At 41.8% G+C, this 288358-nt stretch overlaps 2 protein-coding genes across 3 annotated transcripts; one reads left to right on the plus strand and one right to left on the minus strand.

Moving 5' to 3' along the window:
• Positions 1-10160: 10160 nt before the first annotated feature.
• On the minus strand, positions 10161-222120 carry LOC121288057 (transformation/transcription domain-associated protein). Of its 2 annotated transcripts, none has more exons than XM_041206337.1 (72): positions 222077-222120; positions 220666-220841; positions 216862-216911; positions 213074-213184; positions 210590-210694; positions 207978-208061; positions 207649-207705; positions 207438-207563; positions 206917-206994; positions 204773-204861; positions 202801-202897; positions 202581-202719; positions 201769-201847; positions 199351-199585; positions 197246-197558; positions 196429-196526; positions 196039-196233; positions 193627-193818; positions 191014-191179; positions 190289-190545; positions 183223-183423; positions 173277-173428; positions 171055-171254; positions 170033-170250; positions 169323-169520; positions 168074-168334; positions 167004-167165; positions 165837-165933; positions 163896-164017; positions 161497-161667; positions 148495-148563; positions 144965-145084; positions 140801-140920; positions 140366-140527; positions 134100-134281; positions 133118-133316; positions 131031-131159; positions 127656-127922; positions 125251-125457; positions 123245-123403; positions 121520-121645; positions 118380-118490; positions 114683-114829; positions 111205-111418; positions 110311-110436; positions 105356-105502; positions 99983-100182; positions 96777-96898; positions 94511-94724; positions 89744-89923; positions 87642-87788; positions 86497-86616; positions 83881-84168; positions 80948-81085; positions 79847-79959; positions 78096-78231; positions 74119-74310; positions 71167-71362; positions 68895-68933; positions 67672-67937; positions 67042-67142; positions 57829-58030; positions 56476-56640; positions 53309-53399; positions 51402-51601; positions 47505-47766; positions 32286-32511; positions 25017-25234; positions 23718-23902; positions 17226-17429; positions 14040-14234; positions 10161-11895 (listed from the first exon to the last, which is right to left on the minus strand). In XM_041206337.1, the coding sequence occupies exons 2-72, from the start codon at positions 220760-220762 to the stop codon at positions 11611-11613; spliced, it is 11520 nt and encodes a 3839-aa protein (XP_041062271.1). In that variant the 5' UTR covers positions 220763-220841; positions 222077-222120; the 3' UTR covers positions 10161-11610. The 2 variants fall into 2 exon arrangements, with proteins under 2 accessions (XP_041062271.1, XP_041062270.1); XM_041206336.1 differs by lacking the exon at positions 222077-222120 and adding an exon at positions 221971-222038.
• Positions 222121-233146: 11026 nt separating this feature from the next.
• tmem130 (transmembrane protein 130) lies at positions 233147-250643 on the plus strand. Its single transcript, XM_041206884.1, has 8 exons — positions 233147-233259; positions 233567-233881; positions 236942-237113; positions 237983-238125; positions 239025-239109; positions 240918-241123; positions 244943-245055; positions 249995-250643. The coding sequence occupies exons 1-8, from the start codon at positions 233211-233213 to the stop codon at positions 250214-250216; spliced, it is 1305 nt and encodes a 434-aa protein (XP_041062818.1). The 5' UTR covers positions 233147-233210; the 3' UTR covers positions 250217-250643.
• Positions 250644-288358: the final 37715 nt, after the last annotated feature.

Below are 288358 nucleotides of genomic sequence, written 5' to 3' on the forward strand. Positions count from 1 at the left end.
TAGTCAAGAGGTGTTGCGATCTTAATGGTCTTTTAAAATCCAAGGCATATGCAGCCATTTTAACTCCCGGGCCTTATTCTACATTTGATTTTGTTGACCCTTGCCTGGGAGGAATTTGGAGACCGATGAGTGAGAGCAGGTTTCCAAGCAGCAGGTAGTCACCTTTGGAGCAAGAAGGTGTCGATGGGTCTTCTTCTTGAACTGCTGAAGAAAAGAGATTGGATATGAGTGAGTGTCTCGCTAGGCTTATAATAAGGATTATTGAATGATAAGGATTATTGAATCAACAACAATCCAACAGCTTCATGCAAGGGTACTTTTACTGATAACAGCTCTTTTTAATTTTCAGGTTCTTTTTTTAGACTGAATCCCTCAAGCTGCCACAGTGGATTTTGAATTTATGTACCCTGGATTATTAGTTCAGGTTTCTGGATTACTAGTCCTGCAAATTAACCCACCAAATCCCTAGAGCGTTGCAAAGGGTTAAAGTAATCAACTGTTTTAGTTGCTCAATTTTAAATTAAAATTTAAAACAGAGATTTAGAGACATTGTTCAAGATATCGAGAGGGGCCATGTGACATCATAGACTCAGAAATGGAAAGTACCCCAGCCTGTTAATGCCGCCTGCCCTTGACAAAATCATACAGTCTCAGTAGAAAACTGAGCAACGCCATTTCCTCCAGTGCTAAATGACTTTGAGCAGAGGGCACAGCACCTTGTACAGGATGCACGAAGAACCCTTGTGTTTACTTTTTGTAAATTTAATAAATGCTGAGATTCCTATTCGGCAGAACCGATTATTTGCATGGAAATGCAGTCTGATCCTCATGTACTGCAGGCAGACAACACTTGTACAGCTGTATTTTCACACACAGTTCAGTCTCTCCAAGAGAAGGACCACTTACAGGAGCAAACATCTCATCTAAAATCTGCTGCTAGCAGTGTGAGCAGCTGGATGTAGCCAGCCCATGTCTGCTGGGTATCTATCACAATGACTGACAAGAGGCCTCCAAAAAACCCAGCCTGGAATTAATGAGTCCTTTTCCCTCTCCACACACACAGACACACACACGCACACTGAAATGAAATCTTCTCCCTTTATCTGAGAACAATGGATGACTTACTCTCATACAGTCACATACCTGACAGCTCTTGCCGTGTAACCCTTTGCCCCTGGGACATCAGACTGAATTCAATCATTACAAGGGCGTACCATAGGCTATTGCGAGATCTGTCATTTGGGGATTCTTGACATATTATGGGGCATTTTCTCGAAATACTATGGATACTATCGATGGGTAATGTTCAGGTGCTTTACCACTGCCCTCCGATCCATGATTAAACCTTCATAATTCACCCTGACCTCCTGATGTGCTGAAGATTAGTCCTATTATCAATCGCATTTTCTCCTGGGTTTCATACAACCTGACTCAGACTGCCACAGGAAGAACAGGATCAAAGCTCACCTTAACTGTCCATTCAATTTTTAAAGAGAATGATTAGATTATTAGTATTCCTAATAATACAAACATGAAACGGACTGGCAGAAATAGACCAACCTGGTACACCACCTTGATTGCCGGGTTAAACATTACTCCCCTTCCCACAAAATCAGAGACCAAATAAAGGGGGGAAAAATACTCTGGAAAATTCTCTCTGACACCCTGAAACAATCAAAACCACCGCCAGATCACACGGACCCAAGTGAATTCCTTTGCCTTCTGTGCAGTGCAGTGTCTGCCTCTGTAACCAGCCCAGCTCCCGCTTGAAGGCAGGGTCAGTACCCACTTTCACCAGCAGAAACTATGATAAAAATCTTTCATAGGAATCTGAAACTTGGCCCCAGTGACTGAGAGAAGAGTCCTTTAATAGAACTACATAGAATTTACAGCACACAAGTAGGCCATTTGTCCCAACTCCTCCCACCCTCCTTCATCTAACTGTATCACTATCCTTTTAAGGGCTTATCTAAATCCTCCTTAAATTAATCTATTCTATTAAATTCAACTATTTCTTGTGGTAGGGAGTTCTGCATTCTCACCTCTCTCTGGGTAAAGAAATTTCTCCTAAATTTCCTATTGGATTTATTAGCGACAACTTTAATGCTCTTAGTTCCGACTTCCCCTGTAGGTAGAAGTATCTTCTCTATGTTTACCCTATCAAATCCTTTCATAGTCTTAAAGGCCTCTAAAATGTCACTTCTCAGCCTTCTCTTTTCGAGACATTTTTTCTTTACGGGTGTAGCCTTTCAGTTCTGAGATTACTAACAAACCTTGATAGTAACCTTGCAGCTTTACAGAAGCTTGAGGTCTGTACGTCTATAAGATTGTGGATGTTTCCAGTCAGTACCTCCTAGAATGACAAGGAATGGGAGAAGAGTGACCTTGATGGAACCTCATTTTCCTGTGAAAAATGTGCTTCTCCGAGGTACACCTTTATCAGTGTGAAGAATTGTGTGTGGAGAACGGGACTGAACCAATCACCGAGGATTGGACTTTCAGAGGCTGGAGCCTTTTCTCACTCAATGGGAATGCACAACATAGAATTGGAAATACTTTCTTGTAAATGCACCTAACTGGCAAAACTGTATTCCATTAACCGGCTGCTTCTACATTTCGAATGCAGCTCAACTTAAATGATTCTTGCCGCTAAAATAACAAAAACTGACTTGATTTGACTAAAACACTTGGAATTACTTGACAGCTCAGTCAGCACCCAGGGAGGGGAGCTCCCATGGGCCTTTCTAACAGTATCTGTGGACTTGCCGATGTAATTCTGAGGCAACAATCCAACCATTTGACAAGAAGCACATTCCATTGGGCTTTCAGATTAAAATTCAACAATTAGATATGTAGGAACGTGATTAATTAATGACAAATTTAATGCTAATGACGCGTCCATCAGCATTTACTGAACTGATATATTTAATCAACCTCAATCAGTGAAACATATCTGATTTTTAATTCACCACAGCGATTTCCAGTGAAATATTCTGTATGAAGATTAATTTCTGTTTTACAGAGGCAACTAATGAAAGGAAGGAGATATTTCCAATTTATATAACTTCGTTGATGACAAAGTTCTGTTTATAGGCGCTTTATCCTTCCACAGAATGGTATTTACATGAATGGGATTGTTGATCCTGTTACAGCTATTTCAACTTGATCCAACTGTTCCTTTCTCTCTCATTCTAAAAGAATGTGTAAGGGACATTATTGCTGGGAAATGGACTTTCCAAGCTCAGACACCCACTTCCAAATCCAGTATTGAACCTTGTGCACTGCCAAACACCGTCCCAATTTAAGATCTCCTTAAAACTCATGCCCTTGACCAAGCTTCTGACCATCTGTGCAAATAGCTCCTTCCTTGGCTTGGTATCAAATTTTTGTTGATAATACTCGTTAAGATGAAAACTAAATTGCATTTATATACCTTCTTTCATGATCACCAAACATCCCGAGGTGTTTTACAGCCAATGAAATACTTCTGAAGCACAGCCCTTGTTCTAATGTAGGGAAATGTAGCAGCCAAATTATGCACAACAAACTCCCACAAATGGCAATGAGTTAATGACCAAATAATCTATTTTTGTGTTGCTTCTTAAGGGCTAAATATTGGCCAGGACAGGAGAACTCCCCTGCTGTTCTTCAACGTAGTGCCCTGGGATCTTTTACATCCACCTGAGAAGTCAGACGAAGCCTCAGTTTCATGTCTCATCCAAAATATGGCAACTCTGACAGTGCAGCACTCCCTCAGCACTGATGTGTCATTTTAGGTCTTTCTGCTAAAGTCCTCAAGCAGTACTTGACCCACAACCATCTGACTCAGTGATGAGAGCTCTACCCACTGAGCCATGGCTAACAAGCACTTTGGATGTTTTGCTATGTTCAATGCAGGTAGTTGTCCTAGTCCCAATCCCAGGAGAACATTCTGTACAACACCAGTAAGAAATTGCCATTTGATAATTTGACCATATAATGTCTTCTCTATGGGAGGTTACCAACTGAAGTGTCAGCTTCGCTCACTGGTAGCATTTACACCTGAGAATCTGGTGATCTCTGCTCAGCTGAATCACTTTACAGAAACATCAAATGGTTGAATTTCTTTTGTATGTTTTTAAACTGTTTGATGGCTGTTGTCACCTTGAAATTCCAGAGGGTGGGAGGAAGAGAGTTGGGGAATTGAGCTGTATTTAAATGCTGGTAGTTGAATACGAGAGAAACCCCAAAAGGGAACAAACATCATTTGGCACTTCTGCTCCTGTGTTATCTCTGGTATAGTTCTGACATGGCTGAATGTACCAGGGTCTGAAATAAAAGCAGCCATTGCATTAACACTCCAACTTGAGTGCTTATTTAAGGTACAACTAAAAGCACAAGGAGTGTTTAATGGATTCTTTGCAGTTGTCACAAAATATATATTAACAACACTGAGATCAGAAATTCAGGAGGCAAAGTATATGATAAACAAACGCCTAAAGAAAATTTAGGGAGCTAACTATTCCTTAAGTTGCAAACCTGCACACAACACAGTGAGAGAAAGAAGTGAGGTTAAAAGCAAAATACTGCCGATGCTGGAAATCTGAATCAAAAACAAAAATTGCTGGAAAACCTCAGCAGGTCTGACAGCATCTGCGGAGATAAAGACAGAGTTAACATTTCGAGTCCGTATGACTCTCCTTCAGAGCTTCTTCAGAAGTGAGGTTGGTCCACTGCAAATCGCAGGAAAAGGAAAGACTTACATTCATATAGCGCCCTTCACCTAAGGACGGCCCAGAGTATTTTACAGTCAACAAAGTACTATTTGGAGTGTAATTCAGCAAAGTCGAGGTGAGTTACACCAGCAGTTTCTTAAAGGAACAGGCATGTTAATTTTTTAACCAGTTTAATCATGTCATGTGGGTTTAAAAACAATTGTTTATCATCAAGTGTACAGCTTCACACTGAGTTCTTTACTACAAAAGCTTCCTGTATTATCTTTGATCCTTATCTACTCCCTGGGCTGGGGAATCTAGAACTAGAGGATTACAGTCTCAGAATAAGGACAGCCATTTAGGATTGAAATGAGGAGAAATTTCCTCACTCATAGGGTTTCGAGTCTTTGAAAATTTCTATTGTGGAAGCTGTGGATGCCTTGTCATTGAGTATTTTCAAGACAGAGATTGAAAGATTTTTAGGTATGAAGGGAATTAAGGTATATGAGGACAGCATGGGAAGGTGGAGTTGAGGTGGAAGACCTGCCATGATCTTGTTGAATGACAGAACAGGCTCAAAGGGCTGAATGGCCTGCTTACTTATCTTCTAACCTTAATTATTTCTCTCTTCTTTGTTCTCAATGGCAGCTGACAGATAATCCAATCATGGTGACAATCCATCATTCAGCAAGCCAGGCTTCTCTGGTGAGCTCCATGACCCATGACAGTCAGTGTCTACACTGATTTTCCAGTTTATTAAGTGACAAGCTAATTCAGGCGTCTCAAAATCAGAAGAGAAATTGCTCAGTAACAAAGTCAAAATATTTTTTTACATGGAATTGCTTTCAGGGGCAACATAAGTTCATATGTGTTCTTTCTACCAGCTATAAATATGTCTGATTCTATCTGAAGTCATGAGTATACGATAACTGGATTGTTCTGAAATGAAGTAATACAGTAGAATGGCAGTCATGAATTGCTTTAAAAAATGCTTCAAAAGATTTAATCCTCCACAATAATTGACCCATCTCTTCAATGATTGACCCTCCTCACCAATGAAACACTGGCCCATGTACAAGTAAATCTATTCTGATTTAAATCAGCTGCTGGTTGAACACACAAAGCAATCTATTACCACCACAAAAGAGTTCCATCATTTGTTTAATGCTGGGCAGCAATTTAGGAGACACGTACCCTTCAATAGAAGCTCCTGTAGAGGGCCCATTTTTAAAGACACTCATAGAAACAGATATTTTGACATTCTTGAGCAGCAATTCAACTATGTCAAAACATGCCACGGTCCCCAGTTTCTGGAGAGGTTTTTTTTTGTTTTGAAGTTTATCGATTCTGAAGTATTGAGATGAAGCTGCGCTCAGAAATGAAGAACGTTTAAGACACATGCGTGACCCATGCTGCAACTGGGTTTATAGGATTAGGCAAGATTCATTAGAATAAAAATAAAACCAGGCACACACAAGGAAGAAACAGCCAAGATAGTTAGTGTAAGATCAGGCATCCAATAGATTTTTTTAAAAAGGAATAGTTCTGAAATGCTAAACACGCACGCAAGGTAGAACAGGCTGACGAGCCTTGGTTAAGGGAGCAAGGTCAAAACAATCAATCAGCAGAGCTGGAATGGTTAAATTATGAATACAGGTTGCATTGACCAGGCTTGTATTTCCTTGACTATAGAAGATTAAGGAGTGAGCTAATTGAGGCGTTTAAGAAGAATCAAGTATCTGATGGGCTAGATCAAGAGAAACGATTTCCTCTGGTGGTTGGAGGCCAGAATAAATGGGCAAAACCTTAAAATTAGAGCGAGACCATTCAAGGTTTCTTCACACAAAGGGTAGTGGAAACCTGGAACTCTTTCCCCACCCCATAAAAATGTTGAGGCGAGAAGGTCAACTGAAAAGTTTAAAATTGAGATTAATAGATTTTTGTTTGGCAATGTTATTAAGGGATGCAGAATGAAGGTGGGTAGATGGAGGCAGGATACAAAACAGCCATTATGTAATTTACTTGCAAAATAGGTTGGAAGGGCTGAATGCCTCCTCTTGGTGTACAGAATTGCAAAGCTCATCATTTATTGAGACAACCATGAAATTTATACATAACAGCAATCATACAATTTTCTAAAGCATGAGGCACTTGACCGGGGTTGTCTAACCTTTTTCACGTGAGGGGCCACGTTTCAATTTTTTTCTCGCTCTATGGGCCAATGAACAGATTTGGAAAGATAAGGTTCGGCACATCATTTAATTTAAAAAAAATAAATGTCTATATCAAAGCAATGTGATCATTTAAAAAAGTAATAAAAATGACCATTAAAAAGTGCCAAGCAGCAGGACTAACCAATAAAAGCTTTCTTTCCTTTTCACTAACGTAGAGCTAGAGAGACAGACTAGGCCCCAAGTCCTGATCACCAGGGAAGGGGTGGGGACCAGAGCCAAGCTAAGCAGTTGGGTTTAAATAGCACTGACCTTGCGTTCACCTCTGGTTGCACACACTATGCGGACCTCGGTGGAATTCATAGGCAATTGGGGGGCGGATACGTGTTGTATTTCAGCCTGGAGTTTCCTCCTCACCTGGCCTGCTTTGTGAATAGGTTTTTGGAGAGGGACGGAGGAGAAGGGGAAGGATGTGTGCCTCTGATGCACACCCAGCCTCTGGGTTCCTGCTCTCCCTCTTCACACACTCCCCACATGTGCTCTGGGAGGCTTTTGGACATTTTACCGCTGAGGAATTCAGCACTGCTATGAAGGTGCCAAGATGAGATTCCTCACTCTGCTCTGTCGGCTACTCCAGTTAACCTGGGCAGGGTGGCCAGGTGGGCACTGTGGCTGTGACTGCTGTTCCTCGCGGCCTCCCTGGCCCACTCTGCCATCTTGACCCCTGTACTCCTTTAGGGAGCCAAGCGAGAGAGTAAATGCACCATGGCCGCTCATCTTCACACTGCTCTTCCAATCACAGACTGTTTCTCTCCTGCACTTGCTGCAGCCTACACTCTCCGGAGTTTAGAAGAATGAGTTGTGACCTCATTGAAACATACAAGAGTTTGAAGTGGCTTGACAAGGTGGACATTGAGGTTGTTTCCCCTGGCTGGGGAATCTGTAACACTGGGCCACAATCTCAGGATAAGGGGCTGATCGTATTAACAAGGAGCAGCAGTAGGCCATTCAGACCCATGAGCCTGCTCTACCGTTTAATAAGATCATGGCTCATCTGATAGTAACCCGAAATTTGCAACCCACCTTCCCCCAATAACCCTTCACCCGCTTGCTTACCAAGAATCTATCCACCTCTGCCTTAAAAATATTCAAAGACTCTGCTTCCATCACCTTTTCAGGAAGAAAGTTCCAAAGACACACAACCCTCAGTGAAAAAATTTTGCCTCATATCTGTTTTAAATGGGCGACCCCTTATTTTTAAACAGTGACCCCAGTTCTAGATTCTTCCATAAGAGGAAACATCCTCCTCACATCCACCCTGTCAAGACCCCTCAGGATCTTATGTTTCAATCAAGTCACCTCTTACTCTTCTAAACTCCAGTAGATACAAGCCTAACCTGTCCAACTTTTCCTCAGAAGAGAACCCGCCCATTTCAGGTGTTAGTCTAGTAAACCTCCTCAGAACTGCTTCCAATGCATTTATGTCACTTAGGTATGAGATGAAGAGAAACCTCTTCACACAAATTCTCTAACCCAGGAGGTTGCAGATGCTCTATTGAGTATATTCAAAGCTGAGACAGATTTTGGTCTTCCGGAAATCAAAGGATATGGTGAACAGGTGGGAAAATGGAGCTGAGGCAGAAGATCAGCCATTATTGTATTGAATGGTGGAGAAGACTTGAGGGGCCATATGGTCTATTCCCGCCTCTAAGAAAATTACAGAGATGTGGGGGAAAAGGAGGGGCTAATTGGATTGCTCTTTGAAAGAGCTGGTGCAGATTTGATGGGCCAAATGGCCTACCTATGCATTGCACTATTCTTTATATTTTATGATTAATGTTCATAATGTATTCAGGGTCTGACCTGTCCTTAAAAGGAGTACCATCTGAACTGTGAATGAGTTAGAATTAATCTGCTATTGAGGGAGTTCGATGATTTTCATACAACAGAGCAATGTATTCAACGTCAGTCACTTTTGCCAGAAGACCTGGAAAAAGCCCAAAGGCAAGCATATCATTGGGAGCCACTGGTATAGATACGAACAGTTTCAGTCCTTATGATATCATTCCATGACTGGGCTAATACCATTACATAGGGAATAGATTGAAAGAAAAAATCAGCATGAAATGTTTTGCTTCTCCCCTTACAACTGTCTGCTGAAGTTTCTCCCTCATGTTGGGGCAGTTCCGCAGATACAGACAGTTTGCCACTACCTGTCCAAGTGTTCATTCTCCGTAGCCCAGCTTGAGACAGCAAATGCTAGCACACTGTTGAAACACCAGGAGACATCACATCAAAGCCCAATGTGGTCATTGACAATTTACCGTGCATCAGGGATGGTTGGGTCCCAATCATCAAATCCCACTCCAGAATCTTGACTGTAAGATCCATGCGGACACTTCCACTTCAGTATTGAGGGAGTGTTGCACTGTCAGAGATGCCATTTTCCATATGGGATTTACCAGAGGCAGTGTTTGTCCTCAGGTGCACATGAAAGATCCCATGGCACTATTTTGAAGAGGAGTAGGATAGTTCTCCAGTGTCCCAATCAATAGTTACTTCTCAACTCACATTTCTAAAAAAAATCTAGTCATCAGCTCATGCTCGTTTGCAGGAGCTTGCTGTGGGCAAATTGGCTGACACAGTTCCTACATTACAACAGTGGCTACACTTCAAAAGTGTGTAATTGGTTGTAAAGAGCTTTAGGTTATGCTGAGGTTGTGAAAGGTGCTATATAAATGCAATTTTTTTTCTTTGTAATTGCAGTGGTCAAAAAATGAAAAAAATACTATTTTGCTAATTGACAAACATGCATCACATAAATATGCATCTGAAAAACTATGGAGTGTGCACTCTCATTTAGAAGGATATTTGATGGGTACCATTTACACTTCCCTAGTCATTGACCTGACCTGGTCATGTTTAATTATTTTTAAAAAAAATCAGATTACTCGTCCCAGTACTGAAGTGGAAATGAAATGCTACCGTGGGTGAATTATAAGGAAGATGAAAGCTACAGCAGGACTTACATTTATAAACAGCCTCGCAATTCAAAGACATCTACATGAGTTTGAAATGGAGGCAGAATTCAACAACAGTGTGTTGGGATGAAAAATTAAATGTTGTACATTTGGGAAAGAATGGAGCATGTCCACAAAACCTATTTAGTTGCACATGATGTAGCGCCTCTGCAAAATGAACTGCGAGTGCCCAATAATCAGTAAAACCTTGAAACAGACAAACAACAGTGAGAAAATGGTTTTCATTATAAAATGATTTATTTTTTGCAAACAGATTCTGTACAAAATGTAATTCTTTTCAACATGATGGAACAATCTCCAAATAATTGCTGGCAAAGCAGTCAATATTATTTTTAAAAAAAAGTAAAAATAAAAAAGTTCATAAATTACAAAAAATAACTGGCCGCACTGAGATATCGACTTTCTACAGGATGGACAGGACTAAAACTGACTTGTATCAGTAAAAACACATTGGTTTTGAAAAGATGTCTACAATACCCATTGAAAAGCCCGCAAAACGTTTCTGGAGCTATTTTAAATAGTGTAAAAGGGGCTGGGGCAAATGCCCAAACCCATTCTTACATTTCAGAATTCACACAGGTTGTAAAATGAATTACTTGTTAAATTTCAGTTACGGCCCCCTTTCCAAAACGTTACATAGAAAAGAAATAAAATAAAAGCAGCTATTGTATACAGTCGGCTAAACTCTACTCTTTGATAGATCAACGCTGGCACTCAATTCATGCAGAGAAATGGATCTCTCCTAATTTGAACCAGTGACTCTCGAGCATGGTACAAAACAGTAAAAACACTTCACGCACGAAACCGCGATACTTCCCAAATCTTACAAAAGTGCAGTACTTGCTTGTGATTGCAGTGACAGAAACCTCTATCCACATTGCCCCCTCCCACCCCCTTATCCCTGACATAGTCTGCAAAAGGCATCTGTTTATATAGAAATACTTTGCGGTAAGTGGATTTTTTTTTTAAAACCAAGCAGGAATTCTGCAGTAATTGTCAAACAATGCTGAGTAGTGCATAATTAAAACCACTGAATAACTTGGCTCACTCATGCATTATTTCTTGACTCAATTACCCCTGTCGGGGACACAAGTATGCAGTTACTAATTTGGGCACTTGATGGTAAAGTTTTTGCTTTACCAGTGCAATGTTAAACTTTCAGCTGCTTCCCCACCCCACACCTCTCCCCATCCTCTCCAATATATTTTCTATTCTTTTATATCTTTTAATGAACACTCTCACGCAGAGACCACTCCCTCTGCTCCCACGCCACTGAATGTTCCTCCAACAGTGAGAAACATGGCCCACCCTTGGCATAAGTTCCTGAAGGCATTTTGCACGCTTAGCATTGTGCTTTCTGAAGGTAACCGCTCTTCACAGCCAGCAGCTTGTAATACTGCTGAATATTTACTCCTACCACAATGTCAAAAATATTGAGGTATTATTATTTTAATCACTCTCCCTGTACAGGTTTTAATCAATGGTTCCATCTAAAAACTAGAAGTCACGCATGATTTAACAGAGCAATGCAAAATAAACAAAAGCATCAGAAAACTGAAAGCTGAGGTGCTCAATCCCAGCAAGGAAATAATTCACAGAATTCGGGGTGTCCATAACTGCTTGTTGCAATAAAAAAATTAATCTTGACTCAACAGCCATCCACCCTTTCCCTCATCCCCCGACCAGGGTTCAAATATTCAGGCCTCACAGCCAAGGGTGCCAGGCGGGGTCCATGCGACAGAGGTTGTCCAGGCTGTTGGCGGCTGCGACGAGTGTGTTGACTTTGCTCTCACCGCCCTCAAACTGAGCCAGGCTGTGCAGCCGGGTCACAATGGCAGTCACTGCCTTCTGAACCAGCGAGACCAGCTGCTGGCTGTCCATGTTCTCAGGCTGGCCAGCTGCCGAGAGCGGCGAGGAGGTGTCCTCCTGAGTCTTCTTGTGCCAGGCAATTATTTCATCGCGCAACACAGCTTTCAGAATGCCATCAACCTGCGCGGAGAAGAAAATTGGATAATTATCTATAATTAACAGAATAACCAGGGGACCTGTTCCTGACACAGCAAGCATAATAAGTCATATTCTTTCATCGATTGGACGCGGAAAAAAAAAACACACACACACACACTAAAACAGCATTTTAATCATAAAGCTAGCTGGGAGAACTGGAGTTTCCTTTTTCCAAAACAGTTATTAGGCAACTTAACTATATCCTTACTAACAAAAATTAAAAAAAAACAGCCAGTTGTGATGATCTGGAATACAATATCTAAAAGGACACTGGAAACAGTAACTCTGAAAAGGAGGTTGGATAAATACTGGAAAAGGGGAATTAGCACAGCTGTGGGGAAACAGCAGGGGAAGTAGAGTAATTGGGATAATTCTTTCAAAGAGCTGACACACGCACAAAAGGCTGAATGGCCTTCTTCAGTGCTGTAAGGCTTGGACTGCAAAAACAAATCATTGCAATGATTGCAACAACAGGCTTGCTGAGAATAGAAGTAAAAGCGAAAGAAAGCAGACTTTAGCCAGAAACGTCCATTTACTTTTGTGGCTTTGAAATATTTCAGAGCTGTTGAACATTGAGTTTACCCCAGAATGAAGTCCAAGGTGAGGCGCTTTCTTCAGCAGCGCCTCAATTAGCTCGCGATCCGAATACCTGCTCAATTCACGCACCTTCTTTAGCTTGGTTCACTTGCCGTATATTAAGTAACATATAAACATGATTAATGCTGCAACCACCAGAAAATCTAGCCCTCTGTGATTTTTTTTGGGTGGGGGAAGGGAGGGGGGAAGGGTGCATGACAAACGAGAAGAAACATTTTGTTCGAGGCGGGGAGCTCAAGAGGCCGGTGCGAGCGTCTTTCCCCAGGCGCAGGAACATCACGCACTACAGGAATTGTAACAGGCATCAGGTCTGAATCGTTTATGACAGTGTGTTAACCCAACCATCAAAGTGGAATTCTTCAATGATGAGAAGATTAAATGGGACAGCGTGCTAATCAAAGAAGTTAGGTGTCTGACAGGCCTGGCTACTATACAGTCTTATTCTATTCTGGTTAAAAATTCAATGAAACCCATTTATCACAGAGATAGCACAGCCATGTTAAATATACATAAGCTGAAGTGCCAGGGCTGATTGTATCCCAAGTGAAGCCAACACTAAAACTATTTACCTATTTCAGTAAGGAAGTGTAAAAAATGGTCTCTGGAATGTTTACAAAAGCAGATTTTACTGTGACTTTGACTACAAACAGTAGCAGTACTTAAATAACAGCTTAGCCTCAGTGGGCAACACCCTTGCCTCTGAATCAGAAGGTTGTAGTTCAAGTCTCACTCGAGTCTGAGCACATAATCTAGGCTGGGACTCCAGTGCAGTACTGTGCAATTGCTACACTGCTCCAAGTGCTGTCTTTCAGATGAGATGTTAAACCAAAAGCTGTGAGCCCTCTCAGGTGAATATAAAAAAACATCCCATGGCACTATTTTAAAGAAGAGCTGGGGAGTTCTCCCCAGTGTTCTGGCCTATTTTTACGCCTCAACCAAACCAGTAAAACAGATTATCTGGTAATTGTCACATTGCTGTTTGTGGGAGCTTACTGTGCACAAATTGGTTGCAGTGTTTCCTCCATTATATCAGTGACTACACTTCAAAAAGTGCCTCATCATCCATGAAGTGCTTTGGAACATCCTGAGGTTGTGAAATGCATTGTAGAAATGCAGGTTTTTGCCTTTCCTGCAATCCATTTTGTTATACACAGCTGAAAATAGTCAGGGTCCCAGTAGGATGGTTGAGAATTAAGCTCTGATAATGGCAGTCAAATCACAGAGCTATGACCCACAAAAACTTCAGCACATTCGATTCCAGTTGTTTCAGTCAGTTATCGCTGCTCTTAGCTTCTAAGGGGGTATTGGGAGTCGAAACTGGAACATTTCACCTTTACATTCCTGGCTCTGGCAATTGGAACAGATTGCACAAAGGAACTTAAATTGCTCATCTCTTGTCATTCAGAGAATGGTAGCCATCCACCATCTTTTGGCCTATCAGAAAATTCAGATGCAGTCCTAGCCCTGTTAACAGACTAGCAGTATGGAAAAAAATATGATGGTAGAGGCAAGACACTCTATTGCCTTACTTTAAAGTTTGGTTGTGCAAAACATCTGGCAACAGCTATCATTGAGGCAGTGAGTGGGCCGGACACTCCAATAGTGGTGAGAAACTCCGAGATGTTGGGAGTGAGTCGGAAGGGCACAGGGCGGTTGGCATCCAGATCACCCGAGTTGTCATTGATATCAAACCTGAAGTACGCCACATTGAGCTTTCCGGTATCCTGGAACAAAAGGTCAAACAACAGGGTCACATTCAGTTGGCAAACATGAATGATAGCAACGTACAACCAATAGCAAACACTGAAGCTGTAATGGGAAAAAACACACAGGGGTCAAAGGTGTCGGTATCTTTACTTTTTTATTCAAGAGGTCAGTTGATTTGGCAACATAATCTCAGGATGTGCAGTTCAGAACATGACCAGAAAGAGCCATTCCTTAATTGCAATACCTCCTCAAACAGTTCTTCTGTGTACCTCCTCGATCTAAATATCATCTGATAATTAAAATACCATCTGATAATTAGAACTTTCGAGAATGTTAAAAAACATGCCTTCACCACAGTCACCCAATTTACTGGATAACAAAAGCAGAATTTTTTTTCTTTCTATTCAAGATAATGTCAGTCTTTCTATAATCCAGCCTCATGGCAAACAGAATGACTGATTTGATCGAAGTATTTAAAATGTTAAAAGGATTCAATAGGGTGGATACAGAAGAGCTGCTTCCTCTGGCGGGGCAATTATTAATGAGGGGGCACAGTCTTAATTTTAGAATTAGGTCATACAGGAGGGAAATCAGGAAGCATCATTTCCCCGCCACACACAGAGTAGTGGTAAGCTGGAACACTCTCCCCCCCTCCCCCCACCCCCATCATAAAAATTGTGCATGTTGGGGCACAACTGGAGCTTTCAAGATTAGAATTGGTAGGTCATCAAGGGCCACGGAGTTAAAATGGGTTTAAAGTACAAATTAGCCATGATCTAACTGAATGGCAGAGCAGAATTGAACAGCTGAATGGCTTTATGTTCTAATCAGCAATGATCTTAAATTTTACTAGCTTGTGAAACATTTTGGGACATCCTGGGGACTATACAAATGCAAGCTCTTTCTTACAACTTTCAAACAAATTTATTAAGCAAAGGGTGGAAGCTCTTTAACATTACTATCAGGAGGGTTTAAATATTTTCAAGAACATTACCATCTTCAACCTGTAGAACAGGGTGGGGATTCTGAAGTGATATAACTGGATCACACACATTTGAAATAACGACTTTGAAGACAGCAATATGGCTTTATGGCTTGCATTAGTTGTTGGAATATTTCATCAGTTCTGTTCAATTCATTTGCTTTTTATGAACCTGGAGGTTTCTGATATTTATATTATGAGGATACGAGGGCTAACCTTTGGGTACACAATTTAATGGTGATCTGGTAATATTGACAAAGAAAAATTAAGCAGTAGTAATGCCTGTAGTTTGCATAAATGAACCTCTTATGAGAATATAATAGAGTGGATTTCAGAAGGGAAAATCATTCTTGACGAATGTTATTGAATTTTTTGAAGTAATAAAAAGTGTCGACAAGGGTAATGCTGTAAATTGAGGTATACTTGGATTTTGAAAAGGCCTTCAATAAGGTACTGCACAGTGGACTCATGACTAAGGTCAGTACACGAGGAGTCAGAAGACAAATAGTAGAATCAAATGCAAGCTGATTGCAGACCAGAAAAGAGAAGAGTCAGGGTTAAAGGTAGTTACTGGTAAAAGGTGGAAAGTGGTGCTCCACAGGATCTGTGCTGGGAACACTGCTCAGTTCACCATTAGTTACACAATCTGGACATGGGAATCGGGTGGGGTTGTGGGCGAGGTTAATACTGAGGAGAACTGCAACAGGAAGATATTAATAAAATTGCAGAATGGGTGCATAATTGCCAAATGAATTTCAATTAATGAGAGAAGGTAAATTTTGGTAGGTAGAATAAGGAGGGCACATATCCCTTCCAAAGTAAGTGTGTAAATAGGATAGAGGAAAACAGATTTTGGGGGTTGGGATACACAAATCACAAAGTAGCAATGCAGGTTAATAAGCCTATAAGAAAAGCAAACAAAGCACTGGGGTTCATTTCTAAAGGAATAGAATGAAAAGCAGAGAGTTGTATAGAACCACCACTTGGGAGTTCTAGTCCTCATTTTTTGAAGAAAAAGAGAAACACTGGAGAAGGCGCAAAATGATTTACTAGAATGATACCAGAACTGTGTGTTTACACCTGTCAGGAAACAGGCAGGGGCATTTTTTTCTCTAGAAAAGACTGAGCGGTGATCTGATAGAAGTCTTTAAGATTATGAAATGGTTTCATTGAATAGAGTTGGCCAAGATGTTTTCAAATGCAGAGGAGACCAAACCAGGAGCTATAAGACAGTCACCAATAAATCCAATAGGGAATTCAGGAGAAACTTTCTGATCTAGAGTGTGATTAGAATATGGAACTCGCTACCACAGGTGGCAAACAGCATGGATATATTTAAGGGAAATCGTGATTAATACAAGAGGGAGAAAGGAAGGGAAGGATATATTGATCAGCATTGGATGAACAGGAGGGGAGATGAAGATCACTGGCAGAGACCAGTTAGGTTTCTGTGCCGTAAATACAATGTAATGCATTAGAAACACAGACACACAATGAAGATGGTAACAGGAAATAATGTCAATTACAAATACAGGCTTCATTCCTTTTTTTAAAAAAAATCTGCAATGCACTGACAGGTGAAAAGTTCACCTTTAATCATTTTAAAATGAATCAAGAAGTGAGATTGAGATGGCTTTTGAAAAAAATCCCAACAGTAATTGTTTTGGCATGAGACAAAACCAAGATCTATATAATATAGCTGGGCACAAACCCCAGTACAGACAACAGTTCATTGCTCTCACTGGATTCATTTTAGCTCAGTGCAATTATCATTTTGTTTAAATTGCTTCAAATTAGTTACATAAATAGTCTTTAGCTCCGCAATGACCATTAGCTGCACCTGCTTCAGGCATCTTGCACAGACTGGCAGTGAGCACTAAACAGCGAAATGCTCAGTGAGTACACCAAGGGTGTTAAATTCTATGGATGTTACAGCACTTCTACAAAACTTACTGCAGTGAATGTAGTCTGTTGTTAGCAAGCTTATATAACAACCACCGTAATGAGATTAAGATTCTGCACGTACCTGTGCAATTTGAAGCATCTCTGGGTTAAGGCGGTTCAGGTGCAGAACAAATTCAGCAAAACCAATTAATGCAAGCTGAATGGTGAACATCTTTCTAAAAGTCCAGTAGTCAGTGGCATTAGGGAAGGTATGCAAAGCCCATTCCTTCAACATACTCCGTGGCACCATGTTCCCCTGTACCTCTTTTAGAATGTCACGCAGAACCTGAAGAAAGTCCAAAAGTCAGTTTAATGTCACACCCTTTGTCATATGCGAAAGCATTACACAATGAGTGTATCGAATATTAATTTCTTAAAACAGAGATCAAAGACTGTAAATCCATGAAGAGTTGGGCACAGGGGATGGCATTTAATGGAGTGGTGGGGGTCTCGCTAGCCAGCTAAAGAGCAGCCAAGAGCCCTGCATTGTCTCTGCTGAGTTAAATGCCAATCCACACCTGCAACCCTCCGACCTGATGAAATCACCCCCAAACTCACCACGGGGCATTCAATTCAGCCCAGTATTGCTAAGGATAGTGAAAGAAAATATAAAAGTTCTATGAAATAAAACAAATATTTTTGTGGGGATAAGTGACTGAAGGAGAACAGGGGGAAGCAAAGAGAGAGGAGGGGGAAATAGGGAACAAGAAGCAAGGGGATAAGGAGCAAATAAGGCACATGAGGAGCAGTGGGAGGGTTCACCATATTTATAGATCAATTGAAGATACTGGGGTGTTAAATTAGGATCTGCACAGTAAGGTAAACCATCTGTTGAAGATTTTCCTGTTAGTACTGCTCAAATATTTTTGTCAACTTCTTGATATTGCAATACAGTTGGCACCGATGCTTAGAACAGCTCGTAATGCAGCTGATGGACTGAGCAAGACTGTGTGGTTCTGTTTGACATGAGCCTACACCCAGCATATTGTAGGGTGGTTAGCTATCTGGCATGAACATGTTGTATGAATATGAAACAAATCAAACTTTCACTAGTACCATATGTGCAATGCAGCACTGAAGAAAGGTTAGCTTAGGAAAATAATTGAAGCCTACTGGCTACAGTCTGTTCCACATGTTTTTGGGTGGAATTCAGATGAACACATTATTGCCTGGAGCGCCTCAATTTATCTATTGTCCTTCATACGCATTGAAATTAGCTAACATTTTATTCATCATTGACATTTTGACTGTTGACATTTAGCATTAAACTGAAATTTTTTTGGTCATAAAGTTGTTGGGAAGACATAATCCTGCAAAAACCATCAAGAGATTTTTCTCTTTGATTTTGAGGCGAAGTAGTTTAAAATGTTATCTCCAATTGTAATCTATTAAACAAGGCCAGAAAAGGTCATTGATATTCAGAGGCAGTGTTCTTAGAAACTACAACCAAATCAGTGAATATTTCCACCTTGCAGCTTCATTTCCATGGCACTTGATACACTAAGCGATCATGAACCAGTCATGGATCACAGCTGCCTTTATATCTCCATGCAGCAAACAGGCACAGCCAAGTTGTCCAGTAACATTAATCTTTCTTTCAGGAGTGTGAAGTGGTATTTTAAAAAATAAATTAGCAATAAAAGCACCAATCATTGGTTCGGCCTAAAATGGACAAGGAAGCAGCAAATGGAGGGTTCCAGTCTCTCAACAGTTTGGAACCACTAATTGACATGACTTGAAACCAGGATGGAAGGCGTACCTCTTCGAGAAAGGTAAGTGGGACTAGCACAAGGTCATGATCTACAGACAGATGAAGTGGGATAGGTCGCCAACACATCTGTACGCGCAATAAACAATGTTTTCCATGTGCACTGTACTTAAAAATAGTTCTAAAAGTAATTCTGATGAAAGTTTTGGCTTTTGAACAAAATAATAAACAGCAGATAAGGACTGGTATTATCATCCGTTATCTATTCGCCATTTACGTGGTTGCAGATCATGTAAGCAAGTTCCAGCCTCATTCTCTATAAATTTAACTAGCCAATGACATGTACACGACTTGCATTTATATAGCGCCTTTCAAGTAAAACCATCCAAGGTGCTTCATGGAGCATTATCAAAAAGAAATTTGACACTGAATCAAAGAGAGAGAGAGATAAAAGGGCATGTGGCCAAAGAGCTAGGTTTAAAGGGGGTTTTAAAGGATGAGAGAGTTTGAGGGCTTTAGGGAGAGAGTTTCAAAGCTTAGGCCCCAGGTGGCTGAAGGCAGTGTCACCAATGACGCAGTAAAAGAAGTGGGGACGAGCAATCTCAGTACACAACCAAGTTGTAATTGCCTCAAAATTTTTGTTTTCAATAGATAATTCTATACATACACCATGTGCACCTTCTACACCTTTAATAAGAATATATGTAAAATGTCAAACATGAAAAATAATGCTGTACTACTGTAAATCAGAACAGAAGTCAACATTGCCCCAAGTAGACTTAAAAATAGTTCTAAAAGTAATTCTGATGAAAGTTTTGGAATGTTCTATAACATTGTGCTTGTACATTAACAAGTAATTTGAATCAAACTGACGACAAAATCTTAGCATTTTATTCTTGTGCCATTTTAAAATAATTACCTCCATCAAATTTTCAACAGATTATTTACAACATAACTAGCCTGCATTAATTTTAGATGTCACATTTATGCAAAGATTCTACACTTATTTCAGTTGTGTTTATTAACCATTTTAGTTATCCATTTTGATTTTGCTTTAATAGAACCTGATTTGCAGTAAATGTCAAATTATACAAAGTATGATGACAAGATGTTTAGGAGGCAATACTTACCAGCTTTAAACAAAAACAGACCTATGCTAATAGCAGGATTAAAAGATATCAACTTTTAAATTATGAGATGTACTTTACTCTCATCTATAAAAGGACTTACTGTATGCATTTGTGAGCAGGCTGTCTATTCATTTTATAGATCAGTTTACCAGAAAAAAAGGCCTACCAATTCTGAGTTTAAAGCCCATAATCGGAGTAATCTCTCGCACACACTGCAACTTCAGAGATTCAGATTTCATTGAATATCATGTTCATCTTTTCAAAACACTTGGCTCAATCTGATGGTACAAGGCCTCGCAAAGTAAACATATTATTTGACCTTTCAAGTAAACCGTTTATTTGAATAGGGTTACTACCTCGCATTTTCCCTCATGTGTAAACTCAGGTTTGTTCCTTGGCACTCCTGATTATTTTTCTTCTCCTGCCCAGTTCTTCCCATGCTCCCTCCGCCCACTGCCTCTCCCCAGAACACAAATTTCTGCTTCTCTTAAAGACCACAGAGTGCACACTGAGGTGCATTTACACCTCATTTCAGTCCATGCAGCTAATGCCAATCTATACACAGCATGACAGAAGTGAAAATGTATAAGGCATGTAAGGCAGCACTTTCACAAAGTTAGAGTTACAAAAAAAAAATGCACAAGGCTTCTACCTAAAAACATTTAAAAGATTTGAAGCATTTTACAGTAAGGAAATGCAGTCTGTTCAGGTCAAAATCAAGGAGCTACTTCATACACATTTGGGCAACTGTCCATCTACAGCACAGAAACAGGCTGATTGGCACAACTTGTCCATGCCAGTGTTTATGCTCCACATGAGCCTCTTCCCATCCCTCTTTGTGAAAGGTGCTATATAAACAAAAGATTTTTCTTCTTTCTTTCTTTGGCGTGACATTGTGTATCCTGGTAAATCATTGAACAGAAAGGAGATACTCGACTACATCAGTGCCAGATTTTCACAGCACAGAGTGTGCCCCTCTTGCTTTTATAACAGAACCACAATACCATCTGTCAAATTTGTTTGTGGGCATGTTCCTTGAAGAACTGGGATACATACCCAAACCAAAAGCAGCTTGAACCATTTCTGTGTCAGGGTTAGTGTAGCTTTGATGAAAGATTCTCTGCAAAGCTGAGGGGCCCAGGAAGACTGAAGCCACATGTAACAATGAAATGATAATCACTGGCACCTCAATCCGAGAGGTGAATGACGATGATAAGGATAGAGAAGTGCAGGTACATGGAGAGAGTGGAGCAGGGAGTGATGAGTGATAATGAACATCACCAGTGGAAAGCTCACGAATGAGGGAAAAGCTGTAAAATATCTTCTGGCAATTGCTGAATCAGGGCCAGTGACTTTGAAATTGGGATCATTTTGAATCTAGTAATTTATTACATAATGCCAAGAATCATTTATGTACTGTAGGCACAAGGAGTAAAATGTAATACTTAAATCAATATTATTTTATCACACTTTCGCCAGACACACACACTCCACTCAAGGTCAGTGATCAGGGCACTTCACATACTCCAGTCTCTAAACAAGTGAATTGTACCTGGTACCTGTAACTCTTCCAGATTTTTAACAATCCCCAATAATTTTTGTCTGAGATAATGTAGCTACAACATGTTAATTTTCTCATTATAATCAGCCTCGTCATTGCTCTCTGCTCCTGTGCAACTTCAAGGTCCCTCTCATTAATCATTCTCCTTGAACCATTAATTTTCAACATGCTTCTGTAGCAAGGTAACTCAAAGCTCTCCATTATTCTTTTTCCAATGTTCAAGGCCCATTCTCACATTCATTCCATATTGTTTAGCATGTAACGCTTAGGCATACCATTTCGTGGTCCACTTCTCCATCACCCCCCACCTATGACACCTCCCCATGCCCACGCAAAAGATGTAACACCTGCCCCTCCACTTCCTCTCTCCTCATCGTCCAAGGGCCCAAACACTCCTTTCAAGTGAAGCAGCATTTCACTTGCATTTCCCCCAACTTAGTCTACTGCATTCGTTGCTCCCAATGTGGTCTCCTCTACATTGGAGAGACCAAACGTAAACTGGGCGACCGCTTTGCAGAACACCTGCGATCTGTCCGCAAGAATGACCCAAACCTCCCTGTCGCTTGCCATTTTAACACTCCACCCTGCTCTCTTGCCTACATGTCTGTCTTTGGCTTGCTGCATTGTTCCAGTGAAGCCCAACGCAAACTGGAGGAACAGCACCTCATCTTCCGACTAGGCACTTTACAGCCTTCCGGACTGTACATTGAATTCACCAACTTTAGGTCTTGAACTCCCGCCTCCATCTCCACCCCCTTTCTGTTTCTTCCCCCTTCCTTTTGTTTTTTCCAATAATTTATATAGATTTTTCTTTTCCCACCTATTTCCATTATTTTTAAATCTTTTATGCCCCCCTATCCCAACCAGAGCTATACCTTGAGTGCCCTACCATCCATTCTTAATTAGCACATTCGTTTAGATAATATCACCAACTTCAACACCTCTGTGTTCTTTTGTCTGTGACATCTTTTGATTATCTGCTCCTATCACTGCTTGCTTGTCCCTACAACCACACCACTCCCCCTCCACTTCCCTGCAGCCCACCCCCCCCACCCCACCCCCCACCTCCCACCTTAAACCAGCTTATATTTCACCCCTCTCCTTGGATTCACCTAGTTCTGTTGAAGGGTCATGAGGACTTGAAACGTCAACTCTTTTCTTCTCCGTCGATGCTGCCAGACCTGCTGAGTTTTTCCAGGTAATTCTGTTTTTGTTTTGGATACCATTTAGTAGCTTGATTTTATAACTGCACAATAACACAGTCATCTTAAATGCCTCTTCTGCAATTCTTGCAGACAATTAGCTTCAATGTTTCATCATCTTATGTTGACTATCCAGTGGACAACTTCATCCACTTACTCTATTTTCATATTATTCACTCTAGTTTACACAATGATAGAGGCTTAATGGGTTAAATATGAGGATATGTTGCATAAACATACCTTGCTTTTGCTTGAGCATCGGAGACTGTGGATTGAGATGTTTAAAATGATTGAAGGATTTGATAGGGCAGCTAAAGAAAAGCTATTTACTCTTGTTGGTGAAATCAAGAATGAGAGAATGGAATCTTAAAATTAGAGCTGGGCCATTAGGAGGGCAATTTGGAAGCACTTTTCCCAAACCAAGGGTAGCAGAAATCTGGAATTCTCTATTCAACTGGAGAGGGTCAATCAAACATGTCAAAACTGAGATTCATAGATTTCCGTTAGGCAAACACTTCTGGCCTCTTGTGCATCCATGATTTAAATCACTCCACCAGCAGTGGCTGTGACTTCAGTTGTTGAGGCCCTAAACTCCGGAATTCCCTCCCTAAATCTCTCTGTCTCTGTACTTCTCTCTCCTCGATTTGTTCTTTAAAACCTATCACTTTGACCAAGCTTTTAGTCACCTTTCCAAAAACCACCTAATGTGGCTTGGCAAATTTTGTTTGATATTCGCACCGGGGAAATGCCTAGGGACATTTTACTACATTAAAGGTGCTACATAAATGCTAATATTGTTGCTGTAAATGTGTCGAAGGACATGGAAATGATGTAGGTAAATGGAGTTGAGGTGCAGATCAATCATGATTTAAGTGAATGGTGGAAGAGGCTTGAGGGGCTGAATGGCCTCCCTCCTGTTCCTATAAAACCACCTCACTTGTGCAGCAAACAGTCCCTTTTGTATATTTTGTACCTGATGACTTGCTTGGGTTCCTCTGGCCTGTACAGTAGCCAATCTGTCATAGTAGCGGGATATAGGATTGTCATGTTCAATGCCCTTTTTGGCACAGCGCTGCTTGTAAATTTCCACAAGAGAAAGAGATGAAGGATTGTCTTCGACCAGCCTCATTTGAGGCGAAACTGCGACAACTCGTGGTACTGTAAAACAAATGGGGAAAATCACAAGTTGGACACCAATCATTGCAATTTCAGCTGGCATTATTCATGCAAATTGCCCTCAAACATGGAGTCTTAGTTAATAATAAAAAGGAGCGTCAGTGAACAGCTAGTAACAACCAACATCACTAAAGCAATTATCTGGGCAATAACTGCATTTTTGGGACTTGTGTGCAAATTGGCTGCCGTATTTCCTACATTACAACAGGGCTATACTATTAAAGCACTTCATTGGCTGTAATGTGCTTTGCAGCGTCCTGATATCCTGAAAGGCACTAGATAAACTTTTTCTCCCATAGGTCTTTCTTTTAAATATTTTCTCCACTCAAGGAGTTAGATGGAAGAACATCAACTTTAACTATTTACTTTTATGTTGTTTACTTTTACTTGTATGGCTGTTTATCTTTTATCAAAATAAATTTGTATGAAATGCTGAAACTTAAAGCAAGGTCTAAATGTGACGCAGCCCCACTTTTAAGGACCGCAATAGGGCTTTATGGAGGCACAGGGCATGATCAGTAGCTAAAAGAAGCTGCCAGGCAAGGTTTGATGTTTGTTTCTTGGCCTGTTACCAAACATTTTCCTGGTTCTCAAGGCAAGGGCACTCAAAGGTAATGGAACTCTGAGTGTGATCAAAGATACAGAAGTCAAAAGAATTCTGGTAAGGGGGACAGCAAAGATCCAGGAGCATAAAAATGTTGACAGGTGGTGGGGTCTGGTTTGCCAACTGAGAATAATTTCTAATTGAACACAAGAAATGCACACACACAATTAGCTTCCAACTAACTTCAGGAGTGTCTATGCAGCAATTAGATCTTGTAGAATAAGAAGAACACAATAATTACATTCAACCTAACAACAGAATAACATTGTGCTTTAAATGGTATAATCTTGCAGTCAGTATAATAGTCAGTGCATTCTCTAATCTAGGCTGAGACTCAAAGAACTGACTGAATCCTCAGTCTATATGGGCATGCATGGCTACAAAGTATGAAAACATATACAGGCTCTGTTATGCACGTTTGCTTTTGTCGACACTGCATCTATTTCTGTAGGAGGACAGTAACTCAAACAGACACATTCCAGAACACAATACCTGTGAAGAATAGGTGCCTCTTTGTAGTCTCCTTTCTTTTCTCCAGACAGGGGTTCAAGAGCCTCAGCAATTGTAAAACGCGCTCTTCCCGTCGAGACTCTGTCAGACAGGCATCATTCATCACCAGGTATGGATATATCTTGCCGTTGTGGCCCCGGATGTAAAGTCTACGAGCTGCTGTGTTGTGCTTCTGTACAATCTCTACTCTGGGCATAAACCTGATACACAAATGACAATATTCAGACCAAAAAACAAGTTCCTAAAAATTTTACAGTGATGGATTAGATGAAAGAATGATATAGCTTAGAAGGTCGCCATTTGGCCCACTGTGCAGTCATCTCTTTGAAACTGCTATCCAATTTGTCCCACTTACCCTGTTCTTTTCCCATAGCTCTGAAATTTTTCTTTTTGAAGTATTTATCCAATACCAATTTTAAAGTTGTTGAATCTGCCTCCACGTTTACAGGCAGCAAATTTCCAATTATATCAACTCGCTGCATTAAAAAAAATCTCATTCTCCCCCCCACCGGCTTCTTTTCTCATTTATCTTAAATCTATGTCCTCTGTTTGCCAGCCCTCCTGCCACTGGAAACAGTTTCTCCTTATTCGCTCTGTCAAAACCCATGATTTGTGCCCCTCATGATTTTGAACATCATTATTAAATCTCTCCTTATATTTTGACTTGCTGACATGATGGGGAATGAACTTCAAAAAGAATACACAGTCACATCTATAGACGAGCACAACCCAATGTTAGGAATCCCAACTTGCCTTATTATAGAGCAAGAGCCAGGAACTACTGGTCCCAGCATGCCCTGGGAGTGTCCACGCATGCGCAGATCGGAAGCAGTGTTTGGAGCGCTTCGGGCCAAAGACAAGGGCCTAGTGTGCCTGCATGAATTAAAAAAGGCACAAAAACCCCTATACCAGAGAAGAGTCCCACACAGAGGACAGGGAGAGGTCCCAGAGCAAGAGAGAGAACAAGCAAAGGAGCCAACGAGGGGAGACCACCATCGGTAGGGGCCATCAGGAAGAGGGGCAAAGAACAAGGCTCCAAACAGTAAGAGTGCTGCAGTTGGCAGGCTTTAGCGACGAGGGCTCGGGAGAAACCCTGGAGATTCGGGGGAGGTAATGGTGTAGCGGTATTGTCACTGGACTAGTAATCGAGACTCAAGGTAATGCTCTGGGGACCCGGGTTTGAATCCCGCCACGGCAGATGTGGAATTTGAGCTTTATGTTTCAGCATTTCATACAATGCCCAGTTTGGGTTCTGCCAGGGCCACTCAGCTCCTGACCTCATTACGGCCTGGGTTCAAACATGAACAAAAGAGCTGAACTCCAAAGGTGAGGTGAGAGTGACTGCCCTTGACACCAAGGCAGCATTTGAAAGTGTGTGGCATCAAGGAGCAAAACTGGAGTCAGTGGGAATCAGGGGTAAGCTCTCTGCTGGTTGGAGTGATACCTAGCATAAAGAAAGATTGTTGTGGTTGTTGGAGGTTAGTCATCTCAGCTTCAGGACTTCATTGCAGGAGTTCCTCAGGACAGTGTCCCTGGCCCAACCATCTTCAGCTGCTTCATCAAAGACCTTCCTTCCATCATAAGGTCAGAAGTGGGGATGTTCGCTGATAATTGCACAATGTTCAGCACCATTCGCGACTCCTGCTTCACACCGTCCAGGGCAAAGCAGCCCCGCTTGATTCGCACCACATCCGCAAGCATTCATTCCCTCCACCACCAACAGTAGCAGCAGTGTGAACCATCTACAAGATATGTATGAACTGTATAAAACGCTGGTTAGGCCACAGCTGGAGTATTGCGTGCAGTTCTGGAATCCGCATTATAGGAAGGATGTAATTGCACTAGAGAGAATGCAGGGGAGATTTACCAGGATGTTGCCTGGGCTGGAGAGTTTTAGTTATGAGGAGAGATTGGATAGACTGGGGTTATTTTCCCTGGAGCACAGGAAATTGAGGGGGGACATGATTGTGGTGTATAAAATTATGAGGGGCATAGATAGGGTAGACAGGAAGGAACTTTTCCCTTGGTGGAGGGATCAATAACAGGGGCATAGATTTAAGGCAAGGTGCAGGAGGTTTAGAAGGGATGTAAGGAAGAATTTTTTTCACCCAGAGGGTGGTGGGAATCCGAAACTCACTGCCTGAAAGGGTGATAAAGGCAGAAACCCTCATAACATTTAAGGAATATTTGGATGTGCACTTGCCACGTCATGGCATACAAGGGTATGGGCCTAGTGCTGGAAAATGGGATTAGAATAGTTAGGTACTTGTTTGACCGGCGCAGACTCAATGGGCTGACGAGCCTTTTTCTGTGCTGTAGACCTCTATGACTCTAAGATTCACAGCAGGAATTCACCAAGGCTCCTTCAACAGCACCTTCCAAACCCATGACTGCTACCAAGCAGAAAGACAAGGGCAGCAGGTAGATGGGAACCCCACCACCTGGAAGTTGCCCTCCAGTCACTCACCATCCTGACTTGGAAATATATCGCCATTCCTTCACTGTCACTGGGTCAAAGTCCTGGAACTCCCTTCTAACAGCAGTGTGTGTGTTCCTACACCACATGGACTGTAGTGGTTCAAGAAGGCAGCTCACCACCACCTGTTCAAGGGCAACCATGAGTGGGTAATAAATGCTGGCCCAGCCAGCGAAGCCCACATCCCGTGAGTGAATAAAAAAAAAACAGATCCAAGAATGCAGCAGAAGGTTGGTGATTCAGTGTTGCGGGCCACTGGGGAAAATGTAATCCTTCGAAGCAGTGGTGCTCTGCTCAGCGTGGTTGAAGAATTGAAGTTGTACTGTGATTTGGTGCTAAAGTGCAGACTTGGGAACCCAGGGGAACAGAATCTCGGGAGACAAGATTGAAACCCTGTGAGGTCAGCAGTCGTTGAAGCAGCCAGAGCTGGAGCAACTCTTGGAGAGAATTACAAGGTTAGGTTTTCGAAAGGCATGGGTGGAGACGTACAATTCCTTATAAAGGAAACAGTTTTAACAAGATTGCGTAACTCAGTAAACAATGACGACTGAGTGGGTTGCTGAGAAATCCACGGGATCTGTCTAGGTCGCACCTGCCATTTATTGCACAGCGTCATGTGTTCAACCACCGTTTGTTAATTCACAAGTAATATTAACCCTGAATGTTAGAGTATAAGATAGATATTGTAAATTGTTTTATCTCTCTGACTTTCTAGAGTCAAGTTTATTTTGTTTGTTTAAAACTATGGAATCTTGTGGCTTTAGTCTCTTAGCAAGTGTCTTGGATCTCAAACATTATCTACTTGAAACAAGAAGTTATGGTCCCCAATCTGATCATACCAAAAACTTGGGAGGCTGGTCCAGGATCATAACAATAAAACATACAGTATAGAAACAGGCTATTCACAGAATCATAGAATGATTACAGCATAGGAGGCCATATTGCCTGTGCTGGCCCTCTGAATTCACCTATTGCCACTCTCCTACCTATTCCCCATAGCTCTGCAATTTTTCCTTTTCGGATAATGATCCAATTCCCCTTCGAAAGCTTCAACTGACCCTGCCTCCACTACAGTCTCAGGCAGTACATTCCAGAGCCTAACCACTCGCTGCATTAAAAGTTTTTCATGTTGCCATTGTTTCTTTTGCCAATTACCTTAAATTTGCATGCTCTGGTTCTCAATCCTTCCACCAATGAGAACAGTTTCTCCCCATCTACACTGCCAAGACCACTCATGATTTTGGAATACCTCAATCAAATCTCCTCTCATCCTTCTCTTCTCTAAGGAGAGCAGTCCTAACTGCTCCAATCTTTCTACCTAACTAGAGTTCCCCAACCCTGAAACCATTCTTGTGAATCCTTTCTGCACCCTCTCTAATGCCATCACATCCTTCATATAGTGTGGTGCCCAGAACTGGGCACAATACTCCAGCTGGGGCTGAACCTGTGTTTTATACATTTGCCTACCAATTCCACTAATCTATGTACTTTTGAAGTTCTACACCATCCTCCTCATGGTTTACAATGCTTTCAAGTTATGTATCATCTGTAACTTATGAAATTGTGCCCTGTTATCCAAGGTCTAGTTCATCAATATATATCAGCAAGAGCAGGGGTCCACTATGAACTTTCCTCCAGCCCAAAAAACACTCAGCCAATTTTACATCCATGTTGCTACTATCTTTTTTATTCCATGAGCTCCAACTTTGCTCTGAAGTCTGTTGTGTGGCACTTTATCAAATGCCTTTTGGAAGTCCATGTACACCACATCAACAGTATTACCCTCATCAACCCTCTCTGTTATCTCATCAAAAAACTCAAGCAAGTCAGTTGAACACTATTTTCCCTTAACAAATCCATGCTGGCTTTACTTAGTTAACCGGCATTTGCCCAAGTGACTATTAATTTTGCCCCAATTATAGTCTCTAAAAGCTTCCCCACCACTGAGAATCTGGCCTTGTTGTTACCTCCTCTTTCACTATGATCTGAGCAGCAGCATTTTCTTTGGTAAAGACAGATACAAAGTATACATTTAATACATCAACTGTGTCCCCTGCCTCCATGTATAAATCCCCTTTTTGGTTCCTAATCGGCCCCACTCATTCTCTCACCACCCTTTTACCATTAAATGCCTTTGGAAGACTTTTGGATTATCTTTTATGCGAGCTGACAGTCTCTTCTCATACTCTCTATCTGCTTCTTCAATTCCCCTCTGAACCTTCTATATTTGGCCTGGTTCTTAACTGTATTATCCACCTGACATCCTTCATAGGCACACTTTTTCTGCTTCAACTTAATTTCTGTCTCTGGGTTTGTTTGTGCTACCTTTTCCCTTTATGGTAATATACTTTGTGCACAAATTATTTCTTCTTTGAAGGCAGCCCATTGTTCTATTATAAATTTTCCTGCTAATCTTTGATTCCAACTTATCTGGGCTAGAATCATTCTTACCCCATTGGAGTTGGCTTTCCCCCAGTTAATTATTCTTCCTCAAGATTGCTCCTTGTCGTTTTCTGTAGACAACCTAAACCTTATGATACAATGATCAGCCCTCTAAATGTTCCCCCACAGACACTTGATCCATTTGGCCTAACTCATTCCCAAGAATCAGGTCCAGCAATGCCTTCTTTCTCGTTGGGCTGGAAACATACTGCTGTAGATCATTCGCCTTAGCACATGCTGGAAACTCCTCCTCTCTGCCCTTTACACTACTGCTATCCCAGCCTATAATTGGATACTTAAAGACTGACATTATAACCACTCTATAATTCTTGCACCTCTCTGTAACATCCTTGAAATTTGTTCCTCTACATCCTTCCCCACTAGTTGGTGGCCTACAGACTGCACTGAGCAATGTAATTGCACCTTTTTTGTTCTTTTTGTTCTTTTGCTCTAGCCAAATAGATTCTGGAATTTGGAACATCCTCTCTTTCCAGCACTGCAATGGTTTCCTTAGACAATACTGCCACCCACTTCATTTCCTTTCTTTCCTATCTATCCCGGACACCTTGTATCGAAGAATATTTAATATCCAGTCCTGCGCTTCTTTCAGCCAGGTCTTTGTTATTGCAACAACATCATATTTGTGCACTTTCTGCGCCTGCAACTCACCAATCTTATTTATCAACCTGCACAGTATTACTTTCCCTCTCATGCTGAACCCACCCAATACTTTACTATTTCCTACTCTAGTACTGCCTGTCTCTTCCAATATTCTTTGCACCTTGGTATTGCTCTTTAGTAATACATACTGTTCCCACACCCCTGCCAAGTTAGTTTAAACCCTCCTCAACAGCACTAGCAAATTGCCCCGCCAAGGAAACTGGCCCCAGCTCTGAGTGCAACCCATCTGGCCTGTACAGGTCCTATTTCCCTCAGAAGTGAACATAATGTCCCAAGAATCTAAAGCCCTCCCTCTCCTGCATCATCTCTCCAGCCACACATTCATCTGTTTAATCCTCATATTTCTATACACACTTGCATGTGGTGCCGGGAGCAATCGGGAGGTTACTATTTTTGAGGTCCTGCTTGCTAATTTTCTATCTAGCTCTCAGTTCTGACTGCAGGACCATGTACCTCTTTCTGCCAATGTTGTTGGTACAGATGTGGACCATGACCGCTGGTTGTGCACTCAGGATGAGCTGCTGCAGTTCAGTGGTATCTTTGACCCTGGCACTAGGGAGACAACATACCATCCTGGATTCATGTCTGTGGCTGCAGAAGCACCTGTCTGTTTCCCTAACTATTGAATCTCCTATCATTATTGCTCTTCCGGTCTTCTTCATGCACCCCAATGCAGCTGAGCCAGCTGTGAAGCCGTGCTGAGACACTTCCTGCACATATGGTTATCCAGGGCACAGGAAATGTCTTTGAATTCCCACATGGAACAGGATATGCACTCCAGGGGTCAGGGCTGTCCTGCCACTCCTTTATCTATTAGATAATAAAATTTACTGCTTAAAAAAATAAAGACTCACCAGCTACTCATTTCTCCTCTTCTGTTGTCACTTAAATATAAGGAAGATCTTTGAAATGCTTTATTTAACCCTTATAGCCCCAAAAAATTGAAACTTTTAATTCTGCAACTCCTCAGACTAATCTCCTAACTTTGGAGAAAGGGAAACAAAGCTACAATAATCACCAGTAAATCAACTCACAGTCTTCCTGTGATGTCTCAGTTTATTTTTTCTCTCCCTCCCTCTCAATTCAATGATCCTCCTCCCAGTCTGCTTCATAGTGATCCTGACTTGCTGCACAGTATTTGGCGTAGTCTGTGCTGGTGTTTATGTTCCACAAGAGCCCCCTCCCATTCCGCTAACAGCATCTCAGCCTTCAGTGTACCTCTTTATCCTTTTTTCTTTCATGTACTCATCTAGTTTCCATTTGAAAGAATCTAAGATATTTGCTTCATGTACAACATGTGGTAGAATGTTCAACATTTTACCTGTAGAGAAAATAAATTTTTCCTTATTTACCTACTGGATTTATTTGAAGCTATCTTGCATTTATGGCCCCTAGTCTTGGATTCTCCCACAAGTGGAAAACATTCTCTGGACATCGTCCCTATCCAATGCATTCATAATTTTGAAGACTTCTATTAGGTCACCTCTAAGTCTTCTCTCTTGGTTGTGTGGTCTACTCCTGCTCCTATTTCTTATGTACTTCAAGGGATATCAGAAAATTTTTAAAAAATCTAAATACCAATGAGAAGTGGGACTTCATGAACTTCATGGCATTATAACCAAACATTGTAGACATATCAAAGATCCACTAACCGTGCAATTTTGATGTAATAATGTGTTGGCTTAGGCATAAGGAACTCTCCTGGGATCTCCACGTCTGCTGTCTGTGCAGAAAAGTTACTAAGAAACCGACACTTCTCCTCAATCAGAAAGAATTTAGGCAGCTGCTTGGTTTTTGCCTCCAGAATCTTTATCCATTTCTTTAGCTTGGAGATGAGATTATGAAGCTTCATTGAGCCTGGCACACTAAAGTCAAAATCTGCAACAAAAAAATGGGGCACATAAGTTGGACGTAAAAATACATATAGATATATACTTTCATTTTCGCAGCAAAGTCAAATAAATTCACAGCAACTCATGTATTCAACTTACAAGTTCTTGTAAATGTTCAGAAACCTATTTTCTTTACTTAAGGTCTACAACTTCTATTGCAATTTTTGATTAGACAAGAGCAATCTCAGCGACATTGCCTTTTGGTAAAAGTCACTTTCAAACACTTGGGCGGGTTATTGTCAGTGGCTCAGCAACACACACTGCTCTCTTCCTATCGGTCACTGCAGTAAAGGAACAGCTAGATAAACCTCTGTTTTATGTTCTTCAAAGAGTGCTTAATGCAGCTGGTCACCGATGGGTTTTATTCTGAAAGAGTTTGTAATTAACCTTCTAATGCCTCAAATCCTCAAAACTAACGCAGCTCATTCTAGAAATCTGTTTTGCCTGCTGCAGTGAACAATCTTGTGCCTTTGAATCACAGAGCTTACTCTACGTAATTAACTTGAAGGAGGGCACTTAGTGCCTTAATCTTAAGATTAGGAAACAAATGAAAAGGAAATGCCAGGCCTCTCATATTTATCACTTTAAATTAATAATCGCATTTGTTAATATGTAAATTTGTTAATAGCTATAGGGATTCGCCACAAAAATAACCCAATGACATTATACTTGAAGAATGAATCAGTTAAGGCTAACAATTTGTGGTTTTCATGGAAATTACTTAAATTGTACTTAATAAAATTAGAAACTGACATATCCAGGAACCATAAACTGCAGCCCTGATCATGGGCTTATTGAAAAACTGGGAGCTGGCTGCATCTATATTTGATAGAATTATACTTTCCCACTGGTGGGTTGCTAATTTTGCTAGACTTGTTTTCGGGGCTTCCAAAAACCCACCAGCTATTACACAACCAATAGGAGAAGCTGGACAAAGATCCTCAGCCACACATCAACAGCAACTTACATTTATATAGTGCCTTTAATGTTATAAAATATCCTAAGGCACATTACAAGAATGTTATCTGACAAAATTTAATGCCAAGTCACATTAGAAGATATTAGTGACCAAAAACCGAGTCGAAGAGATAGATTTTAAAGCAGGAGAGAGGATTGAAGAGACGGAGAGACTTAGGGAACTCCAGAGCTCAGGGTTTAGACAACTAAAGGTACAGCCACCATTGCTGCAGAGATTAAAATTGGGGGTTGCACAAGAGGTCAAAATTGGAGGAGCACCAAGATCTTGACAGGTTCTGGGGTCAGAGGGGGTTACACAGACAGGGAGGGGAGAGACCCTCTTAGTGTAGGGATGCAAGTTGCTACTGTTTTTGTATTAAAACAGAAAATTCTGGAAATACTCAGCAGATCTGGCAGCATCTGTGAAGAGAGAAACAGATTTAACGTTTCAGGTCTGTGACCTTTCATCAGAACTGGGAAAAGTTAGAAATGAAATAGGTTTTCAGTAAATAAAAGAATCATATTATCTAAATGGTGAGAGATTGCAGAGTTCTGAGATGCAGAGGGATCTGGGTATCTTTGTGCTTGAATCGTAATAGGCTAGTATACAGGTACAGCAAGCAATTAGGAAAGCTAATCTAATGTTATCATTTATTCCGAGGGGTATTGAATACAAAGGTTGGGGGGGGGGGTTTGGCGCGGGGGTGTTATGCTTCAGTTCTACAGAGCACTAGTGAGACCACATCTAGAGTACCGTGTACAATATTGGTCACCTTATTTAAGGAAGGGTGTGAATGCGCTGGAAGCAGCTCAGAGGAGGTTTAACAGACTAATACCCAGAATGGGCAGGTTGTCTTATGAGAAAAGGTTAGACAGGCTAGGCTTGTATCTGCTAGAGTTTAGAAGAGTAAGAGACAACTTGATTGAAACACAGAAGATCCTGAGGGGTCTTGACAGGGCAGATGTGGAGGGCTGGTTCCTCGTGTGGGAGAATCTAGAACTAGGGGGTCGCTATTTTAAAATAAGGGGTTGTCCATTAAAAAGGCAGATGAGGGGAAATATTTTCTCTCAAAGGGTCACAAGTCTTTGGACTCTTCTTGAAAAGGTGATGGATGCAGTCTGAACATTTTAAAGGCAGAAGTGGATAGGTTCTTGGTAAGCAATGGGGTAATAGTTTATCGGGGGGGGGGGGGGGGGGGGGGGGGGTGTAGGTGGGATGCAGATTTGAGGTTACAATCAGATCAGCCATGATCTTATTGAATGCCGGAACAGGCTCAAGGGGCTGAATGGCCTACTCCTGCTCCTTGTTGCGAGGGGAGAGTTGGTAGTAGGCAAAAGAAAAAGAGAAGGCCTGTGATAGGGTAGAGGACAGGAGAGATTAAATGGTTAAAAGATTCACTGTGCAAAGCCAAAGGGAGTGGCAATGGGACATGTAAAGAAACAAAAGATGCGTTTACAGGAGATACGCATGGCAGGATCCTCATTATTCACTATCTGAGAGCAAAATAAAAGAAATCAGGAAAATGTGAAAAAAAAACATACCAGCAAACAGAAGCAAAACAAAATGGGGCAGAGTTACGATCTAAAATTGTTGAACTCAGTACTAAGTCCAGAAGGCTGTTAAGTGCCCAGTCGAAAGATGCTACTCGAGCTTGCATTGAGCGTCATCAGAACACTGCAGGAGGCCAAGGACGGAGAGGTCAGAGTGGGAGCAAGGTGGAGAATTTAAAACAACAGGCAATGGGGAGTTCGGGGTCACGCTAGCAGAGGTGCTCCACAAAGCAGTCACCCAGTCTACTTTGGTACCCCCCAATGTAGAGACCACATCATGAGCAGCGAATAGTGTAAACTAAATTGAAAGAAGCACAAGTAAATCGTTATTTCACCTGGAAGGAGTGTTTGAGACCTTGGACAGTGACAAGGTGTGGGGGGAGGAGAGAAGGTAAAAGGGCAGGTGTAGCATTTTCTGCGCTTGCATGGAAAGGTGCTGTAGGAAAGGGGTGAGACTGTTTCAGGTGACAGGAGTAGACCAGGGAGCCATGGAGGGAACAGTCCCGTTGGAATGCTGAAAGGGGAGGGGAGGGGTGATGTGTTTGGAGGTGATAGAAAAGAAGGAGAATGGTCTGTTGAATGTGGAGGTTATTGGAGTGAAAAAGTGAGGACAAGGGGAGCCCTATTGTAGTTCAGGAAGGGAGGGAAAGGCGTGAGAGCAGACATGTGTGAAATAGAACAGACATGGTCAGGTGCCTCAAAAACAAAACCTCTGGTCATTTAATCTCTCCTGCCCTCCACCCTCTCACAGGCCTTCACTTTTGTTCTTCTCCCCACCCTCCGCCTTTCACTTAACTAAAGCCTATTGCAATTTGAAATTCTCCCAGTTCTGATGGGTCATAGACCTGAAACATCAACTGTTTCTCTCTACAAATGCTGCCTGTCCTGAGTATCTCCAGCATTTTCTGATTTTATTTTAGATTTCCAGCATCTGCAGAATTTTGCTTTTGTTATTTTTTGCATTGCTTTTCCTTCTTACATTTCACTGCAAAATTAGGCAAAATAATTAAACCAGGGAATTGTTGAAGTTTGAGGACGCACATCCGATACTCAATAAACCTAATAAAGATGGAAAACTCCAACCAATCTGCATATCTTTTCTTAGATTAGTATTGTATTTATTGGTAACCTCAAATTTCAGCCACGTCAAATTGATGATAACTCACAACTGGGTCACACCCCCAAGTTAAAACAATTCTATTTGTGCTGAACCTATTCAAATAAATACAATATTTCAAAGAGAAACCCTACAGCTCTGAATGGCTTTTGGATGCAGAACATACATTCCTTTGGGTCCTGGACCACAAACCAGATCAATGCATGTTTGTTACAACTGGCACAGAGCCCTAATTACTGTTCCCATGTTCACAACAATGTTTCTTGATAACTGGGTTCTGCGCAAGGCATGACTCAAAGTGGAGCTCACATAACTGCAAAAATAGAAAACCATCAAGAGATGGAGTGGAACGGTTTTGTCCCTGCCAAGGCATGTCAGTCATGGCATAGATTATTACCTAAGTAATTAACATTATCTACATGCAAGGTAAGCTTTTTTCTATCTCTCAAATTGTATCATAAGCCTTTAGTTCCTTTGCTCAATTTATATTTCTTGGAGTATTGGATTGGAAGTTGAAAAGCCATTAACGCTGCTGCTTTCAGTCAAAGTGAAAGGCTCGGAGCAAAAGGTTTTTTAACCTGCAAATGAGATTCTCTGTTCTGACAGGGAGGAATGAGGAAAGATCCTTATGCCTGACTGCCTAAAGGTCACATTGTGCGTTTGCACACCCATCAACATCCAGAAACGGTAACTGAGGCACTGAAGAGAAGGCAGATTCGCACTGCGTTATAACAAAATTACTCGGTAGAAGGCTGTTCTGCTGATGCCCTGGTTTAAGGGAGATTGCGTAGGGCATTACACATTATCCCATGCCTATGAAAACCTGTGGAGAGTATTCCAGAAAATGCTGTAAATATAGCAGTGGAGAGTTTTGGGGTCTGAAGAAAGGTCAACATTAACTGTTTCTCCTTCTCTGCAGATGATGCCCAAGTTGCAGAATATTTCCAGCATTTTCTGTTTTTATTTCAGATCTCCAGCATTAACAGTATTTTGCATTAGTGCTAGGTCTCATGGTATATCCTGAGACGAAGGAGGTGAGAGGTGAAAATCAACTTAAAATTGAAAGGTTACACTGCACCATCGATCAGGGAATAGTAGCATAGTGGTTATGTTACTGGATTATTAATCCAGAGGCCCGAACTAATGATCAGGAGATGGGTTCAATCCCACTATGGCAGCTGGGGAATTCAAATTTATCAGAATGGTGTCTATGTATCAGTAATTGTGATCATGTAACTACTGAATTGTTGTAAAAACCCATCTGGTTCACTAACAATGTTTAGGAAAGGAAAGCTGTCAGCCTTACCCGGCCTGGCCTACTTGAAACTCTAGACCCACAGCAATGTGGTTGACTCTTAATTGCCCTCTGAAATGGCCTAGCAAACCACTCAGTTAAGGGTAATTAGGGATGGGCAATAAATGCTGGTCTTGACAGCGATGCTCCCATCCTGTGAATGAATAAAAGAAAGCCACGCATTTTTTCTCTCAGAACTTGTGGAATTCTCTTCCGCAGAAAGCAGTGGAGGCTGAGTCATTGAATTAATTCAGGGCTGAGTTAAATACAACTTTGATAGACAAGAAAGTCAAAGGTTATGTGGGGGCAGACGGAAAGGTGGAGTGGAGGCCACAACCAGATCAGCCATGACCTTATCGAATGGCGGAGCAAGCTTGCAGGTCTGGAACGTGTACTAAGTCCTATGAGTATGACAAGGGTTCACAGAATCGTTACAGTACAGGACGCTATTCGGCCCATCATGTCTGCATTGGTTCTCCAAATGAGCATTTCACACAATGTATTCTCCTGCTTTCTCCATGTAACCCTGCACATTATTTGAAAAGAAACAGTCATCTAATTCTCTTGAACGCCTAGATTAAATCAGCCTCCACCATTCTCAGACAGTGCATTCCAGACTCTGATCACTCGCTGTGTGAAAAGGTTTTTTCTCACATTGCTTTTGTTTCTTTTACCAATTACCATAAATCTGTCTCCTCTGATTCTCGATCCTTCCGCCAATGGGAACAGTTTCTCCCTATCTACTCTGTCTAGGCCTTCGTGACTTTGAATGTCAAATCTCCTCTCAGTCTTCTTTTCTCCAAGGAAGAGTCACAGCTTCTCCAATCTGTCTTCATAACTCAAGTTCCTCATCCTTGGAACCATGCTTGTAAACCTCTTCTGCATTCTCTCCAATGACTTCATATCCTTCCTGAAATGCTGCGCCCAGAAGCGTACACAGTACTTCAGCTGAGGTCTAACTAGAATCTTATAAAAGCTCAACATAACTTCCTTGCTCTTGTAATCTATGCCTGTATTAATAAAGCCCAAGATACTATACGCCTTATTAACTGCTCTCTCAACCTGTCCTGCCACTTTTAATGACTTATGCACATAAACACCCAGGTCCCTCTGCTCCTGCACCTCCTTTAGAGTAGTACCCTTCATTTTGTACTGTCTCTCCGTGCTCTTCCTACCAAAACATATCATACCACATTTCTTCACACTGAACTTCATCTGCCACCCATTCCACCAACTTGTCCACGTCCTTTTGAACTTCTACATCGTACTCCTCACATTTCACAATGTTTCCCTTTTTTTTTAATATTGGCAACTTTTGAAATTGCTCCCTTTACACCAAGGTTTAACCCATGAATATATATCAGGAAAAGCAAGGGTCCCAATACCATCTCTGGGGAACTCCACTATAAACCTTCCTCCAGCCCGAAAAACATCCATTAACCATTGCTCTCCGTTTCTTGTCACTCAGCTAATTCTGCATCCATGTTGCTACAGTCCCTTTTATTCCATGAGCTATAAATAATTTCTCAAGTCTGTCATGCAGCACTGTGTCAAGTACTTTTTGAAAGCCCATGCACACCAGATCGGCAGCGTTGCCCTCATAACCCTCTCTGTTACCTCTTCAAAAAATTCCAGCAAGTTAGTTAAGCATGATTTTCCCTTAAGAAATCCTTGCTGGCTCTCCTTAATTAACTGAAGTTTGTCTATATGACTATTAATTTTGTCCCGAAGAGGTTTCGCCACCACCGAAGTTAAACTGACTGGTCTGCAATTGCTGGGCTTATTCTCACTCCCTTTTTTGAACAGCAGCATAATGTTTGCAATTTTCCAGGCCTCTGGCACCACCCTTGAGTCTAAGGAAGACTGGAAAATTATGGCCAATGCCTCTGCAATTACCACTCTCACTTCCCTCAGTATCCTTGGATGAATCTCATCTGGTCCCAATGCCTTGTCAGTTTTAAGTACAGACAGCCTATCCAATACCACCTCCTTATCAATTTGAAATCCTTCTAGTGACTGAATTTCCTCCTCTTTCATCATGGCCTGGATAGCATCTTCTTTCTTAGTAAACACAGATACAAAGTATTCATTTAATACCTCAGCTACACCCCCTGCCTCCACATGTAAATCCCCTTTTTGGTCCCCAATTGACCCTATTCCTCCTTTTACCACCTTTTTACTATTTATACGCCGATAGAAGACTTTGGCACTCCCCTTTATGTTAGCAGCCAGTCTCTTTTCATATTCCCTCTTTGCTTTTTCACCGCCCTGAGACTTCTGTATTCAGCCTGATTCTCAATTGTATTTTCTACCTGAAACTTTTCCTTCTTTATCTTAATTTCTACCTGCTTTATCATCCAGGGAGTTCTGGATTTGTTTGCCTTACCTTTCCCTTTTGAGGGAATGTACCTTGACTGTGCTGAATCATCTCTTATTTGAAGGCAGCCCATTGTTCAGCTACTGTTTTTCCTACCAACCTTTGGCTCCAATTTATTCGGCCCAGACCCATTCTTGACCAATTGAAATTGGCTTTCCCCTACTTAATTATTCTCACTCTGGATTGTTCTTTGTCTTTTTCCATAGTTAGCCTAAACCACACAATACAATGATCACTGTCCCCTAAATATTCTCCCACTGACACATGATCTACCTGGCCCACCTCATTCCCAAGAACCAAGTCTAGCAGTGCCTCCTTTCTCATTGGATTGGATACAGTGCTGTAGAAAATTCTCTTGAACACACACTAGGAACTCTTGCCCCTCGCTGCCCTTTACACTACCTCTATCCCAATCTATATTCGGATAATTAATGTCCCCCTTTATAACTACTTTCTAATTTTTGCACCTCTCTGTAATTTCCTTGCAGATTTGTTCTATCTACAGCTTCCCACTAGTTGGTGGCCAATAGGCTTCACCAAGCAATTTAATGGCACCCTTTTTGTTCCTTAGTTCTAGCCAAATAAATTCTGTCCCTTGTCCCCTCTGGGGCATTCTCTTTTTCCAGCACTGCAATACTCTTCTTAATAATTACTGCACCCTCCCTCTTTTGTTCCTTTCCTTATCTTCCCTGAACACCTTGTATCCAGGAATATTTAACACTAAGTCCTGCCCTTCCTTGAGCTAGGTCTCTGTTATAGCCACATCATAATTGCACATGGTAATATGTGTCTGTAACTCAACAATCTTATTTATCACATTCCTTGCATTCACATACATGCACTGTAACCCTGATTTAGACTCTCTTACTTTCTCCCTTACTCTGGTCCCACCTAATAACATGCCATTCTCTAATGCTTTCTTTCTCTCCCAGTAGTTTGTGCACTTTGGTATTCCTTGTTTGATATTTTCTCCTGGTTCCCATACCCTTGCCGAGTTAGTTTAAATACTCCCCAACAGCACTAGCAAAACGCTCCACAAGGAACTCAGACCTGGCTCTGATCAGGTGCAACCCATCCGGTTTATATACCTTGCTAATACTGATAAATCCTACTAATACTTAACACATGATACAACCAGTAACAACCCTTGCTTAAAAATAAAAGATAATATTCACCAGCTACTCACTTGTTCCTTATTATAACTTCATATTTTTTCATTTTTAATCTTCCAGTTATTGGGAATCTGTCCCTGAGCAGTAATCCTCACCAATCAACTCATGAGTTTCCTGTGATGTCACACCTTGATTTCCAAATCCGCAGACTGGGGAAGCTAGAGAGGCTGGTTCCCTCTTTCCCTGAAGTCTTGCCAATTTCTCTGGCTCCCTCTCCCCCTGAAGTCTCACCAATTTCTCTGGCTCCCGCTCCCACCGAAGTCTCGCCACTTTCTCTGGCTCCCTCTCCCACTGAAATCTTGCCACTTTCTCTGGTTCGCTCTCTCCCCAAAGTCTCGCCACATTTTATGGCTCCTCTAACCAAATTAGAAGTTCTGATAAGGTGTGCAGATCATGGGGGTCACACTCCTGCCTCAGTCTGAAGATCACCGGTTCAATCCCAATCTAAAGTCTTGAGCATTAAATCTGGCTGACATTCCTTTAGTATTGGCACTGTTAGAGGTGCTATTTTCAGAATAAGACATTAAACTGAGGCCCCAACTTCCCCCTCAGGTGGGTGTAAAGATCTTATGGCACTATTTCAAAGAAGAGTGGTGGGGGGTGGGGTGGTGTGCGTTCTCTTCAGTATCTAGCCGACATCGCTAAAAAAAAAATTACCTGGTCATCATTGTTTATGGGAGCTTGCTTTCCTTTTTTTTTAAAAAATAACTAATTTACGGTATGTGGGCTTGGCCAGCATTTATTGCACATCCCTAATTGTCCTTGACAAGGTGATGGTGAACTGCCTTCTTGAACTGCTGCAGTCCCTATGGCGTTGGTACACTCACAATGCTGTTAGGGAGGGAGTTCCAGTATTTTGACCCATCGATAGTGAAGGAACAGCGATATATTTCTAAGTCAGGATGGTATGTGATTTGGAGGGAAACTTCCAGGTGGTTGTGCTCCCACATATCTACTGTCCTTGCTCTTCTGGATGGTAGCAGTCGTGGATTTGGAAGGTGCTGTCTAAAGAACCTTGGTGAATTCCTGCAGTGCATCTTGTAGATGGTACACACTGCTGCCACTGTTCATTGGTGTTGGAGGAAGTAAATGTTTGTAGATGGGGTCAATCAAGCAGATTGCTTTGTCCTGGATGGTGTCAAGCTTCTTGAGTGTTGTTGGAGCTGCACTCATCCAGGCAAGTGGAGAGCATTCCACCACACTCTTGACTTTTGCCTTGGAGATGGTGGACAGGCTTTGGGGAGTCAGAAGGTGAGTTACTCACCACAGGATTCTTAGCCTCTGACCTGCTCTTATAGCCACAGTATTTGTATGGCTAATCCAGTTCAGTTTCTGGTCAATGGTAACTCCCAGGATGTTGAGACATTATCTGTAAGGTATGATTCCTCGAGTATGACTATGTCAGGCTGTTGCTTGACTAGTCTGTGAGACAGCTCTCCCAATTCTGGCACAAGGCGCCAGATGTTAGTCAGAAGGACTTTGCAGGGTCGACAGGGCTCGGTTTGCCACTGTTGTTTTTGGTGCCTAGGTTGATGCCAGGTGATTCATCCGGTTTCATTTCTTTTAATTGACTTTTTAGTGATTTAATACAACTAAGTCAGCCACGTTACTGCGGATCTGGAATCACATGTAGGCCAGACCAGGTAAGGATGGCTGATTTCCTTGCCTAAAGGACATTAGTGAACCAGATGTGCTTTTACAAATATCAACAATAATTTCATGATCATTAGACTTTTAATTCCAGATTTTTATTTAATTCAAATTCCACATGGGTGGGATTCAAACCCAGGTCCTAGAGCATTACTCTGGGTCTTTGAATTACCAGTCTAATTGACTGGTATATTTCCTCCATTACAACAGTGGCTAGACTTCCATTGACTATAAAGTGCTTTGGGGTGTCTTGAGGTTTATGAAAGGCACTACGGAAATGCAAGTTATTGCCTTTCCTGATGACAGTAATCCATTAAAAGCAACTGCCCTTGCCTCATGCATTAATCGGTACTCTATCCAATTCCATCATAAACCTTATGCAGTTTTAGTGAAGGATAAAGTAACAACACTGAAGTATCCAGCGTGTGATAACACTCAGCCTTGAAGCGTGTTCTTCTCTTTAATAGCTTGTGACACTTTTTACAGCTCAAACAGCTCTGCAGTAGCCAATTGAGAAGCTGTTATAATTTATCTATCTTACAGGGACACTTCTATCAGCCTAGTCTATCCAACACAAAAGACTCTGTTCCATAGCAAAAGATAATGGTCTCATTTTAAAACATTTCCATAGTTAGATGAAGACATACAAACCTCAGCTTACATACATGACACCTTTACAGTATTAAGGTTTTACATTTTGCAGTGATTCTAAATGATCTTCTCATTTCATATTAAAGGTTGTTAGTTTACTTATTTCATAATAAATCTTTAAACAGAGGGCCAAATGTGTACCAGGTAGTCTATAAGATTAAATGGCGACTGCTGTCTTTGGCTCTGAAGCTTTGCACTTGCTGCAGTCTATGGCAACTAAGCCCGCATCAGACTTTGCATTGGAATACTAAAACATCACGGGTTTCCCTGACCGTTGGCAGGGGCTGGAGACCCTGACCACTTGCAAATCTTAGATACCTGCAGGTTCATGCGGCTGTTCTGCTGGAGCTGCAGCAGTTTAGACATCCTAAGCCTAAACCAAGAACAGCAGAGGTTGGCACTGGCTGGAGAAAACAGAGGCCCCTGTTTATAGTATTCCAGTTCAAAGTCTGATGTGGGCTCAGTTGTCACACACTGCACTAAATGCAAAGGGTTCGGAGTCAAAGATAGCAGTCATCCTGGTTTAAAGTTTCATTACCAAAGAAGTGATTTGGAGCTCTCCAAACACTGCTCATTCACCTAGGGAAAAAACAGATTACGGCCACTTGGCCAACAACCCCTCTCTTTTGTCAAGCTCTTCAGTTTAGCCTTTTTGTAAAAAAACACCAAAATGATGCGTTTCTAATGGCATTCCCCAGAATCTGGAGGTATTGACTCCTGCAGCGAATCTGTTAACATTATCAAAGTACCTAAATGGTTTACTTAGGAAACTGGAAAAAGCAATAGTCAGACAAACATCAGAGAATGTGCACTTTGCTAATGAGGGCCAAATTCAAGAAATCAGAATGCCAGTGGAAAAACGTTCCACTTTGATGAGAAAGAAAAATCCACAAATGCTTTAAAACCCATCAAATCTTCCTTCAGATCCTTCCATTTCCCGGTTTAGCAGTTTTTAAACCACCTTTCATGTTCAGTCCTAGTTAGCATACACTTTGATTTTTAATCGGTTTGATTCAAAGCACGAGCAAACACAAGGACAAGCGATAAAACCCATTGCTAAGCACAGTACTGAAATGATGCAAAATAAAACCGAACAGAAACTCCCCTCAGGGTTACAGTACAACGTAAACAAATTTTAAAAATGATTAAATATTATCTATATTTGGATCGCCCTGCAATTTTTCAACAATCACCAACACACAAACTGTTTCACCATTATTTCTTTGCTGGGTGACCATTATCCATTAAATTCAATCATGTGGTTCAGAACTCCCATTATTTACTGTCATACAACTGTTGTGCCTCAGAGAGTACATCATGCCAAACGGATGTGCACAAGCTATGTAGGTCACATTCATGACTAAAGCTACTTTCAGGAGTACAATCAGCTCTTCTCCATTTACAGAGAACCTTGACTGGAAAAAAAAAGCACCCATATTCATCAATTATTACACAGAAGACGACAAATCACCCAGATTTAGCCTATGTGCATACAAACTGATGGCATAATCAGACTTCAAGCAGCACCCAGAGCTACACTCTTATTTTAATTATCTTTCCTTTCCCTTGTTTTATAGCTGTTTATTACTGCGCTAGGTCCAGCCACTTCGGTGAAACAGCACCTTTTTTGATTCGTTAACTAGGTTACATTCAAAATATTCATTCGCTATGGTGGAATACTCCACCTTGTGGCTCATTTGGAAGTACAGGGACAGCTCAAAGAAAAATAAAACTTGCATTTATATAGCACCTTTCACTGCATTGCAAAGCACTAATAGCCAATGATATAATTTTGTAATAGTGACTAGTGTATTGTTGAAAATGTGGCAGCCAAGATGAACACAGTAAGCTGCCTCAAACAGAAACGAGATAATGACCAGATCGGCAGTTTTAATGATGTTGGTTGAGGGATCAAAACTAGTCAGATCACTGGGGAGAAAGCTTCACTAATCTGGACTGGCAACTGATCCTGAAGAGCACCTGAAGAGGAGCAACAAGTTCTCCCCATGCCATGCCAATATTCCTCCCTGAGCCAATGCAAAACAAACTGAAGAGTCAATCATTTTGTTGCTATTTGAGAGACACAGGTGGCATATAATGGATGCCACATTTGCTTTATGTGATGTTTCCGATAACGAGTAACTAACCATATGAAGTGCTTAGAAACATTTCAAAGACATAAAAAGGGTCTATGCAAATGCTTTCTATGCTGTCATTCAGGAGGTCATAATTTATAACACACACAACCCTACAGAGAGATAATGCAGTGGAGAACATGAATAAAACAGATCACACAAGTATTATTTTTTTGTTGCAGTACAAGGCTTATTTGACCAGTGCTGACTTCCTTCTCCAACTCAGGCAGTCCCCAGAGCAGAGAGACCGGCATCAATTACTGGCGACCATGTCAATCAAAGCAACTGCTGTAGAACATGCCATATTTAGATAAGTGGATTAACAGTTAACATCCACCTGGCCAACATGATTTCTTTAACTGGCTTTGATCACTTCAGCAGATCAGAGAATAATTTCACAGATTTCTTTCTCATCTTATTGGCCCCGAGTTTCTTTCTGTTGTCACTTTCAGGAAATGAGTTAGTCAGAGCCGCCACGATAGATGTAACTTAGTGGAAACAGATTTAAAAGGGTATGTGGTAGCCCCCATAAGGCCCATAGACCCTTGGAAACCAATGTCTTACAGCTTAAAGAGTTAGCAGCCTACCCTAAAATAAGGTGAAATCTCTCATTTATCAATGATGGAGTGATGGTTACAAAGCAGACTTTGTGATCTCCTTGATCGCCTTGGAGGTGGGGGTGGGGCAGCCAGGGAGCAGGGGGGAGTCAAAGTCAAAGAAGAATTTCCCAGAGTATTTTTCCATGATTAACCCTCTGTCTTTTCTGCTTTTTGCCACTGCCGAGAGATCACAAGGATAGGGGGGAGCGTGGTGGGATATGAAGTGTTTGGTCACAATAACCTAACCATCATGGTGTGCGAGAGGCAGGCAAAACGGACCAGCTGACCTATCCTGCCCATAAGTTTCACATGCTCATACACCCATAAGCTGCATCATCGAAGAGGCTAACTCAGTGTGAGTGAAGCCCGAAAGTAGCAAGCATTCCAATGAAGCAAACATAAATGTAAAATGGCCAACTTCGGTAAGGCTTTGTTTTATGGAATTATACATAGACAGGGAATTCTTTACACTAATTGTATGCCCCATTTTTTATTTCTTTATCTTTTATTGCTGATCCGAGGAGTAAAATAACTTATGAATTTGACAGCTCCCACTTCATATATTTTATTCATGGGGTAGAAATTCAGACACAAGCTAATTTTATATTTGTTTAATTACATTGAAAACTTAAGGAAAATAATCTGCTCTCTAATGACAAGAAGGAGTTGGCTTGTCACATTTTGAAGAACATGAACAGTATTTTTAAAATATATTATAAAAGAATTAACTTCTGGTACAAAGGTTAATTTACCAGTTTAAAAAAATACTAAATCTGCTTTGGTTATACAACACACAAACTCTCATCATGATGCTTTTAATTAAACACTCACCAAGCTCCTCACTATAAGGAATTGGTGATGTTTTTGCATGTTCCCTCTGTTTCAAGTTTTTCCTCCATTTTAGTGCTTTTTGTCTACCAAACCTTTTTTGTCCGCATGGTACAGTCAAAGTGGTGGGAGCACTTCATTTTTTTTTAATTATAGGTTAGAAATTGTATTTGGTGCTGAGATTTAAAGCTTTATTAAAGTAGCATGCTACACCATGTTACATGAGAGAGAAGGAAATAGGATAAGCTGATGAGGTTTGAAGAAGTGGCGTAAGGAGGCAGTTTTTGTGGAACATAAAATGCTGGCATAGATCAGTCTTCAGATATCTGAAGGCATGGGTGCCAATTGTGGGGCCAAGGAAACTGGGAGTGATCAAAAGACCAGAATTGGAGGAACGCAGAGATTTCAGCAGATTGAAAGAAGGTACAGAGATAGGGATGGGAGGATGACAAGGCCTCGAAATTGCTGAACGATTGGTGGAAATCCTTAAATAAAGTTCAATGATTGAAGCCATCACACTCACCAGGTCTGGAAACAGTATCATATGTTATTTTCCAGACACTGTCTGTTCTCCAGCTAGGCAATCTCACTGCCAAACCCAATATCCAAATTGCCTGATATTGTTGCAAATGGACATGCTTTACTCACCTGTTGTGAACTGCCCCTTGAGCTTCTGGAAGACCGGGTCTTGTGCTGTGGCCTGAGCCCTCCTCGCCAGAGACTCGGAGGCTGCGCTGGAGAACATGGTGGACACATTGGATACATTTTCTAGGCCAACTCCAAAAGTGCTTACGAGCTTCTTGACAAAGTTTAAGGTGTGGGGTGTGATTTTGGCATCAGACACAGCTCCACTCTTCTCAAAAGCCACAGAGTAGCACTTTGCCAGTCCTTGTTGCAGTTGTCTCAGCACCTAGGTACCAAAAAAATACTTAGCTGTTACAGCATAATGCACAGATTCCCTCAACACTCTCACCTCTACAGAGAATTGTGGGTTCAAGTCCCACTTCTGAGACTTGAGCACATAGCCTATGCTGACACACACACAGCTGTACTGCAGGAGTGTTGCATTGTTAGAGGTAGCGTCTTTCAAATGAGACTTTAAAGTGGGACCCAATCTACCCCTCAGGGTGCATGTAAAAGACCCCATAGGCACTATTTCGAAGTGAAGCAGGATAGATCTCCCCACTGCCCTGGTCCATTTTAATCCCTCAACCAACATCACTAAAACAAATTATCTGGTCATTATCTCACTGCAGTTTGTTAGAACTTGATATTGGCAAACTGGTGACCATGTTCTCTTGATTACAACAGTAACAATACTTGAAACTATTTCATTGCGTGAAGCACTTTGGAACATCTGAAGATCATAAAAGGTGCATAAATCATAAATGTGCACGTCTTTCATCTTTCCAAGTGGATCTTGATACTGTTCAAACTGTAAGCTGGCTAGGCTAGATAGCTAATGGAGCACATTCAACATATTTTTCAATGCAAAATCTCAGGACTCTGCAGTCTAGTCAAGCCACTGAGTAAGGGTTTCACTGCCTGATTGAACTATTATGTAGCCCGGTTCCAGTGGCTGAAGCATTATGCGCTCAATTGAAATGTCTGCTTTTCGAAAAATATAGTTGATTAGCATATCGAAAATGTTATTTTGACAAGACAGCTAGATAGTGCAGCACTCGGAAGACTCTGCACTGAAATAAAGTAGATCAAATGGTAAAGCTTAAAGATGTTCTTCACCAAGGCAAGAGAATCACCACATCAATTATCTCTCTCCACCCCCACCCCCCCAACCCCACACTTAAAGTACATTTTTTTTCCCAAGTTCTACTCAAAAGGTATAGCATTTCCCAATAGACTGATGGAATCCAACCTATTTCTATGCCTTGCTTCCTGACTGCTTGCTCTTGAACCAGTCCCACTCCAGGGACTTGAGTGTAAAATCCAGGCTGACAATCCCAGAAAGAGGACCGAGTTAGAGCAGCACTGCTGGAGGTGCGTCCTTCAAATGAGATATTAGACCAAGCACCTGCCTATCCTCTTAGAAGGACATAAAGATCCCATGCCACCATCATAAAGAAGAGGAGAGTTCCTCAGATTTCTGACCAATATTTATCCTTCAACAAAAATCACTTAATAAAATTCTGGCCATTACCTCAGTGCTGTTTGTGGGAGTTTGCAATGCACAAATCGGCTGTGCTGTTTCCTACATTACAGCAGTGACTAGACTTTAAAAGTACTTCACTGGCTAAAAGAAAACTTGCATTTATATAGCACCACTCAAAATGCCCCATAACATATTGCAGCCAATGATGTAGCTTTTAATGCAGGAAATGAATGCAAGAAAATCAAAGCGCTTTGAATGGCTCCAAGATGGTGAAAGGCAGGATATAAATGCAAGTCTTTCTTTCTCTGCTGCACTTATAATTGCTAGGGGATGGCTTTCTGTGCACTTTGGGAGAAAGCAGCTTTGTTCTTACACAATGCATCCCTTGGCCAAGTCTAAGTGCGTGGCTGTGTGGGAAGCAGTGAGGAGGGAGTCAGGAAAATGGACATCTAGCAGGTTACTGTGAAGTGCATCAAACGCACTAATGGCATTAAACTGACAGTTCAGTCTATACAAGGGCAGTGTGATATTGCAGTGGAATCTTTGTTATTCAGCATACTTTGGTATAAAAGGGAAATTGTGGATAATCAATGATTCCCAGTATCTGGTCTACAATCAATGCCCTAAACATTGGAATGAAGAAAAGCACAGTACAGATAAGAAAAAGATTATTTTGTTTTATATTTAACAACAAAAGGAGACGTTTGAGATTATAATGAAATATGCAACAAGGTGACATCTTGTGCAAGGCTTCATTCCACAAATTCTGGCAGATAATCGAAAAAGGTGAATAATTGGAATATGTCTAAAAGTTCCACTTTTTAACATCTAAGAGTTGCTACATGAGTTTAAGGTAGAAGTCGAGTGGTACTCCGATCTTACCTTATGTGTTATTGACACAAACATTGTGTTCACACGTGTCTGCTGCCCTGCAACAGGAAGTGATTGGTTTGCCCCTGAAGGGAAGAGGAGTGGGTGGCAAGGAGGTGGGACAATTTGACTTGAGGCAGGATGCCAAGTAGAATATTTAGATTTTTTCCCACTTTGAAGCTACAACAGAAAGGTCAGCTCATACAGACATAGCTGACCTTATCAATGAGCAACAGCTTCCCCCACTCCAGGCTTTGAGTAAAACCATTTCTTCAATTCCATTGGTCGTTCTGGTAATTACATAAGATAATCAGAAAGTTCTGACCAACTTCATCCCTTTAAAAAAAAGTCACGTTATCTTTGTTTATTTAATGTCATTTGGATCGTTTTATGCCAAACACGACTGAATTAGATATAACCGTGGGGGGTCACAGCTTCTGGGCAAAGCCTACAGTTACCATGAAGGCAGGACTCGCTTCAGTCATCCACATTCTCAGAGACAATGGTTAAAATGACTGGGTAAAATAGCAATCTGACTAGAGAAACTAGAGACAGCTTTGGGGAAAATAATAATCTTCATCGGAAAAAAGAAAATTCGACATGAACCCTTCTAAGAGCAAAGGTTAAAAATAAAAGACTGCTCTTACAAAGGCAATATTTGCTCTTTTTTGGTTTATTAATTAAAACACACATGGGTAGAAGAAGTAGGCATGAAATATCTAGAAGGGAGGCCATTCTGCCAAGGAAATCCTTGTTGAGTTTGCTTCTACCCACAATAGATAACCACATGTTCTTTCAGCAGATATCAATTCAATTCCTTTTTAAATGCATTAAATGAGGCAGAATCAATTCTCTATTCCAGGACAAATACAAGAACAAAATACTGTCGGGATGCTGGAAATCTGAAATTAAGCAGAAAAAGTTAAAACTGCAGCTCTGGCAGCATCCGAGGAGAGAGAAACCACATGAACGATTCAGGTTGATGACCTTATGTCAGGAATCAGAACCCGTTGAGTTTTTCCAGCATTTTCTGCTTTTACTGCCTCCCTCCAGGAGTTTGCTTCATATGTTGTAAGGTGAGTGTTTTCTTACCCTTATTAGCTGTTTGCAAACCTGGCAAGAACCATTACCTAGTTTTGAGGCTGGGCCATCTCATGACACCTTCATCCATAGCCAAGTTGCCAGTTGCAATGCAGCACTGACAGAACATGACATCTGCCCAGCCCCTGGGATTTTGACAGAATCAGACTAAAATGGAGGGGCAGAGTAGTAGAAGTAGAGCTAAAAGGAGGGATTAAAGACAAGTTTCATCAATTAAAATAAATCCTGATTCTTCAAAACAATCTCCAGTGCCTCTGAAGATGCACTTTGTACAACATTTAACCAGGCAAATGCAAAGGGAAATTAAATCTATCACACTAATGAATAAAAAGTATATCTTCAGGCATTTTCTTAGAACATTCACAATGGATCAGGCTATCAGACAGGCAAGGGTGAAACAGAGAGGGGGAGGCAGAGAGTGGAGTGGGAGAAAGGATGGGAGGAGGGAAACCAATCAAACAAACCTCTTCATGCCAGTTTTCACGGAACCACACCATTTGATCCACAATGCCCTCCAGGGATGACAGCAGGGTTGGGTGAAGCTCCCGCTGCATGTGCATTATCCGGCTGCAACGCCACATGGGTGCTGTGGCCCGTATTGGTCCAGGGTCGGAGGCAGAGTGAGACTGGGTGCCAACTGAACCTGGTTGCTGCTGTCCCGAGTCTGCAACAAAGAGAAAGGTGGCTCTCAGAATTCCTTTTCTGTTAAGCTTCAGGACAGTTGTTGCAACAACTTCCACGCTTCCCCCAATTCTTACTTGTTCCTCAAGTTAGCCCAAGAATATAAACTTAAATAATACTGGCAAATGCAATCATAATGCAAGATATAAATAGATGTAAAAATATCATACATGGACATACTTATTCTCACAGACACACACACACACACACACACACACACACACACACACACACACACACACACACACTAAAATAAAACAAGCTTTTATGAACTATATAAAGCCATTTTTAGGTATGCATTATTCACTAGAATTGCCATTTTCCCCCAAGGATTTATACTTATCAATAGACTTCACATTCATGCCATCTAAGCGCTGCCAGGGTGAGCATCCTCTTCTCCTCTCTACACAACCTCCTTTCTGATTTACTGACCTACATTTCTCCATTAGCTCGACAGCCTCATACTCAAAGCTGCATTCCCAATAGCTGCACTGCCTTGGAGATAATAAAGTGCACTGCTACCCACACAAAGGAATTATTAAAAGATTTCTTTATATTCATAATCCAGTTTGTACAAAGACGTAGTCAATAATTTAATAAATTAATTCTTACAAGATAAAAGATAACTGCACAAATTACATTTTTGGGGTTTGAAGGATTGAAATAAGGAGAGGAACTTATTTTGAATCTCTACCTCAAGTAAAACTGTAAATTGTTCAGTTTTATCCACACATGTCTATTCTTTCTCATTACTTTTGTCACCCCCCCTTCCTGCTTTCATAAGACCCTTCCCTGAAACACCAAAACCTTTCCCTGTACCTGAGGAGCATGAGCAAATTCTAAGATTTTGTTGTACTCATTGGGATATTTCGCTTTTGTACAAAACATATATATCTTTTAACTAAGAGAATGCTGCCATCAAAGGTTCGCTTTAACAAAAAAGCAACCCACCAAACATTCTAATTTAACATCACTGCATAATTTCACGAATGGGACAAATATCCCAATATTTAAAAATAAATTCAACGATCGCTGATAATTTTCTCTGTTTTTCAAATACACAACTGGTAATGCGGTGCCAAAATGTTTCAGTGGGAACTGACTGCACCCTAATCACACTGGCATCTGGGTATATTCTCCTCCAAATAGTCATCATCACAAAGAGCTTCTGTAAAGATGCTGGAAACTGGTCAAATAATCTTTAGCTGGGCACCACAATCTGTTACAAACATTTCTTGTGATGAACGTGGGTAATTATCTAACCTTGCATTAATACAAGGGCTTGAGCTTTGACACAAAGCCCAGCATAAAAGTGAACAATCATGCTAAAGGTAATATATATTATATGACTTAAAATGCAGATAAAGTGCTTTTTCACAACCAAATCCAGAAAATTGAATTATTGCACCAAGTTTAAAAAAAAGTAACTTGAAGAGAGAATTGAAAGACCACAAAGAAATGAAGGATTGAAAGGATTCTGTGGTACGTAGTGGATAGTTTGGAACTGCTGAACTATGACCTCCACTTACAGTTTGCCCCTGGACCAATAGCAACACCACCTCCAGGATAGCGTGGACCTAAGAACTTCTTACCCAGAATGTCCAACTGCTGTGATAACCCCTGTTGCTATAACAGCTGGCTTGGGGACCAGATAAAAGCAGCTAAAAGTCTCCATTGGCCAAAGCCTTACCACTTTTGTAACGTTCTCGCTGCTCAATCTTCAGGGTTAAATATAGCGTCCTGATTGGGAAATAGACAGCCTGAGGGAACACTCTTCCAACCTTAAAACACAAAAAGAATACGGGCGTTGAGTTGTGCCCAAAATAATGCCATTTTATCTTAACTCTTGGCAGCATCTCAAGTGCTTTGTAAACAATGGCACTGATGTAGGCAAAAGCACTTTGCACACAGCACATTACACCAAAATGAAATGACCAACTTATTTTCCTACTAAGAATTGCAAAATGAAAAAGGATCAAAATCCATCTAGCTCACCTTCTATCATTCTGGTAGTCACGAGTTGTTGACTAATCACAGCAATCAATCTGCATAATCAATCTGTCTACAACAGACCCAGAACCCCCTCCATGAGGCAAGGAAAACTCCCAGTTGTTGGGAGGCTTTGGGAACCATATGTCCAAAGTCACCTGTTAGATTGGCTGTTAGACTGGTGATGTTGGTTGAATGAGGAACAGTGGTCAGGGGAATCAGGAGATTCCCAAAGCGGTGTCATGGATCTCTGACATCCAAATGAGGAAAGGAGGTTTGGCCTTAGTCTGAGAAACAACACCTTTACATGCCACATTTCCTCAAAACTGCACCAGAAATTTCAGCCAATATCAAGCACCAAGTCCAGGAGGGAGACTTGAACCTACAGTCACCCTGACATGGGTAACTGCCCACTAAGTTGACCTAACATTTTAGAGACATACTTTGCAATTCACAATCAATAAAGACAGGCACCCAATAAGTGATATATAATTTATGACAAGCTGATAGAAAGAAATGAGACTGAAAAGACCCACTTACAACCAAGCAATAAAACACACAAGTATCCTCTTAGGGTTTATTATATCTATTATACTTCAAATACTGTATTGTCAAATGATAGTTGTACAGAGGAAAGACTTCTTTTAGTTGGACCAGCAAAAGTGGGGAATGAAAGCATGACAATAAGATAAAAGCAAAATACAGCAGATGCTGGAAATCTGAAATAAAAACAGAAAATGCTGGAAAAACTCAGCAGGTCTGGCAGCATCAGTGGAGAGAGAAACAGTTAACATTTAGAGTCTGTACGACCCTTCATCAGAGCTCTGAAGAGTCATATGGACTCGAAATGTTAACTGTTTCTCTCTCTCCACAGATGCTGCCAGACCTGCTGAACTTTTCCAGCATTTTCTGCTTTTATTTATATTATATATAATATTATAAAAGCATGACTATACTTGCTTAACTATTTCACTCCCTGTACTTAGGAAATAAAAGACTGGATAGACTTGCTAACAAGCATCAGGATTTGCTGTGATACAAAATGGAGCTTGTAGAGGTTTATTGGTGGATAGCCCTTTGTGCTAATCACTAACTAGCTAGATATGACAGCCCAGGAAGGTCAGTGTGTGGAATATGAGACACAGAACTGGGCAGGTGTTTGGGAGAGTGAGTGATTGAGCAGTATTAATTTTGGGGGCTTGTCAGATGGGCAGTATAGTTTTTTTGTAATCTTGTCCTTTCCTATGTTACTAACTATACAGCATTTAATTATCATACTGTTTCTGAAATTGCATGCAGAGACAACAATTTCAGCGATGTGTTTTATTACTCTGTACCTTCTAAGTTGTATTTATGCCTTCGATAATGGCATTACAAAATAGCAAAAAGTGCTTGAATGTGTGATTGGCGATTAATTGGTGAAACCCAGCTATCATATTTCTGCACAACTTAATACATGCATAAAACCTGTGCCAGCACAGCATTCATGCAGATAATTGAGGGGGAAAATACATACACATAATGACATCAACCAGTCTTTAAATTAGGCTACAATTCCCAATGGACCCAAAACGACATGCTGGCTTTGCCAATTATAGTATAATCTTACACAATGTGAATGCAGGAATGAAGGTGAGAAGTAGCCACTTAATGTAAAAAGATCTAATTTGCAAAACAAGCTGAGGATTGCTAATTAAATGCTGAATAGGCTTTACAGTTTTTGTGCATTAGAGTTTTCACCCCCCTTGCAAGAATGAACATAAACATGAGTTAGACACTTCCGATATATAACATAGAAATCAATAGGGGGAGGCCACTCGAGCCTGTTCCACTATTAGATTAGATCATAGCTGATCTGTATCTCAACTCAATGTATTCTTGGTTCCATATCCCTTAATACATTTGCCTAACAAAAATACAGGAATCCCAGTTTTGAAATTTTTGGAAGAGCTCTATGGGGGAAGAGTTCCAGATTTCCACTACCCTTTCTTCCTGACATGACCCCTGAAAGGCTGTGTCCCATTCTTCTGGACTCTCTCTTTCAGAGGGGACAATTTCTCTCTATCTACCCGATCAAATCCTTTAATTATCTAAAACACTTCAATTAATTGCCTCTTAATCTTCCAAATGCGAGGGAATACAAATCTAGTCTAAGCAACATACAAGCTTAGTTTATGCAATATGTGACACCACCTACCTTACCTATTTAACAAATTCAACAGTTTAGAAGCCTTTCTTTTAAGCCACTTTCTAACACTCCTATTCTTCAATCTGATGTCCTTCATTAGATTGTTCAATGTGTCAAAGTCATTTAACAGGAAAGTGGAAACAGTATAAACATTCACACTATTTTTCTATAATCCATAGTTTCAGTAACTTGCAGCTTAGTTATGCAACTAAACTGCCCTCTGAAATGGCCTAGCTAATCATTCAGTTCAAGGGCAATTAGGGACAGGCAACAACGCCCTGCCAGCGACACCCAGCCCCCATGAAAAAATAAAACAAATTAAAATACTGGTACAATTTTGCAGTACACATATTTATGTAGAACTGGCCCTTTACATTAATGAAGTTCTGGTGTTAAATTGTTTATACAGATACATTCAGTATAGAAGAGGGAGTCAAGCATTATCGGGGGCAGGGAGGAAAGTGGAGTTCTGGGCACAATCTGAGCAGCCATGATCTTATTGAATGGTGGAGGAGGCTTGAGGGGCCAAATGGCCTGCTCCTGCTCCTATTTCTTACATTCTTGTTCTGTGAATGAGGCAAATTTAATAATAACTACCTTAATCTGTGAGTCAGAAGGCTTTCCTTATTTATTCATGATAACCCAAAGCTCAGTATTAACTTTTGCAAGCACATACATACTTGGCTGATGAGGTTGAGAAGGAGTTTGCCCTCTGAGCCAACTAAGCATGTCAAAAGTTGAGGAATCCAGGCCAGCCACTGGATGGGTGGCACTCCAATGCAGTACTTGTCCACTGCATCTGCCAGTGTGTTCTTTTCATCATCAAAACTCAGTAGCCAAAGGACCTGGGAAACAAAGGTGAAAGTTAACATTTTGCTATCTGAGGGTTATGCCCACACCAAAAAAAAGTTACAGTCAAGTCAGCTCCACAATGCCAGTGTTGTACTGTGCAATGCAGTGTGCAGCATATGCAGTGCATCTGGTCCTCCCAAACTGCACATTTTTGATTCTTATACACTTGGCCTTGCCATAACCTACTGCTGAGCAGATAAGATGGCATGCAGCAATTTAGTATCTATACCATTTTAGCCTAAGACTTACAGAAATAGAAATATTGTATAGAAAATAAAATCCAATGTGTCAAATAGTGTGTAGCATGCAGCTGAATACAACACAAACATCAAGAAATCAAATTTGGAATTTCCACAACACCGGGATAATGTGTAATATGAGATTTTAACAGGTGATTTGAACCTGAATGCTTTTCTTTAAGCTAAGCTTAATGGCTGATTCAGCCTGGAAGGGATTCTCATGCAGAGGTGATAAACAGGTAAACAGAATAGGTCAGGTAAAACCCTTAGTGCACAAAGAAATTCAGTTAACTTTATATTTAATCCCAACTATAAGCACTAACCCCTCTTTGACAGGAATGCTGTCAAGGTAGAATTAAGAATGGTACAGTGCCTGAGGTGGTCACTGAGTCTGCTGCAGCTCTTTCAAAGAGCAATCCTGTTAGTCCTACTTCTCCACTCTTTCCCAATACCCCTGCATTTTTTCTCCTTCAAGCATTTATACAATTCTCTTTTGAAGGCTACTATTGAAACTGTTTTCACTGCCCTATCAAGCAGTGCATTCCAAATCTTAACCACATACTGTATAAAATGATTTTCCTGGGTGTTTTGGCAATCACCTTAAAACTATGCCCTCTCATAATCGACCCTTCAACGACTGGAAACTGTTTATCTTTATTTACTCCATCTAAACCCCTCAGGATGTTAAACACCTCTGTAAAATCTCTTTTTAGCCTTCTCTGCTCCAAGGAGAATAACCCCACCTTCTCCAGTCTTTCCATGTAACTGTACTTCCTCATCCCTGGAACCATTCTAGTAAATCTCTGCTCCAAAGCCCTGGATATAGTTCCAGATTTGGGTACAATAACATGGCCAGAAGGTGCGACATTTTTTTGTGCATCACGCTTAATGTTGATATTCAAGAGTTTCACTGAATATTGGCCTCCGTGTTGTAGTCCTCACCTTGGCAAGATACTTCCTTGACTTGCTCTCATTCTGGTGGCGACAGGCGTGCAGGTAGCAGGTGATGGCAGATACACCAAGGTGAAGCTGTCTTTCTTTGACAAAGATGTTCTCCAGATAGTCACCCCACATTGCCCAGGCTTTCACCAATACGTCGTGCATTTGGACAGCTGCGGAAAATGCTTTGTTGGCTTCCTCAGATCTACGTAACAGAAAAATAACAGCATGTAAAATATTAACAGCATATAAAAGCATTAAGAATTCCAATTCCATGCCACTATTTTGAAGTGCAGCAGGGGAGTTCTCCCCGATATCCTGGCTAATATTTATTGCTCAACCAACATCTATATAAAAAAAATGATTATTTGGTCATTATCACAAAGCTGTTTGTGTGAGCTTCCTGTACACAAATTAGCTGCTGCATTTCCTGTATTACAACAATGACTTCATTGCAAAATTACTTTATTGGCTGTCAAGCACTATGGTCATGAAAGGTGCAATATTAATGCTGGTCTTTCTGCCCTTTCTTTAATATAGCAGACTAACTCGCCATTAACCTCCATTCCATTAGATTTCTGAGATTCATAAGCTGTTTCAGTTCTGTGCTCAGAGTTTATGGCTTGGATTTTTGAGTCGGCAAGCAGGGGCAGGCCCGACACGCCAGCGTATAAAATGACGCGCAATGACGTTGGGTGTGTCCCCCGTCATCGCATTGTCTCACGATGTTTTGTTCAGCGGGCACGCACCAGAGACAGCTGTGCGCCCGCAGATAACCGACAGGCCTATTAAGGCCATCAACGAATTAATTAATGTCATTGTTTTACGCTGCCCAACCAGCCTTAAGGTTGGCGGGCAGGCAAAAAGGCCAAGCGGCCTTCACGTTTTTTGGTAAACCTCATCCACGAGTAGGATGAGGTTTCCTAAAGCTTTTCTGAATTAAATAAAAATGTTCTGAAATATAAAAACATGTCCCATCTCATGTGACACAGTCACACGAAGGGAGGTTTAATTAAATTTTCAATCCATTCACTTATTTATTTCATAAGTGCTTCAATCTCCGAGGCAGTTCCATGCCTCAGGGAGATGAAGCGCTCTTTCATGCACATGTGCAAAAGAGCGCTGGCCCCGGCTCTCCCTCCTCCCCCCGTCCACACAGGTAGCACCACTCCCGTCTAACTGGCCCGCCTGGGTAAAATGGCGGCGTGGACCATCACAGGAGGTGGTCAGCTCCACGAACACCCACGCCCGCTCCCGAGCCCGCCCAACGCAGGAAAAATTCAGCCTATGGCATTACACAAATATGCAATTATGTTGCAACTCACTGGCATAGACATGTAACTATTTGCACAATTTTGATTCAAACATAATTTTTTCCCTAATTATGCATTCCCATCAGATCACTACAAAGGTTGCCGGTACATCTCTTCTGTGCTGGGATACATCACTGGCAACGTGCCGCATATAGTGTTCATGGCTCTCAAAAGGCCTACAATTCACAAGTCAATGACTTATGACAGACTTTCACACAAGTTAAATAACCTTATTACACAGACTTTGATGCACTATTCAATCATCCTGCATGTGATCAGAAGCACAAAATCCAGGCCATAAAGTAATAGTTAAATCTTAATTTTTACTCATGCTGCAGTTAAACACACTGTGCAGTGGAAATATTACTAGTACACATATAACTGTTAGTTCAAATTCAACTACCGCAGGACCCATTACGTACACAGCACTTTTTCCATAAGTGCTGCATAAATTCTCTCATGCAAGCATGCCATTTTTTGACAAACAAATTACGCACTCACTTGAATTCAGCTGCTGAGAAAATTCAAGATGCCCAATAAGCTACATTGGAACAGTAAAGGCGCATGCAATGTAACGACTACAAGTGCACAGGAGCTCAGATGACAAGATGTATTTGATTAATTTCTGTGCATTCCTAGGTGCATAAATTCTTATGATCTCTGTATCCAGTGCCCTACTTAACACACCTAGGACACCGGAAAATAAGTTACAGCAAAGATAGTTAGGTAGGAAGAAGTAAACTTAACAATGTTTGCTACATTAAAGGCTTATGGGAGCATAAACGCCAGCATGGACCTGTTGGTCAAATGACCATTTTCTATGCTTAAATAATTTTTCAAAAATAAAATTATGGAATAAAAGGGCACAGCTATTTAATGTTATTTTTCGTGCTTAGCTGTTACCTTAGGGCTATTACAATAGAACTTCTGCCAGCATTTGAGCAGTATTGTCTTCAAACCCCGCTACAAATTCTGTTCAATCGTCACCAACTCCCTGCAACTGTCTGAGGTTGAACTAGATCGTTTGCAACCCTGATGTCATTTTGATCCCGAGATGACCTTCTGACCACACCATCACTAAGATCACCTATTTCCAACTCCATTACATCACCTGACTCAATCACTGCCTCAATTCCAAGGCTGCTGAAACCCTCATCCATGTCTTTTGTTACCTCCAGATGTGACTACTCCAACACATTCCAATCTACCTTCTATAATCTTGAGGTCATCCAAAACTCTGCTGTCCGTGTCCTAGCTCACACCAAGTCCAGTTCACCCATCTCCCTTGTGCTCACTGACCTACTTGGCTCCTGGTTAAGCAACGCCTTGATTTTAAAATTCTTATCCTGGTTTACAAATCCCTATATGGCCCCACCCCTCCCATCTTGGTAACGTCCTCCAGTCCTAAAACCCTCTGAGATATCTGCGTTCCTCTAAATTAGGCCTTTTGGGCATTTCTGATTTTAATTGCTCCAATGTTGGAGGCCACGCCTTCAGCTGCAGAAGTCCCAAGGAAATTTGTAAAATCACAAAGCTTAAGCAAGCAGTAATTTCCACTGGGGTAGTTGGCAGTCTAAGGGTTAATATGTTTTTTGCAGGAAGTGAAATATTATTACTGTTGGATTATTAATGAGAAGCTGTCATGCTGCAAAGATATTGCTGGAATGGATCATGGTGTGCAGTGCAACATTTAATTGGTTCTCTTTGTAGAAAGGTTGTTTACTTAAATGTGAGTAAAATGCAAGCTGAATTACTTGTCAAACACAGTTTTAGTTATGAACTTCCAAACAATGTCACAAATGTCTGTGTGGCATCAAAACTGTAACAGATAATATCAATAAATAATCCCTTTCAATTGTGAAAGGAGGAAGAGGTTCACATGCTAGAAAGCTGTAGGCTAGTAAATTTGCAAAACGAAATCAGTAAAAACCGGAAACAGTAATCAACATGCATAACAGGAATATTAAAAAAACCTTCGGAAGTTAACCTATTTCCCTGAGGGAGCATTTTGTCTCTAGGTTTTACCAGGAAAGTCAATAATACTTGGAAAAGTAAAGTCAAAGAAACAAACAAGACAAATGAATTTTGCCGTTGGTGAGCAGAGGGCGGGGCCTGCTCGCCGACGCGCAAAATGACATGGGATGACATCAGGGGAACCCCCGACGTCATCCCGGCTCATTTAAATCTTCAGGAAGACGGGGACACAGCGAAATCAGTCTACCCGCCCGTAGGCTGCCCATGATGTGTCTAGTTTTCATACTATGCTGTAAGGGTGAATGAATGTTCAATGATACACCACTATGGAGGCTCAGCACTTCTGAAAATAACTGTGAAACTGCAGTCTTAAAGGTTACAGGACTGTGATTTTGTATCAAAGTTGCAAATCAAGGATATGCTGCCCACACAAAACTGACAGATGAATCATGCTCGCAAAGAAACCTTACATAAAGAAGCAGCCAGTACAAAATATGTTTGCTTGCATTAAACAGGTTGGGTCAGAGCCAGGGGGACAGTTATCCAAACAAGTCAGCTTAGTACCGGAATGCTAAATAGCTCAAGGGAGAGACTGTGTGGCATGAGGTGCTGGGAATTGTGCTGAAGAATGGGATCAACTGAATTTTGGATACTGAGCAGAGAAATTTGCTAAAAACTCTTTCAAGAGCACTCAGCCCTCTGCAGAAAATAACAATGACCAGGTCTTGGACCTACACAAAGGTGACTTTAAATTAAAACAGAATATCCTGGGTGATACACCAGTTCAGGTAGCATTGGTGGAGAGAGAAAAAGAGTCAACAGTTCAGGTCAATGAACTATCTGCAGAACTGGTCATTGACCACAAAATCTCTAATCCCACCTTTCTCTCTCCACAGATACTGCCTGAGTCCGAGTGATTCATTTTCTCATGAATTCCGTTTTATTTCATCCTTCCAGTATCCTCAAGAGTTTACTTTAGATTTAAAAGGTAATCTTAAGATTGCTGTATTTAAAAACATCAATGTGTTTGACATATAAATTACTCATTGAAGAGCTAAGTTCAATGATACAATGTGGGGAGAAAAGTAAAGCTGATGGGGTGGTGGGGAGTTACTACTTATACAAGGGGCACCCAATGTCAAAAATATTGGAAAAACAGGCAATTTGAAATTCTCGCTGGACAACTTAAGACCATTCAGAAGTGAATGGAAGATAGAAACACGTAACGTATTCTGGGCACAGCAGCTCAAGCAATTGACAGCTCAACACCCAAGCAAGGTTACAAATTTAAGCCCGAGGCTCTTGTTCAACGAAGCTTGTGCGCTTCAGTTGAATGAGTTTTGTCAGTTCCCAGCAGGAGTGTTAGATGAAGTGGAGTTAGAGGTACAAGGCTTTACACAGGGGGAAAGGGAGGGAAGGGAAGAAAAAAAGGTTAAAAAAGATATCATTGACTTGCCCTGCTTGGACTGTATCTCTCACTAAGTAAACTGGAAGATGCAACTTCAGCTTTAGTGAAAGGTTTTGCAGTCCAAATTCTTTCCTCGCCCCATGCTGGATTATGAGAGGTTGCAAACATATCCCAGGCTAGAAAATAAGAAAGCCCTCCCTCTTCAAACAACCCCTGTCCTACACAAATTGCTTTAATAATGATCAGGAGTGGCACTCAAGGTTGCCCAGAGTGTGCATGCGAGAAAGAGAAAAACAGAAAGCTATAAGTTATAGCAAGTCCAAAACAATTCTCTCTTAATAAACACACACTCAAATTAATTATAAATGGCAAATAGTGGAAATCCATCCCTTGGGAGTGATCCAGGGAGAGTCAGGTTTCAAAAACAAAACTGGCAAGAGACAGAGCAAGAGTTCCAGTCAGGGTTTCAAAAAAAAAAGGAGTGAGGACAGAGCGAGTGTTCCAGGAAGAGTCGAGGCTTCAAAAAAATAACTGGCACAAGGACAGAGCGAGAGTTAATTAACATTTTGTGTTTACTTAACTTCCAATTTCAGTGCAGTAAATAAATAATTTGATGTATGGCAGGGCTGCTCACACCGCGTGGGGACTCCAGGACGCTACCCATGTCCTGGGCAACTAGATGTGTAGAAAGTGCCACCAAATGCAAAAACTCGAGCTCTGTATCTTGAACCTCGAAGAGCAGTTGGTGTCACTGAGGTGTGTTCGTGAGGATGAGAACTATGCAGATAGCACGTTTCAGGAGGTGATCACCTCACAGCTTAAGTAAGAGCAGTCAGAGGAGGACTGGGTGGCCACCGGACAGACAAGAAAGACACGGAAGGTAGTGCAGCAGTCCCCTGAGGACATCTCACTTTCTAACAATGGGGGAGAGGGTTCCTCTGGAGAGAGCAGTGAGTCATGACTAGAGTGCCATGGGTGACTCAGCTGTGCAGGGAAGGAGGAGAAAAGGAGGAGGAGAGCAATAGTAGTATGGGATTCTATAGTTAGGGAACAGGCAGGCGCTTCTGTGGATGTGATTCCAAGATGGTATGTTGCCTCCGTGGTGCAAGAGTCATGGGTATCATCCAGCAGCTACAGAGCATTCTGAAGGGTGAAGGATGCATAGCCAGAGGTCATGGTCCACATTGGTACCAACAATATAGGTAGAAAAAGGGATGAGGTGCTGCAGGCCGAGTTCAGAGAGTTAGGAAAGAGGTTAGCGAGCAAGACCTCAAAGATAGTAATCTCCGGATTACTGCCAAGGCCATGTGCTAGTGAGTAGAGAAATAGGAAAATACATCAGATGAATGCATGGCTGCAGAGATAGTGCATGAGGGAGGGCTTCAGATTTCTGGGGCACTGGGACCGGTTCTGGGGAAAGTGGGATCTGTACAAGCCGATGGCCTACACCTGAACAGAACTGGGATGAATGCCCTTACAGTGAGATTTGCTAGTGTTGCCGGGGAGGGTTTAAACTAAATTGACAGGGAGATGGGAACCTGAGGGCAGATTCAGAGAGGACAAATTCAGAGCAGGGAGCAGGAGATGGAAAACTAGTGGGTGAGTCTGAAAGACAAAAGAAGCAAGGTTAAATAAAAGTGTAAGCACAAAAATTTGGCAGTGTTATAAGGTATATATTTAAATGCAAGGAATATAACAAACAAAGCCAATTAGCCGAGGGCACAGATAGACACATGACAATGACATAAAAACTTGGCTTAAAGAGTGGCAAAAACAGCAGCTCAATATCCCTGGAGATAGGGTTTACAGGCAGGATAGGGAGGGAGCTAAAAAAGGTGGGTGTATAACATTATTGGTTAAATAATCAATTACAGTCGTGAAGAAGGATGAGATACTAAATGAATCATCAAATGAGGCCATATGGGTTGAGCTCAGAAATAAAAAAAGGGGCAGCCATGCTACTAGAAGGGTGCTTTGGACTCCCAAATAATAAGAGGGAGATAGAAGAGTAAATACGTAGGTAAATTTCTGAGTGCAAAAACAATAGGGCAATAGCAGTTGGGGACTTCAACTATCCTAATATCAACTGGGATACGAACAGTGTGAATGCCGCAGAAGGCACAAAATTTTGAACTGCATTCAAGAGATCTTTTATAGCCAGCATGTAACAAGCTCATCTAGAAGGAGCATAATTCTAGATTAAGTCTCAGGAAATGAAATGGGCAAGTGGATGGAGTTAAAGTGGGAGATCATTTTGGAGATAGTGACCATAACACAGTTAGACTTAGCATAATTATGGAAAAGGATAAAGAAAGAACAGGAGCAAGAGTTCTACATTGGGGAAAGACAAAATTTACAAAGCAGAGAGGTAATCAGGTGAAAGTGGACTGGTTATAGCCACTTGAAGGGAAATCAGTGTCTGACCAGTGGGAGGCACTCAAAAGCAAGATTCTACAGGCACAGTGTAGACATGTTCTCACAAAGAAAAAGGGTGGTACTGCCAAATCTAGAACCCCCTGGTTATCTAGAAGCATACAGGAAAAGGTAAAGCAGAAAAAGAAAGCTGATGACAAATCACCAAAAAAATTAATACGTTCAGAAAGCCTAGAGTATAGAAAATACAGAGGTGAAGTAAAAATGGAAATCAGGATTGACAGGTAAAATCAAGGAAAACCCAAATATGTTTTAATCAGCATTTTAAGAGTAAGAGGATAACTAAGGAAAGGTAGGGCCTATCAAGTATGTATAAGGTAACTTATGCATTGATGCAGAAGGTGTGGGCAGGGTTCTTAATGAGCACTTTGTCTCTGTCTTCACAAAGGAGACGACTGACGCAGACATTCTAGTTAATGAGGAGTGTGAAACGTTAGACACAATAAGCAGAGCAAGACGGGATGCACTGGAGGGACTGACATCCTTGAAGGTAGATAAGTCATCAGGGTCGGATGGATTGTATCCCAGGTTGTTGAAGGAAACCTGGGAGGAAATAACGGGTGCCCTGAGGATCATTTTTCAATCCTCAATAGATACAGGCAAGGTACCAGATTTTTGGAGGCCGGTGAGCATTGTACCATTATATAAAATGGATGTGAGGGATAGGCCAAATAATTATAGGCCAATCAGACTGACTTCAGTGGTGGGCAAATTATTAGAATCAATTTTGAGAGCCAGGGTAAACTGTCACTTAGAAAGGAACGAATTAGTCAGGGATAGTCAGCATAATTTGTTGAGGAAAAGTCGTGTCTTACTAGCTTAATCGAATTTTGAAGAAATGACGAGCAGGATTGTTGAGGGTAGTGCAGTGGATGTGGTCTAAATGGATTTTAGTGAGGCATATGACAAAGTTTCACATGGCAGACTGGTGAGAAAAGTAAAAGCCTTTGGGCTACAGGTAAATGTGGCGAGTTGGATCTCAAATTGGCCCAGTGACATGAAACAAAGGGTAATGATTGATAGATGATTTTGCGAATGGAAAGCGGTTTCCAGTGGCATTCCAGAGAGCTCAGTATTGCGACCCTTGCTGTTTGTGGCATATATTAACGATTTTAACTTAAACGTGAGAGGCATGATTGAGACATTTGCAAATGACACAAAAATCAGCTATGTAGTTGATAGTGAAGAGAGCAGCTGTGGGCTCTTGCTTTGGTTGAGTGGGCGGAAAAGTGGCAAATGGAATTCAATCTGGAGAAGTGAGAGGTAGTGCATTCTATGAGGCCAAACAAAGCAAGGGAATACTCAATAAGAGGGAGGATATAGAGAGGGGTAGAAGAAGTGAGACACCTTGCAGTGCATGTCCACAGGTCCCTGAAGTGGCAGGACAGATAGATAAAGTGGTAAAGACGACATCTGGAATGCTTTCCTTTATTGCACAAGGTACAGAATACAAAAGCAGGGATGTAATGATGGAACTTATAAAATGCTGGTTAGGCCACAGCTGGAGCTTTGCATACAGTTCTGGTCACCACATTACAGGAAACACAACTGCTGAGAGGTGGTAGAGGAGATTTGCAAGAATGTCACCAGGGCTTGAAAATTGCAGATATGAGGAAAGATTAGGATTGTTTTTCCTAGAACAGAGGAGGCTGAGGGTTGACTTGATTGAGTTGCACAAAATTATGAAGGGTCTAGATAGAGTAGACAAGAAAGACTGGTTTTCCCTAATAGAGGGGTCAATTACCAAGGGGCACAGGTTTAAGGTGATTGATAGAAGGATTAGAGGGCATATCAGGAAAAACTTTTTCACCCAGAGATTGTTAAGTGTCTGGAATTCACTGCCAGGATTGGTGGTTGAGGTAGAAACCCTCAACTTATTTAAAAAGGTACCTGGAACTGCACCTGAAGTGCTGTAAGTTGCAAGGCTGTGGACCAGGTGCTGGAAAGTGGGATAAGAATGGGCACCTAGTTTTTCTAGCCAGCGCAGACATGAAGGGCTGAATGGCCTCTTTCTGTGTAGTACCATTTCCATTGTTCTATGGTTAATGACAAAACAAGTAGATCAAGTTGTGTCACATTGTTACATACTTATTAATCTGAGCAAGGAACATCCCTTTCAGTGCGTAGAATTCAGCTGTCATCTCCTTCGTGAAATACTTCAGATTTGTGGATTCAATAACTTCCAAACCCTGTGCGGAACAAAGTTGTAAATGAATATGTGATAAAATGATCTATTAATAAAATTCTGGCAAAGTAGTGTTTATAGAAAAGAGTAGTACAGGATCTCCAGATAGCCAAATTAGTGACTTTTGTTGATCAGGCTCTGAACAGCAGTTGCTATCTGACAGTTTTGTAACTCACCAGATGATCAATTATTCTTAATAAGTTATTGATTTTGTCGTGCAGTGATAGAAGCAACACAGGTGCTTACAAATGCTTCCAATTCCCTTGGATTACATTCCTTCACACAACTGTGGATCATACCTTTCAAATCATTTCTGTCAGAACCCACTGCATTTCAATTCAAAACTACAAGGCCCAATTTATGTTTTTTGCTTACTTTCTATAGTAATCAGATCGACAATGCCTCTCCTGTGTCACAAACCTCACCACGGACAACAACTCAAGTGTCCAACGTGGACATGTGATCCTTCTCTTCCAGCAGACCCAACCAGAATCTTCAATCCCTTTTTTTGTAGGAATGGCCATGATGCCTACCTGCATGCATTCATTCTTGCCCATAACTCCAGCCTGCTGGAGGTAGCACTTGACCTGCTGTCGAATCTTCTGAAAGCAGTCCACGATGGGCACGGTGGGAATGGTATGGATGCGACTTAGGATATCAAGGGCCACATTCACCAGGCCCTGCTTACGGGCGATCTTCCCGTACTGGATGATAGCTGAGGCAGAGGCATGGACTCCCAGCATGGCGTTATTTGAGTTGGGGTCATGCTGAGAGCTGTTTTCATAGGCTGCCACGATCGCTTTGGAGAAAAAGAGAATTAAGATAGTCTATTATTTTCAAATTTGAGAAAAAAAAAAGACCAAGATTTGTTTTGAGACCCTTTAAAGACATTTTGGAAATGGGCTACATTAGAGGCCGGTAACAACAAATGTTCTTTTACAAGATGAAACGGTGGTTTTGATTTGAATTTTCTCTCATTGAATCTGGTGCAAGACCTATTTTCGGCCACTTGATATTGACTGAAAATATTGGGTTGACATTATGATATATGGGGGCATTTTCAAAGGACATGAAAGTATCTTATGGTAAATGGAGACTAATAACATGGGAACAAGACTAGGCCATTCAGCCCACTGAACCCATTCTTTCAATGGACTAACATAATTTAAAGAAGCTGTAATTTTTTTTTTGCGTGCTCAATTATGTTTTTAGCCTCTATTTCCGCAAAGGTGCAGCCTTTTTTTGCACGCTGTTAACTGATGAGGAACATTAGAAATGATTCAACTCATGAAAGCTGGATTCTGTTTCACTCCATGTCCGGCATGGGCATGATGGGTTGAATGGCCTCCTGTGCTATAAGTATTCTATAGTTCTATGATTTTGAACAGGTAATTGGACTATAGAAAAAAGGGTAAGGAATCAGATCTTAGCAGGGAGTAGATGTGGCGATCCTAATTTTATATATTAAAAAATCAGAATTCTATTTTACAGATAGACTTATCACCCACTCTGCAATGCATAGATTTACAAGTTTAAAGGTTGGCCCTGGATTAAAACAATCACCCAATTTACAAAGTAGGCCGATTGTATAACACTGCATCAAAGAGGAATGGTTACGCACATGGAAATGTTTTGAATTTTAGCAGGGTTTTACCATGAGGTGAGTGTAATTTCTGCAAGTATTCACAAATATTTCAACATTAAATGAGCTCAAACCCAAAGTCACTTTGATTTTACAAACTCATTTGTTCCATACCTGCTTTCAGTTTTGTAAGATCAGCTGCAGTCCGTCCCACTGAAATGAATGGAAATGCGAAAAATAGCAAATTTCCTGGAGTGCGCTACGGTTAAACTCTATTCAATTACAGCTTCAAATCTTACTGCAAACTTTTTATTATTTCATTTTCGAAAGAAGGGATAGATAACTATTCTACAACATTATTTGCACAGGAAACATAAAAAAAAGGAGTATGCTGTTCAACCCCTCGGGCCTGTTCTGCCATGAGGTGTGGCTGATATGTATCTTAGCTCCATCTACCCGCCCTGGCTCCCCAACCCTTAATACCCATGCCTAACAGAAATCCATCAATCTCAGTTTTGGAATTTTCAGTTCACCCCACAACCCCAACCAGCCTCAACAGCTTTTTGGGAGAGAGCTCCAGATTTCCATTGGCCTTTTAGATAAAGAGCAGGAAGTCAAACTTATCCTGCAACTTTCCCTACCACTCCCTGCCCCCACAGCCCCTTTGCTTCCTGCCACAAAGCTGCCATTTAGCTATCAAGAAGACTGACCTGCTTCCAAAACTTGCCTATGCTCTGTTGGCTATACCAACAGGCTAACTCACCCACTGTATTTTAAAACATCCTTACAAGAGGCAACACATTTCCATTCAGCACCTGCCCAAACCGCTCCAGCTGGGATCAGGAGCTCAGCATGTTGCTTGGTACGGAAACAGAACCAAAACCTGCATCAGTAAGTCAATACACAAAAATGTGCTGTTCCACTGGTATAATTATATTTCCACCAAATCAGAAATAAAGTGGCAGCATTCAGTTCATGCCTTCCCGACATCACAACTGTGACTACACCTGGGGTTGTGAAAGGAGCTATAGAAATGCAAATTTGTCCTTTCTTTTCATTAAGTAAGGCTCAACAGCTTAACAGAAGTAGCACATGTTGCAAGTCAGTTTGTGTGTTGAGCAAACGTAACTCCATTTCCTTCCAAAAATACTGAACAAAATTTGAAAGCTAAACTGACATTGTACAGTGAATACACATGATGTGTTGTACATGCTGAACGGGCTATCAGCACAACACATATTGTGGAAAATAGGACTAAAATGTTGAAAATTTCAAATTGCCAGAAGCAGATAGCAATTTATTACAATTAGCTTCATAACCTGGATTATTCCCTTAACTTTATATCAAAATTATTTTTTAACTTCCCCAATCCAGTACTTTATCCTTAAATTAGCAACAGTATAACAGATTTACTCTGAAATACATACTACATTTGATAACTCAGTCATTTTTGTCCTTCCTAAGAAAATGAATTATTAATTCAAGTTAGCCCAGAACTTCTGATTTAGGCAAGGCTCTCAAAGTTGCCAAGCCCTACAGCAGTGCAATGATGGTGAACGGTGATAGTGTCCCCAACATTAGTATAGCAAAATATAGATTAATTTATCAGGTTATTGAAGATACGGAGGGGTTTAGGGAGGAAACTCCATAGCATGGGGACCACAGCACCAATATCCATCTAAACTACATAGCTCTCCACCTTACTCAAGCTGACTACTCCACTTTTTATTTATAAAACAGAGTTGGCTTCCAGATGTATTTTAAGTATGATGCATGTTCAGGATGATGGGCCTGTTGGGCCAAATAGTGTTTCCAGCACAGAAACAGGCTATGTAATATTATGCATGAGCAGGCCTATCAACCTTACATTGCCTGAACATAGGAACAGGCTCTTCTGCCCCTTGAGCCTATTCCACCATTCAATTAGATCATGGCTGATCTGTATCTGAACTCCCATTTACTCACCTTGGTACTCTTACTCAAAGAAAAACAATCAATCTCAGTTTTGAAATTCTTAACTGACACCTGACTTCAACACTTTTCTTTAGCGGGGAGAGAGGGGGAGGGGAAGAATGTTACAGTCTTAAATTTACACAACGCTTTCTGTGAAGAACTACTTTCTGACGTTACCCCCGAACGGTTTCATTAATTGCAAGGTTATGACTCCTTGTTCTGGACTCCCAGCACTGTTTCGCTCTATTTTCCCTATCAGTTCCATTAATCATCTTAAACACATAAACAATCTGCATATCAAGAAATTCTTACATTGCACTGAAATCAATGAGCATCCATTACATTCACTGAAAAGTTGTTGAAACCCATAGGGATACATCAGTGTTTAGTAACCCAGAAATAAACAAGGCCCCTTCACAATGCGCTGTTATCGTTATACATCAGTAACATGTTCATATGTAAAATGCATGTTGGCAGGTGCATCAGGCCATACCTTGATAATGATGCTGCCTCCACATGAAGATGCTGCTCCAGTGAGAAAGGTCATCAGACACTATGGGCAGACGGTTCCGCCAAGTCTTTACTACAGTCTTCATGTCGTGTAAACTTGTATTCCTCCCCAAATTGGCAGGCTGCAAACCAGCATTTATTTGAGCAGCTTCCTGCAGTTCAATAATTTGCTGAGCTGCCTACGATTTGAACAAAATTTCATCAACATTAAATTGTAATTAAAAGATTCATCAGTCCGGCCTAATGGCAACTGTAAGTATAGGTGTACCAAGTAGTGTGTGCATCATGCCCAACCCCATATATCAAAGGCATATACAACAAATGGTAACAGCTAACCTCATCACTAAACATGCTTATGTGTCAACAGCTTACAAAATAGAAGGTGACAGCATTTGGCACCCACAAATGTTCCACTTAATTAAATCCGTAAAGGATAAACACACTGAAGCTCCTGGAGGCTTCTAATCTAGTCCTTTTGAAACTAGTGTAAGTAATCAGGATGGCATGCTTGCAAGCTCCTGCAGGAGTACTTGGTATGTAAAGTTTGATGCCTATATCCACCATATACTGTACACAAGGGGTTAAATCAAGTCAATGAGATAAGAGCATAGAGCAGGGAGGTTATGATGAACTTATATAATATAACTCTGATGGAGTAGTGCATACAGTTCTGGGCACCACACAATGGGGAGGTTTGGAGAGAGTGCAGAAAAGGTTTACTAGAATGGTTTCAGGGATGAGACACTTCAGTTATGAGGACAGATTGGAGAAGTTGGGACTGTTTTCCTTGGTGATGAGAAGGCTAAGAAGAGACTTGATAGAAGTTTTCAAAATCACGGGTCTAGACAGAGTTGATAGGGAGAAACTATTCCCGGTTGTAAATGGATTGAGAACCAGAGGGCGCAGTTTTAAAGTGCTTTGTAAAATAAGCAAATGCAAGGTGAGAAAAAACTTTTTCACATAGCGAGTAGTTAGGGTTTGGTACGCACTGCCTGGAAGTGAGGTGGAAGCAGATTCAATTGAGGCATTCAAGAGGGCATTGGATGATTATTTAAATAGAAACAATGTGCAGGGTTATAGGGAGAAGACAGGAGATTGACACTTAGTTAAAATGCTCAGAGAGTCCGTGACGACATCATGGGCCGAATGGCCTCCTTCTACACCATAACAATTCTGAAATTCTGTGATTAACCAGAGATTTTCAGTGTTTCCTAGTGCTTACATTCAAGGTAAAGGATACATGACAATATTCTGTATAAACCCACAACTTTAGTGTCTGTCATTAATTAGGGCAATTCTGGAATTTGGTGCTTAACATCCTTACCAACTCCAGCCCAGACCAAATAAGCTGCTTGCATATTGAGAGGTGCATTATGTACCTAATTTATCAAAAATCACCAAGACATAAAAAGAAAGGTTTTTTTTTCCCTTTACATGCATGATAAGAGCATTTGCAATACTGTCAGAGGGAGACAAAACCAAGTGATAAATCTGTCAAGTTAATGGTGAGGTAGATTATGTTCCTATCTTATCTAACTTTAGACAATCACATCCATACTTCAAACTGTCAGACTAGTTACTGCTTTTTAATTTTAAGATTGCTCCTAAACAAGGTACATTAAATGCTCTGAAGGAGAGTCATACGGACTAGAAACTGAATTAATGTTTCGCTCTCCACAGATGCTGCCAGGCCTGCTGAGTTTTTCCAGCATTTTCTGTTTTTATTTCAGATTTACAACATCCACAGTATTTTGCTTAACCTTAATATGCTGTTAACCTTTTTAAATGAACCAGGAATTATGTCCAATTTTCACAGAACCATAGAAATGTCACAGCACAGAAGGAGGCCATTCGGCCCATCTTGTCCATGCCAGCCCGAGGACACCCAGGTGCCCTATCTAATCCCACCTTCCTGCACCCGGCCCACAGCCCTGCAGCTTACAGCACTTATGGTGCAGAGCCAGGTACTTTTTAAGAGTTTAGAGTTTCTGCCTCTACCACCAACTTGGGCAGCGAATTCCAGACACCCACTACCCTCTGCATAAAAAAGTTCTTCCTCATGTCCTCCCTACACCTTCTGCCACTTATCTTGAATCTATGTCCCCTGGTTCTAGAATTCTCCACCAAGGGAAACAATTTTATCCTGTCCACTATCTATTCCCCTCATAATTTTGTACACCTCAATCAAGTCACCTTTCAGCATTCTTTGTTCTAAGGAAAATAATCCCACCCTATCCAATCTCTCCTCGTAGTTACACTTTTCTAACCCTGGCAACATTCTTGTAAACCTCCTCTGTATTCTCTCCAGAGCTATTACGTCCATCCTGTAATGTGGTGACCAGAACTGCACACAGCCTCCAGTTGTGGCCTCACCAGTGTTTTATACAATTCCAACATTATATCCTTACTTTTATATTCTATACTTCTGCCAATGAAGGAGAGCATTCCATATGCCTTCTTTACAACCTTGTCTACTTGAACTGCTGCCTTCATGGACCTGTGTATTTGTATGCCAAGATCTCTCACTTCATCTACCCCTCTTAGTATATTCCCATTTATTGTGTAATCCCTGTAACTGTTTGACCTCCCTAAATGTATGACCTCACACTTCTCTATGTTAAAATCCATCTGCCACTTTACCGCCCACTCCACCAACCTATCTATATTGTTTTGGAGATTATGGCTATCCTCTACACTATCCACTACTCAGCCAATCTTCGTGTCATCTGAAAATTTCCCAATCGTGCCTCCCACGTTCACGTCCAAATCGTTAATATATGATACAAACAGCAAGGGTCCCAACACCGAGCTCTGTGGAACACCACTTGAGATTTCAAAAAGGAACAAAATGTTTTCACACATACTCAAGGACTTGCAAATCTGACAAAATGCTGTAATCTCCCAGAGCCACGTACTGTCAAAATGGCAGCCTCACCTGAAGCAATGGCGTATGGACGTGTGACACAATGTGTGGGAGTCTCCGCCATTCCCGGATTGCGAGACTACTGGCCATCTCCACCAGACGCTCGATGAAGTTCAGCTGCTGTTCCTCAGGGTGACAAATTGCCAAGTAACCTCGGTACATATTAACCTTCCATGCCATCTCCTTTGGGCAACTCAGCTCCACCTAAATAGCATTTAAATAGATTGCTCAGAGTTCGTCACAACACTTACTTCTCTACACAAAGCATGTGAAAGAGCATGTGGTACGCTTCAGAATACTGGCCCTGATGCAAGCTGAAATCTTACTTAGGAGGGAAGAGTTTTGAACTATATTATTCACCTTCATAGCCTCGTGGTGTCAAAGAAAATCACTGATCTTTAAGTTGCTTTTCGTGCTATTACACAAGTCCCCAGACCTCAGTAGCACACTTCTCTTATCTATTCTAAGCTTCTTTCACTCAAAGAAGTGGTAACTACCAAATGTACTGTATACTGTACTCTCTCAAGACCCATCAAAATTAGGAGGGAATTTGATGGAATAAATCATGAGAAATTGCTTCCACTGACAGGAGGATTAATAAGCAGACGGCACAGATTTAGGATAATTGTCAAAAAGGGATGAGAATATTTTTTCATTCAGTGAGCTGGAATGTGCTACCTGAAGGTGGAAGCAGATTTAATAGTTACTTCCAATTCCCTTTTGAAAGTTTACTTCAAAAAATAAAAAAATTGTAGGGCCATGTGGAAAGAGGCACTAACTGAACAGCGTTTTCAAGAGTCGGCACTGGCATGATGGGCTGAATGGCCTCTTTCTGCGCTGTAGGATTCTATAAGTATGTATTTCTGTAATAGTAAAGCAAGGTTAATTGTCATTTAGGATCTTCCTTGACTTTCAAATATGGCATCCATCACATACCAAAACATCAATAGCAAGCAGATATGGAAGGAGTTGTGTGGGCCGGGGGGGTGGGAGGAGGAGGAGGAGGAGGAGAAAAAGAAACAAAAAATAATTGCAGGGACAACGCTTCTGGAGTGATGTCAACTGTGTGATCCTTCCTCTCTGACACACATAAGCTGCTCCCAAATGCACCACTTCCCTTATACACTTAAAAATGTACGGTGTTGAGATCTCAACAATTAACTGAACAAAAGGATAAGATCAAAGGGAATGCCCGTGCAAATGGTAAATATGCAACAGTCAGTCCTACAAGGCAATATTCTTCATGTCCCTTCTTCACCTAGCACACTGAATTGTAACAAATTAAAATCAGATACAATAGGGGTTAAGGCACTTTTATGCATGAGAAATGTTTAAATTACATAATAGGAGAGGTTGAAACGTGTGAGAGCAGAGATTTGTGAAGGGATAAATTTAGAATCCACAGGAGGAAGCTACATTCTCAAGAGCATTAGACTTCCAGGCTCCAGGCACATGATATATAATGTAAGTAATGACAAATGGACAGATGTGTATGTACAGATGTACTACCTTGAAAGCAAAATAATTTCACTGAAATATTTTAGTGTTGCAGTTTTCACAAATGGACCCCTTACTCCCTAGATTGACATCTACTGTAGCTTCTAATGTGCTCAGCTGCCTAAATACAACAGGATACAAAGGGATGGAAAGTTACACTACAAGCACTGGTTAAATTGCATCCAGAGTATTATGTTCGCTTCTGGGCACTATACCTCAGGAAGGATATGACCTTGGAGTGGGTGCAGTGCAGATTAACCAGAATGATATAGGAACCGAAAAGGTTAAATTATGCAGACAGGTTGCATTTACTAACTTTGTATTCCATTGAGTATAGAAGATTAAGGGGGGATCTAATTGCAGCATTTAAGACGATTAAAAGATTTGATAGGGTGGATAGAAATGATTTCCTCTCATGAAAGAGTCCATAACAAGGGGGCACAACCTTAAAATTGGAGCCAGGCTGTTCAGGCGCAATGTGAGAAAGTACTTTTTCACACAGAGGGTAGTGGAAATCTGGCTGAAGTCAATGGAGAATAATATTGCGCAGGATTATAAAATCCAGCATTCCACCTGATCTGATTAGATTTCCACAATGAGTATACGGTAAAATTACCCCCAATATATTTCAAAACGCAGAGGGAAATCCACAGCAACATGGTACTGAATCTCACAAAGCACAAAGGAACGGGCTTTAGTCTTTCTATTGGACCGAGTTAGTTGCACAGAAAAAAAGAGGCTTTGGAGCACTGATGGTCCATAGATACGTTAAAAAAAAGCTTTTAATCGTGGCGTTGGAAAAAATGAATGACAGAAGCTTCCGCTGAAGGGGTACAAGCTCTCCTTAAAACTAACCACCATAGCTCCAACTGCGGCCCCTTTAAAAGAACGGAACATCAGAACATCTTCAGAATGATTTTAGAAAAATACCAAGTTATCACGCGTCAGTTCTCATCAATTACAACAAAACAAGCCAGCTGTCATGGGCAAGGGCTAATGAAATATAAACTTCAAGAACCAGTGGATGTCATGCTGAAGAGGCTGAATAAACAGCAGGCATTGAAAGCTTTTTGTGAAAAAAAACTTACCTTTGCTCTGAACTTTTGAGTCATGAAAATTAACTAAAGAAAATACATATTTACAGAAACCTGCGTCCACTGTTATTGTGGACTTTTGCTATTTATCATCTCATTAATAATAGCAGTGTACTCTGTGCCACATATTCTTTGTCAAACATCACTGATGCACAATGTAAAGGCTGTGGGGAAACAGCAATAAATGTTGGCCTCGTCAGCAATACCCACATCCCGTGAATAAATAAATTAAAATAAAATTATCAGTCACCGCTTCACTTCAAAAGTCCTAACAAAATGTTTTCTTCCAGGAACTGTGCTTTTTTCTCAGATGCTGGCACCTCGTCATAAGCGACGAATTAGTAACAAGCAGATGCTCATGCAATTATTCAGCAGCTGATCCATAAACACAACAAAGCAAAACTAAATGTAATCAATTGTCAGATGAAAAACAGAGCGTCTGGGAACAAAATTCTCCTTTAGGGCTCAATGTTTCCACGTTTGAGGGGAGAGAAACAACCTGACAGGATAACATTGACTATTCAGCAGTTCACAGAGATTGCTGAAGGTAGAATATCTGTCGTCACTGCTAAGAAATGGAAGGAAGTGGACTTAACATTGCGGTTGTTATTGGGGCCAACTTTTCGATGCAAATCACGCTAACGCCAGGATGCAGTTGGCATGGGGCTCAATGTCTTTCTTCACACGGTTCAGAAGGTTAGACCAGTCACTGTACAGGCACTCTGTCAGACATTTTTGTTTCTTTAAACTCAGCTGGGTGCCCACCACATGCGAAATCACACTGCCACATATGAGAGTCTCAATATGAAGTGAGTAGAGAACTGAATACATACAGAGCCTCTGTTAACTTGACCTGAAACATGCACTCACTGTAGGAATATCCAGCTTTTAAGTCCTGAGAATTTACATTCAGGTTGACAGAAGCAATTGGCCTCTTAAGCGCAGGCTGAGGTCAGAGAGCAGCTACATCTTTTCAGACAGGAAAGGTTCTCAATAGTTATGAACACAAAATGTTGAATATTCAGATTAAGAAATAATATAAAGGGCTTACATGCAGTCAGTGCAAACAATGGGATATGGACTTCAAAATTTCATAGATTGACTATTATGTAATTCCACACCAAAGCACTGATAGTATTATTTAATACAAACGTAAGTAGTGTTTAATACCAACATCCAATTTAAGATTACGTAAAGATGCACATGGCCTACCCGCATTATTACGGTGCGCAGCTCGCTATTTACTATTGAGGCAAAATCAATGAAAGCAAAGCAGAGGCATAATTAACCTAGGTATTCCAATGAGCACAGTTATAGTAATTGAGAGTAAAATGAAAATAGGAAATACAAATGATTTATACAATATAAACTGGTACATTTGCCTCAAGAATTGCTTACCTGTACCAATGCTTCTTTCATAGCAGCCCAGTTAGAAACTCTCCAAGCACATTCCAAAACTAAGTAGGGGTTAACATGGCCTTTGGACTGGCCATACTCAGTCAATGCTTCCCACTGGTTCAGTTCCTTTGAGCAGCTGTTGATTATGAAATAAAATAGAAGTAACAAGTACGTTAGGTTCAGGAGAAAGCAGCACCACTGATTGGCTCCAGAAAAGCGCACCCATTTAACATCTTTTTCATTATACATTGCTGTAATTTTTGAACTACAAATGAAATCTTTGGTGTATTGGTTGGAATGTTTGTGCAATTCCACATATTCAAATAATAAATGTGTAGATTTATTAATTTCCCCTTCCAAAGAGAGGTTGCTGATGCAGCAAATCTTACTTCTTGGAAGAAAGGATTTCTCCAAGTAGGAGCTGTCCTGTGCCTTAGGACCATAGTGCAAACTGTAGGTACTGCACGGAACTCATCTCCTACCTTAGTGTGACATCCCAGGGCGTAGAGTCTGCCACTCCCCATCCCTCCTGCACCAAAAACCACATCAGCTCTTCTAAAGCCCTGTTCCAGACTATAGATTTAGAGGATGGACAGAATTGCACAATGCAATCCCCAAATCTCTAGTAAGCATCAGCAGCCCTGGCTGCCAAATTGACTAGAGGTCCCATCCCACTCCCAACAGTGATAGTTCCGACCACAAGCTACTGATAAGTATCAAGTAAGGCCTTTTTCTGCAAGAGGAGAGTGCTAATTACTTCTAACTTTTTTGTGTGTGTGTGTGTGTGATTTGATTCATTTTACTATAGCATAGCGTTTTTCATTCAAACATCTATCCAATTGAAAACAAGGCAGAAAAATGCAATGACGACTGTAAACCCCAGCTTCTTGGCTGACAGCTTGGTGCATGGGTCAGTTACTGGTGTCAACTGTGGGCTGCAACACAAGGGTCTAGATTCTCACTTAAAACTGCAGCACTGATTGCACACATTGAATGCAAACCAGCCTTGCTAACAACCTTCACCACTATCTTCAATGACAAGTAGACTTTATTAACAGAACTTCAGTACATCAAAAAACATACAAAGAAACAGAGAATTCAAGATTCCTGCGCTGCTACTTATCTGTTATGTATTTATATATGTCTTTAGCAATGTAAAAAGAACCAAATTACAATTAAATCACTACATTACAGTGTTTCACTAGATGCTAAAACTGTACCATGCAATGCCTATAGTTTAGGTGCCTTACACAATGTGTCACTCACTAGCTCCAATAATGACAGTGGGAAATATGGCTTCCCTCAAGCATTGGGAGAACCTCACATTCAAAGAATCTTATAGCACATAAGGTGGTCATTTGGTCCCTCATTCATGTGGTAGTGAGCTGCCCAAATTAGTCCCCCATCCTAGCTTTTCCCCCATAACATTGCAAATTACAATCCTAACTTCTTCAACCTCTCTACATAACTGAAGTGCCTCATCTCTGGTATAATTCTGGTCAATGTCCTCTGTACCCTAGCCTAGAATCAGACAATACTCCAGCTGAGGTCCAAGTAAGGATTTGTAAGGGTTTAGTATAACGGCAGGGCTGCATGGTAAAGAGACATCACTGCAACACATGTCCAGACAGAACCTCCCTGAGCCAATGAAGAAGAGGAGTAAATGTTTTAGGGTAGGTAAAGCAATTTGAATTAGCCAGTGCTGCTGTTTAAAAGCTTCATGCCAGCCTGGGAATTGGGAAGGTACCTACCAATTCCAGTGGTCCTCCCACAGCTGATACTCTGGAAATATGGCAGGTGAAGCATTATTTCTTTCATTCTCTTTTCTGGCTTTATCCATGGCTTTCTCATAGGTTTCTTGCGCCTTCACAAAAACATATACTTTGTTATGGTATAAACCAACATTAAAATTGTAGCAAAACAATAGGCATGGCATTGCTTAATTTGATTTACAAGTTGTTTTTCTCCACTGTAGGTATTACCCAGAATTTTACAGCACAGATATAGGCATTTGGCCCAACTGGTCTACGCTGCTGCTTATGCTCCATGTGCGTTTCCTCCCATCCAGACTTCATCTCACCTTATCAGCATATCTTTCTATTCCTTTCCCCCACTGACCACCTACCTACCTAGCTCCTCCCCCTTTTATGCTAAAACAAACAGAGTGTCAAATGTGAAGATCTATTGGCCACAAACAATTCAACTCAAGCTTACGCAGTTATAAAAACAAAGTTTAACTTTAGGAACACAAATTTGCCCTAATCGGGGAGAGGGTTTCCTTTTGCGCTCTGCTTCTGCTGGACTGATCCCCTAATGTCCACATTCTGAAATCTCTTTTTAAAGTAGTCTCTCTCCCATGATAGCATACTCGCCATCTTCCTGAATAGCCAGATAGATCCTGTGAACTAGGATGCGTGAAATTAAAAAACAGCTCTCCATCTTAAATTTAAAAATCACCTCTCGCCTGCCAGTATATGGTGAGCCCAGCATGGGGCAGTGTGGATAAGCTATTGCCTTGCAGGCCAGTTTCTGCAAAACATACATGAAAACCACTTATGTCCAAGCCTTTGTTATGGAAAAACAGGTTAAGGGTTCTCAATTGTGACTCTTGGCAAACACAAAACATGTCCACTGACTGTTGACTTCCATGATTGGTATCTCTTTACCATGAACAATTCCCCAAATTTAGTGTGACAAAATTGCAATCCAAGACAGAATGCCTGAAGAAAGTCATTAACATGCATTAGGCAGAGTTTAGGAAGCATTCACTGTGAAATGAAAGCAGACATCTAAACTGAAGTGTTTGATGCAGAATGAATCTCAAGACTCTTGAGAGTGTGCAACAGGCGTACCTGCTCAAAGAAACCATGTTGCTCGTAGGCTATGGCTGTTGCAGTCTCAGGAAATTTGCATCGTTTTTGCCAAAGGCCCGCCCACATATCCTCCTCTTGCAGTAGTGAGTACAATTCAGCCAGTGAATCTAAAATTTCCTGCAAATGTGATTAAAGCAGTGTGTAAAATTCTAAGTTTTTTTTAAAAAAGACATGTATTTTCAAACAACCAGCCTCAGGGATTGAGCTGGTCATGTGCAAGATGCTAACACTGACAAAATACATTTTCAGAATCACTGAATCATGCAGCAGAGAAGGAGGCCATCCTGCCCATTGTACCTGTGTGGGTTCTTTTAAAGAGCTTTCCAATTAGTCTCACTCCTTTCCTCTTTTCAACAAAGCCTGCAAATGTTTCCTGTTCAAGAATTTATCCAATTCCCTTTTTGGAAGTTACTACTGAATTCACTTCCACCACCTTTTCAGGCAGTGCATTCCAGGTCACAATAACTCGCTGTGTTAAAATGGTCTCATCTCATTCTGGCACTTTTGTCAACTATGTTATTTCGGTCCTCTGGTTACTGGACCACCCGCCAGTGGAAACAGTTTCTCCTTATTTACTCCATTAAAATGTCTTAGGGCTTGGAACAACTCTTATCAATTCTCCCCTTAACTTTCTCTGCGCTAAGGAAAACAACCCCAGTTTCTCTAGTCCCTCCTGCCTGCTACTATTTTGGTAAATTTTTATTTGACTAATGATCTAACAAAAGAGAAGTGCTGTGTCACAGAACCTTTTCAAATACCAAAACTGGCAGGTGAATTTGAAACCATGTTTTTTTTCCTGGGTAATTTTACCACAATTACCCGAATGGGTAACTTTCAGCCTGCTGACCAGATTTACAACAAATAGGCAGTGGCTTAAGAAACAGCACTCGGTGAAAATTGATGGGGCAATATTGGTTTCTTAATATTGGAATTACGTTTTTCTCACTCACTGCAGTCCATTTTCCCTACAGCTGCTCAGAGTCATATACTGGAGACCGGGGGGGCGGCGACAAACAGCAATGGAACAGAAAGAGAACTTTGGAAAGAAGATAATGAGGTCAGGAGATAAAGACGTTCACATTTAAACTGGGTAACAAAGTGAATGGCAAGGAGGGGAGGACCTTTTGCCATTACTATCGAGTGAGTAATGAAGACAACAGGATTGAGACAAAGGAAGTGACAGAGTACAACAGAATTAAATGCACCAGGACACAGATTCCACCACCCCCCTCCAGACCACCATAAAAGCTCAGGAATATCGTGCATCCTGTACAAAATAAAACATAACTGACAATCTCCATTCAAGATTTTGTCGGGCATCAAATAAAGTGCACTTGGGACTGATACCAAACAATAGGGGGAGAGAACATGGAACAAGAGAGCACCCTGTTTTTTCAGCTCTGAATATCCCTCAAGAGGTTCAGGGAATCTTTCCATTTCCATAGCTGTAATTTAAGCAGCCTAAGCAAGTTCGCTTACATTTCCTTTAAAGCAAGAAGTTGCTAATTTGTGCTCCAGCAAGTGAGGCAATTGCTGTAATGTAGAACAAATGCCTACTCTTTGCACTCTACCACAGTCCAGTGTGGCACTGATTAAATACAGGATTTCAAACCACCAGTTTTTGTTAGTTAAGTACCAAGGGGTCAGTAGGTCATTCATACATAGCAAGCTACCAAATTTGGGGCAGTTTTTGATGTGTGGCCTTGCTGACAGGACCGAAGTTAATATGCTGAACACTGTATTCAACTTACTATACCCCTTGCTGTCACTCCACATTCACTTCAAAGATCTAATTTTATGTTGGTAGAGGTATGAAGGACCAAATGGCCTCCTTTAAGATTTATCCTTGAGTCAAAAATGCACTGCTTTTTACATTGCAGCTCAATTGCTGGGAAGTCAAACAGGAAATCAAAGACTGGTAGAGCTTCACCTTTCAGCTTTAATCTGAGGTTTTTTACATGCATATCAGAATGTCTGACTGTGCTGTATTTTATGTCCTTCTTCTCACGATAGGTAAACTTCAATTCTCAGCCCATTCAACCAGTACTCAAGAATCTGACAAATCCTTCATGTTGAGACATTCTCTTTACATTAGCAAGCCAAGAGAAAAATAAAGACAACTTTTTATCTCCCCATTTTGAAAGTACAAATATTACTCAGACTTAAAGCCCAATTTACCAGGCAGACACTTTTCTGTACTTAAAACACACATTCAGAACTGCATAAATCCAATTCTGGCCTCTTGCATATCCTCAATTTTATTCACTCTACCAGTGATTGCTGCACCATTTCCCAGACCACCATCAATCAAGCTTCCAAAGCAAGGAATTCGGGCAGACCAAGGAAAACTTGTGCGAAATTGAGATTATGTTCAAATTTTAGTTTAGAAATGTTTGCCATCTACTTGATAATGCCATTCTAAATTCTTAATAAGGCATATTGCTTTTTCACCCATCACCCTATTCTCACTGACGTACACTGGCTCCCAGCCGAGCAATTTTTCGATTTTTAAATTCTCATCCTGGTTTTCAAACCCCTACATGGCCTAACCACCCCGCCCACCATCTCTAACCTCCTGCAGTCCCACAACCCTCCTAGAGTTCAGCGTTCCTCTGAATCTGGCCTCTTGCCTATTCCCGATTTTAACTGCTCCACATTGATGGCTGACCCTTCAGCTGCCTAGGTCCTATCGCTTTGGACTTGCAGTCCTAAACCTCTCCAAGCTCTCTCTTCTTGAAAATGCTCCTTAAAATCTACCTTTTTTTAAACCTAGCTTTTAGTTACCCATCCTAACATAGCTCGGTGTCAATTTTAGTCTGATGACTCTCCTTTGAACTCTCCTTGGGACGTTTTGCTGCTTTAACAGCACTATAGAAATTCAAGTCCTGGTTGCAACAAAAAGAATCACTTACTTGTGGAGGTGGAGTGATGCTTTCCTGCTCATAGAACTCTGATGTCTGACGTGGTTTAATCTGAAGGCTCAAGCCCTTTTCAAAAGCCTGGTGCTCTAGCATCAGTGTGGACCGAAACCAGAGGTTATGCGTCTTGCCCAGATACTTCAGCACACAGGGTCTGATGGAAATATGAGGGACACACTGGGACATTGCCTCGACAAAACAGTTAAGAGCACTTGGCTGGCAGTCTCTCTGCACCTGATGACTTCCACTGCAGAGAAAAGGGCTTATCTCCCCTGCCAGAGCCTGGGGACCAAGAACACAACAGCCGCTCAGAAGAAAGGATTTCTGACACATTTATTTTTCAAAACAAAAGTTAGAAACAAAATCACATCATATGATTCTGGCAAGTACTGCCCCAACAGTTAAAAGCTTGGATTAAAAGTGTATGAATTTTACATTATTCATGGTGATAAATCATAGCCAAATTTCAATAGAAACATAGGATACCACTTATTTGGCATTGATGATGAGGAGCCTTCAATAATGATTGGTTTGCTAAGGTATCAGAAGTCAACTATGTTGATGAATGAAGGTGAGAAACAGAAGGGGTGGGAGAAAGTTTGCGTGGAACATAAAACACTGGTGCAAGCCAGTTGGGCCGAATGGCCTGTTTCTGTGATGTAAATTCTGTGTGCTGTGGGGCTGGAGTCACATTAGCCAAACTGGGTACGGATGGCAGCTTGTCTTCCCCGAAGGATACTTGCGAACCGGTTAGAACATTTTTCTCTAATTTGTTGAATTGAATTTCACAATAGATTATGGTGGGATTTGAACTCTAAACCTCCAGATTGCTAGTCCAGTACTATAATCATGACACTAAATCACACCCAGCAAGACCGTGGGATGACTCCTCTATATTTCGATATCAAGCATTTATATTGCTGACTGCACAATTTGCATGTTTCTGCACTTCCAAGGTCATAACAATTTAGCGCTGAGATTTACTTTCCTGGATGTGCCCCTCCAAGAAACTCCCTCAGTCTTAAAACACGGCAGTAGGCTTGGCTTCAAATACAAGTTATTTCAATAGCAAGACACTCTTAAAAAGTTTTACAGCCAGGCATTCTATATAGACCCCTTTTCAAATTCAACATCAGAAAGAATGAGGAAGAAAAGCTTCAGTTCTAGAGAGATGGCCCTGAAGATCAATAATGTGTGAATTTACAAGTGATGCCAGTACTTCACTGACTGCTTTGGGGAGTGATGATAAAACACCTTCCAGGCTAACAGCTTTTATTGAAATAATTCTTTGAAATATCTTTTCCACTTGAGCTTTTATTTGAAAAGACAATGCCTTTATGCATCACAGTCAGTTCAAAATATGATTTTGTATTAGGACTTCTGATTTTAGATCTTTTGTAAAAATAACTTGTATTTCATGTTGGATACAGGTCACATCTTCAGTTAATGGACACTGCCAGATATTACATAGAAAGTACAATGGAGAAAGAGGCTGTTTAGTCCAACCAGTCCAGGTTTTTCCTCCATATGAGCAGTAGTCCTAAATCGCATATCCCTGCCCTGATTCAAGTTCCCTTGATTCCCCTTTTCCAATAACCTTCTATATAACTTAGTCTTAAATGCCAATATGGTCTCTGCAACAATCACTAATTCCATTAGTGTATTCCATGTCAATATATCAGTAATCATATTGTTACTGGACCTTGACAATCTTCTTATTGACTGGCAATTACATTGTATAGAAATTACATAGTTAAGGCAACTGTTTGTTAAAACAGGTGGTGGGCATTGGTTCACCAATCAAAATAGTGTAAATGGGTACAGCTGTAACACCCCAGTGTGCAAGAGACTGGGGGAGTCTGCTACACTGCAGAGCTGTCTTGAGAATAAACCAGCTTGAACTCATTCTTCCATGACAAGCATTTATTGTGAGTAACATTAACTGTAAATGTAAAGGAAAAAGTTTTTCTTGGTCTCCATTTTAAATTTCTTAAATTTAATCTTATGGCTATGTCCCCTTGTTCTACACCCCTCAAATGATTGGAAAGAGTTGAATTCTATTTAATCTACATCTGTCGTGGTTCAGTGATTAGCGCTTTCATCTCCAAGTTCTTCAGCACACAGTTCAGGTTGCCACTCCAGTACAATACTAAGGGAGTGCTGCACTCAGAGATACTAGGCAGGATTTTCAAACCCACCTGCCGCCAGAATTATCTGGTCCTACTGAATGTCAATGGACTATTGGCTGGGCCACCGAATCGCCACAGCAGGTCCCACCGCAACAGGACCAGAAAATCCTGGCCGCTGTTTTTCAGATGAGACATTAAAGCGAAGTTCTGTTTGGCCTCCCAGGTGGACATAAATGGTCCCATGGTGCTACTTGGATGAATGAGGAAGTTCTTCCCAGTGTCCCGGCTAATATTTATCGCTCAACCAACATCAGGTAATAAACAACTCATCAGGACATTTTTCTGAGTGTGGTTTCTGGGACTTTTCTGTGCAAATAAAAAAGTTGTGCCCCATAAAATAGAGAAATTGTATTAATCTGGTGACCATAAAATAATTAAATGGAAAAGATTCAGGACTGAATGTTTATGTCTGAGCACTCACATGCTGTTGTCTATCAGATAGTATCTTCCAGAGTCTGGGAAAGAGCTGGATCCAGGTTTTCTCAGCCAGTGCTGTGCTAATGTGACATAATTGAACATATGCACTCAGCAGTGCCCCAGTCTATCAAAGGGGAGATAAAAAAAAAAGTTCAGAATACAGAGGAACATAAGAACTCACCCACCCACAAGTATTGCCTTTACTGGCTAAGCAGCAGCAGCATACAAAATAATTCTGAAGCAGACCTTCATTTCTATTTTTGGCTCGCCATTAAAGGGCTTTCTCAATTAAACTGCAGCTCTAACTTCTCCACAAAGGTGTTTTCTTGATTAAATGGGTTTATAATAAAATGCAAAACACATAAAACAAGTATTAAGTGCGGCAAACCAGGCACATAATTTACCCATCAACCTTGGCCAGGTAAAATGACACAATAAGGACTATGTAACAGAGTGAGGCTGCTTTAGCAAAAGCGACCAATGCATCATACATTACCATTAATAGCATTTATTTGCATAAGCAGGCCATCTGCACCAATTTAATTAAGTGCTCCTCTCAAATATCACTGCGTATGCTGGCATATTTAAACAATATCACATATTACCTTTCCAACACAAGTTGGGTTGGTAACTGACCCCTTTGTTAGTATCAGAGAATCTTGCAGCACAGAAGGCGGCCATTCTGCCAACTGTCCATGCCAGCTCTTTGGAAAAGCTATTTAATTAGTCCTAGTCCAAACTGCTCTTTTCCCAGCAAATTTCTCCCTTTCATGAATTCTTCGAATTCCCTTTTAAAAATTGCTACTGAATCTGTTTTTACCACCACTTCAGTCAATTAAGATTGATTCCAAGTGCATAAGTACGCCTAAGCAGAGATGTGCCAAAGCAGAGAACCATGAGGATTTGGGGAATTTAATAAATATTAGGTCGCAGATTCAGAAAGATGAATTACTTGTTTTCTCAAGATGGGCTTTATGCATCTCTCCTGATAGTTTACTCAAATTGCTTACTTAAACTGTGTGCTTAAAAGGAAAGAATATGCTAAACTGTAAAACTGCCCATTTAATAACAACTGAATATCATAAACTTAAAGTAGGAAATTGAGCATACTAGTTTACATATGTATGAACTAAATTTCATTATACTCACCTTTACTTCTCTGAGAGAGTCCAGAAACTTGTCATGCCTGTTTGTCAGCATATGCAACTGATTCCCAGCATCCTTCTCAGACTGTTCCTTGGTCTTAGGGGTACTGCTCTGATCTCCTGGTGCCAGCTCAATATCAATCTCCACGTCCTAAACAAGAGTTATTAAAGAACATATATAAAACATTCATTCTTTTTGCATCGACAAAGAGGCAAAAAATTACTAATTAGTATGGAACCTATATTACCAGAGTAACAGGCAGCATTGCTGTGGAATAAAACATTCTCATACAAGTCATAATCAGTGCCAGAATCTCACATCTACAAAGTTTTTGGCCTCTTGCGAATCCCCAATTTACTTTGCACCACCAGTGCCTTCAATTGCTTGGGCCCTATGTTCTGGAATTCCCTCCCTACACCTCTCCATTAAGATCTTCCCCAAAACCTTACGTTTTGGCCAAGCTTTTGGTCACCTCTCCTGATATCTCCTTAAGTGGCTTGGTGTGAAATTTTGTCCGATAATGTACCTGTAGAGCACCGTGGGATGTTTTTCTACGTTAAAGCAAGTTCTTGTTTTTGGTAGGCAGACAGGTAACCTATTCATCTAACCTAGCAGTTCAGCACCATTTCTGAACTCGATTCAAAATCTCAAGGCAGCGAAGGTGCTTGGTTTCCACATGTGGGCTTTATAACATTCATTGCCATGGTGAGTATTTCTTTAGGTTATGTACAAGCTATCTGCTAATAGCTGAACTCAGTCCGGCTAGTCTCTTGGTGAATTGTCACACCTGTTAAAGATTAGTTCTGTTGAAGGGTCATGAGGACTCAAAACGTCAACTTTGCTCTTCTGTCAATGCTGCCAGACCTGCTGAGTTTTTCCAGGTATTTCTGTTTTTGTATAGCATTGACTGGACTAATCACAAATTAAGGAGTGTGCTGCATGGTATGCGCCCAGCATGTAACTGAAAAAAAAATGGGAAAATGGGGCACTGCTTCTCCATTGTTTCTCCAGTATGTGGCAAACAAATGAGGAACAGCAATTGCCCAAACTTTGTGCCACAGGCATTGTTCAGATTAAATGCATTATGTTTTGTAACAATCTTTCCAAGTCCAAATCTTCAGCCATATTTGGATTCCTTTGTGCTGCTTTGTATGCAATGTGTCAAACATGTTAGCTTTCTGAAACAAGTTGTACAACAAATATTTAAAAAATAATTGAGTACCTTTTTGTATTTTGTTAATCTGCCAAGTACAAAAGAAAGAGTAGATATGTATACTATTCTACAAGGAGAACTTGTATCTCAATGGACAATTATCCCTCTGCAGTAAGCTTTCCCACGCTGACTCCCAAGGTTTCAGGAACTTATTTGATTCTATAATCTCAAAGTAATGCTAGTCTGCTGTCAAAAGGAAAATCTTCCCACTGACTTCCCGGTCATGCGGGTCTCGAGCTCATCATTCATTGAAGAAAACCTTACAAGAATAGTACCGAGCCAGAAGGCAAATCAGATTTTTCTCACGTAATTACCAAGAATTCTGGCCAATGAATCCAGGGTTCAATGAGCTTCATAGATTTGATGCGCTTGTCACAGACTGGCTCCGAATTTGGTTTTCATGTTGCTTTCTCATATTTGATGGGCAAGTGGTCTTGTCAACCCCCATCTATATTATCCAATTGCGGGCAATATCAGAACCAGGGGCCAAAAATATAACTTGGTCACTAATAAACACAACGTGGAATTCAGGAGAAATTTCTTCACTGAGAGGAGGGTGTGGGTGTGCAACTCACTATACATGATTGGTTGAGGCAAATAATATATATGCACTTAGAGGAATGCTAGACAAGCCCATGAGAGAGAAAGTAATAGAAGGATATGCTGATAGGCTGAGATGAAGAGGGGTGGCAGGAGGCTCGAGTGGTGCATTAACACCAGCATGGACAATTAGCCAAATGGCCTGTTTCTGCTCTGCAAATGCACTGTAACATTCATCTTGGCAACAACTGGCACAGACAGATTCGTGTTGTAAGTCACATGTAGCTGTTTACCAAAATTTGTTGGCCTACACATGTCAACACAATAAAATTAAACATGTAAAGCAAATCACCTCCTCCTTGCTCTCGCTGTTCTCCCTCTCTCTGGGCTCTTGTTTCACATGTGTTACCATGGCAAAGGCTGCACGGTCATGGCTATCAGCCAGATTAATAACATTGGTGATGGATGGCAGCATGGCACCTTGGCAGTTGGTGCCAATGGTTGTATTTTTTTCACACACCGCAAGTAACAGCTGGGGGAGGGGAAAATAGAAAAACAAAAGGAAGTGCAATAATCAAAAACGATGTACATGCAGGTCTCAGCAATATAAGAAATATTTTAGGCCAACACATCATCATTACTAATTCTTCCACAGAAAAGACACATTGTTAAATTGTAAACATAGTCAACATCAATGGGGGAACTCACATAGTGAAGTTAATGAGCCCAACAATGTTAGAGTACCTAAATAACACATACAACTGAAATAACTGGATCACAGGGTTAAAGACTGCATGTAGTGATATTAATTCATCTCCCCAAGTACAAGATTCATTAATTCTTCTATGTTAATTGGGCAAGGATAAATAGGAACAAACCTCCCTTAAGTGGAAACAACATATTTACGTCTACCTAATCAAACCCAAGACCTCTATCAGGTCACCCCCCTCCATCTTATGACATTGGTATTTAAACAACAAGCAAAGAAAATTTGCAATTTAAAACTTAATGTCCCTATGTAAGCCATTTAATTGTACTTCTGTGGGCAAGATTCTGAATGGACTTTGATCATTCTAACTGAGACCACTTGTCCTAAAGTCCCAGTGGATAAATACACCCCAATGCACTTCCAGTGCAGAACTGACCTATACGGAGCATGTCGGTTACTTGGAAAGTGTATTCCAAAACTGGATTCAGCTTGGACAGTCAAATATCTTGCTGGCATTCACTAAGCACACTCACTAAAAATGTCCATCTGGGCCACTATCAGGGAGCTGGCTGTGCCCATGGAGTAATACTAGGATGATACCTGGAGCGGGCGGGGGGGTGGGGGGTGGTGGTGGTAAGAAGCAGAGATATGAGAAAATGCTATCCATCCTAAATTTCTTACATAGGGACATTAAGTTTTAAACTGAAAATTTTCTTTGTTATTTAAATACAAATGTCAGAAGACAGTGGGTGACCCGATTGAGGCCTTGAGTTTGATTAGGTAGACATAAATTTGCTTCCACTTGTGAGGGAGCCTAAAAGTAGGGGTCATAAATATAAAATGCTCATTAGATCCAAAAGTGAATTCAGGAGAAACATCCTCACCCAGAAAGTGGTTGGAATATGGAACTCAGTACCACAAAGAATGGATGAGATGAATAATACAGATGCATTTAAGAGAACACCAGATAGACATTAGGGAGAAAGGAGTAGAAGGTATATTGATGCAATTAGATCCGATCTGGTCTGCGGGAGCTTCTAATCCAGCCCATGGCTCTGCATTGGGAAAAGTATGCAATAGGTGCCAATGAACGCAATGCAACCAAAGCGCACATGCTCTTGGTGCCTGGGTGATCGACATCAGGAATTGAGAGTGTAAAATGCAGATCCTGGAGAACTTCAAGGGATGTACTCCCAGCCAAATTGGAGTTGGCCATTGATCGGAGGCCAGAGGCGAGCTTTTCTTGGAGGGTGCAGCTAACATATTAAACCAAGTGAGCGCATGTGAAGGAGCAGTACAAGGTAAGTGCATCCTTCAGATTACTTTTCAATTACTGCAGTTTTTATTTGATTTATGGTTTTGCAAGACTGTAATTTCAAAACTTCAAATTATATCACACTTGACTTTTCATGGAGTATTAAAAGCTAAGTCAACTCTTATATAGTTTCGTTGCCCCATTTTTCTCACTTCCTCATTGAAGGGGCTGATCCTTGCAGCGGTCTGGTTCTTTGAATGCTAGCAGTCAAGGATTCGAGCCTGGGACATTCAGGTCTGCATTGGCATAGTAATGCCACTGAAGAGTGCCTTTACTCACTAGAAGTTATATATTTATAATATATTAAAAAATCTTGCATCTTTGCCTATGTCCTGTCAACTTTTACATTATAAATTTCTATATCCACATTTATAATGGTACCATGGATGTGGATTTAGTTAAATGGAGACACAAGTTGGGGTTGTTCTCCTTAGAGCAGAGAAAGTTAAGGGTAGATTTAATATGTACAAATTAGGAGCAGGAGTAGGCCATTTGGCCCCTCAAGCCTACTCTGCCATTTGATAAGATCATGGCTGATCTGATTGTGGCCTCAAATCCACTTTCCTGTCTGCCCCTATACCCTTTGACTTCCTTGTCAATCAAGAATCTATCTAATTCTGCCTTAAAAAATATTTCTGGAGATAGGGATGTTCAAAATCATGAAGGGTATTAATAAATAAGGAGAATCTGTTTCTGGTGGCAGAAGGGTCAGTAATCAGAAGAAACTAATTGAAGGTAACAGATTTATAGAGCCAGCAAAATCTTAATCTAGGATTCTGCTGGCGGTCAAGGGATTGAAATATAAATGCTGCTACCTGCTGCCAATCCGAAGATGCATATGGGTTGAAGGTCTCCACAAACAATCTTGGTTTAACATTTTGAGATGGGCATCTCAGTGATTAGTTGTTTATGCACTTCTGAAAATTAAAATTGAAAAAGCATCTTCTGCTCCTGCCAGAGGTGCAGCTAAGGTTTAGATTTTCTAGAAGGATGATGATGAATACAATATAAGGTGAAGAGTGTGGGGTTTTAGGTTAGGGTTTGTGTTTTGACAAAATTGAAAATTAAGAACATTTCCCTAACATGTGTGGAACAAATTACAGATGTACTTGGTAGCACCTCTTTTAAAATGTGCTATGAGATTGTTAAATCCCAGCTCTAGGAATCAGAGTTAGGGAGATGATACAGATCACTGCACTGCCCACAAGATGTGCTGACTGTCTCTGAGATGCCTTTTGGTCTCTCCACATTTTCTTTCTCTTTTTTTTAAAAAAACTCCCCCCCGCCAAACCCCCGGTGGTTCTTGCAATACCATAATGTTGATCACAGTAAAGCAGCGTTTATATTGGCCAGACAAAAGCAAAATACTGCAGACATGGGAAATCTGAAATAAAAACAAAATTCTGGAAGTACTCAGCAGGTCAGGCTGTATCTATGGAGAAGAAAAAGAGCGACAACAGTCTTTAATGTCATTGCAAAGAAGGATGGCCAACTGCATTGCTAACATTAAGTCAAGAGGGCATGATAGAGAGGGTACGCCTGATTTTGTATGTATCGTATGATCATATAATTATCAGAATAAACGTTTTATGTTGCACAAAAATTTATCTTTTCTATAATTGTTCGTTTCTTGAACATTTATGGTGGCGCCCCCATCTCCCCCCCACCCCCATATCATTTCCACACCTAGGTGTGGCCCTCCAACCAGAACATCCGCCCACCCCTGGATTAGATGAAGTAAGGTGGCAAGAGGCTCATGTGGAGCACAAACACCAGCACAGACCAGATATTGTTCAAATGGGCTGTTTCTATATTGCACATTCTGGGCAGGATTTTGCCCTTGGCAGGGGTGTTCGGCAGGGGCGGTCGGGCAGCTGAATGCCACCTGCGATCGGCTCTGCACAGCGATTTCACGTGGACGGGCCAATTAAGGCCCACCCTGTGTGGATTGCGAGCGCTTCAATCTCCCTGAGGTACAGACTCTGTCACATGAGCTGGGGTATGTTTTTAATTCCAAAATTAAGTTTTTATTTAATGTTTATTTGCTTTAGGAAATCTCATCCCGTTCGTGGATGAGGTTTCAAAAAAAAACGTAAAGGCCACTTGGCCTTTTTGCCTGCCCGCCAACTGTAAGGTTGGATGGGCTGTGTCAATCTGAATTTAATTAGCTTGTTAATGGCCTGAATAGGCCTTTTAGTTATTGGTGGGCGCACGCCGACGAAATAGTGCTTGAGTGTGCGATGATGTCGGGACACACACCTGATGTCATCGCGCGTCCTTTTACGCTTGGTGTTTTTCGCGCCTGCACACCGAGGATAATATTCTGCCCTCTCTGTAATCTTAATCTTAACCCTTAAACAATTTTAAACCTGATACTTCAAATTATAATACTAATAATTTTAGTGTAAGTGCATAGATTATAAAGTGAGATGCTAACAGTTTTCCAGCAAGAGGTGCTGGTTATAATCAAAAACCTGAAGGGTAACAGTTTACTCTGTGCTAAAATGGCAGAGAAAGCACAACAGCTTTAATGCTCTGGAAGGTTGTAAGTTTTAGAGTTTTTTTGTGTGTATTCCCTGAAGCTCTGAAGTTGGGGGATCTGCCACATTTTGCAAAAGGTCTCTTACAATTTATGGTCTCTTACAATTTATGCAATACATCAGCTCACTTCTCCAACTTCATGGAATTCCAGAGACCCTACACGAGAAAAAAAATCACACAAAAACATACAAAGAACTTTATACTGAAATATAGTAATTTGTTAAATGGGGTTATTTCATTTTCACATCAAAAAATGGATTGTATACCTTGGTGATTTTTTATTTTGCTCTTCATTTAGTCACCAAACTGACTGTAGTAATGTACAACAGAACCCCCGGTTTTAACATAGAAAATAACTAAACAGATTTCTTGATTTCTGCATCTCCCAAGTCTGGAAGAAGAATGCATTTAATTCAATTTCTTAGCAGTTTTTCTGTATCTGTCTCTCTCCTGCAATATTTCACGTTTCTAAATTATTTGGTGCAATTTAAACACCCCCTCTGGAAATCTGTGAAAATAATAAACAGATAGTGTGACAGCCACTCTTCCCTCACCTCTATACACTGTTTGATCCAGAAATGGCTACCCATGGCCTCCCAATTTTGGGAGCAGGTAATGTACAGTAGCCGATCATACACCCGGCGCCTCATGGAGTTATCGAAAACTTCGAAGAATTTGGCCCGAATGTGGGGTTGGCAACACCGCAATCCCGCCAAGAATGCTGGCTCTAGCTTCGCAGTAAGCTCACTGCCAGAGAGGTTTTCATCCCTGCATTGGGCCACAAAATTACACTAGTCAACGAGTGCAGAGTAATTAAGAACAGTCAAACAGCAATAAAGATACATCAATCTGTGCCAGTTAAATAGCATTTTAATTAGAATCATGGAATAGTACAGGAGATTGTCATTCGGCCCATTAAACCCATTCCAGCTCTTCAGCTGAGCCAATTAGTCCTATTTCCCTGCTTTTCCCCCCAATAGACCTCTAAATACTTTGATACTGAATAGTTTGATTCAGAGGAAAAAGGTATCTATTTCCAAAGCATAGGAATAGGAAGAGGTTATTCAACCCCTTGAGACTATTCCATCATTCAATCAGATCATTGCTGCTCTGTATCTCTACTTTATTTACCCATCTTTGTTCCATTATCCTAGATACCTTTACTTAATAAAAAGTGATCAACCTCAATCTTGAAAAAATTAGCTGACTCCCAACATCCACAGCCTAAACTATCCTGTATATATAAAACTTGCTTGCCAATTTCACTCCTAAATAGGCTGGCTCTAATTTTGCCCTGGATTCTTCCACAGAGGGAATTGTTTCTTTGCATCTATCATATTGAATCCTTTTCTCATTTTTATGCCCTCACTTAGATCACCCCTCTAAACTCAATAGAATACATGCCAAGTATGCGCAATCTGCCCTCATACTTCAACTCATTAAGCCCCAATATTCTGCTGAATCTGTGCTGCAACCTCTTCGAAGGGCAATATATTCATCTCAAGTTGAGATGCTCTTTGCATTCAACCTTTGTATTGTCACTCCAGTCCTCAAAATAGTAATTATACTGTTGTTTCATTTTTTTGCTAAGAAACCTGGATAAGCTTTGATTGCATCGATGTGAAACTAATTCTTCCTCAATAAGAACAAACAGAAAGAACTGATAATCAGACCACTGAAAGCAGCAGCGAGGCTGAGAGTCATTACTCAGAAAATAGAAATAACAGCAAAACAGCACGAGAGACTAAGTGGCAAGCAGCAAATAAGAAGAAGCATATGGAATACAAACACCAGTATCGATAAAGCAATGAAGAAATATGAAGCGACCACAGACAGGATTCCAACCAAACCAGTGATAAGTAAGCACAGATTGGTCAAAACTTAGAACTAAAAATTAAAATGAGGACAAGGAATAGAGAAGCCCAAAGGAGAGGGGTACAAACAAGAATGAGGCAGGAGAGAGGGAAGGGTCGAAGGCAGCGGTGGGCAGAAGAGGGTCAAGGGTTGCAAGATAGGGACCAGGTTGACGGTGACAGGAGATGGGGAGCAAGGTCAAGACAGCGGTGCAGAAGGGTGAGTGAGGGCAAGAGGGGAAGAGTGAACTAGGTGGGGGAGATGAGCAATCAATGAATCAAAAACGATGTCCCGCTTGGAATTTATCTGCACACTATTCCCTTTCTTGAGCTTTGAACCTACTCTTTTAATTAATTCTTTTGTTCCCATATTATCTATGCCAAGATAAATTGTCTGTTTATTCTGTGGGAAACATGGGATTTAAAAAAAGATTTCAAAGTCAAACCACTTTTAACAGTGATTCAGGTCATAAAATGCATCATCTAAGAGATATGGGAATATTTTAGTTAACAGATCCTCCTCCTAGGCTCCATGTTAATCAACATATAAAATAAAATGCAATGCAACACATCTGGAAACATGCTGTCAGGTTGTACACTTTGAACAGTGAATTATCATTTATAAAATAAGGTTTCTTTTCATCAAGATTCAAGGTGGGTTGAAAAATAAATCTACATTCCCACCACAGCCAAGTCTAACTAAAAAAGAGATGTATAAACTAGTCTGATTCTATAAAGTTATATACTAGATGCTAGCTCACATAGTTAACCTTGGGTTTCATGCAAATAGCTGCATCTGATCTGCAAATTATTCTTGTGTTTAACACAAATTAAAATACAGACAAAAACTAAGTCATACTGCATTTTCAAATAGAATATAAATTACACTGGCCTCTCGAGAGCATGGTGCAAAGTCAGAAGTGTGCAAACTAATGAAATGTAATTTTTGATTAATTACTACAATTACCTATAGACATAGTTAACAAGGTCCAGGAACTGGGCATTTAATTCAAGGTCATCTGGAAAGCGTTTTTCAATGTAGGTCATCATTTTAACCAGCAAAATGGACTTCTCTCGCAGCGTAGGTGTCTGCACAGAATAGAGAAATGATTTATTCTGCCATTCTTTTGTTCTTGGCACCGCCTCCCCCACCCCACCACCCAACACAGCAGATTCCAAATGCTTCACTTGGAGAAATAGGAATGGTAATAAACACATCACTGAAAACAAACCAGAGACCAGAGACAGGCAGGAGGGCACGAAAACATTAACCAGTGTCAAACATAACAACCTTAGCAACAGAGCAGGTCACCGCTGAACCTGAATTCAAATCTAGCATTGATTGTCAGCCAAACTTGCTCTCAGTTGATTTTTTTTTAAAATCATATTCAGTACCAGCTGATAGTCTGTGACAGCACATTACTACACCTGGTATGGGGAATGGGAGGCATAGGAATATAATTTGAAAAAGGAAATTGATAAGCGTAAAGCTCATAACGAAATAACTGCCCACTGTTCTAAACCACTTAACACAGAGAGCCCAGAATTTAATAAGCAGAGCATTGCATTAATGTGAAGTGGTTTCCAATGCTCCTATGATTCAGCAGTCAGGTGGATCAGAGAGCTCTCAGTAGTCTGCACCACCAATAAAAGACACCAGTGTGCCACCAAGAGGCAGCTGCACATCACTTCGGCTTTGAGCCGGATGCTGTATAACTGCAGTCTGGTGCAAAATGACAAGTTTAAGAATATTCAACAGCTATGTATTATTTGAGGACGTTTTAATGTTCATAGAATCATAGAATGGTTACAGCACGGAAGGAGTCCATTCGTGTCCATGCCAGCTCTCAGGCAGCAACTCGCTTTGTCCCACTCCCCCGCCTTTTCCCCAGCCCTGCAAATTTCTCTTCAGATAAATATCAAATTCCCTTTTGAAAGTCTCTCGAGTCTGCCTCCACCACACTCTCAGGCAGTGCATTCAAAATCCTGACCACTTACTGCCTTAAAAAACAAGCTTTTCCCCATGTCGCTATTGCTTCTTTTGCCAATCACCTTAAATTGATGTCCTCTGTTCTCAATCCTTCCACCAATGGGAACAGTTTTTCTCCATCTACTCTGTCCAATACCCTCATAATTTTGAACACCTCCATCAAATCTTCTCTTCTCCAAGATGAACAACCCCAGCTTCTCCAATTTATCCTGGTAACTGAAATTCCTCATCCCTGGGACCACTCTCAAATCTTTTCTGTACCCTCTTGAATACCTTTACATCCTTAATGTTGGCACATTTACTGTTCACATTAGCTCTCTTTTCAGATTAAAAATTAATTGATGTCAAAAACTGTTTAAAAAAAAGTGCAAGTACACAGATTTGACCCAGACAGCACTACACTTCAAATTCTACATCAAGACTGCTTACTTCCACCTCCACAAAATCACCAGTCTCTGTCCTTACCTTGCCATTAGCACCACTAAAACTCTCATCTGTCCTTTTACCATCTCTAGACATCAACTTCTCTAGCGCCCTGCTCATCAGCCTTTCATTCTCCACGGACTCCAATATTTGAAACAACTGCAAAGATCCTGGTCTGCATCAAGTTCCAACAGTCCTGTCCTCGATGACTTACACTGTGCACCAATGCAAAGAATCTAAAATTTGCACCTCACCTCTCCCATTTCGATCTTGGTAATCTACAGCCCAACATTCCCTCCCACTTCCTTTAGCACTGGCCCTTTTTGTGCAGACCCCCACTCCCCCATCAGCACTGGCCAGTCCTTTCCAAACTCTTCTGCCTTGCCATCTTTAAAAAACTTGCTCAAAATCTATCCTTACAACCAAGCTTTCAGCTCCCTTTCCTGACTCTCTCCACGATGCTTCATTATCCATCCCATTGCTGACTTTTTCTCCAATCCAACCCAACCCATTAAGTGCCTTTACAAGCTTAAATGCATTACATAAATGCCTGTTGTTATTTCTAGATGGGAATATAGTGCAGGAGTCAGCAGCGTGATGCAGAATTAATTGGTTTCTTTTCTCCCCCCACCACCATGCCCCCCGCTTCCCCCAGTCCGAAATTATTTCCGCTTTAAAGAGTGTAAGTTTCATCGCACATAATTAAGGAAAAGTCAAATCCTAATAAACCAGAATCACTTGCCAAAAGACAATGTTTAGATCACAAATGATGACTTAATATTGCAAATTTTACTCTTGTCCATTTAATTATTCATGCTAGAATAGAATCCATTTACACTATTAACGTACAAAATATGTTGTAACAGTTAATTTGCAAACGATAATGATCCTGTATTGATTTCCCATGTGCACAGCAATAAAACCAGTGATGATTTATGTTTGGGTCAAGAATGAGTAAGAAGGGAATAACACAGTCTATGGATGCTCTGCACTTAGATTATTATGGCTTGTAAATTAGTCACACAGTGTGGTGCTGAACCACATGAACAACCCTGGCTGTGCTGAATAAGAAGTGGGGACATTGCTGGTTTCAGCTTTTCCAGCCTTAGGAAAGTTTCCTTCTCATCGCTTTCCAAGGATCCACGCTAGAAAGCATGGGCCTGTGGGAAATAAGGCGAGCAGAGTATTGGGCTCCACTGCAATAGTGAATAGGTGACCAGCTTCTAGGCTCACACACTAAGAACAATCACTTGTTCAAGGTGTCAGAAGGTTGGCAGTGCCCTTAGTGTCACCTTGCAAACAAAAAAGGGAGAAAACTAGGGAAAAAAACTTACGTTTTGCTTGAAGCAAATGCCTAAACCAATGCCTCTTTTGGTACAAATGACTAAATGGACATAAAAGTGCTTTTTGCCTAGGTTGTTCAGTGCTGAAACTATACAAATACAATGAACACAAATTAAAATCTTTTTAACAAAAGAAGTATGAGTGACAAAAACTGGCCAGTTGACTGCATATTAGATTTTAAGTGCTTGCTGCCATTAGCTATTATTAGAGTTTTACATTATTCAAATGACAAAGATTAATAAATGCTACACAGATTCAAACATTTAGTTGAATTCCAGTTTATACTATTTATGAGATATGTATTTTGCAGAACTTATGAAATTACATTTTGCAAATCACAAAGTAAATTCTTGTACTCAACCACACCAACTGTGACTTTAGCTACGTATTACCTATTTACTGGTAAACATTCTCACCTGATTTACTGCCATGGGAGAATTATTCTTCACCCACTCCTCAACTATTTTCACCACAGCTCTTAGAATCTTAGCATCGGGTGATTTCTCAATGAGAGAGGTCAAGATGACTTGAATGAAATTCTTCCTCATTTCCATGCTCATTACAGCAAGGCGTGTTTTCACAAGCTCCAGACTTAACATGATCAGCTCAACAGTGACTGAAAAAGAGACATTTATTTCTCCCTTGTTAAAACAATTCAGAAAAAGCAGTGCAACAGGCTCCAAGGTACAGTACACTAGCAAGAGACAGATGCCACTTTAAATTGCATAGCAGGATAACTATCTGGCCTTTGTAGTATTTTATTCCAATTTCAGAAATTCATAATTCCAGAAACTATGCTTCATTGAAGAGGGGCATGCATGTATTTTCAAATATTTAAATATAAACAAGACTTCTGCATAGAGCACCACCTAGTGGCATGGTAATTGCCCTTTGTCACGAAATTACAGAAGCATGGAAAGATTTACAGCACAGGAGGCAGCCATTTGTTCCATCATTTGCATGCCAGCCAAAAAAGAGCCATCCAGCCTAATCTCACCTTCCAGCTCTTGGAGATGCACTTGAGGTAATGGACCAAGTGCTTTTTTTTTGCCAAATGTGAAGAGGGTTTCTGCTTCTACCATTCTTTCAGGCAATGAATTCCACACCTTACCACGCTTTGGATGAAAAAATTACTCCTCTGCTCCCCTCGAATAATTTTACCAATTACTTTAAACATATGCCCCCTAGTTATGGGCCTCGCTGAACATGGAAATAGGTTCATTCCTATCCACTCTATCTAGGTCCCTCTTAATTTTATATACATCAATTAAATCATCTACTGCCTAGATTAAACTTCAATTGCACTGTCATTTTAATGTTGATGTGAAGAGATGCATATTAAGGCAAAAACGGCAGTGTAACTCTGTACTCAGGTGCCAAATCTGACTCCTGACTGTAATAAAATTAAGTAGAGCAAATACCTTCTGCAAGAGATTTAAAAAAGGCAGGCTTGAAATTAACATGGCACCTTTCACATCCACCAGACATCCCAAAGTGTGCTATGGCCACTGAAATACTTTTGAATTGTACTCACTGTTGTAACAAGATCATCTTACAAAGGTAGATAAGTCCAGTTTGCTGTGAAGTCAGTCACTCTGTTGCATACTTTATAATTTAGTTCAGAGTCTTTTGATGGTACAGCAGAGATATATTTAAACAAGGGTGGACTCCCGAGAAAAAGCAGCAGGTATTGGGGGCTGACCTGTAGCTTGGTCAATGAGGTGGGTTTTAAAGAAGGTAGAGGAGTAGATGGAAGTCAAGAGGCAGCAACATTGAGAGGGGAAAATCCTCTAGATGGTTTGAGGCATGGTCATTAATGGTGAGACAAAGTGAAAGAGTGGAATGCGGCATTTGAGGAAGGTTTGTAGGGCTGAAGGAGGCTACAGAGCTTGGACACAGTGAGACTATGACATCTCAGAATCTTGCAAGTAGAGTGAAAGAAACAAATCAAAGACAGAAAATAATTCAGACAGTGAGAACGTCCTCGAGGGGCTCAATGTGGACAAAAAAGTGCTGACATTAAAACATGCTACAAGGTTACTTTTCAGTTGCTTCGAGGTTGGGGCTGCTTTGATAATTACAGTATATGGTAATGATGCAATGAGCAAATTAGCACTCTGTAGATTAAATTTCTGTTTAGACATTTTCCCACTTTTGACCAAGAAACAGATTAGCAGCTGCTAAGTAAGATTGCTTTATTTTTGGAAGCACAAGGGCCCCACGTAAAAGGAGCTATCTTTTAAACATGCCAAGTCAATTAATGAAATTCCTCATAATGGGATCACCACCCTGTGCCTTCAGTGGGAAAAGATTTTGTTTGCTTTGATCCACTCAAGACTTGAGCCTTTCACATCGATAAACCTCATTATGATGCATGATTTACACACAACTAAAGAATTCTGAAATATTAAAGATTATTTCCACTATTAGCACATCGCAATTTCAAGCATCATGAAACATTTTTTTTAATTCTCATCAAAAACACTTCAAAATCTGAAGCCAATCGTTAAAATACAATAAAAAGAGTGGGAGCACTAAATGTAAAACATTGCTTGCAGTATTTATTGGGATTATAATTGTGCAGGTTAATAAAAATCCCATATTGCTACTAAATTAAATTGGAGATCAATGCAAATAGCTACAAGTCAAGCATTTCTATAGCACCTTTCACAACCACAAAATGTCCCAAAGCAGTTTACAGCCAATTAAGTACTTTTCGATGTGTAGTCACTGTTGTAATGTAGAAAACACTGCAACCAATGTGAGCACAGCAAGCTCCCACAAATAGCAATGTGATAATGACTAGATAATCTGCTTTTGTGATGTCCATTAAGGGATAGATATAGTCCAGGCCACCGAGGATAACGCTCTTGCTCTTCTTCAAAATAGCGTCATGAGATCTTTTATATCCACCCAAGGAGACAGAAGAGGCTTTGGTTTAACATCTCATGTTAGAGATGGCACCACCAAAAGTGCAACACTCCTTCAGCACTGCACTGGAGTGTCAACCCTGATTTCTGTACTCATGTCCCGTAGTGGGACTTGAATCCAAAAACCTTCTGACTCAAAGGCGAGATGCAACTTATTTAGCCATGGTTAACAAATTATAATGAAAATCAAAGATCAACCAAGTCCTACCCAGCACCTGAGTGCCCGCATACCTCCCTTGGCCTCAATGGGCCCTAGAAGTTACAGCTTGTCAAAATGACAATCAATGTGCTTATTAGCAGGTGGGCAGACTTTCATCCCAGCTGTCGGGCTTGATAATGAAGTCAGGGTGATAAAGGCCAAGAATGAGAAAAGACATTCATCAAGCTTCAGTTGAGGCTCTTGAGATTGCCTGCATGCATCAAGGAGTGTTTGGTTTCAGGCCTGAAGTGCCAAGTGCATAGCCTGAATAATAAGCATTCGAAAAGCTATTAATTTTATATGATTCAAATTTACAATATTCAAAACAGAAGTCATTGACAATATTACCTGTAGCCACTAAACACTGGGAATGCCTAACCCGATATCATCCCCAATTGCTTAGTAAAATTTAGATACAAAATGATTACACTGCCATCTCTCTGTCCTTGTTCCCTGCATTGACTCCAGGCAAGAGATGATGCTCATTTCACTATTCTACTTGCTTCTAACAAAATGATGCTCCTATTGTGATAATTAAGAATTTACATAATTTCTCTTGCAGATCCTTATAACAGATTGCTGTTTAGATCATTATTTATTCTGCTATACTGCAGCCTACAAGGGAGCTATAATTTCTTTAGTCTGGGTATCAAAAGAACCTACTTCATTTGTGGTTTCTTTGCATTCCTTTATTTTCAGGAACCACATACATCATCCACCACCCATCCTAGAATTCACAGATATTTATAATTCACAGCAATATGACTTTGCAGAGTACAACACTTAACTGGAGGGTCACGTTAATTACTACAGAATAGAGTCTGCAACTACAGCAATGCTTTGGCAAAAAAGAAATGTTCCACTTGCATCTGTTACTCTCCCAATCTCAAATACACCAACAGGCAACGGTTCAGGACTTCAAACTTGAGGCTGTTAGAAATGTTGAACACTTGAGGCTTGGTGCCTCTCAAAAGTGATGAGGAGGAAAGATAGGCATCTATGTAAAGTGTTTTGAAAAGTGCATTGTCAATTAGTATAACATTAAATCTAGATTTGAATACATGTTGAAATTTCACTATCTTTACAACATGATAGACTGCCTCTGCAATAACCACAATTTAATTAACACTTATGGCTGATAAATTACTGGAGTTTGCTTCAGGCACATTAATCCTCTGGCAAACATGTTTGAAACTCTTAAGTACCTTGTTCCAGAACTGATAAGGCAGCGTAAATGGTATTCATCTAACTTTCATCTTTACAAACATTAGCTCCCCAATGGTCAACTCATCCTACGCTGCTAATCATCCTTCTTTCATGTTCCTCTCCACCCCCAAAATTTCTTCTCTCCCATTAAGGGTACTGCTTCATGCTAGGCTACAGTTCCAGAGGGCAGCCCACCTGACAGCACTTCACTTAAAAGGTCAATCTCCATGCATTATCTCAATGAGCATCAAGAGGTTCATTCAGGCAATGGTGGGCAAAGAAGCTACCACATTTGCCGTCAATCCCATTCTTGCCTGACATCAATACTATCTGCAATGGCAATTGGGGGCCACAAAGCCTCTGCCTCAGCAGCTTCATTAGCCAAACACTGCCAGGGAGGCAGCAATAAAGTCAAAATTAGTCAATGGGTAATGCACTTGCCTTGAGTCAGAAAGTTGTGGGTTCAAGTCCCACCCTGGACTCGAGCAGTTGACTTTCCAGTACTAAAGGAGTGCTGCACTGTTGAAGGTGCCATCTTTCAGATGAGATGTTAAACCAATGTCCCACCTGCTGTCTCAGGTGGACACACAAGAACCCACTTGAAAGAAAACAGGGGAGGTTCTGGCCAATATTTGATTGCTCAGCCAACCTCCTTGAGCCCCATATTCAAGGTGTAGACCCTCTGGTGCTCAGACACCCAATTATTTTTTAATATCCTAGCTCCACAACCAGCGGCTGCTCGTTCAGCCATCATCCCTCCTACCTCCCCTTAGCAACTTCACCCCTTCGATAAATCTCTTCAAGACACTTTCCGATTAGCTGCTTGTTGAATCTAATCTTCTCCCATACACCACCACCCACCCAGTTCCATGTTCATTTTCTAATCCACTATACATTTGCTAAGGTGCCTCGAGACATCTCTTTGTGTAATGAGTGCTCAGGAGAAATGAAAGTTATTCTGGGAACTCGGGCAATAAACACACCATGTCCCTTTTGCTGCACAGATATCACCCTGACACCAGAAATATAAAGGGATGAACTCAAATTATGAAAATATGTAAGGTGCCAGTTGAGATCTATTTTATAGCCTGCAGACCAATAGCAAACATTTCCAAAGCATTCTTGGGCAGTACATCAATTTAATATAAAACTCATTGCCGACAAACCATCAATGAAAACATTGTGCAAGGCATTGTGAAATATAAAATGTTTATAATCATCTCCATTTTTCTCATATCTTCATACCACTGTACAAAAATTACATTGGCCTACAGATCAAATTGAGCTGCTGGAACAGGCAGTAGACTACGGTTGATTCCGAAGCTGAATGATGCTCGCTCCCATTCTTCGAAGCAATGTATTTAGTTTTATTGCAATAGCATCACAACAAAATGACTTTCAGATTTCCTTCCCAGCCTCAGAGGGTGAAATAATATTGAAAGTAATGTCATTACCTGTATTGGTTTCAGAGGCCCCTGGGGTCGTCTGTGGGTTCAGATGATCTCTCACCATCTTCTGTAGGGAACGCATGAAGACAGAGATGAGACGGTCAATGTAACTGGGGTTGTTGCTGCAAGCAGACTTCAGGATCATCAGGGTGCCTGAAGTTCAAAAAGGCAGAATGTAAGGTTAGAAGCAAACCTTTATAAAACACTTACTATGTTTCAGCCAGAGTAGTGTGTTCATTTCTGAGCAAAGTTTAGAAAGGGTGCCAAGGTCTTTAAGAAGGTGCAGTGGGGCGTAACAAGGTGGTACCATCGATAACAGAGTTTAAACTGGAGAAGTTGGGAATGTTCTCCTTAGAGTAGAGACAGTTAAGAGGAGATTTGAAGACGCATTTTTGAGAGAGCAGGTAGGGAGAAGCCTTTTTCACTGACAAATTGGTTGGTAACCAGAGGGCATAGATTTAAGTTAATTGGCAGAAAAGCCAGTGGGGAGATGAAAATGCTTTTTTTTGTAAAATTGTTGAAAGTCATTATCAGGAATGCGCTGCCTGCCTGAAAGGTCAGTGGAAACAGATTCGATAATAATTTTTTTAAAAAACTGGACAAATACTTAAGGGAAAATCTGCAGAAAAATGGGGAAAAGAGGAGTAGTGGGACTAATTTTGTGTAGCTTCCTCAAAGAACTTTAAGCAGTGAGTTATAATGATCTAGAAAGCATTGCCTGAAAGAATTGTGGAAGCAAATTCAATATTAACTTGCAAAAAGGGAATTGAATAAATACTTGAAGGGGAAAAATCTGCAGGGCTATTGAAAGACAGCAGGGCTGGAAGACTAATTGGTTAGCTCTCTAAAAGATTCTTGTGCTGTACGATCCTAGAAATCTCTCAGCAGTTACAATAAGCAATATACACTTGTTTCCAAATGCAAACCATAAGACTGCAGTTTCAATCAACTCTAAGGCATTTTTATTGATTTCCATTGTTTTATCTTAACAGGTCTGCCCAATCTCCACATTAGATGCAAAGCTACAGGAACTGATTCTCAATTATAGGATATTTTATGCCAAGCCTTGAATGACACACGAACAGATTTCTCTTAGCCTTTGAGTTGAGCAGGAAGAACTCTCAAAGCCACTCATCACACTTTTAAATGTCTCAAGAATACTTCACATGATCAGTGTGCTTTCAGTGCAGTGATTGCTCTTCTGGAGGCACAGTGTCACACTGCAGCACAGCATAATCCCACAGACAGGAATGAGATGAATGGCAAGTGCATTGAGTTTTTCTTTTGGAGGGATGTTGGCCAGGATACCCAGAGAATTCCCTGCTCTTCTTCACATAGTGACAAGGGATTTTTAGGATTGGTAGCTTGCCATCAACAAAAAGATTTGGATTAACCAACTCTGTACAGACCAGGAATCAAATCTTCTGGTACCTTGATTTATTCAGCCATCAGAGAAGTGGTAGTGCAGTGGTTATGGTGCATGACCAACAACCTAGAGGTCAAGTGCTCAAATTCCAGGGCAAGCTCTGAAATGGAATTCAACAAATCTGGTCATGTGTGGGATACATTAGAAAAATGGCCACAAGTGCCACTGATTGGCATAAAAAAATCTCACATGATCCACCAGTGACCTTCAGGGATGGGAACTGCCACCCCAACACTCTCACTCTAGATTATGTGCAACTCCTGTTCTATACAACTTGATTGACCCATCACCTTCCCAGGGTGTCTCAGGATAAGTAATAAGTGCAACCTCGCCACATCCCAAGAACAAAAAGCTTCCACAATGCATACTTCCTGATTCTATTTTATTTTAATTGATTGCACATTCAATGTCAAAAGAAGATCAAGCATGGTGGTGAGGTGAAGCATAACACTAACACTTTATAGTTAGAAAGCATTTCATGTTAAACACTCAGATGCTCTTGCTTCGCAACTGAAATGTACTAAAAGCACTGTGAAAGGGTCGACCTGTAGGTTAAACCTGAATCAATCAGCTGCATTCATCTGCTAAATTTTATAGGCTAGTGGTCATTTTACGTTTCACGACTAGTATATGCTTGGGTTTCAAACCTCTCAAAAGTTTGCACACCACGAGCCCTGTTAAGTGGCATACTTGGGAGACTCAGATTTGACAAGCTGACAAGTGGCAAATTGCCAATTCCTAAACGAAAATTACATCTGCCAGTACTGATCACTGAGTTGGATGGTGAAGGACATTTGCCATTTAGAGGAGAATGCATTATGACCTGTTGTGCAACTTCACACCTGCTTTACTGACAGAACCAATTCAATGCCATAGTGTAAAGAATTTACCAAATCATCAGCACAACAGGAATATTTCAGAGTGATGGCTGGATGAATATTGATTGACACAGGAGCCTTACAAGCAAATCAGATACTGTTATATTACAATTTTAGCAGACAGGTTAATGGTATCTAGATGGTTCAATCCAATCAGACACCAAATACTGAGGTTGAAGTTAAAAAACTTTATACCCTGGTTAAATTGCAGTATTATGATTCCTTATTGGATACCTTGAATTAAACATGATTCATTGCAAAAACACAGGAAGAGAGTCAAAGAGTAGGACAAGGGCTGAAAGAATTTTGCAAGAAACGTGGAGAGTTTAAAAAGAGTTGGAAAAACTTCAACAAAGGAATCAGACCAGGATGAGTAGAAACTGTAACAGTGAAGAAAAAATTTACTGAAATAACTAGTGGTAGGTATGAAAGTTAACTAAAAAAAAGCAGACCTGAAGATGTTCATGTAACAGATTCTGGCTGAAGAATGAGTCAAGGCGATGGTAGCCTGGAAGAATAATCTTGGTTATGGTGCTGCTTCTTCTAAGATCTCCTGCAGTTCTTCATTGATTTGCAGCTCTTTTAGCATAGGGACACAATTACAGTTTGGCCTGAGGTTCACAATGATTTCATATTGGAATGCAGATTGCATTAACAGGGTCTTTAAATTATAATGCAGTGCTCAGTCCAGTGCAGGGCTATACACTGTTAGAAACAATTCATTAAGTGTCTTCAAACTCAAGGTGGTACAAAGGAAAGGGAATTTCCTGATAAATATCAAATGCGGGCAGTAACCTTATCCCAAAATCATCAAAAAAAGACAAGTTTGAAAAAAAAATGCTGGAAATAAATGCACAAGACACTAGTCAGCTTTTGAAAAAAACAAGCTAACACTGTGTGGAAAATTCCTTCATCAGAATCACTTTGTATTTTCAGCATCTTCTGTTATGAATAACTTCAAAGCTATAATGTACCAAAACCAACAAAAAGTTTTGCAGGTTCTTATTTGAACTCAATCTCTCTACACACAAACCTTGCTCTCTACACGCACACCTCATTATGTTGGAAACATATCAGGAATTTTTTGGCTAAATGCAGTGCACAACCTCTTGAGCACAGCATCATTTGAAAGTAGCTGACAGGTACCATAGCCAATCAGATTTAAAAATCAGCAGGTGTACAGTTTCTGCCATGAGACCCTAACAGATCAACTTGGTCACGTAGGTAATTGTCTCAAGTTTCCGCAATGACCACCTGTTTGCTTTCCACAATTTGACAAAGTCATCAGACGTTAAGACAACAAAAAGCCATCAAACGCGCAGGATACCACTTTTGCGAGTATTTATTAAACATTTTTTTTCAAAAGGACATAGGAACAGGCGGAAGCTATTTAGCCCTTCAAATTTGTTCCACCATTCAATGAGATCATGATTGATCTGCGGCCTAACTAGACACAGGCTTTTGCCCCATATCCCTTAACTTGGGTTAACAAAAAAAAAAAATCAGTTTTAAATTCAACAAATGATCTAGCATCAATTTTCATTTGTGGAAGAGAGTTCCAAACTTCTACCTTCCTTTGTGTGTAGAAGCATTTCCTAATTTTATTCCTAAAAGATCTGGCTCTAACTTTTAAGGCTATGCTCCAGCAGAAATGGCTTCTCTTGATCTACCCTGCCTAACCCTAACCCTTAAAATCTTCAAAAAATTAATCAAATCACTGCTTAATATTCTAAATTCTATGGAATACAATCATAAATTGTGCAATCTCTCCATATTATTTAACCCTTTGAGTCCAGGTATCACTCTGAGAAATCTATGCTGCACTCCCTCTAAGGCCAATATATCCTTCCAAAGGTGTGGTGCGCAGCACTGCTTAGACTGCTCCTGGTGTGGTTTTATGAGGACTTTGGACAGACAAAGCATGACTTCTACCCCCGCTTGTACTCTAGACCTCCGGATATAAAGATCAGCATTCCATTTACCTTTTTGATTATTTTCTGTATCTATGCGCCTGAACCAACAAGTCTCCTTGGGCCTCCACTAATTTTAGCTTTTCACCATTTAGAAAGTACCCCATTCTATGCTTTTTGAATCCAAGTGGATGACCTCACGTTTGCCTACATTGAAATCCATTTGCCACAGTTTTGCCCATTCACTTAATTTATCAATATCTCTTAGTAATGTTATGCTTCCACCCATACTGCTGCCTATTTTTGAGAGTATGGTGTTTAGAAAGGACCTAAGACAGAAATAGGAGTAGACCATTCAGTTCCTCAAGCCTGCTATACCATATCTTCTACCTCAACTTAATTTTCCTGCCCACTCCCTATATCCCTCAATTCTGAGAGATCAAAAATCTATCTATTACAACCTTGAGTAGACTCAACAATGAAGTGTCCACCACTCTCTTGGGTAGAGGATTCCAAAGATTCACAATCCTCTGAATGAAGATATATTTTTTCTCTCTCACTCTTATCATGAGGCTATAGCCTCTCTCTTGGTTCTGCAGCCAGGGGAAACTTCATATCTTGTCAAGTCTCTTCAGAAACTTGAATTTTACAATAAGATCACCTTTCATTCTCCTAAGTTTGAGAGAGTATAGGCTCAATTTACTCAGCTTCTCAGTCCAGGACAGCTGAATTCTTGAAGTGACTTACCAAACAATTGATTTGGATTTGCATTTGTTGCTTTTTCATAATTTGTGAGGCCTTCATAAATCACTTTTCCAACTGCAGCATAAAGACATTCCAATTCCTCATATTTAGAAGCCACACTTGAAGTACCTGTTTAAAAGTGAAGGGCACAAATTTGACAACATAGAAGCAACACAGGCATTACCATCACTGAATCCTCCACTATCAACATTCTGGCAGTTACCATTGACCAGAAACTGAATTCAGCCAGCCATATAAATACTGTGGCTGCAAAAGCAAGTCAGAGACTGGGAATTCTGCTGGGAGTAACCCACCTCCTGACTCCCCAAAGCCTGTCCATCACCTACAAGGCACAAGTCTCCACTTACCTGGATGAGTGCAACTCCAACACTCAAGAAGCTCAACACCATCCAGGACAAAGCAGCCTGCTTGATTGACACCCCATTCACCACCTTCAGCATCCACCCTCTCCACCACTGAGGCACAGTGACAGCAGTGTGTACCATCTACAAGAACCACTGGAGCACGACTCCTTTGACAGTACGTTCCAAACACGTGCCCTCTACCACCTAGAAGGTCAAGGGCAGCAGATGCATAGGAATACCACCTGCAAGTTCCCCTCCAAGCCACACACCATGCTGACTTGGAACTACATTGCTATTCCTTCACTATCAGAGTCAAAATCCTGGAACTCCCTCATTAACAGCACTGTGGGTGTACCTACACCACATGGGCGGCAGCGGTTCAAGGAGGCAGCTCACCACTACTTTCTCATGAGCAATTAGGATTGTGCAATAAATGCTGGCCTAGCCAACAACACCCATATCCCATGAAAATAGTTCTTTAAAATTAGTTAAATGAAATTAAAAATTGCACATTGCCATTTTTGTAACCTACTTGGCTCTGTCGGGAAGACGCTCATCAAACGGGAAAGCAGAGTGTGTACAGCTCTCAGGACCTTGTTGTTGCCACAGGTCATGCATGCTGCTATTCCTCGCTGCAATGGCTTGAAGCTGCTAAGAATGGCAGAAGACTGGAGCACAGTTAACAGAAAACTCAACACCTCTAGTCCTGTACAGATGTTCGCCATGTTAGCTTGATTGGGTTGCTCCTAAAACAACAAAGAAATTGGGGTGTGGGGTGGAGAGAGAACAACAGTAAATATACATGTCAACTATTTTACTACCAATTATAAATAAAACTACGAAACTGAAGCGCATCAATGCACTTATTATTTGCTGAAGTTACTAGATGATTTTCGTAAAGCTGATTTTGTCTCTCACCTATTAATTGCAATCAGTCTGATCACAGCCTCATCAATTTAAAAAGGGATTAATGAAATGGAAAAGGTCTAAGAGACAAATGGCTAATTTTGCCAGCCCTTGCTGTTTGGAAGCGCTGCTGTAAAACATAACAGATTTTCCCTAAAGCAGATAACTTGGTAAATATAACACAGATTTGGACTTCTTCAGAAATGCTAATTAAATTATAAGGTACATCTGGAGTTTAGCTCCCTTTCACTTTTTAAACAGATTTTCCTAAATTGTTTGAAAAAAATGTGATTATACATTTTTGAATGTCAATTATATGGCACCAAATGCCCAGCAAGATTAAAGGTTTTCTCATCTTAGTTATGTGCAAGTGCAGATTCTGCATAAAAATGGGATTTTGCACCAAGTAGCACACCTCTCAATTGCTGCAATCATTCAAGCAGGACAACTTTGAATTTCAAATTGAGCTGAAAACATTTTGAAAATTTGCTGTATATTGCTTTTACTTCATGCTTGAAATCAAGAAAGCTGAATCAAAAGAGTAACTTCGGAATTAGAAAAATTACAATAAATCTGAAGGCAGTATTATTTTTTCCTGTTGAAGTCTTGCATTCCTTAGCAAAATGTGAATACCCGATACTGTTCTCCAAATGACTCGCAACTTGTATCATAAAGGCCTAATAGTGTATCTCATTCCGAGGCACCATAATGTCATAGAAAATGTCACTTCAATTATGCACATAGGCTACTATTCAGTGTTTTTGCCTGCCACATTGGTATAGGAGTAATTTCCAGCTTCCTTTAGGATAAGCAAGGCTAGGTGACTTGGCATGCTGACACCGTAGTATGCAGTGACAGGACTGCACTTATTTCCATACAGCAAGTTCCCAATCTTGGCCTGGTTGAGTGCAATTTACTACACAAAGGCCAGTGTTTTCCCAAAGAAAAAAAAAAGGAAAATATAACTAATAACAGAATAGTTACAGCACAGGTGGTGATTCGGCCCATTAAGTCTGATTCGGCTCTCTGTAAGGGTAATACAGCTGTTCCCACAACTTAACCCTTTCCGTATAGCCCCACAATTTCTTTCTCATCACTTGCTTATCCAATCCCTTTTTGAAAGCCACAACTGCATCTGCCTTCATCAGCTTTCAAGCAGTGCATTCCAGATCTTAAACCTTTTTATGCAGGTTATTTTCTGCTGAGTTTTTCCAGAATTTTCTGTTTTTGTGTCAGGTTTCCAGCATCCACAGTATTTTGCTTTTATCAGGTTAGTTTCATGTCGTCTTTGGGCCTCTTGTCATTTAACCTTGTTTAAGATAAAAGCAAAATACTGCGGATGCTGGAAATCTGAAACAAAAACAAAAGTTGCTGGAAAAACTCAGCAGGTCTGACAGCATCTGCGGAGAGAAAGATAGAGTTAACATTGCAAGTCCGTATGGCTCTTCTTTAGTTCTGAAGAGTCATGCGGACTCGATACATTAACTCTGTCTTTCTCTCCACAGATGCTGTCAGACCTGCCGAGTTTTTCCAGCAATTTTTGTTTTTGTTTCATTTAACCTTGTTTGTTCAACATAGTCCCTCAAACTGCTCCAGCAGCAGTATTAGAAGGCTGCACGCTGGTTAGCTATCAACTCAGCCAAAGGATAACACATCACAACCGAAGAGAGAACCAAAAAAAGTGGGCTAAAATAAGTGAATAGAAAGCAACAGGGCTTAATGAGCGGAAAATTCCTTATCAATTTTTGGCATTTTTGAAGTTATTGACAAGTTAATGATAAACAGGGCCTCTGATTAGTCATCATTTGACATTTTTTGACAAATTCAGAATTTTTTTTAAAACAAAAAAGTGCATTGACTGACTGGATTTTAAAAAAAACTTAAGTTTTTAAGCTAATTTTTCCAGAGCCTTCTACATATTAGTGCTTGAAGCTATACACACACATATATGCATATATAAAGACATTTCAAAAGGAAATTGGGTGGACACTTAAGGAATATAACTTGCAGGGCTATGGGGAGAGGGTGGGGTAATGGGACTGACTGGATTGTCATAGAGCTGAGAGCTAACATGCTGCAGATAAGCCGAATGGCCTCCTCTGTGCAATGACTCAATGATTATTGTAACATTCAGTGAAGCTAATCCCAGAATCAAGGAACAAATCAAGTGGTGCCGTATTGCTTTAGTTCAAGCCACATAATTCAATTGCAAGGGCTAGCAAATCCATCATCATCAGACACAGCACTCTCACAGATCAAGAAAAAAAAATAAAATCATAAACAAAGGCAACATTGTGTAAGCTGGTCTAAATTATGCCAGAGAGCACACATTGCCACGTATTCCAAGGCAGCTGGACATCTTAAGCAGAAATGCTGATAAATCACAATCTTTCCTACTGTAGTTTATGTCTCTTCAGTCCCACTGATGTTGCTGCCACGTAAAATTCTGCAGACTACACTTGGTTCTGTGTGAAGCGAAAAATGAAACCCCCCAAAATAAAGAAAAAAGTTAATTGAAGCCTTTGAAATTCTTATTTTTTTTTTAATATCAGTCTGGGTGAAAAGTGAGGGATGAGAAAAGATCGTTTGGCTCAAAACCCATCAATTCTCACACTGCACTACTGAAATACATTTTGAATAATCCAAGTTTTTTTGCTTCAGTCATCCCGTTCCTAACATCTCAAGTCAGGGCAAAGTTTTTCTCGCTATCTGCTTTAAACTTACTTTTCACTCACATCCATTTCATTTGTGTCCTATCTTGATTGACTTTGAAGTAATAATCTGGGTTTACTTTCTTTGTAATGTTTAATATTCTTATACACTTCAGTGAAGATTGCCCTTTAGCTATTTGCTTTGTGTGCTGCAAAATTTAAGCTCCCCATGCATCAGACATTAGCCTGCATTCAGCCTCATGTTTCTCCGAAAGTATGTTCTCACTGCCGTGAGGAGTGAAAGCTGGAAGATTTATTTGCACATCTGCATACCACAGTTACCCATCAAGAAGGGAGGTGGAACAAGTCCAAGCTGGAAAGTGCACTGACTAAGCAAGTGAGAGTACATTATACAGCGCTTTAAAATGGTAACTACTTGAAAAAAAATCATACCACCGTCATTAGCAACTTGTCAAACCATTGGAGTTTCAGCTCAGCTTTTGGCCACATATCAGGACGAAGAGCCATCTTCAGAAGGCTAACACAGCGCCTGGACAACATTTCTCCCGGTGAACCCGCTGTGTTTGAGGAATCGTTCACCTGGGGTTCAATTATCACATATTACACGGGGTTGAAATATACTCGTACTTGACAATGCAACTGGGACCAATGTAAATCTTTGCTTCATTACTGTGTCACAAGTATATATGTTATAAGTACACTATTATTAATATACAAGTATATTAGTGCGCAAGTAATCTATATTATATATACGTCTATGATATATATATAAAAAACAAGGATGAAGAAAAGTTTATATTTTTTTCATTAGTAAGGCAAATCCAAAGCATTATGATTGTATGGGTAAGCTATAGAAAACATTCAAAGATCAATCCAAATATTAATAATGGGGTATTTATTTTTTATATAAATACACCTGCTGACAGTTAACTCTATTCTTCCTCCTCTTTGTTTGGTCAGGTTCTCTCGGTTATCAGCACTTCCAGTTCCTACTCTCAAGGCTGTGGCTTCAAATCCCACTCTTGGGATTTGAGCACGTAATACAGACTAACACTTCAATGCAATGTAGGGGTGAACACCATTTTCCAGGTGACATGTTAAGCTGAAGCCTTGCCTGTGCTGAGAGATGTTGAAGGTGTTGTGACACTATCCACAGAAAAAGAGGGAGTTCTCTGTGTTTTAGTTAACTTCCCTTCCTCGAACAACACCAGCCAAAACAGATGTTCTGGTCATAATGTTGTCATCAAAATGGCTGCTGCATTGCCAACAAAAAAGTAACTGCATAAATTCATTCATTTATTCATTCATTCTACATCACGTGCTTTGTGTCACTTCCAAAATATGAGAGACGATGCACCATAAATGTAAGTTCTTTGTCCCTTTATCTATAAAAGACGCCCCGCTTCCTTCCTATTTCTTCTGTAAGGTTGAGTCCCAGAAATATTAGCTCATCGATGCACTCTGCAAATACTGGAGCAATGGACCTGCTGTGCATTTGCTGTTTTTAATTTGTAATAACAGATTCCATTAGAATGTTAACATCCTTGTAAAAAGATCTGAGTTTGATCAACTGACAATCATCTTTAGCAGTAGATGCTGGGGACACGGTGATGGAAAGAGTGTGCTTTGCAACACAACCACACAATTAAATGGCTATGTGCTACTTTTAAATGGGTGTCCTGATCTAGCTTTGAGTATTCCCTCAACAAGACAACATTAATCAAATGTTTCTGGGTTAAGCTTAGAGATGGAACTGAGCAGAGGGGCTGCATTCTTTATAATGTTGTTCAGCTCCACATTAGCATATGTCTTTTTTTTAAAGCAAGTTCTATGTAGAGCACATGTGTATTAGTTATTTTTAAATTTCCCATCAAGTGGCAGCATGACAGTAATCAATAAATCAGAAGGAGGAAAATAAATTTGGTCATAAATTTTGCTTCAGCCAAATCACCAGCTAAACCTTACAACAAACATTGACTTTGAGAATTTTAATTTCCATTGGCAACTATGAACATGATGCAAACTTGGTTCAAGACCAATGACATCTAACTTATCAAATTTAGTGCTTCCAGTTTGCTTCATGTTGAAAGGAACCAACAGTCTGATTAATGAGGATCCTCAGACAGAGCTGGAGAAAACCAAAAGCAGTTTGGAGTTCTCCAGATGGCAAGTAAAGCCCTCGGTTACATTACTGGACCAAGTGAAGTGCACTAAACAAACCACTGCATGCCTGCTGGTCAGGGTAACATTACAGCAAGGCACTGGGCACTCAAGCTTCCCAAAGAAACTTTAAAATGCCTCTTCTACATGGATAACGTCAATTGTAACATGGGAGCTGTGCTGACACAGTACTGCATCTTGAACTGTAGTGTCAGCTTTACTTCCATCCTAGAGTTGAATCAGTACTATACCACCGATCATTGACTCAACTGTACAATTTTCCCACTTGATTAACTCTGAAAGAACTTGTATTTACACACTACCTTTTGCAACTGCACATTGTCCCAAGGCACTTGAAAGCCAATAAAATATTTTTGATATGAAGTCACTGTTACAATGTAGAGATGTTGTAGCCAATTTGCACACTGCAAGCTCCCACAAGCAATAATGGGATAATGACCACTATTTATTTTTGTGATGTTAGTTGAGGTATTGGCCAGGACACTGGGAAGAACTCTCCTGCTTTATTTGAAGTAGTGGCCATGGGACCTTTTAAGTTCACCTGAGAGCGCATACGAGGCCTCAGACAGCACCCTCTGAAAGTGCCGTTCTCTCCCTCAGGGATGCAGTGGAGTGCCAGCCTAGACTTTGCGCTCAAGTCCTGGAGTGGTACTACAACTTTAATTCTATGAGAAGCTGACATAACAGTAATGCTACTAAACAAGTACAGCATTGTCGATGATACAGTCCAATGCATTGCCTCAAAGGACCAAAGAGGTGAAAGTCGCTCATCAAGTTTGACCTAAATACAAGAACGTACAAAAATTGGTCCCAAGCCAGCAAGAGTGTGACAGATGTGTAGCCAGAAGTAGACAGCTATGTTCTACAAGAACATATTCTGAGGGAAATTGGAAATAAAATCAATTATTGCATTGTTAAGTTAGTAAAAGTGACAAGTAGGTATCACAACATAAAATTTCCCCCACTTCTAGAGAAAAGAGGGATTAACAAAGCACTGCATTTATAGAACATCTATCAAGACGCTCACAAATACTACATATAAAATGAATTACTTTGAAGTGCCTGCTATTATCGTGCTCATAGCATAGTCTCTAACAGATTTGGATGAATGAGCAACTAATATGTTGTTTTTCCCTCTGCTTTCTGTTGAGAGGGGGAGAGATCAAGAGGAACCTCTCTTGCTTTTCTAAAAGCATCAGATCTTCTCTAAATCACAGCAACAGTCAGACAGAACTGTGGTTTAATGTATTGTTCAAAGGATGATATGCCTAACACTGTAGCACTCCGTCACTACTGTACTCAAATGTCTGCCTATGATTTGAGCCCATGATAAAGAGAGTCTTTCATTTATACAGCACCTTTCATGACTTTAGATCGTACTCAAGTGTTTTCGAGCCAAAACAACCAATGAAGTACTTTTAAAGTGTAACCACTGTTGTAATAAACAGCAAACTCCCACAAATGTGAAAATGGCCTGTGATGTTTTAGTGATGTTGATTGGGGGACAAATGCTGTACTCAACAATGGGAAGAATTCTCCTGTTCAACTTCGAAATGATGCCATGGAATCTTTTACGTCGACTGAAAACAGATTGGTTTTTATTTAACATCTCATCTAAAAGACTGCACTGCCAACAGTGCAGCACTCTGTCACTAATGCGCTGGAAGTGTCAGCCTGAATCATATGCTTTTATCTCTGGTGCGCAACTTGAATCCACAACTTTCTGATGCAGAGGCAAGGGTGTTACCAAGAAATTGGTAATTACTAAATAAATGATAGAGGATAGGGAAAGGAAAGAATTGATATAAAGCAATAATGGAACAAAAACTTTCCTCAATGTAACAACTGTTTCAAATGCTACATCAGTGCTGACAATCATATCTTAGATGCCATTAAAGTTCATTGTCTGCAGTTATTCTAGCACATGACAAAGAAGTGAGACCTTTACCTGACAAGCTATTCTGATGAGGAAATTCACTACGGTATCAGTGTGCTGCTTATCAATGGGTTTAGAAAGGAGATGATCTGCCGCTGTTAAGGACTGGCTACGTCCAAACACCTGTTGGTTTAAAAAGAACATTTAAGTGAGGTTACTTTTGCAGCTAAACAAAAGGTTAACTACTTCAAGATCAAATCCATCAGGCCTAGTTTTATTCAAAATTGAATCATTATGTCACAACGATTTTTCAAAAGCTGAAACATTTATTGCGCATGGTAAGCCTGGTTCCCTGGTTGTAGTAACATAGGTCAAGTTAACGTGAGCCAGAACACAGTCTCCAAAAATCCTTCTGCCACTGGAGCATCCTAACTGGCTTTAACGACTTTGCAATTTTCTAGACCACCTTGCATTCTAATGTATCAGGAGGGAAGAAGCGTGAGGGAGCTGACTACATCAGTTCAAGGCTTTCTTTTCCAGTATGAAACACACTTTGGTCTCTCCATCTGTTGATGGGTTTGGCTTTGGAAGATTACGAATTTACTTAAGATTCAAAAACATTTGCAGTTCTCTAAACAATGGGAGATAATTTCTGTATTAACTAAAGGAAGAACTGGGTTCTTGCCCACATTGTGGAAGCTCGTCTCAGACCTTCCCCAAGTGCCAGCAAGAAGAAAGCTACGACTAGAGCTTTAAGTTATCATCCAGCTGGCAAGAAGCAATTTTGTAGTTACTGTACGTGAATGCATCTCCGATTTCAACTTGCTTTTTTACTGGATGCTTCCAGCTGATGAGGCATAAACTCCACTTTCTAAAAAGGAAAGCAAGAAAAGGCTGGCTGAGAGTTCCTAATAAATATTTCACTTTTTTTCTCTTCCTCTGCAGTTTTTTTTAAAAAATCTGTTTAACACAGTTCTGACAAAAGGTCACAGACTTGAAACAAACTATGGTTTCTCTCTCCACAGATGCTACCAGACGTGATTATTTCCAGCATTTTGTGTTAAATAATTTACCAACTGTTTAACACTGAAGTATGCAGAGCAAATAACAAAAAACTATTCCACTGGCCAAGAATAAAAAGAAAAAGGTCGGATTCCTAAAAGTTTAGCATATTATAGACACCTTCTGCAACACGACCTGCAAAGTCATTACACCAAGTAAAAAAAATTGGATGCACTTTCTAATTGAAATTAAACTAAAGTGATAACAAGATTAATAAAATACAGTAAAGTGCACAAATAGGTAGAGGATGGCTTCTGCTGCTAGTGACTGAATCAGGGTAAATTTCTGGATTTATGCCAATTCCAGTTTTGCCAGCTAAGTGTTATCTCTTCCCCAAAAAAGAACATAAGAACCAGGAGCAGGAGTAGGCAATTCAGCCCCTCGAGCCTGCCCCACCACTCAATACGATCATAGCTGTTCACATTTCAGCCTCAACTCCAATTTCCCGCCCTCTCCACATAACCTTTCAACCCGTTACTAATTAAAAATCTGTCTTTCTCCTCAAATTTATTCAGCATCCCGGCATCCACTGCACTCTGAGGTAGTGAATTCCACAGATTCACAACCCTTTGCGAAAAGTAATTCCTCCTCATCTCTGATTTAAATCTACCACCCCTTAGCCTAAAACTATGGCCTCTCATTCTAGAGTGCCCCACAAGAGGAAACATCCGCTCCACATCTTTGTCTATCCCCTTTAGCATCTTATATACCTCAATTAGATCTCCTTTTATCCTTCTAAACTTTAGTGAGTATAGGCCTAAACTGCTCAATCTCTCCTAAGACAAGCCCTGCATCTCTGGAATCAATCTAGTGAACCTCCTCTGAACCGCCTCCAATTCAACTACATCCTTCCTCAAATAAGGGGACAAAAACTGTGCACAGTACTCCAAAAGCGGTCTCACCAATGCCTTGTACAGTTGTAACAACACTCCCTATTTTTATACTCTACTCCTTTAGCAATAAATGCCAAAATTCCATTTGCCTTCCTTATTACCTGCTGTACCTGCATACTAGCTTTCAGCGATTCATGCACAAGGACACCCAGATCCCTCTGCACTGAAGCATTCTGAAGTTTCTCTCCATTTAAATAATAAATCACCTTTTTATTCTTCTGACCAAAATGGATAACCTCATGCTTATCCACGTTAAACTCCATCTGCCAAATTTTGGCCCATTCACCTAACCTGTCCATATCCATTTGTAAATTTCTTATTTCTTCATTGCAACTTACTTTCCCACCTATTCTGGTGCCATTTGCAAATTTAGCTATAGTATCTCTTACCCCTGAATCCAAGTCATTAATATAGATTGTAAATAGTTGGGGCCCAAGTACCATTAGAATTAAAAGTTAAGTATGGGGAATTTTGCAGCTTAGATCAAAGATGGTCTCCTACTGAACCATAATATTTTAAATCAACTACTTTAACACGACAACCACTTTGATAACACAGATCTAGTAGAAAGAATTCAGTACACAAGTCATGCTAGCTAAAAACAAGAAAGGCAACATAAAATACAGCAGATTTGGCTAAATACAACAGTGTCAGGGAGTAAGATGTTAAATGTTAATATCAAGGCCATGTTGCCACTTTTATAATAGTTCAATTACGTGAAAACATGATAGATTGATGACAAAACTAGCTCACAGTTACACATTGTGCTCAAGGTAAAGCAGTTAATTATCTTTGAACTTCAGCCATTGTTGATTTTAATAGCTAGTTTGCACTACATAAACCACAATATACTAACAAACTCAAATATTTATATCTCACAAAGTCACAAACTAGCTTTAATCTATTGACTAGACAGCTAATTTACAGTAATTAAACAGTATTACTATATTCACCAGAAATATATTATTCAACTATATTTAATTTCCCAGCCAGATTAATGGCATGAAATGGATTTTAATGCAATTTGAACCAGAGTGCAAATGTTGTGGTGCCAGAATTAACTGCTTCATCCATACAACTGCCCCTAATGAAGCGATCAAAATGTTAATTACACAGCCCAAGTTACTAATCCTGAAAGATTTTCTTGCAAAAAGCAAAGTGTAGGTGGGGGGAGAGGAATTGAAGAAAGTGTACAATTGTTCTTAAAACATTAAATGCAAACCATTGCACTGCCCTCCATTTCTGGATTGTACTCACAGTTCCAGCATTTGTTCTGAAACGTTTCACATCCTGAGCAGAATCCACTGATAAACCTCGTCTGACATTGCCATTGGTCGCGCTGGTTCCCTCACCACTGCCATTAGCATCAGGATCAGAATCTGGCTACATTTTTTTAACAGCATATGGGGGTCAGGGAGGTGTGGGGAGGGTAGAAAAAGAGGATGAAAAAGCATTCAACTCTCATATCCATACATAAAAATCAACAAGTCACACATTTCATTGTCATGTATGAAAAGAATAAACCATAATAAAAAATAGATTTATGTGAGATGTAAATCTCACTTCAGCAATCTAGGTGCACACAATAAAAGAGTTTTGATTCCTTTTCTTCTTTTGGTTCCCATGTGGTCGGCTGAGCTGCATATTTAACAACTTATTTATATTTTGTCTTTAATGTGGTAAAATGGCCAATATATACACAGCACCAGCCTTTTTCTTGTGCTCAATGTGTTTGTGGGTTCAGCATTACCTATCACTTTATGAGTGGGTCCCATGTCTTCATATAACTGCATGCACCTTCTTCTGCATAGACTGCCTGGCTATATAGTAAGAAAAACTTCCATCTTTCGTGAGCTCAGAATTTGTCACAGACAATAAAGTACTTTTGCATTGTAGTCACTGTCGTAGGAAACATGGCAACTAATTTTCACACAAGATTCCATAAACAGTAATGTGATAAATGACCAAATAATTGGCTGGTCGAGAAATAAATATTGGTTAGGGGACATGGGTGAAAATTCCCCTGCTCTTCTTCGGACTGTGCCTTGGGGTCTCTCACGTCCACCTAACACCGTAGACGAAGCCTTAGTTTAAAGTCTCATCTGAAATACAATGCCTCCAACAATGAAGCACACTCTCACTCTGCGCTGTAGAGCACAAACTCTAGGCTGGCACAAGCCTTGAGAATGGGACTTCCCACAAACTTCTGACTCAGTGCCAAAGCTGAAACAATGATGGGACCATCCTCAATAATACCAAGAGATGTTTTGGACTGTAAATAATGGTCTCTTCCCCAGGATCATTAACTGACCCTTCAAACTACTGAGCTAAAACAAGATACATTAGCAAGATACAAGATAAATTCAAGCTTCAAGGTAACAGGCAGACCCCTTCTGAATAGGAATTCAATCAAAAATGAAACCCAAGATATGGATTCAGCAACAAATCTAGATTTCAGTCCTAGGTGGAGACCTCCTGCAAAAAATTCTGGTAGCAATTAAAAAAAATAAAATTTTTTTACAATGTCCCAATCTGTGCATGGGCATGCAGAGTTAAGTCCACCTATAATCTGGATAGATGTTAGCAGTCTCCTTCATTGTGAATGAAAACATTCAGTGAATTTATATATAAATAACACAATTTTGATCAGAATTCAGCCAATTTCAAAAAAAGCTCAATTGCTCTATACTAAAACTGTTAGCCTCCTTATCTCAGATGCGTAATAAATTCAACAAGGAATCCTTTGAAGTATCAGTAACTCTGGCAATGAACCGTGCTTAGAAGGACACAGTGCTGCACTGTTGGAATTTAGCTTTACACAGTGCAATTTAAACAAAACTATCCTTCTTCAAACAAAAATAAACCATGACTTTAATCCGGGCCATACATTATGGTAAAAAAACAATTTAAAATGAAATTGAATTCTTTGTTAAAATGTCTAATTGTCATGCTTTGAAAGGTGCAACACATTTATTATTTTACCTGCTGGTCTTTGATTCTCTGCAGCTCCCACTTAATGACAACTTCAGCCAGATCTACAGCTAACTTCCTCTGTTCAATGGTGACACTAGGTGTGAAACCTAGTCGCTGCATGGCACTAACCATATGTTGAACAAGGTGATGTCTCACCGGGAAGTACACCTGGAGAGAAACATTATTCCCAATAGTATTACAGAATACTCAAAATACTTCCTTTATTTAATGTGCAATTGCCACTAAATGCAAAAATGAATTCCAACATTGCCTCCTGTAAAATACTGTGTACTGGTGACACAACTTTGCTGACATTTTAACAAGGGTCAGATGTCAATTGTTGCAATTAATTTAACACACCTTCTAGTAAATATTCATATCTGATTTTGTTTCCTTCTGATCAAAGACAATTTTGTCAGGTCCTCTTTTGTATCAAGGATACTGGACAATTTAGAGTGGAATAGGAGGAATCAAACTGATGGGTTCAAATGATGGAATAAACCTTGAAGGTGAAATGTAAGAGCGTTAATCCCAAAAACTCAAATCCTCCTTGTAGAGCCCAGGCAGATCACAAAGATTTTTTTCTCTCTATTATTTTAACCTCTGTAAGAAATGAAGTGACCTGAACAATGTTGCAAAGTGATGGTGCCAAATGGGAAACCTCTTGCAAAATATCAGTTTAATGTAAGATTTTTGGATTCAGGCCCAGAGATACCTAAATAGGCAGTCGACCAACCATAAGTAATTTTAAGATGGTTTATTAAGTGTATTAAGAAACAAATTTAGATGATACATTAACTAATTAGACAGAAAAAATATACGGCCCATAACAGTTGAGAGCAGTTTACTGATTCTGGAGGACAAGCGGATGGTTGGCGCAGAGTATCTGCAGCCTGCGATAACAGTATCTGCTCTCGAGCTGAAGTGTTAGGAAACTCCTCCCTTGATCTTCTCCTCCACCTCTGGTCCATCTTCCATCTGAAGAAGGCAGCTGCCCAATGCTCACTGCCACCTCACCAGCACCTCAGCCCCTTACCACCAGTACCTCCGCCCCCCACCACCAGTATAACACCAATATATATACCCTTTTTGGGAGGCTGGTAGCTTACCCTGTGTCAATCATCTAACTAACTATTCTGACTAATGGATACAGGACAGGCACTCCAAAAGTCAGGGTGGTTACCACTTCCCCTGTTCCTCACCCGGCTTGAAGTCAGCTTTTTTGTTTTCATCACGCTGAGGGTCATATCCTGGTCCTTTCTAAACAATTGCTTAGATAAGGAGGTACACAGGACACCATCCTCTCTGCTCAGCTACATCAACATGGCAGTCTGAACTAAGTGACCTTGCCTGTTTCCAAAGAATGTCAAAAAATAGTTACCTTATTAGATAGTCTTTTAGAGGGTTTTATATTATGCAGAAAATACCTTCATATTAAAGGCCCCAAATTCTTACATTAATGCTACAAAGAGACCACAAAATGTCTGATTCTTTCAAATGGCAAGTTTAGGAAGGAATACACCATCCTCCCAGTGGTGCAGAACGTTTTTGCATGCTGCTTTTGCTCTCTTTCGCTGACCTTTCCTTCAGGTTTTGAGGTCTGATTGTTTGAAAGAATTAGGATAGAAGTACAATGATAAATAACTGTATATGGCAACTTGCTCTTCTACCCAAGGGCAGCCAGTAGAATTAGCATATAAACAAATAATCCTACTGTTTAGGGACAGTGGAATCATGAACGAAAAAAGACCATCTTCTTTGCCTTCTATCCTCCTGGTAATTGCATAATAATAGAGTTGTTAACTAATCACAGCAATCAATCTCTATCAATTAGTCTATATCAGAAGCAGGCATAAGGGCTGGAAATCACAAGGTCCTAAAGGTACTTTTTTTTCTTCCAAGTAGGTTAGAATTACCATGTCATGGCTCAAATGCTTAGTAAGCATTTTGCTTTCAGGTCGTTAGCTAATTAAAAGACAAAAGTTCATTTTATTATTCTTGCAATACGATCTTACCTTGAAATGTTGAACAATGAGATGTAAGATATGGACCAACTGAGGCACTGTGTGCCCTTCTTCCACAATGATTTTTCTTGTCCAGTGTGTCAGCATCTGATGCCCATCCTCCATTCGAGCAGGGACAGCAGGAGTCAAAATGGCCATCGCTTGCCTGACGACCAATCGAGCTTCCATAGCATGGGCTTTAAGCAGACTGAGGAAAACCTACGCAAAATGATGGTAATGTTTAAATCTTAGTCTAGAAATGCTTGAGCTGTGTTGTAATCCTAACTTAACAAAATTACATATATTGCTAGTTCACCCATCACCTTTGAGCTCACTGACTTATATTGGTTCCTGGTCTGACAATTCTGCAATTTTAAAATTCTCATTATCCCTACAACTCTCTTAGATCATTATGCTCCTCCAATTGAGACTTCTTACTCACTCAGATTTTCATGCTCCACCATTGGCAGCCAGGCCTTCAACATCCTAGACTCCATGACCCCAAGCTCCCCACTTCCTAAACCCATCTCTCTACCTCAACTCCTTTAAGGCACTCCTTAAAATCTACCTCTTTGACCAGGCTTATGATCATCTGTTCAATAAGTCCTTACATGGTTCAGTGTCAAATTTTGTTTGATATTCGTTCCCATGTAGCACCATGGAACCTTTTACTATATTAATGGCGTTATATAAATGCATGCCCCTTGACATGTTTTCATGTTATATTCTAATTTTGAAGGCCAAAACCCATTTAAAAATAAAACTAGGAAAATTCCTTTCAACTAATCAAGCTATACAGAAGCTATGTCTCACCAGCATGAAAGCCCTCTCTCTGTTTTTACTTTGCCTGTGTAACAAGTATAGGAGCATTAGCCAATTTGTTTTACTGCATTTACACTCGTACTTAAGAAAAAATTCTACCTTGAGAAGCACGTCTGATTTAAGAACTTTAAAAACAAGCAAAGACACTCGGAAGGAAAATGGCATCTTTGAAGTCCTTAGGAAGCCCCAAAGCACTTCACAGCCAATGAAGCATTTTTCAAGTTTACCACTGCCGTTTTGTAGGCCAACATGACAGCCAATTCTGCACACAGCAAGTTCCTACAAACAGTAATTAGGTAAGAGACAAGATAATCCGTTTTTGGAAGCATTGATTGAGAATAAATGTTAGCCAAAGCAGCAGGAGAACTCCCCTGTTTTTTTGTGGAAATAGTCAAGGGATCTCATACATCGACTGGAACAGACACACAGGACCTCGGCCCATCTTATCCAAAAAGAAAACAGCTCCTCCACCGCAATGAAGCATTCCTCAAAACTTTACTGATATATCTGCCTGGATCGCGTGCTCAAAGCCTGGAGTGATTGAACCCACAATCTTGTGTCTCAAAAGTGAGAGACTATGAGGCCTGTAACTAATTTAGCTAAATTGTAACACAGTTTCTTCTCCACAATACAGCTCAAAACTGGCACAATGTCAGTCACAGAAATCAGAAAAGATTAACACTTTGCATATAGAAATCATCTTGATTCAAATTAAAACAAACTTAATAGTCTTTGTTAGTAATTCAATTCCAATTACGCAATACTATGGTATTGTTAGATTAATATAATAGCTGTTGAATTGGTGTTCCAGACAGCAGCTTTTCAGTCCAAAATATCTAGTCTGTCCCAGATTTAGTGTTCGCCTCCCAAGTCTGGAAATAAATGTGTTCAACACAGCAAAGATTTTCAATAGTAAAATAGCAGCTGGATCCAATTTCACTCAGCCAAAAAAAATAAGTTTGAGTTGCTCTTTACAGTGAAACCTGTAAACCACAAACACCTTAGTGACTGGTGTCAGCCGTCTTTTATTTTTGCAGGTGTCCTTATTTTCAAAATAGTCATTGTCTGTACTGTTAAAAAGAAATATCTTTACTCAGCTTCCACAGTTGCAGAGAAACCGTTCTATCCCTGGGATCAAGTTGTACAAGTATTCAATTCCAGAGTTAAAGTGGTTTCTCTGTCACAATATACACTGGGTAAGAGTCTGCTGCTTCATAAAAGTTGTTTCTTTCACAAAACCCGCTGAACCTTGCGTTAACTGGCATGCATTGACCGGAGAATTTTGGGTGAGTGGAGAGGGGAATGGGTGCAGAAAGAAAGCAAGGGGAAGCTCTAGTGATTTTGACTTGGTGAGAGTTGCAAGTACAGCAAATTTCCAACAGGCTGTATGTTATAAGAAGGTTCAGTGCATTGAAGGCTAACCGTAATTCACAATTTGTTGCGAGGCCATTATTTCAAAGTGCCTCTTGTAAATAACCTGCATGGTAAAATGTACATCTCTGAACAAGCGTCTGTTTATACAGGTTTCTGACATTCAGGGTTACATTTCCATAAAAAGCTGTATGGAATTAGATGGTTTACAATGCAAAGCCTACCTGCAAGACTATCTTTTTATGAATTGCAAATTTGGCTATGATGTGCGCCAGTAGTAAGTGGCCACTATATTTGCAGGCCGGGTCCACACAGGTCTTCGAAAGTAGGCAAGGCCACGCGAACGTCATCAGACGCCTCAGCTTACTGTTCCGATTTTTATTGTTGTCATGGATGTGGTGAGGTGCATGCTCAACGAGAAGAGTCGCAAATTGCAGTAAGTAAATCCTTAAAGCGTCTAACATTTCAGCATGCTTCTCTGGGTCCAGTACCTAAGAAAAAGATTAATAATTGTACTGATTGACAAATCAATTAATAAGCACAGGCTTAAAGCACTGGCCAAAGAGGAGATGAGAATTATTTATTTTTCTTCTTAAAGAAAATAAAAAGATTTTAAATAATGAGTTGTTTTTAAAACAAAGGAGTTATGACCTAGGATGCCAGAAATCCCAAGAAGGGATGGGACAGTTCTGGAACTAATATTCAGAAATGAGCCAGGGCAAGTGGAAGGCATATCAGTAGAGGAGCATTTTGGAGATAGTGACCGTAATTCAGTTAGATTTAGGATAGTTATGGAAAAAGATCAGGTTGGGCCAGTAATAAAAGTTGTAAACCGGGGAAAGGCTAATTTTACTAAGCTGAGATATGATTTGGCCCAAGTGGACTGGGAGCAGCCACCTGCAGATAAAACTGTGTCAGAGCAGTGGGAGGCATTCAAGGAGGAAATAGCGAGAGTACAGGGCAAATATGTTCCCATAAAAAGACAGGGGGGGGGGGGAACCAAGTCCGCAGACATAAAGATTGGGATTAAGAAAAAAAGAAGCTTATGGCAGATACCAAGGGCTCAAAATGGCAGAGACCCTACAGGAGTATAAAAAGTGCAGGGGGAGCTTAAAAAGGAAATTAGGAGAGTTAAGAAAGTACATGAGAAAGCATTGATGGGTAGAATAAAAGAAAACCCAAAGAAATGTTTTAAATAAATAAATGGCAAGAGAATAACTAGGGAGAGAGTAGGGCCAATTAGGGACCACAGAGGTAATGTGTATGTGGACCCAGAAGACGTGGGTACAGTCCTCAATGAATACTTTGCATCGGTCTTCATAACGGAAAAGGACCACGAAGGTTTAGAGAACCGGGTGGAGGACTGTGAAATTTTAGAGGAAATTAACAGACAAGAGAGGTACTAGCTGGTTTAGCGGCCTTAAAAGTAGATAAATCCAAAGGCCCAGATGAGATGCATCCCAGGATCTTGAGGGAGGCAAGGGAAGAGATAGTAGGGGCCTTGGCAGTAATTTTCAAATCCTCTCTGGCCACAGGTGAGATGCCAGAGGACTGGAGAACTGTTAACGTTGTCCCATTATTAAAAAAGAGATGAAGGGATAGGCCAGGAAATTACAGGCCAGTCGGCCTAACCTCGGTGGTGGAGAAGTTACTAGAAAGAATTTTGAGGGACAGAATATATCTGCACTTGGAGAGACACGGATTAATCAGGGATAGTCAGCATGTATTTTGTTAATGGAAGGTCGTGTTTGACAAATTTGATTGAATTTTTTGAGGAGGTAACCTGGAATATTGATGAGGTAATGCATTTGCTGTGGTCTACACGTAATTTAGAAAGGCTTTTGGTAAGGTCCCCCATGGCAGACTGGTCAAGAAAGTAAGAGCCCATGGGATCCAAGGCAAAGTGGCACGTTGGATCCAAAATTGGCTGAGAGGCAGGAAGTAGAGGGTGATGGTAGAGGGATGTTTCTGTGACTGGAAATCAGTTTCCAGTGGGGTTCCGCAGGGCTCAGAGCTGGGGCCCTTGTTGTTTGTGGTGTATATGAATGATTTGGACTTAAATGTAGGGGGTATGATCAAGAAGTTTGCAGATGACACAAAAATTGGTAGGGCGGTAAATAGTGAGGAGGGTAGCCAAAAACTGCAGGAGGATATCAATGGACTGGTTGGTTGGGCAGAGCAGTGGCAAATGGAGAAGTGTGAGGTAATGCATTTAGGGAGGGCTAACAAGGCAAGGGGTTACACGGTGAATGGTAGGACCCTGGAAAGTATTGAAGATCAGAGGGAGTTTGGTGTGCATATCCACAGATCCCTGAAGGTAGCAGGACAGATGGATAAGGTGGTTAAGGCATATGGGATACTTGCCTTTTTTGGCCGGGGCGTAGAATACAAGAGCAGGGAGATTTTGCTGGAACTGTATAAAACACTGGTTAGGCCACAACTGCAGTACTGCATGCAGTTTTGGTCACCACATTATAGGAAGGATGTGATTGCACTGGAGAGGGTGCAGAGGAGATTTACCAGGATGCTGCCTGGGCTGGAGGGTCTGAGCTACGAGGAAAGTTTGAATTGGCTGGGGTTGTTTTCCTTGGAGCAGTGAAGGTTGAGAGGGGGCCTGATAGACGTGTATAAGATTATGAAGGGCTTAGATAGGAAGGCACTTTCCATTAGTAGAGAGGTCAATAGATTTAAGATAGGTAGAAGGCTAAGAGGGGAGTTGAGGAGAAATCTTTTACCCAGAGTGTGGTGAGAGTCTGCAACTCACTGCCTGAAAGGGTGGTTGAGTCAGAAACTCTCATAACATTTAAGAAGTATTTAGATATTCACTTGCGTTGCCTTGGCCTCCAGGGCTATGAGTCAAGCGCTGGAAAATGGGATTAGTGTAGCCAGATCTTTGACCAGCACAGACATGGGTCGAATGGCCTCTTTCTGTACTGTAAACATCAATGAGATGCATCACCCGAAAAGGGTGGTGGGAACAGATTCAATAACACCTTTCAAAAAGGAACTGGAAATATGCTCAAAAGGAAAAATGTGCAGGATTATGCAGAAAGAGGGCAGAGTGGGGCTAATTGGATAACTCTTTCGAAACGATGGCACTAGAACAATGGGCCGATTGGTTTCCTTCTGTGCTGCATGACTCTGGGATATAAGGCCAACTACTGCCACTCATGAAATGCTTCTGGAAGCTACGGCAATATTTTTATTTTTCTTCGCAACATCGGTGGTTGCAATTACATAAACAAAATACATTCAGACAAAATAAATTATGTAAAAGCCGTGAGCGTCTGGAATCCTCAAAAGGTGCTCAAGGTGCAGAGATCATTGCTGGGAACATCTTAAATTGTGGAGATATCTGAATTATTAATATTTACTATCTAATATCTTTTTCTTGTTAAAAGCCAAAATGATTTATGAGTTGCCATAGATGGGACTATATGTTAAGTCACAGTGAAGTATAATCACACTTTCAAACTGATGAATTATTTATAAGAATTAAGCCGTTTACTACACTAACACAGCAAAGAAGAAATGTACGAACAAGTAACGTGCATTTACAAGCAAAAAACTTGCATAAAAATCTGTGCCATTAGCATTACCTTGGTAATGAAAACACTTGTGATGCTTTCAGGGTTATCTCCCTCTGGATTCGGTGGCCCTAACAGTTGCTCCCCTTCACCTTTGTCAAAGCTGTACTGGAAAGCAGGGATCAAGATGTGCTGCAGAGCCTAAACAAGGACAACAGAAATTCTCAGCAAATAGCACAAGATATACTTTTCCATGTGTACACTTGAAAACTTAAAGTGCCACACTATTCACAGAATCATAGCACGGGGGACCATTCGGCCCATCATATCTGCAGCAATTTGAAGCATGGCATCTAAATAGTGCATTATACATAGTTTAGTAACTTAACAGTTTTGAAGGTGGAATATAAACTCCTACTCATGTAATATATCAAAATTCCAAAAAAGATTTTTAAAAATTTACAAAAGTAAAAGTTGAAATAGATAAAAGCTTTTTGTGAACAGGTAGGTCTGCCATAATGATATGTAGAAGGCAGCTTCAACAATCAAGAAGCTTGACACCATCCAGGACAAAGCAGCCCACTTGATCGGCACCCCACCCACAAATATTCACTCCTAACACCACTGACGCAAAGTGGCAGCAGTGTGTACTATTTACCAGATGCACTGCTGGAACTCACCAAGGCTCCTTAGATAGCACCTTCCAAACCCACAGCCACTACCATCTAGTAGGACAAAGGCAGCAGGCACATGCGAACACCACCACCTGGAAGTTCCCCTCCAAGTCACTCATCTCCCTGACTTGGAAACATATCACCATTCCTTCACTGTCATTGGATCAAAATCCTGGAACTCCCTTCCTAACAACACTGTGGGTGTACCTACACAACATGGACTGCAGTGGTTCAAGAAGGCAGCTCACCACCACCTTCTCAAGGGCAATAAGGGATGGGCAATAAAAGTTATTGTACATCAGATCACAAGACCCAAGGTCAGGTATACACCAAACACTGCATCCTTCAAAGGTTCATCCAGCTGAGTAAATGCCAATCATTTTAGTAAGCTTGTTCTGTAGCTGATGTATTTTTGCTGGCACCTACTGAACCGCACGCGAGGTCAAAGATAATGGATGACATGCAGCAAATAAAATGACAAACAAACATTCAGTAGCTTGTTTTCATGTTAATTTGTGAATTCTTGTTTAGTTGCAACTCCAAATGAGAACCCAACTCATTAAACTGCTGCAGCTGAATTTCCTTCATTGCGTTGGTCACATGGGCCTATTTTTGATATTTAAAAGTCAAACATTTTAATGACTAAAACATAAAACACCTGAAAATTAAATCCATTCAACCATCATGAGTAATCACAGCAGAAATAAATTAAATACACAAATATATTACATCTAGAAGGACACTTACATTTTCCCATTATAGTTACATTATAATAGTTACTCAATCTGGAGAATGATAGACACAATAGCAGTATTAAAAACACTCTTGATACTGGCTTAGAGGCTTTGAAATGCCTGGGTCTAGCAACAAATGAATTACATGATATCTGAAGTGATCATATAACAAATAGATCAGAATTTTAATTGTGCTTACGAAGTTACTATGATCTGATGAGCAATGATAACACTATATTCTCAGGAAATTTTCTTTACTTTTTTAAAACCAAATGAATTAACCTTCCTATAAAATGCCAAGCATTTGTCTCCATGGTGCAATCAGGGCATCAATATCTAGAGGACACAGGTTTAAGGGTACAGGCAAAACAACCAGAGGCGAAGTGAAGGCACTTTTTTTTTTAAAGAAGGTTAGTTGTGATCTAGAATGCACTGCCTAAAAGCAAATTTGAAAGTAACTTTCAAAAAGAAATTGGATAAATACTTGAATGGAAAAAAAATTGCAAGGATATGGGGAAAGATCAGAGGAATGAAATTAACTGGACAGTTTCAACGGGCCTGCACAGGGACAATGGGCCAAATGGCCTCCTTCTGTGCTGTAAGATTCTAGGATTGGGTTTTATTTGGTTCTGACATTTCCTACAAATTAAACAGTTATATACCAAGAAATAAACAACTCTAAGTGCTTTGAACTTCCTACAGGCATGTCCAAAGTGCCAACCAGCTTATTTCTACAATACACTATAATCACCTTGGCTTTAAGCTCATCTCCAAAGTTTGGGTCATAAAACTCCACGAATCGGAAGAAGAGGGCACGCTTCTGTACCACACTGTAATTCTTTGGGATCTCTTCTTCCATGTACTCCTTCAGGAAGGTCATATTGCTTAGGAAACGCCCAGTAAACGCTCGAAGCAGCTGAAACAGCAACTCAATCTCAGCGTAATTCCGCCTAAAGGAATGTTAATATTCACAACAGATTAGTTATTTCTACAAAAAATAAAAACTGAACTTTACCTGAGTAAGGTCTAATCAGTTAACTGTAAAGTCAGCTGCAACCTCAAATCAATTCTCAAAGAGACACTGAATCAGCATTTAAGTGCTTACAAACATTTCTTATTCTAAATTGTTAAACACAGTTGATTAGTGAAGGATTTTTATAGAGTCAATAAGGAGGAACTGTTTCCATTGGCAGGAGGATCGGTAACCCGAGGACACAGATTCAAGTTCACTGGCAAAAGATCCAGAGGGGAGATGAGGAGAATTCTTTTTATACATTGTGTTAGGATAATCAGGAACACACTGTCTGAAAGGGCAGTGGAAGCAAATTCTCAAAGGAAAATCCTGCAAGGCTGTGGGGGACAAAAAGGAGGAAGAATGGGGCTAATTGAACAAGAGCCATCACAGACACTATGAGCTGAATGGCCTCCTGCAATACTGCATGATCCTTTGATTATTATACAAATTCCAACAAAGACATACATATGAAAAAATGCAATAGGCAAACAGCATAGGGTAAAGAGAAATTCATAAATAATGGAATTTTAGGTGTTTGAATTACAACAACACTTGAAATCCCATAGCTGCATGTCTCAATTAGACACAGGTCTCTAGAATTTTTTTTTACGAGAGTTGTGACAACACATTTTGAGCGTAAGAGATTTAGAAGTATATGAACATATTCGCAATTTATAAATACTTTATGCTACTCTGTTTGTCTAAAGAAAATACATACTTGCAGTAATTCAGTAGGCAGAATGCAAGGAGTTTTGGTTCCTTCCAATGAGTGGCAACCATGCTTTCCTTACGATGTCGCTCCTGGAAAGCATCGCTCACCCACACCCGGCGTAAGTGGCTCACTAGCTGAGGCTGGCCAGATAGCCAGTTTCCGTCGTTCTTCACTATGATGCTGATTATCTGTTAAATAAAAGAAAAGCTGCTGGACCAGGGTTGATGAACCAAACTGTAATAAAAAGCTTGCTATTCAATCTGAGCAAGGGAGGAAATAGCTGGGGAGGTTAAGTAACTTCATTTTTCAAATACTCCTCTCAACCTCTGCCATGCTACACAATAAAAAACTGGCTGATAAATTGTATAGAGCCCAGTTAGCGCAGTTGATAGGGCACAGGATTCTTAATAACTGAAAATGCTGGAAAAACTCAGCATCTGTGGAGAGAGAAACGGAGTTAATGTTTCGAGTCCATGTGACTCATATTTTCTGTTTTTATTTCAGATTTCCAGCATCCGCAGTATTTCACTTTTATTACAGGGTTCTTACTGTCTGGGCCATGGGTTCAAACCCTGAAGGGGCTCAAGGGGCTGAATGACCTACACTTGTTCCTATCACGCACAACACTAACCTCCCACTTGCACCTTCCAAAGATCCCCATGTCAAGCTAAGCTTTAAACTGAATGTCATTCTTAGGTTTGTGAAGCAACCGAAATTTGTAGACCAAGTTCTCTGAAGTGTCAACTCAAACTTCAACTTTGTTTAGCAAACTGTAAAGCTGTAGATTTAATAAGCTTCAGAGTATCAGAGTATCTTTACAGTGCAGAAAGAGGCTCTCTGAAAAAGCATTCCACCTAGTCCCACCCCCCTGCCTTATTCCTGTGGCCTTGCACATTCTCTCTTCAGGTAGCAATCCAATTCCCTTTTGAATACCTTGATCACACCTGCCTCCACCATGCTCTCAGGAAATTCGTTCCAGACTCCTACCACTCTCTGGGTAAAAAAAAAATTTCCTCACATCACATTTACTCCTTTTGCCAATTATTTTGAATCTGTACCCTCCAGTTCTTGATGCTCGAGTGGGAATGGTTTCTCACTATTTACCCTGTACATACCCCTCAAGGTCTTGAATACCTCTATTAAGTCTCCTCTCAGCCTTCTTTTCTCCAAGGAAAAGAGCCTCAATCTCTCCACTCTATCCTCATAGCACCAATTCTTTATCCTTGGAATCATTCTTGTGAATCTCCTCTGTACTCTCTCCAAAGCCATCACAAGTACGGCGCCCAGAATTGGATGTAGTACTCCAGATGAGGCCTAACTGTTCAACATGACTTTCTTATTCAATACTCAATTCCCCTATTAATAAAGTCTAAGATACTATATGCTTTATTAATTGTTCTCTTAACATGTCTTGCCATTTTCAATGACCTATGTGCAGTTACACCAAGGTCCCTTTGTTCCTGCACCTCCTTTAGAGCTTTTCCCTTTAGTTTGTACCATCTCTCTGTACTCTACCTGCCAAAACAAATCACCTCTCACTTCTCTGCATTGAACTTCATCTGCCATTTGTCTCCCAATCCACCAACATGTCTATGTCCTTTTGAAGTTCAAGACTATCCCCATCACAGTTGACAATATTTCCAATCTTCGTATCATCTGCAAATTTTGAAATCATGCCTTGCACACCAGTCTAGGTCATTAATATATATCAGGAAGAGCAAGGGCCCCAACACTGATCCCTGGGGAACTCCACTACAAACCTTCCTCTAATCTGAAAAACAACCATTTATCATTACTCTGTTTCCTGTCACTCAGCCAATTTCTTATCCAAGTGCCTACTTTCCCTTTTATTCCATGACCTAGAATTTTGCTCAAGTCCGTTGTGTAGCACTGTGTCAAATGCATTTTGAAAATCCATATACACATCATCAACAGCGTTTCCCTCATCAACCTTCTCTGCTCCTCCTCAATAAACTCCAGCAAGTTAGTTAAATATGACTCCTCCTTAATAAAACCATGCTGGCTTTCCTTAATTATCCTGCACTTGTCTAAGTGACAATTTTATCCTATACTATAGTTTCCAGAAGTTTCCCTACCACTGAAGTCAAACTGACTGGTTTGTAGTTCCCAGCTTTATCCTTGCATCCCTTTTTGAACAAGGGTATAACATTCACAATTCTCCAGTCCTCTGGCACCTCCCCTGTGTCTAAGGAAGGCTGGAAAATTACCACTAGTGCCTCTGCAATTTCCACTCTCACTTCCTTCAGTACCCTTGGATGGGTCTCATCTGGTCCTGATATCTTATCTATTTTAAGAAAAGGAAGCTTTTCTAACATCTTCCTCTCGATTTTAAGTTCTTCTAGTGTACCAGTTGCCTAGTCTCTCACCTTGGCTTGGGTAGCATCATTTTCTTTGTAAAGACAGATGCAAAGTACTCGTTCAATGCCTCTGCTACTTCCCCTGCTTCCACATGCAAATCCCCTTTTTTGTCCCTAATCAGCCCTACTCTTTATTTATCCTTTTATTATTTAAATGCTTATAGAAGACTTTGGGATTCCCTTTTGTGTTTGTTGCAAGCTTCTTTTCATGCTGTCTCTTTGCTTTTCTTATTAGTTTCTTCACTTCCCCTCAGGTCTTTCTATATTCAGCCTGATTCTCCATTGTATTTTCTACCTGACATCTGTCGTACATGCACTTCTTCCTTTTCATCTTTACCTCTCTCTCATCATCAGGGTGCTCTGGATTTATTTGTCCTACCTTTCCCCTTCAAGGGAATATACCTTGACATTACTTGCAATACTTTTTCTTTGAAGGTGGCCCATTGTTCAGCCACTATCTTTTCCGCCAACATTTGAATTCAGCTCACTCGATTCAGATGCATTCTCATCCCATCGAAGCCGACTTTCCCCCAATTAATTATCCCTGCTCTGGATTGTTCCTGTCCTGTTCCATGATTAACCTAAACCTCATAAAACAATGGTCACTGTCCCCTAGAGACTCTCCCTCTTGGATATTTGATCCACTTGGGCCAACTCATTCCCCAGAACCAGGTTCAAAAGTGCATGTCCTCTCGTTGGACTGGAAACATACTGTTGCAGAAAATTATCTTGAACACGTTCCAGGAACTCTTGCCCCTGTTGTCTCTTTGTACTAATCCTATTCCTGTTTATATTTGGATAATTGAAGTCCCCCACTATAATTACTCTATAATTCTTGCACCTCTCCGTAATTTCTTTGCAAATTTGTTTCTCCACATCCCTTCCACTTGGTGGTCTGTATACTACACCAATGTTATTGCGCCTTTTTCATTCCTTACAGAAAGCCAGAGAGATTCCGTCCTTGCCCCCTGTGGAATATCATCTTTCTCTAGTACTGTAATACCATCTTTAATCAATATGGTCACTTCCCCTCTCACCCTTTTCCTCCTTTCCTGTCTCTCTTAAACACCTTGTACCCAGAAATATTTAACACCCAGTCCTGCCCTTCTTTGAGCCACGTCTCTATTATAGCAATATCATATTTCCATGTGTCAACTTGTGCCTGCAGTTCACCAATCTTATTAACCACACTCCATGCATTCACATACATGCACATTAGCCCTGATTTAGGTTTTTTACTTTCCCCTTTATTCTGACCCCAACTAATGACATATTATTGCCTACTCTAATTCTATCAAACTCTCCAAGTATTCTATCTACCTTGATACTACTCTCTGATATATCCTCATTATCAGTTGATACTTCACTACTTTCTGCTGTCAGTTTTGTTCCTCTGCACTCTGAATATCCCCTTAGGTTCCCATCCCTCTGCCAATCTAGTTTAAACCCTCCCCAACAGAACTAGCCAATTTCTCCGCGAGGACATTAGTCCCAGTACTGTTAAAGTGTAACCTGTCCTCCTTGTACAGGTCACAGCTGCCCCAGAACCAATCCCAATGCCTCAGAAATCTAAAGCCCTCCCTCATACTCCATTTCTCCAGCTACATGCTGAACTGCTCAATCTTCCTATTCTTATGCTCACTAGCAGATGGCACTGGGAGTAATCCTGAGATTACTGTTCGAGGTCCTGCTTTTTAATTCCATTCCTAACTCCATAGAACCTGCTTTCAGGACCTCATACCTTTTCCTACCTACATCATTGGTCCCAAAGTGGATCACGACCTTTAGCTGCTCGCCCTCCCCCAAACGAATGTCCTGCAGCCGCTCTGTGACATCCTTGACTCTGGCACCAGAGAGCAACATACCATCCTGGAGTCACTTCTATGGCCACAGAAATGCCCGCCTGCTCCTCTAACTGTGGAATCCCCTACCACTATAGCACTTCCACTCTTCCTACTTCCCTCTTGTGCAGCTGAGTCACCTGTGGTGCCAAAAACTTGGCTCTTGCTACAGTCCTCTAAGGAATGATCTCACCCACCAGTATCCAAAATGAAAATGTGGTTAGAGACTGAGATAGCCTCAGGGGATTCCTGCACTACCTGCCTGTTCCTCTTAGATATGCTGGTGGTCACCCATTCCCTCTCTGCCTGTGTACCTCTTAGCTGTGGTGTGACCACCTCTCTAAACGTGCTATCCACATAATCCTCAGCCTTGTGGATGCATCACAGTGACTCCAGCCACCGCTTAAGTTCCCAACCCAGAGCTCAAGTTTCTGCAGCTGCTGACACCTCCTGAAGATGTAGTCATCAAGGAAGCAGTTTCATTTAAATGGAAGAGAGAAGATGCACAATAAAAAGGTCTCTTCCCCAAGAAGCCAAAATCTCAAGTTTGGTTTTGGTTCTAGCTGAGATATTTTTAGAATGAAAGAACTTGCATTTATAGAGGGCCTTTCATGCTATCAGGATGGTTCAAAGTACTTTACCATCAATTAAATACATTTTGAAGTGTAGTCACTGTTGTAATGTAGAAAATGCAGCAAACAATTCACACACAGCAAGCTCCCACAAATGGAAATGTGATAATCACTGGTTAATGGAAGACTTATGAAGGCATGGTTGAGACATAAATGTTGGCCAGGGGTCTCTTGATCTTTTTTGAAATAATGCCATGAGGTTTTAACATCCATCCAAGAGCAGCTTAATATCTCAAAAGTCGGCAACTCCGACAGTGCAATACTGCCTCAGTACTACACCGAGTGTCAGCCTTGATTATGGGCTCACGTCCCTGGAGTGGGAAATGAACCCAAGACCTTCTGAATCAGAGATGAGATTGCTACCCATGGCTGAAACGGAGGTCAGGCTCCCAAAAAACAGCTTGGATCGTTGAGTGTGGGCTGCCAGCAAGGGACTTTGATCATCCAATTTAGATACGGAAGGGTGTGCAGGCTCTCTATCCCAAGATGCACAGTTGCAGGTATTTGTTAATATTCCAGATCTGCTGGGAGGCTGAAGGGAGGAGATTTATGCCAACATTATCATCAGTAATTGAAAGCACAGAAACCTGGCAAAATATGCTTCAAATTACCATGTGAAAACAGCTGCCTCAAGGATTTCTGCAGTCAGCCAATCTCATGGGCACACTGTCAGAATTATCCAGGGCAGCATAGCCATCTTGAACATTTTTTAATTCAACAACCTGTTCAACACCCTGGCATCTAGGATTGTTCCACAGCTCCCAAGGACAGGGGTAAAGTTTTGCTCTCATAATCGGGATGAAACCAATCAATACTCAGGGGCAGCAGAAGTTTGCCTACTTCGGTTGTTAATGTTTCCAAAACAGGGTGCTCTTCCAAACCATCCAATTGCACCGCCCTTTGGAATCGCAGAGGCTCAAGTTTGGAGATGACAGTAGATATTTCCTGCTGGTGACATCTAGGAATCAAGGATCTGTGGTCATTTCCTCAGAAAAGTGCCGCAGGTGATTCTTCCAAAAAGTCTTCCAGTGAAATGGAAGTAAGTTATGGCTGAATTGGGACAGCCAATGGAAGATAACATGAGAAAGAAGTGTCTAAATTATGGTGCTAAATCAAAATTTCAAACTTGGGTTTGTCCATCTCTATTTGCAATTTGTCCAACCAATCCTACTTTCAACTATATATATGTGTTATATATATTAGCATCAGCAGGCAATGAGTCAAGCACCTGCCTTCGGGCAGAGCACACAAATGAATGTATACCCAGTGGCTGCATTTACAAAATTACATTAAAATTAATATCTTAACTTTAAACCTTTGCCCATTAAAAATGCTAAACCTAATAACACAATTCAATTCTAAAAAATATAAAAGGGGACTGCAACAGAACAAGTGTCAACTAACTGTGCAGATGTATTCACCTTGATTGCTTGGAATTGGAGGTCTAACCGAATGGTGCTGGTGCTGGGAGACCCAGGCCTGACTGCGGCTTGTGCACCAGGGAAAAGCAGGTTGACAAAGCGGCCTGGCGTGGCAGCCAGCACGTCACGGAGAGGCTTTGCATCTTTGTGCTTCAAAAAACTCTGGAAAGCAAGCAAACGGGAGAGAGAATTTGTCTTAAAACACAGGGCTGCTGAATTTAGTCATGATTTCATTAAGCAGCACGAGCATGCTCCTCACACAACATTAGCCTGGCTTCCATAATATCAATGAGATTAATCCAATGCCATGTTCCATTTTTTTTTTTACATACAATAATAGCAACTAAAAGGAGTACAAACATACCACCACTGTAACCTACTTTACTGGGGCACTGACTCGAAAAAGCAGGTCTCCAAGGGGCTACTTAGCATTACCATGAACATTCTGCTCCATTGAGGATCATTCAAAGTGGCCTCCATCATAAAAAGCTCAACAGTTTGTGCCGGGTAACGTGTCAGAAACTTTATCAGAGGCTCACGGAATGGACTTCCAGCCTGTACAAGAGGAAAAAGTGATTTAATATGAGAATTTCATTTAAAAATTTGAAACAAAGCACAAATTCTAGTTGTTTAGTTGCATGCAGAACATAGGTTCATTTGAAGAATAGAAATACCATCATTTAATAACTGCCTTTTTCACCAGTCATGTTCTAGACTCGAGGTTCACTCAGGATCAGCATTCTACAGGCATTTTATATAGAGAATAAATCTGTGGTTAGCATTTCACTTACCTCAGAGATGCTAAAGTTGGTATTACTAATTTTCTCCCCATTCTCACCTCACCTGGCTTAAACAGACAAGCATACACCTCTCCCTCCCTTTCCCCCAGGAGGGATCACTGGATACGCAGAAGGAGTTCAATAGCAGAATAATTCCTTCACATTAAAACTGATCCTTAAGCTCCTTAATCATTGCCCTATTGTTTCTGTAGAATGCCCCAAAAACAGAAGTGGCAACTGCAATTACGTGGGTTTGAAATGGAAAAAAGAGTTTAAAATGTTAGTGTACAGCTCAGTTTATTCAATTGAAACATTACGGATCCAAAATAGCAAACTCTGGGAATACGAATTAAAGTTAAGTTTAGTATGAATTCACATTCTAGAGTTCAATACTGTGAACTGAAACCAGAACTTGTATTTGAGATAAACTGCAAGCAGCCAAGAAGTTTTAAAAATAAAAATTGTCTATATATTGTATTAAAAAAATCACTAGTTTTATTTTTTAATTTGTTAACAGGCTATACAATTAAACAGATAAGGGAATTAATTTAAAAATAAATCAAAATCAAGTTCTGGCAATAGGTCATCGACCTGAAACACTGGTCCGCATTTTGCAGTGCTAATGACGGCAAAGCTGTTCGTGTTCACAATAATAGCAAAGAGAGATCCAGCAACTTCGAAAGCCATGTCTGAATCGTATGTTGCATTGCGCTCCAGAGGCTTCGCCGATGCAGTCCATGCCACATGCATCAAGACCTGGACAACAATCAGGATTGGACTGATATGTGGCAAGTAACATTCATGCCAGACAAATGCCAGGCAATGACCATCTCCAACAAGAGAGAATCCAACCATCTCCCCTTGACATTCAATGGCACTACCATCCCTGAATCTCCCACCATCAACATCCTGGGGGCTTATCATTGACCAGAAACTGAACTGAACCAGCCAAAGGAATGTTGCATGGAAAGTTAACATGTTACTTGGCAATTTGTCACCCTGAGGAACAGCAGCTGAACTTCATCGAGCGTCTGGTGGAGATGGCCAGCAGTCTTACAATCTGGGAATGGCGAAGACTCCCACACATTGTGTCACATGTCCATACGCCATTGCTTCAGCTGAGAGTGCCATGTTGACAGTACGTGGCTCTGGGAGTTTACAGCAATATGTCAGATTTGCAAGTCCTTGAGTATGCGTGAAAACATTTTGTTCCTTTTTGAAATCTCAAGTGGTGTTCCACATGGCTCGGTGTTGGGACCCATGCTGTTTGTGTTATATATTAACAATTTGGACGGGAATGTGAGGCACGATTGGGAAATTTGCAGATGACACGAAGATTGGTCGAGTAGTGAATAGTGTAGAGGATAGCCATAATCTACAAAACAATATAGATGGGTTGGTGGAGTGGGCGGTAAAGTGGCAGATGGATTTTAACATAGAGAAGTGTGAGGTCATACATTTAGGGAGGTCAAACAGTTACAGGGATTACACAATAAATGGGAATATACTAAGAGGGGTAGATGAAGTGAGAGATCTTGGCGTACAAGTACACAGGTCCTTGAAGGCAGCAGTTCAAGTAGACAAGGTTGTAAAGAAGGCATATGGAATGCTCTCCTTCACTGGCAGACGTATAGAATATAAAAGTAAGGATATAATGTTGGAATTGTATAAAACATTGGTGAGGCCACAACTGGAGGACGGTGTGCAGTTCTGGTCACCACATTACAGGAAGGATGTAGTAGCTCTGGAAAGAGTACAGAGGAGGTTTACAAGAATGTTGCCAGGGTTAGAAAAGTGTAGCTACGAGGAGAGATTGGATACGTTGGGGTTATTTTCCTTAGAACAAAGAGGTGACTTGACTGAGGTGTACAAAATTATGAGGGGAATAGATAGAGTGGACAGGATAAAATTGTTTCCCTTGGTGGAGAATTCTAGAACCAGGGGACATAGATTCAAGATAAGTGGCAGAAGGTGTACGGGGGAAATGATGAAGAACTTTTTTTACGTAGAGGGTAGTGGGTGTCTGGAATTCGCTGCCCAAGTTGGTGGTAGAGGCAGAAGCTCTAAACTCTTTTAAAAAGTACCTGGATCTGCACCTTAAGTGCTGTAAGCTGCAGGGCTATGGGCCAGGTGCAGGAAGGTGGGATTAGAAAGGGCATCTGGGTGTCCTCGGGCTGGCATGGACAAGATGGGCCAAATGGCCTCCTTCTGTGCTGTAACTTTTCTATATAAATACTGTGGCTACAAGTACAGGTCAGAGGCTGGGAATTCAAAGAGAGTGACTCACCTTCTGACTCCCCAAAGTCTGTCCAGCATCTACATGGCACAAGTCAGGAGTGTGATAGAATACTCTCCACTTGCCTAGATGAGTGCAGCTCCAACAACATGCAAGAAGCTCGACACCATCCAGAACAAAACAGCCGGCTTGTTTGGCATCTCATCCACCACATTAACCATTCACTCCCTGCACCATTGATGCACAGTGGCAGCAGTGTGTACCATCTACAAGATGCACTGCAGTAACTTATCAAGCCTCCTTTGATAGCATCTTCCAAAGCTGCAACCTCCACCACCACTTGGGAACACCACCACTGCAAGTTCCCCTCCAAGTCATACACCACCAAGTCATATCGCCATTCCTTCACTGTCGCTGCGTCAAAATCCTGGAACTCCCTTCCTAACAGCACTGTGTACCTACACCACATGGACGGCAGCAGTTCAAGAAGGCAGCTCGCCATCACCTCCTCAAGGGCAATAGAAACACTGTTCTAGCTAGCGATGCCCACGTTCAATGAAAAGAATAAAAAGAAACTCTTGCACTCATCAACCTCAAGGCCTAACGGGATGAAATGACTCTGAAAAGATGTTGGGCTCACTGCCCACTAATAAAAAAGCATTGCCGCTGTGGAAAAAGAAGCAATGGCAACATGAGGAAAAATGCAAGTGATATGGATCGGGAAAGCACAGTCTTAGAAGGTGTTGGAGGGAGGTCTTCAAAAGAAAATTAAGATAATTATTGGATGAGAAAAATTTGCAGGGCTACTTGGAAAATGCGGGGGAGTTGGTCTTGCCGGCATGGACACAATGGGCCCAATGGCCTCTTTCTGCAGTGTAATCATTCTAAGATTTGCGCCACAACATTTAAGGGCTGGTGCTTCTAGGCAAAAAGAGTGCCTGAAGTCACTTCATAAATAATTTAAAAATCCAGGCTGCTAAGGACACTGCTCCTGGTAGGCATCTCAACTTTCCAAACAGTTGTGGGAGGGATCTAACTTTCTAAAATGATATAATTTAAAGACTTTTGACATGATTCTGATAGCATTTATCTGATTTATAAAAATATGCATAAATTCATTTTTATTTTAAAATGATTCTTTGCAAATTTATCTGGCTTAATTTGTTCCACTGCATTTTTACCATTAATCTATTATGGCAAATACTGTATCAGCTTAATTTTGACACAATTCTGCAGGCTTGACTTCTATTCTCTGCACCACATGATGTGCCCTTGTCACCTGCGTCAGAGAACACTACTGTACCATGCTGAGGCCCTCTCCTTGAGGGAATCTTGCCGCCACACCATCATGTGAGGAACGTTCACAATTTACTTCAAGGTCATTGACCAGCACCATCTTTCCCTGCTGACTGTAAACCCTGGGCAATTAACTCTATCTCGCTGCACAGGTGCTGCCTGGCCTGTTGAGTGTTTTCCAGCAATCTTGTTTTTATTTTTTTAAAATTAAAATAAAGCTGTATTTGGACAATTGCAAGTTGTTTTAATGCTGTAATTTTGGGGAGGGTCAGAATCAAATGTTATTACCTCAATTAGCATGGCCCGTTCAGTTTTCATTACCACCTCCAGCAGGGGCTTCACCAGCGTCTGAGGTGCAGCCGGAATCAAGTGAAACAGATTAATGATGGCCGAGCAGATTTTCATTTCCTGTGCAAGCAAATTAGCAAAGTTATGAAAAAGGGCCACCAAGCCAACTTAATGTACAGACATAAAGCATTAGTCCATTAACTACACACATAACTCTTCCACTCCCAGGCCTATAATTCCATGTCAGCAGAAAATATGAGTATAGAATGGTGCTAGTCTTCCAGCTGAAGAAACTTTGTAGATCACCTGATTACTTCTCACTTGTGACGTAATGTCATTTGATTATTGATCACTCCAAGAAAAAAAATCATGCCTCTGTTCCTAAATAATCATCTTTCTGCAAATCATAGTCTTGCAAACAACTACTTTTTTTGCCAATCTAATAGAAATCCAGATATAAGTGGCAGAAATAAAATACAGTAAATGAAACCACTCATTATAATGACTCCTTACATTATTTAAATGTAACTGTCCATTAAAAACTCCTGTCAGCACTTCATCGCTTTGAATAGTCACATCATATCCAAAATATCTGCACACTGATCCAAAAATAGCTTGCACAGAGAAATATTTTTTACAAAATGAAAATCGTTACTTTCCTGTATGTTGCCATGAACTTAACATTACATTTTGTAATATGTGATTATATATTTGGATTGATAAGATTGTTGGACACTAAGGGGATCTGGAGATAACAGAAGATAGGGTATGAAAGTGGAGTTGATGTAGGTCAGCCAGGATCTTATTGAACCTTGTTCCTGCTCCTATTTGTTCTTATTACACATACGTTCCTATAAACTAACTTCTTTCTCTTTGGTATGTTCCTTATGACAATAATGAGTTAGGGGCTTGGGTGGGCAGAGGGTGGAAAGGCTAGGAGTAGAAAGAAAATTAAAACATTACAACAAGGAACTTTGCAAAATCTTTCCCGACAAATGACATGGTGGCAAAGAGAAGTCCAATAGTTGAGTTTAGCTCGCTGTTGGTTAGGTACATGTAATGAGATGTTAGCCTGGAGTCTAGGTAGCGTGCTACAATATTGAACCATTCAATTGTAGAAGCGTTTGTTTTCTTGTGAACGGATTAGGTCACAAAGCAGTTTTAGATCACTGCTCAGTCCTCTGGAGAGATACTGATTGGGAGACATGCAGTATACAAAAGTGGAAGCAATTGGAGAAAAAGAAATGCAGGGAAATAATTTTATACTTCAGACCCACCACAGATAAATTCACCAAATCTCTATGCACTATTTCTAAAACAAAAAAGGCCTCCACATGCTCTTGACTTTTTAACACTTTAGATTTAACTCCACAAGGTCACAAATAAGACAACCACTAGAAGTTTCCACAGCACTGCAACTTCAAGCAAAATGCACATTGCGAACAAACGCGTTACTAAAACAGCTCAATACAAGACAGAGAAGACATCACAACACCACTGGATAATTTCCTGCTGCACTCACAGCCTTTACCAGAATTCTCACCTCTACCCCCTCCATGGCAGGCTAAACCAAAACAAGAGTCATGACACAAAGGAAATCGAACAGGACAGGCAATAAGTGCTACTCACAATCATGAGACCGAGTGAATGAATGAATGAATGAATGAATGAATGAATGAAAGCCCAGAGGTTCATCAAAACATCATTTCACCATAACTGGTGAGTGTTCACACAGTTTGTTGCATGCTAATGTGGATGGATCTCAAATGGTGTCTTTCTTACATTGGTTTGAGTGACTGGAATATTAAGGTGGTGGGCACACTTGAGCTGTCTTATGTAGGTTGTTTGCCATAACAAAGGCAGAATAATGGCTATGTGAAAAGGACAAGGGGAGTGAGACTAATTGGACAACTCTTTCAAAGAGTCAGCACAGGCACGATGAGGCCAATTACCTCCTTCTGTGCTAAGATTCAACAAAAAACATTATAGCTAAACCGCATTGCAAAAACTGTCAATTTAAAGGGAAAAGCATTGCTAATATGACACAAATAAAACAAAGCTAGCGAAACAAATTGAACTTATTACTACAAAGTGGGTGTTAAAAGAAAAGCTGGAAACTTCCTCCTTCCATTTTTTCGGACGTAACTGCAAAATGATAAATTTTCTTACACACTTCAGAATTTTGGTTAAATCTATGTTGTTGTGAAACACATCTGCACAAAGAGCTTAACAGCTTTGCAAATATTATTTCTTTAGCTACTAAAGTTGGTTGGGGTGGTGGGGAAGTGTTGGGTGGGCAGTTATAGGGAACAATTAGTCACATTGAATTTCACCAGGGAAAACTTTACAAGAGGAATCAACACAACATATAAAAGGTTAACAACTGGGACAAGGGTACAAAATTTCCCTAAGGCAACGTTTCTCCGAATGGATCAGGCCCAGCAGCAGGGCTGAGAAAGGGCTATTGTTCACAGCTTCAGAGTGCTTAAAAGCCCTTCGCAGCCAATGAATTAATTTGAAATTGAGTGGATGCCAATTTGTGCAGAGCATGATCCCCAAAACAGAAACGAGATGAATATTAGTTATTTTTATCAGTGTTGATTGAGGAATGAATACTGACCAGAAGAACTCCCTTATTCTTCTTAAAAACAATGCCATTAGATCTTTTATATCCACTCGGGCTGGGGGGGGGGGGGGGGGGGGGGGGGGGGGGGGGGGGGTGGGGGTGGGGTGGGGGGTGGTGGTGGCGGCAGACAGGGTCTTGATTTAATGTTTCACCAGAAAGGCACCACCTCCGACAGTGCAGTACACACTTAACACTGGCAAAGGAGTGTCAGCTGGATACTGTGCTCAAGTCTCTGGAGGGGGACTTAAAGCCACAACCTTACGACTCATAGGCAGGAGTACTACCCACTGAGCCACGGCTGAAAATAAGGCTCAAGTCAAATTCAAACCTTGCTATTTTTTAGCTGCTGCACTGTTTGAAGTCATCATTCAGTTTAGACATAAATTTCCTCTACCTCCGATACAGTAAGGGATGAGGAGTGCCTGAAGGGCGGGATGGGGAAAGAAAATATCTAAAAAAAAAGCCTTTGCTATCACCAAAGTTTTCCTGTTGTTTGTTTTGAAATATTACAGTTGTTGAGTCACAACAATTATTCAAATTGGAAACTCTCTTAATGGTTCTTCAGGAACTGATGACTTGCAAATTTTTCAAGTTAATTGTTCACAAAAGTGAAAGGGTTTAAAATTAGTTAGAATGCTGGAATTTAATTAGACATCCTTAAAACAATTAAGCACAAAGTTTCAGCAAATTATAATCACTTGTCATACTTTTCTCAGGGTTATCTGTCATTAAAAGCGAACAGTCAACTCCATAGACTTCATTATAATGGACCCATAGGAGTAAATTGCTAATTAGTCACAATAGGTCACATTCAGCATTACTTCTTAAACTACATCAGGAAACCTTACATAAACAAAATGTTGCAGCAAGTTTAACTAATAATGGAGCAGTTTTCAGAACTTACATTGCCATCACTCCTCTGTCCTCCTTTGTGTGTGAGGACCACCACCTCCATCCATTTACGCAAGTGTTGCTAAGATTGGAAAGAAAAAAATGTTATCTATTAAATGAGTTTTCAAACTGTTAATTCATTAGCTCATTTACTTTACAGCAGAGTAAATGTGGAACTTGACAGAGTTTAAAATGTCATTTAAGATTCCAAACGCTGTACTCCTTCTAATTATGCTACTGGATTGCAGAATCAAGAGCATGTTTAAAAATTTTCACATTTATTTCACTTGCAGTATTTGGTTAGCTAGAGTGCAGTAGCATTCTTGTCTAGTAATTCAGAGAACACAAGCTCAAATCCCACCATGGGAGTTTGTGAAATGATTTCAGATAAAAATAAAACTAATTAAATATAGAATTCAGTAAGAAGTGATCATGCTCCGGGATTATCGGAAAAACACAACTGGCTCACTAAAGTCCTTTAGGGTAGGAAGCCTGCTGTCCATATCCAATCCGTGCACATGTGACTCCAGGCTCATACCAAGGTGGCTGACTCTTAAATGCCCTCTGAAATGGCCAAGCAAACCACTACAATACTTAAACTACACTTTCTACAGATTTCTAAAGTTCCCAGAAGATCTGTCAGCCTGACAGGTTTTCAAGTGTCCAAACCATAACAGAAACAGAGTACTCAAAACAGTTAAACATTTTTCTTTCCCTGAAATCAAAGCAAAATATTTCAGCTGTATGGAAGAAGTCAACTATCAAAACACAAAGAGGAGATGTCTTTCGCTCTGCACTCATAAAAATGACCTGGCTGACACCTTAAAACACATTATACAGATTTTCTACCGCATTGAATAGAATGGAAGCTTATTCTATCAATTATGCATTATCCTCAGTCACCATCTCATGCAGTTTACAATGTAAAAAAAATTGGCAAGATAACAGCAGAATATTCCTCACCATTATTAATACCATTTTATGATCCTTAGTATCTCCTTGGTAACTAACTATTCTTACCTTGTTTGAAATATGTAAATCTTTAGCAAAGCAAGCAATCATGCAAGTAAAGCCGCTCCATTCAGCATCTTTCTGAAAATTATCCCAGAATTGTACAAAAATACATTATTTATAGTATCAATTCTTACATTTTTTCCCTGGCTCTGTAGCCATTTATAAACTGCCAATCCTTTAACACCTCCTGTTCAACAAAAAAGTCATGACCAGAAACATTAACACTGATAACCGGTCTACAGATGCTGCCTGAGTGTTTTCAACATTTTTTGTTTTCTTTCCAGTTTTCTCATATCTGCAGGGCTTCACTTTTTTTTGATAAACAGTGACCTGTTGACAAGTGCTATTTAATAAATCTGGTCATTTGTAGGCTGGCACCATTTTTTTTCCCATTCATTCATGGGATGTGAGCATCGCTGGCTAGGTCAGCATTTACTGCACATCTCTCGTTGCCCTTGAGGTGGTGGTGATGTGCTGCCTTCTCGAACTGCTGCAGCCCATGTGTTGTAGGAACAGCCCCAGACTGTTAGAAAGGGGGTTCCAGGATTTTAACCTAGCGACAGTGAAGGGACAGCAACATATTTCCATGTTAGGATGGTGCGCGGCTTCGAGAGGAACCTGCAGGTGGTGGTGTTCCCATGAGTCTGCTGCCCTTGTCCTTCTAAGTGATAGAGGTCGCAAGTTTGGAAGGTGCTGTCAAAGGAGCCTTGGTGAGTTCCTGCAGTGCACCTTATAGATGGCACACACTGCTACCACTGTGTGTCGGTGGTGGAAGGAGTGAATGGTGAAGGTGGTGGGTAGTAGACAAAACGGGTTGCTTTGTCCTGGATGGATGAATGTTGTTGGAGCGGCACTCATCCAGGGAAGTGGAGAGTATTCCATCACTCTCTTGGCTTACCTAGAATAGCACAGTAATAAGGAGCAGGAATAGGCCATTCAGCCCTTCAAGCCTGCTCTGCCATTCAGTATGATCATGGTTGATCCTCTATCTCAACATCATGTTCCCACTTTCTCTCCATACCCCTTGATGCCCCTAATATCCAAAAAATTATCAATTTCTTTCTTGAATATACTCAGTGACCCAGCCTCCACAGCCTTCTGTGGTAGAGAATTCCACAGGTTGACCACCTTCTGAGTGAAGAAATTTTTCCTCATCTCAGTCCTGAATGGCCTGTCCCATATCCTGAGACTGTGGCCCCTGGTTCTAGACTCCCCAACCAGGGGAAATATCCTCCCTGCATCTAGTCTGTCTAGCCCTGTTAGAATTTTATACACTTGAATCAGATCCCCTTTCATTCTTCTAAACTCTAGTGAATACAGGCCCAGTCAAACCAACCTCTCCTCATACGACAGTTCTGCCATGCCCGGTATCAGCCCACTGAACCTTCGCTGCACTCCCTCTATGGCAAGTATATCCTTTCTTCTTAGTTAGGGATACCAAAACTGCACGCAATACCCCATGTGTGGTCTCACCAAGGCCTTGTATAACTACACCTAGACATCCCTACTTCTGAACTCAAATCCTCTTGCAATGAGGGCCAACATACCATTTGCCTTCCTAATTGCCTGCTGTACCTGCCTGTTTACTTTCATTGACTGGTGTACGAGGACATCCAGATCTCTTTGTACATCCACATTTCCCAATATATCACCATTTAAATATACTCTGCCTTCCTGTTTTTCACACTGAAGCATACAACTTCACATGTATCCACGTTATACTGTTATACTTGTGACTTGTAGATGGTGGACAGGCTTTGGGTAGGCAGGTGGTGGGTTATTCTCTGCCAAATTCCCAGCCTCTGACCTGCTTTTGTAGCCACAATATTTATATGACTGATCCAGTTCAGTTTCTGGTCAATGGTAACCCCTAGGGTGTTAATAGTGGGGGATTCAGTGATGGTAATGCCATTGAATGTCAAAGAGAGATGGTTGGATTCTCTTTTGTTGGGGATGGTCATTGACTGGCATTTGTATGGCACAAATGTTACTTGCCGCTTATAAGCCCAAGACTGGATATTGTCCAGGTCTTGCTGCATATAGACACAGACTGTTTCATTATCTGAAGAGTCACGAATTGTGCTGAACATTGTGCAATTATCTGCAAACATCCCCACTTCTGACCTTGTGATAGAGCAAAGGTCATTGATGAAACACCTGAAGGTGGTTGGACCTCGGACACTACCCCAAGGAACTCCTGCAGTGATGTCCCGGGGCTGAGATGACTGCCTCCAACAACCACAACCATCTTCCTTTGTGCTAGGTATGACTCCAACCAGTGGAGAGTTTTCACCCCCAATTCCCATTGACTTCAATTTTTACTGGGCCACCTTGATGCCTCATTTGGTCAAATCCTGCCTTCGTGTCAAGGGCAGTTACTCTCGTCTCACCCCTTGAGTTCAATTTTGTCTGTATATTTGGGCCAAGGGTGTAATGAGATCAGGAGCTGAGTGGCCCTGGCATAACCCAAACTGAACATCAGTAACAGGTTACTGCTGGGTAAGTGCGCTTGATAACACTTAACAACACTTTCCATCGCTTTGTTGATAATTGAGAATAGACCAATAGGCTGTAATTGGCCAATTTGGATTTGTCCTGCTTTGTGTGTACAGGACACAACTGGGCAATTTTCCACATTGTCGGGGAGATACTAGTGTTGTAGCTTACTGGAACAGCTTGGCTAGGGATGCAGCTAGTTCTGGCGCACAAATCTTCAGTACTATTCCTGTCAGGGCCCACAACCTTTGCAGTATTCTGTACATTCAGTCATTTCTTGATGTCACATGGAGGGAATTAAATTGACTGAAAACTGGCATCTGTGTTGCTGGGAACCTCAGGGGGAGGTCAAGATAGATCATCCACTCAGCAATTCTGGCTGAAGATGGCTGCAAATTTAAATGTCTTTTGCACTGATAAGCTGGGCTCCCGCATAATTGAGGATGGGGGACTCCTCGTCCAATTAGTTGTTTAAGTGTCCACCTCTATTCACAACCTAGGTATGGCAGGACTATAGAGCTTAGATCTAATCCATTGGTTGTGGGAGCGTTTAGCTCTGTCTACCACATGCTGCTTCCACTTTTTGGCACGCAAATAGTCCTGTGTTGTAGCTTCATCAGGCTGACACCTCATTTTTAGGTATGCCTGGTGCTGCTCCTGGCATGCCCTCCCTGCACTCTTCATTGAACCAGTGTTGATGCCCCAGCTTGATGGTAATGGTAGAGTGGGGGATATGCTGGGCCATGAGGTTACAGACTGAGGTTGAATACAACTCTGCTGCTATTGATGGCCCACAGCGCCCCTTGGATGTCCAGGTGAGTTGCTAAATCTATCCAAAATCTAAACATTTAGCACAGTGGTCATACCACACAACATGATTGAGGATATCCTCAATAGGTGACGGGACTTTGTCTCCAAAGGAATTGTGGGATGGTCATTCCTACCAATACTGTCATAGATAGTTACATCTGCAACAGGTAGATGGGTGAGGATGAGGTCAAGTAGTTTTTTCCCTCTTGTTGCTTCCCTCTCCACGTGGCGAAGACTAAATCTAGTAGCTATGTTCTTTAGGATTCAGCCGGCTTGGTCAGTAGTGATGTTACCATGCCAGTCTTGGTGATGGACATTGAAGTCCCCCACCCAGAGCATGTTCTGTGTTCTTGCCACCGTCAGTGCTTCCTCCAAGTGGTATTCAACACAGGAGTATGGATTCAATCAGCTGAGGAGGGGAGTGGTCGGTGGCAATCAGCAGGAGGTTTCCTTGCACATGTTTGGCCTGATGCCATGAGACTTCATGGGGTCCAGAGTCGATGTTGAGGACTCCCAATGCAACTCCCTCCCAACTGTATGGCACCGTGCTGCTATCTCTGATGGGTCTGTCCTGTCAGTGGGACAGGACATATCCAGGGATGGCAATGGTGGCATCTGGGGCGTAAGACTAGTCAAGCCTGACATTATCTGTAAGGTCTGGTCCTATGATTATGACTGTGGGACAACTCGCCCAATTTTGGAACAAGCCCCCAGATGTCAGCAAGGAGGACTTTTAAGGATCGACAGGGCTGGGTATGCTGTTGTCGGTGCCTCGGTCGATGCCAGGTGGCCGACCCGGTTTCATTTCATTTAGACTTTGTAGCGGTTTGATACAATGAGTGGATTGCCAGGTCTTGCAAGAATGGCAGGTTTCCTTCCTTGAAAGATATTACATAAGAACTAGGAGTAGGCAATTCAGCCCCTTGAACCTGCCCCGCCATTCAATACGATCATGGCTGATCACATTTCGGCCTCAATTCCAATTTTCCGCCCTCTCCCCATAACCTTTCAACCCATTACTAGTTAAAAACCTGTCTATCTCCTCCCCAAATTTATTCAGCATCTCAACACCCACTGCACTCTGAGGTAATGAATTCCACAGATTCACGACCCTTTGAAAAAAGTAATCCCTCCTCATCTCTGATTTAAATCTACCACCCCTTAGCCTAAAACCACAGCCTCTCATTCTAAAATGCCCCACAAGGGGAAAACACCTGCTCCACGTCTACTTTGTCTATCCCCTCTTGCATCTTATATACCTCAATTAGATCTCCTCTCATCCTTCTAAACTCTAGTGAGTATAGGCCTAAACTGCTCATTCTCTCCTCATAAGACAAGCCCTGCATCTCTGGAATCAATCTAGTGAACCTCCTCTGAACTGCCTCAAATGCAACTACAGCCTTCCTCAAGTAAGGGGACAAAAACTGTGCACAGTACTTCAGGTGCTGTCTCACCAATGCCTTGTACATTTGCAACAACACTTTCCTATTTTTATACTCTATTCCTTTAGCAATAAATGCCAAAATTCCATTTGCCTTCCTCATTACCTGCTGTACCTGCATACTAGCTTTCAGCGATTCATGCATGAGGACACCCAGATCCCTCTGCACTGAGGCATTTTGAAGTTTCTCTCAATTTAAATAATAAATTGCCTTTTTATTCTTCCAACCAAAACGGATAACTTCACGCATATCCACGTTAAACTCCATCTGCCAAATTTGGCCATAACCTGTCCATATCCATTTGTAAATTTCTTATTTCTTCATTGCAACTTACTTTCCCACCTATTTTGGTGCCATTTGCAAATTTAGCTATAGTACTTTCTATGTCTGAATCCAAGTCATTAATATAGATTGTAAATAGTTGGGGCCCAAGGACCGAACCCTGTGGCACATCACTAGTTACAGCTTGCCATCCAGAAAAAGACCCATTTATCCAGACTCTCTGCTTTGTTGGTTAGCCAATCCTCTAGCCAAGCTAATATATTACCCCTAACTCCGTGTGATCTTATCTTTTGTATTAATCTTTTGTGCAGCACCTTTAAGGCCTTCTGGAAGCCTAGATACACTACATCTACAGGATCCCCATTATCCACTTTGCTTGTCACATCTTCAAAGAACTCTAGCAAATTAGTCAAACATGATTTACTCTTCATAAAACCATGCTGACTCTGATAGATTGCATTTTGACTTTCCAAATGCCCCATTACTACTTCCTTAATAATGGATTCCAACAATTTCCCGATGACAGACATTAAACTAACTGGTCTATATTTTCCTACTTTCTGCCTCCCCACCTTTTTGAATAAGGGTGTTATATCAGCATTTTTCCAATCCACTGGATCCTTTCCAGAATCCAGGGAATTTTGGAATATTATAGCCAATGCATCCACTATCTCCGCTGCCACTTCCCTTAAGACCCTGGGATGTAGGCCATCAGGTCCTGGGCACTTGTCAGCCTTCAATGCCAATATTTTGCTCAGTACTTTTTCTCTAGTGATGGTGAATGTTCTAAGTTCCTCCTTCTCTGTACACTCTGCACTACTTGTTATTATTGGGGTGGTACTAGTGTCCTCCACTGTGAGAACGGAGACAAAATATTGATTAAGCATCTCTGCCATTTCTGTGTTCCCCACTATTAACTCCCCAGTCTCACCCTCCAAGGGACCAACATTCACTTTAGCTACTCTCTTTCCTTTTATAAGAGTGTAAAACTGATAGGAGAAGCTTCTACATTTTAAGCCAATTTTCTTTCATAATTTACCTTTGCTCTTTTTTTTTAGTAGCTCTTTGATCTTTAAAAGTTTCCCAATCTTCCAGCCTGCCACTGACCTTTGCAATTTGGTATGCCTTAATTTTTGCCTTTATGTTATCTCTAACTTCCTTGCTTACTATGGATGCTTTTTCCCTCTCATCATTTTTTTTCCTCTTTGGAATATATTTTACTTGGGAATAGTTGCATATCTCCTTAAATATCTGCCACTGTTCATCAACTGTCCTACCTTGTAGACTTCCTGCCCAGTCCATTAGGGCCAAATCTGCCCTCATACCTATGTAGTTACCTTTGTTTAGCTCCAGAACACTAGTGTGGGACTCAAGTTTCTCGCGCTCAAACTGAACTTGAAATTCTAGCATGCTATGATCACTCTTCCCTAGAGGACTCTTTACTATGAGATCATTAATTAATCCCATCTCATTACGCAAAACCAAATCCAGAATAGCCTGCTCCCTGGTTGGTTCCACAACATATTGCTCCAAGAAACAATCTCTAATACACTCTATGGACTCTCCCTTGAGGCTAGCCTTGCCAATTTGATTAGTCCAGTCTATATGCATATTAAAATCATCCATGTTAGTGAACCTGACGAGTTTTTACGACAATCAACAATGGTCTCATGGTCACCATTAAACCAGCTTTTAATTCCAGCTTTATTAATTGACCAGTTGGTCAATAAACCCAACTGATGTGTTAATTTTATAACCTATTGCCTGTATACCCCTTCTATCCTTTTCATGACTCGAATCACACCCTATAGGGTTGACTCTAAATTGACTGAGCAAGTCGCTCAGTTGTGAAAGTGATTCTATTTTCGTGGAGGGGGAAACTTGGGAACAGGCAATAAATGTAGTCTTTCCAACATTGTCCAATTCTCTCAAGAAAAACAGAGAAAGAAAAACAGCCATGCAATCTACCAAACTCTTCAACTTGTGTGTAAGAAGGTATACCACAAATATAAATAACAGTGCCCCAGAATTGTACAGAAATCTTCAGATAGAGTCATTTAATGCAACATCAAACATTACTGCAGTTTATTGCACCTCTAGGCCAGAACTCTATTCCCTTTGAGCATATACATTGAGGTAATTTGCTAATTACATTTCTACAAGTAAAGCAATAACATAAAGCATGCCGTGTCTGACACACAGAGCACAGTCTCAATATAACAGTGGGAAATTTTACGCCTTGAAAATTGACTTTTGTTACCTGACAAGTGGAAAAGTGTCCCATGGAATACTGAGGCACTCTTAAAATCCTATCACAGCACAACGAGAACAAAACTTTATAATCAACAGGTCAATGAAAACTCGACATCCTAAAGCAAAACTCACAAAGCACAGGTACTAAAATCAAGCACATCTCACCAAACGTTTATTTTCTCAACTCCCATCTTTAAAATATTTTTATGTCCTTTTCTAATTGGAACAAGAGATACTGTGAGAACAAGACTCATACATAGTTAAAAGCAAAAAACTGAGAATGCTGGAAATCCAGAACAAAAACAAAAATACCTGGAAAAACTCAGCAGGTCTGGCAGCATCTGTGGAGAGGAGCACAGTTAACATTTCGACCCTTCAACAGAACTAAGTAAAAATAGAAAAGAGGTGAAATATAAATTGGTTTTAAGTGGGGATTGGGGGAGGGGTTGGTGGGACAAGAAGAGCTGGATAGAGGGCCAGTGATAGGTGGAGATAATCAAAAGATGTCACAGACAAAAGGACAAAGAGGTGTTGAAGGTGGTGATATTATCTAAAGGAATGTGCTAATTAAGGGAAGAAAGCAGGACGAGCAAGGTACCGATAGCCCTAGTGGGGGTGGGGGGGGGGGGAAGGGATCGAAATAGGCTAAAAGGTAGAGCTAAAACAATGGATGGAAATACACTTAAAAATAATGGATGTAGGTGGGAAAAGAAAAATCTATTTCAATTGGAGGAGAGAGTTCATGATCTAAAATTGTTGAACTCAATATTCAGTCCGGAAGGCTGTAAAGTGCTTAGTCAGAAGATGAGGTGCTGTTCTGGAGAATAGAATAGCAAACTGGAGGAGCAGCACCTCATCTTCCGACTAGGCACTTTACAGCCTTCCGGACTGAATATTGAGTTCAACAATTTTAGATCATGAACTCTTTCCTCCATCCCCACCCCCTTTCTGATTTTCCCCCTCCTTTTTGTTTTTTCCAATAATTTATATAGATTTTTCTTTTCCCATCTACTTCCATTATTTTTAAGTGTATTTCATTTGGACTCGAAACGTTAACTGTGTTCCTCTCCGCAGATGCTGCCAGACCTGCTGAGTTTTTCCAGGTATTTTTGCTTTTGTCATACATAGTTAACCCCAATATACCATCTCTCTCAATTCTTCCACTGCTTACTCTTGCATAATGTTTACTGCAACTTGTTTGGGATTTCTGGTTTGAAAGACTTAGTATGCTAGGTGCTGTGGTACAGACCATAACGTCCTTCTAAAAAAAAGCAGGTATTCATCCATAGAAACAGGCCATTCAACCGGCCAGTCCACACCTGAACTTCTGCTCCACTTGAGCCATGTAGTGCCTTTAACATAGCAAAATGATTCAAGGTACTTCCCAGGAACATTACAAAATAAAATTTGACACCGACTCAGTGATATTAGGGCCAATGGCCAAAATCTTGGTCAGAAGTAGGTTTGAGGAGCATCTTAAAAGGAGAAAAGAGAGGTAGATAAATTTAGGGAGAGAATTCCAGAGCTGAGAGCCAAGGCAACTTAAGGCATGGCTGCCAATGGCGATTTAATTAAAATAGAGGATGCTCATGAGACCAGAGCTGGAGGATAGCAGGGATCTGAGAGTTGTAGGGCTGGAGGAAGTTACAGAGAAATGGGAGAGAGCCTAAAGTGTTTTCAGACAAGCATAAGACTTTTAACATGGCATTGTCAGTCCAGGGGTCCTTGCAAGTTAGCTAGCACAAGAGTAGATGGGTGAACGGGAATTGGTGAGAGTTGGACAGCAGAGCTTGAGATTACCTTAAATTTATGAAAAGTAGAATGGGGTGGGGGTGGCCAGGAGTAAGAGGGAACAGTCAAGTCTAGATATGTAAAAATCAGTAAAAATTCACTTCAAACTTATAACTCCTCTGGAGACTCAGTGGGTAAGGGATTGAACTGCTATCATGCTAAGTCAAGCAGACCAGAAGGCCCCAGGTTTGCTCACCTATTTATACCAAGTTTGCAAATTTCAACCAGGGCAGTAGGCTTTCAACACCTTCAAAATCTAACTAGATTTACAATCTGTCCAGCTCAAAATCTAAACAAAAACCAGGCTACTAGTGCCTGGCAGCGCATGTAGTACCTCAAATGCTGATTAGATGGATGAGTTATACCTTTGAGGTTTTCTGAAAAAAGGGCTTCAATAGATCTTCAAAAGGTGTTGATCGAAAAGAAATGCCACCAGATTTTTATCTGAAGTTCAGTCGGACTGAGTAAATTGGTCAGAGATGCAGCTTTAATCAGAAATTGATTCACACTTGACCTAAAATGACCCCAGTCCCTGATCCTGAATTTATTCCACAACTCTATGCTCATCACACATTCAGGTCTTCCCCAAATACCATCTCACATTCAATGGTGTCAGTTGCTTCTGCAATTCAACCCCACACCCCTTGCACACCACTCATAATGTCAATAGCATAGCTCAGGGGTGTAACAATAGCCTTTCAATCTAGCTGATATCCAAGTGCCACAGCAAACTCTTCAATAGTGAACCAAGAAACTTCATAAGATGAGGTCACATAAAAATCATTAAGCTGATTTATTTCACAATCACTGAACACAAAGAGCAACAATAATGATCCATTCAGTTAATTTAATTTGTACAACTTGCCTTCACATAATACTAAATAATGAGCGCGCTAAGCTTTCCCATATTAGCGAGGTGCTATTTTCACCCAAACTTGTCTGGGCTTTGTTCTGGCTTCATGTCTCTCCCAGGAGATCTTATAGTTTTCTTTTGGGTGGGATAGTGAGTGTATGTCTTGTTATCACAATTGTGTGGAGCAGGCTGAATGAACTAGAGGGTCTTATCCTGGCCATCACTGTATATTTGACTTTATGAAATTAACACCCAACACTCTTGCAATCTTCTGAGTTTGACAAAAACTCACCCTCATAGCTTTTTGTTGTAAGGCAATGACCATCAGCAAGTATTTTCGCCGCTGGTTTCTTATCACCAAGTTGACAGTCACAAGGATGCGTTGGCAGACACCCACTATCAAGTCAGGTCAGAGACTTCTTCATTCACTGATTGCTGAGCCAGGCTTATGCATTTCTTATTGCAACAGTCTTTGGGGAAAGCAACTTCAATGTATAACCTACCCCTTTGGTCAAGATTTTGGTCATCTGACCCAATGTCTCCTTATGTGGCTCATAAGTGTCATACTTTGCTTTATAATATTCCTGTGAAACACCTTGGGATGTTTTATGTTAAAGGTGCTTAAGGGGCAATAGTTATTACCTACCTTTTGACTTGGTGCTTTCCCCACTACCCACCCAGAAGAGTCATATGAACTTGAAACGTTAACTCTGTTTCTCTCTCCACAGATGCTGCCAGGCCTGCTGAGTTTTAGCAGCATTTTCTGTTCTAATTTGGCATGAATACTTGGTTTAAAATCTCCAGCACTTTAAAACAGCTAATTTCTCAAATCCTGTGTATGAAAAATGGTTTAAAAATTCCTTAAACAAGGTAGTTCTGAATGGTAAAGATGGCTCCCGGATTTCTTAAACCAATGTGTTGACAAATCCTCTATTCTACAGATGAGGCACAGATCTAATGTCACTGCTATTTTTAAACCAAAATTCTTTACTAAATCCAAACCAATATTATTTAAAAGGTGAAAACTTTCTAACACAACACTCCAAAGAGATTTCAGGATCCATGTACACAGATCACTAGAATGTCATAGTCAGGTACAAAAAGTAATCAAAAAGTGATAATGGAATGTTAGCCTTTATGATGGCTAGAGGGGAGAAAATTTATACAGCTATTCAAAGCTCTGGTTAGATCACATTGGGATAACTGCCGGCACTGCAGCTAGAAAAGGAGCCCAGCGCAGATTTACCAGAATGTTACCAGGACTCCAAAGGATAGATTATGAGTAGAGGTTACATAAACCAGGCTTGTAGTCCCTGGAAAATAGAGAGTTACAGGGTGATTTGGTTTAGGATTTTGGAAAAAAAAAATCAAGATACAGGAAAACATTTTCCCCTGGCGGGTAAGCCAAGGACAAGGGGACATAACCTTAAAATCAGATCCAGGCCATACAGTTGTTAGTATACATTTAATCACCTTAAATGATAGTAGAAGTGTGGAACTCTCTCACAAAAATCAGTAGATGCTAGCATGATTAATCATTTTAAATTTGAGATCAATGGATTTTTGCTAGACAAGGGTACAAAAAGGATTTGAAGCCAAGTCAAGTGGATGGAATTAAGATACAGATCAGCAATGATCTCACTGAAAGGTGATTCAGGTGGTTCTCATGATCTCTATGTTGTGTTCCCTATAAGCTATTAGAATGGTTCAAATAGAACGAACAGCATCACAAAGCTTTTCATTACTAAAGCAGATTGGACTCAAAAGGGAGATGACATAAGTGCTCAAGTGTCTGGAGGATGCTTCTGAACCTGCAGCAAAGACCAGTAGCATCTTCATTGATTTGTAATCTGTTGCCAGCATAGTTTGGCTGGCCAGATTTTGGCATAAAGTCACAAAAGCCATTGCTATTTTGGCAAACATTAAATGCCTCCAGGGAAGCAGGGCTGAAAATTGGCCTAAGAGAGACAAAATCTCAAACTCACTTTGAGATTCATTATGAATAATGTACATTCAACTTTGGCTTAAATCTCATCAATGTGTCAGTATTACGTAAAGCTGCTCATTCACTTACCATCATCTGATCACAAAATTTGTCATTAAAGGAATTTGGAAAAAGTCTTGTAACAGAGGTCAAACGATTCACAACATTTAAAGTCAGGCTGCGATAATCACCCAACATCATCAGGAGTGGTCGCATGTGTGTGTGGATTTGATCTACTTCAATTGTAGCTCCCTCCAAAAACTAAAAAAAATAAAAAGAAACTTCAAGCAATCAAAAACATTAAGATTTAGGACAATTTGAAATTAAAGCCTATAAAACTTCGTTAAAAAAAATTGTCATATATGGTGTTGCATTATAAACAAGACACGCAAGGTGCTTGTGTACTTTTATTGGATAACGAACATTCAGGTTTATCAACCTTCATTAAAGTCTGCTATTGCTATCTAGAGGTAAAAGAATGTACCACAGCAACCATTCAAAAATAAAAATGGATTTACCATCTTATTGTTGTGATTGCTCTGTGAAAGAGGATCAGACTCATGTTATGACCAACACATTTCAGAGTTACGAGGGCCTGCTAAGGGATTCATGCAAGAGGCTTCAAGACCATAGTAGGCAGAGGTTCCGAGAGCAACAAACTACAAAAGATTTAGAGTGGTTTGTGCTCACCTCAGCTCCAAGACTGTTCAAAGCCTTGAACCATGCTGACCAAATTAAGGTATTACTTCCAGAATAGCTTGTATATGAATGTTCAAAAATGAAACACATTATCCAGTTCTAGTGTAAAATGAGTCATAGCAATATCAATTACTGAACGTGTGAAAGGTTCATTTATGCTAGTAGCCCAGCTTTTCACTAATATTCCACAAAAGGAAAGCCACTTCCTGAAAAATAATACATTTCCTTTCATTAATTACAAAGTACAGTCCACTCAAACTCAAATTTGACTTAAAATTCTAATAAATCTAACTTTTCTCGCACTAAATTCCCACTTTGCTATGTTATTTACCTTGTTTCATTCAAGTCATTGAATAATGCAAACAAATTGCGTTAAAAGTGAATGAATTATCAGGCATTATACAACTGGCAGAGGACTACATGTTAGGTAGGGGCCTGCAATTGCCTGGTGTCCCTTCAAAACTACGGTTATTTCTACACTCCGTGTAGAACTTGTATTTGGGGAAAAAATTAATAGATAATTAAGACAATGAGTTCAGCCTGCATCACTATTTTGTCCAATGAGAATACAACAAATTTGAATTTTTAAAAACTATTTTAATCACTGGCATTGTACAAGTGTCACGTGCGAAGATGGATGTTATTATTTTAATATTTTGGGAATATGGTGAAACTCTGCAAAGAAGGCTGGTGTGTGGGTATGAGTCTGTGTGCATGTCCATGATTAATTAAACTGGGAGAAGGTTAGTAAAGGCAGCTTGCCTGTGGGAACTGAGAGATGAAAGGTAAAAGGTGCTAAATGCATGCATTATAACGAGAGGTGAAGTTGGATGTATGAGTAAATAGGTTGGGTTTTAAAATTTGCCTTAGGTGATAGGTAGGGGCTTGCCTTTTCAGCTGTTAAATTTCAAAGGGGAGTTTAGAAGTGACATGGGATTTTTACAATTTACAAAAGGTTTCATAAGTAAACAAGGGAAGGTTATTAAATTTTATTTGACCTGAAAGTGGAGGCCATTGGAAAACATGAGAGATTTTTATATTTTGGAAAAGTTGAGTTCAAAGAGGTGCTTAGGACAATGGAATCTAAAATGAAAGGGGGAAAGAATATTTAAGGAAAGATATTGAGCTGAGTTGTGTGGCTATGTGGGGGAGATGTCCTGGGATCAGATCTGTGCTGGGAGAAGGTGAGGAAGTTGTGAGTTTGAAGCAGCAGAGCTTTCAAGGTAGAGGCGCCTTTGCTTTTTGAAAGCGGTCTGTTTCTGAACCTTTCTTTTGAATTCCATGACAGAATGGGAGAGAGTGAGAAGTCATGTGATATACCTTAAGTGACAGCAGTTTGCCTTGGGTAATATTACTGGATTTTTATCATTAAAAATCTAAGGAAGGTGTTGTCAAGTAGTTTACTTGTGTGCTCTAACCAAGTGAGCTTTTTTGGGACGTTTTGTAAGATAAAGATTACACAACTGAAACAATCCTGTATGTTTAAGATTTTTTTCATTCTTGTTAAAACATTTTTTAAATCCTAAAGGTGTTACTGAAGTTCTATGCTTCTGGGGTCAGTAACTTTTCCTCCTCATTTTCAAAAGACACAAAAAAATGGTTATAATCAGCAAGACAGGTTTCTCTCTGGAATCTGGCATGCTCAGCAAACAACATTGGCTGCAATCGTAACACACAGTATTGTGACACACTGGCAAATATTAATAGAGCAATCATCATTTCAGTTTGGATTCCTTTCAACATGTGTCTGAATACCAACTCCAGAATTGCACTACTGCAACACAACTGACCTTCCTCATGCAGGCCTCTCCCGCCTCCTGTAGTTCATTATTTGTTGAGTTCAGCGCTTTGAAGAGCGCGGCAATGATTTTTTCTCGTGACTGAGGCAGGTAGTTGCAAGCAGCTAGGGCATCTATTCAAGAAAAAGCAAAGGAGCACAATTTTACTCTCCACACAAACCAACAGAACAACAAAGGCTAGTGAACAACTTCCTCAAGATGTGAATTAGCATGCATAATTATATTAAAAATTGTCAGTTTATACATGGGAAGGAAAAACTAATTCAATTACATATACCACTCAAGATAGTAAATTGTGTGCAGAGATGCTTATATTAAAAAACATGGCGGAAATGCTAGCTTAAAAACATTGATGATTCTGTATTTCTTCGGGGGTTAAAAATTAATGGGTTCTCTGAGGTATTGAAAGATTATTAAAGAATTTGATAGGGTAGATTGAGAGAAATTAATTTCCTCTGGTGGGGAGAATCCAGAGCTTGGGGGCATAACCTTAAAATTAGAGCCAGGCCTTTCAGGGGTGATGTTAGGAAGCACTTCTTCACACAAAGGAGCTCCCCTCCTTCAGAAAGCTGTTGAGGCTGGAGGGGTCAAGTGAAAATTTCAAAATTGAGATCTTGAAGTGATTTCCAAGGTTCAAGCAGCTGTCGGGTCTCCTCTTGTTCCTACATTCCATAATTGGACATGCTAATGTACAATTAGTATGAGGAGAAAGCATGAACTATAGAAAAAATGGGGAAGGCTTAAATCAAGCACTATTCTCCTTTTCAATGTATCGAAGCAGTCGTGTCCCAACACAGCAAGCGTTAATGCTTCATTTTTTTTTTAACCCAGGTTGCGGGATACATTAAGAACATAAACGTCTTGTTGAAAATATAATGCTGACTGCAGTGGGTTTTAATCCCCTGTACATTTTTTTATTTTAAACTAAACTTGTAATGTGCACTTTAAAGCAGGTCATTAGCTTAATGCTCCCTGACCTGCTACAATGTGCTCCATCGGGCCTGTAAAAATTTTATGGGCTTCTAGATTTACCAATTTTCCAACCCTGAGTTTTCTAGTCATGTTAAAGCAGGCTGTAGTACTGTTGGACAGGAGGGATTCTAAATACTATTGCTTTCCACAAGTGGTTTCTGCATTAGTCATTACTTTTTTTAAAAAACACATCTCCGTCAGCTTTCTCGGAGACCCTGCACACATCCCAACCTCCACAGCTTTACTCATCCCCCCACGTCAAGCCACATTTTTAAAAATTCATTCATGGGCGTCACTGGCTAGGACAGCATTTATTGTATAAAGGACATTAGTGAACCAGATGGGATTTTACAACAATCGACAATGGTTTCATGGTCATTATTAGGCTTATAATTCCAGATTTTTATTGAATTCAAATTCTATCATCTGCCATATCGCAATTCGATCCCAGGTCCCCAGAGCATTACCCTGGGTCTCTGGATTGCTAGTCCAGCGACAACAATACAACTACACCATTGCCTCCCCATTTACCAGCACCTGAACAGGTTGCTCCCAAATCTTATACTGCTGCCGCTATTTTGCCAATAGCCATTAATGTGCATGCGAGGGTAGCCCAGGGGAGGATCCACATAATCTTCCTCTGACCTGAATCTCTCTTCTCCGATGTTGGCCCTCAAGCTTATGTAGCCATAACGTCAATTATTAGCATTACATGTTTATGCTACTATACAGAGCAGCCTTGCTACATCTTTTCAAACCCCATCCATGAACAAAATACTATTAACCATACATAAATTTCCTCTTAAAGCAACACCAAAATGAACTGGCATTATAACAGTCCCCGAGTTGTCTTTTAATTTGTTGCAAAGTAGTTCCAAATTGAATGAGGGTTTGGGTAAAAATAATTGCTAGACATTTTAAGACAGTCTTTCTGCTTTTTTGTTACCATAGTTCACTTACTCAGGGCAGCAATGCGTAAAGGCACAAGTGAAGGCAGGCTTTTGTAGCATGGTAGTTTCATAAGTGCAACATCTTCTGCCTCGCACAGATTTAGCAACTGTTAACAAGATAAAAGCATGCAACAGGTTGAACACCGCTTGCTAAATGGAAGTATTCAACTGATAGACATTTGTTACTGATGACAGCTTTCCGTCTGTGTAAATACTTTCAGTGCATAAATCATTTTGCAAACATATCTTGAAAACTTGCTTCTATTTTTAAACAAAACCCCTGCACTTAATTCATCGTTTGTCATTAGTGGTCAGGGACTGGAACTTGAATTGTTTCAAAAAATGCCTGCAGTGCAGTGGTAAAATCAAGAAAAAATGCTGCAAACCTAAATGGAACTTGCAGTGAAGTTAACTATGATAATCAAGTTGAGATCAATTCAGTTACAGGTCTGAATCATTCACCATCTCAAGACATCCCAAAGTCCTTCACAAACACAGAGGTGTTTTCGCTGTTGTAATGTAGAAAACATGGCAGCCAATTTGCACTCAGCAAGTTCCCACAAACAGCAATGAGATAATCTGTTTTAATTGGGCGTGGGATAAATATCAGCAGGGTTCTACGGTTCTTCAAATAACGCCACAGAATATTTTACAAGCATCTGGGAGGGCAGGCAGAGCCTCGTTTTAATGCCTCATCGAAAAGGTGGCATTTCTGTCAGTGCAGTATTGCCCAGAGGCTTTTTCCAATGTGAAAGCAAGCATCTTTGAGTTCTGTGGCAGCTATCCAGCCTCCTAAATGATATGGAGAAATATTAACACCCTAATACTGTGACTGGAATTGTCCAAGACACACAAACCTGAAGCAAATGACCCTCTCTAGCCACTGAAAGTTTTCTTCATGAATGGCCTTGAAACTAAAATGCTTCGGATGACAAAATAGATAGCAAGTCTGAACTTTAATTAAAAACTCCAGAAGCTAAATCTTCAGCTAAAGTAACTGGATTTTCTTTTTTGATGAATTATTGACTTGTTGAACAGATTGTCCCAATTAATCACTACAGTTATAGCAATTTTAGAGAAACCACATTGCTCAAAGTGAACAGCCATAGAAAAGCTCACAGCGGAAAGCAGAGAATGAAAGAGAATAGCTGAGAAAGTACAGATATCCAGCCCTTACCTCTGTATAAAATACTTTGTGCTCCACCACATTGAGATCCATGGTGAACAGCCTGGGCTGTAGAGTGGTGCAAAAAGTATTTCCTTCCATCAATCCGATCTGAGCATTTGCTGGTTGATGTCGTAGTAAGTGCTTTTTCGGTGGAACCATGTCTTGTAGGACCTGACAGCACAGGGAAGAATCCATGATCAAATTAGCATTCTGCACTTAGATCAGTACTGTACCAATAACATTTCTCAATACAAATTGCATAAACTGAAGGTCTCAAGCTCATCCCAAATGCAAACAACATTAGGGAACTCTCAATTTCCACAGTTCTGTCAATTCATCTCTAAAATAAAAAAGATTATCCACTTCATTGTTTTGCACTTGGAATTGAAGAACTATACACATTTTGCTGAGGTCACCAGATTATCCATGGGAAAATCCAGGCCAAAAATTCTAATGACAGAGTCAACTTTTAAGATGGTGGTGTGACAATGTCAAGGCAGCATTACATTAAGGTTAAAAGCAAAAAACTGCGGATGCTGAAAATCCAAAACAAAAAAAAAAATACCTGGAAAAACTCAGGTCTGACAGTATCTGCGGAGAGGAGCACAGTTAACGCCGAGTCCATATGACTCTTCAACAGAACTAAGGAAAAACATTACATTAAGGTTCCTCTCTGAACCTGTTTACCAAAGGAGACAGCATAATGTATCTTCAACATGATAACACATCCAGACAGAAAATTTCTGTTCATCCTCAAAGATCAGAGTTAATTGTTTAAGGATCACTCATGTAGAAAAATTCTCCCTTTGAAGAACAATGATAATTCCAATAAGATAGTCATCCAATTTTCTTCATTATTACATCTTCCTGACAGGGTAGGTTGAACCCCCGCCATCCTGTCCTAGCAAGTTCATGTGTGTTATAGTGGGTGGGGTTTCTTATCTATTCATGGTTACATTTGTCCTAAAAGCCACCCTGATCTACAAGTGACTTCCTCTTCATTAATGGTCAAAGATTGAAAATCTCAAGTTATGAAGTACACCTCCAGTTGGGAAAATAATGCACTATTTATACGGCACCTCTTTGTGGGGCTCCATGATTTCTGTTACACTTTTCCCCGTTACTTGGGCAAGCACTTGCAAAGAATGCATGGCCTGCTTCCGTACAGTGGAGTTCGGCGAGGTCACTTCCCGCACCAAGTCATGGGTCACGTGATGAAATGACTTTTCCTGAGCTGAGAGCAGCTCTTCAGACTTCTCTTCATCCTTCAAGGGTGTTGCACAGCGAACTAGTAGCTGCTCTAAGGTGGTCTTGGCCATTGCAACTGCTCCATTGGAAACCTGCATAGAAGTACATTTTGTTTAATAATACTGCAAACTGCCTTTGGATGCTTTACTATGTTAAAGGCGTTAGCTGGCCATTAAGTCATATCCCTTCACACCCTTGCAGCCAAAGCACAAGTTTTACTCAGGTGGATTTTCCCATTTCCATGTGACCAGAAATCTCTTTCACTCAGCACAACTTGCTACTTTGTCAAATGTAAAATATTAAGTCTCCTCATCCCTTCTCAGAGAATCAGCATTAATTAGTCTTAATACATCAAATATATTTTTTACTCCTTGTTGATATGGACATTGCTGCTCAACAGGTGCAAAGGACACCACCAAGAAACGTCTATGCACACAAGTAGCATCGAGCAATCTGGGTCAGTTCTGCCTCTACATTACTCTAGTAATGCATCCCCCTCCGTTTCTCTAGTGGTGCTAAGTATTTTGTGTATGCTGTTACTGGTTAAAAATTCACATTTTCCTATGAATGGACAGCTGTCAAATTCTGAACAGCCACAGTGTGGCAATTATTACAATTACAGTGTTATTTTACTACATAATACCACTACAGTATACTCATCAGTTCATCTCACTCAAGTCATAAGCACATAATTGACAAAAATATAATCAAACAAGGCAACCAGACACATTTCATTTGAAACAATGGCGCATATTTCATAAATCAGCCCTCCTCATGAAGGGCTTTCTGCATTGAAAGTGCAGATCAGCAATTAGCCAGGTTAGTTGTCATTGTTTTGTGGCCAATGATTTTAAATGGATGCACTATTATGCAGTTGACCCCAAATTCTTCATTAGCTGCATTTGCAAGAGAACAAAAAAGATTGACCACACTCATTTGTTTAAAAATCTAGTTTCAAACCATATCCAATTCAGCTACACAAGTTTAACACTAGCATGAGCTGGTTAGAAATACTGCCTTTTGTCATGTAAAATGCCATAAACTTCATGTATCCCACACCCACATAAGAAAAGCATTTACCTCTCCAGTCAAATCCATCATGACGAAAAGGAGAGCCTTCAGAAAGGTTTGCTGATTCTGTAGGACCCAGATCAAAGGAAGGCGTTCCATCAAGAACTTAATGGACACCACACCTCCGAGTTTAGCATACCAAGCTTGTTCATAACAGCAGGCGCATAGACGCTCCACAATGTAAGAAAATAATGGTAACAGGCATGCCTAGCAGAATTTTAAAAAAATGGTTACTCATTTGACAACATCCAATACACCAGAAATTCTACTGATATATTTATTAACTTGAAGAGGATGTGACATCTATCAGATTTTTGGATGAGAAATCCCGTCTGTCCTTTCAGGTGGACATCAAAAAAAAACCCATGGCGCTATTTTGAAGAACCCCGACACCCCTCCCCACACAGTATTCTGGTCAGTAGTTATCCCCCCAATCAGCACCACTAAAAAACAGATCAACAGGCCATTATCACAATCTATTAGTGGGAGCTTATTGTGCACAAAGTGGCTGCCACATTTCAGCTATTATAAGTGAATGCACTTCAAAGTACACTATTGGCTGTGAAGCACTTTGGGACATTGAGGTTGTGAAAGGTGCTAATATGAATGCAAGTTCTGCTTTCTATTTTGGGATCTTTGCCACAAGATTGTAAATTAAAGATGGCTATGCTTTTGTAACAAAATCCAACATGTGTGTCATTAGAAATTCAAGTACCTACCCGTTCCTTTGAGCCTAGGATTATACTCGCTACATCAAAGATAACAGCCAGAGCCACCTCGCCTATTTTGCAGAGTTCCTTTTCCTCATAAGCCATGCAGATGGCTATAGCATCTATAAGAACAAGCGGGTCCATTCCTTTTGATCCATTTTCTTCACTGTGGAACATGGCTGTGCTTGGCTGACTGCCTACTTGGTAACACTGGAGCAAGAATGGGCCTAGGGAAACACCATGAAAGATTCTTTAATTATACCGCATGCCAAATAAAAATACAGAACTACAGGCCAAAAATAAAAGATAGCTTCAATAATTTATATATTAGTGCAGGCAAAAGCACAGGAACTGCTAAATTAAATTCACTGAATGAAAATGTTGCAAGGCTAAGGGAGGCAGCATGTTGTAAAAAGTTACAAGTTAGAACACTGCACTCAACCACTGAGCAATACGCTCCTCTCATGAAAGTATTTTCTAAAGCTAGTCAAATTATCCGGTCATTTCTCTCAATGCTGTTTGTGGGAGCTTGCTGAGTGCAAACTGGCTGCTGTTTCCAACATTACAACAGTGATAACATTTCAAAATACGTCATTCGCTGTAAAGTGCTATGGGGTGGCTTGAAGTCATGAAAGGCATTAAGTAGTTTTCTTTTCTTAGTTGAATATGGTAGCTAATTTGTTTGAAATAGCTGTACATGTTATCATGTTGAAAAAAAGAAAATATTGTTATTACAGAACAACAGAAGTGTTATAAAAAACATGTTCTTTTTTAAAAAGAGGTAGATGCAGAAAAGGATATTTCTTATAATACAACCTTGTGACCACAGCTCCAATGCGTTGACTTAATTCCTCAGGTAGACCCAATAATGCATTTTTACATTTTGAATTATGATAGGAATTTCACACTTGGAACTAAACCAGAGTAATATCCTCCTTTCAGTTCTTATTTTCTTTCCTTATTACAACTTCCAAAAATGTCAGAAAGCCCCCAGTTCAATCTCACCCATGCAGAAGGTGACATTTACTCACCACACTGCTGAGCTACTGCCACCATGGTATAGTGACGGATTAAGCTGGCCACAAAAGGCAGAGCACTAGGCCGTAAATCTTTAATGACAGCTGACATAAACGCGCCTGTCAAAGCCTGTTCGAATGTTTTACGAGCGGGTGTGTCCTGTGCTTTGTAACGGTGCGATATAATTACACTGGGTATCGCCTTCTCTGTGAAGCTGGGAGACAAAATGAAATTAATTCGAGAAAACCACTCACCGCATTATTAACAAGTCAACCATGAAAATCTCACAGCGAGTATAAGAGTTTCTTTTACATTTTGATAGAGCTGACCCAATTCAATTACTCCATTTTAATACTGTCAGCAACTGACCACAAATAAGATGGATGGTTCAATTTCATCACAGCTTTTTAGGGCCAGCTGCTGCAAATAAGGCAAATGTGCTCTGAATGGTACAAGCGCTGACAACCAAATGTGATTATTGAGTGACGTTTCAATATTTACAGTACGCTGTGCTCAAGTCATTTCATTTGTTTTTGAAAGGCTGAAATATTAATCAATTTGGCAGACAAAAAGAGCTATTATGCCAAGATTGAGAAATGCTTATGCTGCTGCCCTTATCACTAGATAGATTCCAGCATGGCTTTTACTGAGAGAAGTTTTCCTCTTGCCAGTTTTACCCCCTTCTCTGAAGAGCTTTGGTGTGGTTCAGTAGACAATTGATGCCCTCCTTATCTCAGTCAAGTGCCTATAGATCACAGGAAACATTTCATATAAAGCGCTAGTTAGTTATTCACCCACAGATGATTTTGCGGCTGAGCCAATACCCTGCCCTCACTACACACCTGCACACACTTCCAACAGGGAACCTCTAGTTGGCCAACAGAAGCAACAGAACCCAAGTGTTTCCTTTCCTAAAATAAGGATGCCAAGGCCATTTGTAGTGCCCTATCCTCTTCCTTGTGAAGTCAGTATAGCCCATGGATCATGCCCAAGGCTCTGTATGGCTCAGTTGCTTGTTGGTTAACTTGTTAAGTAATGGAGGCTGCTTCTGAAACCAAATTAGTGTAACATTCTTACAACAAAAGATGTTTACTCTTTTTTTCATTTGAGCAGTTAACATTAAAAACATCACAGCACCCTGGTATTGCTAAACTATAAAGCAAATTTTTTAAATTTCCAATCAACAATCTGACAAATAAAGATTTGCTTTCTAACATGTAACCAAATCTTTCTTGGAAAGGGGTTACAAAAGTTCTATTTATGTGTCTCCTCCTATAGAAATTCATATTGAAGCTGAACTTTATCCTGGTACTTCAATAATTCAATAACCATCGCCCCAACCAAAACTGGCCCCAGTATGTACAATGCACAGTTTGGACACCCCAAAATGATGTGTGAAGACTTAAGACCCAGCGCTCCACAGCTGAGTAACTGCGTTCTATCACAACTGAAACAATTTCTGTTCCTTCCCTTTTGGAAAATCCTATAAGTTCCGCTTACTGTGAAGGAAACATTTCACTGTTTACTCAAGACAAATGCTTAGCACTGGAGTGGTAAAATGCCAACCTCCATCACACAGTGTTTCCCAAGTCATCACAAAACATTCTAGCATGCAATAGCGTTCAGTAACTAAATGACAGCTGCAAGTATTCCAATAGTGAGGGGGTTGCTGAAATAGTAAAGCTACTGTAATAATTAAATTTAATTTTCTGGCAGAAGGCTAATAGATATATTATTTGACAGTTTTGCTTGGAATATGCTGTTCATTGAACATGCCCAAAATGCAAAAAGCATGAGGGGTGATAAGCATGTTCCTAAATCAGTTGTAATTATGCTCATCATTTACCTTGGAATAAGTGGTAGTGGAAACTTACAGTGCAAACCATACCAAAAAATGTAAAAGAACTCTCTTTGGTTAATCTACACAGTGCATGTGCTGTCATTATATGCTGAATGAAACCAGAATTGTATTGTTGATTATAGGAACAAGTTTTTAAAGTGATTAATAACATAAGAAATAGGAGCAGTAGATGACCATACAGGTCTTTGAGCCTGCTCCACCATTCAGTACGATCAAGGTTCATCTATTGCTTCATTTTCCCACCCAGTCCCCATATAAAATGCAGCTTTCAAACCTTATTTTTTTAAGACTCTTGTGTAAAGATAAACTGTAGATTATGCATGTAGTGACCAGCTTTTGCACTCAATTATTAAACTGAATCTCTGCTGACCGTACTTTGGATGGGCAAGTAGTTGGTACAGTGAGTGTTTGTTGTCATCCAAGCTCATCATTGCCACCAAAAAGCATTTGATAACTTCCCAAGCCTGGCGGCGATAATATGGCTCTGTGTTGGCACTCTTCAGACAATCCAACGCGGTTTCAATTGCCTAAAATAAAAACCAAACAGCATTTGCACACAAAATCTAAACTGTTTAAAAGTTCTCTCTTGTGCCTCACTGAAAGTTCATAAAAATCTCTATGGAATTCTAAGACATAAACAACACAGCTAAGCCACATTCAAAACATGAAGCGCTGTTCATGCAACGGCACGCTGCCCCTGCATGCAATGACATAACAAGAGCAGGTATTCTTAGCAGATTGCCAAACTGGCACATTGCATCTACCATAAAGAGGCAGTAGTTTACTATTATGCTACTTACAATAGATATATCAAGGAGTTTTTAAACCACAACTGTTTTGGCACTCAGCTGGGACAAAAACCTGGAGCGCTATGTCTGGTTAATTAACATATGCTCTAATAGAATAAAATTCTCTCCTGAACAAACTTTCAATGGGACGTAAATTGAATCAGTCACATTCAAGATAGCAATATATCCATCCTGCATCTATAGTTTTCCTTTCAAATATCCTTTTTACACAGGAGGCACACACAGTTGGTTTGTCTGATCTTTATAAAAAGGTTTACTGCCCCCAATATACTATAAAACTAGGCCTTTTGAAACGTGGGATAGCCATTTCAAAGAGGCCGATTATGTGATAATTACAAGAATGATTGTACTATGTACTATTTCCTTATTTTTAATGTAGAAAAACCCAATGCTTCTCCTGTGGTTAGTCGATTCATGGCAAGGGCAATGGCATATCACTGCTTTGCTCTGGATACCAATCAAGACATGAAAGTATCTGAGATTTTTTTTAATTAATTCAGATGATGTGGGCATCACTGGATAGGCCAGCATTTATTACCCATCCCTAATTGCCCTTGAGAAAGTGGTGGGGTGAGCTGCCTTCTTGAAATGCTGCAGTCCATGTGGTGTAGGTACACCCACAGTTGTGTTAAGGAGTTCCAGGATTTTGACCCAGCAACAGTAAAGGAACGGTGATATATTTCCAAGTCAGAATGGTGAGTAGCTTTGAGGGGAACTTCCAGGTGGTGGTGTTCCCATGTGTCTGCTGCCCTTGTCTTTCTAGATGATAGCGGTCATAGGTTTGGAAGGTGCTCTCTAAGGAATATGAATTATCTTCTAAAACCATTACAAATGATAACCCAATTGGCAAAATACTGCTTGAGCAAAATGATTCAGTCCTAAAGAGTGATCAGTGTGCACCACAACACAACCTGATAAAATAAAATCCACATTTGCCAAAATGCAAGCATACATGCAGATGCCTCTTTCACCCTCGAATGTGTAGCCATTCTACACAAATAATGAATTTATCCATAAAACTTAACCTTGGAATGATTACTAATTCAAGCAAAGCCCTGTTCTCGTTAGTCAATTATTTAAAATGGAAATGATCTAATTAAATTGAACTGGAATAATATCCTCAACAGCAACATATGGCACTATACAAGTCATTCATCTTGTGACTGATAACTAAATAACATACAGCTGTCTGTAACCCACTCCCATTGTGGGATGAATCCCACCTCTAGCAGCTCACTGCTGAATATTTAGTTTACATTAAATGAACTAGTTCTTTAATGTACTTTGTTTTATAAAAAAAAAGAGTATTAGTGTTCTGCTCATCACGCCAGAATCATCTCCAATAACTCATTCCTGAGCTGTTCTATATAGAGACAGAAATCAGTATAAGCTCCAAATTGGTGCTTTAGTCAAATGATTTTGCATAAGATTATTGTTACTTAAGACAGCCTGGATAGAGTGCTATGTCCAAAGATTTGACTGGATGCATAGAAAACATCATCTGTAACCCAAGGCCTTTAAATGAAAACACAAAGAAAGATTTGCATTTTTACAGCAGCTTTCATGACCTCCAGTCAATGAAGTATTTATTGAAATGTAATCACTGTTGTTAATTTAGAAAGCTCAGCAGCCAATTTGTACATAGTAAGCTCCCACAAACAGCAATGTGATAATTAACAGATCATCTATTTTTGAGATGTTGGTTGAGGAGTAAATATTGGCCAGGGCATCAAGGATAACTAACCTACTCTTCAAAATAATGTCATGAGGTCCTTTACGTCCACCTGAGAAGACAGACAGGGCATTAGTTTAACATCTCATCCAAAAGATGACAGTTCACCAGTGCAGCACTCCCACAGCACTGCACTGGAGTGCCAGCCTTGATTTTTGTGCTTGGTCCTGGTTTGGGACTTGAACCCAAACTGGGGCTCACAGACAAGTGTGCTACCCACTGACAGCACAAGAACTCGAAAACTCCAAGTATTATGCTGTTCCTCAATGTGACTTCAATGGAAAATTCACTTTGGAAGTCGCAAATGAGAAATTTCATAATGCAGCTGGCTGCAAACTGAAAACCAATTTGCCTATACATTAGACAGTTAATATGAAATCACTTATCTAAAGGGGCTTTTGCAGGTGACTATGCTACTGAAAGGTGAACAATTTGTCCAACAGGAAAATATTTTTCGACTGCCATTTCTAGAATCGGCCATAAGAGCTAATCATCCACTTAAATGACAGCCCATCAAGATTTCTACACAGTCCAGTCTTATCTGCAGACCACTGAAGTGGGGCCTCATTAATGCAGTAAAAATGAGAAGTATTTTTAACCAAAAAAGCTCACTGTACCATGAAAATATCCCTTCAAACTACAAGTCTAGTGTAAGGCAGATCATTTATTTTTTTAAACACCACCAGAATACCACTAAATGAAAATGACTGCCTGCTAGCACCAATTCAATGTTTATGGGTTAGGTTTTTCCATTTACAATTGTATTAAAATGGCATGGTTCAAACACTAAGTACAGATGTCTTTTTAAAATTCTGGTCATGAATGCCACATATTTTATTACAGCAATTTACAAGGAGCTGCACTTTCAATCACCCTCTTCAACTCATAAAGCTTGCCCATAGAAAATGAAAAACAAAATTCTAAATCAGCTTTTCAAACTAAACAAGTATCACTGTTTAGAAAATGATTTTTCTTTGGCAGCGCTATTTAAATTTGCCAAATTAAATAATATGTATTGCAGTGTTGCAATATGATGGAGTCTGCGTATTTATTACCAGTTTGGGGTGGGGTGGGTTGTGTTTTATTTGTAAAGCAATGTTCTTATTTGATGCTTTTCCATTTTGTCCTTTTATAGCATTATAAACAAACTCAAGTAGCAACCTCGAACATGGAGTACCAGCCTCCCAGAGTGTACAGGGCGGAGAGCATTGCATTAAAGTAAGAGAATACCATGGAGCAGGGGCACTTGAATTCTGTTCCTGGGTTAAGTAGTCAGCTATTATTCGACTGAATTATTTTCTATTCTTCCAATGTTGCCAGGATTAACCGTGTGGTTAGAATTACATTAAGAAACTAGCTGCAACATCATTTGTTAATGTGTGCTTTAGAATAAAACAACAATTTCAAACATTTCACAATCCAGAGGAAGGATAGGAATCAAAACAAGTTTATTGATTTAACCCTATTTTATAAAACATTTACTCATTGCCTAACCATTTTAAATACCCAACATTTGGAATCAGGTTAGAATAAACTGAAAAAAAAAATACGTGAGCGATGAAATCCTCTCACCAAAGTTTTAAAAAGAAATATGTTTGATATAAATGTAAGCTCTTTTGGCTGTCACTAGTGATTTACATTTTCCTCAGTTACAAAAGAGAGTGACTTGTTTCCCTTGAGTCCCTTGCATATTAAGTAAAAGTGCACAGAACAGGTACACAGAATGAACTTTCCAGATAAATATTAGTACTGAAATTATTTTAAGTTTGAGCGATATGTTGCCTGATAGGTACTTGATCATCTGACTCAAAATGTTTCCTCTGGTGCTGAACACACAGCGAAACATAAGACCATAAGACATAGGAGGAAAAATTAGGCCATTCGGCCCATCAAGTCTGCTCCGCCATTTAATCATGGCTGATAAGTTTCTCAACCCCATTCTCCCGCCTTCTCCCCATAACCTTTGATCCCCTTACCAATCAAGAACCTATCTATCTCCGTCTTAAATACACCCAATGACCTGGCCTCCACAGCCTTCTGTGGCAATGAATTCCATAGATTCACCACTCTCTGGCTAAAGAAGTTTCTCCTCATCTCTGCTCTAAAAGGTCTTCCCTTTACTCTGAGGCTGTGCCCTCAGGTCCTAGTCTCTCCTTATAATGGAAACATCTTCCCCATGTCCACTCTATCCAGGCCTTTCAGTATTCAGTAAGTTTCAATCAGATCCCCCCCTCATCCTTCTAAACTCCATCGAGTATAGACCCAGAGTCCTCAAACGTTCCTCATATGTTAAGCCTTTCATCCCTGGGATCGTTCTCGTGAACCTCCTCTGGACCCACTCCATGGATATTTTTGTGATAATAATAATCAGTGATAACTTTGCCATTAATTTCTTTTAGAAAGCTTCAAAATGACAGTAATTCACAATTCTTCCAAGTCCTATGATTCTAAATTCTTCAACCACACTTCAGAAGTCCTTCAGCAAACTATCACTTTTACAGAAATATATCCTACATTATAACAGTGGCTATACTTCAAAAAGGTACTTCACTGGCTATAAAGCACTTTGGGACTACATGACACAACTTCTGTTTAGCACTAAAATAATATTTTACATTGTCTTTTTTAATAAAACAGTCGAAACGCCAAGTATACAGTGAAGCTATGCAGGTTAGAAAGGAGTCACATCATATTCCGCCACTTCTGCTGAGTTAGTTGTTCACTCTAAGGGCAAAACTGGCTGAGACACCATCCAATCAGGGAGAGGTGAAAAAGAGAAAACAGCTAAGGTTCCTGCTCCTCACAACTCTGCTAGAAACACACATGCACAAACAGCTGGTAAGGATTGGATCAGCATCTGTGATCAAACTGCCAGTCATCAACTGTTGCAGCTCACACATGAAGCATGACCAGCCAGATAAGGATTGGTGCATGATCAACATCCTGGGACAAAGCCATCCCCCCGCCCCAAAAAAAAGCAGTTGGCAAGAGGGGAAGGAGGTGCACCAAGTTTAAATGGCAATGTTATTTAGGTTTGAATGCTTTACATGATCCTTTATGATTTACCAGCTACACAATTCATTCATTTAATAACACTTATCCAACACAGCCTGTTTTGTTGTACGCAGTTAACTGATGGATGATAATACAAGCAAAATACTGCGGATGCTGGAAACCTGAAACGAAAACAGAAAATGCTGGAGAAACTCATCAGGTCTGGCAGCATCTGTGGAGAGAGAAACAAAATTAACGCTTTGAGTCCAATATGACTCTTCTTCGGAAGAAGGGTCATGCTGGACTCGAAATGTTAAGTGACTGACGAATTTGAATAATTTCTAATGACCATCCCACAGCTACAACATAATTTCTAATCTTTTAATTGCTTTTTTTTGGGGGCATGCCTTTTGGTGGGGAGCTTTCAGTTTGAAGGGTGAAGCAGTAATTTTAATAAAGTGATGAGGTTTTGCGTTTATTTAATGTTTTCAGTAATTGGAATTGTGCTACAGTGTAAACCAGAGTCCAAAATGTTGGAGTGAAGCTAGCGTCAAAACTGACAGCATGAAAATGCTCAATTAAAAATAACCAATAAGAAGCAGAGGAAGGGGAATACTGTGTGCAACAAGTAAAGGTGTTAAGACTCATGAAGGATAGATTTTAATGCAACTCCAAATGGATTTTTGCTTAGAAATGGTCTTAAATTCAGGAACAGTGTTCCTGAAAACCCATTCCAGTTGCAGAAATCCCATATTTAACATGGCCCAAGACACATGAAAGCAAAACATTGAAATGACCATCACACTTGCCCTCACACCTTTAATCAGTATACAGAATCTGCTCAGTCATTTTCTTGTTCTTCCTGTCCAAACATGTTGCATGCCCACTGGATTTTATTGCAGTTTTGGCACAAAAATATTTGTGTTTTTTGCCATTATTCTCCACAAGCCCTGTGCCTCCCCCCATTGAGGGGGTCTCCGCAAATATTGCTCCAATGGCTCACATTGAACAGAGCTGGGTTGAACTCACTTCCAACTTCTTCCCTCTTTTCAGTGGACAAGCAACCAGATGCTACTAGCTGTCAGCACAATGGGTAGCACTCATCTCAGGGCAAAAGGTTGTGGGTTCAAGTCCCCCTCCACAGACTAGAGCACATCATCTAGGGTGACACTCCCAGTACAGTACTAAGGGACACTGCACTGCTCTGTCAGAGATGTCATCTTTCAGATGAGCTCTTAAACCGAGGTCTCATCTCCCCTCTCAGGTGAAGGTGACTGATTCCCATAGCACTATAAGGGGAGCTCTCCCCAGTGTCCTGGCCAGTATTTATCGCTCAACCAACAGCTAAAACAGATGATTTATCTCATCATTGTTTCTGGAAGCTTGTTTTTCCTAAACCAGTTGCTATGTTTCCTGCAACAGCGAATACACTTCAAAAGTATTCAGTGGCTGTGAAGTGCTTTGGGATGTCTGGAGGATGTGAAAGGCTCTATACAAATGCATGCGTTTTCTTTTTTACTAAACAACATGGATGATAACACAATTAAGACTTAGAAACCCAGCGAGATAGGATGCCTCCTGATAATTCTACAGTACCCAATAGTTGCCACATTGTGGCAGTGTAATGACTCCATACAGAATACATAAAACTGCACTCAAATAAAACTACTATGTAATACGGATTAAACACAGTGCCATCAAGTGGCTGGAATCAATGCGGCAAGATATTTCAAAGTATAGGTACATGGGTAACTCAGCAACAAGAACCCCCATAGTATAATTCCTGCTTGATGGGGCCATTTTCATTGGGCAATAAGGATCACATGGTGAAAAGGCTGAGAATAAAGTGGAAAGAATTCAAGAAAATCTAATTCTTAAGTGAGTGGAGTGCATAAGGGGTGGGCCATCCAACTACATCCATACTTTGGCTGGAAGTTGCGTAAGTTTAAATCTACAGCAGGTGGATATGTAACATAGCCCCTGTGCTCAACCCTTGATGATGAGAGTGAGTTGCCAGGAGTACAACTTTCTACAAGTGCAAAAATCTCAGGGATTCCTCAACATTATAGCACCAGAACGATGAGGTTAGATGGGGTGGGGTGCATGGGGGAGGAAGAGTAACTCTTTCGAGTACAAACACATTTTCCATCTGTTCCTATTCAGATGAAGTTACATTGTTTCATAGTTTGCCATTGTGAGATTTGAACTCTTGATCTTGGGGTTACAAGCCCAGTACCATAACCACTTGGCTATTTAGGCCAAGCCGGGGAGGAAGAGTAACTCTTTCGAGTACAAACACGTTTCCATCTGTTTCAGATGAAGTTACATTGTTTCATAGCTTGCCATTGTGAGATCTGAACTCTTGATCTTGGGGTTACAAGCCCAGTACCATGACCACTTGGCTATTTAAGCCAAGCCGGGGAGGAAGAGTAACTCTTTCGAGTACAAACACGTTTCCATCTGTTGTTTCAGATGAAGTTACACTGTTTCATAGTTTGCCATTGTGAGATTTGAACTCTTGCTAATCTTTTAATTGAAACTAATTAAACCAAATCAACAAAATTGGGATAAATCAGGCACAGCCCCTAATTCAGGTCAGCTGTAAAACCAAGGACAAAATTTAAAGGAACCTTACAAACTTTAAATCAAAATGTGATTAAAGGGGTCAACAAAACACCCCAGTCCCCACGGTGCCAACCGAGCACGGAAGGCCTCGAGCGTGTCAGCAGACACTGTATGCTCCCACTCCAGGGACATCCAGCAGCAAACATAGCCTCAGAAGAGGGACAAACAATCGGGCGGGACTCTCCCGTCGATCGCCCGCTGCCAGGACCTGTTAATGGCCAACTTGGCCAGGCCCAGGAGCAGGTTCACGAGGAGGTCCTCCTCCTTCCCGACCCCCTTCCGCACCGGGTGCCCATAGATCAGGAACGTGGGGCTGAAGTGCAAACAAAACATCAATAAAAGGTTTTTCAAATAACTAAAAAGGGAGTGCAGCCTACAACACCCTATATATGCATGGTCCACGGACTCCACAAGACCGCAAAAAGGGCACGTGTCCTGAGAGTCCGTGAACCTATGCATCCTCTTATTATACGGGACTGCTGCATGCAACACCCTCCAACCCAGGTCCCCGATAGAAAGGGGGAGGACACCTCCGTAGAGGGCATCCCATCGGGGTAAGATGTAACTCTTTAGAGTACAAACCCGTTTCCATCTGTTCCAGATGAAGTTACATTGTTTCATAGTTTGCCATTGTGAGATTTGAACTCTTGATCTTGGGGTTACAAGCCCAGTACCATAACCACTTGGCTACTTAGGCCAAGCCGGGGAGGAAGAGTAACTCTTTCGAGTACAAACACGTTTCCATCTGTTGTTTCAGATGAAGTTACATTGTTTCATAGTTTGCCATTGTGAGATTTGAACTCTTGATAATCTTTTAAATGAAAACCAAATCAACAAAATTGGGATAAATCAGGCACAGTTCTTGGGGTTACAAGCCCAGTGCCATAACCACTTGGCTATTTAGGTCAAGCCGGGGAGGAAGAATAACTCTTTTGAGTACAAACCCGTTTCCATCCGTTTCAGATGAAGTTACATTGTTTCATAGTTTGCCATTGTGAGATTTGAACCCTTGATCTTGGGGTTACAAACCCAGTACCATAACCACTTGGCTATTTAGGCCAAGCCCAAACAGCAAACGGGAGGAAGAGTAACTCTTTCGAGTACAAACCCGTTTCCATCTGTTCCTATTCAGATGAAGTGACATTGTTTCATAGTTTGCCATTGTGAGATTAGAACTCTTGATCTTGGGGTTACAAACCCAGTACCATAACCACTTGGCTATTTAGGCCAAGCGTAAGATGTAACTCTTTCGAGTACAAACCCGTTTCCATCTGTTTCAGATGAAGTTACGTTGTTTCATAGTTTGCCATTGTAAGATTTGAACTCTTGATCTTGGGGTTACAAACCCAGTACCATAACCATTTGGCTATTTAGGCCAAGCCCAAACAGCAAACGGGAGGAAGAGTACTGCAAACAAATCACTGAACCTTATAACGATTGCAAAACATTTAACAAGAGTTCAGACATCACACATCAGAAATCAATGCCTCGTCAAATACTTCAGGCATCAACGAGTAGTCATAATTTGAGAGCTTTGCATAGGTGCTTTAACTTTGGGTTGGCACAGAGCTGTTGAAAGAGATAAGGAGTGAGAGTCACACAAACACAGAAAGACACAGACAGGAAGCCATGCATTTCTTTAGTGCCTTTCACAACCTCAGGACATCCCAAACCGCCAATGAAGTTTTTGAAGTACAGTCACTTATATAAGGCAGAAGATGCAACAGGTAATATGCAGAAGGCAAGGTCCCACAAACAGCAATGAGATAACGACCAGGTAATCTGTTTTTGTCCTGCTGTTTAAAGGTTAAATATTGCCCAGAATACCTGAGAGAACTCCTCTTCTTTAAAATAGTCTCATGGGATCTTTTACACCTCCTTCAAATGGCAGATGGGCCTATTTTGACATCTAATGCAAAAGGCTACAACTCCAACAGAGCAGCACTTCCTCAGTGTTTCCACTGGGAGTGCCAGCCTGGATTTTGGGTGCAAATCCCTGGAGTGGGACTTGAACCCCCAACCTTCTGATTCAGAGGCAAGAGGCGCTGAGTCACAGCTGACAATCAATTACTAAGTGCTCCAACTGGTAGCACAGCCCTCACCTTGATAAGCCCAAAAATCAAATGGTGCACAAGCTAAATCTAATGATGCACGAGCTTACCTTCTCCATAGGAAGCTGAATAGATGCCTTACAGTCAGAAAACTCGGCTGTGATGCTCGGCCCCTGAACTTCGGTAACAACATACTGCAATTTCTGGGACTCCTTCAGCATCTTGCGGTTGCTTCCACCAAACTTGCCCAGTACACGGTAGGCCACATGGGAGATGCTGTCAGCTGGGTTACGTAAGGTGCGCCATAGGGCCTGCCCAAAATAAAAATTAAAACAAAAAAAGCAACATTCTTCATTTTAATCTATAATTTAGTATGTATTACAGCTGCAGTTTGTACAGTCTGACACTTGTTCAAATATTAGAGGAAGAATAACACAACACAGAGAAATATCCTGGCAAAAGTGGTTCTGGGACCTTGTGTGGTAAATCAGAGGTTGCCGAAACTGAGGTTTGGGCCACCCAAGGCTCCTGAAATCCAAGCAATTCAGCTCTCAAACCTCAAGCAGCACAGCCCTATTTGTACTCAAGTTTGTGGGCCTGAAAGCTTGGAGTATCTGCTGTTGGGTAATTACACTCAGAATATAATCCACCAATGTTGGAGAGGAGACATGAAATCATAGAATGATATGGCATGGGAGGAGGAGGTTGTTCAGCCCATTATGCCTGTGCCAGCTCTTTCAAAGAGCTATCTAATCAGTCCGATTCTCCTGTCCTTCCCCCACAGCCCTGCAATTCCATCCCCCCCACTTCAACTATTTATCCAAACTCCCTTTTAAAAGTTACGACTGAATCTTCTTCCACTGCCCTTTCAGGCAGCATATTCTGGATCACAATAACTTGTTGCCTCATGTGCTCCGGGTTTTAAAATGCTCCAAGGAATAAATAATGTAGATGCAAGTAAGTTAGTTGATTGGATTATAAGCACATATAACCAGAAAATAGAAGTGAATGTATTGCCCACCACCCTAGGGTTCTGGGCATGTAGTCTTCGAAACAAATGGCAAGTAAATTAATAGCCATTAATAAGAATAGGTTAGGAAGTGCATAGGAAGGACCACTTTATGAAACATGATGTTAGCTGAACTGTTGGGGCCACAGAATGATCATGGCAAGGGGAAGCAGGGTAGGCATAAGAGAGAGAAACGAACAGAAGTATATGGAGGATAAAGTGAGGTGAAGTAGGATGGGAGGGAGCTGGTATGGGACATAGACACCAAAATGGACCAGTTAGGCCGAACGACCTATACATTATTGCATACAATTAAAAGGGCAGGGGGTTGAAATAAAAACAGAAAATGTTAGAAATATTCAGCATGTCTGGCAGCATGTGTAGAGAGAGAAAAACAGAGTTAACATTTCAAGTCAGGAGGATGAAATGCTGGGTAGATATTTAGATTTGTGTGAAATGGGGAGTGGAGAGTGTGGGAGGGAAAGAGAGCAGGAAAGGGGAAAAAATCTTTCCTTAGAACAAGAAAATCAGGTCGAGCTTTGATAAAGCACTTTGTACACAGGTGTGGAAAGGACAGAGCTCATGAGACAAGCAGCCTTTTTTCTCACTCCATGGCCTAATGGAAGCTCACATAATTGTAGATTGTTAACTAATATCTTTAAATAATGCATTTAAATATTAGCAGTTTTACAATACATATGATCTAGCCTAAGCTCCTGATTATAATGCATTAGTCTGGACTCCTTAAACCTGCATTCCTTCCCCAGAAAAAATGAATAGGAACCCTGCTAAATTGAAGAAGCTTCTGTCAAACTCAAATTGTTCTTCATAAATACAACTATAATTCTCTTCCAAATAACTCTTCAAATGCAATTACAACACAGCCAAAGATTTGAACAGCACTGCAGTGCAGCAAATTAGCTGTTATTGAACCCATTCCGTATTATTTACTGTGTCCCATGTATTTTGATGGATTTTAAATCTTTTTGAAGCTCAGGAGTATAATTCTAAATAGCAAGCACTATAAAAGGTGATAAAAATTACAACAGCAAACAACATTGCCCAAAGCATCACAGCAGGAGATTCAACCACACCACAGTTCACTCATGACACCCATTCTCTTCACCCAGAGCCTCTCCTGTTTGATTTGGAGATGGAGAGGGGGGGAAAACATATATAGACCAACAGGAAATAGTTGTAATTTATCACAAGTCACCTAATTCGTGAAATAAACTGGGCATCCTATGAAATTGTCAAATATTTGGTTTATTGAACAGGTACCAAGAGTGTGAAGTCGAGCGAGAGGCTAAACGAGAACAAAAATGAGAGAAGAAAAAGAAACTTTAAAAAGGTTGCAGTACTCTTGTGCAAAGCAACGGTCTGTACTAACCACAGGAAAGATAATGCTACTCTTGCAAGGTGAACAAAAATGACTGTAGGTATCACAAATTTGGATTAAAAAATTCTGAAGAAAGGTCATCAAGCTGAAACATCGACTCAGTTTCCCTCTCCAGGTACTGAACATGGATAGAGGATTGGCCAACTAACTGGGAGAGAGAGAGAGAGAGAGAGAGCCCCCAGAAAAAATGGGCCATTTTTGGGTTGACAAATTCTAACTAGTGCAGCACCACAGGGATCGGTGTTGGGATCTCAACTACTTACTGTCTATATCAATAGCTTGGATGAAGGGATCAATTTTGTATTGTATTGTCAGCAAAGCTGGCTACAAAGATTGACAGGAAATAAAGTTACAAGGAAGATACAAAGAGTCCGCAAAGGGAAATAAATAGGTTAGGTGAGCAGACAAGAAATTGGTAGATGGGGTATAACATAGAAAAACATGAGATTGTCCATTTTGGCAGTAAGTATGGAAAAGCAGAATTTAATTTAAATGGAGAGAGACTGCAGAATGTTGTTGTACAGAAGGGTCTGGGTGTCCTTGTGCATGAATCACTAAAAGTTAGCAAGTAATTAGGAAGGGGGATGGAGTATAAAAATAGGGAAATCTTGCAACAGTTGTACAGGGTGATGATCATCACACCTGGAATACGGAGTACAATTTTGGTCTCCTTACTTCACAAGGGATATACTTCCATTGGAAACTGTTCAGAGAAGGTTCATTCGGCTGATTCCTGGGTTGAAGGGGTTGTCTTGTGAAGAAAGGTTGAGCAAGTTGGGCTTATACTCATGAGGTTAGAAGAATGAGAGTCAATCTTTTTGAAACATATATGATTCTGAGGAGGCTCGACTGGGTGTATGCTGAGAGGGTGTTTTCCCTTGTGGGGGCACCAGGGGCATAGTTTAAATAAGAGAGGGATGAGAAAGAACTTCTTCTCTGAGGGTCACTAGACTTGGAATTCTCTTTCACAGAGAACAGTGGAGGCTGGGTCATTGAATATATTCAAGGCTGAGTTAGGCAGATCTCTAATCAACAAGGGAGTCAAGGGACATGAGGGACAGACAGGAGTGAGGCCAAGATCAGATAAGCCATGATGTTAATGAATGGCACAGAAGGGTCATGGGCCAAATGGCCTACTCCTACATCTTATGATCTTATAGCCAGCATTTTTTGCTTCTTAGCTCAGATTTCTGACATCTGCAGTATTTTGCTCTTGTACTAAGAAAGCTGAGCTGGTTCTTGAGGGAAAAAAGTAACCTTGCAATCCAACTGAAGTTCTCAATATTATACAGGATATTAACATAGTTGATCCAGGCAAATAGCTTGACTATAGTGAATGCTTACAATACTGGCGAACAAAAGCTGAAACTGGGAACATTAAGAGTAATAAGGGAATTCTTCAAGCACAAGGTAATTAAGTTATGGAAACAGTCATCAGGGAAGAACGGTATAAATGGACAATTGGATTTATTTTTGGAGTAGGAATTAATATATATATGTGAGACAGTTGATATATGAAAGTGCCATGTGTTCATTTGAGATCAATAGTCCTTTGAGCTTTAAAAAATGTATGTTCATCGTATTTGTCTCCCCATGCTCTAAAAAGACAAAAGCTGGAATCATCAGTTAATTCGCTTATCTCTAAATAGAAACATTATTCTGACTCAAGAATGTATTACAATCTAATCCTTTTAATTCAAATTATCCAAAGATTCAATTTTTTAAAGTATAAAAATTGTTACTTTTGCTATTCCTCAATTCAAATTACAGGACAATTCAAGATGCTTAAATTTCATACCAGGAGTACTTTTTTATTTGTTCATGGGATGTGGGTGTCACTGGCTGGGACAGCAATTATTGCCCATCCCTAATTGCCCTGCAGAAGGTGGTGGCGAGTTGCCTTCTTGAAACACTGCAGTCCATGTGCTGTAGGAACACCCACAGTGCTGTTAGGGAGGGAGCTTCAGCAGTTGATCCAGCGACAGAGAAGGAACAGCAATGTAGTTGCAAGTCAGATGACTTGAGGTGACTTGAAGGGGAACTTGCAGGTGGCGGTGTTTCCAGGCATCTGCTGCCCTTGTCCATCTAGGCGATAGAAGTCGCAGTTTTGGAAAAGTGCTGGCAAAGGCGCCTTGGTGAGTTGCTGCAATGCATCTTGAGATGGTACACATTGCTGCCACTGTACATCAGTGGTGAAGGGACTGAATGTCAGTGCCAATCAAGCAGGCTGCTTTGTCCTGAATGGTATCAAGCTTCCTGAGTGTTGTCGGAGCTGCCCTCATCCAGGCAAGTGGAGAGTATTCCATCACACTCCTGACTTGTGCCTTGCAGATGGTGGACAGGCTTTGGAGATTTAGGAGGTGAGTTGCTCCTTGTAGAATTCCCAGCATCTGACCTGCTCATATAGACACAGTGTTTGTATGGCTGATCCAATTCAGCTCCTGGTCAATGGTAACCCCAGGAAGCTGTTAGTAGGAAATTCAGCAAAAGTAATGCCATTGAATGTCAATGGGCGATGATTAGATTCTCTCTTGTTGGAGATGGTTATTGCCGGGCACCTGTGTGAATGTTATTTTCCACCTATCAGCCAAGGCCTAAATATTGTCCAGATCTAGCTACATATGGACACAGGCTGCTTCAGTATCTGAGGAGTTACGAATGGTGCTGAACATTGTGCAATCATCAGCAAACAGACCCACTTCTAACCTTATGATGAAGGGAAGGTCATTGATGAAACAACTGAAAATGGTAGACCTTGGACACTGCCCTGAGGAACTCCTGCAGTGGTGTGCCAGGAAAGGGATGATTGACCTCCAATAACTACAACCATCTTCCTTTGTGCTCGGTACAACTCCAACCAGAGGAGTACCCCCCCTCCCCACCGATTCCCAATGACTTCAATTTTGCTAGGGCAGCTTGAAGCCACACTCGGTCAAATACTGCCTTGATGCCAAGGGCAGTCTCACCTCAATCTTTTTGTCCATGTTTGGACCAAGCTGTAATGAGGTCAGGAGTTGAGTGGCCTTGGCAGAACCCAAACTGAGCGTCAGTGAGCAGGCTATTGCTGAGCTAAGTGCCGCCTGATAGCACTGATGATACTTTCCATCACTTTATTGATGATCGAGTGTAAACTGATGGGAACGTAATTAGATGATTGTTTTTTGTAGACAGGACATATCTGGGCAATTTTCCACATTGCCAAGTAGATGCCAGTGCTCGGGCTGTACTAGGACAGCTTGGCTAGGTGGACGGCTAGTTCTGGAGCACAAGTCTTCAACACTATTGCCGGAATGTTGTCAGGGCCCACAGCCTTTGCAGTATCCAGTGCCTGCAGCTGTTTCTTGATATCACATGGAGTGAATTGAATTGGTTGAACATAAAACAAGTGAATACACCCTGTTTTACTACAGTAGTGAGGGGTTTGCTAGCTCCAGCTTCCAGTATTATTCCATGAGGTAACAATGAATGACATTAACATCTTCACGTTACAACATTTCAGAGCCAATTTGGGAAGTTTCAAACCTACTTTTTCCAGAAATCCAATGGTGAAGCCACTTCAATTTCCTTACCTTTTAAAACTAGAATTCAACTCCCAATTTAAATTTTGGTGAAATACAATGGTTTGAATTATTTCGAACATTCCCCTTGCTAAAAGCAATTTGGCTGGATTTATTTTATACAGAGCCGCTAAAATATCAGATTACTTCCGCTGTGCAATTTTCGGATTTGATGCAGTCTTATCATTTCAAATGCAACTGGAAGTTCAATCAGTTTCTTTTTTTTAAAAAAAGGGCTAAAAGATTACTGAGAACAGTGCAAGAGATGAACAATCTATATATTTTCTATTTTATATTAGGTGTTGCACGTCCACACATCTGTACAGCTTTCTGTTCTATCCAAACTCATGATTAGTCAAAATAGGAGTACAACAATTATGAATGGTTTTGATAGCGTTAATCAAGAGAAATTGTTTCCACTGGCAGAATTGGCAAGAGGGGCAGTAACTAGAATACATAGATTTAAGATAACTGGCAAAAAAGCTGGGGCAAAAGATGAGAAGATTTTTTTTTGAGTAAAGAGTTATGATGATCTGGAATGCTTTGCTCAAAAGGGAAGCAGATTGAACAGTAACTTTCAAAAGGGAACTGGATATATGCTTGAAAAGGGGAAAAAAATGCAGAGCTATACAAAGACCAGGGGCAGGGGGACAAATTGGATAGTTCTTTCAAAGAGTTGGCACTGGCATGATAGGTTCAACTTCTGTGCTGTTTTTTTTTTATTCTTTCGTGGGATGTGGGTGTCACTGACAAGGCCAGCATTTGTTGCCTACCCCTAAATGCCCTTGAACTGAGTGGCTTGCTAGGCCATTTCAGAGGCTGTTAAGAGTCAACCACATTGCTGTGGGTCTGCAGTCGCATTAGGCCAGACCAGTTAAGGACAGCAGATTCCATTCCCTAAACGACATCAGTGAACTAGATGGGTTTTTACGACAATAAACAATGGCTTCACAATCACTATTACTGAGAATAGCTTTTAATTACAGGTTTTATTAATTGAATTTAAATTCCACCAACCACCATGATGGAATGTGAACCCATGCCCCACAGCATTAGTCTGGGCCTCTGGACTACTAGTCCAGTGACATTACCACCATGCCAGCATATCTTCCTGGCACCTATATGATCTAACTATTAAACATACAACAAATCAAGATACAAAGGTTTGACAGATTCACATCTCCTAATGTACTACACTGTCCCAGTTTTACCTGCATGAGCTCTGCTCGCACTGGCTGGATGTGATCGTACAAAAAATCAGGCTGTAAGTTGTCTACACATAGCTCCAGCGTCCGTAGGCCCTGGCTGACCAGGGTTTGAGAGCCATTAAGCGCAGATACTAATGGGTCCATTAACATTGGCAGGTATGGCAAGAGGGAACTGAGTCGGACGGGCACGGTTAAACATAGCTCTACAAAGAGATCTTTCATGTGTTGTTTATGCAGGCCACTCTGCAGCATATTCAGCCCTGCAACAAAAACAGCGTTAAGTATGGCAGAAACAACATCTATCACTCTACTGCATTTGTATTCTCAAACAGCTGTTGAGCACATGTGTCTCATGCATATAGTATAATTTTAGGAGGTAATGCTTTTTCAGCTTGAACATTTAGCTTGCTAAATGCTGTGATAAAAATAAAAGTTACGAAAAGTGAAAACATTGATTTACAGATACTGAATCAGAAAATACCCTGGTTCTATGCATTACAACTTACAGAAAATCCACTTTTGAGTGGTACATTTTCAGTCCAGCACCTGTAAGCTACAAAGCAGATTTAGGACTCAAAGGGAATTATCTTCAATAAGGAACATGCTTCAGCTAATGTTCATTTCAATTAAGTGCCCAATACATTTTATCAAAGCTTGAAATATATTGATTGAACCTGGGGTTATTTCATCAGTTGAACAGTCAGGAACTAATGTAATTACATTCTTACCTTGCAGCAAGTTAGGCAGTAATGGCAGAAACTCCTGATACAGGAGATCGTGGCTGCCACCCCCAATAGATCGGAAAAGGGCTCGAAGCAACAGAAAGTAGTTATATGGCTCCTTGGCTGTTTGAGCAAGCTCCATAGAACTGTTCACAATCTTGTGCAGATGTGGCTAAAATACAATGAAATTTGGTGTTAGCGGGTTTCCAGTCTGGGATTGAAGTCAGCTGTTGCATAATGGGTAGCACTCTCGCCTCTCAGGCGTTTGTGGGTTCATGTCCCACTCCAGAGACTTGAGCACAAAATCCAGATCGACACTCCAGGACCAACACTGAAGGAGTTCCACGCTATCGGAGATGCTGTCTTTTAGATGAGAGGTCAAACAAGAGGTTCTGCCTGCCCCATCAATGGTGATGGTTTGTGTATCACAAGACATACAACAAGCCATCCACCCAATTTCACATAATCACTCAAGAAAACCAGCTCCACTGATCTGAGTAAAAGTGACTTTATTGGAAAAATTAAGCTGTAATTTTATTTTTTTTTTAAAACTATGCTACCACATTCACAAGAGACTCTTTATTACTCAGTTAATTTCAAAGGTTTAAACAGCCATTCCCTAATCTAACGAAACAACATTAACATACAAGCCAAAGGATCCAAACATTTAAATTGCTGTTACAGCTCATTAAATTCACTCGACCTTGAATTTTCTGACAGGGGAGAACAAAAGAATAGAGATTTTTAATATAATATTTTAAAGTGACCTTCATAGAGCAAAATTAGATGTTAAACCATTAATCACCAAGAAAAGCCACATTTCAAAACAGTCACATAATTTCCATCAGTCAAAATCCAATATTTTTTTTCCCCCGCACACAAAGACATTGCAAAAATCAAACAAGAGTCTTGAACGACAAGAAGCATTTAAAGTAATTACTGGAAGGGGTAGAAGGATGAAAGCAGCAAAGAAAAACCCAGACTGGCCTACATAACAACAGTGACTAACTGAACATGTCTTCGAACGTTTGTGAAGGGCACTAGGATATAGAGGAGAGGACAAGGCACTATGTCTATTTTTTGGAATAATAACTGGGCTCCAAGGACTAAATTATGAGGAGAGGGTACATGAATCATTCCCTGGAATTTAGAGGATCAAGAGGTGATTCAATCAAAGTTTTCAAGATATTATAGGGAGCTGATGGACAGAAACTATCTACTCTATTTCTGATGATTGAGGAGTCTAGGACAAGGGCACATAGTCCAAAAATTAGAGGCAGGCCTTTCAGGAACAAAATTAGGAAATGCTCTTCATGGACAGGAAGGTAGAAATTTGGGAGTCTCTTCCGCAAATGATGTTATTAATTATAAATATAAGGTTGATGGTTCTTTGTTAACCAGAGGTTTAAGGGATATAGGGCAATGATGCATATATGGAGTTAGATCACAGATTAGCCATGGTCGCATTGAATAGCCAACAGACTCCAGGGGTTAAATGGCCTCCTCCTGTTCCTATATAAAATAGAGTTCTTTCTCACTCATTATTCCCAGTACCCAGCACACAAGTAATTTAACATTGTAAAACTTTACTTCTTCATCCTTCAAACTGCACTGAGTGTTTGAAAACACTGAAACAATATTTGGATACTTTAGTGTTGGCATGTTTCAGTTGGTAGCACTCACTCAGCTCCGAGTTCAAGTGTAATTGCAGGATTGGAGCACAAAAATCAAGGCTGACAATCCAGAGCAGTGCTAGGGGAGGGCTGCATTGTCGGAGGTGCCATCTTTTGGACAAGGTGTGAAACCAAGGGTTTACCTGTCCTCTCAAAGCGGATGTAAAAATTCCTATGGCACAATTTTGAGGGACAGGAGGGAAGTTATCCCCAATGTCTTTGCCAAGATTTATCCCTCAACCAAGATCACATAAACAGATTATCTGATCATTTACACATTGCTGTTTGTGGGAGCATAAATTAACTGTTGTGTTTTCTACACTGCAACAGTGAGCACACTTCAAAAGTACTTAACTGGCCGCAAGGGTCTGAGAGATGTTCGGTGGTTGTGAAAGGCACTATACAAACACGTCTTTCTTTCAATTTGAGAACCGAAGGAATCGATAAAAGGCTATTTCAGCGTCTGGAACAGGAACCTCTTTTTGTCAGAAGGCTTAACCTGGCAGCATCATATGCTTAAAGCCAGACAATTTAACTTGATTCTGAGAGTTTATTCAAACCTATCTAACCCAAGACCCAGGAGACTTCAAAATCAAAATATAACCAAAAACCATTTATTTCCCTTTCCTTTAGACCAGGTGCTGCCAAAATCTTGCTAACTTCAAGCAGCTTCTTTCCCAAACACAGAATAACACACAGCCTGCAGCCATTTGGCTCAACTAGTCCAAGCTGAAGTTTAGTTTCCATGAAGGACTCCTCGCTTCCCTCTTCATCTAACCCTATCAGCTGCACCACTACCTCTACATCAAAGCAGTCATAAAACCCGCAGTATTTTACTTACACAGCAGCCTTGGATTGTGAAAACAATTCACTCTCCAAGCAATATCCACACAACTGTGAGAACTTATCATCCCCTCTCTCATTCCCTTCTGCATCTCCTCCTTACCTTTAGCATTTGCTCATTCTCGGCTGCAAACAGGGAGACAGAGCCAAACACCAGTTTGAACAGCTTGAGATAGAGGTTGGAGAGCTCCACGTTGGAGCCCATTTCTGGAAGCCGATCTAGAAGATATTCCACCAGAATTGTAGCAAACAGAGCTGAGGTAGAAGGGTTTGCCAAGAATGAGTTGGCCACAATCTGTAGCAGACAATTAATTAAAAGCAAATTACAAACAATGAATTCTAGGACCAGTATCTGATTTTATTCTGCATTTACATTGTCAAAATATAATATACATAACTCTGATCAATTTTAAATGGCCAGCAGTGACCTAGTAAATTGATGTGTTAGTGATAGAGGCCTATCAGTCTGGTATTGCAGAGCAGCGCAGAACACGTTCTCAACACTGCTTAATGAACAGGTTGACAACACTACGAAATTTAGCAATAGCCTTCACAGACCAGCAGAGACAAGATCACAGTTGTCAATGCTGAGATTGGGTTTGTTACAGAAGTCAAAATCAACAGCACCTCAAACAAAGCAGGACTGAGAGCAAAACTCAGATTGTCCCATATAAGTGGCTAATGATGCACCTTAGGTCATCTTGCAACTTTGCCTTTGATCCATTTAGTTCTGATGGACCCCATCACAATTCAAGATGGGTACACAGGGGAATAAAAATAAGGAAAACATAAAATGATTTTAGCACATGGTACTGCCAAACCAGCCCACCACATAATGCAGATGATATGTGCCAGGCAGATCAAATCCATGAGGAAAACTTGATCGCACTATCACAATGGTTTTGCAATTTGTATTTATTTCGAGATGTGTGCACTGAACTCAGAAGTAAAAAGTCCACCAAGACTTGAGATTTTTTTTTAAAAACTAAATTAAAGTATTTGTTAACAAAAGAAGATTTCAAGCACATACATAGAACTACAAATTACTACTATAATAACTCCTAAAATACCTAATTAACCTGACTCCCAGTTACAGCCCCTTTAAAGCAATGGTCCAAAATGGATTTTAGATTTTAAACAGATCCCGCAAATTTACACAATACCCTGGACAGTGGAATTCAAAATGGCTTCTCCAGCTTCGGTTTCTGTAGTCGACAGGTTTACACACAAATACTGGAGGCTTCATGAAGGCTATTTCACACACTCCTGTTAGATCTTACGATGCCTTCACCTGACACATAGCCTCATTCTCTTCTTAAATTCTATTGTTTCATAAGTCTTTGAAACTGTATCTCCCTCATAAAATAAAAACTTTCATGTTGTCACTATATACTGTCAGTAACCCTTGAGAAAAATAAATACTTGTTTATTACAGAACACTTAGCTTGCTTCTCTGGCTATTTGTAAATAGACAGATCCCTTTCAAAACCAAATCCCCCCTTCATCTATCTAAAAATGCAAATTCCCTTTACACCTAACAGGCCAAGACCCCAACCATGTTTATCCATTAGCATATTAAAGACACTTCCACACCTTACTTCTTTTGATAACTTCAACTTGCACTCTGCTTGGCTAATAAACATAATTAAATCTCACACACACAGACAGACCTAACTGTTCACCCCCATAAACCTATTTTACAATAAACCAGAAAAATATGAAAATTATTATACCTTCATGAAAACATAGCTTCAATCTTTTTAAAACCTTTAAATACATAACTTGAAGATAACCCATGAAGGAAATTGGATAATAATTACAGGGAAAGCCATTTCAGGGCTACAGGGGAAACAGCAAGCAACTGACATTGAAATGTCTTAGTACAAAGTTTTTCCCCCCACTAGTCCCCTTGGACTTTCAAATGTTGGGGCTCCAGTGTAATGTTAGGATTTGTTTCAGCATTTTAATATATGGACCAACCTAGTCATAGTATGGGGCCAGATATTACCTGCATCTGTGCCTGAATGTCAGGGAGTTGGGAGTTACCTGGGGCACCTGGGCTAAAAGACTCCAAGATTAAAATTTTCTTTTTACTTACAAAACAAATTCCAACAAGTTCTCCTCACAACTACATAGTGTACATATGTCCAAATTCTTTAAATATAGAGGAAAGATCATCAACCTGAAATGTTAACTCTGTCTCCATCTCCACAGATGCTGCCTAGCCCATTGAGCGTTTTCCAGCATATTCTGGTTTTATTTCAGATTTCAAGAATCTGCAGTGTTTTGCTTTTTCTTTTTCTTTGTTCATGGGATGTGGGCATCGATGGCTAGGCCAGCATTTAGTGCCCATCCCTAATTGCCCTTGTTCAGAAAGCATTTAAGAGTCAACCACATGATTTAGTGTAAATTCTTTCTGCTTTGCTAAAAAAAAAAATCCCTTACATAGCGGTGTGATGCTTCACTTATGACTGGCTAAATCTTCATAAAAATTGTACATGAGGATGCCTGTCACCTGAAGTGCATAGTTCTTTGAAATCCTTTCGACCATGTACGGTACAGTTGTTTGAAATATCTCCTTAAATGTCAAAGGATTCATCATAGTGAAAACACCAGCAAAATGCTCCAAAACCTCCTTCTCTTCCTTCATCCTCACCGTCTGGCAATTGGCCACCCGAATGTAAGTTTGCCCATTCCCAGCGATCTGCACCTAAGGCCAGAGATTAAATAAAAACATTATAAAAGCAGACAAGGCAGAGTTATCTTCTCAGGTGGGGTTGCCCAAGTGTGGGGGAGATGTGGCTGACAGGCAGGCTGCTGTTTGGACACCACCGACAGACATCAAAACATATAAAACACCACTAAGTCAAAACAACCTTATCAAAGTACAGCACTGATACAGTACCTGGTAAATATCCAAGGCCTGCATTGCATATTTAACCAGCTTGATGTAAATTTGTGTTTCTTTGGGCTGTAACTGCTTGTTGGGAATAAAGGATGCCTCTGAGAAATAGAGAAAAAAAAATCTTTCAGACTGCACTTAATGATCACACAAAAGTAACCTTTTTAATGCATTTGTGCATCTCCCATGGCATACAGCCTAAAACATATTAAACATTTTTACATAATTTTATATAATTACTGCACATACAGTTTTGAAAATGCTCATCAGCATTACTCGCTGACATATGATACAGATATTAACTGCATGACTCCTCGCTATTAGCGGAATGCTTAATTATGGTGCCAACCTTCATTTCTTCACCACCAGTTTCCCCCACATTTGGATATTCACATCTGACAGCAAATGTCAGATGAATCTTTCTAAACCTGACCGCTTGAAAGAATTAAATGATAATAATTTGCATTTATATCACACCTTTAATGTTGCAAAATATCCCAAATTACTTTACAGGAGCAATTATCAAATAAAATCTAACACCGAGCCACATCGCGAGATATTAGGACAACTTGGTCAGAGGTAAGTTTTGAGGAGTGACTTAAAAGAAGGGACAAGAGGTAAAGAGGTGTATGGAGGGAATTCCAGAGTTTAGGGCCCAGGCAGCTGACGACACAGTTGCCAACAGTGCAGTAATTAAAATCAGGGATTCCCAAAACAAATTAATGATTTCTTAGAAAATGTTCAACTGCTGCTGAAGTGTATATGATGCAGCATTAGGCAGAGGTGAAAAGCAAGAGAACAAGCATCATCGGTCTCTCACCTCCTGGTGCTTTGCATGAAGTTATGCCCCATGTAATTGTCTTCACACCGCATACCAACGTCTTCACCAAGCTGCGACAGTCAGACACTTGGAAGGTCTGCTTCTCCTCTTTATCCTTGTCCCCGTGTTTGTCTAAGGCTGGTGCAGGGAGGGTGGGCGTCGGTGGGGCAGGAGGGGGAACAGATGACGTCGGAGTTGCTTGAGCTGCTGCAATCGGGGCATCTGTGGCAGTCAGTTCAGACTGCGGCTTGCATTTCTTAAAGATAGTGGACAACTGATAGCGAGAAATGGTGTGAAACTTCAGCACGAAGACCTAGAACCAGGGCACAAATGGGAAATTGGAAATTTTGCTTTTTTCTCACAAACGCCACCACAACCCCCTAACCACACACTAGTTAGGTCATCATCTGTCAGCAATCCCACTTCATTGACAACTGATCAGCTCCATGAGTGAAAAGGAAAGTTACAACTTCAATCACTTCCTCTAAGGGAGATGGTTCAATTCCAGGTTGCCAAATGGTGAAGGATATAACTGGAGCCTAATCCTTACACAATAATAGGGTTTTTATTTAGAGGCACACATTATAAACACGCACCTCCAAACCCAACAAACAGTTTCAGTCTGTTCCTGTACATAGGGAGCCCAAGTGAACCCCCAGTTAATGCCCACTACCTGAATACTCAATTAATATGCAATTAACACAAATGTCTTCTCAGTTCCTCCCAAAACTAGGCAACTAAAGTCAGTGACAAACACATGAGTGAGGATGGATGGTAGGAAGTGAATTCTGCTGTTCCACTTTATAACACCCCAAGTTCATTAATTGACCTGGGCTCACCGTACCCATTTTGAATCAAATATTCTTTTCTCAGTTATAATTTGCATCCATATCATTTATAATTAAATACAGCAAGTTATGTGCAGCAATTTGGGAAGCAGAATAGAGTTGTTTGAAGCCTAGGGGCAGAATTTTTCCGTCAGCATGCAGTGTGGGGGGGGAGAGCTGGGGACTGCTTGCCGACACGTGGGATGACATCGGGTGAAACTCCCGACGTCACTCCGCATCGTTTACATTTTCAGGTCGGCGGGCACGCAACCTATTAAGGCCATTGAGAAACCAATTCAGCTCATTAATGGACCTGCCCGTCCAAAGGTTGGCGTGAGCAGGCCGGGAGCCCAGGCAGGCTTATGAAAAAAAAATAAAACCTCATCCGCTGGAGGGATGAGGCTTCGTGAGGGTTTTTAAATTTTAATGAAAGGTTGCAATAAAAGTTATGGACATGTCCCAACTCATGTGACATTGTCACATATGGGGACATGGCAGGAAAAATTTTTAAACTCCTTCATTAAAAGTTTCAAAACGGAGCCGATCTCCTTGGGGCAGCACTTAGACTCAGGGAGATCTGTCTGCTCTTTCATGCGCACGTGTGAAAGAGCGCACTCCTGGCTAAAGGAATCCCACCCTCCCCCCGCACCACCCCACCCCCCCATCCCGTCCACACAGGAGCGCATAGTGCTTCCTGGCGGACATCACGCTGAGCGGGCCTTAATTGGCCCATCCATGTAAAATAGTGGCGGACTCCCACCCGGGGCTGCTGATCGGAAGCCCGCCCACTCACGCCCTTTCCTGCTCTTCCCCCCACCCAACGGGGGGAAAATTTTTCCCCAGGAGTTTTTCTGCAGCACAAACTGAGGAGCAGGGACATGCAATACCGAGGCTTTAAGGCATCACCACTGACAGACGTGTGTAATGACAATGTGACAAGTTTACACAACCAGTTCCTATTGGAAATGTTTACAGAGGAATTTATAAAACAGACAAAGTTGAAAGGAACTGTGTATAGATGCAAAGTTTTGAATATAGTGCCAGTTGAATGCCCCATGGAATGATGCAGTGTGAGGCTAACAGTAGGCTTAAGGTAAAGCAGGGTAGGAGGCAATAGGACAAGGGCAAGCATACATAATTCAGTCCCATTTAAGTCATACATGCTACCCTTATTTTTTGTATTGCCATTATACAACAGCATATAACACCAGCCTTAGAAATTCACACAGTGACAACCAAGAAATTGCTTCTAAAATTCAGTACAATCTAGCCCTGTACCTCCAACATTCTCATGAGAATATCTCTTCCATTCCCATTCTCCTGCTCGCTTTTTGAACGAATACAATCTACAAGGTTCAACAGAAGCTTGCAAGACATTGTCTGGATGCTGCTGGGTAATGATTCGTCATCTATATTCTTTGCGAACAGCTGAACAGCGAGGGCCAGGTCATTCAGAGGAAGATGTTGACGGACATGATGCACCAGGTCAGCCAGAGTGCTGTAGGCTAGAGGTCTGTTTCAAAAAAAGTAAAAAATTTTTACAACAGAATTACAATTTCCTGTACATAAGGCCCACACAACTCTCTCTGCAGATTATTTTCTAGCTTATAACAAAAATTGCCAACACAAGCATGAGGGTTGGAATGACTACCTTCTGCATTCTATCATTCTATGTAAGTTTTAACAATTAATTTACATAACTTACATTCCTACCATAGGATAACAAACCTACAATACTATGCTATGATTCTATATGGATAGTTATACAATTTTATACATTCATGTGAGAATCTTCAGTGATAGGGAGGAGGAAAATGAACTGTCATTCCATTTTACAGCATCTATTGCTGTGTCATCCAAATGGCCCTTATCTTAGCACTTAATCACCAAAAAGCCAACAATAACGATCATGACCTGAAAGTATCTTTGTTTATCCATGTATGCTAAATTTGCTGATGACGCAAAGATAGATAGGAAAGTAAGCTGTCAAGATAACATAAAAGTCTTTAAAGGGATTTAGATAGGTTAAGCAGTGGAGGCTGGCTCACTGAACTTATTCAAGGCTGAGTTAGATAGATTTTTAAGTGAGTGGGCAAACGTTTGACAGATGGATTACAATGTGGGAAAATATGAACTTTTTCACTTTGGAAGGAGGAATAGAAAAACAGTACATCATTTAAATAGAGAGATACTAAGGAACTCTACACTACAGAGAGATCTAGGTGTCCAAGTAAGTGAATCACAAAACTTGTAGATTGTATACAGGCACAGTAAGTGATTAGGAAGGCAAATGGAGCATTAGCATTTATTGCCAGGGGAATCAAGTACAGAAATAGTGAAGTGTTGCTTTTAGAAAATGTTCAGAGACAGTTCACTCGACTGATTCCTGGGATGAAGGGATTATTTTATGAGGAAAGGTTGGGCCTATCCCCATTGGAGTTTAGAAGAATGAGAGGATCTTATTGAAGCATACAAGATCCTGAGGGGACTTGACATCATGGATGCTGAGAAGATGTTTCCCTATGTGGGGAGTCTAGAATTAGGGGACATAGTTTAAAAATTAGGCATTGCCCATTTAAGACAGATGAGAAATTTTCTCTCAGGTCATTGGTCTTTGGAATTCTCTTCCTCAGGGAGCAGTGGAGACTGGGTCATTGAATATATTCAAGGCTTGGTTAGATAGATTTTTGATCGACAAAGCAGTCAAGGGTTACAGGAGGGCAGACAGGAAAGTGGAGTTGAGGCCACAGTCAGGTCAGCCATGATCTTATCAGATCGTGGAGCAGGTTTGATGGGCCAGTCTACTCCTCGTAATTCTTGTGTTCACTCAGAAATGATGCCAGACTTGCCTTTATATACAGCCTTTCACACCTTCAGGACATCCCAAAGTGCTTTACATCAATGAAGTACTTTTGAAGTGTAGTCACTGTTTCAATGTAGGAAATGTAGAAGCCAATTTGCACACAACAAGCTCCCACGAACAGCAATGTGATGATCATCAGATAATCTGTTTCGGTGATGTTGAAAGTGTGATAAATATAGGCCAGGACACTAGGGAGAATTCCCTTGCTCCTCTTTGAAATAATGCCATGGGATCTTTTACTTCTACTTGAGGGCGCAGATGAGGCCTTGGTTTAGCTTCTCATCCAAAAGACAGCACCTCTGACAGGCAGCGCTCCCTAGTGTCAGCCTAAATTTGTGCACTCTGGATCGAGTTTTGAACCCACAGCCTTTTGGTTCAGAGATGAGGGCTACCAACTAATCTACTCTTGTGGGTTAGGAGGATCACCTCAAGTATAACACACAAATTAAAATGCCTCAATTCTTCCCCTTTCATTAAAGTATCTTTTAAGTATGTCATGGGAACTTGAACTCATACAAAAATTCAAATAATGGCAAAAGATTTACACAAAATAGGTCATATGGTAAAATTAGGAGGTGATAGTGTTGCAGTTAAATGCTCATAATGAGATTCCAAACACGCACTTGGAAGCGTGCTCATATTGAAGTGCCAAGAAAGGTGAAAATGTACAAAATGTCAGCATTTAAGCAACAAAGTGGAATACTCAATTATAGCAACTTTTAATGCAAAAGGCCATCTGTAGTCAAGTTGCTGGTAGCATTTTCTTTTTATGTGCAGGCACTATTTAATTAAATGGCCCAGCATATTTCCAGTGCATCAGACTGATTGCCTACCTCAGCGTTTCACGAGCTGTGTACCCTGAGCCTATTAGCACAGATTCATCAAACAGCTTATCCATGCATGGAATGAATTCTGTAAAACGAATGATTGGTATTATGCAGAGAGCCACCAACTCTCCCTCATTAATGCAGACATAAAACTAATTAAACATCATCAACTTTTCCCTTGTGAAACATTAACGCAATTATATTATCCTAACATATTTACAGTGCTCCTACTGTCCAGCACAGTAGTAAATATCTAATTGCACAAAGTAAACATCAATTACCATGGTGGCTGATGATTAAGAGACTGGGCTCTCTCATCTAGAAGTTGAGAAGTTCACTTCACTGCTTGTCAGATAGAAAACAAATCTAACAGATATCATAAATTCACGCCTACAGCCACACTATTGTTGGAAGGCAACACTGCAGAGAGGCACCAGCACACTGGGCAATGACCATATAGGATTGCACTCCAACAAGTCCAGCTATACCAACGTGTGTAGTAGGGGCTGGGCTTTTCAGCATCAAAAACAGAACATTGGAAGGAGCATCATTGACTGGGCTCCTGTATACATTCTAGCCATCAGCTCAGAAGAGCAATGGCTGAGGAGCAGAGCCAAGTCTTTCGCCCTCACTGAACTAGGGGAGGTAGGGTGGAGAGCGGAGAAGGAGAAGTGAGAAAATAACTCGAAACAGAAGTCCGTGCTGTCACAACTAAAACAATCAGCATCCCACACCAACTTGGAATAGTTCAATTTTAATATTAATTTAGCACATTCCAGCAAGACCCCTCAGGTGTACACAGCACAAAAACTACATACGGTTACGAAGATCGGTGGTTAGAATGTGCTTGGCTGCGATTAGCAGTTCCTTCCGTAGGTGGGCAGTTTCAGAAGGACAATTAGTCAGCAGTTGTAACATTCCTTTCACCATCTGCTGTGAATACTTTCCAACCAAATCCTAGAAAGGAAAAAATAATTACATGCAGGATCTCTCTTGCATGTTTAAATTCCAAGCAGAGTTCATTAGAAAGAAACGTACCTGGTAAATTCTTATGATGTATGCAAGAAAGGACAATGTTTTAATCTGTGCAGCGATGAAGTCAGCATACAGCTCCTTATTGTAAAGTTTACTTTGCCTACGATAAAAAGCACATCCTTTCAGACCCAAACCTCCAAATAGTTACACTTTAATGAAACAAGAGGTGCACCAATTCATTCAGAATTAATTAAGAAAATGATGCCTTTAAACTAAACCTCAAGAATTGATGATTATTACAGTTATTAACGAAGCATTGGTGCAACATATCGTGTAACCCTGTGTAGTATGTCATAAAACTGGTACTGCTTCTGACTGCTTGAGTGACTATACATACAACTCAGCTTTTAAAACCAACAAATTAAAGGTTTCCAACAGCATTAACCCAACAAACCCCAATGCCACACACCAAACAACAAACTTAACACTTCTGTCAGTGAGACTTCAAAGACACTATTTATTTCCCCCTTATCAGCAGAGGGTCCAGTACCAATGCCTAGTAGGCATTATATGTGGTCTCTGACTGGTGTGATGGATAATATCTTTCAGTACAAAACCAGTTGCACAAACGGTCAATACAAAGATATTCCAAACCAAACAATGACAAGCTCCATTCAGGGGGTGGGGGTGGAAGCAAACATTAGGCTTTGTTAGCCATGTACCCTGGATACCAACACTCGAAACACATCGGCAGTTTAGACTAGAATATGGCGTTCCAGCCCTAGGAGCAGCTGAACATACCTTTGTGTTGCCCAGCCCAGCCTACTTGGGTCAGTTTTTGACAGCCATTACTCACTAACAAAAAGGTCTATAAATTTTGCTTGGTTCAGAATGAGTGTTTCATCAGGTTTAATATCAGATGTTTACATTGTCAATTATGAATATGTGTAATCATCACCGTTCAGGAATTTCATGATTGTCTATATATTTTGGTTTGCATGCTCTAAACTTTGAAGATTTTCATAGGTCAAAATAAAGTCTCTCAGTTACCAAAACACAACTATTGGTTTGGTGCATGCAGCCAACAATTTATTTAGTTCTAGCTCATATCTTAACCGGCTCACAAAATGTAAAAATGCTAACTGCAAATCAATTGTAAACTGATTTGAATGATGTTTGACCAGACTATCTGCAAGACATAAAACAAGCTGCTAGTCAATGAGACCTGTCTCTGCAGGCCTCGCTTGCTAACAACAAAGAATACAACTTTCTCCAAAGGCTCCCTCCTCCTCCCCTGATCTCAACAAGGTTTGCTTAGTCTTTGGCACGGAGAACTCTGGAAGTTTGTGTTGGAGTTTAGTAGGGCATCAGTCTTTCAATAGTTTCTATACTCCGTTCATTAATTAAAGGCAAAATGATTCTCAAGTAAGCCATAAAATAAGTGGCATTGTAAGGGAGGGGGATGGGGAGGGCTCCCAATTAACTGTTAGCAACACAAAAAAAAAAGATAATGAGGGAGGGGGAAGAAAGATCAAGGGGAGAGGGGCATGTGGGAGGGAGGGCGAGAAGAGGAAATGTCCGACATTCTGGTCAAAAGATCTCCAAAACAGCAGGCCTTCCCAAAATTTGCTACTTCCACACCTCCTGGGATAAGGGCAGGATTAGTTTAATGAGCAGTAACTCTTCAAGTGTCCATTACCAGAAACAGAAGTCATCTGAACCAGTACACAAACCAGGAGATTATGACCGTCACAGGACTTTCGGTCATTTATCAAACCATAAAGGGCTACTCCAACACTGCAACCTTACAGTCTGAAGATTTTCTGATGAAAAACCAAAATTGCTTGTCAGGCAAATCACCCCTCAGATTATATTCAGTACCCATAGAGACTCCTCACTCCATCATCTGGGTTTTTGTTCCAAGGCCACATTTCAAATTATATTAAACACATGGTCAGATACCAAATAAAAATTTGCACAACAAAAGTAATCACTGTTTGCAGTCTACAGCACCACCCAGAGGAATAATGCTCACCTTGCTTGAGGTGTAATCTGCAGCATGATGGTGCTCATAATCAGGGGCACAAAATCAGATACCACATTGTGTATACTCTGCTTATACAGCTGGAATGAAACGGGAACATTAGTAGATTTATTTAGATTAAAACCAGCACCTGATATTAGTAACATCATTCACAATTTCTTTTTTAAAAAAATTGTCCTCTCATGAAGTGATGCTTTGGGTCAGAAGTCCCACTGAAAAGCAACTTCACAGGTGTGATTCCCTCCACACCAAGCATTCAGTCTTAGCCATGCCAGCCAGGGTAGGAACCCAAGTGCCACCTCAGAGGAAGCCAATTCTCAGCCTGAGTCACAACTGTGAAAGGGTCAAAGTCAACTATTGGTAGAGGGAAATGAGATCAACTACTCCCCAAAACTCGCTGGTGGATGATAGTTAATTTGCTACCAGGAAGCAAAACCACCAGCAATGCTGGGTCACTACGCAGCAACTTGACACCCGCCTCCTGCTCCCTCACTACCCACCTGTTCAAAGGCAGTTAGTGATGGGCAATAAATACTGGCCTTGCCAGCAACATTCTCATCTCAAGAATGAATCATATATATAAAAAATTTATTCCTGGAAGGAAGGGAAGCAGCATTACTGGGAGTGATTATCAACCTCTGCCCCTGGGAAAGGTAATGGGTTGAAATCAATCCACCTCCACCTGTATGCAACATGAATTTATTTAGAAATAAAATCACCCCGCCTAAAGTGTCTATCAACTCTACAAGAGTAAATCTGGACTGGCTTCCTTGAAAGGGTGCTGGATTCTTTGGGATTGCCACAGAAAGTGGGGTGCACCAATAGTATTGCACTAGAGGATCATTCACATGGGCACTGACTTCCTATACGAGAATGGCTTCTTCTTATGAAACAAAAACAGAAAATGTTGGAAAAACTCAGTGGGTCTAGCAGCATCTGTGGAAAGAGAAACAGAGTTAACGTTTCGAGTCCATATGACCCTTCTTCAGAGCTGAAGAAGTGGAAATGTGATGAAATTTATATTGTTAAAAGGGGGTGGGACAAGTGGAGCTGGATAGAAGGCCAGCAATAGGTGGGGACAAAGGAAGGTAAAGATGTCATGAATTAAAGGACAAAGGAGTGTTAATGGTAGCGGTTAGTGCTAAAAAAGGTACTGATGGTGGCATAAAGGTAAGAAAGTAGAATGTGATAATAGCAGAACAGGGGTAGCATTGTGCAAAACCTCATGGAACAAGTAACAAGTAACAGATGGCCCTGAATGGGATGGGGTGGGGGGAAGGGGGCAATGGTGGGGGAAAAAAAGGATAGAAAATGGGTTGGAAGGGGGGGATAAAACCATGGATAAATGAATGAAAATAAAATAAAAATGGATAAAAGATAAAAATGAATGCAGAAAAAAAAGGGGGTTAAAAAAGGGGTGAGGATGAGGGAGAGAGTTCATGGTTGAAGCTGTCGAACTCATTGTTAAGTCCAGAAGGCTGGAAAGTGCCTAATCAGAAGGGGGACTTCAGTTCAGGTCATTTACACATAATAAATTGAGAGCAAGCAGTTAGAGGCTGGAGCTGGACCAGAGCCAGCAGATTTGTCCACCATGGCACCCTTTCAAGGAAGCCAGTCCAGATTTGCTTTTGTAGAGTTGATAGGGAACTATCAAACACACCTGGAGCTAGAAAAAAAATAACGGCTGCACACATCAGACCAGATCCGCTCTCTGGCAACACCAACATTCCCAGGTTTTACCCTAATTCAGGAACTCACCTCCTGGACCATTGGCTGATTTAACCAAAACATTTCAACAGCTTACCCACTAGAAAGGAGAAGGGGAATTATTAACTATTACTGGGTGTGAGCCGACCCCACATACTTCAGAGAAGCCAGGATATTGGCGAACGCCATGCACAAACATTCACCTGGGAGAGTTGTATGGACCTGGGAAGGTGGAAGTAGAGGAAGAGAAAACGTTGAAGAATAGAATTTAAAAGAAGAACAGAACTAACCATTACCTTCAGAAAAACTGGAGGCTGAGTCCTGAGTTGAATAAATCTATAGCCAGAACCCAACTGGTGCAATATCCCAAGCACTCAGAATCCAAAGAGGATTCCCAACTTACGGTAACAACATACTGTAATAACTACCTGATACATGAGAACGACAATGATCGGAAGCTCAGCCAACACCTTCAGTGAGAGGGAGCCTCTAGGAATTATGGTATGCTGAAAGACGTAAGCATACAAAACACAAGGTTTTTCATTAATTATAGGCAATTACAACGGTGATTAATTAATTCAGAAAGATTCCCTACAAGGGCTGTTTTGGGAGCGACACCAACGCCTATTAAATCAGCCTTTTTTTTTTACAAATAGCTACAGCCCTTCTTTTTGAAATATCTAAGTAAACAGATTCATTGTATTAAAACTTAATTTCAAATTCATGCAAAAAGTATTGATTTGTAAGAGTTTAGAGATCGAGATGACCAATAATACAGATCTACCTGAACACTACTTTTTAAAAATACAGGTTAAGACTGCAATAGCTCATTTTGCACAGGATCTTTCCGTCCAGCAGAAGGCAATACTTCAGCCCGTCACTCTGCATTTGACACAAGCCCAGTTGCCAAAGGTGAAAGGATGCATGGACTTTCAACAGATCAACCTACCGTTCTTGATTCACTATCCTCTCGCTCAGGATTGGTCTTAACTACAACCTGAGTGATCATGCCAACCATCTCTGGAGAAGGAACAGTGTTATCAGCAATCGCTTGGGGCTTCTCAAAGTATCGTGTCTAGGAGCAGGAGGAATGAAAAATGAATTATTTTTCCAAACAGCATCCAGATATTCAAAAGAATGATTCACAGCACGTTACATACCACAACTTTCGGTAGGTCATTATAAATCTGCTTCACAAAATCAAGGAAGTGGTGAATCTGCAGTGAAACAGACATTGCATTAGCAAAATAATGCACACTTTATGGCCTATGCTCATTAGACAGAGCCATTACAGAATTCAAACTGAACCAGAAGCTTCTCAAAGTCATTAGTTTTTTTTTTAAAAACAGATTAATTTTAACAAGCATTCAGAAACAATTGTCTAGAGATTCTCATTTGAACTTAAAGGCAGCTCAGCATGATAAACCACACAAACTAATGACTTGCTTTACTTTTTAAAATGCCTGGTCTTTCAAGCAAGGGTACTTACTTCCTGTGTGATTGGTGGTCTGAATTGTTTGTGCAATTCAATGATGATTCGGAGACAAATAAGTACATTCTCTTCATTTTCAACCTAAAGGAGGATCGTGGTGAAAGTGTAACATCACATTAAGCATTTGCCTGTTAACAGTGATTTTAATAGCTTAAGAATCTTATTCCTCCTCATTTACATTTTTACTCAAAGTAAAACAGTTATAATTAAATAAATTCAGTCCAACAGTTACGGGACACTTTTTGGTAGATCTAGCTTTAAGGAATACCTAAATTTGAGCTGAAGATATGATGTCTTGCAAAAACATTCCACAATGCGGAATTCTATCCAAGCTATTCACTGGCTCAATTTATTTTTAAATACAGCTGCTCCTATATTTCTCAACTTAAAGGGATTTGCCCCACACCGACCTGGTGAATGACAGAATGCCCCCAACAATTGGTCTTGCACATGTGGTATACCATGATTGTAGGCATGTAACTGAAGATAAGGAGGATGACAGGAACAGAGGTAGCCCATTAAACCACACAGGCATGCAGTGCCATTCTCATTAACTAAGGCAACTCTGTCCCTCATCTTGGTGGTCTGTCTTTACTGTGCCCTTATTTCCCAACTAAGCATCCACGTTGTTTTTAAACACCTCCATTGGCTCACTCGGAAAAAAACTCATGTCTGAGTCAGAAGATTTTGGATTCAAGTCCCACTCTAGGATTTGAGCACAAAAGAAAGTCAAGGCTAACACTCCCAGTGCAGTATCAAGGAAGTGCTGCACTGTCGGAAGTGCCATCTTTCAGAGAAGACATGAAACTGAGGCCCTGTCTGCCCTCTCAGATGGGCATAAAAAGGTCCCATGGCACTATTCAAAGATCAGGGAAGTTATCCTCGGTGTCCTGGCCAATGCTTATCCCTCAAACAACATCACAAAAACAGATTATCTGGACATTATCACATTGTTGCTTCAAATGCCTCTACTTGAAAGAAAGAGTCAGTCCCAATCCACCCTGTCAACTCCCTCCATTAATTAAAATTGCTGGGATGTGAGGATTGACCTACGGGGAACGACTGAGTAGGCTAGGCCAAAAATCCCTAGAATTGAAAGAACGAGAAGTGATCTAATTGAAACGTATAAAATTCTTGAGGGGCTTGACAAGATAGGTTTTGGGAGGATATTCCCCCATCTGAAGAGTCTAGAACTAGAGTTCATGGTCTCAGATTAAGGGGTTGCCCATTTAAGACCGAGATGAGGAGATATTGCTTCACTTAAAGCGTTGTGAATCTTTGGAACTCTCTACCCCCAGAGCTGTAGATCCTCACTGGTTATGTATGTTCAAGGCAGAGCTCAATAGATTTTTGGGTACCAAGGGATATTGGGAATTGATTTGGGGATAGTGCAGAAAGGTGAAATTGAGGTGGAGCATAAGAACATAAGAAAAACGAGTAGGACATTCAGCCTATTGAGCCTGATCCAGTATTCAATAAAATCACGGCTGATCTGATTGTGGCTTTAACTCCACTTTCCTGCCTGCCCACATGGCCCTTTACTCCCTTGTAGATCAAAAATTTGCCAACGCGGTTTTGAATATATTCAATGACAGCCTCCATTGATCTCTATGGAAGAAAATTCCATTGATTAACACCCCTCAGAGAAGAAATTCCTCATCTCCATATTAAATGGGAGACCCCTTATTTTGAAACTGTGCCCCCTAGATCCAGGGGAAACATCCTCTCAGCATCTCACTCAGAATCTTATGGTTCAGTAAGATCACTTGTCATTAGGAGCAAGCTTGAGGGGCTGGCTGTGTTCAGAGATATGAATTCAGTGTGTGTGTGTGAACTAAAACTGCACGTTGTACTCAGCATCAACAATTCTGAGAGTATTCCTGAAAAAAAACTTTTTTTAATCAAAGATTTTCGTCTTGCACTCATCAGGACAATTAGCAAGAAAATACCAATGTCAGGAGGAACAACATAGTTGTACAGTATGAGTGCTGATTGGTTGCCAAGTGGACTCTGGTAGAGGTGTTGCCACAGAGAATGAAGCAGTTGATAATGACTGACAGTTAACTGCCAAGCATTGTTTGAAATTTAAACCAGGCTGCCGACTAGAGTCCATTTGCCAACCAATCAGCACTCTCTTCTCATACAATATAAAAATGTTGTTTCCCCTGACATTAGTATGTTCTTGCAAATTGTCCTGATGAGTGCAAGATGAAGAGCTTCAACAAAAAAGTCTCTTTTTTTCAGCAATACTCAGTTCTGTATGACCAAACAACTAATTCTGAAAGAGTTAAAAAAAGAGATAAAAACAAAAAACTGCGGATGCTGGAAATCCAAAACAAAAACAGAATTACCTGGAAAAACTCAGCAGGTCTGGCAGCATCGGCGAAGAAAAGAATTGACGTTTAAGGACTCGAAACGTCAACTCTTTTCTTCTCCGCCGATGCTGCCAGACCTGCTGAGTTTATCCAGGTAATTCTGTTTTAATTCTGAAAGAGTCCCTGAATCAAGACGAAACATTAGATACTTACACGCTAGATTAGAAATCAAGTTTTCAGTTACTGCCAGAGGCTAAAAATGCACAAAAACAGAGAAAATAGGGGAAAACTTACCTCCAAAAACCGAAACATCACAGACAAAATATTTTTTGTGTGGGAACGCAAATGCTCATTCGTTGGAATTCTGTGGATGATTTCAAGGACAAGCTTCCGAACTTGCTAGAAATATACAATTTACAAAAAAAAAGTTCACTATAAAACAAAGCACGCTGGTTTTATTGCACACAAATAGTCTTTACATAAATCACAAATATTACAATATTGCATGGATTTTTTTGAAAAAACAAAGGATTACCTGAAACAGTTCTAAACAAATTGCTGCAAATGTATTGGTCATTGGTGAGACCCATCTTGTGTACAGTTTTGGTCTCCATATTTAAGGAGGGATATACTTGCATTGGAGGCAGTTCAGAGATTGTTCACTAGGCTGATTCCTGGGATGAAGGGGTTGTCCTATGAGGAAAGGTCGAACAGGTTGGGCGGATACTTACTGGCATTTAGAAGAATGAGAGGTGATCTTATTGAAACCTAAGATTCTGAGGGGGCTTGACAGGGTAGTTACTATACTGTTCTGAGAGGATGTTTGCCCTCGTGTAGGAATCTAGAATCTAGCACTGTTTAAAAATAAGAGATTTTCCATTTAAGATTGAGACAAGGACAAATTTCTTCTCTCAAAGGGTAATTTGCCTTTGGAATTCTCTTCCACAGACAGTAGTGGAGGCTGGGTCCTTGAATACATTCAAGGCTGAATTAGACCGATTTTTGATCAACAAGGGAGTCAGGGGTTATAGGGGATGAGGCAGGAAAGTGGAATTAAGACCAGTATATCAGCCAAGATCTTATTGAATGGCAGAGCAGACTCGATGAGCTGAATGGCCGACTCTTATTCCTTACGGTCTTACGTAATTGTGTAATTTGACTGCAAATGCAGACCATTGGCCATCTAAAATGAAACAGGTCAGAATGTAAACATTCACAAAAGACAAAACTTCTGAGCCACAGAACTTAAAGCTACTACTACAAACTGAACACCAAGAAACAGTTGTGTCTTAAAGAAATCAATTTTATAGATGTCATTTTACAGCCAAAAATTCATCAAATTAACAAGTTCCTTACTTAGGAACTATTGAGTGTTATTACATGGAGGAATTGTGAAATTATGCAGCAGCACCATTGAACAGTGAAACACACAGATGTTGAAGGCTTCAGATGTAATCTAAGCAGCTCAAAGGTGATATCAAAACATAGGAGGCAGCCAATTGATGCATCTTGTCTATGCACAATCTTTGAAAGAGCTATCCAATTAGTCACACGCCCCCCACTTTTCCCCACCCTATAAATTTCTGCCCTTCAAGTGTACATCCAATCCCCTTTTGAAAATCTGCTTCTGCCACTCTTTCAGGCATTCCAGATCATAATGTACTGTGTAATTTTCCACCCCACTCCCACCACCATGGTCTTTTGCTAATTATCTTAGATCTGTGTCCTCGGGTTACAGGCCACCGTTGCAGAAAATGTTTCTCTGTGACAACTACTCATAGACCTTTATGGACCTTTATCGAGGTTGATGAGGAGCATTTCATCGGGATACAACTTATTAAAAATACATATATGGTAGCTGAATTGCGAGCTCTCACCATTTAACTTTTGAAGTTGTTAAAAATAGGGGAAGGTAAAAAAATCATGTAGCAGTTTCCTGGCTGTGAGGAGAATCTGTAGTTAGTGCATTCATCTATTTTGCAGGGGGAACTGCAAATGTTTAGTTACCACAGTAAAGTACAAAGCAATTGTCTTGATCTTGCATCAACCTGAACCTATTCTCTAGAGCAAAAACAGAATTACCTGGAAAAACTCAGCAGCTCTGGCAGCATCGGCAGAGGAGAAGAGTTGACGTTTCGAGTCCTCATGACCCTTCAACAGACCTGCTTCAACAGACCTGCTGAGTTTTTCCAGGTAATTCTGTTTTTGTTTTGGATTTCCAGCATCCGCAGTTTTTTTGTTTTTATCTCTATTCTCTAGAGTGCAGCTTGCACAGTCATGCATTACAACTGTTAGCCAGGACCTAAAGCAGAGAGTTCGCAATGATGCTTGTATTCTAAACTAGCTCATTAAATATGCCAATAATTACTGTCAAAATCTATTTTCTAAAGATGAGCATTTGCTGCTCTACCAATTGGTGAGCTGGAGTTCATTAAACCCATCTAAATATGGTTTTCCCTGGTTGAGAAAGCTTATTAATTCCCATTCAAAACAAACCATTAGTGCACAGTTGGTGGCTTAAACTAAAGAGAACTGTGCAAAACTTTCATTTATCCAAGTTAAATGCATTACTTTTACACAAAGCCCTGTTTTGCCTAAAAGGGCTGGATTATACAGCAGTGGTGGTAAAATATTCCTCAATTTAAAAAAGGTTTGTTTCTTGTGCTGAATACCCATAATAGATAAAAGCAATTGAACAAAGTGCATCTGATTTTACAACCTGTTCAGCAAACGAGCCACTGGGGGAGGCAAATCCTGCAAGGCACTTCCACCACATACCTGGGCAGATTTTTCCTGAAGGAACTGCACTTCTCCATCTTGCAGGAATGTGAGAAAACGAGGAATGATGTGTTCCAGGAAAGTTGAGTACTGTGGTGAAGTTGTGACATTCTAGAACAAGGGATATTACAGATGTTGCTCTTAGGTTTATTATTCTTGAGTTTTTCATGTAGACTAAAATTAAAACTATTCAAATTGCAAGACTAAAAAAAGTCCAAAATTCTCAATTTCACCAACTTTATTGGGTGAAATGAACCAGAATATTACTTTCTTTTTAAACAAAGAATGTTAATTTATAGATAAAGCACTTTCAAGTATCTGTGCTTAAATTTCATTCTGGCAGAATATTAAACATTACAACGCACATAAAAATATCAATTGCTTATTAAACCATAATCATCCAGAACTAAATTTTCAAGATATATAATTCACAGAAGCAATAGACACCTAAGTTTACAGTTGACTTTTGTTAACGCCTGCAGAATAGTGCACAGTGGTGTCTGTATAAATTAATTGAAAAAGGATTCAGTAGACACTACTTTACCCAGAGAGTGGTCAGAATATGGAACTCTACCAAAGGCAGTAGTTGAGTTGAAATAAGAACATAAGAACTAAGAGCAGGAGTAGGCAATTCAGCCCCTCGAGCCTGCCCCGCCATTCATTACAACCATGGCTGATCTCATTTTGGCCTCAACCCCAATTTCCCACCCTCTCCCCGTAAACCTTTCAACCCATTACTAATTAAAAATCTGTCTATCTCCTCCTCAAATTTATTCAGCGTCCCGGCATCCACTGCACTCTGAGGTAGTGAATTCCACAGATTCACGACCCTTTGAGAAAAGTAATTCCTCCTCATCTGATTTAAATCTACCACCCCTTAGCCTAAAACCATGGCCTCTCATTCTAGAATGCCCCACAAGGGGAAACATTCGCTCCATGTCTATTTTGTCTATCCCCTTTAGCATCATATATACCTCAATTAGATCTCCTCTCATCCTTCTAAACTTGTGAAAATAGGCCTAGACTGCTCAATCTCTCCTCATAAGACAAGCCCTGCATCTCTGGAATTAATCTAGTGAACCTCCTCTGAACCACCTCCAGTGCAACTACATCCTTCCCCAAGTAAGGGGACAAAAACTGTGCACAGCACTCCAGATACAGTCTCACCAATGCTTTGTACAGTTGCAACAACACTGCCCTATTTTCATACTCTATTCCTTTAGCAATAAATGCCAAAATTCCATTTGCCTTCCTTATTACCTGCTGTACCTGCATGCTAGCTTTCAGCGATTCATGCACGAGGATACCCAGATCCCTCTGCACTGAAGCATTCTGACGTTTCTCTCCATTTAAATAATAAGTTACCCTTTTATTCTTCCGACAAAATGGATAACCTCACACTTATCCACATTAAACTCCATCTGCCAAATTTTGGCCCATTCACCGAACCTGTCCATATCTATTTGTAAATTTCTTATTTCTTCATTGCAACTTACTTTCCCACCAATTTTGGTGTCACCTGCAAATGTAGCTATATCCCTGAATCCAAATCATTAATATAGATTGTAAATAGGTGGGGCCCAAGGACCAAACGCTGTGGCACGTCACTAGTTACAGCTTGCCATCCAGAAAAAGACCCATTTATCCGGACTCTGTTTTCTGTTGGTTAGCCAATCCTCTATCCAAGTTAATATATTACCCCTAACTCCATGTGATCTTATCTTGTGTATTAATCTTTTGCATGGCACCTTATCAAAGGCCTCCTAGAAGTCCAGATATACTACATCTACAGGATCCCCATTATCCACTTTGCTTGTCACATCTTCAAAGAACTCTAGTAAATTAGTCAAACATGATTTACTCTTCAAAAAACCATGCTGACTCTGATGGATTGCATTTTGACTTTCCAAATGCCCCATTACTACTTCCTTAATTATGGATTGCAACAATTTCCCAACGACAGACGTTAAACTAACTTGGTCTATAGTTTCCTACTTTCTGCCTCCCCCCACCTTTTTGAATAAGGGCGTAATATTACCATTTTTCCAATCCACTGGAACCTTTCCAGAATCCAGGGAATTTTGGAATATTATAACCAATGCATCCAGTATCTCCACTGCCACTACCTTTAAAACCGTGGGATGTAGGCCATCAGGTCCTGGGGACTTGTCACCCTTTAATCCCAATAGCTTGCTCAGTACTTTTTCTCTAGTAATGGCGATTGTTCTAAGTTCCTCCTCTATATCCTCTGTACTACCTGTTACTATTGGGGTGGTACTAGTGTCCTCCACTGTGAAAACTGAGGCAAAATATTGATTAAGCGTCCCTGCCATTTCTGCACTATTAACTCCCCAGTCTCATCCTCCAAGGGACCAACATTCATTTTAGCTACTCTCTTTCCTTTTATATACTTGTAGAAGCTTTTGCTATCAGTTTTTACATTTTGCCCTAGTTTTCTTCCATAATTTACCTTTGCTTTTTTTTTAGTAGCCCTTTGTTGATCTTTAAAAGTTTCCCAATCTTCCAGCCTGCCACTGACCTTTGCAATTTGCTATGCCTTAGTTTTTGCCTTTATGTTATCTTTAACTTCCTTGCTTACATGGATGCGTTTTCCCCCTCTTACCATCTTTCTTCCTCATTGGTATATCTTTAACTTGGGAGGAAATGAATACCTCCTTAAATATCTGCCGCTGTTCATCAACTGTCCTACCTTGTAGTCTTCCTGCCTAGTCCACTAGGGCCAAATCTGCCCTCATACCTATGTAGTTACCTTTGTTTAACTCCAAAACACTAGCGTGGGACTCAAGTTTCTTGCTCTCAAACTGAACATGAAATTCTAGCAGAGAATTTTGTACAGAGAGTACAAAAAGCAAGAAAGTAATGCTAAATCTTTATAAATCACTGGTTAGGCCTCAGCTTTCCAAGATGATCTTTTATTGAGATCATTAATTAATCCCATGTCATTACACAAAACCAAATCCAGAATAACCTGCTCCCTGGTTGATTCCACAACATATTGCTCCAAGAAACAATCTCTAATACACTCCATGAACTCTCCCTCAAGGTTACCCTTGTCAATTTGATTAGTCCAGTCTATATGTATATTGAAATCACCCATGATTATTGCCGTGCCTTTCTTACATGCTCCCAGTATTTCCTGGTTTATATCATGCCCTACTGCTAAACTACTGTTTGGGGACCCATAGATTACTCCCACCAGGGACTTCTTTCCCTTGCTATTTTTTATTTCTACCCAGACTGACTCTAATCTTGCTCTCTAGTGCCTATATCATTGCTCACTATAGCACTGATCTCTTCTTTTACTAACAAAGCTACACCACCTCCTTTTCTTTCCGAAACACAGAGCACCCTTGGATATTCAACTCCCAAACCTGTTCTCCCTGCAACCACGTCTCAGTAATCGCCACCAAATCATACCTATTTATCTCTATTTGCGCTGTTAACTCATTAATTAATAGAAATGCATGGATTCATTTGAGAAAACTAGATAAACACATGAGGAAGAAAGGGATTGAAGGACATTTTGATGGGGCAAGATGAAGAGGGGTAGGTGGAGGCTTGTGTGGAGCATAAACACCGGCATGGCCCAGTTGGGGCTGAATGATCAGTTTCTGTGCTGTAAATATTATGTAATTCCATTGCACTATGTTACTTCAGCTTATTTCCTCACTTTATCCAGGTCTTTTAAACACTGTCACAATAGCAATATCCTAAATTGAAGTGGATCACAAACAAGATGCTTTTCAAGACCAACACTGGAAACTTACTTCAAAATTTTCACTGACTTCTTGCATCATTTTCAACTTGGTTTCATCAGCTGCAAAAAAAAATTAAACAGAAATCGCTTAGGACTGAAAATAACACAGTCGACTTTGTTTCCAACCATATAGTCTGACAGAAGCAATCAGATCTTATCAGTTTTACTAACATTGCCCATAACAGAAGGCAGCACCACAATCACACAAGCATACACACGCGCACACTGTCACACGCGCACACTGTCACACGCGCACACTGTCACACGCGCACACAAGCGGAGCCACCTTCTAAAATATTCACAGGGCTCTAGCAATTTGTCTCCATCATTTTGCTTCTGTTCAAGTTATGATTCATTCTGTTAATTATAATCAACAGCTATCATTTTTTCTTAAATGAATCAACATATTTCTCAATTTTCTAATTTGAATCACAAAGTCTCTTACTAACTCGATAACTCCATTCCCATTTGCTTTTAAAAAAAAGGAATTCTTAGCTTTAGAAATAGAGACAGAGAGTACAAAAAGCAAGAAAGTAATGCTAAATCTTTATAAATCACTGGTTAGGCCTCAGCTGGAGTTATTTTGCTTAATTTTGGGTACCACAGTGTTGGAAGGATGACAAAGCCTTGGTGCAGGTGCAGTGGAGACTTACTAGAATATCAAAGACGAGGGGCTTCAATTATGTGGAAAGGCTGGAGAAGCTGGGGTTGTCCTCATTACAGCAGAGATATTCAGGGCGATGTTAAGAGAAGTGTTGAAAATTTAAGAGAGGTTAAGGAAGGAGAAACTATTTCCAACGGTAGAAGGAACAGTACCCAGGGGGCTGAAATGGAATGCGGTGCTCGAAAGGTTGGTGGAAGCAACTCAATAGTAACTTTCAAAAGGAAATTGAATATGGATATATACATAAAAGAGAAAAATTTGTAGGACGATGGGGGTAGAATGGAGGAGTGGCACTAATGCATAGCTCTTTCAAAGAGCTGGCACAGGCACGATGGACCGAAGGATCTGTAAAGAGCTGTAAGATTCTATAATTTCAAAAATGAATAATCGAGGATAAGTCACCTCTATTTATATCACAGGCAATGTATCAAACATGGCAAACATCCAGATATTTGAATGTGAGCTGTTCACATGCAAACTACGCTTTGGAACTAATCCAAATTGCACAGCCAACAATCCCCAGAGTAAATGTCACAGGATATTTCCTCCTAACGGTGCAAGGAAATTCCTTTAAACATTAGGATTGCATGCCATGATGATGTCCCCCCTTGAACAGCAGCAACACTGAAGTTCAAATGCTGCGGCTATTAGAATTGTAGACATCTCAGTGAAACGGCTTGCCAACATCATCAAGGGGGGACATCAACATGGCACCCTTTCAAGCCCGTCCCATCACAACAAGATGGAATAGCTAGAACATTTAAAACCAAACTGGAGAATAAAGTATATCAATCAAATCAAACAGAAACCAACCACAAAAGTCAGAATTACTTTCTTTACCGCCAATTGTTTTTGTCACCGACAGGAGAAAACTCTCATATTCAATCCTGACATAATTCTTCCAAACACTACGCATGATTTTATATCACAACAAGTTACCAACTAAACCAGGCATTTTCCTCAAATCAAAAGCAGAGCAGTAACAACAGACTTCCATCACTTAAGATTTCTCATGCACATTTCATAATCATAAATCCAGCTCTTTAGAAGTCAGGTACAAAAAACAAAAATTCTGTTCACCTTTTTTTATAAATCTAGAAAATATGTTTTAACATTAGGTTTCCAGGATCCACAGAAATTTGTCCTTTATTCAATCTATCTAGTTTACCTTCCTGGCATGATCCAATGAGAACGGGGATGACTAATCACAGCAATAAATCTCTATCAACGAGTCTATACCAGACCCAGACATGAGGTGAGGGAAATCCCCAGTGGTGGAGAGCATTGGTGTGGGACTGGAGTCACATATTGGCCACAGCAGGTAATGATGGCAGGTTGCCTTCTCTAAAGGACATCAGTGAACCAATCAAATTTTTAATGACAACTCAACGTGGCCACTTTAGTAATACCAACTTATTTTAAATGTTTTTAAAAACCAAATTCAAGATCTCAAACGGTCAGGACACAACTTAAACATTAGACCTGGCCTCTGGACTACGAGTCCAAAAACTAATAAAATGAGAAGAGATACTGTGCTTACTGCACACGGAAGAATAGCAACGTGCTTGTTCTGATCGAGTGTCGTCGATATGCACAACGCAACAACTGTTGGGACACATTTCCCCTGGTCACTTTAGATTCTGATAGTGATCTGACACTACCCATTCCCAACAGCACCCCCACCAGACCCCTCCCTGCACCCCCACCCACCATACACCCCGCACAGCCCTCACCAGCACCCCAACCGCCCCTGACCCGCCATCCCCACCAACACCCAGGCCCCTCCATCCTCCCTGCACAGTACCCCCAGCATAGTTTTCCCCATCAACCCCGTCCCCGACCCAAACCCCGCCCCACGCACGCACCCCTTCCTTCCCTGCCCCCTCCCCACACACACCCCCACTTCCTCGTCCCCACCTGCATCATCCCCATCCCCGCCCTCCTTCCCCACCTCCCCCGCTCACCCTCCTTCCCCGCCCTCCCCCACTCGCCCTCCTCCCTTCCCCGTCCTCCTTCCCCGCTCGTCCTCCTTCCCCACCACCACATGCACACCCCATCACCCAACCTCCCACCACCACCCCATCCCCCATGCCCCTCACAACCCGGCAACCAGAAGGAGCACCACAGCCTGACATGACTTGCCACAGAATTTCCTGTCCAACATCAGTACCACTGCTGAAGCAGACAGGTAGCGTAATTTGTTAAATGTTACTTTGGGGAAATCAGTCTTGTATTGTTTTAAAAGAAGCTTCAGGGTGATAAAGGCAGTGCTCAGGACCAAACGGCCCCATGCTGAAGAAAATCATGGCTGTATTTTGCTTTGGCACAGTGTTTCAAAACGCTGCTGAAAGAATCTAAATCATGTTTTCGACAAAAGCTGACTACCAATGAGCAATTTTTGTTTCACCATCAAATATTCCCTAAATCGACAGCAGGAGCCGGAATATTCCATTTACAAAAACGTTCACTTAGACAATGGGATGCTTTGCAAAACCTATTTAACACTTGTCAGCTGTGGCTCAGTTAGTAGAGAAGGTTTAAGCCCCCACTCCAAAGGCTTGAACACAAAATCCAGGCTAACAAATTCCAGTACATGATAGAGGGAGTCTGGCATGTCTGATGTGCCATCTTTCAGACAACAGTTAAACCGAGAGGACCCGCCTGTCCTCTCAAGTGACGTAAAAGATCCCATCTCAAAGAAGATTGTCCTGGCCAATATTTATCCCTCAATCAACATTACAGATTATCTGGTCGTTATCATATTACTGTTTGCGGGAGCTTGCCTTGTGCATACGGGCTGCAGCACTGCCTACATTACCATGGTGACTACACTGCAAAAGTGTCACAATGACTGCAAAGTGTTTTGGGATGCCCAGGAGTTATGAAAGGCGCTATAAGCTGTTCAGATGGGGGGGGGGTTCCAAATGAAAACGTCAAAACCGAGACTGACAACGTTTCATTGTGTAACAGTATTAGGGGTTACCAAATCAAAGCAAGTAGATAGAGTTGATATAATACACTGGCTATGACCTAAGTGAATAGCAGAACAGGCTCAAGGGACTGAATGATCTCCTCCTGTTCCGAAGTCTCGTTCCCTTATTATCCTGGGGAGATATTAACCAGGGCCTATCAGAAAGCTGAATAACTTACGTGTGTTGCTGTCAGTCAAAGCAGCCACAAACTGAAGGTATTTCTTCATTAAAGTGGTCTGGTCCACCACAGCCCCAGGTGTTGCCACGAATGCCATGCTGCTTTAAGATGTCTCACCAACAGATTTGGAAGAGATATCTTACACCAGTGTTGATTAAAAAGCAGTCACAGGTCACCTGCAAATAAACATATTTGAATAAGAATCGCACCAAGCAATTTAAACCACATCTCCGTGACTGAAACTACTCTAGCATTACGGGGAGGGGGGGCGGGGGGGGGGAGGGGGAGGAGGAACGCGGGGAGGGGGGGAACGCGGCGAGGGGGGAGGGGGGAACGCGGCGAGGGGGGAGGGGGGAACGCAGCGAGGGGGGAGGGGGGAACGTGGAACGTGGGGAGGGGGGAACGCGGCGAGGGGGGAGCGCGGCGAGGGGGAGGGGGGAACGCGGCGATGGGGGAGGGGGGAATGCGGCGATGGGGGAGGGGGGAAACGTGGGGAGGGGGGCAGAGGGGGGAGGGAGGCAACGCGGGGAGGGGGCAACGCGGTGAGGGGGGAGGGGGCAACGCGGCGAGGGGGGCAACGCGGCGAGGGGGGAGGGGGGCAACGTGGCGAGGGGGGAGGGGGGCAACGTGGCGAGGGGGGAGGGGGCAACGCGGCGAGGGGAGAACGCAGCGAGGGGGGAACGCGGCGAGGGGAGAACGCAGCGAGGGGGGAGGGGCAACGCGGCGAGGGGGAGGAACGTGGGGAGGGGGAGGGGGGAACGCGGCGATGGGGGGTGAATGCGGAGAGGGGGGAGGGGGGAGCGCGGCGAGGGGGAGGGGGGAACGCGGCAATGGGGTAGGGGGGAACGCGGCGATGGGGGAGGGGGGCAACGTGGGGAGGGGGGCAGAGGGGGGAGGGGGGCAACGCGGGGAGGGGGCAACGCGGTGAGGGGGGAGGGGGCAACGTGGCGAGGGGGGAGGGGGGCAACGCGGCGAGGGGGAGGGGGGCAACGCGGCAAGAGGGGGGCAATGCGGCGAGGGGGGAGGGGGGAACGCGGGGAGGGGGGAACGCGGCGAGGGGAGAACGCAGCGGGGGGAGGGGGCAACGCGGCGAGGGGAGAGGGGGGCAACGCGGGGAGGGGGGAACACGGCGAAGAGGAGGGGGGGGCGAAGAGAGACGTGGAGGGGAGGAGGGATAGGGAGGGGATGGGAGGGGAGGGACGGGGTAGGAGGGAGAGGGCAGGAGTAGAGGGGGGGATGGGGTGGAGAGGGGGGAGGAAGAGCGGGGGAGGGGCGAGAGGGGGTAACAGAGGGGGAGTTGCTAACCCGGACTTCGAGCAGCCAGATAGTGGATTCTGCCCCTCCCCCAATCCCGGGGCGATGCCGAAACCCCGATTCCCCTCCCCCCGGGATCACGAGCCGCCGCCTTTACCTGAGCGCGAGCCCGGCGCCGCCGCACGGACTGCCCGCCAGCCGGCTCACCCCCATTCTTCCCCCGCTCCTTCCGCCTCCGCTGCAATCTCCCCTCCTCCTGCACCCTAACAACACGGCCTTTACCCAGGGCCTGGCGTGCCCGCCGGTCTCTCCTGCTTCCCCCGCGTCCAGCCAGACTCTTCACCCTCCCCCGACTTCAAAATAACCTGGGACTCATTCTTTTCAGGGAGGGACAAACGCGCTGTGGAGGTGCGCTCAGACCATTGAATTCGATTGTCTTTTTGACGTCGTCAAAATGCGACCGGTGTAGTGAATTTTGGAGAAACTTTATTTACAACTGTTCCTTTCAACAATTGCCCACTCTCATTGCAAAGTTGCTTGAAGACGTTTATGGTTTAGTTCACCTGTCAATCACAGAAAAAGATTTGGCAGTTGATGTCCGGGGTAACAGAAAGGGTTGATGAGGGTAATGTTGTTGGTGTGCTGTACATGGACTTAATGCACAAAATTAAAATTTCCCTGCCATGTCCCCTCATGTGACACATGTCTATCACTTTCATTCGAACTTTTATTAAATTTTTTAAAACCTACATGAAACATCCGCCCGTGGATGAGCTTTTGTGCTTTTTCTGAAGCCCACCAGGGCTCCCAGCCTGCCCGCCAACCTTAAGGTTTGACGGGCAAGTCCATTAACTAGTTCAATTACTTTTTAAATGGCCTCACGACTGATTCGGCTGCGCCCCCGCCTACCTGAAAATTGAAATGAGGCGGGGTGGCGTCGGGAGTTCCCCGCGTCATTTTACGTGTCAGCGAGCAGGCCCCATGCCCCACTCGCCGACCTCAATACCCTGGCCAAAAAGTAGTGGAGAACAATTGTTTTTTTGAACTAGCAGAAGATATATATTGGGGTTTCCTAGGTATCCATATTAGGACTACTGCTTTTCTTGATCTATATTAATGACCTAGACTTGGGCATAGAGGGCACAATTTGAGGGTAGCATTGCCAACTGTGATTAAATGTATTCCTGGAGGTTTCATCCATGAGATGTCTCCACACTCCAGGTATTCGTCAGCAAACACATCCATCCTTGTAACACACTGCCTTCCTACACCAATTGGAAAGCAAAAATACTCATTACCCCAATTGGACGATGCTTAACTGTCAGCCAAACAGCCTTTTTTCCCCATTTTTGATGTTTTTACATCTGGTAAAAAGAAATGTTCAAAGAAAATGATGAAAAAAAAACATTATTTTTAATGTCCTGATGATATTTCTCCAGGATTGTACACAACAGTGTCCTGGAGGCTCCAGGCCTATTGGAGGTTAAGGCAAACCTATTTACAGGTGACACAAAATTTGCAAGTAATGTGAACTTTTTTTTATTCTTTGGATGTGAGCTCTGCTGTTCTGGCTAGGCCAGCATTTATTGCCCATCCCTAATTCAAAGGGCATTTAAAAGTTGACCACATTGCTGTGGATCTGGAGTTACTGTAAGGCTACACCAAGTAAGAATGGTAGATTTTGTTCCCTAATGGACTAGATGGGTTTTTATGACAATTGCTAGTGGTTTTCATTAAATGTTTAATACCAGGTTTTCATTGTACATAAGTTTCACCATGGGGTGGGATTTGAACCTGGGTGCCCACAGCATTATTCTAGGTCTTTGATATGCTAGGCAATGACAATACCACAGTGCCACCACCTCCCCCAGAGGAGTAATAGACTTCAGGAGGATAGAGAGGCTGTGAAATGATATAGATTGGCAGGAACAAAGACAGATAATATATAAAAAAGGATACAATTCTACAGCAGGTGCAGGAGCAGAGGGACCTGGGGGTATATGTACACAAATCATCGAAGAGGCAGCACAGATTGAGAAAGTTGTCAATAAAGCATATGGGATCCTAGACTTTATAGAGATAGAGGCATAGAGTACGAAAGCAAGGAAGTTACGATGTACCTTTATAAAAAATAACTGTTTCGGCCTCAACTGGAGTATTGTGTCCAACTCTGGAAACCACATTTTAGGAAGGAAGTGCAGTAGGGTGACTAGATGTCCCAACTTTTGATTAAATATCCCAGTGTCCCAACAGATTTTTCCAAATTGCTCAAATTTTGTCTTCTCACTTTCTCCCCGCAGTGTTCCCTCCCCTTTACCACAATCCTCATGATCCATTTACTGTCAGCAAACCCCCAAAAAATTGCCTTTTGCACTGCGCTACACCCCTGGGAATGGGAATGCTGCATGAGCGGAAAGCCGGCTCACCAGAGCCAGGTGTGAATTCTTTTTCATTAAAGCAAAATACTGTGGATGCTGGAAATCTGAAACAAAAACAGATAATGCTGGAAAAACTCAGCAGGTCTAACAGCATCTGTGGAGATAGAAATAGAGTTAACGTTTCAAGTCCGTATGACTCTTCTTCAGAGCTCTGAAGAAGAGTCATACAGGCTCGAAATGTTAACTCTGTCTTTCTGTCCACAGGTGGTGTTAGACCTGCTGAGCTTTTCCAGCATTTTCTGTGGGAAATCTTTTTCCCCTCGTTCACCTGGCGATGCCCTGATTGGCCATTCTGTCACCTCCATTTGGTGCGAAGGCGTTGAGTGCATTTGGAAGAATTCACCTTTTACTAAACTGTATGAAAATCACTCTCAATGTGTGAACTGTTTGGCTTGGGGGGAAACTCAGCTGTAAGAAAAAGGACATTGCTGTCTGATGGCAAAATATTTCTAAAATCATCAGAGCTAAAGTTGCTGATGGTAATTTATAAGAGGAACTGCAAGAAATTTACAGGGGTTACTGGGGGTAATTTATAAAAGTTATTGAGGTGATTTACAGAGGTTATTGGGGTAGTTTATAGGGGTCATTGGGGTAATTTTATAGGGGTTACTGCGGGTAATTTATAGGAGCTACTGAGGTAATTTATATGGGTTATTGGGGGTATTTTATAGGGATTATTGGGAGTAATTTATAGGGGTTACTAGGGGTAATTTATAGGGGTTATTGTGGTAATTTATAAGAGTTACAGGGGGTAATCTATAGGGGTTATTGGTGGTAATTAATAGGAGTTATTGGGGGTAATTTATAGGGGTTATTGGGGGTAATTTATGAGAGTTACTGGGGCTAATTTATAGGAGTCACTGGGGTAATTTATAGGGGTCACTGGGGGTAATTTATTGCAGTTATTGGGGGTAATTTATAGTGATTATTGGGGGTAATTTTTAGGGGTTATTGGGGGTTATTTATAGGAGTTGCTGGGAGTAATTTATAGGAGTTATTGGGAGTAATTTATATAGGTTATTGGAGGTAATTTATATGAGTTTTTGGGGTAATTTATAGGGGTTATTAGGGGTAATTCATAGGAGTTTTTGAGGGTAATATGGGGGTTACTGTGAGTAATTTATAGGAGTTACTGGGGGTAATTTATAGTGGTTCCTGGGGGTAATTTATGGGGGTTATTGGGGTTATTTTATCGGGGTCACTGGGAGTAATTTATAGGAGTTACTGGTGGAAATTTATAGGAGTTATTGGAGGTAATTTATAGCGGTTATTGGGTATTTTATAGGGATTACTGGGGTAATTTAAACGAGTTACTGGGGGTAATTTATAGGGGTTATTGGGGGCAATTTATAGGGGTCACTGAGGGTAATAAATAGTGGCTATTGGGGGTAGCTTATATGGGTTATTGAAGTTAATTTATAGGGTCACGGGGGGTAATTTATAGGGATTACTGGGGTAATTTATAGGAGTTACTGGTGTAATTTATAGCGGTTATTGGGGGTAATTTACAGGGGTTACTGGGGGTAATTTATAGGAGTTATTGGGGTAATTTATAGGAGTTATTGGGGGTAATTTATGGAAGTTCCTGGGGTAATTTATAGGAGTTATTGGGGTTAATTTATTGGGGTTATTGGGGGTAATTTATAGGGGTTACTGAGGGTAATATATAGTGGTTATTGGGGGTAATCTATAGGGGTTATTGCAATTAATTTATAGGGGTTATTGGGGGTAATTTATAGAGGTCATTGGGGTAATTTATCAGAGTTACTCATAATTTATGGGAGTTATTGGGGTAATTTATAGGAGTTATTGGGGGTAATTTATAGGAGTTATTGGAGGTAATTTATAGGGGTTATGGGAGGTAATTTATAGGTGTCACTGGAGGTAAATTATAGCAGTTATTGGGGGTAATTTACAGGGGTTACAGGGGGTAATTTATAGGAGTTACTGGGGTAATTTATAGCGTTATTGGGGTAATTTATAGAGGTTATTAGGGTAATTTATAGGAGTTACTGGGGTAATTTATAGGAGTTACTTGGATAATATATAGGAGTTATCGGTGTTAATTTATAGGGTTATTGGTGGTAATTTATAGGGGTCACTGGGGGTAATATATAGTAGTTATTGGGGGTAATTTATAGGGGTTATTGGGTAATTTATAGGGATTACTGGGGTAATTTATAGGAGTTACTGGTGTAATTTATAGTGGGTATTGGGGGTAATTTACAAGGGTTACTGGGGGTAATTTATAGGAGTTACTGGGGTAATTTATAGGTGTTATTGGGGGTAATTTATGGAAGATCCTGGGGTAATTTATAGGAGTTATTGGGGTTAATTTATTGGAGTTATTGGGAGTAAATTATAGGGGTCACTGATGGTAATATACAGTGGTTATTGGGGGTAATCTATAGGGGTTATTGGGGGTAATTTATAGGGGTCCCTGAGGGTAATATATAGTGGTTATTGGGGGTAATCTATAGGGTTTATTGGGGTTAATTTATAGGGGTTACTGGGGGTAATTTATAGAGGTCATTGGGGTAATTTATCAGAGTTACTCGTAATTTATGGGAGTTACTGGGGAAATTTATAGGAGTTATTGGGGGTAATTTATAGGAGTTATTGGAGGTAATTTATAGGGGTTATGGGAGGTAATTTATAGGTGTCACTGGGGGTATATTATAGCAGTTATTGGGGGTAATTTACAGGGGTTACAAGGGGTAATTTATAGGAGTTATTGGAGGTAATTTATAGGGGTTATGGGAGGTAATTTATAGGTGTCACTGGGGGTAAATTATAGCAGTTATTGGTGGTAATTTACAGGAGTTACAGGGGGTAGTTTATAGGAATTACCAGGGTAATTTATAGTGTTATTGGGGTAATTTATAGAGGTTATTGGGGTAATTTATAGGAGTTACTGGAGTAATTTATAGGAGTTACTTGGATAATATATAGGTGTTATTGGGGTTAATTTATAGGGTTATTGGTGGTAATTTATAGGGGTCACTGGGGGTAATATATAGTAGTTATTGGGGGTAATTTATAGGGGTTATTGGGGTTAATTTATAAGAGTCACTGGGGATAATTTATAGGGGTATTGGGGGTAATTTATAGTGGTCACTGGGGGTAATATATAGTGGTTATTTGGGGTAATTTATACAGGTTTTTGGGGTTAACTTATAGGAGTCACTGGGGCAATTTATAGGAGTCACTGTGGGGTAGTTTATAGGGGTCAATGGGGGTAATTTATAGAGGTAACTGGGGGTAAGATATAGTGTTTACTGGGGTCATTTATAGGTGTTATTGGGGGTAATTTATAGAAGTTTCTGGGGTAATTTACATCATCACTGAGCGTTATCTTCACAAGGCTTTTCAATGTGTCCAGTTTTGAGCGTTGAAAACCCAGCCACCCAAATGTTGAGGCATTGGAGAGGGGCAGGGAAGATTTATGGGAATGAAGCACTTCATTTACAGGGATGGTTTGGAGAAGCTGGGGTTGTTGTCCATAGAAAAGAGAAGATTGATAGGAGATTTGATGGAGGCATCCAAAATCGTGAGGGAACTGGAAAGAGTAGATCGGGAGAAACTGTTCCCATTGGTGGCAGGGTCAAGAATCAGAGGGCACCGATTTAAAGTCAATGGCAAAAGAATCAAAAGTGAACTGAGGACAAAGGCTCTTTACACAGCAAGGGGTTACAGCTGGAATGGCCTGAAAGTGTGGTGTAGGCAGATTCAATCATAAATTTCAAAAGGGTGTTGGATAATTATCTGAAGATAAACAACTTGCAGCAGAGTGGGACCAGCTGAGTTGTTCTTGCTAAGAGCAAGAACATCGGTGAGCCAAATGGCCTCATTCTGTGCTGCTCATTCTATGATTCTACTCCACGATTCAAAGAAAAGGATTGCAAATGAACATTATTAAAGGCACAGGCCCTCTGATCTTGCACAAAATGACAACTGACAAACCTGGGATCACTTCGAGCAAGAAGCTTAATTGTGTCAGGTGTACCCAAATAAATGCTGCACTAATGTCCATAGAACAGGAAAAGAAGTGCAAGGTTGCTTCATTTTAAAGCACTTTTGATGTGCCTAACACAGAGAGAAAAGGAAGAGAGACATATTTATGTAATGCGTTTCATAACAGCCTCTGAACAATATTGTTCCATATTGGGTTCATTCTGTCTGAACCAGTGCCATTGTGAGAAAGAATGACTTGTTTTCCCATGACTTCAGGATATTCTGAAGCATTTTACAGCTAATGAGGCTGTTTTGAAATGTGTTCTCTGTTGTAATGTAGGAAGCTTCATGGCAAATTTGAGCACAGAAAGCTACCACAAACAGCAATGTCAAGTTAATTTTGTTTTGTCATTGACTGAGGGGTAAACATTAACCAGGGCATGAGGGACAGCTCTTCCACTCTTCAAAATCATGCCATAAGATCTTGTACCCAATTGAGCAGATGGGACCTCGGTTTAATTTTTGTTCAAGAGATGGCACCTTCAACAATGCAGTGCATTAATGTTGCAGCTCAGGCCTTGTACTCAGGTCTAGAATGGGACTTGAACTCACAACCTTCGGACTCAGAGGCATAGCTGAAAAGTATGATTGCCAATAATTCAAGAGGTTTCATCATGTGGCATCACAACGCCCACCAGCAACACCACCTCATCTAGTCAAGGAGCCCTTTATCATTTCAATATATTCATAAGTAATGGAATACTGCAGTGAGTAACTCACCTCCTGACTCCCCAAAGCCTGTCCACCATCTACAAGGCACAAGTTAGGAGCATTTTACAGCTAATGAGGCTGTTTTGAAATGTGGTCACTGTTGTAATGTAGGAAACTTTGTGGCAAATTTGAGCACAGAAAGCTACCACAAACAGCAATGTCAAGGTAATCTTGTTTTGTCATTGACTGAGGGGTAAACATTAACCAGGGCATGAGGGACAGCTCTTCCACTTGTCTGGTGAGTGCAACTCCAACAGCAGTCAAGAAGCTTGACACCATCCAGGTCAAAGCAGCCACTTGATTGGCAACCAATACACAAACATTCATTCCCTCCACCACCAACACACAATGGCAGCAGTGTGTACCATCTACAAGATGCACTGCAGGAAGCCTCCTTAGACAGCACTTTCCAAACACACGACTGCTACCATCGAGAAGGACAAAGGCAGCAGATACATCAGCAGACCCACCACCTGGAAGTTTCCTCCAAGTCACACACAATCCTGACTTGGAAATATATTGCTGTTCCTTCAATGTTGATGGTCAAAATCATGGAACTCACTCCCTAACAGCGCTATGGGTGTACCCACACCACAGGGACTGCAATGGTTCAAGAGGTAGCTCACCACCACCATCTCAAGGGCAGTTAGGGATGGGCATAAATGTGGGCCTAGCCAGCAATGCCCACATCTCATGAGTGAATGAAAAAAATGTGAACACGTTCAAAGGAAGTTTAAGAAACACATAATTTTCTCCTTGGGTGTCACTTGCAGCAGTGTGCTGGAGATTAATCTTTAATTCCTGGAGACTCTGAGGCAATCCCGGAGGATTGGCAACACTGCCCCCCCCCCCCCCCCCCCCCCCCCCCCCACCCCGCAACCCTACTGGGAAGTGATCTTGAATCCAGACAGTAGAACTGGGAAACCCAGGAGGGGATGACCTCTCCTCAGTCCCACCTCTAGTTCTGATACCATCCAGCAAGAGCTCAGAAAAGAAAAGCATCCACCTTACTTTCTGAGGAAAGCTTGGTGTAGGTCAGGGGGAAGACACTTGCTGCCCCCAGTCCCTGCCCCAAACCTGTGTCCCCACCTACCCCTACAACACCCCAAGTCCACCAAAAAGCCAGGGGATTTTTGCCACAAGGGTGTGTTGCCTTTTAACTTACACAGCAGTTTCCCCATGTACAGGATGACCATTATGATCCAGGCCGCAGTGGTGTAGTGGTTAAGTTACTAGATGTCTTAATCCAGAGGAATGGGCTAATGGTTGGAGAGCATGAGTTCAAATCCCACAATTTGAATTTAATTTTTTTTAAAAATTAGAATTCAGAAAGTTGGGATCTTTAAAAGTGACCATGAAACTTACATGATATCATCAAAATCTAACTGGCTCACTAAGGCCTCATAGGGAAGGCTGTTCTGGCCCAGTCTAAGCCCATGGGCAAGATTTTTCAGTTGGTGTGTGGGGGTGGGCCCGACATGCCAACGCATAAAATAACGCGCAATGACATCAGGTGTGTGTCCAGACGTCATCGCCCAGTCCCATGATACTTCGTTTGGCGGGTGTGCGCTGGAGTCGGCTGCGCGCCCACCAATATGTAAACGGCCTATTAAAGCCACTAAGGAAGTGATTAAGATAATTGTTAACATTGCCCGTCCAATCTTAAGGCTGGCGGGCAGGCGAAAAGGCCGAGCAGCCTTCACGGTTTTTAGGAAACCTCATCCATGAGCGGGATGAGGTTTCCTAAAGCTTTTATTAAATAAATGAATAAATTTTCATTAATATAAAAACATGTCCCATCTCATGTGACACTGTCACATGAGGGGACAAGTTTAAATCAATTTTTAAACCTTTCATTCACGATTTACAATAGCGATTCATTCTCCCTGAGGCAGCTCTGTGCCTCAGGGAGATTGAAGCGCTCAGTGCTGGTCCCGACTCTCCCTCATTCCCCCTGCCCGCACAGGTAGCACTAAGTGCTACAGCTCACGTCTTAGGCTGGGTAGGCCTTAATTGGCCCGCCTGCATAAAATGGCGGCACGGAGCCAATCGCGGTTGACGATCTGCTCCGCAACCGCCCCCACCCGCTCCCGCTAAGTCCGCCCACCACCTGAAAAATTCAGGCCCATATGTGACTCCAGCCCCACATCAGCATGTTTGACTCTTAACCACTCTCTGAAGTAGCCTTGCAAAACACTCAGATGTATCAAAGTCAGGCTGACTAGGGATGGACAATAAATGTTCCTACTGATGCCCAAATTGTGACAATAAAAATAAAGATCCAGTAATCCCCTGTGTAGTCCTATGTTGCACCTGTTCTCCCTGTTGGCAGTGCAGGCTCTGTGAGTTTACCCTCAGGGTGGTGTGGGGGAGGGAAGTGGTGCTGGAAAGATAGGTAATGAAGGAGTGCTGATGGAAAGGTGGGAGGTGGGCCACAGTTTGGGTGAGTTCAATGTTCCCCAGGAAGTGTGAACCCATGCTCTCTGTTAGTTGCCCTAGATCACTGACATCTCCTTGGAGAGCAACCATCTGGGGAAGGTACCAGGATTAGGCAGAGTCAGTGCCCTGAGGACAGCTGTACATACAGGAAACTGTCACACCGCGACTCCCCTCCTGCACAGCTAACAACAACAACTTGTATTTATATAGCACCTTTAACATAGTAAAGGGCCCCCAGGTGCTTCACAGGTTCATCAGACAAAATATGGCACTGAGTCACATAAGGAGATATTAGGCACGGTGACCAAAATCTTGATCAAAGAGATACGTTTTAAAGAGCTTCATAAATGAGGAGAGAGATGCAGAGGGGGGAGAGGTTTAGGGAAGGAATTCCAGAGCCTTGGGCCTGGGTCACCAATGGTGGAGCAAAGGGTCTTGGGAAACGTGCACAAAGCCAGAGTTAGAGATGTGCAAATATCTCAGAGGGCTTTTTTTCTTTATTCCTTCATGAGGTGTGGGTGTCACTAGGAAGGTCAGCATTTGTTGCCCATCCCTAACTGTCCTTGAACTGAGTGGCTTGTTGGGCTATTTCAGAGGGTTAAGAGTCAATCACACTGCTTTGGGTTGTGAGGCTGGAAGAGATTGCAGAGATAGGAAAGGGTGGAGCCATGGAGGGATTTAAACAGGAGGATGAGTATTTAAGTTTGAGATCTTGGTGGACGGAATGTAGGTCATGAAGGATGGATAGTTGATGTGTGGGCAACAGGTGCAAATTAGGGTATAGATAACACACCTGATAAAGAAAGAAAGGGCTGCATTTATAGAGCATGACCTTTGGACATCTCAAAGTGTTTTACAGCCATTGAAGTTCTTTTAAACTGTAGTCACTGTTATGCTGTAGGAAATTCAGCAGCTATTTTGCACACAGCAAGATCCCACAAACAGAAAAGTGATAAGGCTCTGTTTGTGTGTCAATTAAGGGATAAATATTGGCCAGAACACCAGGAATGATCTTTTATGCTGGCTTGTGAAGGCAATGAGGTCTCTGTTTAACATTTTATCCAAAAGACAGCACCTACAACAGTGCAGTACTCTCTCACTATTGCCCTGGAGTGTCAGCCTAGATTTTTGCACCCAAGTCACTGGAGTGGGACTCGAACCCATGTCATTCTGGCTGAGACACCTGAGCTACAACTGACCTTGTTTTACGAAAGATGGAAGATGGGCGGGCGACAAAGAAGGGATTGGAATAGCCCGGCCTGGAGATGACAAAAGCGGGAATAGACTGGACGGGAGATGACATAAGCGTGGGTGAGGGATCTGGGCAGCAGGTGGGCTGAGGCAAGGTGGGGTGATGCTGCACCCTCAGTCCCAGAAAGTTGAAAATAAACTGGACCAATGGGTGATAGCCAGAAGGGGGGGGGGGGTGGAAACAGTAACATTTGGGAAAAGACTGGCATGGGTCTGAACTGGTCTTAAAATGGAACTCCAGTTCAACCAGTACCAGTCATTCCCCGAGCTTTACTGGGCTTTCCTTTCATTCAAGCACAAGGTCGTGTGGACTGACAGTCTGACGCACTAGGAAATGTAGAGAATCAGCTTGCTGGTGCTGATGAAGGGGTGGGGAATCTCAAACTGCCACTGAGACACAGAGAGAGAGAGAGAGAGAGAAAACACAGCCCATGAATCATGATGTCTTTCAAGCTTCTGCTCGTGCTGAACACCGCAGTTTTGTCAGGTGAGGTGGGGTAGTGGGGAGTCCACTCCGAGGGAAGGAGACTCTAGATCATTAATAAACTCAGGAAGAAACGGGGAGCCGCAGATTTATACTCAATAAACAGGAAATACATCTGGGAGCGCTCTTGATTGTTTTTAATGCTGCAAACCCCCCATCGCTCCCCTGACCCTTTAATTCGTGTGGCCAGTGAAATATATTTTATCCCAAGGCTTGGCTGTTTTTGTGTGTGTTTGTTCGTTTGTTTTTGGTTGGAGCTTGTCTTCTGCTCAGAATTTGTCAATGACCAGACTCTTGTTTCCACACGCAGGGACGTGTTGGCAGTATGACCTGGTGCTGAGTAATGACGGCCCCATCAGCACTGGTGCTCAGGGCAGAGTGGAAGCCAGGCTGGTCCCCAGGGCTGGCAGCCGGCCGGACCCCCTCCAGCCCCAGCCTTACACCTTCCATTGGTACCTGGAGAGTCCGCTCGCCATCGTGCGGAGGTCGGAGCAGGAACTCGGATCCACCATCACCGTCCGCAGCCTTGCCCCCAAGGTCTACGCTCTCCGTGCTTGGGTGACCCAAAACGAGTGTGCCTGGTGCCCCCCGGCAGCGCACGGTTCCACCAAACTCTATATAACAGGTAAGACAGGAAACTTGTGGCTGAAACTGAGAAAGGAAGCGGCCCTTGTTTTCCCACTCAATAGTTTGGATGTAGTTTAATATTCCTGGACCGTCTTTAATAACTGTCCGTACTGATATCAGGTTAATAGTGAATATGGATTATTAACTTGATTTTATTCACACCTGATTATTCGTGAAAAATATATAACTGTAATAACACCAGGTTATTGGTGAATATCGTTTATTAATAATTAATAACACCAGGTTGTTGGCGAATATCGTTCAATGACTAATAACACCAGGTTATTGGTGAATATTGTTTAATAACTAATAACACCAGGTTGTTGGTGAATATTGTTCAATAACTGTAATAACACCTGGTTATTCGTGAATCTCGGTATGTTCAGTGACTTCCCAAATGAGCCTTCTCCAGTTTGGTCATTCACAAGCCCGGGTATCACATGATCCCATCTCAATGGGGATGTTTGTTCCGGGATGCTTTGAGGACATCCCTAAAGCGATCCCACTGTCCTGCTGGGAGTCTCCTGCTGTAACCAAGTCCTGGGTACAGCAGTTGCTTCGGGCGTTTGATAGCAGGCATACGAACGACATGCCCCACCCTGTGGAGCTGGTTTTCTGTGATCAGCGCCTCTACGCTGTGCAAGTTGGCTTGGGAGAGGACAGTGCTGTTGGACAGCCTTTCTTGCCACCAGATTTGGAGGATCTTGCAAAGGCACCACTGGTGGTGCTTCTCCAGTGCTTTGAGGTGCCTGCTGTAGGTCATCCAAGTCTCTGAAGCATGTGGAGCGTGGGGATTACTGCTGCCTGGTGAACTATAACCTTGGTCTCGGGTTTGAGATCCTGGTCCTTAAATACTCTTTTCCTCAGCTGAAGGCTGAGTTGGTACATTGGAAGCGAGGCTTTGGAGGGAGCTCACAAACCCCAAACAACCTATCTACACAGCCCTTCAAGCACCGCCTGCCCTGCATGTGACAGAGCCTCCTGATCACACCGTGGACTTATCAGCCATTTCAAAACCCATCAAACTGGAAACAAGTCATCCTTGATCCCAAGGGACTGCTTAAGAAATAGAAAAGATTGGTTAATATTGGTCAATAACTGTACTCATACCAAGTTACAGTCAAGTCCCATCATTTGTCCTCCCTCCATCACAAATTCATTCACCCACGTGAATCTGTTCGTATATCTAATCACAGTTTGTGCCCCCGAAACTTCGCTCATCCACGATTAAAAATGTAACAGTCCAGGTGCTATCAATTTGAAAAGTCAAAACAAAAAACAAAAAAGCACATGCAACCAATCCAGGCATTCGAGAGGCACAAACTTGCCTCTTTTAGCAGATCTTCGAGCTGTTGACAAACTTGCTGCTTCTGTGCTTCAAGCTTGTACAGCCTGTCAAACCAGCAGAAAGCCACAAGTTCACAGTGACACTTAAGCAGCATATACCTGCACAATGGGTGGCAAATCTCATGTTTTGGAACCCTCCTAAAGCATTGATGTCACTGCACACTTAGAAACATTGAAACTCAAAGGCCAGGATTTTCCCCTTGTTGGGGGGTGCAGGCAAGTTGAAGAGCGGGCGTGCAGAGGCATGCCTCCAATTGGCGCCCCTGATTGGGGGCATGCCGCCATTTTACATGGGCGAGCCAATTAAGGCCCACCCAGCATGATGTCCGCACGGAAGTGGTATGCGCTCCCTGTGTGGGTGGGGGGGTGGAATCCCTAAACCCGAGAGTGCAATCTTCCACACACAGCTGATTTTGCTGAGCCCCCGCCTACCTGAAAATTTAAATGGGGCGCAATGACATCAGGATGTCACCGTGCGTCATTTAGCGGGCCGGCGAGCGGGCCCTGCTCCCCTCCGCTCACCGACGGGAAAATCCTGGCCAAAGAGTCGCTGCTCCCCTGCCCCCTGATCGTTAAAATACTGTGACACAATCTAAATAGCTCTTACAGAAGCCAACATTTTAAGCTTTGGCATATGGTCCCGAAAGGTTAATAAAGAACTTGCTTTATTAAAATCTTCAGCAACCATAAAAAAATGCTGTTTGTCCTCTTGTCCTTGAAGTAAGTGCGGACTGCAAATGTCCCTTTACTGCGCACGTGGGTTGCTGTGATGTACAGGATTATACAGTAGGACAGTATTTTGCAGTACAGTTACAAGACAGGACAGCACTTTACTAAAACTGTGAGAATCATCCCAGGAAGGTGATGACACTTGAGCAAAAAGTCACAGGGAGATTAGTTTAAGTCTTGAAAAATGTAATAAAGGCCAAAAAAAAATTTTAAGGACATGTCCCCTCATGTGAAACTGTCACAAGAGCTGGGACATGTCCATTAACTTTTTCAAAAAAATCTATTGAATTTTAAAACACTTCATGAAACCTCATCCCACCCGTGGATCAGGTTTCATGAAAAATGCAAAGGCCGCCTGGGCTCTTTGCCTGCCCACCAACCTTAATGTTGGACGGGCAGCATTCTTAGCAGCTTCAATTACTTTGTTAATGGCCTTAATAGGCCTTTGACAGTTCAGCTGCGTGCCCACCAAACTGACAATCTAAATGACGCGCGGTGATGTCGGGACACCTGCCCGATGTCACCGCACATCATTTTACGTGTCGGCGAGCAAGCCCCACCCCCGCTTGCCGAGTGGAAAATTCTCCTCACAATCTTAGATAGACTGAAAAATGGTGCAAGTGCTTCCTTGCTAGCCAGGGAATACTGGTGAATTCAGTCCCATTATAAACTCTGTTCGCCATTCACAATTTCACCCTTTGCGAGCTCCTTTGGTTACAGAACCCCTGTGAACAGTGGGAGTTGACTGTATTGATGAAAATTGGTACTCAAACTTGGTTGTTAGTGAATATTGATCAATAACCGTGTACTAATACCATGTTCTTGGTGAATTTTGTTCAATAATTATCACAAGACCAGGTTATTGGTGAATACTACTTAATAACTAATTACACCAGGTTATTAGTGCATAATCTTTAATGTCTGTCTGTATTCATACCTGGCCATTTGTGAACCTCAGGGATGCTTCTCTTTCCCTGTACAGACTCTGTGGTGGGAACTCTTTCACTGGTGCAACCAAATGGCAGCATCACTTCTTCCAGCAAGGAATATGAACTGGCCACCAAGAGCTCAACAAAGATCTCGTTCATTCTTTATGATCCAAGCGATTACTTCGTCACTGCTACATTCCGCTACTTCTGGCACTTTGGTGATGGGTAAATTCTCGTCCTATATGGTGCTGCAACCCACATTTCAAATGATTAATTATGAGACAATTTGCACACAGCTGACAGTTTGCACAAGGATTTAAAGGTTCATTCTTAGCCAGACAGTCCCTTTTTGGGGACCGCGTGTGCAAGAAGTTGGTGAAATCATAGGCTTACCTCAAATCATACTGGATCCTATTGCTGGATCATTTCATATGATGGTAGATGTTGATTAAAGGCAGTTTGTAATGGGCACAAAATGGCACTAATCCCCTCAGATAGTTTTGAAAATCTCAATCATAACAAAAGGCTTCAAAGGTATCCAAAGTTGGGAAACTTTCTTTCAGTGTTCCTATTAAAGTCAGAGGTAGATAAAGAGAAATGTTTTATGCAGCAAGTTGTTGTGTTCTGGGATGTGCAATGAGAAAGGATGGTGAGGGTGGATTCAATAGCAACTTTCAAAAGGGATTTGGATAAATACATAAAAATGATAAATTTGCAGGACTGTGGGGAAAAAGCAGAGGCAGTGGACTAATTGAGTCCAGGTCATTCAGGTAATTAGCCGTAGCCTACAAACGGCCATATGCATCTCTCCAATAGAGAAAGACAATTAATTATCTATTAGCTTGAGGGGCACCACTCCACAACAGCGGGGCAAGGTAAGGAGACAGGCCTCCATGAACTACCACAGCCAGTACAGGGATTGAATCCATACTATTGGTGTCATTCTGCACCTTGGAAGGCCAGCACGGGATATTATAGGCTGAATGGCCTTCTTCAGCACTGCGTGATTCTAACTTGATAGTTGAGTTTCAAAATATAACTTTTGAAGTGGAATATTTACAATTGTGTTTTTGTTCTTTATCCCCGGCTTACAGGGAGCGAATGGTCACAAATAAATCTTACGCACTTCATACCTATCCAACACCAGGGATTTACCAGCTGCATGTTGATGTTGTTGCATATCTCAATCAGTCCCAACAAAAGACTGGAGTATATGGTGCTTCACTGAAACTTCTAGGTAATATGGCGTTTTTTTTTAGCACTTCTACTGGAGTGTCTGGGCTGAATTTTCAATCTGGGGCTAGGACCATTTCCAGGTCCTAATTTTGAATGAGCAGGCCAATTAGTGACCACGATGCGTGCTCACCATCCAATTAAGGGTGGGTCTCCTGTTGGCCTAAAAACAGCAGTCCCACTGTCAGAGGTGGGTGCTGTTGGTGAGAGAGGGCACCTCCATCTTGAAGAGCTTTCGTAAACTGGGCAACACCACCAATGAACGATCAGCAGCCATAGCTGTGGCCCAACAGGTATGGTGAGTGTGCGGGGTTTGTGGTGGGGTAGTGGGGAGTAGTCCATAGCTGGGTGGAGCGCTGAGCCTGCTCACCATCATCATTCTGCTGCCAGGAACCCGCCCTTCATCTCTTGGCCTTATTTCAGCCTCAATGGGGGCCTGCACGTCAACTGGAAAATTAATTACTGTCTGCTGAGTGACCCTTGAATTGAAGGGCTTAAGAGGCCCTTGAATTGGCCTAATGTGCTACCCACCGCTTGTGTCATCACTGCCCCGATCCTACCTGAACAAAAATGGCCCAGAGGCAGGATCATGGCGAGAAATTGACATGCCGGCGGGTAGCAGGAAGCTGTGGGTCTGTCTGTCTCCGGTTCCCCCTCTGCAGGCGAATGAAAATTCTGCCATATCTGTGAGCAACAACAAGGCATTAATTGAACCCACTTTACAATATCTCTTCTGTGGTCAAACCATACAGTGCTAACCATGTGATCTCCTGCTCAGGATGATTCAAAACAAGAAAAGTTCAATGTTCCCCCGTGACCAGAGTTGTGAAATTCTTGTTCCCTAATAAGCATGACAATTAAGTAATGGAATTACACATTCTCTACAAATCTGACTCATTCCAGATACAATCAAAGAGATTGAAGTCAAGAGTGTAGATGACACCCATGCAGACCACAGAATGGACTTTTACTTGTATGTTAATGGCAGGTAAGAGATTTTTCGAGTTGATCTGTCCTGATCTTTAGGGCTACAGGTGCCAGAATAAGTCAGATCCTACTTTTATTAAATAGGACTTTCGTCAGTGTTTTTGGATGAACAGTTAAGCCATTTATGACCACTTATTACTCATAGCCAGGAACACCACCACCTGCAAGCTCCTTTCCAAGTCCCACACCCCCACCCTTTTTTTGAAATATATCATCATTTCTTCACTGTCACTGGTTCAAATGTGTTTATTATTTATATCATTTATAGCTACATAGCAAAAACATTGTGATTAAAAACATGACAACAGAAATTAAGGTTTTGAAGACAGGATATGACATAGGCTGGGATTTTCTGTGCCCGCCAACGTCAGGTGTGTTCGATGGTGTGAGTGGACACTATGGTGCGATATGTTTCATGATCAGTTTGTGATCGTCCGCTCAGCCTGTCAATGGTGGACTGCATTACCCGCCATCGGACGTCAGCCGCCTCATTGTAATACATCTGCGTATCATTATTAGGCCAGCTCACCAGAATTGTCCCCCCACTGCTGGATCATCCGCCCACATTGGCGAGAAATCACACTGACGTGTTTCACAGCAGCGCATAAGCGATGTGCGCCTGGCGGACTGCACTTCGCTCAGGACTTCAAGGTTTGTTTATCTACCTGGCTTCGGGCAGCACTCGCAGTCATCAGCGCCAGGCTTCACAGGCAGCACCACATCACTTTTAGGGGGGCTCACGGCAGGACTCTACCTACCAGACCAGCCATATGTGGGTGGTTTTTCAATGGCTACAGGGCAAGGGCTTGCTTGTGGAAGGGGGAGAAGTGGCCTCAGGCAAGGGGAGAGGCTGCAGGATGAGGGCAGTGCTGGAGAAGGGGGATATCCCAGGGTGTGTGTGGGGGCACATGTTGACCTGTGCAAGTGGCCTCAAGATGGTGAAGGCTGAGGAGGCAGTCTCCAGAGGTGCTAAGGCCAGATGGAGATGTGAGGGTGTATGTAAGAGAGTGAGTGTTGATGTCCCTTGAGCTGGCAGTGAGTGAGATGCCAGTGAATGTGTGATGGGCTTCAAGGTGTGAGTTTAAAGTGATGAAATGGTTGCCTTATCCTGGCTAGATGGATGAGATCATTCATCCTCTATCTGCATTGGATGGCCAACCTCTTCTGTGTAACATTGGCACTGACCACCACTGCCATCGCCTCCCAAGCCTGGTTTGTCACGCTGCTGTCCATCCTGTGGCCAGAGCGAAAGTAGGGGACATCGCAAAAGGCATCCAAAAGGCTTTCCAGTGACACATCACTAAACCTGGGGGCTGCAATCTTTTTGCCTTTCGTGGACATCTTCCCTGCAGTAGTCCTGGGCTGGAAGCACTGAGATGTGTGCGCAAGTCTGGACTTTAAATATGGTGCCCGGGGTGATGAGGCAGCGAGGTGAAGGCGTGGCGGGACCGCACTTGGTCCAAATTTGGGACGATTCCGCCCATAGTATTTACAGCGCAGAAACAGGCCATCGATCACAACTAATCCCTGCTCGTGTTTACGTTCTACATGAACCCCCTACTCCCCCTTTCATCTCATCCTATCAACATATCCTTTTATCTCTTTCTCCCTCTTATCTAGCGTCCCCTTAAATGAGTATAAGTTATTTGCCTCAATTGCTCCTTGTAATAGCCAAGTTCCATATTCTAACCACTTGCTGGGATTCTCTGGATATTTAATATTTTACAGATAGATGATAGATACAAGCTTTCTCAGTGTTAAGGGTCAGTGCTATTAAGCAAACGTTTCTTATTTGCAATCCTCTTCCAGTCCCCCACTCAAGGTATGCTGGCTCATTTTTCGCAACTGCATCCCTGTCATTGATCACAGATGTCGTCCAATAGAGCTGCTCAGCTCAACCGTCGCCAACCTGAGCTACACCTTCAGTGAGCTGGGACCGTACACCTTCAACGTGAAGGCTGAGAACAGTGTGAGCACCCTCCAGGCATGCTATAAAATAACCACCTGGCAAAATGGTAAGCACTTAGCACTCAAGTGAGACCCACTGTGCATAGAGAGGTGAGAGGAATCAGGGAGCACGTGAAAGGAGAAGTGGCCAAAAGCGTTTGAAGACTGGGGTGCTGAGTTACTTCCCAAGTGCTGAAGGAGAGGGTGTATTCACCCTGGCTAAGTTTTATTAGAATTTGAAGAAATGTACCTAATTCACTACTTTTATTTGTTCAAACCATTGTGCAGTGGAATGAGGAAAAGTCCATTGAACCCCCTTCTTCCACAGACCACAGGCAGACTGTTCTATCATGGATCCTGTTCTAACCATTTAATCTTCTACTACAGGTGGAGTCTGCCCTATCATGGACCCTACCCATTTAATCTGCTTTCATAGACCCTGTGCTAACACGATCCCCTTTATCATTACAATCAAAGAATTTCATTTCCATTAAGCTACTTTCTCATTAGAGGATCATTAGCACCAAGTGGCCAGATGATTTTTCAGTTAAAAGTGAAATGTGTTGATCAAAACTGGCACTTCAGTGCAGTACTGAGGGAGTGCTGCATTGTTGGAGGTGCCGCCTTTTGGATGAGTTATTGAACTGAGGTTCCATGTGCCTGCTCAAGTTGATGTTAAAGATCCCTTGGCACTATTTCCAAGAAGGTCGTGGGGGAGTGGTGAGATTATCCCTGGTGTCCCAGCCAATATTTATCCTTCAATCAACATCACAAATACAGGTCATTATCACATTGCTGTTTGTGGGATGGGCACAGTGGATAGCGCTGCTGCCTCACAGCTCCGGGGTCCCAGGTTTAACCCTGATCTCGGGTGTCTGTCTGTGTGGAGTTTGTACGTTCTTCCCATGTCGCAGGGAGTCAGTCCGCTCTGAAGAAGGGTCATACGGGCTCAAATGGTTAACTCTGTTTCTCTCTCCACAGATGCTGCTGGACCTCCTGTTTTTGCCGAGGGGAGTGAGAACCTATCCTGACAGGCAATGGGCACCAGTCCATTGCAGGGTGCACACTCACACACACATATACGCACACACTGGGAGATAAGTTACCACAGCCAATCCACCTAACCAGCTCATCTTTGGACAGCGAGAGGAAACCCACACAGACACGGGGAGAACACGCAAACTCCACACAGACAGACACCCGAGATCAGGGTTAAACCTGGGACCCCGGAGCTGTGAGGCAGCAGCGCTATCCACTGTGCCCATCCCACAAACAGCAATGTGATAATGACCTGTATTTGTGATGTTGATTGAAGGATAAATATTGGCTGGGACACCAGGGATAATCCCACCTCCCCCCCCCCCCCTTCTTGGAAATAGTGCCAAGGGATCTTTAACATCGGCCTGAGCAGGCACATGGAACCTCAGTTCAATAACTCATCCAAAAGGCGGCACCTCCAACAATGTAGCATTCCCTCAGTACTGCACTGAAGTGCCAGTTTTGATCAACACATTTCATTTTTCAACTGAAAAATCATCTGGCCACTTGGTGCTAATGATCCTCCCGGCCAAATGCAGACTTTCTAGTGTGAAAATAGCTTAATGGAAATGAAATTCTTTGATTGTAATGATAAAGGGGATCGTGTTAGCACAGGGTCTATGAAAGCAGATTAAATGGGTAGGGTCCATGATAGGGCAGACTCTACCTGTAGTGGGAGATTAAATGGTTAGAACAGGATCCATGATAGAGCAGTCTGCCTGTGGTCTGTGAAAGAAAGGGGTTCAATGGACTTTTCCTCATTCCACTGCACAATGGTTTGAACAAACAAAAGTAGCGAATTAGGTACATTTCTTCAAATTCTAGTTGGATGAAGTGACTCTGGAAAAGTGAGCGGGTGTTTGTGGGATCTTGCTGTGTAAAAATTGACTGCCGCTCTTCCTACATCACAACAGTGACTTCATTTCAAAAGTACTTTATTGGCTGTAAAGTGCTTTGAGTTGTCCAATGGTTGCGAAAAGCACTGTGAAAGTGCGAACCTCTCTTTCAATGGACCGTGCAGAACCAAACTGGTTTATTATATCTGTCTCCTGCATTGTGATTGAGAGGATGGATCTGAGATGTCGTGTTTGTTCTTCAGTCCCACTTTATGTCCACTCTATTAGCTTTGTTGACTCCTGTCTGAGGCCATTAATGTAGATGCTTTTACTTCAGAAGGAAGGAGATGGGAGGAAATCCACAGAGTTGGGTGTTGTGCAGCTGCTTAGTGGGACCCGATTTCGGTCAGCGACCTCACTTGTGACTGCATTACCTCACCCCACTGTGATTAACTCTGTTTCTACACTCGGAGAGCTGTCACAGGAGTGAAATAATGCAACATTCTTTACCACTTCCACTTTTTGCTTGTCTGAAGATCAGGCAGTATGGGCTGCACACTTTCCCATCAGCTTTACGCCAGCATCAACTGCCAGGAGGTTGCTAAGCCTGGCAAAAGAGTATAGAGGATTAAAGGGCAATCTAAGTGACGTGTTTAAGATGATTCAATGATTCTGTACATAACAGCTGAAGAAATAGGACCTGGAGTAGCCCATTGGGCCCTTCAATCCTGCTCACCATTCAATAAGACCATTGCTGATCCTCTACCTCAACTGCACACTACCCCCATATCCCTTAATTCTCTTAGTATCCAAAAATCTACTGATCTCTGTTTTGAATATATACTCAATGATTGAGCTTCCACAGCCCTCTGGGGTAAAGGATTCCAAAGATTCACAGCAACCTGAGTAAAGAAATTCTCCTAATCCCATTTCTAAATAGCTGACTCTCATTCAGAGGCTTTAATCCCGTGTTCTAGATTCCCCAGCCAGGGAAAACATTTTCTCAGCATCTACTCTGTCAAACCCCTTGAGAATTTTATGTTCCAATTAGATCAATTCTCACTCCAGGGAATATAGGCCTAGTCTACTCAATCTCTCCTTATCCCATGAAGCACACTAGTGAACCTTTGTTGCAATTCCTCTACGGCAAGTGTATCCTTCCATAGGCAAGGAGACCAAAACTGCACACATTACGCTAGGTGCAGCCTCACCAGTGCCTTGTATTATTGTAGTAAAACGTCTTTACTCTTAGACTCCAATCCCTTTGTAACAAAAGCTAACATACCATTTGCTTTTCCAATGGTTTGCTGTAACTGCATGTTAACTTTCAGTGATTTATGTATAAAGACACCCAGGTCCCTTTGAATGCAAACATTTCCCAAGCTTTCACCATTCAAAAAAAAATTCTGCATTTTTATTTTTCTTACCCATGTAGATGACTTCATGCTTAGTCACATTGTGCTCCATCCGCCATGTTCTTGTCCACTCACAACTGAAGTATCCAGTAAGGTAGCTAGGAAGAGAGAAATAATTTCCTCTTTCGGCGAAGGGGAGCCCAGAACAAGGGTCAGAACCCTAAAATTAGAGCCAGGCCATTCAGGGGTGATGCCAGAAACAACTCTTCACACACAGGTAGCAGAAATCCGGAACTCTCCCTGCCCCCCACCAAAGCTGAAGAGGCTGAAGATCAATTATGAATTTTGAAATCAAGATTGGTAGACTTTTGCTTGGTAAGGGAACTAAGGAAGGTAAATGGAGTTGTGGACAGATCAGACTTTGCTTGAGGGGCTGAGTGGCTCCTGACTGTTCCTTATCCTAAAAGTCCCAGGTTCAATCCCAGCTCTCAGCTGATTGAATTCGGGGTGGCTACAGAGAGGAACTGATAATGGTTGGTAATTTGACTGGATTAAAATGAACCTGAATAGGTAACTGATTTATAGTAGATGGGGGTACCCTATTGGGGTAGCATGAAGATGCCTCTCTTAATACCCCCTCCCTTCATCTTCCCAACAGGTACCCATCCAGTTTGGTTCATCGTGCCATGTGTTACTCTGTTCACCGTCATTCTCCTCTTCATCCTGTCTGTTGTCATGAGAAAGGGCAGTTCCCAGAAGGACCTGGTTGAGGTAAATTTAAACATTCTTTTTTGGCTCCATCTCATATAAGGTGCAAGGGCCTCACATCAAAGCGACAGGTGACAGCAAATTACTTCATATCGAGAGTTCATCCACTCAAGGCTGGAGATTCTGTCCAAGAGCGAAGCCTTGACCATCTGCATGTTGCCTCTTGGTGACATGGCAGGTTCTGCATGTATGGTGATGACACCCAGCCCTACCTCACCATGACCTCTCTCAACTCCTCCACTGTTGCTAAATTATCAGTCTGCTTATCCACACCCAATACTGAAAGGGCAGAAATTTCCTCCAATTAAATATTGGGGAGACTGAAGTCATTGTCTTCAGTCCCCACCACAAACACCATTCCCTAGTCACCTACTCCATCACCCTCATTTTCTGAGGCTGAACCAGACTGTTCACAATCTTGATGAGCATCCAACCATACACCCTTCCCGTCACTAAGACCGCCACTTCTGCAATATTTCCCAACTCGGCCCCGTCTCAGCTCACCGGCTGCTGAAACCCTCATCTTCCTTACCTTTAGATTTGACTGTTTTAACACACTGCTGTCGAGTCTCCCACATTCAACCTCTGTGAACCTCAGCTCATCCAAAGCTCTGCTGTCCACTTCATAACTCACAGCAAGCTCCATTCCCCCATGGCTCAGTGTCAGTTTTTGACTGATGCCACTCCTGTGATATGCCTTGGGAGGTTTCACTACTTTAAAGGTGCTATATAAAGGCAAGTTGTTCTTGTTATTACCAATTTTCAAATTAGCCAGTTAAATAGTCCTTACTGTCACTTTAAGGTAATTAGCTATTTAGTTGGTTAGACAGGATGAAAAATAGGGTAACTGAGGTGTCAGGAATAGAAGAATAATCTTTTTTTTCTTAATCTTTATTGGGGTGGGTGTCGCAGGCCAGCATGTGTCACCCATCCCTAATTGCCCATGAACTGGGAGTGGCTAGAACATTCCAGAGGGCATTTTAAGAGTCAACCACATTGCTGCGGGTCTGGAGTCACATGTAGGCCAGACCAGGTAAGGACGGCAGATTTCCTTCCCTAAAGGACTTTAGTGAAGCAGATGGGTTTTTACAACAATCGATGCTAGTTTCAGGGTCACCATCACTGAGACCAGCTTTCAATTAATTAATTGAATTTAAATTCCACCAGTTGCCATGGCGGCGATCTGAACCCGTGCACTCAGGAGGTTAGCCTGGGCCTCTGGGTTACTAACTCCAGTGACGTTACCACGATACCACCGCCTGCCTATATCTCTGTGCGCTTCAGTGTAAACAGGCAAAGCAACCGATTCACAGCCTTCATTTAAAAAAATCATCAGAATCGCAGAATTATATCCCCCAAATCCCAGAGTCCCACATAAAACAAATGCAACTTAGCTTGTTAAATAAGGCCCCTGTTTATCAACAGGCAGAATCGAAGGATATTACCCCAAAATGCCAGCAAAGGTACAGAATTCCAATGTCACTTTGCCGTTGATGTTGTGCTCCCCGGCTACGCCGGCTGCGATCTCTGGCGCGCACTTGGATGTTTAGCTGCCAGGTGTGACACGGCTGGGATGCGGCGACAGCATCCCCAAACCTGAGGTCATGCTTCTCTCCTGGAGAAGGGTGGGTTGCTCTCCCCGGGTGAGGTTGGGGGGACAGCTCCCCTTAGCGGAGGATTTCAAGTATCTCGGGGTCGTGTTCGCGAGCGACGGCGGGGTGGGGAGTGTGAGCTTGACCAGCGGATCGGCGTGGCGGCTGTAGTCCTGCAGGTGCTCTGCCAGTCCATGGCGGTGAAGCAGGAGCTGCGGTTTAGGACGAAGCTCTCAGTTTACTGGTCAGTCTCCATCCCCATCCTCACCTATGGCCATGAACTGTGGGTAATAACCGAAAGGATAAGATTGCGGGTACAAGCAGTGGAAACAAAGTTTCCCCGCGGGGTTGCTGGGCGTCCTCTCCGGGACAGGGCGAGGAGTTCGGCAATTCGGGAGAGCCTCGGGGTGGGGTCGCTGCTCCTTCGGATCGAGAGGGGCCAGTTGAGGTGGGTCGTGTGCCTGATAAGGAAGCCCCCGGCAGGCGTCTGCTAGAGCTGTACCAGGCACGGCCCGCTGGGCGGAGACCTCGAGGCCAACCCGGGACACGCTGGGGGGATTACACCTCTCGGCTGGACTGGGAATGTTCAGGAATCCCCCCGGAAGGAGCTGGAATCTGTGGCTGAGGAAAGAGGAGTCTGGTCGGCCCTGCTCAGCTTACTGCCAACGCCAGCCTCACCAGGAGTAGCCGTGTGAAAGTGGATGGATTGCACAAATTTTACTTTCCAGGTAACCCCTCAAGTACTGAGGGAGAGCTGCATTGTTGGAGGGTCAGTACTGAGGGAGTGCTGCATTGTTGGAGGATCAGTGCTGAGGGAGTGCTGCATTGTTGGAGGGTCAGTGCTGAGGGAGTGTTGCATTGTCTGAGGATCAGTGCTGAGGGAATACTACATTGTTGGAGGGTCAGTACTGAGGGAGTGCTGCACTGTTGGAGAGTCAGTACTGAGGGAGTGCTGCATTCTTGGAGGGTGAGTGTTGAGGGATTGCTGCACTGTTGCAGGATCAGTACTGAGGGAGAGCTGCATTGCTTGCTAAACAGTACAAGAGAGTGCTACAGTGTTTGTGGAAGCTTGCTGTGCGCAACCTTGACTGCTATGTTTCCTACATTACAACAGTGATCACACTTCAAGACACATCATTGGGTACAATTCAGATGTTCCAAGGTCATCAATTGTACAGTTTTGGTCTTTTTATCTATGGGGAGATATGCTTGTCATAGAGGCCCTGCATCAAAGGTTCACTAGACCACTTCCTGGGATGAGGGGTTTGTCCAATGTGGAGAGATTGAGTAGACTCAGCCTAAACTCCCTGGTGTTTAGAAGAATGAGAGGTGATGGATTTGAAACATGTAAAATTCTTATGGGGCTTGACAGTGTAGATGGGAGAAAATGTTTCCCCTGGCTGGAGAATCTAGAACATGGGGTCACATTCTCAGAATAAGGGGTCAGCCATTTTGGACTGAGATGAGAAGAAATCTCGTCACTGAGGGTTGTGAATCTTTTGGGATTCCTTACACCAGAAAACAGTGAATGCTCAATTTTTTGAGCATATTCAAGACAGAGCTCAATAAATTTTTGGACATTAAGGGACTCCAGGGATATGGGGACAGTGCAGGAAGGTGGAGCTGAGGTGGAAGGTCAGCCATGATGTTACTGAATGGTGGAGCAGGCTGCTCCTCTTTCTTATGTCAGGGGTTCCCGAATTGGGGATTGCAACCCCCAGTGGGGACATGGTATGAGCAATCTCCCTCTCTTTTGAGGCAGAAATGGCACCTGTAAGACTGGCCACCCTGGCACTGGCGTGATTATTTTTTCTTGGGGAGGCCCTGTGGGCATGGCCAAATGTAGAGGCCTAATCGCCAGATCCAACAGGAACTACAAAATGGAAGGGGAAAGAAACATCGCTGTACGGTCTTCAACCACAGCACCCTGACCCCACCCTGCCCCCTCCCCCACTCTCACAGCCCTGCTCAAACCCAGCCCCCTCCCCCACTCTCACAGCTCTGCTCAAACCCAGCCCCCTCCCCCACTCTCACAGCTCTGCTCAAACCCCCTCCCCCACTCTCACAGCTCTGCTCAACCCCTCCCCCACTCTCACAGCTCTGCTCAACCCCTCCCCCACTCTCACAGCTCTGCTCAAACCCCCTCCCCCACTCTCACAGCTCTGCTCAACCCCCTCCCCCACTCTCACAGCTCTGCTCAACCCCTCCCCCACTCTCACAGCTCTGCTCAAACCCCCTCCCCCACTCTCACAGCTCTGCTCAACCCTCCCTCCCTCCCCCACTCTCACAGCTCCCTCCACCCCTCCCCCACTCTTACAGCCCATTTAAAACAAAGATGAAGAGGAATTTCTTCTCTCAGAGGGTAGTCAATCTGTAGAATTTTTTACCGCTGTGGACTGTAGGGGCTGGGTTGTTGAGTATATTCAAGGCTGAGATAAACAAATTTTTAATCAGTGAGGGAATCAAGGGCTATGGAGAAAAGGCAGGAAAGTGGAGTTGAGGATTATCAGATCAGCCATGATCTAATTGAATAGCAGAGCAGACTCGATGAGCCGAATGTCCTACTTTTGCTCCTACGCCTTATGGTCTTATGGTCTATCCCCCACACCACTTGCCCCATGCTCCCACAGCTCTACTCACCCCCGCCGCTCCCCCACTGCTCTCACAGCTCAACCCCCTCGTCACTCACCCCTGCTCTCACAGCTTCCACTCCACCCTGCTCTCACTCTGGGGTCACACTAATGTTTCAGTGGCAAAACGGGCTCACAGTGGGAAAGAAGTTTGGGTAAGTACTGCCTTATGTCAAAGTTTCTATCAAAACCGTTCTTTAAATTGTGCATTGTAATCTCTTAGGTCTGCCACAAGATGGCACTGCAGCAGCACACAATATATGGTAAGATCAAGGCCCTAATGGTCACGAGGCCACTAGTGATTGAATCAAAAAATCTTACTGCACAGAAGGATGCAATTCAGCCCGTCATACTTGTGCCAGCTCTTTGAAAGACCTATCTAATTTAAATCAAAAACAAAAATACCTGGAAAAGCTCAGCAGGTCTGGCAGCATCTGCGGAGAGGAACACAGTTAACGTTTCGAGTCCAGATGACCCTTCAACAGAACTAAGTAAAAATAGAGGAGAGGTGAAAATGTCGAAGGGTCATTCAGACTCGAAACGTTAACTGTGTTCCTCTCCGCAGATGCTGCCAGACCTGTTGAGCTTTTCCAGGTATTTTTGTTTTTTTGTTTCGGAGTTCCAGCATCCGCAGTTTTTTTTGCTTTTATCTAATTGAAACGTTTGGTGTTGTGTCTTAAAACAAGATTTCTGACTGCTGTTTTGTTCTTACTTTTTAAGGTAGCGGATTTTGATTTCTCTCCGATGACAGACAAGTCAGTGAAGGAAGCTTGGGCTTCTACTCGGAGGACCGTTCACATCTGCTGCGTCCCCTGTGGCCGAGTGGGTAACAGGTCACACAGCCTCAGCGGGAGAGAAGTCCATTCACTCCTGAAGTTCAGTCACACCCAGCTCCAGGATTACACCCACAGGCCCAAAATGTGTTCCTCCAGTCCGTTATGAAGTTGCTTTGCTTTATTTTGCTGGACAACCTCTATCAAGCGGCAGGCATGATGGGTCTGTCCCCTCCACTTCGGAGCACTACTGAGGGAGTGCTGCACTGTTGGAGAAACTGTCTTTCCGATGAGACTTTAAACCGAAGCCCCGCCTGGTCGCTCAGGTGTATGTAAAAGATCCCACGACACTACTTCAAAGAAGGGCAGGGGAGTCCTTCCCGGTGACCTGAACAACATTTATCCTTCAGCCAGTTTCAACCGGAAAAACAGATAATCTGTGGGAGCTTGCTGTGCACAAAGTTGGCCATCGCGTCTCCTACATTAACAACAATGGCTGCACTTCAATAATATGTAACTGGCTGCAAAGCTCAAGGGGACATGCTGAAGTCATGAAAGGCACTATATAAATGCAAGCTCTGTCTTTCTTTCTGCCAGTCAGTCTGATTCATGCCTCTTCTTCTAGCAATGTTAGCAATCCTGGGAATAATTGCTTTGAAGTGCTCGGCTGGACAACTTAAAGGGCAGGAGTCTAACTGACCATTTACATGAGCCTGATCTGCTCTACTTTGATGCAGGCGCACTGGTACTAGAGGCTCTTGTTAGCATTGGCCATTATTATCCACTCCTTCTCAGAGTGAAATCCAGGCCAACAGACCTGCGCACACAAAAGCTTGTCACATTTACAAAGCCTCTCATTAAAATTCAGCCCCTGAAGAAAAGCAGGCAGATTTTCCTCGGTGCTGTTTTTACAGTTTAGTGAGATTTCAAGGGCGCAAAAGGCCGGGTAAATTTTTTCCTTTTTGTGTCTGAAGCCCGGTGTCAGCAGTGGCACAGCAGGTTCAAATGTCAGGCCTGGACCTTGGGTTTCTGCTCTGAGGGAGTGCTGCACCGTTGGAGGTGCCCTCTTTTGGATGAGACATTAAACTGAGGTCCTAACTGCCTGCTCGGGTGGATGTAGAAGGTGCCATGCCACTATTTCGAACAAATGCCGGGGAGTTCTCCCTGGCGCCCTGGCCAACGTTTACCCTTAAACCAAAATCGCAAGAAAATAAAAGATGATCCGGTCATTATAAAACTGCTGTTTGTGGGAGCTTGCTGTGCACAAATTGGCTGCCAATTTTCCCGCATTATAACAACGGCTTCATTTCAAAAGTAATTAATTGGCCATAAAGTACTTTGGGATGTCCGGTGGTCATGAAAATCGCATTATAAATGCAAATAATTCTTTCTTTCAGAAGTACTATCTTGGCCTTGAAGTGTCCTGTGGCCATGAAAGACACTATATAAATGCAAGTTTACTCTTTTTTTTCCCCAATTATTGCTGTGTAAGATGACTCAAACATTCCCTTGTTTTGTCTCCTTTAGCTTTGATTTTCTGGGCTCCATTCAGATTTGTCCTTGACTGATTTTTCTTTAGAATCATTGTATGATGTAGAAGGGCATTCATGCCAGTGCTGGGTTGCTGCTGTTAATGATTTATTTTATATTTAAAGTTGTTTGGGTGAATTTGGCCTACATCGGTAGCAGTGAAGGGCTCACAGTGAAGCTGCCGCCCCAGTTTACGCTGTGCCTGATTTTCCTACCGGGAAAGGAGCTGGAGATCTGCTCAGTGTGTCTTTCGAGCTACTGGCATAGGTCGATCCCAGACACATCCCCTCCAACCCCCGCCCCCACCCCACTCCTGCGACCCCCCCCCCCCCCCCCCCCCCCCCCCCCCCCACACACACACACCCCCCCTCCCCGGGTGGAATAATTCCAGCTGAGCTATGAAAGAGGAAGAGAGAGATCAGCATTCTGATATCAACATGTTCTCCCTCATGCAAAGAGTGATCAAAGGAGTGGAATGAACACCTAGATAGTCGGCAGTGTGAGACTGTCAGCTTGTGGTAGCAATTATAACCCATCCTTGTCAATGCAGAAAACCAGCAAAAGCTGAACAGCTGCTTCAAAGAAGCCCAAAGGGCTGAACAGCTTTGATTATCAGCTTCTGACATGGGAGAAGTGGATACGCCAACATTGTAACATAAATTTATCTGTGCCCGTCAATTCCTACCTACACAACAGAAAAGCAAAGCACTGCAGATGCCGGAACACTGAAATCAAAACGAAGAATTGTGGAAAATACTCAGCAGGTCAGGCAGTGTCTGTAGAGAAAGAAACCGAGTTAGTGGATTGGATTTTCTAGCTCTCCTGCAGCTGGGGAGCTGTGGGACGGCCCACCTACACCTGGGACTAATGAATGGCCAATTAATTGTTGCCATTGGGATTTAACCAGTGGCTGGAGAGGCACATTGGTGGCGGGCAAGGGGGCACCCTGGACCCTTTGGAGAGCTCCCACCCCCCAACCCCGCAAGGTCTTCATACCCCGGTTCCCCTCCCCAACTGGCCTGTTTAACCCTGACCCCCCCTCCCCCACCCCCCACTCCATTCACCCACCTCGCCGGGGCCTGCCAGCCTGATCCAGGTAGGAACCCCATAATTACTCCTGGTCCCCAGCTCCGGACCATTGTGCCTCCCTGCAGGGCTCGCTGCAGTACCAGCAGTGGCCACTGCTCCCGGTGGCGCTGCCGGTACCGGCCTCTGTTTGGCCAGCAGCTCTCTGAGGCGGAACGGCCTGTTGCTGAGGGGGCGGAAGGCCGGCCCCTTGGCTGCAAGATGGCCGAGGGACCAGCCCAACCAGCACATGGGCTCAGCCCCAGATCTGATGCATGGGAGCAGGACCACTGCCCACCAACATAAAATCCAGTCTTTCAGGTCGACGACCTTTCGTCAAAACTGAGGAAAGACTGAAAGGTAATATGTTTTAAGTAAGTGAAAGGGGAAGTGAAGGAAGAAGAACATAAGGGAAGGCCTGTGATAGGGTGGAAGAGAGGAGAGATTAAATGACAAAAGGCTTCATGGTGTAAGGCCAAAGAGAATGGTAACAGGATGATTAAAGAAGTGTCTAGAGGGGGGTGCGAATGGCCAGATCCTGAATAACAGCCATCCAAAAGCAAAGAAAAGGCAATGAGAGAAACAAGAGAGAGAATAAAACCAAGCCAGCAAAGAAGCAAGGAACGAAACAGGGGCAGAGGATACAGTCTAACATTGTTGAATTCAATATTGAGTCCAAGTCTTAATTCTTCACCAAGATTGCAAGAAAATACAATAAATATATGTGAAAGGGGATCAATCAGACCATCACATCCACCAGCCTTACCTCAACCCTGTCTCTCAGATTGAATTTACTCCACTCCCAGCCAAGGTTCGGAGACTCAATCGCCCACCTAAGCCCCCATCCTTTCTCAGACCCCATTTTCTCACTGCCTTCCCCCTTCTGCTCATCCTGCCACCACTAGTCCTGCCAACACAGCTCTCTTGGTACTTTTGTACCACCTCGACCACCAGTTCAAACTGGAAGCCTTTTTGCCTCTCCTTTGTCAATTAATGCTCACTCTGTTACCCCAGTTCCCTCAGTTGCTGCTCAACTGTGGTAGGTACCATAATGATTATGTTGCTGGGCTAGTAATCCCATTTGATCTGGAGCCTAGCATGGTAGCTGGAGATTATTAATTAAATACATCTGGAATAAAACGCTGGTCTCAGTAATGGCGACCAAGAATCTGACGGATTGTTATTCAAAACCCATCTGGTTTGCTAATAGGGAAAGGAATGCTTGTCTAACCTATGTGTGACTCCAGACCCACAGCAATGTGGTTGACTCTTAACTGTCCTCTGAAATGGACAAATAAGCCACTCAGTTCTATTCAAGAAGGTGGCTCACCACCACTCACTCAAGGGCAATTAGGGATGGGCAATAAATGTTGGCTTTACCAATGACACCCTGATCCCATGAATGAATTAAAAAAAAGCCTTCCAACCATTAATGCTAATTTTCCACCCTCAGGTACCTCAAATTTAAAAAAAATTCTTACGGGGAATTTGGGCATTGCTGGCTGAGTCACTATTTGTTGCCCATCCCTAAATGCCCTTGACAAGGCCACCTTTCTGAATCACTGTAGCACATCTGGTACTTTTCTAAAGCGGTTTGGTAAAACTGAGTGAATTGACCGGCCATGTCAGAGGGCAGTTAAGGGTCAGCCACATTCCTGTGAATCTAGAGACACACGTAGGTCAGACCAGGTGAGGATGGCAGATTTCCTTCCCTAAACAGAGATAGTGAACTAGACAGGATTTGAACAACAATCAATGATGGCTTCATGATTGTTACAGACACAAGCTTTCAATGCCAGATTTATTAATTGAACTTAGAATCCACCAGTGGGATTTAAAACCATGTCATCAGAGCATTGCTAAGACACTGGCATCTACCCAGCAATGTGGAAAATTGCCCAGTTATGTCCTGTACACAAAAAACAGGATAAATCCAACCCAGCCAATTACCGCCCCATTAGTCTACTCTCAACCATCAGTAAAGTAATGGAAGGGGTCATCAACAGAGCTATCAAGCGGCATTTGATTAGCAATAACCTGCTCACTGACAGTTTGGGTTCCACCAGAGTCACTCAGCACTTGACCTCACTACAGCCTTGGTTCAAACCTGGACAAAAGAGCTGAAGTCAAATGAGGTGAGATGAGAGTGACTGTCTTTGACATCGAGGCAGCATTTAACCAAGTGTGGCATCAAAGAGCCCTGGCAAAAACTGAAGTCAATGGGAATCAGGGGGAAAACTCTCCGCTGGTTGGAGCACAAAGGAAGATGGTTGTGGTTGTTGGAGGTCAATAATCTCAGTTCCAGGGCATCACTGCAGGAGTTCCTCAGTGTAGTGTCCTAGGCCTAACCATCTTCAGCTGCTTCATTCCATCATAAGGCCAGAAGTGGGGATGTTCACTGATGATTGCACAATGTTCAGCACCATTCGTGACTCCTCAGATACTGAAACAGTCCATGTCCAAATGCAGCAAGACCTGTCCAATATCCAGGTTTGGGCTGACAAGTGGCAAGTAACATTCATGCCACATAAGTGGCAGGCAATGACCATCTCCAACAAGAGAGAATCTAACCATTGTCCCTTGATGTTCACTGGTATTACCATCGCTGAATCCCCCACAATCAACACTCTGGGGTTATGATCAATCAGAAACCGAACTGGACTAGCCATATAAATACCATGGCTACAAGAGCAGGTCAGAGGCTAGGAATCCTGCAGTGAGTAACTCACCTCCTGACTCCCCAAAGCCTGTACACCATCTACAAGGCACAAGTCAGAAGTGTGATGGAATACTCACCGCTTGCCTGGATGAGTGCAGCTCCAACAACGCTCAAGGAGCTTGACACCATCCAGGACAAAGTAGCTTGCTTGAATGGCATCCCATCCACAAACATTCACTTCCTCCACCAGCAACACACAGTAGCAACAGTGTGTACCATTTACAAGATGCACTGCAGGAACTCACCAAGGCTCCTTCAACAGCACAGTCCAAACCCATGACCAATAACATCTAAAAGGATAAGGGCAGCAGACGCATGGGAGCACCACCACCTTCAAGTTCCCCTCCAAGTCACTCACCATCCTGACTTGGAAATATATCACCGTTCCTTCACTGATGCTGGGTCAAAATCCTGGAACTCCCTCCCTAACAGCACTGTGGGTGTATCTACACCACAGGAACTGCAGCAGTTCAAGAAGGCAGCTCACCACCACCTTTTCAAGGGCAATTAGGGATGGACAATAAATGCTGGCCTAACCAACAACACCTATCCAATGAATGATTGAATGAATAATAATTAACAAATCAGCTTGGGGCTCTGGATTACTAGTCCAGTGACAGTAACACAACACCACCATTTCCCCCCTCGTCCATAACTTTGACCATTGAACCAATTGGGAATGCAAGGCCTGAACCATGTGCAACTTGGAATTCAGTGAAATGGTGCTTCGCTCAAATGCTGCGCTGGTTCTCAGATCCAGCCTTGACTGACACCTCTGTGTCAAGAGCCCTCTTTGATCTGTGACACAGACAGAAGCTGCTGTCCAGCTCTGTCTTGCTCTCTCTTCAATCATATCCCGATATCATATCTCACTGCAGTGAGACAGAACACCGTGTGGACAAGCAGTGACACCTAGCTAAACAGCATCTGATTTAAAAGGACCGCAGAGAGGATTTTGTCTCCTTGCCATCCATTTCGGCGCTGAGGAGGCCTCTGCAATTTTTGGGCCCTCATTAATAGGTTTTGGGTGCGATGCAGGAGGCTGATCAGGTACAATTTGTGGGATTGGGGCCGCAAGACTGGGTCCAGGCAGCCATCAGCAAGTGAAGTCGAAGACTCGAAGGGATGACAGTGGGCCCAGGTTGGATCATGGTGGGGTGGATGGGGATCATGGAGGGCAGTGCTGCGGGCTTGGAGGGCAAAGATGAGGGTCTCAGGGCATCAGCGGCCCAGATTAATTTTATATGAGCCCATGGAACTACTACGAGTGAGCCTGGGGCTGGTTTTGACCCAAAATGGCAATCCAGTTTCCACTTAAGTCATGAACACCAGATTTCCAATTAAAAGGGACGCATTGCCTGAAACAGGGTCACAATTTGGGATCCTGTTGATAGGCCCCATTTAAAATAGCACTGACACTAATGGGAAATTGAGGTGACTCCTCTCCCCCATGTTAAGCGGTGGTAAAGGGGAATGAAAATGGAACCCGCAAAATATCAAAATGGCTTATGCGGGATTCAGAAATTAATGTTATGTAAGTTAAGTGGTACATCACGGCTTTTCTCTGTCGCTGTAACTTGCATCAACATATATTTATTGCAATGGACAATTGGCATTCTTTAGTAGGTCAAGGAGGCGCTACTTAAACCATTCAGATTTTCCGAGAGTCACACTAAACAAGAGAGGGGAACAGAGAGCCCTTTGAATTTGTTCCATGAATCAAAATGGCCCATTAAAGCTTCCTTTGGGCTTAGAGTTAGATTCAGTCTTAATCAGCAGGGTAACTGGAAGAGCATAAAACCTGTTGAAGAATAGCAGCACATTGGTCTTCCTCCTTGACTCATCTACATGGAACTGCTTGAACTCTCTAACATTGATCAGAAAAAGATCCAAATAAGCGAGGGAGTCACTCAAGCACTTCAGAAGATGAAAAATACAAAAAAGGTACTTGCTTTGTGCGTGTGTGTCATCCGCTGGTATCAACTTGCGTCCTTGACTCACGTTTCTGGCCTTTCACAAATTGGCTGGACTTGTACATTTCTGCAGAAATTCCTCTTTCTCGGAATTGATGCAATTCACTTCCCAGGACTACTACAGGTGTGCTTTATAAACAGACAAGATGAAAACCTCTACTGTGTGCAGAGCAGCATATCGTGCGTGGTATGAATTGAGTTGCACATAATCTGATTTGTACAGCAAAGATCTCTTTCTTTAATCTGGTGAACTGATACAAATGAAAGAAAAGAAGACAGGAGCAAAGCAGAAGGAACAAAGACCTGGATCTGCCTTTTCATCTTTCAAACAAATGACTCACACTGTGCTTAGAAAAAGGAATCCATTTTGGAAATAATTTATAAGGGTTCTTAGAAATGCCGCAATGAAGTGGCCACAATACACATCTTGGAAATAAATTAATATAACCAATAGCGTCTGCAAGCATATCGAAAACATTCTGTTAAATTTTGACTGCATTTTCTGCCCCTTCTTCTATTCTGATGTTCCACATAATTGTTGAACAATGTGAGAAGCTAAGACTTAAAACACTACTTGTTTAAACTGGGAATGAGTTCAAGGTGACCGATTTTAATCATCAGTTTTGTTTGGATGCAGATGAAAAATTGTTGAGTATATATATTCACCCACTAAATGGGGCAGATTATTACAACTATTATTTTTTGTTTTAAAGGTTATTCTCAGTAGGAGAGGAATGTATGTGGCTTGTACACCACTGAAGTGTCATTATTTTGATATAGCGTCAAGAATAACCAAGCTTGAAAATGATTGTAAATCTAACCTGATTGCTGTGTGTTTATTTGTTCCATGCTAAATACATCGTGGTTGGATTTTTACGGAAGATAATGTCTACTCCACCCAAGTATTGATGGGAAGAGAATCACATAACCCACGTGACAGTGAATATCTGGGCGAGTGTTGAGAGTGCCCAGCAGAAGGGATACCAGGTAAACTGGAGCAGCCATATAAATACTGTGGCTACAAGAGTAGGTCAGAGGCTGGGAATTCTGCAGTGAGCAACTCACCTCCTGACTCCCCAAAGCCTATCCACCACCTATAAAGCACAAGTCCTAAAGTGTGATGGAATACTCCCCACTTGCCTGGATGAGTGCAGCTCCCACAACACTCAAGAAGATCGTCACCATCCAGGACAAAGCAGCCCACTTGATTGACACCCGATCCACCACCTTAACCATTCACTCCCTCCACCACCAACGCACAGTGGCTGCAGTGTGTACCATCTACAAGATGCACTGCAGCAACACATCAAGGCTCCTTCAACAGCACCTTTGAAAGCCACAACTTCTACTGCCTAGAAGGCAAGGACAGCTGATGCATGGGAACATCACCACCTGCAAGTTCCCCTCCTCCAAATGACTGACTAGGAAATATATCGCCGTTCCTTCACTGTCACTGGGTCAAAATCCTGGAACTCCCTCCCTAACAGCACTGTGGGTCTACCTACACCACATAGAATGCAACAGTTCAAGAAAGCAACTCACCACCACTTTCTCAAGGGCAAATACAGATGGGCAATAAATGCTGGCCTAGCCAGTGACGTTCGTAAAAAAATAAATTAAAAAGAAGTAGGCCATGGTAGGATTATAAATTTACGTTATCTGGATTACAAGTCCAGTAACATAACCATTACACAACGAAGGGATTCTCATCGTTGTCCGCTGGGATGGGAAATGCATCAGGGTTTACTTGGTAATTTTGGAAAGATTGGGTTTCGAGGATTGACTCCGCAAACTCCTAAATTCTCATCACTGTATCACTGTCTCATATTCTCTAAAGTGTTCAAAGCAGCATATTGTCATCAATTCCCCAGAGCAGTCTGAAGACTTTTAATGCATAAAGATCATCTAATATTTAGTGCCCCGAGGCCTATTTGCTCCATTAATAACTCATGTAAAATGGCAGTGACGCCTCGGATGTGAGATAGTGAGGTCTAGCAGACTGAACCCTGTCTCTAATAACACTTTTAGATTTTTCACGGCCCACCCACAGTGAGTAGTTCAGTTGGTAAATTTGCTGCTGGGACTTAATCTATCCAAGCCGGTGTTTGTTTAAACTCCAGGCTTTGGTGAATTGTCTGCTCTCAGCCAGGTGTCAGGCAATTCGAATTATATCCCATTGCCCTTGGAAGAAAAACATTTGAGATGAATGTTTATGTACTTTTTCAGCACTCTATCCGCCACCTTAACCATTCACTCCCTCAACCACACGCACAATTGGGTGTATGTACCTTTGACGTCACTGTTTTTAACATGGAGGCTACAGTATAGAAACAGGCCTAAAAGGACCATGCTGGTGTTTGAGCTTCACATGAACCTCCTCCCATCCTTGTACAAAAGCAAAATGCTGCAGATGCTGAAAATATGAAATAAATGTTGGGAATACTCAACGGGTCAGGCAGCATCTGTGGAGAGGGAAACAGAGTTAATGTTTCAGGTTAACAATCTCCTGTCAGAACTTGGTTCTGGGTTCTGATGAAAAGCCATAGACTTGAAACGTTGGGCTGCATTTTCCCAGCCCGATGGAGGCGGGTAGAAGGGGGCAAGTAGAGGAAGGCCCTCGGGACAGCTTTTGCATGCTGTACCCACTCCAGGTGACTTTCCCAAGGATGGGCTGCCACAGGAATCAGCAGCCTGCTCCATGAAAACAGGCAGGTAATGAAGCCAACTAAGACCCCAATCGTGGGCCATTTTCCCCCAACATTGTAATCTGCCCAGTGTCATACGGGCCCCCTGCTGTGTCAGGAACACAGCAACGCCATGGAGACAACCTCTCACTGGGAGGTCGGTGGCCCAGTGGGCCATGGATGGCTGGAATAATTGGCGGCATCAGGGAGACACACTGCCCACAGGGGTTCAGCACCGGCTGCAAGCACTCTTCTTGATAGGTCAACCCACCCACCCTGAGGCCCCTCAGAGTGCCTGTCATCTTTTTCACCACTAAAACCTCCATTTTGAGGTACCCACTAAGTCTTTCTCAGCAACGCACGCCTCTCCCACTGGTGCTGTCCTCTGGGCATCGCTGTGGGCCCTCCTATTGAGTCTCCTACCTCCCTTGCCCACCCACTGGACAGCGGGCCCAGTGGCTGCCACTTAGGAGGCTATCTCATGTAATGTTACTCCAGCGAGCGTGCTGTGGCAAGGTGCGGCCTCAGAACTCGGTTATAGTCCCAATATTGGGTTCTTGACACCCACGGGTAAATTCAGCCCATTAGCTGTTGCATTTTCAACAGATGCTGTCTTACAGGTGAGTATTTCCAACAACTTCTGTTTTACTCTTCCCATCTTCACCCTATCAGCTTATCTTCTATTCCTTTCCCCCAGACGTACCCATCCACCTGCCGCTTAGATGTTAAGGTAGCCTCTGTAGTGTTGCTGGGCTCCTGGCAAAGCAGGGTCCCCGTGTGATGCTGAGAAAGCTGCAACACTGGGGAAAATGGCCCTTGACTTGGACCTTAATTGGCTTCATCAAATGTTATTCACCTCAACCACTTTGTGTGGCAGCGAGCTCTATATTTCAACCAGTCGTCTGGATAAGGAGGTTTCTCCTGATTTTTTTTTATATTCGATTATGGGATGTGGCCATCACTGGCAAAGCCAGCATTTATTACCCATCTCTCATTGCCTTGTTGGGTTAGTTAGTGACCATCTTACTTTTATAGCCCACTAGTTCTTGCCTCCACCAGAAGTGAAAACATTTTGTCTATGCCCCACCTACCAAACGGTTGTCTAATTTTGAAGACCGCTTTCAGGTCACCTCTCAGCCTACCCCTTTTCCAGAGAAAATAGCCTCAGCCTCTTCAACCATTCCTGATGGGCATAACCACTTTTGTTTATTTTTTAAGTGTTAAAATGGCAGAAAGCAAGCAAGGGATTTAAAAAAATAAATAGTACAGTCAAACCAACCACCTACACCTAAATACACAGTTCACAAAGAGCTGACAGAGATTCAGCCCATTGCTTGTCAATGGAATGACTCCCAGAAAGAACAGGCATTTGGCCGTTTTGGATGTTTTCTCAACATTTCCCTGGGGAGTATCCCGATGAATTGTTCTGGGAGATCGGTGGAATCCTTATACAATTTCAGGACCAAGGAATATTTCCAGAAGAAACTGGAAGGTAGAGGTAATGTTTAGCGAGATCCCACATGCTCCCCGGTCCTTGCAGCTTACTGAACATCTCTGGGTGCCTGTGTTTGATGACCTCATCACCACCATGGAAAACAAAGACACTCTGTTCCCACAGTGAATCACTTCTGACAGCTTCTGGACACTGTGCACCTGAGAGCAGCAACTCATGGAAAATAACACCTTGCTAAAACACATCCTAACCTTCACAATATTGATCTTTGTTCCATTTAATTGTTTAGATGGCTCAATATTGGGCTTTGGAGGCTGGTAGATCTCTTTTTGATCCTGTATTATATAATCTTCAGATTGATTGTGTCATCATTGATTCCAACTTTACTGAAATAGTTTGAATTATTCCCATCTAAAAACGCATTTCAAAGGCTTCAGATGTTGGGATCATTAATTCCATCTTTGTAGCAATGCCAGCCTGCACCCATCCCTCAGCCTGAGACTTTGCTGCCTCACCCCACCATCCTTTGCAGGTCAACTCAATAGAAACTCCAATTTGTACAGAACTCAACAACAACAACATTTGTTTATATAGCACCTTTAAAGTAGTAAATTATCCCAAGGTGCTACATGGGAACCTTAAACAAAATTTGACACCCAGCCACATTAGGAGATTATAGTACAGATGACCAAAAGCTTGGTCAAGGAGGTAGGCTTTAAGGAGAAGTAGGTTGTAAAGAAGAAAAGAGAGGTGGAGAGTTTTAGAGAGGGAATTCTAGAGCCAAGGGATCAGGCTGAAGGCACAGCCGCCAATGGCGAAACAATTAATATCAGGGAAGCTCAAGAGAGCAGAATTGGAGCAGCACAGATATCTCGGAGGGCTGTAGGGCTGGAGAAGGTTACAGAGATAGGGAGGGACATGGCCACAGAATGATTTGAAAACAGGATTTGTAACTCACCCACTCCTTTCAGCTAGTAACAATCAAGTGGCTGACGGGGGGTGGGGGGGTTACTGGACTCACACGGGTATTTGCTGTCTGCTCTCACCTGCTTCCGCTGGGAGTTAACATTTGCTCTGAGATGAATCGTCAGCCACAGATCCCTCATTTTAGTAATTCCTCAATCCTCGGTGTTATGGTCCCAGACCGTTCTGACGACGTGAGTGCAATGGGAATAAATAAACTGAAGGAAAGTAAGACTGACATCTCTAAAGTACTTTTCACAGCCTCAGCACACCCAAAAGACCTTGACATGCAGTCATTGTTGTGATGTTGGAAATGCAACAGCTAATTTGCGCACAGCATGATCCACAAACAGAAAAGTGATAATGAGCTATTCATCTGTTTTTCAGTGACGTTGGGTGAGGGATATACATTGGTCAGGACAGCTACAGCATTCTATCAGTTTTGTACTGGCGTGCCAGCCTAGGTGATGTGTTCAAGTATGTAGAGTCGTGCTACAACCCGCAACCTTCTCAGTCAGAGGCACAAGTGTTATAGTGAACTACAGCTGACTCCAAGACCACAGTTGCTCAACTGCATTCTGAATTGCAACATTTGTCTTATGGAGACATTTTAAACAACCACAAAATGACACTGAAAAAAAAACAGCTCACAGCATGGTTTTGTTTTACTGCGAATAGTAGATAAGTTTAACTCTCCTACAATGGTCCAAAATGTAAAACCTTTCAAAAGATAATACAGTAATTCCCACACTAGCATAATGTGATGTCTGCAGCATGACAACTACCCATGACAGAGCAGGGCTGTTTTGCCAGCACTGTGGACCTAAGCCATTCAGATTGGCTTTTCAGGCAGTTGTAGATTTATCATGTGCACCAAACAAAAAATAAATAGGCTTTCGCAGCGAGTCCATTCCTACTGTAATTGCCTCCCAACCCTGCACATATTTTGAAAACCAGGCCTTTTGTGCCTTGAAAATGAACAACACAAATCGAGAACCTTCAGGGAATGATGAGATCACATAAAAGCCAGAATGAGGAAAGACATTAAATCAACTGCTTCCATTCTTTGTGTTATAGCCTGGACTCTGCTTAACCCATCAATCATATGCAAGCTCCCCTCTCAGACTCTACACAACCCATCAATCATACACAACCTCATCTCATAGACTTGACAGGGTAGGTGCTGAAAGGATGTTTCCCCTTATGGGAGAGCGTAGGACACAGTTTAAAAGTAAGGGGTCTCCCATTTAAGGCGGAGATGAGGAGAAACCTTTTCTCTCAGGTGGTTGCGAGTTTGTGGAATTCTTTTCCCCAGAAAGTAGTGGAGGCAGTGGAATATTTTTAAGGCTGAGTTAGATAGATTCTTGACTGACAAGGGAGTCAAAGGGCATGAGGGCAAGAGAGGAAATTAGAGGCCACAATCAGTTTAGCCATGAACTTATTAAATGGCGGAGCAGGCTCAAAGTCCGAATGGCCTACTCTTGCTCCTTTTTTGTCTGTTCGTGTATTACCTCCACCATCATGGACTCTATCTGCCAAGGCAGGTGAAGAGATGGTCACCAGCAGTGGAGCAATGAACATTGGGGAAGTACCTTCAGGAACAAAAACTGAAAGGGAAGGAATTGGCACACGGATTCCTGCAACGTTATTTAATGCTGAAATTATTTTGCAGACGGTGTTAGGTAGTACATAGAGTTACACAGAGCTCAAAGCACAGAAGCAGACCATTCAGCCTAAAAGTTCCATGCCAGTGTTTATGTTCCACACCAGTCTCCTGCCACCGATCTTCATCTAACCCCATCAATATAACCTTCCATTTCTTTCTCCCTCATGTGTTTCTCTATTTTTCCCTTAAATGACTATTCACTCCCTATGGTGGCAGGTTCCATATTTTCACCACTCTCTGGGTAAAGAAGTTTCTCCTCGATTCCCTATTGTGTTAATGAGTGACTGCCCTACATTTATTCCTCTAGTTCTGACCTCCATCTCAAGGGAAAGCATCTTCTCTATGTCTACCTGATCATAATCTTAAAGGCCTCCATCAGGTCATTCCCCAGTGGTTAGAATCATTGTTGCATTACGGTTATCACAATTATTTTGATTTCCTCCTCACTGCATCGTTATCCCCCCCATCCAGCCCCCGTCCCAACCCTCACTTCACACTACTGGCCAATTGAAATTCAGCACCAGCCCTAGGTATCATAACGCTCAACTCACCATCAGCTACTATCTCAGATGTAGCTAGGCTATGGTCAATTCTGCCCTTTCAAAGGCATCATCCCTGAAGTATTGGCAGAGATTTAATCCAACGTACTGGGAAAGGGAAATCGCTGCAGGGTGCAAAATGGACGGCTGATTCATTCCCCACTGTTTCCTGCTGGGTAGATTAGTTTAAAATTACCCCCACAGAATATCTCAGCAAAGTAGAGCCCTCCAAACGTGCATAACATTTAAATGGACATTATGCTGATGCTCTGGGTAATTTGGGACATGATTATTTTTTTAAATTCATTCATGGGATGTGGACTTCATTGGTCTGGGCCAGCATTCATTGCCCATCCCTAGTTGCCCTTGAGAAAATGGTGGTGAGCTGCCTTCTTGAACCGCTGCAGTCCATGTGGTGTAGGTACACTCGCAGTGCTGTTAGGAAGGGAGTTCCAGGATTTTGGCCCAGCGATGATGAAGGAATGGCAATATATTTCCAAGTCAGGATGATGAGTGACTTGGAGGGAAACTTCCAGGTGGTGTTCCCCATCTATCTGCTGCCCTTGTCCTTCTAGATGGTAGCGGTCGTGGGCTTGGAAGGTGCTGTCAAAGGAGCCTTGGTGAATCCCTACAGTGCGTCCTGTAGATGGTACACACTGCTGCTACTATGCATCGGGGGTGGACGGAGTGAATGTTTATGGATGTGGAGTGAGTATAAGTGTACTTGGGAAGAAAAGATGATTTGGTCCTATGGTTCCCACCACTGAGAGTTTTCCTGACTTTGAGCTGGATTTTCATCCTTGAGACGGGTAGCGGGATATGGGAAAATTCCCGGCTTGGCCCACCTGCCTCGGACAGTCAGGCCAGCTGACCCGGGAAAAGGTTTGGAGGCAGCCAGAGGGGGGCCAAGGCCACCACAGTGCTGTGGGACTTTGTCCCAGTTATAATAGAAAGATAAAGGCACTCCAGCTATTGCCACTCACACTCCCTCACACGCCACAGACTGCCCATGCCCCATCCATGCCACCTCATGCTCCTCACCCACCCCTATGACTCCTCATGCCCCCATGCCAAGCTATGTGCCCCCCCAAGAAACACTTGGGGTCCCTTGTGCCCTCTCCTAAGGCATGCCCCTTGATAAACATCTGTGGTTTGTCAAGCTCCCCATGCTGATCTAAGCCCCCCCCCATAAATGACCCAAATGGCCCCTCATGCCCTGATGCCAAGCTATGGCACTTCCATACCTATTCACCCACTATGCATTGTACAGAAGCAATCAACGCCATAGTCACAGCAGGGTGTGTAAAAAAGCCTTATAAAAACAGTCATTTGTTGTTAAATTCCTCCCTTCTTAAAAAAAAACCTTTTTTGTACAGCCCAATAAAAGTATAAATCATCCAGACCCTTTAAAGAATCATTTTTAAAAATTAATTTACGGGATGTGGACTTCACTGGCTAAGCCAGTATTTATTACCCATCCCTAATTGCCCATGGGAACATGGTGGTGAGCTGCCTTCTTGAACTGCTGCAGTTCTTGTGCTGTAAGTATGCCCACAGTGCTGTTAGGGAGGGAGTTCCAGGATTTTGACCCAGTGACAGGGAAGGGACAGCGATATATTTCCAAGTCAGGATGGTGAATGACTTGGAGGGGAACTTCCAGATGATGGTATCTGCTGCCTTTGTCCTTCTAGATGATAGCAGTCACGGGTTTGGAAGGTGCTGTCTGAGGAGTCTTAGTGAGTTCCTGCAGTAAATCTTGTAGATGGTACACACTGATGCTACTGTGCGCCTTTGGTGGAGGGAGTGAATGTTTGTGGAAGGGGTGCCAATCAACCGGGCTGCTTTGTCCTAGATGGTGTCAAGCTTCTTGAGTGTTGTTGGAGCTATGCTCATCCAGGCGAGTGGAGAATATTCCATCACACTCCTGACTTGTGCCTTGTAGGTAGTGGACAAGCTTTGAGGAGTTAGGAGGTGAATTACTCGCCATAGCATTCCTAGCCTCCTACCTGCTCTTGTAGCCACAGTATTTATATGTTAGTCCAGTTCAGTTTCTGGTCAATGGTAACCCCCAGGATGTTGACAGTGGGTGTTTCAGTGATGGTAATGCAATTGAATGTCAAGAGGTGATGGTTAGATTCCCTCATGTTGGAGATGGTCATTGCCTGGCAAATGTTACTTGCCACTTGTCAGCCCGAGCCTGGATATTGTCCAGGTCCTGCTGCATTTGGATGTGGACTGCTTCAGTATCTGAGGAGTCACAAATGGTGCTGAACATTGTGCAACCATCAACGAACATCCCCACTTCTGACCTTGTGATGGAAGGAAGGTCATTGATGAAGCAACTGCAGATGGTTGGGCCTAGGACACTACCCTGAGGGACTCCTGCAGTGATGTCCTGGATCTGAGATGACCGATCTGCAACAACTACAACCATCTTCCTTTGCACCAGGTATGACTCCAACCAACAGAGAGCTTTCCCCAGATTCCCATTGACTCCAATTTAGCTAGGGCACCTTGATGCCACACTCAGCCAAATGCAGCCATGATGTCAAGAGTGGTCACTCTCACCTCACCTATGGAGTTCAGCTCTTTTGTCCGTGTTTGAAACAAGGCTGTAATGAGGTCAGAAATTGAGTGACCCTTGCGGAACACAAACTGAGCGTCATTGAGCAGGTTATTGTTAAGCAAATGCCACTTAATAGCACTGTTGATGACCCGTTTCATCACTCAACTGATGATGGAGAGTAGACTGATGGGGCAGCGATTGGACGGATTGAATTTGCCCTGCTTTTTTGTATGTAGGACATAGCTGGGCAATTTTCCACACTGTCGGGTAGATGCCTGTGTTGTAGCTGGATCCCAGTTAGGGGCGCAGCAAGTTCTGGAGCTCAAGTCTACAATACCATTGCCAGAATACTGTCAGGGCCTATATCAACAGCTGAAACTGCAGGCAATTGAAACCGCTTCAATTTGTGTAAATAAACATTGTGAAATTGACAGCATAGATCAGTAAGCCAGAGCTGTCAATCAAGCAATGCTTCGACCACCCCCCACCCACCACCTCCCACCAGCTCTGGTGTTTCAAAAAGCTAATGGATTTCTGGGCTGTCAGCCAAAAATACATAATGAGGCTTGGCTGAGAGCCCAGAAATTACTCCACCTTGGGATGGGGTCCATGAGGAGGACTTTTTGAACTTGCCTTTCCTCTGAGATGCTGTGCACCACAACTCTTTGAAATGCTGGCCCCACTCCATGAAAATTGCAGAGGATTAGGACATGCCTATTCCCGCAATAGAGCCGGCCAGGTTGGGAGTGCAGGGTGCGGGTTTGCGACCTGAACCAGCCCGCACCCTTAAAAGGCAGTCCCAAAAATTGGAAATGTAGGAATGGGAGTCGAGAATCCCAGAATCAGTACCCACCTGCCATTCTGAAAGGGCTCCGAGTCATCCTGACTCAGTGGAGATCTGTTGTAGTCTCATTGCTAAAGGTTGATTTCTCTGATTAATCAACAGCTCCATTATCATTGTATTGTGATTACCAGGATGGTAGAATGGGAGCTAAATGGACCTTGATCTTTTATCACCTATCAATCATTATGTTTCCCTGGCCCTAAATTGATTTCTGCATATTTTATTCATGTATTTCTTCCCAATATATAATTTATTGTCTGTTCACCTAATACCACTAAATTCCAGAAATTGTTTCACAAACAGCTCTGCCTGCTAAAACAAAGACTTACATTTATATAGTGCCTTCCACAACCTCGGGGCATCCCAGAATACTTTACAGCTAATGAAATACTTTTGAAGTGCAGCAACTGTTGTAATACAGGGAAACACATTGGAGAATTTGCACATAGCAAGTTCTCTCAAGCAATGGTGTGATAATGACCATATGATCTGTTTTAGTTATGTTGGTTGAGGGATAAATATTGACCAATAGGGATAATTCTCCTGCTCTTCTTCATGGCATGGCATCTTTATCTTTACCAGAAAGAGCAGACAGGGCATTGGTTTAACACCTTATCTAATTGTGTGAGGATTCCCTCAGCAATGTAATGGAGTATCAGCCTAGATTGTTGTGTTGAAGATCCTGGAGTGGGACTTCACCCCACAACCTTCTGACCCAGAGATAAGAGTACTGCCCACTGAACCACAGCCAACACATGCGTGTCAGACAATCATTCTCAAACAATGTTTGGGAATGATTTTCAATTATATACGGACCTGACAGCTGGAGACAAACTAGGTTTTAAGGGATGAAAACAGAGGTAATCCCAACAGGAACCAATTAGAGAGATTCAGCAACAAATCCAAATTTGACCCAATTCAGACCCATTTGTATGGGTCTAGCCCTTTAAATGCTCATATTTTAATGCTCATCCAAGCAGAGATGTCAGTGGTGGAGAATGAACACTTTATCACTCATTCGTTGCTGAGTCTGGCAGTGCCTGACAAATAACACATCTGACATGCGCAGGTCATTTAGGGTGTTGATGTGAGCCACAGTTACACACCCAAACTGATGAAGCTCCATCTCCTGTCCGCTTCTCCACCTGCCTCAACCCTAAAAACTTTGACAGGGTCTGCATTGACACCCTCCTGGCATTAACCCCTCCTGCTTAGAGATCAGACTGGCAGCCATTCTGCCTCATTCAGTTCTCCCAGTCACTAGAACCTTGAATGTACAACGTGGAATAATATTGTAGGAACGCTTCACATGAAAAGTCCCTCGCTATTATTTTAGTGGAAGCATTAGCCTGATTTGAATGAATGAGTCAAAGCTTTTACGAAACCAGGGAAGTTAGAAATTGCAGAGGGCTGAGAAAGAAGACATGGGGGTACAGCGCAGATTCACCAGAATGGCACTGAGGCTAATAGGGTTAAATTATGAGGACAGGTAGCATAGTCTGGGCCTGTATCCCTTTGAGTATAGAAAATTAAAGTGTGCTTGAATTGAAATGTTTAAGATGATTAAAGGATTTGATGGGCAGATAGAGAGAAAACATTGTCTCTGGAGGGAGTCCAAATCAAGGGAACATAGCCTTAAAATTAGAGCCAGGCCATTTAGGGGTGATGTGAGGAAACACTTCTTCACACAAGGGATAGTGGAATTCTGGAGCTCCCTCCCCCAAAAAGCTATTGAGGTTGGGGGTCAACTGAAAGTTTAAAAGCTCAGATTGATAGGTTTTTGCTGGCAGGGGTGTTAAAGGTTACAGAAACACAGCCTGTAAATGGAGTTCAGCTACATATCAGCCATGATCAGTGAGGTGGCACAGGCTTGAGAGGCTGAATGGGCCCCTCCTGTTGCTATGTTCTTGTGAAGGGAGAAAAGCAGAGCTTCGCATCAGGTGGGATGTGGATTGATGGATCACTGAGTGGGAATGATCTTGGGTAAGGAGGAGGAAAATCAGAGGAATCACCCTCACTTCCACGCCCATTCTCCCATGTAGTTATGACCGCAAGCTGCTGACTCATCTGCTAGTGATGGAACATCCAAGCACGCATTACCTGTGCCTTTTTCAGCCATTAAAATTGTTAGCTGGGCTGCACCCACATTTCTGATTCGCGCAATGCAAACTCATAAGATCAAACCCCATTGTCCTGAGAGACCCTGTGTCAGAGGCAACATCATCAGAAAATTATGATTGATTATAAGATATATCAGAGCCAGGCTTTGATATAGTCAAAGAATAAAGAAATAATTTGCATTTATATAGCACTTTTCCATGACCTCACGATGTCCCAAAATGCTTCACAGCCAATGAAATACTTTGGAAGTACAGTCACTGAAAATGTAGCAGCCAATTTGCATACTGTAAGATCCCACAAACAGCAATGTGACAATGAACTCTGTTTTCGTGATGTTAATTGAAGAATAATATTGGCCCCAAGACATGGAAAAGGATTCCCTTGCTCATCTTTCAATAATACCCTGAGATCCTTAGTATCCAAATAAGAGGGAAAACAGGGCCACAATGTATATCTCATCTGAAAGGCAGCACTTCCAACATTGTAGCACTCCAACACAATGTTACCCTGTGAGTGCACAGCACTCCCTCAGTACCACACCTCCCAACAGCGCAGTACTCCCTCAGCACCCTTTCAGTACTCCACTGGGAGTAACAAACTAGATTATGTACTCAGTCTCTGGAGCGGGATGTGAATCTGTGACCTTCTGACAAGGGCACTACCCACTGAGCCACAGCAGACATTAAGCATAGTGGGTACATGCAGTTACCTGAAGGTCCTGCACCCTGCAAAATATCTCAGTTTTCCCACTGAGCTGAAGTTATATCACAAACCTTTGGCTGTTTTCTAAATTTATAGGTGGTGCTGTTAGCAACAGGGGAAATCTGCTGTGAATAAATAAATTGTAAGTCATTTAAGGATGTGGAATATCCTGGCATTTAATATTTCAGATGATCCCAGAAAATCTCACATTCATTGGACATGGCAAACTCCATGGGAGAAAGATGCAGGATGTGTTTTCTTTTTAAATGGTGAACAGTGAAAACGCAAAGTAGACATGCAGTTGAGAGCAAGATATGATTTCTGATCCCTGTATGAGGCAGAACTAACAACTCACCAATGACGAATGCCTGAGTGATTTGTCCATCTCATTATTGTGACTAAACAAATTCACTGCCCTCAGTCTCTCCTACTCCTGGTATTTGCGTGACTTAATAAAGAAATATATTTCAATGCTAATTTTTTCTTTTAGTTTAATGATATTTTTAAAAATGTAAAGGGCTCTTTAATGCTCCTCACTATGTCACTTAGCCTTATGCTAATGTCTCTCTGGTGGTGATCTCCCTGCTGTTTGAAAATCCCTTAACAACAAAAACTTGCATTTATGTAAAACATGTTCCAAGTTGCATCACAGGAAAGCAAATCAGACAAAAAAAATTGACACTGAGCCAAAGCAAGAGGCATTAGGACAGGTGATCTTAAGCTAGGCCAAAGAGGTAGGTTTTAAAGTTCTTAAAGGAGGAGAGTTGGAGGGGTGGAGAGGTTCAGAGCCGGGTTTCCAGAATTTAGGAGCCTAGGCAGCTGAAGGCACAGTTATGTGAACTAAAGTTACCAAGTTCCTGAATAATTTGACAATGAATGCCTATGGGGAAGGGAAAGGGAACAATGTGTAGTTCCTGAATTTTGAACATTTTTCTACGCAAATGTTTTTGAAGCAGGAGTCCAAAAAAAAAATGAAAGGAGAATTATTTTGTGGCTGTTACAGTCTGCGATTTCATATGCCATTTCACGGTTCACATTTACACTCCACCAAAGTCAGTGGCTGAGGAGCTGCACTGATATGGACATAGAGTAAACAGACGATCTGTATATGCCAATGGAAGTCCTCAGTTAGTAGGTGTGGTGGAGCTTAACTGAAGATAACAAGCTTAATCACTTCTTCTATTGCAACATTCTGAGAGTAGGTGATTGCCAAACCAACTTAATGCCAAGTTCAATAAAATCCTCATTCCTTTGTCCTATTTGATCTTATTGCACTGTCTCTCTAAATCTATGCCTCAGATCGCAAACAATTCCCACTCTTTCCAGAAACCCTCCTCTCCTCAAACAATAAAAACCACTGGATTAAACATCCACTCGCTCCACCACCGGCACACTATGGCTGCAGTGTGTCCTACCTACAGGATGCTCTGTAGCATCAGGATTTCCCAAAGTCACCACCTGCACTGCCTAGAAGGGCAAGGGCAGCAAGTGCAAGGGAACACCTCCACATGCCACTTCCCCCTCCAAGCCATCCACCATCCCAACTTGTCAATATATCGCCGTTGCTTCATCTTTGCTGAGCCAAAATCCTGAAACTTCTGACCTGAATGCACTGCGGAAGCACCTTCACTGCACAGTTGCCCTTCTTAAGGGAAACTGGCGATGGGCAATAAATGCTGGCCTTGCCAACAATGCCGACATCCCAAGAATAAATAATAAAGCTATAACATGGCTCCATGAGAACAGATTATTATTGCTCAGTAGTATCCTTAATTAAGAAAAAAAATTAGACTCATCCTAATGTAACTCCAACTATGATCAGATGCAACTTTTTCCACCCAGAGAGCAGTGAGTAGGTGGAATTCACTACTGCAAGGAATGGTTGAGGTAAATAACACAGATGAATTTAAGGGGAAACTAGATAAAGACACCAGAGAGCAGGGAATAGAAGTTATGCAGATTGACTGTAGATGGGGGGTGAGTGGAGCCTCATGAATGCTGGCATAGACCCATTGGGACAAATGACCTGTTTCTGTGCTGTAAATACTTTGTAGTACTGTGTGGTCCCAGGCAGTGAATCAAAAGGTGTATTCACCAAACTTCAATCTGACAACATAGATTTAATTTGCTAGTCACATCCATCTGAGTTGTCACTCAATTCTGCTTTGGAGAGTGAACAGAATAAATGAAGCTCATTTCTATAGAAAATGCTCAAATCCATGCACAAGACCATCAAATGTGCAATAGTTAATGTGAGTTGGATTACACACTCACTGGTGTTCCCTTGTGACTCGCCTCAGTCAAGCGCCTACATTCTTAGCTCACTTTCTGGTGAAGCCCAGCTCGGAACCCTGATGCACATAATTGAAAATAGCTTCAATAGAATCTAGAACTTGGGGTCACTGTTTAAAAATAAGGGGTCGCCCATTTAAAACAGAGATGAAGAGAATTTTTTTCTCTCAGATGGTGGTGAGCCTTTCAAACTCTCTTCCTCAAAAGGCAGTGGAAGCAAAGTCTTTGGATGTTTTTAAGGCAGGGTTAGATAGATTCTTGATTAACAAGGGGATGAAAGGTTATCGGAGGTAGGTGGCAATGTGGAGTCGAGGTTACAATCAGATCAGCCATGATCTTATTGAATGGTGGAACAGGCTCAAGAGGCTGAGTGGCCTACTTCAGCTCCTAATTTGTATGTTTGTGCACTCAGATTTCTACGGAAATGGTCATGTTGTGGTAACGTTACCGGGCTAGTCATCATGAGGCCCAGGATAAAGTTCTGGGGGCATGGGTTCAAATCCCAGGGCAGCAGCTGGTGGAGTTTGAATTCAGTTAACAAAATTTGGAATATAAAGCTAGGCTCAGTAATAGTGACCATGCAGCTACCACTGATTGTCATAAAAATCCATCTGGTTCACACATGACCTTTAAGGAAGGAAATCTGCTGCCCTTACCTGGCCTAGCCTATGTGTGACTCCAGATGCACAGCAATTATGTGGTTGACTCTTAATTGTCCTCTGAAATAGCCTAACAAGCTACTGAATTCAAGGGCAATTAGGGATGGGTAACAAGTGCTGGCCTTGCCAGCCAGCCCACATCCCATGAAAGGATACTTTTTTTTTAAGTTTTCAGTTGTATAAACTTCTTGGGAATATCACACAATTCCTGGGCAACATGACCGACATTTAACAGTTTTGATCAGCAGGTGAAGATTTTGTTTGAGATTCTAGATTTATTTCCGGGACCTAGATCCTGATTGCTCTCACAGGGAAACCTATAATAAGTCCTGGTTCTCAAAATGCTGAGAAACCAAAGGGCATTAAAGTCATACAAAGGAAATTAGCTTCATCGATTTGGCTCTTGTTCAAACTTTATAAGCAAATAGTCAGGGCCCCTGAAGTTAAATCACCTCTTTACATATTGGTCTCACTATCAATGTGTCCCTGATGACTGTGAAACAGAGACTACTCGAACCTTCTTTATGGTGAACAGTTCCAAATGTCCTGAATTCTCAATGAAGATGAGAGATCCTAAGTTCTTTTCCTGGGAAAGAGCACAGTGTCAAAAACAAGAGCAAGACCTCACATTTAGAAAGCACCTTTTCGAGCGACTGCAGGGACTGAATGATCGGGGTGTTGTGGAGCACCAACACTCATTGATTTTTCATCTTTGGAAGAGTTGGGACTAATGCCTGCGAAGCCTCTCCTTGATCAGAGTGGCTGATTGGACAAAGTACAGGAACTGCTGAATCTTGAACATACTCCAATTTTACTGCAAAGTCATTGACCTGAAACGTTAACTCTGTTTCTCTCTCCACAGATGCTGCCTAGGTGTTTTCCTGTCAGTTTTTATTTCAGATTCCCATTATCCACAGTGTTTGGTGTTGAGAATTTGAATTCAGTTTTGTTTAAAAATCTGGAAATAAAATGCTGGCATCCGGGAAAATGACACTGAAGCAATCAGATTGTTTGAAAAACTGGAGTAGTCCACCCACTTCCTTTAGGGAAGGAAAGCTGCTGGCCTTACCTGGTCTAGCCTGCATGTGACTCCAATGCCACGCCAACATGGTTGACATTTACCTGCCCTGTCAGGTCACTGCAGTGAGGGTGGGGGTATAATAGCATAATAGTTATATTACAAGACTAGCACCCAGAGGTCTGGACTAATGATCCAGTGACATTGGGCAGAAACGTCCCAGATTTGCACTGAGTGCGGTAGTGGGCAGGAAATAGAACGTTATACCCGCTGGCGGCAATGGCAGCTTTTCACACTGTATCGTTCCAATCCTGCCTCATTAATCACGCATTCCCGGGAAGCATGTCACTCTGATGGCGAGTGGTCTCTCATTCACCCACCACGCCTTCGCCTCACCGCTTCCTCACTCTGGGCACCATGTTTAAAGTGCAGCCATGCGCACACCTCTCAGTTCTCCCGGCCCAGGGACTGCTGCACAGAAGGCATGGCCCCAAAAGGCAAGAAGACTGCAGCCCCCCGAATCAGTGACGCATCCCTGGGGCAACTTCTGGATACCATTGGAGCCCACCACGATGTTCTCTACCCACAGGAGGCCCATCAGTGTCACCACTCCGGCTTGGGAGGTGGATGGAGGTGGTCAGTGTCAACACTGCACAGAAGAGGTTTTCCAAAGAGTGAAGAAAGAGGATGAATGATCTCATCCATGCCGCCAGGGTAAGGCAACCATCTCATCACTATAAACTCACCCACTCACAAGCCCATCACATATTCATTTCACTCACTGCCAGCTCAAGGGACATCACCACCCATTCTCTCACACACACCCTCACATCTCCATCTGGCCTCATGTCCTCTGGAGACTGCCTCCTCAGCCCTCACCACCTTGAGGCCACTTGCACTGATCAACATATGCCCCCACACACCCTAGGATACCCCACTTCTCCAGTACAGCCCTCGCCCTGCAGCCTCTTCCCTTGCCTGAGGACACTTCTCCCCATCCCCCAAGCAAGCCATAGCCCGGCAGCCATTGAAAAGCCACCCCCGCCTTACAGCTGGTCTCGTAAGTAGACACCTGCCAGTGAGGCCCCCCTAAAAGTGACATTGTGCTGCCTGCGAAGCCTGGCCCTATGACCACAAGTGCTGCCCAAAGCCAGGTAGGCAAACAACCCTCAAAGAGCTGAGTGAAATGCAGCTTGCCAAGCGCATGTCGCCTATGTTCGATTGTGAAACTCATCAGCGTGCAATCATGCTGACATGCTCCGATGATCCAGCGTGGGTGGATGATTCCGGTGAACCAGAATGATATGCAGATGTATTACAATGAAGTTCCCAGCATGCAGTGGCAGGAAACACGGCCCGTCATTGATGGGCGGAGCAGTTGATTGAAAACTGGTTTCACGACATGGAAAATTCTGCCTATAAATTCAACTCCCACCACACCAGCGGTGGAACTTGCATTCAGTTAATCAGACAAAGTTGGGATTAAGTATATAATAAAAAGCTATTACCTTGGTGACCATTTAAATACAGGTTGTCATAAAAATTTTCCTGATTGACTAATACCTGGTCTGATTAAATGACCTTGCAGACCCACAGCAAGTGGTTGACTCTTAACTGCCTTTGAAATGGCCTAATAAGGCCACTCAGTTATCAAGAAGACAGCAGCTCACCACTTCCTTCCCAAGGGCAATCAGGGATGAAAAATGAACATTGATTTTACCCACATACTGTGAATTAATTAAAAAATAGCCATTTGCTTTCATCAAGCTATGGTTCAAGAATGCTGCCCACCACTGCCTTCTCAGTAATGTATAAATATCACTGGAGGATTAGCATTTTACAAATTACTTTCATTGCAGGATCTTGCAAAGTAAAGAGCATCGGTGCAAAATAATTGAACATAATTGAACATAAGAAATGTTGGAGGAAGTGGAACATGGATAAATAATGGACCAGGTCAGACAGCAACCAAATACTGACTCAAGGTAGGTATAACCTCTCAGTTCTGGTGAATGGGTCCTCTCCAATGGCTGGGACTTCTTTCTCAAGAAACAGAAGCCAGAGAGGTGGCAAGTTAGTGGCCTTTAAGATTAAGAAAGGGTTTGACGGGGTAGAAGTGGAGGAAATGGATGAGAGAAAGTTTGTTGGGCAAGCCAAAGGTTGATTAACATAAAACAGTCATTAATAAATCTGATAGGAAATTCAAATGAAGCAAAGAGAAGCCAGAATGTGTCACCTATTAACACAAGAGATGGTTAAGATGAATAACATAGCTGCATTTAAGGGAAACTAGATAAACATGTGAGAAAGAAAGAAATAGAAGGATATGCTTTTTTTCATTCATTCAAGAGAGGTGGGTGTCACTGGCAAGGCTAGCATTTATCGCCCTGGAGAAAGTGTTGGTGAGCTGCCTTCTTGTACCACAGCAGTCCATGTGGCGTAGGTACACCCACAGTGTTGTTATGGAGGGAGTGCCAGGATATTGACCCAACGACAGTGAAGGAATGGCAATATATTTCCAAGTCAGGTTGGTGTGTGGCTTGGAGGGGAACTTCCAGGTGATGATGTTCCCATGCATCTGCTGCCCTTGTCCTAGATGGTAGCAGTTAACAGTTTGGAAAGTCTCCCTAAGGAGGCTCAGTGAGTTCCTGTAGTACATCTTGTAGATTGCATATGCTGCTGCCATTGTGCGTCGGTGGTGGAGGGAGTGAATGATTGTGGATGTAGTGCCAATCAAGCGGGTTACTTTGTCCTGGATGGTGTCAAGCTTCTTGAATGTTGTTGGAGCTGCACTCATCTAGGCAAGTGGAGAGTATTCCCTCACACTCCTGACTTGTGCCTTGTAGATGGCGGACAGGCTTTGGGGAGTCAGGGGATAAGTTACTCGCTATAGCATTCCTAGCTTCTGACCTGCTCTTGTAATCACAGTATTTATATGGCTAGCGCAGTTCAGTTTCTGGTCAATGGTAACCACCAGGATGTTGAAGAAGGGAATTCAGAAATGGTAATGCCATTGAATGTCAAAGGGTGATGGTTAGATTCTCTCTTGTTGGAGATGGTCTTTGCCTGGCACTTGTGCGGCGCAAATAAACCTGCCACTTATCAGCCCAAGCCTGGATATTGTCCAGGTCTTGCTGCATTTGGACATGGACTGCTTCAGTATCTGAGGAGTCACAAATGGTGTTGAACTTCGTTCAATCATCAGCGAACATACCCGCTTCTGACATTATGATGGAAGGAAGGTCTTTGAGGAAGCAGTTGAAGATGGTTGGGCCTAGGACACTACCCTGAGGAACTCAGGCAGTGATATCCTGGAGCTGAAATGATTGCCCTTCAACACCCACAACCATGTCCCTTTGTGCCAAGTATGACTCCAACCGGCAGAGAGTTTTCCCCCGATTCCCATTGACTCCAGTTTTGCTAGGGCTCCTTGATGCCACACTCTGTCACATGCTGCCTTGATGTCAAAGGCAGTCACTCTCACCACACCTCTGGAGTTCAGCTCTGTCCGTGTTTGAACCAAGATGTAATGAGGGCAGGAGCTGAATGATCCCGGCAGAATCCAAACTTGGCGTCAGTGAGCAGGTTATTTCTAAGCAAGTGTTGTTTGATAGTAATGTTGATGACCCCTTCCATCAAGAGTAGACTGATGGGGGCAGTAATTGGCCAGGCTGGATTTGTCCTGTTTTTTGTGTACAGGACATACCTGGGCAATTTTCCACATTGCCAGGTAGGTGCCAGTGTTGTAGCTGTACTGGAGAAGCTTGGCTAGGGGCGCGGCAATTTCTGGAGCACCAGCCTTCAGTACAATTGCCGGAATATTGCCAGCGCCCATAGCTGTTGCAGAATCCAGTGCCTTCAGCCGTTTCTTGATTAACGTGGAGTGAGTCGAATTAGCTGAAGACTGGCATCTGTGATGCTGGGGATCTCTGGAAGAGGATACATGTGCTTCTGTAATGTCAGCATGGAGCAGTTGAGCTGAATGGCCTGTTCCGTGCTGTAGACTCAGTGTAACTGTATATATGTTGTTCATAAACAGAAAGAAGGACTTCCATTTCTATCACACATTTCAGAATCACAGGGCATCCCGAACACTTTGTGTTCAATGAAATACTTTTTGTAGTGTTGTCACTGTTGTAAGGTAGAATGCACGGCAGCCAATTTGGACATAGTAAGGTCCCACAAAAAGCAATGTGATAAAAAATTTGAAGCTGATTGGAGGATAGGTATTAGCCAGGGCACCAGGGAAGAACTCCTCTGCTTCTTTTCAAAATAGTGCCATGAAGTCTCTCACAGCCACCTGAGAGGGCAAGATGGGCCTAACATCTCATTCGAAGGATTGCACCTCCGGCAGTTGAGCACTCCCTCAGCATTGGGAGCATTAGTCTAGGTTTTGTGCACTCAAGTCCTTGGAGTGGAACTCGAGCCCATATCCTTCTGACTCAGAGGTGAGAGTGCTACGCATGAAGCCACAGCTAATTAGTTCACAGAGCTTTTATAACTTTGATGTGGCTCCTATTGACAAGGACAGCTTTATAACTTGTTACTACTGGGTTACTAATCCAGTACCACGGTGTGGCACTGTCCTAGCTCCTGGTCTTTGGTTAATAAGACTAACAAATGTGAATTGAAATGCAGCCTTGGTAAACTGTGGAATTGAATTTATTTAATTTATTGAGATGATACCAGGAAAAAGGCAAAAAAGTGAGAAAGAAAAGAAAGCACCACTCAGTCAGTAATGCCTTGGAGGCCAGTCAGGATTTAGAGTAAAGAAAGTGTATTTAGATCAAAGCAATATACTGCAGATGCTGGAAATCTGAAATGAAAAATCAATATGCTGGAAATACTCAGCAGGTCAGGCAGCATCTGTGGTGAGAGAAACGGAGTTAATGTTACAGACCAATGACATTTCATCAGAACTGGGAGAAGTTAGACATGTAATAGGTTTTAAGCAAGTGTAAATGCAGGGAGATCTTGAGGCACAGTGGCAGTGGAGTGGCTCAAGTCCCACTTCAGGAATTGATGGTACAGAAAGTGCGTTCATAACATGGTCAAACAGGTTGATTATCAGCCTGTACATCCTTCCAATATGCAGGCGGTTAGAGCAGGAGAGCTTCCTGGTCAGCCATACTGCAGAAGGCAACAGCAATTACTGGCAGCACCTTGCCAAGCATAATCATGGACCAATCCCATGGAAGTCTATGGTTGCCCATGCCTTTTTAGGGCATGGTGCCTAAAGGAAGAGGAGGAAAGGCAGGGAAATTGGGGAGGGGGTTGGGGGAATGAAAGAAGAAAAGGGAAGGTCTGTGATAGGATAGAAGGCAGGAGTGATTAAATGATCAGCAAAATCAATTCCCGCACCTACTGTCTGAAAAAAATGGGAGCAGTGAATATGATCTGAAAATTTTGAGCTCCATGTTGAATCTGGAAGGCTGTAGAGGGCCCAATTGAAAAATGAGATGCCGCTCCTCAAGCTTCTATTGAACTTCATTGGCACACTGCAGGAGGCCAAGGTCAGAGAGGTCAGAGTGGGAGCAAGGTGGAGAATTAAAATGGCAGGCAATCAGAAGCTCAGAGTCACACATGCAGACTGAATGGAAGCTATTCAGCAAAGCAATCATCCAGTAATCATTTGGTCTCCCCAGTGTAGTGGAGACTGCGTTGTGAGCAGCGAATACATAATAAATGGAAAGATTCAGAAATAAGTCAGTGTTTCACCTGGAAGGAGTGTTTGGGGCCCATGATGGAGGGAAGGGGGGAGGTAAAAGGGCAGGGTTTTTATCTCTTGTCCTTGCACGGGAATGTACTATGCAAAGGTGAAGGAGTGTTGGAGATAATTGAAGAGTGGACCACGTGTCACAGAGGGGAGTGGTCCTTTTGAATGCCGAATGGGGATGGGAAGGGAAGGTGTGTTTGGTGGTGGTATCACCTGAAGGTGGCGGAAATTGTGGAGAATGTGGAGGCAGGTGGGGTAGAAGGCGAGGACAAAGGGGGCTCCTATCATGGTTCTGAGAGGGAGGGGGAGGAATGAGAACAGAAGTGTATGAAATAGAATGAACACAATCAAGGGACCTGTCAACTACAAGACAGCGAATTTTCAGTTAAGGAAAAAGTAAGACATATCGGAAGCATCGGTATGGAAGATTGCATAGCCAGAACAGATGCACTGAGATGGAAAATGGGAAGAATGGGAATAGCTAGACTTCTTACAGGAAGTTGAGTTGGAGGAAGTGTAGTTGAGGTAGCTATTAAAGTCAGTGGATTTATAATAGACATCTTATTGATAACCTTCAGAAGTGGAGATACAGAAGTCAAGGAAAGAAGGGAAGAATCAGAGATGGACCATGTAAAGGTGAAGTGAGGGTGGAAATTGGAAGAAAATTTGATGAAATTTTTCAGTTCAAGATGAGAGTAGCAAATGGCACTGACACACGTCATCAATCTACTGGTAAAAATGTGATGGGGGGATCCAGACAAGACTGAAATAAGGAATATTCCACATACCCCATGAAAAGGCAGGTATAGCTAGGACGCAGGCAGGTTCCCAGAGCAACACCTTTTATTTGGTAGGAATGAAGCTAAAGGAGAAGTCGTTTGTTGTGAGAACAAGTTCAGCCAGGAAGAGGAGAATGATGGTGGAGGGGGCTGGTTGGGCCTCCATTCAAGGAAGAAGCAGAAAACCTCCAGACTGTCCTGGTGAGGGATGATGGTCTGGAGAGATGGAGGTCCAATATGAAAAGAAAATAGTTTGGGTCAGGAAACTGGAAGCTGTTATGGTGATGAAAGAGTCTCAGATGTAGGAAGGAAGAGACAAGGGGATGAAAAATAGAGGTCGGTTTGCTAAGCAACAACAGTGCCACCCTTGTCAGCTGGTTTACTAACAACCTAGAGGGAGGTAGGAGGAGGAGGAGAAACATGCCTTTCAATACAACAGGTCTATGCCAGTGTTTATGCTCCACACAAGCCTCCGCCCACTCTATTTCATCTCGCCCTCTAAGCATAACCTTCATTACTGAATTTCTTAGTGACTATCTTATATTTATGGTCTCTAGTTTTAGTCTCTCCCCACAAGCAGGAGCATCTTCTTCATGTTTATCTTATCTAACACACTGGTAATTTTGAAGACCTTAATTGCGTCACCCCTCACCCTTCTCTTTTCCAGAGAAAAGAGACCCAGCCAGTCAATGCTTTCTGAAAGTTACAACATCTCAGTTCTGGATCCATCCATGCAAATTTTTTTCTGCATCTTTGCCAGTGTCCCTATGTCCTCTACTGTAGCATGAAGCCCAAACTGTGCGTGGGACTCAGAGTGTGGTCTAACCAAGATTCAACCCAAGTTTAATTTAACTTTTTCATTCCTGTTCTCCTAGCTGACATATAAATTCCCTCTAAATAGAAAACTACCATTGGAAAAGGAGAGCTGAGAGCTGAATTTATTTTCTGGGTGTTGTTAACTTATGGAATGAACTTTCATCATTTGCAGCAGAGACCAAATTAGTCGATTTATTTCAAAAAGAGCTGAATAGTTTCAAACTCAGGGGCAGACTGATGGGTGTGAGGCTATATTTGGAACTGCAGCATGATGGATGGTGGCCCAGGTTACAAGTTGAGCAGCACAAATGGAAATCTTAAAATAGAGGTAATGAAATATAGTATTAATTGAAAAATAGAGATTAAATAGAATCAGCTGAGGGGGGAAATTGTCTTCATATCCTTAACCTTCTCAGAAGTGCATATATTATGTTATCTTTTGGCATCTTTATCGGCCCAATTATTTTTACTTATTCGCTCATGTGATGCCAGCATTGTAGGCAAGGCCAGCATTCATTGTCCATTCTTAATTGCCCTTAAGAAGGTGAACCACCTTCTAAACTACAGCAGTACATGTGCTGTGTGTCAAAATTCTGGAACTTCCTTCCTAACAGCACTGCGGGTGTACCTACACCAATGAAGTGCAGCGGTTCAAGAAGGTGGTTCACCACCACTTTCTCAAGGATAATTAGGGATGGGCGATAAATGTTGGCCTTGCCAGTGAAGCTCACACATGAAATAAAAAAAACAGGTGCATTCACAGTGCTATGAGGGAAGGAAACCCAGGATTTTAACTCATTGACACTGACAGTGAAGGAATATAGTTCCAATGGATTTTATTTGGCTTAAAGAGGAACTTGCAGGTGGTGGCATTCCCCTACATGTGCTGTCCTAGTCCTTCTTAGTGATAGGGGTCGTGTGTCTGGGAGGCATTCCATGTTGAGTTGTGCAAGAAGGCAGCACTGACTGGGTGTTCTGTTCTGCTCTGTGTTTAGGTATCAGCTGTGGCTCAGTGAGTTACACTCTTGCCTCCAAGCTTGGAGGGTGTGGGTTCAAGACCCTTTGCAGAGATTTCAGCACAAAACCTAGGTTGACAGTCCCTGTGCAGTATTGAGGAAGTGCTGCACTGTCAAAGGTGCTGTGAGACATTAAGCTGAGGCTCTATCTGCCTCTCAGATGGATACAAAATATCCCATGGTTCTAAATGAGGAAGAGCTTGGAGTTATCCCAGTATCCTGACCAACATTTATCCCTTAATCACTAAAATAAATTATCTGGTCATTATCTTATTGCTGTTTGTTGGAGCTTGCAGTGTACAAACTGGCTGCTGCATTTTCTACACTACACTGGTGATAAGTACATCATTGGTTGCAAAGGACTTTGCAACATCCTGGGGCCTTGAAAGTCGCTGTATAAATGCAAGTCTTAATTCTTAGAACTCAGAATGTTCTGGAAACCACAGGTCCTGAGTATGATGCCCAAGATTCAGCTAGTTAGTGTGCCAGGATTTGGAAACACGCCAGTAATGAACAGGGCCATTTTGCATGCTCCACAAAAGGCCAGAGGGACAAACAGTCTCCCAATATTTGATCTTTAATCATTCAGAGCAATAAGTTTTTATATTGGTTGAAAATGATTTATGTCAGTGGGGAATGAGGATGCAACTTAAGTTAGCTTAACAGAAGTTTCACTTACTTTAATTAAAAAAATCTTTGGTCCCAATATATCAATGGAAAACAAGTGTAAACCAGCAATGGTTACCTTGCACCCATGTTAGTACAGCTATTAATCATGGCGGATTAAACTTTAAAAATAAATCTGGTAACTACATTAAGGAAAAAATGGATCAGCTTAATTTAATTCTATAATTAGTTATTGGCTGGTCCAGGTTGCCATTCTATAACTGTTAATTAGAATTTCAAGTTAATTCACTTGATTGTCTTTTTCATAACTTCCCTGGTTCCCTCTTCTCCTCTCCTCTCTGCAAAGAGTTGGTTTCTTCCACCAGCCCTCTAGTGAAGAAAGAAAGGGAGTTGCACTTATATAACACTTTTCATCAGCTTGTGGCATCCCAAAGTATTTTTTAGTCAATAAAGCACTCACTCACTCACTGTCATGATTTAAGGAAAGCTGGCAAAAAGGAGAACTCCCCTTTTTGGAGCTCCCCTCAGTTTAATCGCTTTCCAAAAACAGCACCTCTGATAGTGCAGCACACTCACTTTTTTTTAAATACTTTATTCATAAATTATCTGGAAGAACATTACAAAACATTTCTAAATCGCCATCACAAAAATGGCAATCAGATTCAACTTTTACACATGGGTCACGAGGTGCTTCAATACAGTCAATGAATATTGCAATCATTTCAATATGGTCATTGCAGACAATCAGACAGTGCAACGGTATTGGAGTTATCAACATACATCATGTTGCACTCTGAGGTGCTTCAATACAATTATAATACAATTAGCATTCACTGCATACATTCATTGTGAGTCGTACAGTCCAAGGGGTCTATACTTTTCCAAGCCCCTCAGTGCATTATGGCAGAAAGGTCTTAGACAGCGACCTTTCCCCATTGCGCCTTTGCGGCAGCTGCCCCAAGCTTTAGTGCATCCCTCAGCACGTTGTCCTGGACTTTGGAACGTGCCAGTCTGCAACACTCGGTCGGGGATAACTCTTTGCAATGGAAGACCAATAAGTTTCGGGCAGACCAAAGAGTGTCTTTCACCGAGTTGATGATCTTCCAGCTGCAGCTGATGTGGTCTTGGTGTGTGTCCCTGGGAACAGCCTGTAGAGCACAGAGTCCTGTGTCACAGAACTGCTCGGGATGAACCTCGACAGAGACCACTGCATCTCTCTCCAGATCTTCTTTGCAAAGCCACCACAGCCACCTCAAGGGCAGAGGGGTGAGACCCCTGGCGTGTTGGAAGAATCTGACGGTGAGGGCCTTTCTCACCACCAGCCAAGCTACATCTTTGTGCTTGTTGGAAAGTTCTGGCGATGAGGCATTCTGCCAAATGACTTTGACAGTCTGCTCGGGGAACCATCCGACATGATCCACCTCTCCTTTTATCGCCTCTAATACGTTACGCACTGACCACTGCCTGATGGACTTGTGGTCAAAGGTGTTTCTCTGCATAAATTTTTCCAGTGCAGCACTCTTACTGTATTGCAAAACGGAGTGGAGCTTGAACCTATAACCTTCCGATACTGAGGTGAGAGTGCTACCTGCTGAGGCAAGGCTGACAAATGATTGATGATTAAAATCTGTCCAAAAGAACTCTGTATAAGAAGGGGCAATAGTGTCAGGCTTGATGGCACATTACAATAATCAATACTTCTGTGTCGATGAACTCATTCAACTCACAGGGTAAGGAAATAAGAAAAATTCAAAGGATGAAGCCCAAAAGGGGAAAATAAAGGTCCAGAATGGGAAGTGGTAAATAATGATAGCTGATCATGTATTTAGAGCAGGCAGATGGTACAAGGTAGCCAAGAGATTCCAGGAATTATCCTGGGACATGTTTACAGGAATAGAACCAGACAATGGAGGACATATTGAGGGCGATAAAGCAGAAAGAGAGGGTAACACCAAGCCAACAAACTCATTGAAACAAACAGAAAAATGTGAGTAAAGCAGGTGGCTGGAGCAAGCAGAAGCAGCAAAGACAGAAAAGATGTCAAACTAACAGAAATAGAGAAGAATTTTTATTCTATCTAGTGATGGATAGAAATGATTAGTCCAGGAAGCTGGGCTTTCTAACATTATTAAACAATGAATCTTTCGACGAATTGGACTCTCCTGGGGAAGATGGTAAGTACAGCTGTAGGACAGATCACTATGTTGGCAATGACAAATAAGTCTTCCTATTTTAAGTCAAAAGATGCATAATAATATTGTACAGGCTAATAACCCATCACAAAACATTAACAATCCATCAATGCTAACAGTAAAATTGGACTAACAGCATTTATCTCTTATTGCGCTTAATGGATGTCAATTAGTCTTTGCAACCTTTATTGCAGCTTAAAAGAAAAACATGGTTCTAAGATGCTCAGGATAGGGAGAAAGTAATTCATGGTAATACACAGGGATTTCATTCACTCTGTGCTTTCAGCATTCCTTTTTTAAAATTTTTCAGTGAAATCTCAGGTTGCTGTTAAACTATAGTGATGTGTTTAAAATAACAGTCTGAATCTGTAATGCTGCTTATTTTCAAAATCCTGTGCCCTTTGGTTGTTTGTGTAGTTCTTGTGTTGCCTTCTGACATAGGTTTCCAAATGGCACAGTGCAAGCAGGGCTTTTTTGGACTGGTTGCATTAATGTTGTTGGTCAATGCAGGGATTACAGATGGGATTGCAACAACTGTTCCCTAATTCTCCTGTTACATGGTCATGGCAGTTCATATCAATGTATAACAATACATGTCACCCAACACCCAGGCAAATGAGCATTGACACCAAATCTAAAATGGCTGAGTGTTCCCTGGTGTCAGCTATGCCTCAGTGATAGAAGGCTGTGGGTTTAAGCCTCACTTCAGAGATGTGAGCATGTTAACCCAGGCTGACACTACAGTACAAGGCGAGGGATTCAGATGTGTTGGCTTTCTTAGGGAATGTTAAACAGGGTCCCAGTCTGCCCAAAGTGAGCGTAAAAGATCCCTAGTGCCCTTGACAATATGAATCCCTCAACTAACATCGCTAAACAGGTGATCTGGTCATTATCACATTGCTGTTTGTGGGATCTTGCTGTGCACAAATTGGCTGCCAGGTTTCCTACATTACAACAGTGACTATGCTTCATTGGCTATATAGCGTCATGGACACCCTGAGATCATTAAAAACGTATAAATGCAGGTTCTTTATATAAAATAAACAGATGGTTAATTAATGCTCCAGATGTGTGCCTGGGTAGTATCGTTAGAGAGTTGTATAAATACTCACTGCTTTACTAATTGTGCACTATTTTAAAACCAGTACAGAGCCATAGCTGCATCTGTAATTCCCCCCAGTCATCTGTTATTCCTGATATTCGTCAAAACTAATTTGAATTTGCATTATGGCATTCCATTATGGCATTTCGGTTGGCAGAGTTCTTAATTATTCTTTTCATTTTCTGAGCCTTTGGCATGTGGCATTGGGTCTGTCCATTGAGTATGTACAGGTGCTAAGCATTGCTGCTTCACTTTGAACATCCTTTTACTATTTCTGCTGTGATGATATTGACTCACCCAAGATTATCCTGCTCCTTTCAGGTCAGTTTCCCAAAAGGCCAGTCTGGCTGAGTATTTTGACAAGCATATAAAAAAAACTCCAGGAAAACGCTGGAAAATGCCTGTCAGATGAAATTTTAAACCAAAGTCTCATCTCCCCTCTCAGGTGGAGTTAAAGGATTCCATGGCCTCCATTTCGAAGAGAAAGAAAGAAATACTTGGATTTATTTAGTGCTTTTCATGACCATCAGTTGTCTCAAAGTGCTTTATGGCTAATGAAGTACTTTTTAAAGTGTAGTTGCTATTGTAATGTAGGAAATGTGGCAGCCAATATGCACATAGCAATCTCCCACAAACAAAAATCTGATAATGACCAGATTGAACAATAAATATCGGCTAGGGATAAACCCCCCCACCCCTGCTCCTCTTTGAAATAGTACCATGGGGTCTTTTATATCCAACCAAGCAGGCACATGGGGCCTTCGTTTGACATCTCAGCCAAAAGCCTTGGGGGGGTGGGAGGGTGGGGAGAGTTTTACTTTCCACTATCCTTTGTGTGAAGAAGTGCTTCCTGACATAACACCTGAATGGCCAAGATCTAATCTCCATTGTTTTGGGCTCCCTCCCCTATCAGAGGCAAAGCTTTGTCTTTAGCTACACTTCAATTAGTTCAACACTTCACCTTCTATACTCAAGGACATAAAAGCCTACAAGCCTATGGGACTTATCCTCATAATTTAACCCTTTGAACTCTTCAGTTGCGATTCACATGCTGTCATTTGTATGGCTGGCAAGCATCCTTTAAACAATGAGTGGAGTAATTTGTGGGATTGGTCACTGGACGTTGAATTGAGATCAACCGTTTGCTCTTAATCATAATGAATTTGTTGGGTGCAGTGGCATAGAGACTTTGTTACCTGATTAATAATTCAGTGGACCTGGTTGATGATCCAGAGATATGAGTTCAAATCCCTTCATAGCAGCTGGGGA

The sequence above is a fragment of the Carcharodon carcharias genome, chromosome 15 (assembly GCF_017639515.1).
Source record: "Carcharodon carcharias isolate sCarCar2 chromosome 15, sCarCar2.pri, whole genome shotgun sequence".
Taxonomy (NCBI): domain Eukaryota; kingdom Metazoa; phylum Chordata; class Chondrichthyes; order Lamniformes; family Lamnidae; genus Carcharodon; species Carcharodon carcharias.

What these genes read in the sequence shown, in the direction of transcription:
- LOC121288057 (XM_041206337.1), bottom strand. Translation starts at nt 220,762, where the DNA reads ATGGCATTCGTGGCAACACCTGGGGCTGTGGTGGACCAGACCACTTTA. An exon ending in ACATCATAAGAATTTACCAG is followed by an intron (nt 202,720 to 202,800) that starts GTACGTTTCTTT and finishes TTTCCTTTCTAG; the next exon opens with GATTTGGTTGGAAAGTATTC. An exon ending in CTTGTTAACTATGTCTATAG is followed by an intron (nt 94,725 to 96,776) that starts GTAATTGTAGTA and finishes GGCCCAATGCAG; the next exon opens with GGATGAAAACCTCTCTGGCA.
- tmem130 (XM_041206884.1), top strand. Translation starts at nt 233,211, where the DNA reads ATGATGTCTTTCAAGCTTCTGCTCGTGCTGAACACCGCAGTTTTGTCA. An exon ending in GAACACCGCAGTTTTGTCAG is followed by an intron (nt 233,260 to 233,566) that starts GTGAGGTGGGGT and finishes TTCCACACGCAG; the next exon opens with GGACGTGTTGGCAGTATGAC. An exon ending in TGCTTCACTGAAACTTCTAG is followed by an intron (nt 238,126 to 239,024) that starts GTAATATGGCGT and finishes GACTCATTCCAG; the next exon opens with ATACAATCAAAGAGATTGAA.